This window comes from Rana temporaria, chromosome 3 (assembly GCF_905171775.1).
Source record: "Rana temporaria chromosome 3, aRanTem1.1, whole genome shotgun sequence".
Taxonomy (NCBI): Eukaryota; Metazoa; Chordata; class Amphibia; order Anura; family Ranidae; genus Rana; species Rana temporaria.
The window spans coordinates 153541983-153830340 of record NC_053491.1 but is presented as its reverse complement, the minus strand read 5'-3'; the positions used below and the strand labels follow the sequence as shown (position 1 = coordinate 153830340).

The following is a 288358-nucleotide window of genomic DNA, read 5'->3' as shown; positions in this document are numbered from 1 at the left end:
GCTTGTACTGCAGAGTGGCTTTGCCTTTACTAAACCCCAAACTAAATAATCATTTGGGGCAGGGATCCTCAAACTATGGCCCTCCAGCTGTTGTAGAACTACACATCCCATGAGGCCTTGAAATGCACTGACATTCACAGACATGACTAGGCATGATGGGAATTGTAGTTCCTGAACAACTGGAGGGCCGTAGTTTGAAGACCCATGATTTGGGGTGTACACAGCAGTGCTGGAGTGCAATTTGCTTAATGGGCACACTAGTTAGATTGACCTGTGTCCCCAAGAAATGACACTGGTAGGGTTTTAACCTCACTTCCTGTTCAGCTGTGTGACAGGAAGTGAAGCCAATTTTAAGAAAAGGGACACAAAGCTCAACACAAAAATAAAAAAACACAAAGCAGGGGTTCTAACACTCACTTGGCTTCCCTCAAACACCCACAATTTGAATAGGATTGCCTTGCGCTAGATTTAAGCACAGTGCTGTAAATCAGCACGTCAAGCCTGTCCACCAATAGCAAACCCCCCCCCCCCCCCACAGGCCATGTTTGCAGGTTTTCCTTCATCTTGCACATGTGCTTTAAAATACAGTCTGGACAGCAATTCTTGATAAGAGAAATCCACAAAACATGTCCTGTCGGGGGTACTTGAGGGCTGAGGACCACTGCAGAAAAAAGAAAATACTTACCAGTTTTGTCTTTAAAGTCATGGAGAATAAACATGGCAAACATTTCATGATTACACACCAGGAAAGAAGCTTAGACAAAAATCACACATAATTTGTTAGGCCCAAACCGATTTCAGCTGCAGCTGTCAACATATGTAGCATGAAAAAGTAACAAAAGACAAACTTAAACATTTTAAAGTAATTTTTATTGGTCAACAAAACAAGGAAAGCAAAAAAAGACAAACAAACAAACACAAACAAAAATACATTTCAAAATTCTAAATAACCATAGCTTCACACATTTTTCATAAAATAAGGCCACATAGACAAATACATCAAAGTGAACATCATTTAAAAATAAACCAAAACCATTGGCAAAATAAAACAAAACCCATGCAACAAACCACATTTGTGTTTAGCAACAGCATTTCTGCCAGCCTGCCCCTTCTGAGGGCAGCTGAGGACTGATCGATCCAAGCTTTTTATAACAGTGCTAGTAATGAAGCAATTGAAATCACATGAACAAATTGCAGTCTCTAGTTTGGGTGAGCTTGTAATTGGGCACACCTGCAATTAACCCAAACCACGCTCTATGAGCATCCAAGGAGTGTTTTTCACCTTTTAAAAAGAAAGGAGATTTTTTTTCTAAGTGTTTGAGCATGCTCAGTTCATCACACATGTAGGAACCAAGCTGCAATGGAATGAGAGCTTTTTTTTTTTTGTTTCCCCTGATCTGATGCTTTCCAGCCTGAAGGGGAGGTGTTAAAGACAGAAGTAAACACGCACATTTAATAATCTATTTGTGGGAAAAAAAAGGTTGCCAATTTTGTTTGGGAGCCACGTCGCACGACTGCGCAATTGTCAGTTAAAGCGACGCCGTGCCGAATCACAAAAACTTGCCCGGTCATTGACCAGAAATATGGTCCGGGCTCAAGTGGTTAAAAATTAACAAAACACAAAAGTGAGCCCAATTTTTGGGGATAATGTGAAAGATGATGTTACACTGAGTAAATAGATACCTTACATGTCACGCTTTACTATTGGAAACACTCCTGCAATGGGGCCAAAATGAATTCCGTGAATATCCCCATAGGCGACCTTTTTCTTTTTTTTCCAGGTTACCAGTTTATAGTTACAAAGAAGGTCTAGTGGTAAAAGTATTGCTCTCGCTCTAACGCACGCGTCAATACCTCACATGTGTGGTTTGAACGATGTTTAGATATGTGGGCGGGACTTGCGTAAGTCCCGCCCACATATGTAAAAATTATTTTTACTTTTTGCTATAATAAATATCCCCAAAAATATATATTCTAAAAAATAAAAAAACCCTCAGTTTAGGCCAATACGTATTCTACATCTTTTTGGTTCCAAAAAATCGCAAATAGCGTTTAGTGTTTGGTTTTGGCAAAAGTTATAGCGTCTACAAAATATTTTTTTTTTGTTTTAACTAGTTATTGCGGCGATCAGCGATTTTTATCGGTACTGCGACATTATGGCGGACACATCGAACACTTTTTTGGAACCATTGGCATTTTTCTAGCGATCAGTGCTGTAAAAATGCATTGCTTACTCTAAAAATGCCACTGGCAGGGAAGGGGTTAACACTAGGTGCGAGGGAGGGGTTAAATATGTTCCCTGGGTGTGTTCTAACTGTAGGGGGGGGTGGGACTGACATGTGTAAATGACAGATCGCTGTTCATGAAGGGGAACTCCAGACCCCCCAAAAAAAAATAAGGTGGGTTCCCTCCAGGTGCATACCAGGCTCTTAGGCTTGGTCTGGAACATAAGGGGTTAAACCCGCGCAAAAAAAATAGCGTGGGGTCCCCCCAAGATCCAAACCAAGCCCTTATCCCAGGCACGCAGTCTGGTCAGACAGGAATGGGGGTGGGGACGAGCGAGCGCCCCCCTCCCTCCTGAGCCATACCAGACCACATGCCCTCAACATGGGGGAGTGTGTGCTGTGGGGGAGGGGGGCACTGCCCCCCCACCCCAAAGCACTCTTGTCCCCATGTCGATAGGGACAAGAGCCTCTTCCCGACAACCAGGCCCGGACTGGGACAAAAAATAGGCCCGGGCATTTTAGACTGAGCAGCCCGGGGGGGGGGGGGGGGTGCGGCGGGGGTTAATGATGGTTAATAACTGGTCCTGTGGGCAGCAAGGGGAGGGTAGAAATCGCCCTGCTCATCTCTATCTGGCGCTGTGTTGGTGGCGGGGGGTAGGGGATCTCTGCTATGAGGTGTTTACTAGTTTGGGCGTCCCCTCTTGGCCTGCAACCTCTTGGTACAAGGCCATCTTAATAGCTTCATGGGCCCCTGGGCAAAGTAATGCGCTGGGGCCCCTACAAACCTTCCCCAATTTGGTTATCCACCTCAAAAAATATATAAGTAACCGCCCGACTGACTCCCGAAGCAGGCAGCCCCAGCGCTCCACTGCAGAGACCAGACCACACTGCTGTGCTCTGTCTTTTCAGCTCTGCTGCATCCTGCAGGGTTGTGACAGAACCGGCCCTAATCGGGCCCTAGGACCACTTGGGGCCCCTGGGCTGTGCCCACCAGTGCTGGGACAAGGTCATTTGGTGCCCAGGGCGAAGATGGCAAACTGTGCCCCCCCTACAAAACTTGTAGTTTCTACATTCAAACATATCACCCCACACAGTATTGCCCCTTCACATATCACCTCACACAGTATTTTCCCCTTTACATACAGTGGTGTCTCCAGCTTTCAAATTTAGGGGGGCTCAACTGTCTACAACTATAAGAGACATGCTCGGGTGTGTTTGAAACCCCACATGCCCGATCCCACCAGGAAGCTGGCACTTCACACGGCTAATCACATGCAGGGAGACATTTCCTGATCTGTGCAGCTGCGGACTGGGAAATGTATCCCTGCTTGTGATTAACGCTGTGCAATGTGGGCTTCCTGGTGGGATCAGCCAAGTGGGGATTTCAAACACGCCTTAGCCCATCTCTAACAAACAATTGTACTGGCCCTCCTGTGCATGAGCCCATCAGTCCCATAAAGTAATCAGCACTGGGTCATAATGTCCTGCTGCCATGGAGACAGAGACCAGCGCTGTCAATAGCTGGGACAGGAGTCACAGGACAGCAACCCTGATAGTTCTGCTGCAGGTCCACAGTGGGAGGATTCCCCCATCCACCTGGAATGTGTAGATGGGGGAATTGGAACATTTCTTTTTTTTATTCAACGTAATAGTTGAATGAAAAAAGTGATCACTGTATGGTCTGCCCAAGTGCTAAGATCAGTCATAGACAGTTTATATCTCAGCTGGTTCAGCAGGAACTGGCTGAGATTTAAACCATTAATGGCAGGCTGAATGTACCAAGTTGATTGATCAAATTGTGTACAACCAGCCTGCCGAATTCTCTTATGATTATCGCTAGCGGTTGCTATAGCTGCTAGTGATAATCATTGTTTGTTGGGAGAATACAATTGCTCAGTGGAAGGGATTCCCCTGTCACCACTGACTGTACTGACAGGGGAATCATGCAAGTTTCTTCCCTGCAATCTGTGGTTGCTGGAAAGAAATGTGTACCATCTATTAACAGCCTAACTGAAAGTGAACGTCTTGAAAGAACATGGGGGGAGGGAGACAGGTGGGTGAGAGAAGGCAGAGGGATGGAGATAAGGACAATGATCACAGTGTACTGCAGTGTGAGTGTACACTCACCCACATTTCCAGGCTAAAAGATCAGGTCATCTTTGGCACACAGAGGAATCTGCTGTTTTCATATTTCCCGCCCACAAACACATCTTCTTCTCTCCAGATACAGCTGCACACACGCAGGGGATAGTGTGGGCGGGGCTGGAAGTCACTGGAGGAGCAGAGGTGGGAGGAGCTGTATTCCTCTCTGATCTCTCTCCTCAGTGAAGGGGAGGGGGGGCTGATGTTTCGCTGGGCTGTGTAAGTGTCACAGTCACTCAGAGCTGCAGCCAGTCTGATTCTCCTGTCCTACGGACGGACGGGAGGAATCAGTCTGTTTGTTCATGGTTACTGAGAGCAAATCCCCCCGGTGTTGGAGTCCTTTCTAAAGTGCTCTCCTCCCTGCCAATGAGGATGCAGGGGGAGGGAGCAGATTGGGCAGCTGTGACTATGCGAACGGCTATGTATGGTATTATGCTCAGTAAGTAAGCAGATGGAGGGAGAGAAATCTGCCCCCTCTCACACTCAGCCCTGGGCTCCCGCCCACCCCTTGTACCAGCCCTGGTGCCCACCCAATAAGACAGCCCTGCCTTGGTACACCCCTTGGAAGATGTAACATGCGGCCCGCCGAGGGCCATTCGCGGGCCGCAACCGGCCCGCGGGCCGCCGAGGGCCGCGACCGGCCCGCGGGCCGCCGCGGCCCACCGGGCATATGCCCGGTATGCCCTATGGCCAGTCCGGGCCTGCCGACAACCCTGGCCGTTGGTTGTCGGGGTATGCGGGCGGAGGGCTTATCAGAATCTGAGAGACCCCTTTAATAAAGGGGTCCCCAGATTCCGGCCCCCCACCCTATGTGAATGAGTATGGGGTACATTGTACCCCTACCCATTCACCTGGGGAAAAAAATAATACACCACACACATTTAAAAATTAATTTATTAGTCAGCCGGGGGTCTTCTGCCGGGGCCCCCCACCACCACCCCATTAGGCCCCGGGCTTCGCCATCTTCTGCCGGAACCCCCTTCACCAGTGAGGCTCCTGCCTTTGGGGGAGGGTCCCGGGCTTCCACGACGGTTTCTGCGGGGGGGTGCACTGACACCCCACCCCCGTCTTCAGCGACGTAATTCACCGGGACCCCCTTCACCAGTGAGGCTCCTGCCTTTGGGGGAGGGTCCCGGGCTTCCACGACGGTTTCTGCGGGGGGGGGGTGCACTGGCACCCCACCCCCGTCTTCAGCGACGTAATTCACCGGGACCCCCTTCACCAGTGAGGCTCCTGCCTTTGGGGGAGGGTCCCGGGCTTCCACGACGGTTTCTGCGGGGGGGGTGCACTGGCACCCCACCCCCGTCTTCAGCGACGTAATTCACCGGGACCCCCTTCACCAGTGAGGCTCCTGCCTTTGGGGGAGGGTCCCGGGCTTCCACGACGGTTTCTGCGGGGGGGGGTGCACTGGCACCCCACCCCCGTCTTCAGCGACGTAATTCACCGGGACCCCCTTCACCAGTGAGGCTCCTGCCTTTGGGGGAGGGTCCCGGGCTTCCACGACGGTTTCTGCGGGGGGGGGGGGTGCACTGGCACCCCACCCCCGTCTTCAGCGACGTAATTCACCGGGACCCCCTTCACCAGTGAGGCTCCTGCCTTTGGGGGAGGGTCCCGGGCTTGTACGGTGTCTTCCGCCGGGGGGCGACACCCGCGGGCTTCTGCGAGGCCTTCCGCTTCTGCCTGTCTCCTCCGCGGAGCACAGGGCTTGTCTCCGCTGTCTTCTCCCTTCTCTTCCATTCGATGTTGACACGACGAGGTCCGGCGCTGGAATGCCGTCTTGAGCAGTGGGCATGGACTTATATAGGGCAATGCCACCATGTGACCTCAACCCATGTGACATCACATTCCCATCATGCCCAGGGAATGTGATGTCACATGGGTTGAGGTCACATGGTGGCATTACCCTATATAAGTCCATGCCCGCCGCTGACACGGCATGTCAGCGCGGAACCTCGTCGTGTCAACATCCAATGGAAGAGAAGGAAGAAGACAGCGGAAACAAGCCCTGTGCTCCCGGAGGAGACAGGCAGACTCTTCTCCCTCTGCGGGGGAGCCAGGCAGAAGAGGGAGCAGAGAAAAGACCGGGGAGTTGGCGCACCCCCGGCAGAAGACCAGGAAGACCGGAACCCTGGCGGAAGGCACCGGAAAGACCGGGGGATAGGCGCCATCCCCCGGCAGAAGACCCCGAAGTCCGGATGCCCCTCCCTAATGAAAAAGAGCTTAAATGGGGTGGGGGCATCCGGCGGAAGGCTCCGGAGAGGACCGAGGGATGGCGCCCTCCCCCGGCAGAAATCACCGAAGCCCAGGGTCCCGGCGGAAGATTTGGGAGAGAAGAAACCCCCCCTTGTAAGAGAGCTAAAGAAGAAAGGGGGGGGCTCCGGAGCAGATTAATAAAATATTTTATTCTGTGTGGTGTGTTTTTTTTACTTTACATTTTCCCCCAGGTGAATGGGTAGAGGTACGATGTACCCCATACTCATTCACATAGGGTGGGGGGCCGGCATCTGGGGGCCCCCTTATTAAAGGGAGCTCGCAGATTCCGATTAGCCCCGCCCGCATACCCCGACAACCAATGGCAAGCGTTGTCGGGAAGAGGCTCTTGTCCCTATCGACATGGGGGCAAGAGTGCTGTGGGGTGGGGGGGCAGTGCCCCCCTCCCCCACAGCACACACTCCCCCATGTTGAGGGCATGCGGTCTGGTACGGCTCAGGAGGGGGGGGGGCCGCTTGCTCGTCCCCGGCTTGCTCGTCCCTGCCCCCATTCCTGTCCGGGCCAGACTGCATGCTTGGGATGAGGGCTTGGTTTGGATCTGGGGGGGACCCCCACGCCGAATCGGCGCGGGTTTAACCCCTCACGTTCCGGACCAAGCCTAAGAGCCTAATGTAGCCCTGGAGGGGGACCCCCGCCGATTTCAAGTTTGAAATTTGGCGCGGAGTTCCCCTTCAGGGCTGAAAACAGCTCGGGGGTTCCCGTGCGCCACGTCACGCAGCGCATTCACGGGTACGCCGCTTGGTATTTACCAAGATTTTCACAGCGTACTGACAAGGCGCACGGGAATCCCTGACTTTTCTCTCTGCGCATGCCCAGTATGCAAATGAACCTCCCGAGGTTCAGGCGCACTGTGCAAGCGTACGGGGATCTGTTTTCAAAAAACACTTTCCCTTTCAATTCGGCCCGCCAAACACTTCAAAATACATGTCACTTCACTTCCCCTGCATCCCCCCACCTCCCCCCTAATAAACTCCCGCCCAAACCCCCGCAATTTACAGTTCAATGTGCCGTGCGCCAGGTCTGTACTGGTGCACAATGCACCCTCTCCTGGGCGCACGGAGCACATTAGTAACTAGGGAAATACACTGCACTAGCAGCGTATTTCTTTAGTAAATGGCCAAACGGCTGCTACTCCTGCTTTTACTCCATGAGTCATGGAGTAAAGGCTTGGTAAATCAGCCCCACTATGTCTTTTCTATAATAAAGTACCTGCCTGTTTGCATGCTCAGCTCAGTGTACAATGTCCATTTCTGTGTAGATCAGGGGTAGGCAAACTTAAAGAGGTCGAGACCTACCTAAACAACATGGGAGAAATCAAAGATCACCTGGCACAGTGTTGCCTCCTCACTCCCGATTTAATCCTCTAATTGCCATACTACCGTGTTGCAGTCATTGTTTTAAATCAGTTGGTGAGGAGGCAACATATCGCCTCCTGAGATGGAGTGCAGTTGATATCACTCCACATGGGACAGAAGCCAGCGCTACAGAGGAGGCACCAGCTTATGTGGCTCTTGCTACCTACCAAAGCTCCAACTTTACAAGTAGTCCCTCTGCATTGAACTCTGATGCCCTGGGATGGCGGATCAGAAAGGCCAGACCGTGATCTACCAGTCACCTGGCCGTGATCTACTGGTAGATCATGATCTACAGGTTGCTGTCCCCCAATGTAATTGAATAAACTCCCAAGCATGCACAGGAATGACCTCACCTCGGCCTGGCCAATCAAAATAGCTGAAGATCGGAACCTGGAAGAAGACCTGCAGAAAATGTCAGCAGCCAGCGAGGGAGTTTCTCTACACCACGTCCATGGAGTGGAGGTGAGTATAGTTTCTATTTAATAAAGTTGTCCATTTCAAACCTTAAAGCTTTTCTCTGTTTCAAGACAGCCATCCGAACACATCCCACACAAAAGGGTGTTTATTTCTGGAGCCAGAAAGCCCTTAACCAGTTTGGCTCTGTTTTTTTCTTTTGCACACATAGCAATAAAATTACTTAAACCTCCAGAACATTGGTTTACAAAATGAGCCTAAGGTCTGATTAGTCATTAGATGTGGTAGGCATGTACCTACAGGAGGCAGGGGCAGCTTTTCCCTGTATAATAATAGCCACACACTGTTGCAGAGAAACACCCCCATAACAGGATATTACTACCTCCATGCTTTACTGTAGGAATTATGTTATTTGGATGGTGAGCTGTATTGGATTTCCATCAGACATTGTTTGATATTGAGGCCAAAAAATTACATTTTAGTCTCATCTGACCACCTTAAATACACCTTGAAAATTCTGAGGCCACATGGAAAAATGTGTTATGGTCAGATCAGACAAAAATTTAATGATTTGGCCTCAACGCCAAACGATATGTCTGGTGGAAATCCAATACAGCTCGCCATCCAAATAACACCATGCAATGGTGCTAAAAAAAACACTCAATTCGTTAAAGAACAAAGGTAGCTGACCTTTTTCAGAAATGTAAAAAATGGTGGTTGGCTAGCTGTATCTGAATTGTTTAAATACAGACCTGGAACATGCTCGCTGTCAGGGAAATGTCAGAATTCCTCATCTCTATACATTTTTTCCAAGCCATTGACTCAGAAAACATTAATGTCAATGAGTCAAAATGAGAGATAGGAAACATTTTTTAAAGGAGAGGTCAGCAATAGAAGCCTACATAATTCTATCATGACAGGTATATTTTATTTGATTTGATCCACTGCAGCTAGAATTAAAAGAGGAACTCTCCCCAAATCCACTGATTTGTAGCTTTCTCTCTTTTTCTGTTTCCCATATAACCATCAGCTTACAAAGTAGGTTTTACAAACCCGCTATAGGCTGTTGTAGTTAAATGGCCAGTGGGATACTTCTTCTTTGACCAATATTTCTAGTTTGCTAATTATGGTCAATGCCAGTGTAATGCCTTGTACACAAGATCGGAAATTTCGACAAGAGCTTTTTGACGGAAATTCCGACCGTGTGTATGCTCCATCGGACTTTTGGTGTCAGAATTTCCACCAACAAAAGATTGAGAGCTGGTTCTCAAATTCTCAGACGTAAAAAAATTCCTATCGGAAAATCCGATCGTCTGTATGCAATTCTGATGGGCAAAAAAACATGCATGCTCAGAATTAAGCTGAAGAGCAGAACTGCCTATTGAACTTCATTGATCTAGGCTCGTCGTACGTGTTGTATGTCACTGCACTCTTGACGGTTGTAATTTCCGACAGCATTTGTGTGACCGTGTGCATGCATTGTTGCACATGTTAAAATTCACATTACATGACTGAATATCAGCTAAACATCCAAACATGATATATTTTCTTAATAGACAAAAAATTGAGCATGTGCACCACCTGAAAACGATGCTCTGCAAAATCACTAACTGCAGTGGAGACATGGACTGAAGGGGGAGATTAAGTACAGTAGGATTAACCAGATTTTTTGCAGAATACAGAAAATGAATCCCATAGTGACTGAATGAGTTTGAACAGCATGTAATACAGCATTTATTGATTGTTTTTAATAATGTGGGTTTAATGACACTTTAATATTAGTGCACACAAACATAATATATTACAATTTTTTTAGCAAAATAAAACAAATGAGATTGAATTGAGCAATTAATATTGTCAAGCCGTAAAATTGTGATGAACTTTGGTACCCACATTTATCCATAGGTGTTGCTGTAAAAGCTCTTCCAGGCCATCAGTTTAGAGTTAACTATAAATATTGGCCCTAAAATTATTGCCATTACTCCAGCATGCTGACACATGCGCTTATGTATGTAAGTGATTTAAGTGTGGGTACATGGGATTTGGGGGGTGGGGGGTGGCTTAAATGTTTTTGTATGTCTATTTAACTTTTAAAAACTTTTTTCTCACATAACTTTATTGCTATCACATAGGGGACCAATAGCCCCATATTTCATAGGATATACCTTGTGACTTGTCCTCTTTAGTGAGATTTAAGGGGTCTATTAGACCTCTGATGTCTCTCTTGCAATTCATTGAAGATAAAGGAGCACAGATCCTGCTTCATTAGCTTGTTTCCCAGCCAGTGTTGCCAGAAAATAACAGCTTGAATCAAGAAATGATGTAATACACATCACTTTCTGCTTCGCTCACTGAAGGAAAGGTTAGTGAATTGATGTTCGCTGAGCTCCCTCCACCCTACCCAGTGACATCCACCATACCAGTCTCAAGCCCACAGATGGGACAGGATGAATAGTGAAGGAAAAAACAATACAAAATTCTCCTGCGCTCTGGTGTTTTCGCTAAAGGGTGATGAAGTTCAATCCTAGGGTAAGGTCTAGAGTCTTGCAGCCCTCCTCAGAACTAGGTAATGCACTAGGTCGGTGCGCCCTCCCCTCTTTTTTCTTTTTTTCTTCGCTACATGAACGCCCATGGTGATGCACTAGGTCGGTGCACCCTCCGCTCTTTTTTCTTTTTTCTTGAATAGTGAAGGAGTCATGCTGTTTCCCCAGGTAGCTTGTCACAGATTTGTGGCAGTGTTAAATTGTAGGTCTATTAACTTGCTGCACATTTTCACTGGCAAGTTGTACACTTGCAGAAGGCTTGAAGCACAAGTTCTAGTTGACACTTTTCCAATTTGTAGCAAATTTTCTGGGCAAGTCTCTAGAAAGAGCAAAGTTTCAGTGGTGAGTCGGCATCAAGAGTTTTCCAAGTCTACAGCACGAAAATTTAGCCACAGTGACCCCTGTGGTGGGATGACTATTACACAACATAACTGAACCAAAACTTGCAGCAGACTTGAAGATTGTTTGTAAAGAAAGTTGATCTGGAGTCATGCAATGCGGACTTGCTGCAATTGTGCAACAAACTTGTGAAGCCTGGCAAGTCTAGCAATAGCTTAGCAAGTCATTTTCAAACTTGCAGCTCAACTGTTTGCTATCTGGGTCAGTGCCTATGGAAGTAATCATATAAATTTACAGACACCCAAATTACTTCCACCAGAAAGCTGACAGCTGTCTTGTAAAGAGCGCACACATTTCCAGTGATGTTTTTAAAACAATGTTGTTTGATTTTTGTTTAAACACAAGATACAATATCAGGTACATTATCATTCCAATCATTGAAAAAGGCTCACACATGTGGTATCCCCATACTTAGGAGAAGTTTGATGTTTTGATGTATAAATATATGTCTATTCTGTCTATTATGTCTGTTCTGTGGGCAAATATCCTATGAAAATTTCAACTTTGTGTAAAAAAAAAAAAAAAAAATATATATATATATATATATATATATATATACACACACACACATTTGTAATTTCTTACTCATTCCAAAAAAACTTGTTAAAAAAAATAAAATCTTCTAAAGACTCGCCATGCCTCTTAGTAAATTCCTAGGACTGTTTGCTCTGTGGATTTAAAAATGGTTACTAAATGCCACCTAAATAAACAAATCTAAAATTCTCTTGGGTAGTGTTGCATGACGCATTGTCAGTCAAGCTATCAGAGCAGTGAAAACATAAAAACAGCCTGAAACAGATGGAGATTGAACACGTTGATATTGAAGGGGGTAAATCTCATTGGTGAAAAACATCTGACATTTATTTACATGAAAGTTTCTGTATGTGAGAGAAAACAATGAGCATGCAATGGCTGTGTTTTAGAATAACACTCCATCACAAACAGTAGTTTACCTGTGTGCCCTTCAAATATTTATTTGCAGTGTTGGCTGACATTTAGGTTAGTGCTTTATACAGCTAATTTTGAACCAGATAAATTGTTTTCCTCATGCCTAAAATGTTTAAGTGTTGTGAGGCATTCACAGAATACCTCACAGCCAAAAATAGCACAAAAATGTCTAGGTAAGCCTTAGTAGCCATGTATATAATAAAAAAGATCAGACAGCACAAAAACAAATCCTAAGAGATGCAGCTGAACACTGGAGGTCAATATAAAAAGTCCTTAGATAAACACATGTAAAAAGCAGTGCAGCGCTAAAAAGTTAACATAAACAAGTCCAAAGGTATAACGTGTTAAGGCCAGAGGGCGTTGATGAGAAGAACAATAAAAGAAGAAAACTCCTTCGGCAGTGAACAGGGTGCTTGAAACAATCACTGTGCATCCATAAAAAGTGCAAAGCGCTCACCTTACCGTATGGACCACTGAACAAAGAGATGGTCATACACACAGTCCCTTAGCTAGGGTAATTGAGAGGTGTCTTCAAGACTCAAGGTCCTTCACTCAGATTCCTCAGTACTGAGGTATAACATGTTATACCTTTGGACTTGTTTATGTTATCTTTTTAGCACTGCACTGTTTTTACAAGTAGCTATGTGTAGAAACATATTTCACTTGCTTAGGATTTTAGCCATTTACTACTATCAGCAACTGTGGAAACAATAATACATTTTTAATTAAGCAGGAAGACACCTCTCAATTACCCTAGCTAAGGGACATGGGCCCAGATTCTCGTAGGAGTTACGCCGGCGTATCACCAGATACGCCGTCGTAACTCTGAGTTTGAGGAGTCGTATTTATGCGCATGATTCTTAGAATCAGTTACGCATAGATTTGTCTTAGATCCGACCGGCGTTTCTTACGCCGTCGTATCTAAGTTGCATATTTACGCTGGCCGCTAGGTGGCGCTTCCGTCGATTTACACGTCAAATATGGTAATGAGCTAGATACGCCGATTCTCAAAACGTACGTGTGGCCGGCGTTTTTTCTTACGTTGTTTACGTTAGGCTTTTTTGGGCGTAAAGTTACCCCTGCTCTATGAGGCGTAGATGAGGCGTACCAATGTTAGGTATGGACGTCGGAACAGCATCGAATTTTTTACGTTTTACGTCGTTTGTGTAAGTCGTCTGTGAATGGGGCTGGACGTAAGTTACGTTCACGTCGACTAGGCATTGAGCGGGCGCAATTTAATTTGAAAATTCTACGTGATACTGAGCATGTGCGCGCATGCGCCGTTCGAAAAAAGCGTCAATTACGTGGGGTCACGATTAATTTCCATAAAACACGCCCACCACTTCCACATTTGAATTAGGCGGGCTTACGCCGGCCCTGTTACACTACGCCGGCGTAACTTAAAGCGCAAGTTTTTTTAGAATACGGGGCATGCCGCTCTAGGTTACGGCGGCGTAGTGTATCTCAGATGCGCTACGCCCGCCTAAAGATAGGCGATTCTACGTGAATCTGGGCCTGAGTGTATGACCATCTCTTTGTTCAGTGGTCCATACGATAAGGGGAGCGGTTTGTACTTCCGGTGAAGGAGACACTTTTTATGGATGCCCAGTGATTGTTTCAAGCACCCTGTTCACTGCCTAAGGAGTTTTCTTCTTCTATTGTTCTTCTCATCAACACCCTCTGGCCTCAACCCGTTATACCTTTGGACTTGTTTATGTTATCTTTTTAGCGCTGCACTGCTTTTTACAAGTAGCTATGTATAGAAACATATTTCACTTGCTTAGGATTTTAGCCATTTACTATTATCAGCAACTGTGGAAACAATAATACATTTTTAATTAAGCAGGAAATTAACATCTGTGTGCTTGAAATTAATTTTCCTTTAACATTTGAAATTTAACTTTTTGTCCCACAATAAAAAACATTCTTCATTGCATCCTTTTTGTAAGTATGTGTGACATTATTATCAAATGTACTCCATATGCAATCAATTGTAGTTCACATTTAAGAATCTAATTATTTTCAGAAAAAAACAAATGTCTAAATCTTATAAAGACTGAAAAATGTGACATTTTTATGACGATTCCTTGCACTCTATTATATTTGTGATAAAGTAGGTTTAGGCAGAGGTTTGTTTTTCTATTCTTTCAGATATTTTACCCAGTATCTGCTAATCATTATATGACATCATGCAGCAATCAGTATAGAAATACAATATACAATTATATTTTATTGAAACTAGAACAGACTGTTGAATGGGAAAAATTTTCAGCTCCAGCAAAGCACAACATTGCGTAAAGTATATATATTTTTTTTTTTTAAGCCTAGCAAAAAATAATATATTACAGTCATTTTCTTTAATACTGTCGTGGCACACTATATAACAATGTACACTAAGATTACACAAAAATGCATTTATATTTAATGGAATTTAAGCATATGCACCATGAAGATCCACCTACAGAAAATATTTGTTGACATATCACATACATTTTTTATAAAATACAGTTTTTATCCTTTTTGCATCTCAGTGCCACTGATCTTCTCCAGCCTTATTTAGCCACCATCACTCCCAACAGGTTCTCACTCCAGCTTCAGCAGCACATCATTACTTTGGACTGGCATCTTGATAGTGATAATTGTGGACCATGCCTGTGCATTTTACATATGTTGGCAGATTTTCTTATAATCTATGCATTGGGTTAATGTAAAAGAGTGACAACACAGGAAAATATATTATATAAGAAAGTAACAGGAGCACTTTGAAAAATAATTAACCACTTAAGACCCGGACCAATATGCAGGTAAAGGACCAGGCCCCTTTTTGCGATTCGGCACTGTATCGCTTTAACTGACAATTGCGCGGTTGTGCGATGTGGCTCCCAAACAAAATTGGCGTCCTTTTCTTCCCACAAATAGAGCTTTCTTTTGGTGGTATTTGATCACCTCTGCGGTTTTTATTTTTTGCGCTATAAACAAAAATAGAGCGACAATTTCGAAAAAAATTCAATATTTTTTACTTTTTGCTATATTAAATATCCCCCAAAAATATATAAAAAAACGTTTTTTTCCCTCAGTTTAGGCCGATACGTATTCTTCTACCTATATTTGGTTAAAAAAATCACAATAAGCGTTTATCGATTGGTTTGCGCAAAATTTATAGCGTTTACAAAATAGGGGATAGTTTTATTGCATTTTTTTTATACATTTTTGTTTTTACTCCTAATGGCAGCGATTAGCGATTTTTTTCGTGACTGCGACATTATGGTGGACACATCGGACAATTTTGACACGTTTTTGGGACCATTTTCACAGCAAAAAGTGCTATAAAAATGCATGGTTTACTGTGAAAATGACAATTGCAGTTTGGGAGTTAACCACTAGGGGGCGCTGAAGGGGTTAAGTGTGACCTCATATGTGTTTCTAACTGTAGGGGGACGGGGCTGGACGTGTGACGTCATTGATCGCCTTTCTCTATATCAGGGAACAGACGATCAATGACGGCGCCACTGTGAAGAACGGGGAAGGTGTGTTTACATACACCTCTCCTCGTTCTTCAGCTCCTGTGACCGATCGTGGGACTCCGGCGGCGATCGGGTCCGCAGGTCCCGCGGTCACGGAGCTTCGGACCGGGTCGCGGGCGCACGCAACCCACGGCTGGGCACTTAAAGAGGACATACAGGTACGTGATTGTGCCCAGCCGTGCTATTCTGCCGACGTATATCGGCGTTAGGCGGTCCTTAAGTGGTTAAATAATATACCAGTGATGCCCAATTGCTAATCTCAAAAAGTGATCTCCGTAAATGCACTTACTACAGTATGTATTGTCAAATAAGGACTGTGCTACAAAACTCAGATAAAAGTTCTAAAAGTGGGGGTCATGTGGTCTGGTACGGTTCAGGTGGGGGGCTTCATTTTATTTTTTATTTTTGCACGGGGCTCGCCCTAAAATCCATTCCAGACCTGAAGGGTATGGATTTTGGGGGGACACTCACGCCATTTAAAAAAAAAATTGGCGCAGGTTTCCGCTTAACTATTTCAATATACTGTGTTATATAAACTTCACTGCCTGCATTGACTGAATATAGAGTCTACACTGAATGCAGAGTATATATATATATATATATATATATATATATATATATATATATATATATTTTTATATATATATATATATATATATAAAACACTGCCACTAACTAACCTGCCTGCCTAATCTAGCTCAAACTATCTCTGTCCACACACTCACTATACATGGCCGCTATGTAAGCAGCCTTATATAATGTAGGCCATGGACTTAGTCCCCCTGAACCCTGATTGACCAAAGGTCCCCTGCTCAGCAAAGCACGCTGTGATTGATTCATTTTAGAACAAACGAACACCCGATGTTCGAGTCCAAGTTATGTTCGACTCAAACCACGGACTCATCCCTATTCATCATAATAACAAACAGTAATATAGTAATAATAAAAGTTGGAGAAAGAGGAAAGGTAACTTAAATATATGGAAACTAAATATTAACTAATAATAAAATGAATAATAAAATATGTAAAACCCATTCATTGGATTTATTAGATACTTTTAAATACAATATCAATTTATAGCTTAAAATATAGTCATTGCATGCTAAGGGGCAGATCCACCTACATCGGCGCATATATAGGCCGGCGTAGCGCATCTCATTTCCGCTACGCCGGCTCAACTTAGAGAGGCAAGTACCGTATACTCAAAGTATTTGCGTCCGACGATGCGCCGGCACAACGTAAATTCCTAGGCGTAAGCCGGCGTAATTGAAAGTAGGAAGGAAGTGGGCATGTTCCATTGAAATGAGCCGTGACCCCATGCAAATGAAGGGCCGAACGGACAGCGCATGCACCGTGAAACTGACTATGTTCAGCGCCTCTCTGAACTCGGCCCGGCGTAATCAGTGAGATTCGAACTAGGCCCGACGTAATTAGTGAGATACGCCCAGGGCATAAATACGCCCAGACATGCGCCCGTCCAGTGCAAAAGTACATCCGCTTGTTTCCCCCCCTGAAGCAAGGTTCTTTTGTTTGTAGCTGTTTGTTTTAGAGCCATGTCTGCTCCAGCAGCTCCGAAGAAGAGAAAGCTCAATTTTACACGACAGGAGAAGGCGATCATTATCAGGGCCATGGCCCAGAATGATAGGTATCTCCATGGGGCAGAGAGTGCCAATACCACCTAGGCCAGGAGGAGGGAGATCCTGGCACAGATTGCTGATGATGTTAATGCTTTGGGGAGTGAGACCAGGAGCCCCAAAAAGATCAACGATCTGCGTCGCCTGGTCCGAGGTAAGCTGGCCAGGATGACCACTCATGCCAGGGGCACTGGAGGGGGACCAGCAACTACCGAGACGCTCACTCCTGAGGAGCAGGTGGTTGCCCAGTGCCTCCACAGGCATCAAGTGGAGGGAGTTCCTGGATTTGACTCCATTGAGGAGGCCTTGAGGACAGGTTAGTGTGTTTTATCGCCTATCTGGTGTGTAGCATGTGTGGGGGTGGAAGGGAACATGTGACAAGTGTGTGGATCCTCCAACATGTGAATGTTTTGTGTCATCCACATATGTGCAGGAGGGTGCTGGGCCATCTGGCCAGTCCACACCATCCCCCGGACATCAGGCTGAGTCAGACCACCTGGCAAGCCCGGAGTCCTCAGTGGAAGGGAGTGGCCACACCTCTCCTCAGGAGGTGGTTGAGGAGGAGGAGGTGACAAGTGGCAATGAGGTGAGGCTCCATTTGGAGGAGTCTTCCCCTGTGGCTGGCACCAGTCAGCCCTCCATCAGGGGTAGCCCCTCCCACTCCTTCCCCAACAGGGCTTCCCCCCCAAGGGTCTCCCCTTCTCCAAGGCCCCAAGCCACATCAGGACCCAGGAAGGTGACCAGGAAGACAAGGGGGGTGGCAGACGTTCTGCCTGAACACCTCAGGAGGGACCAGGCCCGCCAGACCCGCCATCTGGGTGAGGTTGTCCAGAGTATTGACCACATGGCCTCCCTAAAGGAAGCTGTGCAGGATGTTGGCTGCAATTCCTCAGCTGTGGTCACCAGCATGGTTGAAATGCAGGCCACCACAGCAGGCGTGGGTGAGGAGGTCCACGCCCTGACAGAGGCTGTCAGGGCCAACACTGCGGCCATCCAGGCGGGGGTGAGGCTGCAGGAGGACACCAATGCGGTCCTCACCCGCATCGCCCTGGCGTTGGAGGGCAGGCCGCCAGGCGTGCAGAGACCAGGGGATGCTCCTCCTCCTGATTCCCCCCCAATGAGTCTCCCATGAGGAGCCGGGGCCGTGGCCGCGGCAGGCGTGGGGCACGGCAGCACCGTTAATATTTTTTGGATTTTTTTCTGTTCGACTCAGGTTATGAGTGTTTTATGTTTATTTTTGTATTATACTCAGGTTATGATTTTTTTTTTTTTGTAGCCCAAGCACACGGTTAGTAGTGCAGGCTACAGTGTGACTGGTGTTTGAATGTGGGGGTGACATTCCTGCCGGAAAAGGGGTGTCACCCTCGGTCGTTGGGGAGAAGTGATCCCCAGGACCAGGGAGAAGTGATCCCCAGGTCCGTGTGAATGGTGTATGGTGTATGAATGTACAGCAACATAATTGGAGCCTTGCCGTGGCGTTGCTGCTCCCAAGTCCTGAATGGTGGACTTGGGCTAATCCAATTTGATGAGGATGTGGGGTGTGTGTGCTAGGGACCACAGTGGTGTGCATGCGTGCATTCTGCTTGTGCCATGAAGAATGTGTGGGTTTAATGTGCAAAGATGCCTACTGTGAGGCATCTCCTGACTGCTCTTCCCTCAGAAGACGGGGTACCCTCGGTTAGGGGGGGAATGTCTGGTTCGGGGGTCAGGTCATAACGTAGGTCAATCTTCAGGCCCTTTTTCATGGTGAAGTTGTGCAGCATGCAACATGCACCGATGATCTGGCACACAAAGTTTGGGGAATACAACAGGGTACCCCCAGACTTATCCAGGCATCGGAAACGGGACTTCAGGAGGCCAAATGTGCGTTCCACCACTCCACGGGTACGTGCCTGTGCATCACTGTATGTTTGCTCTCCTGGGGTTTGGGGATCCCGGAATGGAGTCATGAGATGGGGTCCAAGTGCATATGCAGAGTCACCTGGAAGGGAAAAGACAGGAGGATTTTAGTCGTGCATGTGCCCCTCGTGATGTGTGCATCATGGGGGCGGACAGTCATGCCTGACACCCATGTCACTCACCAACCAGCCAGCTGTCCCCATACATGTTCTGTTCAAATTCTGTTGGGATGGGGCTTTGACGGTATATGTAGCTGTCGTGGCTGGACCCGGGGGATTTGGCACGGACGTGTCATATGAGGCATCGGCTATCACCTGTACGTTGATGGAATGCCAGTGCTTCCGATTGCGGTATATGTGCTCTGTGTCATGGGGGGGCCGTAGTGCCACATGTGTGCAATCAATGGCCCCCACGGTGCGTGGGAATCCTGCAATTCTGACGAAATCCCGCATTGCCTTCACCCGCAGATGCTCCACATCTGCTAATGGAGGATAGTGCCAGCCCAGCCACGACTCCACTTGTACGCTGGAACATAGGAAATGGAGTGTTGCCAGTACCTTGACCAGTGGCTCCACTGCTTGTGAGTGGTGTGTCTGGCTGGTGATGTCATCTTTCAGGGTTGTGGTTAATTCCAGGATGGCAGAAGGGCTGAATCTGAAGATGCGATACACCTCCGATTCACACATGCCAAAGACGTTTAGGCGCGGTCGGTATATCCTCTCCCATGCCCTCCTCCGTGCCCTCCTCCTTCTACGCGCATCTAAAGCCAGTAGTATAGCTATGACCATGGATGCCCTAGGCATGTTGGCATACAGATTGTTGTCCTGCAAGTGTGGATGCTCAGCTCGTCCCTAACGGTGCTGCTGAAGCTGACCTGCACACGTCTGGTGCAATGTTAAAGCTGCTTTTATGAGGGGTAACTTTAGACCGGGCGTATGACCTATGCGCGGCGCGCGTAGCCCGCGTCGGGCGCACGTACGTTCGTGGATCGCCGTATCTCCCTCATTTGCATAGCAAAACAATGGTGCGTCCAGTGTATTTTTGCGCCCACGATGCGCCCGCGCAGAAAAATTAAGTCGGTCCGAAAAACTATTTTTCAGGTGTATCTCGTTTTGTGGATACGGCGCATAGTTACACTGGCGCATATATACACTTATGCCGCGCATCTCGAGATACGCCGGCGTAAGTGCTTTGTGGATCTGCCCCTAAATATATACAACTGTCAACAGTGTGTGTATGTAACTCCTAAAGTATGACAGCATTTCCTCCTAAAGATTGCAACTACCGGCAACACACTATGCTTTTTGTTATGTTGTTAAGTTGTTAAGTCCAAATAATTACTAAGTAGTAAAGAAAGTATAATGATTCTCAATTTAACTAAAATGAAAATTCTAAATGACTTTCCATTTAACCACTTAAGGACCGTTGCACGACGATATACGTCGTCAGAATGGCACGGCTGGGCACAGGGACGTATATATACGTCCCCTTTAAGAGCCCAGCTGTGGGTCGCAAGCGCGCCCCCGCCGGCACGCTCGCGACCCGGTCCGAAGCTTCGTGACCGCGCCCGCGGGACCCGATCGCCGCGGGTGTCCCGCGATCGGGTCACAAGAGCTGAAGAACGGGGAGAGGTGTGTGTAACCCCTACCGAGCCCCCTAGTGGTAAACCCCTTCATTACCATTGTAATTTTCACAGTAAACAGTGCATTTTTATAACACTTTTCGCTGTGAAAATGACAATGGTCCCAAAAATGTGTCAAAAGTGTCCGATGTGTCCACCATAATGTCACAGTCATGAAAAAAAAATCGCTGATCGCCGCCATTGGTAGTAAAAAAAGAGAAATATTAATAAAAATGCCATAAAACTATCCCCTATTTTGTAAACGCTATAAATTTTGCGCAAACCAATCGATAAGCGATTATTGCGATTTTTTTTACCAAAAATTGGTAGAAGAATACGTATCGGCCTAAACTGAGGAAAAAAATAAAAAAAAATTCTTTTTTGGGGATATTTTTTATAGCAAAAAGTAAAAAATATTGAATTTTTTTCAAAATTGACGCAGAGGCGATAAAATACCACCAAAAGAAAGCTCTATTTGTGGGAAAAAAAGGACGCCAATTTTGTTTGGGTGCCATGTCGCACGACCGCGCAATTGTCAGTTAAAGCGACGCAGTGCTGAATCGCAAAAAGGGGCAAGGTCCTTAACCACTTAAGCCCCGGACCAATATGCAGCCTAAAGACCCAAGGTGTTTTTACAGTTCGGGACTGCGTCGCTTTAACAGACAATTGCGCGGTCGTGCGACGTGGCTCCCAAACAAAATTGGCGTCCTTTTTTCCCCACAAATAGAGCTTTCTTTTGGTGGTATTTGATCACATCTGCGGTTTTTAGTTTTTGCGCTATAAACAAAAATAGAGCGACAATTTTGAAAAAAAAGCAATATTTTTTACTTTTTGCTGTAATAAATATCCCCCAAAAACATATATAAAAACATTTTTTTTCCTCAGTTTAGGCCGATACGTATTCTTCTACCTATTTTTAGTAAAAAAAATCGCAATAAGCGTTTATCGATTGGTTTGCGCAAAATTTATAGTGTTTACAAAATAGGGGATAGTTTTATTGCATTTTTATTTTTTATTTTTTTTTTACTACTAATGGCGGCGATCAGCAATTTTTTTCGTGACTGCGACATTATGGCGGACACTTCGGACAATTTTGACACATTTTTGGGACCATTGTCATTTTCACAGCAAAAAATGCAATTTAAATGCATTTTTTGCTGTGAAAATGACAGTTGCAGTTTGGGAGTTAACCACAGGTGGCGCTGTAGGAGTTAGGGTGCACCTAGTATGTGTTTACAACTGTTTGGGGGTGTGGCTGTAGGAATGACGTCATCGATCGTGTCTTCCCTATAAAGGGAATGACGCGATCGATGCGCCGCCATAGTGAAGGACGGGGAAGCCGTGTTTACACACGGCTCTCCTCGTTCTTCAGCTCCGGGGAGCGATCGCGACGGAGCGGCTATAAACAAATAGCCGCGCCGTGGTCCCGGATCGCTCCCCGAGCGGACCCGACCGCCGCATGTAGCGGGGGGGGTCCCGATCGGACCCCCCACCCGCTAATAGGCGAGGACGTACCTATACGCCCATGTGCCTGTACGTGCCATATTGTGGACGTATATGTACATGCGGTGGTCGGGAACTGGTTAACCTGCATATTGGTCCGGGTCTTAAGTGGTTAACTAAGCTGAACATTTTCACTAATATGAAACTATTTTTGATACCGATTATGAAAGTCTCAGCTACCTACTCCTACTACAGTCATTGTGGTTGTATACCCTTAATTAGGCTAAAGTCTTAAGTACAAAAGTTCAAAGAGATAGACCACAAGATACAGAACAGACAGATGTTAAAAAAACAATGCGCAGTGCCTAGGATGAGTCAGAAGTAATGCATGGAGGATACTTAGTCTTTAGACACTTTGATAAATACACCCATCGACCTAATTAACAAATGTTTTGAAGAAGTTCCCAGATGGAGGAATCAGTTTCCTTGCAGTATTACAAATGTCAATTATCATCATTTCTATTGTATCTTCTGTCACCAAGGATAGTACTGCATATTTGTACAAGAATCTCTGAAACGATTTCCTTTTATGTATGAGCATTTACAACATCATCTTTTATAGGTTATGAAAGGATAAATGGTGTCTATAATTATACAGATAAAAAGTAAATGCATTCATTTAAAACACTTGTTGCTGAGCCAAGAAAAGTAAATTACTGATTCAAATTAACCTGTACTAGGAGGTATGTGGAGGTTTTCACATACACAGTAGCTTCCTTTTGAAAATACTAATTGCCTGACTCTGACTGTACAAACATTTCTAAGACAGTGACCTGAGACACGATTTCAAATTGTAATAGTCAGAATGAAGTCTTAGCTCTTGTTTTGCATGCTTGATCCATGTTAGTGAATAAAGAAAATACTGAAGCTATTGGATCACCATTACAAGGATCTACGAATATAAAAAGGGGAGGGCAGCAAATTATGTCTCCCATGCTACAGCTAAGGTTCAGCACAAATCTACTGTAATACTTATTACATCTCAAAAAAGAATCTAATACGAATCGTATCTTTGGCTAATGGTGCTTACAGAACCAACTGAATTGTCTCTGAGGACTGTAGACCATTTGCATTAAAAACAGTAAAATTTTTGCAGTATTTTGGAAAACTGCACATTTTCGTTTGTTGCCATATTGTTGTAGACGTGCTAGGAAAGAATGCCCCATTATAATGATATCATCTAAATGGCAATGAGTATGTGAAAAGTCTTGCAGAACTTGATCTATAGCTCTCTGGCATATAACAGGAGGCATAGGTGTGCGCAGCCTATTGCATTAGGGTGTGCACCCCAAATCTCAAACATATTTGCATGTGTATATACAGTATACTGATGGTGTCAGTAGGGCAGAGGACAGTGTCAGTAGTTTTTTATTTATTTTTTATAGGAGTCCCATTAGGGAGCTTTGGTGAAATATTGGGGGTATATTTCTGTGCATTAGTGCACGTTTAAAGTAGTATATTTTGGTGTGTTATGTGCCATTTAATGCTGTATTTTTCTGTGCGTTAGTGCCAGTTTAATGTAGTATTTTTCTGGTACAATGTGCACCACACAGGGTGATTAGGGCACACCTGGCACACCCTGTGCGCACGCCTATGACAGGAGGTGAGCCATTTCCAAAAAGGAATCTGTTGCACTGGTACAATCCTTTTAGTGTATTGAATATAAGATAGTGTTTTGTTTTTTTCCTCTTTATGTCATCAATTACTGGTAAAGGATACTTACCAGTTTTCAGCACTGGATTTCCATTAACTTTAAAATCTTCAAAGACTAATGCCGCGTACACACGACTGTTTTTCATGATGAGAAAAATGCAATTTTTTAATTGGTCGTGAAAAACCGTTGTGTCAGTGGTGGAATTATAGGGGTCGCTGAGATCGCAATGGCGACCGGGCCCCTTGCTGCAGGGGGCCCTTGAGGGCCCCCTGTACTCTTCGATAGAAGGATCGGCAGTTGAGCGTCAGGGGCGGCTGAGATGAGCTCCTCGATCGTCAGCCGAACTGTGCAGGGAAGGAGCTCGTCACATGAAAGTAGTGTGTGCTCTTTGTCTCCCCCTAGAGTGCAGTACCCAGCAGGAAGAGCCAAGGTAAATGTCTGCCGTTTTTTTTTATGACTATCTATCTACTGTATGTGTGTGTGTGTGTGTGTGTATGTGCATGTATATGTATGTGTGTGTGTATGTGTATGTGTGTGTGCATGCATGTGTGTGTGTGTGTATATATGTGTGTGTGTGCATATGTATGTATGTTAAAGCAGTTGTATACCCACTGTCATTTTTTTTTTTTTTTAAACCTGAAAAGCAAAAGCCATAATCAGCTAGTATGCACCGCATACTAACTGATTATGAAATACTTACCTTGGAACGAACCTGGCCCATGCCGAGGGAGATGTCATCTTTCCTCGGCGTGTCTTCCGGGTATCGCCGCTCAAACGCTGTGATTGGCTGGAGCGGCGATGTCGTCACTCCCGCCAGTGGCGGTTCGTCCATAGAGGGCGCTGGAGCGCCGCCCCCTCTGGCTCTCACCGCCACTGAGTCAAATAACATAGATTCATGCATTGCACGAATCTATGTTATTTTCGCCGCTGCCGCTGTTATTCAGATGATCGGCGCTCATGTCCGGCCATCTGAATAACGCCAGCTGGTTGGCTGTACGGAAATGTCTATCAAAGCCAACAGCTCTGATAGGCTTTCCCAATACAGCCCTCGGGTTCCGGAAGCTTATTCTCGGAGCGCACAGACTGTACGCCCCTTGAATAAGATGACAGGCGTCTCAGCCAATCAGGTTGGCCGGTTCTGGCTACCGGTAACCTGATTGGCTGAGACGCCTGTCAGTCATCGAGGGCGGGAGAAGACATCGTGGGATGTGGATGCCTAAAACCAGTAAAGGTAAGTGCCGGGCGGGGGGGGAAGCAATTTACAGGGCACAGTGGGGACAATTGGCACAGCGGCGACCATTAAAGGGCACAGTGGTGACAATTGATGGCACAGTGGCTGCATTTAATGGCATGGCACAGTGGTGACAATGGATGGCACAGTGGTGACAATGGATGGCACAGTGGCTGCGTTTAATGGCATGGCACAGTGGTGACAATGTATGGCACAGTGTTGACAATGGATGGCACAGTGGCTGCGTTTAATGGCATGGCACAGTGGTGACAATGTATAGCACAGTGGCTGCGTTTAATGGTATGGCACAGTGGTGACAATGGATGGCACAGTGACTGCATTTAATGGCATGGCACAGTGGTGACAATGTATGGCACAGTGGCTGCGTTTAATGGCATGGCACAGTGTTGACAATGTATGGCACAGTGGCTGCGTTTAATGGCATGGCACAGTGGTGACAATGGATGGCACAGTGGCTGCGTTTAATGGCATGGCACAGTGGTGACAATGGATGGCACAGTGAATGCGTTTAATGGCATGGCACAGTGGTGCGAATTGATGGCACAGTGGCTGCATTTGATGGCATGGCACAGTGACTGCGTTTAATGGCATGGCACAGTGTTGACAATGTATGGCACAGTGGCTGCGTTTAATGGCATGGCACAGTGGTGACAATGTATGGCACAGTGGCTGCGTTTAATGGCATGGCACAGTGGTGACAATGGATGGCACAGTGAATGCGTTTAATGGCATGGCACAGTGGTGCGAATTGATGGCACAGTGGCTGCATTTGATGGCATGGCACAGTGACTGCGTTTAATGGCATGGCACAGTGGTGCGAATTGATGGCACAGTGGCTGCATTTGATGGCATGGCACAGTGGTGCAAATTGATGGCACAGTGGCTGCGTTTGATGGCATGGCACAGTGGTGCAAATTGATGGCACAGTGGCTGCGTTTGATGGCATGTAACAGTGGCTGCGTTTGGGCACAGTGAGACTGCAATTTTTTTTTCCTTTGCGCCCCCCCAAAAATTTTGAGCACCAGCCGCCACTGACTCCCACGCATGCACGCAGGAGACTTCTCTCCGGCAAGGTCCGGCGGCTGCCGGCCCTTTAGCCGAGGATCCCCGCTGCGCATGTGCCGCTGCAGTCAGCAGCGCAGTGCGGGGGGAATATCTCCTAAACCTTACAGGTTTAGGAGATATTCTTTATACCTACAGGTAAGTCTTATTATAGGCTTACCTGTAGGTTAAAGTGGTAGTACAGAGTTTACTACCACTTTAAGGTGACCAGATCTTTAAAAGGAAATCCGGGAACATATTTTTTTTTTACTAGTAATGATGGAAATCAGCCACTCTCTGCCCGTTGCCGCCACCGCCCGCCTAACAGCCTGTCAAGTCTCACTCTCCGGGCCCCAGCTACTACTGGGTGGGGAGCGGAGGAAGATCACTCCGCCAGGGAAGGCAAGGAGATAAGCAGGCAGGCAGCAGGCCGGGGCTTGAGCCAAGGCAGGAGAGGCAAAATCATCAGAAAGGAGCACAGATAATGGAAAAAAAGCTAGTAGGAGCGGCGGGTGTGTAATTCAGATTTTTTTTTCTATTCTGCACTGACTGTCTTTGAAATTGCCCAAGCCCCTGTTTAAATCCAATCCGGGGACAAAACCGGGGACAGACTTGGTCAGGGGAAAGTGTTCTCAATACGGGGGCTGTGCCCAGAAACCGGGGATGTCTGGTCACCCTAATGTGTGTGTGTGTGTGTGCATGTATGTATGCATGTGTGTGTGTGCATATGTATGTATGTGAGTGCATGTATGTGCATATGTTTTCAGTGGCGGTGCGTCCATAAGGGTGCATGGGTGCCGCCCCCTCTCTCCAGCCACCCCCTCTATGACTAATGGCTAGATTCATGCATAGCATCTAAAATCTAGAATCTATCCATGGTCACCGCTGCCACCCCCATATTTAGATGTCCGGCCCCTTTTCGGGCGCTGGGTGCCTGAATTACAGCGGGGGGGGGGGGGTTTGAAGCACCTGATTAGAGCCATAGGCTCTAATAGGCTTCAAAATAGGTGAACTGCGAGCGCCATGCTGGGAGCTCACAGTCCACCCAGGTGTGTTAGAAGGGCAAATTAATATTCACTTTCCTAACACTGAACCACCTCTCCACCAATCAGGTGTGCGGGTCTATTACCCGTCACCTGATTGGCTGAAACGATAGGAGCAGCTATTGGACGATTATCAGGAGGAGAGGAAGGGAGATGAGGACGGCAGGAGACGCATGAAGGACCCCGCTTGTGGCGGTCACCTGCTGCCCCACAAGACAGTGTAAGTTCTGGCCGAGCGGGCAGGGGGATTCACAGCGATGGCATTCGATGGCACAGTTGCAGCATGGCAGCATTTAATGGGCACACTGGCATTTGATGGGCACACTGGCGGCATTTAATGGACACAGTGGCAGCATTTGATGCACAGTGGCGGCATTTAAATAGGCACAGTGACAGCATTTGGGCACAGTGGCAGTGTTTGGCACAGTGGCAGAGTTTGATGGGCACAGTGGCCGCATTTGATGGGAACAGTGGTGGCGTTTGATGGCACAGTGGCAGCGTTTGATGGGCACAGTGGCAGCATTTGATGGGCACAGTGGCAGCATTTGATGGGCACAGTGGCAGCATTTGATGGGAACAGTGGTGGCGTTTGATGGTACAGTGGCAGCTTTTGATGGACACAGTGGCAGCATTTGATGGGCACAGTGGCAGCTTTTGATGGGCAGGGTGGCTGTAAATGAAGGGCACAGTGGCTGCAAATTATGTTTTTTTAAGAATTTTTCAGTTTGCTTACGCCCCCCTAAAAATTTTGAGCACCAGCCGCCACTAGTTTATATGTGCGTGCATATGTGCATTTATATATATGTGTGTGTTTTTATATGTGTTTGTGTTTACATGTATGTATGCACATTTTATGTATGCGCTTTTAATCCTGACCCCCTATATGTGTACAATCAGAACCTACTTGTTTATTTATTTTTTGATTGTTCATAGTACCAGCAAAAAAAGGCTGTTCCTCCAAAAAGCGATCCATGCTCAGATCGCTTTTCAGAGGCATTTGACAGCCGGTAAAGAGGCAATATCTTGCCTACTGACCGCCTGTTTTAACCCCTTAAATGCATCATCGCTATGCTGCAACTGCATGCAATACACACAGTTGCAGGGGGGTTTGCAGTGTAGCCCCATTCACCTAGGGGTATACTTCAAGGGTGCCCTGACTGGAAAAAGATTGAGAAACACCGACATAGAGCAACCGATGCCTCAATTTTCCTCCTGCAGCCACTGAATGCCTGCAGGAGGGAGAGGAGGAGAAGCAGGGGGAACTGGAGAAATCGGTTCCTTTATATGCAGCCACCCACTTGCAACCGGGTCCTGTTCCGCCAACGGGCTCAGAGAAAAGAGCCCTGTCCGGGGGTCAGGGGGGCCCTTCATGGTTTCTTGCATCGGGGCCCTGAAGGTTCTAGTTACGCCACTGCGTTGTGTGTATGCTCCAGAACATTTTTCTCAACGAGAAAAATGGGCGTTAAAAATTTAGAACCTGCTCTATTTTTTCTCGTCGTGAAAAATGGTCGTGTGTACGCTTTAACGAGGGGGAAAAAAACGCGCATGCTCAGAAGCAAGTTATGACATGGGAGCGCTTGTTCTGGTAAAACTAGCGTTCGTAATGGAGATAGCACATTCGTCACGCTGTAACAGACTGAAAAGCACGAAGACTAAAAAGCACGAATCTTCTCTCACCAAACTTTTACTAATACGAAATCAGCAAAAGCAGCCCAAAAAGTGGCACCATTCGAATGGAACTTCCCCTTATAGTGCCGTTGTACGTGTTGTCGTATGTGTTGTACGTCACCGCGCTTTGCTCGATCATTTTTTTCACGATTGTGTTTATGCAAGGCAGGCTTGAGAGGAATCACGTCGAGAAAAACTTTGTTTTTTTCCATGACATGAATAACGGTCGTGTGTACGCAGCATTACAGATCCATCCTGTTTTAATTCAGGCATGACTGGCATGCTTTAGTCACCCCAAACAGTCCAATTTGGCATCTACTTAAGGTACAGGGTGAGCCTTGCAAAATTTGGAATGTGTATTTTCTAGAAATGAAACAACTACTTGACATAATCAATTATAATCGATTAAAAAAATAGTTGTCAACTATTTTCATTATTGATTAGTTGGTCAGCTGATTAGGTGGCATGTATGCAGAATGCATTATTTGTTCACATATATGTGTGCAGCACACATACAGCTCAATACACTTTTCACTTGAGCACACACCCTGCTGGTCATCTACAAAATCTGGACACAGGGTTTGAGATTCTGTCCCACCCAAGACACTATGGAATCTCCAAATTACAGAGCCTCATGCCGGAATACCAAAAGCAATTTTCCCCAGTCCACATCTATGCTCTGCAGTCTTGCACAAAGCATATGTGCACACCCTGGGGTTGATTTACTTAAGGCAAATCCACTTTGCACTACAAGTGCACTGTCTGTGTTCTTTGTTCCTAGGATTTTATCCCATTTAATATCTTCTAGCAAAGACTGCAGTTTAGGGAAGTTGGCTCTTTTGTATTTCCCTTATGTTGATTAGGTCTGTATTGTTAGAAATCAGTAGGTCTAGTAACTTTTCTTGTTTTTTGTTGGTGCATTTATCATCTGACCCATGAAATTGTCCTGTAAAGCCGCGTACACGCGATCGGTCCATCTGATGAGAACGGTCCTTCGGACCGTTCTCATCGGTTAACCGATGAAGCTGACTGATGGTCTGATGTGCCTACACACCATCAGTTAAAAAAACGATCATGTCAGAACGCAGTGACGTAAAACACAATGGCATGCAGAAAAAAACGAAGTTCAATGCTTCCAAGCATGCGTCGACTTGATTCTGAGCATGCGCGGGTTTTTAACTGATGCTTTTGCATACTAACCATCGGTTTTGACCTATCGGTTATCAGTCCATCGGTTAAATTTTAAAGCAAATTTTTTGACCGAAGGTTAACTGACCGATGGGGCCCACGCACGATCGGTTTGGACCGATGAAAACGGACCTTCAGTCCGTTTTCATCGGTTTTGACCGATCGTGTGTAGGCGGCCTTAGACATTTAGGAAAAGGCGAGCCTTAGATGAATGCGTGGTTCCTTTGGCCCAGTCTATGTCTGGATAATTAAAATCGCCCATTATAATGACACTTCCCATCCTTGCCGCCATTCCAAACTGTGATAGGAGGTCCGCCTCCCCCTCCTCCCTCTGGTTAGGGGGCCTATAGCATACTCCCAGTATTACTTTCCCTTTGGTTTCCTCCCTTTGTAGCTCTACCCATAAGCATTCCACCTCCTCCCTTGCTCCATTAGTGATGTAGTCCCTCACTTGTATATTATTTTTGATATACAGGCATACCCCCCTTTTTTACCCTCCCTATCTCTGCGAGATAGGGAATACCCTTGAATGGTTGCAAGGCAATCATGAGAGCTGTTGAACCAAGTCTCTGAAATTCCCACAAAATCTAAATCCTCCTCGTATAACAGCAACTCCAGTTCTCCCATCTTATCTGCCAGGACTTGTTACTATACTTACCTTGGGTTTAGGTGCTTTAGTCAACCTACCACTAATGCCCCCAATACTACCATCTGAAATTTGTTCCAGGCTGGCTGCCTCTACATCTGGACCCTCCCCCATTGCCTAGTTTAAAAGCCCCTCTAACTTGTCAGCTATCTTTTCTCCCAGCCGAGCTGCACCCTCCCCATTTAGGTGCAGTCTGTCTCTGCCAAAGAGCTGGAAACAGACTGAGAAGCCGGCCCAGTTCTCCAGTAACCCAAACCCCCTTTCTCTCTACACCAGCTCCTCAGCCACTTGTTTACTTCCCTAATCTCCTGCTGCCTCTCTGGTGTGGTTTGAGGTGCCAGTAGTATTTCTGAAAATACTACCTTGGAGGTCATAATCCTCAATTTAGCGCCTATGTCCATCCTCTGACTTTGTCATGCACCATGACAGCCAGGCTTTCCACAGCCCCTCCCAGTAAACTGTCCACCAGATCCATGATCTGCCGAACCCGAGCGCCAGGTAGACAACATACAGTTCGCCGCTTTAGGTCTTTGTGACAGATTGCCCTCTCTGTCCTTCTGAGAATTGAGTCCTTTCCCTTGGCTTTACCCCTGCCCTAACTGGAGGAGTTACTCCCCTGTCAGCTAGGGGCGTCACTCTGCTGCAGCAATGCTGGTCCCTGACGGGTTTTCCGCAATATCATGCAATGGGGTGTACTTATTAGGATGTTCCTGCCCAGGATTGGCCTCTCTGACTCTTTCCTCTCTACCCTTCCTGACTGTCACCCATCTGCTCTGCTCTGGTGCTTGCACCTCTTTGTCACCACCCGCCTCTGTGCTGGCCCCTACCGCTACCTGCCTGGGTACGATCCCAACTCTCCTAAAGTGTGGAGAGTCTTCTCAGTGTTGTCAGTTGCTTGCCTAGATTCAGAACCTGGGCTTTCAGAGAAACAACGTGCTTACATTTTGCACAGCAGTATTTGCCCTCGATCGGATGATCAAGGAGCGCATACATGCTGCAAGATGTACAGCGAGTCGCATCCCCATACCCGCCAGTCATCGTACCCACTAATTTAATGGGGATTGGGAATTATGCTCTGATCAATTAACTAACCACTAGCTTCCTGACACTCTTACTCACAGCACTTGGGTATTCACAAAATTACATTTCTATAGGAAAACGTCATTTAAAACTGCTTGCGGCTTTAATGTAATGTCTGATCCTGGCAATATATATGAAAATCATTGAGAATAATGGTCTGGGTTCCCCCCCCCAGGCCATTACCAGCCCCTTTTGGTCTTGTATAGATATTAAGGGGAACACAAATTAAAAAAAGGAAAGGCGTGGGGCCCCTAGGCCCTATATACTCTGAACAGCAGTATACAGGCGGTGCAAACAAGACAGGAAGTGGTGTTAGTATGAGAACACCAGCAATTGTAGTCAGGTAGCTTTAGGTGCACACTGTGCAAAGGACACTAAAACAAAATACTGGAGGTCCCTGCCTGTATTTGTATGAGAACACCAGCAATTGTATTCAGGTAAGCTTTAGGTTCACACTGTGCAAAGGACACTAAAACTGAATACTGGAAGTCCATGCCTGTATTTGTATGAGAACACCAGCAATTGTATTCAGTTAAGCTTTAGGTGCACACTGTGCAAAGGACACTAAAAAAAATACTGGAGGTCCCTGCCTGTATTTGTATGAGAACACCAGCAATTGTATTCAGGTAAGATTTAGGTGCACACTGTGCAAAGGACACAGTACACTAAGTGAAAATACTGCTGCAGCTAGCACAATCACCTGTCTGCCTGTCAGTATATTATGAAGAGAATATCAGGAATGGTTCTAGCTAAACTGAATACAGTGTATAAATATATATACCTCACCTGGGATACATACATATCCTCTACACACAGTAACTGCAGCTAACTGACTCACCTGCCTGCCTGCTCTATCTAACTCAAATGAAATGACACTGTCTCTCTCTCTCTCTCTCTATCTCTCAGCACACCGTAAAACACACTACACAAGGCCGACTTCCAGGCGGCCTTATATAGTGTGGGGCGTGTACTAAATCCCCTGAGGCATAATTGGCCAAAGCCACCCTGGCTTTGGCCAATTATGGCTCTCTCCGTTTTTTCCCCGCTGTGATTGGCCAAAGCACGTGGGTCATAGTGCATGCTTGGCCAATCATCAGCCAGCAATGCACTGCAATGCCACAGTGAATTATGGGCCGTGATGCACCACTCGAATTTGGCGCGAACGATCCATAACGTTCACAATTCGGGTACTCACAGCACTCGGGCACTCACAGCACACAGGTACTCACATACACAGCACTCGGGTACTCATAGCACACAGGTACTCACATACACAACACTCGGGTACTCACAGCACATGGGAACTCACAGCGCACGGGTACTCACAGCACACAGTTACACACACAGGTACTCACATACAGAGGTACTCACATGCACAGGCACTCACAGGTACTCACATACACAAGTACTTACAAGTACTCACATACACAGGTACTCACAGGCACTCACATACACAGGTACTCACATACACTGTCAGTCAGTCTTTTTATTATTTGTCTCTCTGCACAGCTGCTCCTTGTAATCTGACGCTTGCAGCAGTCAGTCAGTAAATTTCAGTCCCAACGCTCCTTTAGTCCGTCTGTCACACTCCCCCTCACATTCTCCGTCCAATTTGCAGTTGCACTCTCCTCCCGCCATTCCCGGTCAGCCTTCAACCTCCCAGTCCGGCTGGATTTACTCCCACCTCCTCTGTCAGCGTTTGTGGAGTGATACTGTCCCCAGTTACCCCTGTTCCACCACCAAAATGTCCTGCCGCTGCTCTCGGCTCCCAGGACACCTGCTGCTGCTTTGTCACGGGGGGGGGGTTTGCGGTCCACTCCGCTGTTCTCACGCTCCCCCTCACATCACGCTGTGTCAGCGTCTGACGCTCCTACACTTCCATGCCAAGAAGCTCTGCAACTGCACCACCTGTTGTTTGTATTTTACCTAAATAGAAAGGTAAACAAATGTTAGAGTACCTTTGAAAGTGAACAGGAGATTAATTGACTAACTGACTACTACGGTCCTGATCAAAAGTTTAAGACCACTTGAAAAATGGCAAAAAATCATATTTTACATTGTTGGATCTTAACAAGGTTCCAAGTAGAGCTTCAACATGCAACAAGAAGAAATGAGAGTGAGACAAAACATTTTTTGAGCATTCAATTAATTGAAAATAACGAATAAACTGTTTAGCGCCCCCTTACTTTCAGTATGGGCACTAGACTAAAGTTAGTGGGGAATGGGAGAGTTATTTTGGGGTCTGTCCGGGGGCACTTCGCCCACGCTGGCTAGAGTGGCGACGAGCCACAATCTGATACTACTGAGAGCAGGACTTCTCAGTTAATATCCAGGCCTGACACTGCAAGGTTTCTCTCTTTTCCTTCATCAGCCTTTTCTTTCCCATTTGATGTTGATGTTGGCCGTGTTGGCCTGGAAATAAAGCATTGAAAAAACCTTTATTCACTCTTTGGACCTTCGCTCACTGCTCTGTTTCTCCAACTGCACCTCTAGACTGCATCAAGGTAACTAAAAACGCCGATCCCAACAACGGGTCGGCGGCTCCTTCGGGAGTGGCGCTACAACTGAAACAGGCTGTTTTTCAGCTGATCAAAAGTTTAGGACCACACCTCCAAAAAAAAACTAAACCCCTTCAAAACAGAAATCCAACTTCCAAACATGAATTTAGTAATGAGTAGCTCCGCCGTTATAGTTGATCACTTAAAAAAAAAAAATCGGCATGCTTGATGCAAGCGTTTCCATGAGGTGAGTGGGAACATTTCTCCAAGTGGTGAAGACAGCCGCATGAAGGCCATCTACTGTCTGGAACTGTTGTCCATTTTTGTAAACTTCCCTTGCCATCAATCCCCAAAGGTTCTCAATTGGATTTAGATCAGGGGAACACGCAGGATGGGCCAAAAGAGTGATGTTATTCTCCTGGGAGAAGTCCCTTGTCCTGCGGGCATTGTGTACTGTAGCATTGTCCTGTTGAAAAACCCAGTCGTTACCACACAGACGAGGGCCCTCAGTCATGAGGAATGCTCTCTGCAACATCTGGACATAGCCAGCGGCCGTTTGACGCCCCTGCACTTCCTGAAGCTCCATTGTTCCACTGAAGGAAAACGCAACCCAGACCATTATGGCGCCCCCTCCACTGTGGCGCGTAGAAAACATCTCTGGTGGGATCTGCTTGTCATGCCAGTAACTTTGGAAACCATCAGGACTATCAAGGTTAAATTTTTTCTCATCAGAGAAAAAAAATTTCTTCCACCTTTGAATGTCCCATGTTTGGTGCTCTCTTGCAAAGTCCAAATGAGCAGTTCTGTCGCGTTCAAGGAGACAAGGTTTTTAAAGACGTTTTTTGTTTTTGAAGCCCTTCAGTCTCAGATGCCGTCTGATGGTTATGGGGCTGCAGTCAGCACCAGTAAGGGCCTTAATTTGGGTCGAGGATCGTCCAGTGTCTTGATGAGACCCTGCTTATGCAGTTCAGCAACCCGACCACGTTCAAAAAGGGAGAGTTTTTTTGCCTTTGCCATTACAACGTGTGACTACTTGACAGAAAGTGACAATGAATCCACATCTTTGCACAGATTTGACCTTTTAAAGGCATGTGGTCCTAAACTTTTGATCAGCTGAAAAACAGCCTGTTTCAGTTTATTCATTATTTTCAATTAATTGAATGCTAAAAAAAATGTTTTGTCTCACTCTCATTTCTTCTTGTTGCATGTTGAAGCTCTACTTGGAACCTTATTAAGATCCAACAATGTAAAATATGATTTTTTGCCATTTTTCAAGTAGTCTTAAACTTTTGATCAGGACTGTATTTAACAATTATGTGCTCAAGTTTAAGTTTTGCAATCTATGCTACACGGTCTTGCAAAATAAGTAATAACATTAAGATCACATAAGTTATAACCTGAATTTCTGGGAAAGACAATTGCTGAGTTGACCTTCCTAAAGTGATGAGAAAGGAAGGAAAACAAATGTTTTTTGAAAAATACAAAAATGAAGTTGTGATTTTCTGGGAAATCCAACCCACAATATATAATGAATCATACAATATTATGCAAATCAGTTCTTGTTCCTTGTTTTTTTACTCTTGTACCTTACATTAAATTAGCATTTTTTAAAGAGATGATTGAACTGACTCATAAAAATCGAGATTAGGCCAAAATGACTCGGAGTAACTTTTAATTGTAACAATGTGTTCCAAGTAGTTTTCAAAATTTCTAGTTCCTTATTTCTTTCTTGAAAGCCTTGCCTGTCCTCTTTGCTTGTCCATCAATGTTATCTCTCTAGCTCTGTGCCCAGGGACTGGCAACACCCAGTTAAAAGCACTATTTGGTGGTGTGAACTTCTGCCAGATGGTGCCCACATGCACTAACATCTGCAGAGCTATCGGCATAGAAACTCTACAGTCTCTGTTTTCTCAGGTAGGTAACCAGAGACACCAATGATCTGCTAACTGTTCTCCCAATTGTTAGCATCTAACTTGACTCAAGACTTCTTAAAAAAAATCTGAGGATGAAGTCAGCTGGCTTGATTTATTCATTAGCATAACAGCATGACATAGTAGACATGTGGATCTTCAGGATAGAAATTGCTCACTAGCTCAATGGGTCTCAGGCCTATATTTATACCCAAGTCATACTTTTGATTTCATAATAAGAATGTGGAACACTAAACAAAATAAACAACCATAAAATTAGGTGTATCAGATAGTTTACATCGGAACTTTAGGAAATGTAATTCATCCCACCAAGAAACATTTCAATCATAATTGTTATTTGTTGATCCATATCAGTTGGTATCTAATATCTTTTTAATTCCAGAATATTTCAATATTTAATGATTACTACTAGAGTTGAACGGACACCTGGATGTTCGTGTTCGACGGGTTCGGCTGAATTTCGGAAAAAAGTCCGGGTTCGGGACCCGAACTTGACCCGAACTTGACCCCGAACCCGAACCCCATTGAAGTCAATGGGGACCCGAACTTTTGAGTACTAAAATGTCTCTAAAAAGTAATAGAAAGGGCTAGAGGGCTGAAAATGGCAGCAAATGTTGATAAGAGCATGGCAAGTACTCTGATATGGAGGAAACACTGCAAACACTGGAGGAAACACTGCAAAATATATATTTTTGCCCTAAATGGGTGTTTTTTGAATAGAACAATAGAAGAACACTAGCTAAAGTGTTTATCTCACATGTACAGATATGGAGGAAACACTGCAAACACTGGAGGAAACACTGCAAAATATATATTTTTGCCCTAAATGGGTGTTTTTGGAATAGAACAATAGAAGAACACTAGCTAAAGTGTTTATCTCACACGTACAGATATGGAGGAAACACTGCAAACACTGGAGGAAACATTGCAAAATATATTTTTTGCCCTAAATGGGTGTTTTTTGAATAGCACAATAGAAGAACAGTATCTACAGTGTTTATCTCACATGTACAGATATGGAGGAAACACTGCAAACACTGGAGGAAACACTGCAAAAAAAAATATGTTTTTCTCTAAATGGATGTTTTTTGAATAGCACAATAGAAGAAAAGTATCTAAAGGGTGTATCTCACAGTAACATATGCAGTGCTGGTATAATTTGATTTCTGAAGCAGGACTGACTCCTATATATTTCTCTCCCTACAAGCAAAACCAGGAACCTTTCCCTAAAGTATCTAATGCGGAGTATCTCACAGTAACATATGCAGTGCTGGTGTAATTTGATTTCTGAAGCAGGACTGACTCCTATATATTTCTCTCCCTACAAGCAAAACTAGGAACCTTTCCCTAAAGTATCTAATGCAGAGTATCTCACAGTAACATATGCAGTGCTGGTGTAATTTGATTTCTGAAGCAGGACTGACTCCTATATATTTCTCTCTCTACAAGCAAAACCAGGAACCTTTCCCTAAAGTATCTAATGCAGAGTATCTCACAGTAACATATGCAGTGCTGGTGTAATTTGATTTCTGAAGCAGGACTGACTCTTATATATTTCTCTCCCTACAAGCAAAACCAGGAACCTTTGCCTAAAGTATCTAATGCAGAGTATCTCACAGTAACATATGCAGTGCTGGTGTATTTTGATTTCTGAAGCAGGATTGACTCCTATATATTTCTCTCCCTACAAGCAAAACCAGGAACCTTTCCCTAAAGTATCTAAAGCAGAATGACTTGCTGTGCTATGTGCCTCTAGCTTATATAGAGGCTGGGTCACATTCTGGGTCACATGCTGCACTGGCCAATCACAGCCATGCCATTAGTAGGCATGGCTGTGATGGCTTCTAGGTCACACAAGTAAAACAAATGTTGATTGGCTGCCCTGCAGCGTGCCATTACATTGCCGAACCCGAACTCGAACCCAAACTTACAGTAAATTGTTCGGGTTCGGGTACCAAAAACCCAAAAGTCCGGTACGAACCTGAACTTTACAGTTCGGGTTCGCTCAACCCTAATTACTACGCAATAAGCCTTTGTACACTATCCCTGAAGAATCACACATATTTTATCCAGTTATACCTTAATACAGAAAATATACTTTTACATTATTCATTATACTAATGACTTTTATATTCTGTCTATGACAAAAGTAACTTTCCTAAGTTTGTATTTTCTCGTTTCAAATATTTTATTGAATTTTATAATTATCAACAAAATTCCATTAACAGAGCATGTACAATAATATAAAAGAAATAGATATTTAATTACCAGAACATGTACAAATGTATAGTAGAAAAAGGTGTAATCATTCAGGAAAGTAACTCTTATATATGTAAATGAAAATAGATGACCTAGCGCAGGGATAAGCAATTAGCGGACCTCCAGCTGTTGCAAAACTACAAGTTCCATCATGCCTCTGCCTCTGGGTGTCATGCTTGTGGCTGTCAGTGTCTTGCTATGCCTCATGGAACTTGTAGTTCTGCAACAGCTGAAGGTCCGCTAATTGCATATCCCTGACCTAGCGGATTGTAGGATAAGATTATGTAACATGAAGTGTCATAATCATAGCTTCATGGCAGCTATTTGACGACAAGTAATTGAGAAATTAAGTTGATTGAAATCATATAATATATTCATCTATGAAGAGAATAGAATTGAATGAACCTATAAAGAAATATAAAGTTAATGTGTTGTAGAATAGCTGGGGGAATAAAATAAGTTCATTCTCCTGGCTTGGCTTTATCTGGTGCGAAATCATAGTGGATATTATAATCTCTCAAGGAGAAATTAGTGAACAGTTCAAACCAGAGGGTAAATAGTGTTTGATCCAAGGTCTCCACAAGGATTCACAATTAGAAACGTTATCTAGTAGTATAGATTCAGTTAGCATGTATCATAGATTGTGTGACTCTTTGTTTGACTGACTCTATGCAGAGAGAGTTCGATTTCCACGCTTTTGCTACAATTTTTTTAGCTGCCATGGTTAAAAAAAGAAGTAGAGAAAAAAATACAGCTGCTCACAGCTGATACAATCAGTAACATTCCAATGTTGCTTCTGTGAGGTGGGGTGCACGCTCTGCCACTGCAGCAGAAAACATGGAACCGAAAATCTTTGGATCGGCAGCACACCCACACAGAGAGTAAAGTAGAAAGTCTTTATTGAAGCATAAATATTAAAACTGGATTAGTACAGGCAGGGGAAATGCAGGTAGGTTGATGCGTTTCACACTATGGAAGTGCTTTATCGAAACCAGAAATCTCTGTGTGGATGTGCTGCCGATTCGAAGATTCTCTGTTCCATATAAAAATAAGTAATTTGAATTGGCGGTGTGTTATGATTTGTGGTTTTCTGCTCAGAAGTGCTACTGAGGGATCGGGTTTAAGGGTTTTATTGAACATAGTAGAAAGAATTTTGAAGATTTCTGACCAAAAGGAGCTTACTATGGGACATTTCCACCATATATGTACATGTGAACCCAGAGTAGTACAACCTCGAAAACAGTGAAGCCCTGTACACACGATCGGTCCATTCGATGAGAACGGTCTGATGGATTTTTCCATCGGTTAACCGATGAAGCTGACTGATGGTCAGTCACGCCTACACACCATCAAAAACGCGTACGACGGCACTATAAAGGGGAAGGTCAAATCCAATGGCGCCACCCTTGGGGCTGCTTTTGCTGATTCCGTGTTACCGCATGTTAGTAAAAGTTTGGTTAGAGCCGATTCGCGCTTTTCAGTCTCCGTGCTTTGCAGATAATTTTCTCGGGTTCAGTTTGTGCTTGTGGGTTCGTATCTGTCTTTCAGTGCTTGCTGTCAGGTCGTATCTGTTTTTCAGTTCGTTCTTTACAGGCCTTGCTGTACTTGGTTGCTTTCTGTTTTAAGTGTTCTGCCATCATACAAGTGATGCAGAAGGTCTATAGCAAGGTAAGTTGTCTCCTTTCACATCACAATCTATGTCTTTAATGTATGCTAATGTCTTGTATATTTTGCATCATTCCCTAATTACCATGATTGTAATATGCTGTGAATGTCCCCTTTGTCCCCATGCATGTTATAAGCTTTGAATGATCCATTTTTGGCCTACGTGCATCTTTCCCTTCACTAACATGCTATCCTAAGCCCAAACACACCTAGCCTAGTCTGTTTCCAACTTGTTTATTGTCTGCTCCATTGTAGTTCTGCCCCCCCCTAAAATGTTTATTGGCCCATCAGAGGGGTGAGGAGTCTGATAAGTGGGCCTATTTTAGTTTTGGCATGAAATTATCACTCCACTAATAAATGTTATACTGATGTTGGACAAGGATGTCTTTTGTATTGTGATTGCAATGTTTATGTGCCAAAGCACACATTTTTTTTGTTTGACTCCACAGTTTCCTTCCACGCCACAGGAATGGCAGACTGTGGCTTCCCAATTGGCCCAGCGGTGGGACTTCTCTAACTGCAAAGGGGCAATAGATGAAAAACACGTCTGCATAGTGCCGCCACCCCATTTGGGGTCATACTATTTCAACTACAAAGGTTTTCATAGTATTGTGTTGATGGCGGTGGTGTCGGCACAGTATGAATTTATGTGTGTGGACGTGGGGAAGAACGGCCGGATGTCCGACGGTGGAGTATTTGCGCAGACAGAGTTTGCCCAACGTCTCCAGACTGGTGGCCTGGCACTGCCACGGGATGAAGACAATGTGGAGGGACTCCCTTTTGTGTTTGTCGCGGATGAAGCTTTCGGGCTTGGACCACACCTCATGAGGCCGTTTCCCCAGAGGACCCTCACCCCAGAGAGGATGGTTTTTAATTTCCGGCTGCCCAGAGCCCGGAGGGTTGTCGAGAATGTCTTCGGGATAATGGCCAGCCGATTCCGCCTGTTCCAGACAGCCATACACATGGCGGAATATAAACTGAACACTGTCATTTTTACCTGCTGCATTTTTCATAATTATTTGCGCAGGCATTCAGAGACCTACCTTTCAAACATTGGGCATAAGGCCAGACAATCATCAGAGAACCTTACTGGCCTGGACACTGGCCGTACTGCTCGAGAGTCCCGTGATATATACGTGGAGTACTTCACGGGTAGGGGGGGCCATTGCTATGCCAGACCATATTACTTAAAAAAAAAAAGACAGAGGCTCATGTCCCAGCTGGAGGAGGAATATCTGCAGGTCATTAGGGAGGCAGCTTCCATCATGAGGGCCCCCTTAACCCTGTTGAGGGCTACAGCACCTACCTTGATGACCAGCTGCAAAAAATGGATGAGCGACAACGGGCCCTAGCAGAGGATATTTTAGCATCTGTGATTCAGAGGGGAAAAAGGGGACTGCTGACTCAGAACACACGACTCAGTGACCCAGCCCAGTCTCCTCCTCCTCCTCCTGCTGCCACATTCTCACCACCTGCAGGGGGCCGTGGAGGGAGCCATGGAAGTAAGGCTGCAAGGAAGACCAGAAAGTGATTCCCTGGCTTCAAGCTAATCTGCCAGAAAACTGAGGTTGTTGTAGTACCACAGCTTGGGGTCATGTATGACATCTGCTGCTGCTTCTGATTTCTGGGATTTGGGGAGCACATTATGACCCAAATTAGGGAGACTCCTCATGTTATTGATTTTGTTGTTTATCATGGTGGAATGTGCCTGCATATATTTGGCTGATTGGTCAATTGTTGCCCTTCATGTTTAATTTTTTGTTCCATAATAAATGTAGATTTAATTTAAGTTAAATACTTGTTTATTGTGTTTTTCTGGTGAATAGCCATAAAACATTTCAGAAATACAATGTGTAATTAACAAAGGACACAACCTCCTTGGGGGGGGGGGGGGGGAGGGGGGTTTGTTGTGCTAACTTGATTAAAAAAAACTGACATTTAAAAAAAAATGTTGTGATAACTTGATAAAAAATTTTTTTTTTAAATAAAAATAAAATAAATAAAATAAAAAAAGATGTGGAGTACAAAAAATTATTTTGGAGATCTGGCTTTTTTACAAAAAAAAAGGATTATTCATGAGATCACAGGCCAAAAATAAAAGAAGTCAGTATGGGAGAACTTTGTCTAAATACCATCAGCAAAACATCGTCTTTATTCTAGCAATAGAACGAACAAAAAAACGCGCTGCAATAAACGAGGCACTAATTTTAAAAATGTAGAATGTGCCATCTCCATAACGAACGCTAGTTTTACCAGAACTAACGCTCCCGTCCCCTAATTAAGTCTGAGCATGCGTGGATTTTTAACCGATGGTCGTGAATACTAACGACCTTTTTTTTCTATCGGTTAGGAATCCATTGGTTAAATTTAAAACAAGTTGGCTTTTTTTTAACCGATGGTTAAATAACCAATGGCGCCCACACACGATCGGTTTGGACCGATAAAAACGGTCCATCAGACCGTTCTCATCGGTTTAACCGATCGTGTGTAGCGGCCTGAGAGGGTTATTGGGGGAAAAATTTGAATATTCTGGATGGGACCAGATACCATCTAGTTAGCACCTTATAATTTGTTTTGAGAGACACTATATTTGGTGTGGCTGATTTAGTTGTTTGCCAAATTTGAGACCAGTCTAGTTCATTTGGTTGAAGATGAAGATCAGTTTCCCATTTGGTTGTGTATGTTGGAGAAGAAGCGGTTACATGAGAGAGTAATTGTTCATATATGACAGAAATAAGTCCACGTCTATAGGGGTCAGATTTGCAAGCATTTTCAAAGACCATGAAGTCAGGAGTTTGTGTGTCAGTGGGTTTGCTGTGTTCCAAAAAAAAATATTTGGAGATATCGAAAGGATTCTGTGGATGGGAGGGAATATGTTTTGAATAAGTCTGGAAATTGCATATTTTGAGAATTAAAGTAATGATGAACTCTAATAAAACCTACATTTGACCACACTAAAAAAGGATTTGGGAAGGACCAGGCTGATATTTGGGTAATTGTGCTAGTTTTGCTGCGTAATAATATTTGGTGAAATCTGGCACACTAAGACCGCCTCTAATACTGGGGGAATATAAAGTTAATTTGGGTAAACAAGGTTTGAGTGAGCCCCAAATGAATTGGTTGGTTTTTCGTTGTAAAATACATAGAAAATGTGAAGGGATTGTTATGGGTAGTACTCTAAAGAGGTATAAAAGTTTAGGGAGGATAGATATTTTGATCACTGTTATTCTACCCATCCATGCTAATGGTAGAGAAGACCAATTAGCTAGGATTTTATTAAGTTGTGTAAGCATAGGTGGGTAGCTGACTGTGTAGAGGTCAGATGGATTTGTTGTACAATGTATGCCTAGATAAGAAATATGTGAGGTCAACCAGACAAACAGGAGAGAATCATAAAGTTAAGTTTGGAGAGTAGGTGATAAAGAAATGTTTAGGGCTGTGGATTTGTGGAAGTTTATTGTTAGGCCTGATAATTGTCCGAATTTGGAAAGAATGTCCATGAGAGGCAGTGCTGATAACAGGGGAGAAATCCTTTGATGTTTGGGTTAGATCGAATGAGTTGTGCTAGGAGTTCAATGGCTAGGGCAAAGAGGAGAGGGGATAATGAGCATCCCTGCCTGGTACTGAAATGGACGTCCCCTGGCACAACTCCAGGGCAACCTAAAACTGCCTCTGACCCAAATTGTGAAAGCATGCAGAAAAAGAAGAACAGTCTGCTTTCTTCAGTGTCCAGCCGCAAAGAGAAGGAACTTTTATTGTTACCACAGCTTTATAGACAAAATTACATCATTCATATGAGCACAACTGATTCGCTTAGTCCATATATGGCTTTCTTCTTTTGACGTCTATTCTTGACCTCGTGGCTTTTATTTCACAGTCAATCGCCATTTTGCTTCTTCGGTGGAGTGGGCCTAAAGGAGTGAAAAGTAACAGCTGTTTTCACTTATCACCCCTGAAGGTTTTTTAACTCTATAATGACTTTTAAGGAAAATAATACTTGTTTCAACACACACACATCTATATATATATATATATATATATATATATATATATATATATATATATATATATATATATATATATATATCAAGAAATAAAAGAAATAAAACAATATAAGAAAGAAAAACAATATTTGAGTGGTTTAGGAGAAAAATAATATAAACACAAAATAGTAATTTTATTAACTCAATCACAGTCCCCCCTTAAAATGACTATTTTATCAGTACTGTCCCTATGCTTTCTTTGTCCCTGTGTTTGGCCTCCCTATCAGGATCTTTTTTGTGTTTCGCTTAGCGATCAGACAGGGCTTATCCGTAGTCCTTACCAACGAAATGTCAGGAGGCGGTCAAACACTATTCTTTCCCTCACTTGTGAATGTTGTATGTGTTTTTAACAGGTAAGGACTGTAATGGAGGATACGGTCAATACAACAAACCATTATCGTAACTAATATAAGTAGAAACAAAATTGCTATACCCATGGTAACATTTTACATACACCCCCCTTGTCAGCTAAAATCATGTCTAGGGCCATACGATTTTACAAATTTTAAATTTTTACTATTTTTTAAACATATTTGGTTTGTACATCTGCCAAAAATCATGTACATTACATTATAATATGACGTTTCTTGACTACAGTAGTGACAAAAAATTGTTTAGAAGACAATCTTGTGAAATTCACAGATTAGTTCCAGCCTAATGAACTGTGAATTGGCCATTTTCCCAAGAAACTCCTCCTCCAACTAGAGTCTCCACTCCCATCAGAAACATCAAATTACAAAAACTGTTAACACTTGTTTGTTTTTGTTTTTTTACAATTTTTATAATTTTTAGATTGAACATAACTTTCATATTTTAATATGTTTCCTGGGTGACCTTAAAGGGTCACTAAAGGAAATTTTTTTTTGCTGAAATGACTGTTTACAGGGTATAGAGACATAATAGTTAACTGATTCCTTTTAAAAATGATTACAAATAGATACAAATCAATCATATAATGTGCCTGCAGGTTAGTTTCACTTTTAAACTGGTTTCATGTTCCTGTGAACTAGAGAGACACACAGAACAAAAACAAACAAATCCAGGGCAGTGTTTTGTTTTTAAAATTAATCTGATTGGTTCTGTTAAGTTTTAGACACACAGTAATGACAGCTTAGACCACCGTGAAAAGCTCCCAGTACTGTGGTTATAAGGAAACAGACAACCAGGAAGTGTGGAGATCAGAGCAGAATTACAGCAACTTCAAAGCAAAAACAAACAATAAGGACATAAAACCAGTACTGCAGTAAGGTAAAGGAAGCTATTTAGCTAAAAAAAAATTCCTTTAGTGATCCTTCAATCTACTACCTTAATTTAACAACCAAATCCTAGTTTAGAATCGTTTGTAAAAATTGCTCAATCCTTAACTTATTAATTCCTGCAACCAAATCTGTAGGATTTTCTGTTAAATACTAAATACTATGTTGTTTACCATTATCTGAATTTTAAACAGTTCTTTACACAATCTTAATCAATAATTTTCTCTTAAAACTTTGTTCTGATCCCATGTTTGTGCTTTTGAATGACCACATGTAATGACACACTTTCCCGTTTAGGGCTAAAATATTCATAAACATTTACATGCAGCATTAAACTTAGTTTCCTCATTAAAGAACTTCTTTACACTCTGACATTAATTAACTTATGACCCTATGGAATATATCACAGTGATTATGGGACTCAGGGACTCAAAACCTGCAGCTACTTGGTCTCTTGCTTTAAACTTATCCGGGACCCCCCTTGGGACCCCCATGGCATCTATATATACATGGGGGTCAAAACTACCAGCTGGGGCACTTTTACACTTCCAGTTGGATTCAGATGCTAAGTAATGACTCTCCATATTTATCTTCCTTGTTCAGAGCACTTCTATGGCCTATATCCCCAGGTCATCACCTGTATTCCAACCCACAGATTCCCAGTGGTCACAATCATCACCTATATCACACATATATATGGTTCCTGAACATGTTACCCTGCCAGTCTAATGGAGGGATGGAGATTATAGTACAGTAATCAAATATAAGAAAAAAGATATATAGTTTCATTCTGATGCGGGTGGCACGGTCCATCATATCTCATTTCCAGAGAATGTTTTCGAAGGAACTTCTTAACCATCACCCAATCACCAGGAGTATGCGGTGAACACCTGTATCTAAACCAGGATCTGGAATGCAAGAAAATACTCGTACATGGATATTAGTTAATTATTTTTCAAGAGCGGTCACATAATTTCTCAAAGTATCAGACTGTAATTGCAACTGTTGTGGGTAAATAACAAACGAATCTAGAGGCTGTTTCAAACAAGATTTCAAAAGGGGATAAAGAGTGCTCCCCCTTGGGGCCACTTTCCCACTACTCTGAGGGTGGTAAGGTGTGTGAAACGTTAATGTGGTACCTAAGACCTTGATCACTCTCTATCACCTCAGTTACCCCATATCTGAATCTGGAGCCATCAAAATACAAGGTGAGTTAAGGCATTGGGGTCGGGGCACACAAGACAGAGGGTAGATGAGCGGATTCCACCTTCATGAGTTCAAAGCAATCATGTTCATCCAGGGTAGGAGCAGGTAGGTCTGCGCCATTCTCTTCTTTCTGTTTTGTCCAGAGACATGGCATGATTCGTTGGACAAAACAAAGGAGAGTAGCAGGGTTGGTGGGTTACAGAACACAGAATCTGGTATGGGCAACGGCCGGTGGGCAGTATAGGATGGCATCTGCGTTCCCAGGGGGTAGTTCAATACTGGGCAGGGGTTGGGGCAGGATGGGTCAGGCTGGAGCAAGGCCTGTTTGTAAGGGGAGGGACCTCCAGCATAGAACAGCATTCGGGCAGAGCCCATGTTTCCACAATAGCAGTGGTGTTGCTCAGCATACACACAGCAGTTTAAACCTTGGTCAGATCACCACCTGGTACAACAGTCGGTGTTCGATAGGTAATACCAACAGTGAAAGCAGTAGGGGCACCAGTCCAGAAACTGAACATCAGGCATGGTCTTGAAGGGGGCAATAGCCGCATTAACAGCCCTCGGGCACCACATTATCACAGTATAACAGGCAACAAGCCATATATTTATCATGTCTTGGGTCACGTTTCACCATCAGTGTAGGTAGCTCATGTGAGGCTTACTCAGCTGAGATGGCTGGGTATAAGGGGCAGTGGCATGCAAAGGAAGGGAGGTCTGGAACTCTACAGGCAGGGTTCCATAGATCACACAATCTGACTGATTAAACGACAAAAATCAGTGTAGGCTGGTCATCATTCAATATTTACATTAAGCTCAGCTTAAAAAAATAAGCTTCAAAGATAAGCATTGTGAGTTACTAAAACTCCTTCTTATGCATCAACACTATCAGTTGGTGTGGTGTGAAACAGTTAAACACACATATATATATATATATATATATATATATATATATATATATATATATATATATATATATATATATATATATATATATATATATATCTCTAACAAAGAAACAGTTGCAATTTGTCTGTCTTTTAAAAAACATTTCCCTTTTTTCCCTTGGCCTCAAACAGCCAGCAATCACAGGGTCAATCTGCCATCCACAGACAGCAGGAGAAAAGGGGGGGGGGAAGGGGGAATTTTGAGTCTTTCAAAGGCAGAAGGGAGGGATGGGTGTTAAAGACCAGGCTGCAACGTGTGTATATCTCTCCCATACTTGCCTGCTTGTGTCTCCCTTAAAACGAACTTCAATACGCACGATACACTTAGGACAAGGACAAACAGTAAACAACACACACAGTTAGAATATGACACGCTATTTCAGCCCCTCTGTCTGTAGGGCGTTAATTTTTAACCCCTAAACCGCATATATATATATATATATATATATATATATATATATATATATAACTAAAAAAATCTATTATGTGTGTACTTTGTCCTCTGCAAATGCACACATAACAGACATGTAGACTGACAAGGCAATTACTGTGTTACTTCATTACCAAACACCTGTCCTTTGAATCAGCCTATTGCGACACCTCGCTTAGCCCAAGACTTTACTAAAAGAAACAGACTATCGAAATTCTGTGTCTATCCATAATCTCATTTCCCGAGACCTCTCTCTTCAGACCAGACATATCTATATGTTTATACATATATATACATATCTACCCTGAAACACGCAGGAACCCTGAAGAGGAAGTATTGTCTACCCGTCTCCTACAGACATCCACCTGAAATAGCCACATTCAAGGCAACATAGAACATAAAATATCAGCCGGCAGAATAGGGCGGCAGGTTCTCTTTAAAGCGACTTTGTTCAAGAAATGACCCCTCTTTGCATGACCTAGAAGCAGCAGAAAAAAAACGTGAGCGACGGGAGAGCCTGTATGTGGAAAAAATACGGGCAAAGAGTAGAAATAAACTTCTCTTACCGCATTCTGAAGAGGAGATCAAGCTCTGTTTTCCGCATAGAAGCACTCCATCCACATCTCAGTCTGAAGCGACTGGTCAAGAAAACAAAGTCCACGTTGAGCGTCAAATTGAAATGGACGTCCCCTGGCACAACTCCAGCGCAACCTAAAACTGCCTCTGACCCAAATTGTGAAAGCATGCAGAAAAAGAGGAACAGTCTGCTTCCTTCAGTGTCCAGCCGCAAAGAGAAAGAACTTTTATTGTTACCACAGCTATATAGACAAAATTACATCATTCATATGAGCACAACTGATTTGCTTAGTCCATATATGGCTTTCTTCCTTTGACGTCTATTCTTGACCTCGTGGCTTTCATTTCACAGTCAATCACCATTTTGCTTCTTTGGTGGAGGGTGCCGGAAGGAGTGAGAAGTAACAGCTGTTTTCACTTATCACCCCTGAAGGTTTTTTAACTCTATAATGACTTTTAAGGTAAATAATATATGTTGCAACACACCCACACAGATCTCTCTCTCTCTCTCTCTCTCTCTCTCTCTCTCTCTCTCTATATATATATATATATATATATATATATATAATATCACACCTACAGCCACACCCCCTACAGTTAGAAACACATATTAGGTCATACATAACCCCTTCAGCGCCCCCTTGTGGTTAACTCCCAAACTGCAATTGTCATTTTCACAGTAAACAATGCATTTTAAATGCATTTTTTGCTGTGAAAATGACAATGGTCCCAAAAATGTGTCAAAATTGTCCGAAGTCTCTGCCATAATGTCACAGTCACGAAAAAAATTGCTGATCGCTGCCATTAGTAGTAAAAAAAAAAAATATTAATAAAAATGCAATAAAACTATCCCCTATTTTGTAAACGCTATAAATGTTGCTCAAACCAACCGATAAACGCTTATTGAATTTATTTTACCAAAAATAGGTAGAAGAATACGTATCGGCCTAAACTGAGGAAAAAAAATGTTTTTTATATATATTTTTGGGGGATATTTATTATAGCAAAAAGTTAAAAATATTGACATTTTTTTCAAAATTGTCGCTCTTTTTTTGTTTATAGCACAAAAAATAAAAACCACAGAGGTAATTGAATACCACCAAAAGAAAGCTCTATTTGTGGGAAAAAAAGGACACCAACTTTGTTTGGGAGCCACGTCGCACGGCCGCGCAATTGTCTGTTAAAGTGACGCAGTGCCGAATCCCAAAACCTGGCCGGGTCCTTTAGCTGCCTAAAGGTCCGGGTCTTAAGTGGTTAAAGGGGTCAGAACAGTATCCTGAATAAGTAATATAAGCTTTTGGGTTTTGATATAAGGTATCAATCGAAAGCAAGAAATTTGCTCCAAATCCCCAACTCTGGAGAATTGTATGAATATAAGGCCAAGATAGCGAGTCAAAAGCTTTTCATATATCTAACAAGAGGAAACAGGTAGGGATACGATGAGAGCGTGCTGTATGTGCCAGAAGTGTAGCTCAGCAAATATTGTCACCAGTTTGTCTGAAAGGGATAAAGCCAGTTTGGTCCTTATGGATCAAAGTACCTATTATGGGATTAAGTCGGTTTGCAAGAACTTTGGCCAATATCTTTATATCTAGGTTAAGAATGGAAATCGGTCTGTAATTTGACCATGAGGTATCATCAGTATTTGGTTTAGGTATCATGGAGATGGAAGTTTTGAGAGATTCAGTACGAGAATTGGAGGCCTCAACCATAAGTGGTGATAAAATTGTGGAAAACTGTTTATAATAGGCAGATGAAAAGCCATCTACACCAGGGCGTTTATGGGGTTTCAATGTTTTTATTGCGGCCTGAATTTCTGTTAGTGTGATAGGTTTGTCTATATTTTCCCGATGTGACAGGGAGAGAGAAGGAAGATTAATAGAGGATAACAGTGTGGTCAAATGAGATTGATCAAATGTATTTGTACTTTTGTATAGTGTAATAAGTTTTCTACGAAATTCGTTTAAAATTTTTACTGGGTTGCTGGTATCTTTTGTTAGTTTTAATTGAATAGGTTTCAGGCCTTGTACTCACGGCAGGACATGTCCGATGAAAACGGTCTGCAGACCGTTTCCATCGGACATGTCTGGCCGGGGACTGCCCGGGGACTTCTGTTCGATGGCTATACACACCATCGAACAGAAGCCCGCGCGTAAACATTACGCGGGGCGTGTCCGCGGTGTCGCCGCGACAATGACGCGGCGACGTGGGCGGGCCGCCTTAAATATGCTTCCACGCATGCGTCGAAGTCATTCGACGCATGCGAGGGATGCGGGCGGCAGGACATGTACGGTAGGTCTGTACAGACGACCGTACATGTCCGGGCGGACAGGTTTCCAGCGGACTGTTTTAAAACAAGTCCGGGAAACAGTTGTCCGCTGGAAACCTGTCCGATCCGTCCCAAAATGGTCCGCTCGGGCCAACACACGGCCAAACATGTCTGCTGAAACTGGTCTGCGGACCAGTTTCAGCAGACATGTTTGGTCGTGAGTACGGGGCCTCAGAGTATGATCAAGTACGAAAAATGTGTCTGGCTTGTTTGCCTTCATATAAAAGAAATGTGTGGATTTGCGAAGAATATTTTCAGCTGATTCTGTCAATAAAAGATCTAGTTCTAAACTTGCTTTGTCATAGTTTAATTTGTTTGGTGGAGAGGGAGTTTGGAAATTCTCAGAAGCTTTATAGAAAGCCTCTTCTAATTGTTTATGGAGTTGACATTTTATCTTACAGTGGTGAGAGGCTTGGCTAATGCAGACCCCTCTAATATATGGTTTGAGAGCTTCACAGAGGGTTAGAGGGTCTGTATCAGTAGTACTGTTATTCTCAAGATAATATTGTATGTCTGCTTCTATTTGTAATCGATATATGGGTTTTGTTAATAAACTATCGTTTATGTACCTAGTGTGGAGGTTGGATCTGGGAAACAAAGAAGAAAGAGTTGCTGCATTATGATCTGACCAGGTACAAGGCATAATAATTGAGTTAAAGCGGGGGTTCACCCTAAAAAAAATTCTAACATTACAATGAGCTGACCTGTGACACGGACATTATGCTGGTCTTTTTTTTTTTTTTGTACATACCGTTTTATCTATATTTTCTCCCCGGATTCCCCGCGTGAGTGGGCGTTCCTATTCACAGGGTAAGTGATTGACGTTCTTCCGACCTGCGCATACAGCGCGTCACGAGTTGCCTAAAGAAGCCTAACGTCGGTGCGCAGGCGCCGCATAGCGCCGTATAGAGCCGACCCGACGTTCGGTTTCTTTCGGCAACTCGTGACGCGCTGTATGAGCCGGTCGGAAGAACGTCAATCACTTACCCTGTGAATAGGAACGCCCACTCCCGCGGGAAATCCGGGGAGAAAATACAGATAAAATGGTATGTACGAAAAAAAAAAAGACCAGCATAATGTCCGTGTCACAGGTCAGCTCATTGTAATGTTAGAATTTTTTTTTAGGGTGAACCCCCGCTTTAAGAATAAGTGCTGAGGTACTAATATTCACCAAAAGGTGGTCTATTCTGGAAACCTGTTTGTGGGGATGGGAATAATACATATATTGTCTTTTGACTGGATTGTGTTCTCTCCATGTGTCTAAGAGAGAGTATTGGTTAAGGAGTCTTTGATAAGAGAGGGGCCTTAGTTGGGGTTGGGGATTTGTCCAGAAATGGGTATAATATTAGATTTGAATCACCACCAAGAATGAGTGTGCCACTTTTATGTGTTTCTACTACTGATAATAAATGTGAAAGGAAAGATAAGGGTTTATTATTTGGAGCATAATAAGAAACTATAGTGACTTCATCATCTAACAAGAGACCCGAGAGTATAAGGTATCGACCTTCAGGATCTTTGAGTTCTTTTCGTACGGTAAACAGAGTAGTATGATGGAAAACAATCAATACTCCCCTTTGCTTAGTGTTCTCTGATGCAGAAGTTTGTATTTTTTCAACACCCTGGCTCATACTGTATATTATTTTTATCAAATGTGTATCCATAAATTTTTATGTAACATTCCCAAGTATATACTTTTAAAAATGTGAATACATTTTAACCTTTCAAATGTATTATTTTTTACAATCTTCTACTTTCTATAACATCCAATTCATCTGACTTTCCCATCGAGGAAGTTCATAAGTGCTGGGCAGCTATCACCTACTCTATAACTTACTATAACTATCTACTTTTACTTGTAAATTAATATAAACTAGTACATTCAGTAATGTTTACCTTTCTGCTAAGTTATATCAACTAATCTATATATATATATATAACATTGTATAAATTCAATATGACTTTTAAAGCTGTAATTATTTACTATGATATTTCTTTGTGTGGCACTTTGTATAAGAGCAATATTTAACAAATCTACTCCGAAGGCAGAATCAAAAGTATAATAATGAATACAAAGTCTGTATATCAGGTGCATTCAAAATTCTCGCCATGGTTCCTTTCCAATTAACAAAGTGTCATACAAAGTATCATACCAGGCTCTCTTTAATTGCCTAAATAAAATATAATATAGGAACTAATGAGTTTTATGCCATGGTGCAGAAGAAAGTGTCAGACCTCAAGGTCACTCTGCAGTCGATCACACATGTTAGTTTCATACAACAGGTTTTTCTCACGTATAGGTTCTTTAACTGTATTATTTATAGGATTCAAAATACCTTAATAGGAATTACAAGATTTTATCCTTTAAACTTAAACAAGTAAATAATTCTTATACTCATTGCATTCCATATTCTTCTACATCAAGCAATATGTGTAGAGAATATAGCAGCATATACAGATGATACATAGAAATGAAAAAATAAACAATTAAAGTCCATTAAGTTGATATATGCAGAACTCCCCCTCACATTCTGTTATAGCATCAGATAACAATAGATGTAGACTCTGTGAGGAACAGAAGATCTGCACAAACCAGTATTGAACAGTTGTAGTGGGAACATAGGAAGCAACATTAGAAAGTATAATCATGTCTCACAATCACAGCTAAAGTCAAATACCCAAAAATAATAACAACATTTGTAAGATAATTAGCATGTTCTGAAAGGAGAAAAAGAACAAGTATCAGATTCTTATTTAAACCTTTCCTTTCAATATTTGGTACTAATCTAGGAAACATACCTACCTGTATGTCGTGGCAGTTTGAGTGGTTATACCGGGGCCATGGCTGCAGATGGAGTCATGACCCCAGTATCTTTTTTTAGAGCTGGTGATGCTCTTTTTTGTAAAAAATATCCTAACAACTAACTAGACCCCCCACCACCATCACTTCCACCGGATTTCCATAAAGCTGATTGGGGACCAGAATGTCCCTGATCATCTCTATGGTCTAATGCCGCGTACACACAACCGTTTTTCGTGTTGTAAAAAATTAAGTTTTTAATGGTCTAGAAAAAACAAAGTTTTTTTCAACGATCGTTAAAACGGCCTTGCCTACACACGATCGTGAAAAAAAAATGCTCTAGCAAAGTGCGGTGACGTACAACACGTACAATGGAACAATAAAGGGGAAGTTCAATTCGGATGGCGCCACCCTTGGGGCTGCTTTTGCTGATTTTGTGTTAGTAAAAGACGATTCGCGCTTTTCAGTCTGTTACAGCGTGATGAATGTGCTTACTCCATTAAAAACGCTAGTTTTACCAGAACGAGCGCTCCCGTCTCATAACTTGCTTCTGAGCATGTGCGTTTTTTTCACATCGTTAAAGCCCACACACGACCTTTTTGTACGACGTTAAAAACGTGAGCATGTTTTTGGTTCTTGGTTTGAACGGATGCTTTTAAGAGCAGATGAGAAATCTGAGATGTTTCAGTAAAGAGGACCTGTCATGCTTTATTGCTATCAAAGGGATGTTTACATTCCTTATTATAGCAATAAAAGTGAGCAAAAAGAATTTAAAGAGACACTGTAAAAATAAAAAAATAAAATGTGCCTCAACAACAGCTCCATGTTTTCATATGTTTCTTTCATGCATACAGCATATCCAACAGATATAGCATATTGTAATTTGCTAAAAAAAACAAACATGATTTCTATAAATTGGTATGGGATAGGCTACATTTTACAGTAGTAAGGTATGCCCTTTAAGTGATAATATACAGTATTGGGGTTGGGCCGAGCAACCCCCTGTTTGGTTAGCACCAAAACTTTCGAATGACGAGCTAAAAAAAAGTGCCCATTTTGAAGGCTTATATGCAAGTAATTGGGCATAGGAACAGGTGCAGAGAAATTGGTCTTTGGATGTTGGTGTCGCCTTCACACCGTAACCCTATAAGACAGGGATATGCAATTAGCGGACCTCCAGCTATTGCAAAACTACAAGTCCCATCATGCCTCTGGGAGTCATTCTTGTGGCTGTCAGAGTCTTGCTGTGCCTCATGGGAATTGTAGTTCTGCAACAGCTGGAGGTCCGCTAATTGCATATCCCTGCTATAAGATGTACTCCTAATGAAAGCAATAATTGGCCTTAATATGGACCTGTCAAACAGGTGTTGAAAAATTGGTCTTTGGGTGTTAATTGTGCCAATGAAACCTACACCAAAAAACATTCCTCCAGATGAAAACAACACCCATAACGCTAGGCAGCCTAGAAGTCCTGCAGAGATTCCACATCCCAAAAACACGTAATCAGCGACATCAGCATCAGGGACTTCTGGTAATCCATGACTGATTAATTTTGATTAATTTTGACAAATGTCAGACGGTCCACTGAGTCTAGGACATTTTAGTCGCCTAAAATCTACTGGAGATTTAGTTGACTAAATATGACTAAAACAGTTGCAGAAGACTAAAATGGGACTAAAACTAAAATGCCCCTTTAGTCCTAAGACTAAGACTAAAACTAAATTGAAATTTGCTGCCAAAATTATGATTTTTGAGACTTTCCACTTGTAACGGTGGTCAAAGAGGGTTGCCAACCAATAGAGATCCTTCTCCCATTTAAACTGTGATCAACTGTGACTGGACATGTCATAAGCCAGTGGTTCTCAACCTTTCTAGTGCCGTGACCCCTTGATAAAATTTCCCAAGCTGTGGGGACCCCTAACAGTAAAATAATTTTCGTAACGTGGGTTGTCAGCCCCTAAGGCAAGACAAGTAATGTGCGCCCCTAACCCCCAGACATTTAGCGCTCCCTGAGTCCCTTCCACTCGTACAGTATTAAACCCCTTATGGTACATTTTAGGATGTACCATTGTCTCTCTAATCACAGGTAGTGTTACTCCAGCTCTGTGGTGTCTCGCAGCAGTGACACCTATGCTGAAATCAGGAGATAGGGTCTCCTTCAGCCCCTCCCACTTAATATTTCTCACCAGTCAGCTGACCTCTAGTCTCTGCCCCCCACCCATGCCGTGAACTGAATTGGTGGCTGCAAAGAGGCTGAGTGGGCAGCCACAGGCTCCAGGAACAGCCCAGCTGGGCGGCAACAGGCTCCAGGGAGAGCCCTGCTGGGTGGCCACAAAAAGGCTGGGAGAAGAATGCGGGCAACAGCCCTGGGTTCGGTGACCCCTGGCAAATGGTCATTTGACCAACGAGGGGGTCCCGACCCCAGGTTGAGAACCACTATCATAGGCTATGCCATAGGCTCTTTACCATGATCAGAGATGCGGTGTGTCCCCTGGGTGCAAGCATGAGCGTCTTGTTCTGAAGGGCATCATATGAAGCCCAATCATAACAATGGAAGGTGTTAAAATAGCAGAAACTGACAGGAATTCTGTTCCTATTATGAAAGTGTTACGGTGCCATAGCAACAATAAAAGCAATGCTTGTTTTTACTTTTTTTTTTAAATGGTTATTTTTTCCCTTCAATATAGCAAAGAAATCTGCTTGGGTCATACAAAAATCACACTCCTAGTTTTTGTGAAAACCATGAATGCAGTAAAATTTATATTTTTTGTCATATAGCATTTCATTTATGCTATGTGTACCAGTGCTTGGATAAACCATACACTGAAAATGTGTGTGTAATATACATTATATATACAGTGTGACAGTACAGTTCCCTGTCATGGTGATTTTCACCCAGGATGGTCAACCAGACAGGTTGAGGAGCTACAGGATTATCATTTAATGTGGAGGAATCTGTTTGGTCAGTTTCCTCCAAGGTTTGTAAAATCCAGTTGGGGACCTGGAGCCTGGGGATTTGTAACGATCTGGGTGGGAGGAAATCTCAAATCCCATGACCGTGTTTTGGGAACAACCAGGCGTTTGATTGCACAAGTGGGTCATGGGCTGATAGTAGAGTCAGGACCAGGATTCTGGGCTCCGCCCTCCCGGGGAGTAAAAGACAAAAAACAGTCCCCTCTAAATGCAGCGTGTTAGCTATTTTTAATATTAAGAAGTAAGATGAGGAGCAACATTATCCAGCATGGGTTTGTATCATATAACTTTCACCCGCGCTGTCCCAGGATAGTGCTGGGCATCACTGGGGATGAAATTTATATAATACACACCCATGCTGGATAATGTCGCTCATTTGTGAGTGTTCCAAATCTTACTTCTTAATATTAAAAATAGTTAACTCGTTGCATTTGAAATGCCCTGTTTTTTGTCTTTTACTAAGTTCCAGAGTCTCTTCTAACTTGTTTGAACTGGCAGCCTCCTAAAGACAGCATATTATTATCTCCTCACATGGACATATTTATTTATGTGGACTTGTTTTGTTGCCCAGTCTGATTGCCCAGCCCACCCCCTTGTTGCTAGTTGTATACAGCCGTATCCTGAGTGCGCCATATTATCCTGTTTGTATGTTTTACCCTCCCGAGGAGTCCTGGTTTGCAAGGGAGAAGTTTGCATATCTACACGGGACTGTCTGACAGCAGATGGAGGGTCCAAGCCTGTGGGCTAGAGCAGCAAGTCAGATCTAAAATAAAGTTACAGCAGAGGTACAGGGTGTGTACAGAAAAAGGACTCTGAAAGTAAAAGAAAATTCCCATATTTTGAGTTGTCCCTAGAAAAGTGATAAAGGAAAAATATTCCAATGGGGATACTAATTCTGGTGACCTGGGGTCCCCAAGGAATTCCCTTAAATTGCAGGAATTTCCCCTAATTTTCAGGAAGCCCTCCAGTCACTACTGAGAGGGCTGACATCTTTCCCCTGTCTTCCTTCTGGGTTTGCATTGTCATGAGTGGTTAGGGGCACGATGAAGTCACTCCTGCAAATGTGCGCGGGAGCCTCCATTTATGGCACAGGCTCTATAGATCACTGGCTGCGTGCATTCGGAATATCTCCTAAACGGTGCAAGTTTAGGATATATTCACATTAGCTACAGGTAAGCCGTACTATAGGATTACCTGTAGGTACAAGTGGTAGAACAGAGTTTACTACCATTTTAAGTATTGCATATCGCTGATCACCTGAAAACCTAATTTTGAACACCACAGTTCATGCTAGTCCAGGGACATCAATTATTATGACAATTTCTTATACTTTCATGTTTATCACGTACCTGGTGAAAACTAGAATGTTGTGGAGGTCTCCCTTGCAACTCCCGCCCAACACCCCTGGACAAGGAGACAGAGAGTTTGAGGGCAAAGAGTCTCAAGTGTGCCAAAATAGCTGGGCGGTGATGTTCACTCTTCAAGTGGCTAGAGCTTTTAGTCACAGTCCTCAGAACAGGAGACAGAAACAGGACCAGGAGACGAGCAGCAGTCAGAAAAACTGGGCAAAGCAGTACAGAATTAGCAGACATAGACAAATCCAGCAAGGAGGCCAAGATCAGAGTAATCAGGTGAACAGAGTTGAGGCAGAAGCAAAGTTCAAAGGCAAGCCAGGTCATACACAGGTAGGCTGTTTTTTTTACCTGCTTTGTGCAATGGTTTTGCACATAGCAGCCCTGAATCTCCGCTTCTGGGGTCTCCACCGATACTTTAGGCTCCTCCTCTTCTGAGTGGGCCCTCTGTAGCAAGCAGTGCTGCAGATGGGCACATCACTGGATCAAGATCAGGCTCAGGTAAGTATTTAAAGTGAAGCTAAATGATATTTTTTTAAGTAACAAACATGCTATACTTACCTGCTCTGTGCAATTGTTTTGTATATAGCAGCCCCAACCCTCCTCTTCTTGTGTCCCCCACCAGCACTCACTGCTCCTCCACAGAATGGGGCTCAGCCCCACCCCCTGCATTTTCACTAGTTGTGATTGAGCCAATGGCTCAACTGCTGTGTCTGAGCCAATGAGGAGGGAGAAATCCGGGAGAGCAGCTGCTCTTGTGCACATTGTCGGATTGAGATTGAGCTTCGGTAATAATCGGGGCGGCTGCAATGAGATCATTAATGTAAAAAACTGTTTGCATTTAGGAGCTACTTTAAATAGTAACCTGTGTATTAAATGACTGACCATAATCAAATATATTAGTTGTCACCCTCCTTCAGTTTTAATTAAATTCCTAAAAGTCAGCTTCAAAGGATTCTCCACATAGTGGATGATGAATCGGTTCAGGACATAGGATTCCAGGAAACGATGAATACATTTGCACAGCTGGGTTATCAAAATGTGTACAGTTTGTGAAGTTATTATCTATTAACAAAGGAATTCAGTGGGAAGTTAATTGATTTCCTTTTGTGTCTCACTTACACTTATTTAGTAGAATACGTATTTGCTTGCATATATTTCAGAAAAAATAAACATAGATTACAGATTTTATAGATTATCCTTTGCAATTATTTAGACAAGGTTTGGGCTTTATATATTCATATTCATGCTGATTGTGTAAAACCCAGATTAAATCTATTCCCACTTTTCTAGATACTAAAAGGATTGGATGTTCTTTATGTCGCTATTGAAAAAAGGGAAATAATTTTTCCATCCTTTAAAAGATAATTACGTCAAGAACTCTCTTACATGTTTAAGTCCTTATGTAGTTTACATGTTTTTTTTTACTTTGTTATATTAATGTAAAAAAAAATCCACTAGCTCTTAATCCCCCCCTTGCCTTTAACCACTTACCTGTCTCCTCTCATAATCCACCACTATTGCTATCCGCAGCATCACTTCTCCACTTCCTGATCCCATAGGAGACACAGGCAGCAGCAAGAGCCATAGGCTTCTGCTGCTGTCAGACAGATCCTGTGAAGGAGTGGGGGGAGTGGCCAAAACATTTGTGCCACACTTTTTCTTTCAGACTAATATAAATACCTGTGTACTGCATATATGTAACCTCCTATGTAAAATACACCAAATTTAACCAGTCATAACTTGCTTCCACAATAATAATAAGTCATTATTTATCAAACATAAAAGTGATGTCCCAAGTATATAGTCTTCAGACTTCCAATGCAATAGAAGTGAAAACGATATATAAAACAATTCTTCAATTGGTGCAGTGTCTTCATGCACACACTCTATCTTGTGCTTATTCTGTTGTAGTTACTTTCTTAATAGTGTCCCCTTGTAGTGCTACTATTAAAGGAAAAAAATGCTTTCCCTAAATAGCTTCCTTTACCTTAGTGTAGTCCTCCTTCACTTACCTCATCCTTCGATTTTGCTTTTAAATGTCCTTATTTCTTCTGAGAAATCCTCACTTCCTGTTTTCTGTCTGTAATTCAACACCGTAATGCAAGGCTTTCTCCCTGGTGTGGAGAAAGCCTCTTGAGGGGGGAGGGGGCGAGCAGGAGTGTCAGGACGCCCACTAACACACAGCTCTTTTCTCTATCTGCAAAGTAGAGTGTCCTGACTTGCCTGCTCGCCCCCTTCCCCCTCAAGAGGCTTTCTCCACACAAGGGAGAAAGCCTCGCATTACGGTGTGTAGTTACAGACAGAAGAACAGTAAGTGAGCATTTCTCAGAAGAAATAAGGACATTTAAAAGCAAAATCGAAGGATGAGGTAAGTGAAGGAGGACTGCACTAAGGTAAAGGAAGCTATTTAGTGAAAAATGTTTTTCCTTTACAACCCCTTTAAATATCGGTTGTGCTCTGCCGGGAGATATGCTCTCACCTAATGATATGCAACCTTACCCTTCAGTCAGGTCAAAAAGCGCTTTTAGTCCTTCCAAGCTGCCTGGGTGAACGGATGATGGCGAGTCTGCTATACACTATGTAAACAAGTTTCCCATTGTTTGCTGGACTGTGCGGCAGTCTTAATGTGGAATATAGGGGTGGAGGTTATTTTATATATATTTGGGATCTATGGTTTGCCCCATATGATACAATGCTACCTATTATGAATCAGGTGTCAATTGTGATATTAAGCAGCGCTCACATCAATGAAACAATAAATGAAGAAATTGTAATCAACATATAATTAAATGAATAACACAGTGAAATAAATGAATAATCCACCCTATATGTGAAACAATATATAAGTGCAATAAATAAGTGCAATAAAGATTACACCCAAATCAGCAAAAAAATCCAAGTCCGTGAACTGACTATGTGGACATAAATAAAGTTCTTAAGTAGAAAAAATATTCTTTCAGGATCCTTAAGAAGTGCTTCCACCACACCACAGTGTCTGCGTGATTCCACCACCCATCAGAAATGCGCACTCACCGCAACAAATAGCCTGACACTCTCGTGTTTAGGCAAACAGGCTTTTAAACTGGACCACTCAGTTTAGTAGATGGAACTCCGTATTTAGAGAGTGGAACACTCAGTTTTGTAGATGGAAATCTGTATTATAGAGAAAAACTCCAAGATGATAGCCACATAAATGATGAAGAGAGAGAGCACAATAGTGTGATATTGCAACACAGCTTTAATAAAACACTATAAATCTTCCAAATAATGCACTCACAAAAAACTCTCTTGTAACAAGCAGTGAATAAAATCCAAAGAATCATGGTGTTTAAAAAAAAAAAAATCCTCCAGGTGAACTAGTGGTCACGGCGGACCAATGAATAGCCCAAGTGTACTCACAGCCCTATGATGGTATACTGGAGCCACTGCTCGGATGAAAGTTGGTGGCAAACAGACCGTTCCACGTCCAACTAGTTCAGGTTTAGATTGCGGTAATGACCTAGTGACCACGCCCCGACACAATTGACACCTGATTCATAATAGGTAGCATTGTATTTGCATATTTTATTTTCACTTTGTATTTTTAATAGCGGCAGCTACAGTACACTTTATTAATATATTCACTTATATTATTTATTATTTATTTTCTCCAGTCAAGCGCAGTGGGGGTGGTTCAGTTAGAGGGCCTTTATTTCCACCTTTTTTGCCCCATATGATGTCTATATATTAATTCCTCCTAAACCCCCCCTGCTGGGTATCCTATTTTCTTTACACTACCCTTCTGCTTACTGTTGTGGACCTCTGTACTATTTGAGTCTTTGCTGGTACACTCTCTAGCCCACATTTTGCAATACCAGGATAACCCTTGGCATGTGATTATCTACTACAATATTTACCTCAAGCTCCTGAAGAAGCGCATAAGCGTGAAACATGTAGAGCTCCAAACCTTTCTACCCTTTACATCAACCTACACCAGGCCCACCTAGATATTGATGATTGTATCTGTACAAGTCTTACGCAAAGTTACAGTTTGGCCTATGAGTGGTTATGGTGATGTCTATGTGGTAGTTTTACTAGAATATGGTGCTGGGAATTTTAACCTCACATTTTTAGGCTTTTTATACTATTAAACTACTTATTTTTAGATGACTATGTGTTTTGTGGTGTCTAAAAAGTCTATCTAGAGTCCACTTCCAGGACTCAAATGGACTTCCTCCTTAATGTAGCTGTACGTGTTTCCTCATATCGTAGCAGTAATAGCCAGAGACAAAATAAAGGGAAAAAAAATAACAAATAGTGCTTATATCTTAAATAAAATTACTTAGGATGTAGCAGGTTAGTACCATCTTATTCAAAACTTTTTTTCCAATATTTCCTAAGCAAAAATTGTTAAATTAAGCTGCTGTGCTGTCAGTGTGTGTGTGCCAGTGATGGACAATAAATAAAAGCTGTAAGAATATAGTCCAGCACTCAGTGCATGGTAGCCAATCAACTTCTAACTTCAGCTTGTTCAATTAAGCTTTGAGAAAAAAATAAATAAATAGAAGCTGATTGGTTTCTATGCAGAGCCGCACCAGATTTTGCACTCTCTTTTTTTTTATAAAATCCACCCCCTAGTGTTGTTAAACTAAATAAATACCGGTAAATCCTGAAAAAAAACGACAGTTTTTAAAACTTTTTTTCCATTGATACATGTTTCCTGGGGCAAGACCCGGGTTCTCAAAGATGTTTTCACAGGCTTACTATAGACACCCAACAAGTACAATATTTAACCACTTCCCGCCCGGTCAATGGGAAATTTACGCCCGGGAAGTGGTTACACAATCCTGACTGGACGTCTATGGACGTCCTGCAGGACAATGCCGAGCGCGTGCCCGCGGGGGCGCGCAGCGTGGTGATCGGGGACGGCGTGTGTCCCTTGGACACAATGCTTCCCCGATCACGGTAAACAGCCAATTTCATTGGCTGTTTACCACGTGATGGGCTGTGTCAAAGACACAGCCGATCACATGTCAAAACAAACTCGGCGGGGCGCTCCGTGCACGCCGCCAGAGGCTTGCAGAGCGGGGATCGTGGAAGGCACGTGTCCCTTGGACACAACGCTTCCCCGATCAGGGTAAACAGCCAATGAAATTGGCTGTTTACCACGTGACCGGCTGTGTCCAATCACAGCCGGTCACAAATGTAAACAAACACAAGGCAGTTACTATCTGATCCCTGCTCTCTCCTCACACACCGATTTGTGAGGAGAGAGCAGGGATCAGTAAGTGAGATCAGTGTAGTTTGTCTTGTACTGTGCACAACACAGCCCCCCCCCCCCACCAATAAAGAGAACCTGACACAGCCCCGCCCATCTGTCAATCAGCCCATCTGTCAATCAGCCCATCTGTCAACCATCGGTACCACCGACATCAGTACCACCACCAACCGTACCGCCATCGGTACCGCCACCACCCGTACCGCCATCGGTACCACCACCACCCGTACCGCCACCACCCATACCGCCATCGGTACCACCACCACCCGTACCACCATCGGTACCACCACCACCCCTACCACCGCCATCGGTACCACCACCCCTACCACCGCCATCGGTACTACCACCACCTGTACCGCCATCGGTACCACCACACATTCCTGCCACTAATACCTCCATCGGTACCACCACACAGGCTACCAGTACCACCACCCTTACCACCGCCATCGGTACCCCCACCCATACCGCCATCGGTATCACCACTACCCGTGCCACCACCCATACCACCAACGGTACCACCACCACCCATAGGCTACCATTTATATGTCGATAATTATTATACCAGCCTGCCCCTTTTTCGTCGCCTTTACAGCAAGCAAACCCCGGCCTGAGGTACCTTAAAAAAAAACGGAAGGTATTCCCTCAAATTTTGTTGACCAAAAATTTGAAAACTGGAGAATCGTCATTCATGAGGAACGAGGAGGTGTTGGCCATGAAGTGGAGGGACAAGAAAAATGTCCACATCCTCTCTACCATCCACAATGACACCATGGTGGAGATCCAAAGACGACGCGGCCCTATTGCAAAGCCCGAATGTGTTCACGATTACAATTTGTACATGGGGGGATGGATTTAAACGACCAGATGCTACAGCCCTACTTATCAACAAGAAAGTCCTATTATTGGCACAAAAAAGTTGCGTTTCACTTGTTTCACATGGCCCTTTATAATTTGCTTGTCTGCTACCAAAAAGCCAATCAGCCAACTCAAAACCCACAAATCTCCTACCTCAGATATATCGAAGATATCATTGAAGCCCTCATTTACCAACAAGATCCCGTCCCAGGAAGCATTCGCTCTGATTGTCTGATTGTCATATGACGTCCAGTCAGGATTCTACAACCACTTTGCCGACGTCAATTTGTCATTGGCGGGCGGCAAGTGGTTAAAAATAAAAAAAGAAACAAAAATAGAAGATGAAAGATGTAAATATAAGAACATGAATTAACCTGAACTTAGAGTAACACGTATTCATCGAACACATATGAAAATGATTCATGTATCCACATTAATAATTATTTTGTGTAGATTGATAGCTATAATCTGTGCATGTTTAGAAAAACTGTTTTATAAGATATACATTTATACAGGGATATAGAATCATGTTATGTAGGAATCAAAAATATACAAATTGTATTTTATATAATATAAAGTTACCAGAATGTTCAATATGTATATATATATAGTTGCCCCAGCATAATATAAATATTAACGTAATCAGATAATCTCACAATAAAGGTGAGACACCTTGTGGTTAAAAGTGGTATTACTTTAGGATCTCAAAGTCCAGAGAACAGTTAATCATTAAGTTGTCAACTAATAGAAACTTCTTGACAGTAACTCCCATATGTGCAACCAACCAATGAGATAAGGACACATACCAGTTGGGCAGAACTTAGTATAAACTTTATAGTCTTATTGTCCGGAGGGGTACTTAAGTGAAGGAAAATTAGATGACAGGATGCAGAGGCGTTGCTAGGGGGGTGCGGGGGGGTGCTGTCCATCCCGTTTTTTTTTTTTGCTGACATGCCCAGCAGGTGACACTCGCCAGAGGGGTGACACCGGGGCCGCCGTGCCGCTAAACACCGTACTGTATTGATTGGAGCGGTGCGAGCAGGGAATCTAGCAGTGCGGGGAGGCTGCCTGTAACATTCCTCAGTCAGGCTATCCTCATGTGAGCTGGAGTTGGTGGGCGGAGCTGTGGGTGTGGCTGCCTCCTCTTCTCCTCCCACAGACTCCTTCACCATCGATGATGCTGCAGCTCAAGCAGCTAGAGGTGAGGACACAGCAGCCCCGCCCACAAGCCCGGGTCTTCATCTGCATTCATGCTATGTAAGTAAGTTACTCTGCAGTGTCACTACATAGAGTTCCAAGATGCACTGTGCCACCACAGCCTACCTTGTACCACCCAGCCTGCCCTGTACCACCCCAGCCTACCCTGTACCACCCAGCCTGCCCTGTGCAATGCCAGCCTACCCTGTACCACCCAGCCTGCCCTATACAATCCCAACCTGCCCTGTACCACCCCAGCCTGCCCTGTGCCACCCCAGCCTACCCTGTACCACCCAGCCTGCCTTGTGCAATGCCAGCCTACTCTGTACCACCCAGCCTGCCTTGTGCAATGCCAGCCTACCCTGTACCACCCAGCCTGCCTTGTGCAATGCCAGCCTACTCTGTACCACCCAGCCTGCCCTGTGCAATCCCAGCCTGCCCTGTACCACTCCAGCCTACCCTGTACCACCCCAGCCTGCCCTGTGCAATCCCAGCCTGCCCTGTGCCACCCCAGCCTACCCTGTACCACCCAGCCTGCCTTGTGCAATGCCAGCCTACTCTGTACCACCCAGCCTGCCCTGTGCAATCCCAGCCTGCCCTGTACCACTCCAGCCTACCCTGTACCACCCCAGCCTGCCCTGTGCCACCCCAGCCTGCCCTGTACCACCCCAGCCTGCCCTGTATCACCCAGCCTGCCCTGTACCACCCCAGCCTGCCCTGTACCACCCCAAACAGCCCTATACCACCCCAGCCTGCCCTGTACCACCCCAAAATTTCCCATGCCACCCCAACTTGCCACCCTAACTTTCCCTGTACAACCCCAATATGCTCTATGCCACCATAACTTGCCCTATACCACCCCAACCTGCCCAATGCCACCCTAACTTGCCCTGTACCACCCCAAACTTTCCCATGCCATCCCAACTTGCCCTATGCCACCCTAACTTTCCCTATACCACCCAACCTGCCCTATTCAACACTAACCTGCCCTATACCACCCCAAACTACCCTATATCACCCCAACATGCCCTATACCACCTTAACCTGTCCTATACCACCCCACTACACCAACCTGCCACTATACCACTCTATACTACCCTAACCTGCCACTATACTGCCCTATACTATCATTTACAGGGGCTGGTTTGGGGTGCGCCCCGTGCCCGTGCGCTGCCTGCTTGGTGCTGGGCAGCCTAGACAGAGGGGGGTGACACCATGTTTTACCGCACCGGGTGACACCAACCCTAGTGACGCCACTGCAGGACGAAAGAAAAAGGACCCATGGAGGGATGACTCAGGACTGACTCAGACGGGGAGGGGCATCCTAGCACCATGCATGAAGACATATTCTTATCCCATGAAGATTCATAGAAAGCCACTGCAGCCAATTTTTAACTCTGGTCACTTGAAAGTAGGAAATAGCCATTTTGGAATGGGTAACTATGTCATTTTTGATTTTATCTTGAATCTATTGTTGTTCTCTAAAATATTGCAGCATCTATTGTTGTTCTCTAAAATATTGAAATATTGAATATTTTGCAATTATGATTTATTCTCATTAATCAATAACTGGTAGATTTTTCTCTAAAGAGTACCGTACATTTTTCATTATATTTTTCTTTTTGCATAGTTCCAATTTTAGTGACAAAACAAACGTCCAATTTATTTCACATTGTTAACCACTTACTTACCTGCAGTATAGTAACGGTGTGAAATAGACGTTCTGTTTCAGAGGGCCATATTCTCTCTAAATATCCGCCTGCTTCGCTTAGGGCACTTACACTCCGCTGTCCCAACTTACTGGAGCAGGTGTTGTATTCCCCAACCACTTGCTCCATAAGTTGGGACAGCGGAGTGTAAGTGTCCCGGCGTAGCCTGGCGGATCTCCAAGGGGGCGGCTTCTATTCAAATGAAGCGCGCCCCCGATGCAAAAGAACTGGGCATGCGCCGGGCTGCAAAAAGCCCAGTGCGCATGCTCCAGTTCTCGGCGGAAAACGTCAATGACGCCGACGTGTGCGTCATTGACGTAAAGTCGTATTCAAGAACGACTTACGTAAACGACGTATCCGACGAAAAAACACGACGGGGACCCGACGCCATCCGTAACATGGCCTACGCAAGACTTGCGGAAACTTACCCCTCATATAGCAGGGGTAAGTTTCCGCTTACGCAAACGACGTTAGCGACGGTTACGCGACGCGAACTCGTTCGTGAATCGGCGTAGAAGGATCATTTGCATATGCAAATGACTCCTTCATGTAAATGCCATCTAGCGGCGGCCGGCGTCATTGCATTTAAGATCCGCCAGTGTAAGTGACTTACAGATGGCGGATCTTAAGTGTATCTATGCAAAAATGATTCTGAGAATCAGGAGCATAGATACACGGGTCAAAAAAGGGAGTTACGATGGAGTATCCTGAGTTACTCCATCGTAACTTTACTCAGAATATGGCCCATTGTCATTTACACAAGGTTATTGAACGACATTGAGGATATATCATGGCACAAATGTCAAGTGTACTGCATGCCCATTTTGGGGGTATTTTTATTGATTTTCAAGTCGTTCATGTAATGCAATTGGTATTTTAATTTCATGTAAATATTCATATTTTTGTCAACCAATAAATGTAGCTATTTTGTATGATCATACGTCTCAGTGAATAAGTTTCTTACTATAGACTATGTCATATAGATTGACTTGTATTCAAAAATATCTTCATTAAAAAGAATTCAAAATAAATACTGTGCAGGTAAAAATGACCTTAAAAAAGCACAACAGAACTCAGAGAGCAAACCCTGCACCTCCTACATTGTTAAAAACCTGTTAACTGGTCAAAGAATCCCAAACCGATGGTGGGAGGAGTCATAACATTAGGGGCCACTCGGTTTATTTTATATGTTTCTCAGAAGGCCTTATGGCTGACTTCAGGTATGCTATGTGAATGGGAACATGTAAAGTAGGGGTTATTGCAAGTTACCTGCAAACTTGAAAATACAGGAGTACTTTGAGTCATTGGCCTAAAATGAACCAGGAAACAATTCATGTGGAGAAGGAAGTGCTATTACTTTAAGTGAGAATGTATCATCAACCGTACATTATCGGGTTTAGTTAAACTCCTTCAGGCTCTACTCCACAGCCTGAACTCAATTCTTATACAGTTTACTACATGCAAAAAAATGGCTTGTAAACTATACTGACCTTATAAGTGTATATATATAAATCCTGATATTGCTTATACCGGTAAGTTGATATTATTAATATTAAAATATATTGTATATTATGACAATCTATTTCTGTGATGGGATTTAAAATGTGATCACTTTACATGTAGCAGCTGCATTATACTATAAGTTGGTGTTTCTTAACCACTTAAGCTCTGGAAGGTTTTAATGACCAGGGCATTATTTGCTATTCAGCACAGTGCTACTTTAACTGGCAATTGTGCGGTCATGCAACACTATGCAATTTTTTAAATGTATGCAAATAGAGTTTTCTTTTGATGGTATTTGATCACCTATGGGTTTATTTTTTTGCAATATAAATAAGAAATAAGACTAATAAATTTGAAAAATATGTTATAAAACATATCCAATAAAATCAAATTTCATCATGAATTCAGGTCAAAATGATTCTGCTACAAATTAATTGGTTTGTGTGAAAGTTATAGCTTCTACAAACCATAGTATATACAGTATATTTCTGATGTACTGATGGTCTATTTCATTTCATGAGACCCTAAAATGCTAGGACAGTACAAATTCCTCCCAAATGTCCCCTTTTTGGAAAGTAGACAGTCTAAGGCAGGGGTGGGCAATTATTTTTTCGATGGGGCCACATGAGAAACTATTTTGGAGGGCCGGGCCAAAAGGCTAAACTCAATACTGCATAAAATCAATTGTATTTCTTTATAAAAAGCAGTAAATATCATTGTTGGACAACTGGTACGAGTACTTGTTATAGACATGGCACAGGAGGGGGACAGAGGCTGGGGACATGTCACAGGAGGGGGACAGAGGCTGGGGACATGGCACAGGAGGGGGACAGAGGCTGGGGACATGGCACAGGAGGGGGACAGAGGCTGGGGACATGGCACAGGAGGGGGACAGAGGCTGGGGACATGACACAGGAGGGGGACAGAGGCTGGGGACATGACACAGGAGGGGGACAGAGGCTGGGGACATGACACAGGAGGGGGACAGAGGCTGGGGACATGACACAGGAGGGGGACAGAGGCTGGGGACATGACACAGGAGGGGGACAGAGGCAGGGGACATGACACAGGAGGGGGACAGAGGCTGGGGACATGGCACAGGAGGGGGACAGAGGCTGGGGACATGGCACAGGAGGGGGACAGAGGCTGGGGACATGACACAGGAGGGGGACAGAGGCTGGGGACATGACACAGGAGGGGGACAGAGGCTGGGGACATGACACAGGAGGGGGACAGAGGCTGGGGACATGACACAGGAGGGGGACAGAGGCTGGGGACATGACACAGGAGGGGGACAGAGGCTGGGGACATGACACAAGAGGGGGACAGAGGCTGGGGACATGACACAGGAGGGGGACAGACGCTGGGGACATGACACAGGAGGGGGACAGACGCTGGGGACATGACACAGGAGGGGGACAGACGCTGGGGACATGACACAGGAGAGGGACAGATGCTGGGGACATGACATAAGAGGGGGACAGACGCTGGGGACATGACACAGGAGAGGGACAGATGCTGGGGACATGACACAGGAGGGGGACAGACGCTGGGGACATGACACAGGAGGGGGACAGACGCTGGGGACATGACACAGGAGGGGGACAGACGCTGGGGACATGACACAGGAGGGGGACAGACGCTGGGGACATAACACAGGAGGGGGACAGACGCTGGGGACATGACACAGGAGGGGGACAGACGCTGGGGACATGACACAGGAGGGGGACAGACGCTGGGGACATGACACAGGAGGGGGACAGACGCTGGGGACATGGCACAGGAGGGGGACAGACGCTGGGGACATGACACAGGAGGGGGACAGACGCTGGGGACATGACACAGGAGGGGGACAGAGGCTGGGGACATGACACAGGAGGGGGACAGAGGCTGGGGACAGGCAGCCACTGTTTAATCAATAACAATTGATTAAACAGTGGCTGCATGTGATGGCACAGTGGCTGCGTGTGATGGCACAGTGGTTGCGTTTGATGGGCACAGTGGCGACAATTGATGGCACAGTGGCTGCGTGTGATGGGCACAGTGGCAACAATTGATGGCACAGTGACTGCGTGTGTTGGCACAGTGGCTGCATGTGATGGCACAGTGGCTGCGTTTGATGGGCACAGTGGCTGCGTGTGATTGGCACAGTGGCTGCGTTTGATGGGCAGAGTGGCTGCATGTTATTGGCACAGTGGCTGCGTGTGATTGGCACAGTGGCTGCGTGTGATTGGCACAGTGGCTGCGTGTGATTGGCACAGTGGCTGCGTTTGGGAACAGTGGCGACAATTGATTGCACAGTGGCTGCGTGTGATTGGCACAGTGGCTGCGTGTGATTGGCACAGTGGCTGCGTGTGATTGGCACAGTGGCTGCATGTGATTGGCACAGTGGCTGCGTTTGGGAACAGTGGCAACAATTGATTGCACAGTGGCTGCGTGTGATTGGCACAGTGGCTGCGTTTGATGGGAACAGTGGCTGCGTGTGATTGGCACAGTGGCTGCGTGTGATTGGCACAGTGGCTGCGTGTGATTGGCACAGTGGCTGCGTTTGATGGGCACAGTGGCGACAATTTATGGTGGCACAGTGGCTGCGTGTGTTGGCACAAGTGGCTGCATGTGTTAGCACAGTGGCTGCGTGTGATGGGCACAGTGGCGACAATTGATGGCACAGTGGCTGTGATTAATGGTTTTTTTTTAGTCAGAGACGGCGAACGTGGCTAAAAATAACACAATTTTTTTTTTTAAACTGACATTTATTTATTAAAAAAATGATGGTCACCTCACCTCAGTCCGCCTCCCCCCCCCTCCCCAATACAGTAATTTCATTATTTAAGGAGTGTTTTCTTACTTTTTTTACATTGACTACTTCAGTCTTCTGTTGCTTGCAGACAGCACTAGGCACTGTAGGACTAGGCACTGGCAGGCTGAGGAGGCTCCTCGTGACTTGTCCTTCTTGCAAGCGCCGACAGACACACGGCTCCCCAGAGACGCAGAGACGAGTCCTCCCTCTCTCACCTCGTGACCTCGCCTCCGGTGTGACGTCACGCGGCGCACGCCGTTAAAATGAACCGGCACGACCAACTGAATAGGGGGGGGGGAGCGACGAGCACACAAAGTGACAGGAGGAAAGGGAGCCAGGAGCGCACTCGGCACACAATGTGTAAAGTGCCGCTGCCCGTGGCCCCGCGCTGTGACAGTGAGTGACACACTGGCTGATTGCGCCCCCCTCCTGCACTAAATGGTAGCGCCCGGAGCACTCGCCCCTCCCGCCCCTGCCTTGTACCGGCCCTGCCTACTGTTATCACCGCGGCGGGGGAACATTACAGACAGCGTTCGTTTGAACAGCTGTTTTCCCCGCTGCGCATAGACACTCCCCCTTGGACGGATCTGTCCAATCGCGAGCAAGGGGGAGTGTCTATGTGACTCCCCCTTGCTCGCGATTGGACAGATCCGTCCAAGGGGGAGTGTCTATGCGCGGCGGGGAAAACAGCTGTTCAAACGAACGCTGTCTGTAATGTTCCCCGCCGCGGTGATTAACGTGGCAGCGGCGGCGATTTCGGCGGCGGCGGCGGGGGGGCCGGATTAAAAGGTCCGCCGGGCCGTAGTTTGCCCAGGTCTGGTCTAAGGCATGTATTAACATATTTACCTTCGTTTTTTTTTTTTTTTTGACTGATATGGCTGTAATCAGGGAGAATGACTAGTGACAGTATAATAATAATAATAATAAATTAAAACCAAACTAGTATAATAATAAAACTAAAATATATATATATATTTCATAGGAGCTTAGTAATACTGTACTACTCTGGGGGGGGGGGGTAGAGATTTTTTGATCACTGTACCAGCAAAGTTGTTAACTGTCATGAATGAGTTAACCATTCATGACAGCTGTAATAACTAGTGATCTTTGATTGGCTACAGCCCATCACATGGTACAGGGTGCAATGATTGGCCCAGTTACCATGTGATAGCTGTGTGCCAATCACATCATAGGAACCAGAGCTAAAACCCAGAGCAGGAACCTGATGTACATGTGCGTTACGGTGCCTGCATGTACCGCACCGCCGCAATATATGTACTGTGCCGGGTTGGCACCCGGCAAGTCGTTAAGGTATTGTTATTGCAGTAGAAAGACCCAGAAGCAGCCATATTACGGCCACGTGTCAGGTACATAAAGAAGCAACAAGGGTGGAATAAAGGAGAGGCAGGAGGTGGCACCTAAGAAAGTCCCCGTAACATCTTAAAGCTACACACCTGCCCAAAGCATCGCCACCAACCTCCACAGCTGCAAGCTAACACCTGAATTCCAAAATATAAATAAAATAAAGGCATCATATATTAATACAAAATTTAATCAACCATGGCCTGTTAGTACAGCACAAGAAGATCAAAAGTGAGACATTGGGCCAGATTCACGTAGCTGTGTGGCGGCGTAACGTATCTCATTTACGTTACACCGCCGCAAGTTTTACAGGCAAGTGCTTGATTCACAAAGCACTTGCCTGTAAACTTGCGGCGGCGTAGCGTAAATCCGTCCGGCGCAAGCCCGCCTAATTCAAATGGGGTGTGGATCATTTAACGTACTGCGCATTCTCCATTTTGAAATTTCCCGCCGTGCTTTGCGCGAAATGACGTCGCACCGACGTAATTTTTTGAACGCCGACGTGCGTTATGTCCTTTCCTATTCCCGGACGTCTTACGCAAAAAAAAAAAATTTAATTTGACGCGGGAACGACGGCCATACTTTAACATGGCCTGTCTATTTTTACACCACCTAAATAGCAGCCGTAGCTATATGCCGGGAAAAGCCGACTAGCGACGACGTAAGAGAATGCGACGAACACGCGTACCTTCGTGGAACGCTGTAAACAGCTAATTTGCATACCCGACGCGGAAAACGACGCAAACTCCACCCAGCAGGCGCCGAAGAATTACACCTACGATCCGAAGGCGTACGAAGCCGTACGCCTGTCAATCGATGCCAAAAGCCGTCGTATCTTGGTTTGAGAATTCAAACTAAAGATACGAAGCAGGAAATTTGAAAGTACTTTATCTGTGAATCTGACCCATTGTTTTTAAACAGCAAAAATGTCATAGACTAAATTTTTTTACTGATGCCAAATCAAAAGGAACACCTGAAACACATAGATAAACAATGTCTAGCTTTTATTGAATACAACAGGAAGGCATAAATGATTTATTAGAGCTGCTTAATACATAGAAACCCCATTTGCTAACATAACCTCTCATTTTGTTTCATAATAGACATCAAGATAACAATAGAAATAAGCTACCGATATTTCAAAACATAGATGATTAGGTATCCATTTGTCTACATGAACTTTCATTGTTTATCTTTATGGGCACCAATTGCTAATGGCATATGAGATAGAAGTTGAGAAAATCTTCCGATACATCAATTACACAGGTCTGTCAAAAAATTGTTCATATGACAGAACTTCATTTGAGCCTGGTGGCAGTGTGGTGTTTAATCGGTCTGTTCACTTAGTCTCTCTCTGTAAAATACGTTTGTTCCAATTTCTGCCCTGTTGGTTCTTTTCTCATCACTTCAAGGATAAGAAACTGCACAAAGTAGGTATTTAATTTATGTTAAAGACCAAGATGGCGATTGGCAGGGGTGACCATCTTGCCATTACTTGGATTTTATATAAAATAGTTTATTCTTTGTCTAAACTGGGGTATGGCCTTGCCCACATAAAAGGCTCCACATTGACATAACATAACATGGAAATTTCCATTGAATTTCAAATTGTATGTGTTATTGTTGAGATTCAATATAAATTCCTGTAGGACTTCCACCAATCCTGTCCAAATGATAAATAGATCATCTATATATCGAAACTAGGGATGAGCCGAACACCCCCCCATTCGGTTTGCACCAGAACCTGCGAACAGACTAAAAGTTTGTGTGAACTTTAGAACCCCGTTAAAGTCTATGGGACTCGAACTTGCTAATTTTAAAGGCTTATATGCAAGTTATTGTCCTAAAAAGTGTTTGGGGACCCGGGTCCTGCCCCAGGGGACATGTATCAATGCAAAAAAAGCTTTAAAAACGCCTGTTTTTTTCGGGAGCCGTGATTTTAAAAATACTTAAAGTGAAACAATAAAAGTGAAATATTCCTTTAAATTTCGTACCGGGGGGGGGGGGGTGTAGTATGCCTGTGAAGTAGCGCTTGTTTCCCATGCTTAGAACTGTCCCTGCACAAAGTGTCATTTCTGAAGGAAAAAAAGTAATTTAAAACCACTTGCGGCTATAATGAATTGTCGGCTCCCTGCAATACAGAGAAAAGGCATTGAAAGTCATTGAGAAAAAAAATGCGTGGGGTGCCCCCAAATTCAATTAACAGGCCCTTCAAGTCTGGTATGGATATTAAGGGGAACCCTGCGTCAAATAAAAAAAAGAAATGACGTGGGGTTCCCCCCATATGTCCATACCAGGCCCTTCAGGTCTGGTATGGATTTTAAGGGGAACTCCACCCCAAATGAAAAAAAAATGGCGGGGAGTTCCCCCCAAAAATCCATACCAGACCCTATATCCGAGCATGCAACCTGACAGGCCACAGGAAAAGAGGGGGATGAGAGAGCGCCCCCCCCTGAACCATACCAGGCCACATGCCCTCATCATTGGGAGGATGCTTTGGTGGTCTGTGACCCCAAAAAGCACCATGTCCCCATGTTGATGGGGACAAGGGCCTCATCCCCACAACCCTTGCCCAGTGGTTGTCTGTGGGAGGGGGACCTGGATGAAGAGGAGATCTTCTCATTGCTGGACCCCGGCGGAGAGGAGATCACCCGTCGCAGGATATCGATAGCGTCGGAGTGGAGACCGAGAGTGGATTACCACCGCTGGAATATTTTTTTTATTTTTAATAAAGGACTTTCCCAACGGTGTCTGTTTTTTTACAATGTTTACACTTTCTTTGTGAAATGGTAGGGGTACAATGTACCCCATTACCAATTCACATAGGGGGGGCGGGATCTGGGGGTCCCCTTTGTTAACGGGTCTTCCGGATTCTGATAAGCCCCCCGCCCGCAGACCCCCACAGAGTTGTGGGGATGAGGCCCCTGTCCCCATCAACATGGGGACATGGTGCTTTGAGGGGTCACAGACCCCCAAAGCATCCTCCCAATGTTGAGGGTATGTGGCCTGGTATGGTTCAGGATGGGGGGCGCTCTCTCGTCCCCCCTCTTTTCCTGCGGCCTGCCAGGTTGCATGCTCGGATAAAGGGTCTGGTATGGATTTTTAGGGGGAACTCCACGCCATTTTTTTTTTAATTTGGGGTGGACTTCCCCTTAAAATCCATAACAGACCTGAAGGGCCTGGTATGGGTATTTGGGGGGAACCCCACATATTTTTTTTTATTTGACGTGGGGTTCCCCCTAATATCCATACCAGACCTGAAGGGCCTGGTAATTGAATTTGGGGGGACCCTCACACATTTTTTTTCTCAATGAGTTTCAATGCCTTTTCTCTGTATTGCCAGGAGCCGGCAATTTAGTATAGGGATTCAAACAATACGGCAAGTAGTACAATTCGATGAAACAATTCAAATAGAATTGGACCCAGGAGACACTCACCAGATGATATGGTGAGTGAAAAAAAAAGGAAAAAAAAAAAAATAACTGAAACAATGTAATAGTGTGGAAAGCCACTAGGAGGTGGTGTTCCTGTAGGAAATGTGTGCAACACACTAACGTGGGTGATGTGACACCTGTAGGTGATAACAAATGGGGTGAACCAATCACAAAGTCCAAGCAAAAAATGTATATATATGGCAATCCGATATCGGACTGATATGTACAGTCTTTGAGGCCCCGTACTCACGACCAAACATGTCTGCTGAAACTGGTCCGCAGACCAGTTTCAGCAGACATGTTTGGCCGTGTGTTGGCCCGAGCGGACCATTTTGGGACGGATCGGACAGGTTTCCAGCGGACAACTGTTTCCCGGACTTGTTTTAAAACAGTCCGCTGGAAACCTGTCCGCCCGGACATGTACGGTCGTCTGTACAGACCTACCGTACATGTCCTGCCGCCCGCATCCCTCGCATGCGTCGAATGACTTCGACGCATGCGTGGAAGCATATTTAAGGCGGCCCGCCCACGTCGCCGCGTCATTGTCGCGGCGACACCGCGTCATCGACGCGGCGACACCGCGGACACGCCCCGCGTAATGTTTACGCGCGGGCTTCTGTTCGATGGTGTGTATAGCCATCGAACAGAAGTCCCCGGGCAGTCCCCGGCCAGACATGTCCGATGGAAACGGTCTGCAGACCGTTTTCATCGGACATGTCCTGCCGTGAGTACAAGGCCTAAGAGATGGAATTGGTCGGAAATTCTTATGAAGAAAAAACAAAACGGCCACTCAAAAAGAACTGATGTAAGATTGTCCTCTCTGGTATGCCGATCAGACGATCAGTGTAGATGGTAAAAACCTCAGCAACAATTCACAGTGATATCCAAAAAGATAAATAAATGGATACTCTTACCAGAATATGTGGACATACACGTCAGCGACGGTATGTCGATCAGGCATGCACGAACTCCTAGGCAAAGATGGTGTTGATGGGAAACGTTCCAATATGTCAAACTTTAATCCCCGGGAGTCGGTAGAATCCAAGCGGCAGAAAACAAATCTTGCAGGAGAGATTCACAAACAAATCTTGCAGTAGAAGTTCACAAGCATAAATATGCAGTGAGCGAAGCCGTCACGGAATCATGTAAAGAAAAAAGTGACTCACATGGTGCGGTAAATCCTTAAAAAAGCCTTTTATTTAGGCATGGAAGGCAAGCAAATAAAACAGAAAACTGGATACAAAACATATAAAAATTGGTAGATAAAAAATAGTACAAGCCAGGTCAAGGACAGGTACAAGTGATCACGTATTTAAAAAATGGCGTCTTGAGCAGATATATCCAGCTCGAGATGTTCTGGATATATCAGTTACGTTGTTTTTTCCCCCATGGACTCAATATAGAGTGGGATATCAATGCCTTTATTAATAAATCATAGTTTTGCACTGTATTCTTATCCCCTTTTTTGACTAGGGTACGGTTTCACATTTCCCCTAGTGTATACGTTTAGTCATCCATCCCCCTGCATTTGCATAGTAAGTTGATGTATGGTTTTATTATTTACCTTTTTATTTACAGTGTTTGTTTATTCATAAAGGTTTTAATTATTGTATTATATATAGATTGTTAATAATAGCAATGATGCCGCACAGCCTTTATGTACCCAGCTTTAATTGGCCTGGGCACGCGTAGGTCATTTCCCTTCAAACTGTAGGTCGGATGTCCACGATTGCTTTGATCTGCTTATGCGGGCCAATGGCATACATGGAACGCACTGTGAGGGCGCAGCGTGATGACATCACGACGCCGACCTGCATACACATTATGCTGACCTCTCCTGTGATTGGCCGGGTTGTCTTCCCTGCCATTGGCCGGTTCGCTGGTCTGCGTTCAAGCGCGGCGCGCACATGTGTCACGTGTATTACACGTCGCGTCTCCGCGGTTTCCGTGGCGACGCGCGTGTGTGTCTTGGACTACACGGACACTGCGCCCTCAATGCGTGCAATAGTTTGTATGACTTCCTGATTGCCGCATTCCCAGCTCCATCAAGGGCGGACATGACGCGGTTATGACGCGCCAGGTGCTGTGTTATGGGCGGAAGTGACAGACGCTATGTGCTGTGCTGGGGGCGGAAATGACATGCAACGTGCCCCGCCTGGACGCTTGGGCAACCAATGGTGGTTCACTATAGTCATACAGGAAACAGCTCTGCACACTGCATAACGTCCTTTGCTGACAGCAGTGGGCGGTATTAGATGAAGAGGTCTGTGATTGGTTACACCCCCCCAGCTGTCTCAGCTGTTCCAGGCATGGTGTCATCATTGCTTCATTTTGTAAGGCATAAATAGATGGCGTTGGGCACTTGTATGGGATATGCCCCAGTTGAAGAGCTCTTTTGCTCGAAACATGTCGGGTACATAGCCCATACGCTACCTGCTCAAGACGCCATTTTTTAAATACGTGATCACTTGTACCTGTCCTTGACCCGGCTTGTACTATTTTTTATCTACCAATTTGTATATGTTTTGTATCCAGTTTTATGTTTTATTTGCTTGCCTTCCATGCCTAAATAAAAGGCTTTTTTAAGGATTTACCGCACCATGTGAGTCACTTTTTTCTTTACATGATTCCGTGACGGCTTCGCTCACTGCATATTTATGCTTGTGAACTTCTCCTGCAAGATTTGTTTGTGAATCTCTCCTGCAAGATTTGTTTTCTGCCGCTTGGATTCAACCGACTCCCGGGGATTAAAGTTTGACATATTGGAACGTTTCCCATCAACACCATCTTTGCCTAGGAGTTTGTGCATGCCTGATCGACATACCGTCGCTGACGTGTATGTCCACATATTCTGGTAAGAGTATCCATTTATTTATCTTTTTGGATATCACTGTGAATCGTTGCTGAGGTTTTTACCATCTACACTGATCGTCTGATCGGCATACCAGAGAGGACAATCTTACATCAATTCTTTTTGAGTGGCCGTTTTGTTTTTCCTTCATAAGAATTTCTGACCAATTCCATCTCTCAAAGACTGTACATATCAGTCCGATATCGGATTGCCATATATATACATTTTTTGCTTGGACTTTGTGATTGGTTCACCCCATTTGTTATCACCTACAGGTGTCACATCACCCACTTTAGTGTGTTGCACACATTTCCTACAGGAACACCACCTCCTAGTGGCTTTCCACACTATTACATTGTTTCAGTTATTTTTTTTTTTTCCTTTTTTTTTCACTCACCATATCATCTGGTGAGTGTCTCCTGGGTCCAATTCTATTTGAATTGTTTCATCGAATTGTACTACTTACCGTATTGTTTGAATCCCTTCACTCAATATTTAGCGCTGCACTTTTTCTTTCTCACCTTTCGTACACAACATTGTTTTTTGTTGGTGCTGGCCGCTACAGGTTTCACATTATTTATGTTTAGCGCAATTTTTCCACCAATCGACAATTCAGTATAGCTGCGAGTGGTTTTAAATTCGTTTTTTTCCTTCAGAAATTACACTTTGTGCAGGGACAGTTCTACACACGGGAAACATGCCTTGTTTTTAGGCATACTTTACACACCCCCTAGGTACGAAATTTAAATGAATATTTCACTTTTATTGTTTCACTTTAAGCATTATTAAAATCACTGCTCCCGAAAAAAATGCAGTTTTTAAAACTTTTTTTGCATTGATACATGTCCCCTGGGGCAGGACCCAGGTCCCCAAACACTTTTTATGACAATAACTTGCATATAATCCTTTAAAATCAGCACTTTAGATTTCTCCCATAGCCTTTTACAGCCTACAGGGTGTTCCGCGGCTTTTCAAATTTGCTGCGAACACCCCAAATTGTTCGCTGTTCGCGGGAACGGGTGAACATGCAATGTTCAAGTCGAATATGAGTTTGACTCGAACTCGAAGTTCATCCCTAATCGAAACCAACACAATGCATGATCTATGTATAGAATTAGAGTTTCTTTTCGAAATATATCACATTCCTACCACCCCAGATACAGGTTTATGTAGGCCGGGGCACACGCCATGTGCCCATGACCATGCCTTGCCCCTGAAGGTAGTGGACACGCAAGAAAACCAAATATTTCTGCGTAAGAATAAAAAATAACAACTTCAGGATGAACTCATTGAACTGCCATTGTGTGGTTCTGTTCCATAAGAAAGATTCTAACCACCCCGATGCCTCGCTCATGGGGGATAGTAGTATACAAAGCCTCCACATCAATCATCATGAGCAAGGTGTCTGAACCGGAATTCCCTTGAGCCATATGTTTATTGATCGATCAAAGCATCAGTAAATGTTGTTGCTAGAAGTTGTTTAAATCCAGTGATAAATTGAGCAACCGAACTAGCTGAAATGGGTTATACCAGTTAGTATTATTCAAGACGTCATAGCACATCTTCTCCTATTGAGCTTGTGTGAGGATGAGGATGACAATGTTTCCTCCCTTATCAGAAGGTTTAATCACAATATCAGATTTATTTTGCAAGCTCAATATTCGTTGTCTCTGGGAATGAGTAAGATTATGTCCACTCGGTTTAAAGTGGGAGTAAACTCCCATGCATAATCTTTACCTGTAGGTAAGCCAATAATAAGGCTTACCTATAGGTACTGTAAATATCTCCTAAACATGCCCCGTTTAGAAAATATGGTCAAACATATCTGAAAAACATCTCTAGAACATCCTGCTGGAAATGTCACAGATGTGTAGATGTAAGGTTGACGCGTTTCACTGGAATACCGCTTCAACAGGGCCTTTTTGGCCTTTCTTGTATTCACATATAACACAATGTCAAGTGAAAATTACAAGTAAACAAAATATTCAAATTAATATTATTATCATAAACAACGTTAAGTTCATACAATAATAATCAATGGGGTGTAGGAATGATGAATTGACTATAAGATGAAATATGAATAGTATTACCTCAAAACCACACGTGTCAAATAGCACCCTCTGAAAAGCGAGAGGCAGTACTGTTTTCCCAAATGTGGGGTCTGGGCGGCCCATGGGGAAAAGGGGGGAACTGTCCTGAAAATGTCCCAGTAAAGTTGGAAGAAAACAGAATGTGTCTCCCAAAATAACGAGGAATGCTGTATATATCCACCACGTGCACAAAACAGAGCTTCAAAGCTGCTTATCAAAACGCAATGATCCTCTGGTTAAGAGTGGTCATAATGAGCATGAGACTAATCATAAGGCTCTTTTGGGCAGCTGTCAAATTCTCAAAGGCATGGACTCCAAAAAAATATCACCGGATCTCTCCTCCCGTAATTGGTATTATGTACAAAAAAAAGGACCCGCACATAGTGTAAAATCTTCACAAACTTGTTTATTAAATAAAGTATTGCACTTACTTAGATCGCCACTTCAAAAGCATAGAGTAACAAGCATGGGCCGGCATTGGAAACCAGGAAAACAGATTGTGCGTGCTGACGTAGTTCAGCCACAATGGGAGGTGGCAGCTACCAAGTGAAATATATAACTATTCCTATCAGTGGTCTTAAAGTGGGTACGGGTATTGATTGTACCACCATCCATATATGTTTCCAGTTCTAAAAAGTAAATACTCTTACTGCTGTATACACTGATAGGTTACCTACTGTAAATTATCCTGTTTTGTATTTATAAAATTGTTTGTGTAATATGCAATGTTTGGATAGTTTTGTGCTGTGGAAGTACTTTGTCTGCTTTTCCTGATTTTTTTTTTCTTGTTTTTCATAGATTTTGTGGGATTCATCTTACAGGGCCCTTTTGGAGATTTTTATTACCAGCAGCTGCAATGCCATCGAGACCCACAGATGACAAACCACCCCCCTCTTTTTTATTTATTATGTATTTTCAATAATTATTTTTATCTTTACATTTATATTTATATTTATTACATTTTTATTTTATATTCATATTCATTTTTATTATATATTTTTTATTCATTATTTTTATTCTGCATTATTTTTGCCCCTTGATGTCGCCTGATGGGTTGGGTCCCATGACTGATAATTGGCCATCCACGGATGCCATCAGCATCATGTTTATCTATACTCTCTCTCTTAGTGAGTGAGGGGGGACTCCCAGCGCACACGCCCCTTTTTGTGGCCATCTATCCCTCCTCCCCCATACCCAGAGACATCTCCCAATATGTGGAGGTCCAGCTCGTGTGCAAGGCAGTCTTGCCATCGCACATGCGTGTGATGTTCTGGGGCGTGTCACCTTTGTGACATCTCGCACATGCGCCGTTGCGCCTCTGTGACATCGCAAGCATTTGTCATGGGTGTCTACATGCCGGATCTTGGTGGCGTCCTGCCACTATTTGCAGCTTGTTTTGGGTTCATAGGTTACCTTTGCGAGACTTTGCTTGTATATACTGTATAGTATTCCTTTAGTTTTTTGAATAATTCAATTGTACATATAGTTGGTACACACCTGTATGGCTTTAAAATCCCTTTTAGTGAGATAGACCCCTGAAGGAGTAATGCAAGTGAAGGCATGACCTAGACTCTACAGCCATCATTCTTATTAATTCATTTTTAAATTAAACCTTTCCGTTTTCATTAAATATTTGATTTTAGACCTATCACTGAGGCTCTATGCTTTTCTATGCAATGCAAGCAATCCATTGCCGGTGGGAGGAGTATCTAAAGTACTGTACATAGTTTACCCAAAACATCACAACACACTGCCTTAGGCCAGCCATAGATGCTTCGAATCTCGGCCGGCTCAGCAGGGACCAGCCAAGATTCGAACGATGTAGTGTTAATCAGGCACGATGAGTCAATAGATCAACTTGGGTACAACCAACCTGTTGGATTTTACATGCGATTATTGCGATCATAGCTGATAGCAGCAGTGGCGCTGGTGCACAACATTTTTTTGCCCAAACAAACTAAACATTTTTTAAAAGTAAACATCAAATACAGCCACTGTGCCATCAATTGCAGCCACTGTGACATCAAATGCTGCCACTGTGCCATCAAACCCAGCCACTGTGCCATCAAAAACAGCCACTCTGTGATCAAACGCAGCCACTGTGCCATCAAATGCAGCCACTGTGCCATCAAACACAGCCACTGTGCCATCAAACGCAGCCGCTGGGCCCATCAAATGCTGCCACTGCGCCCATCAAATGCTGCCACTGTGCCCGTAAAATGCTGCCACTGTGCACATAAAATGCTTCCATTGTGCCCATTAAATGCTGCCACTGTGCCATCGAATGCTGCCAGTGTGACCCCGCCATCTGGCTGGCCTGTCTTGGTGTGACAGCGGGTGACAGCGACGAGCGGGGTCTATCAAGCCACTGTCTCCTTCCGTCCTCATCTCCCGACATATGTCCTCTCCTCCCGATAGGCATCCAATAGCGGTGCCTGTCATTTCAGCCATTCAGGTGACAGGTAACAGACCCGAGCACCTGATTGGCAGAGAGGCAGTCCAGTGTTAGGAAAGCGAATATTCATTCGCTTTCCTAACACAACTGACTGAACTGCAAGTGCAAAGCATGGTGCTCGCAGGTCACTTTTTTTGCGCCTATTAGAGCCTATGGCTCTAATCAGGTGCTTCAAAAACACTCCCCGCCGCTGTAATTCAGGTGCCCAAAAAGGGTCCGGATGTCTGAATAGGGGGTGGCAGCTGCAGCAATGGATAGATTCATGCAATGCATGAATCTATCCATAGTGCACATAGGGGGGTGGCTGGAAAGAGGGCGCAACATCGAAATGCCTTTAGGATGGAGGAGTAGGCATTCCCATTCAGGCTGCAGTTTTCCTGCATTCCATCCTAGAAAAACTTCACATGTGATGATATGCCTCCATGATACAAAGTATTGAAATCACATGAGCAAAAGAGAACAACTAGGGACGCTAAGGCTGGGGAGACAGGAGCTAGATTTAGAAGATGCCAGTTTCTATTGCATATTGTGAAACGCTGACAGTGTGCAGTAAAATCAGATTAAACTATTTCAGTACAGGAGAGTAGACTTAACAACAGTACAAGACTGTATGTAAGGATGGAGTTCAGCTTTTGGTATTAATGGAAGCTTGACTACTATATGTATGAAGCTGAATACAACTGAAATTAAGGGGATAATTTCAACATCTTAATACTTACTGCTGGATTTACTTTGTAGGTTAGCTTAAAAGACTGTTATTGTCTATGCAATTGTTTTTCCACATAGAACTCTTATATTCAGTGAATTCTTTCACCTGAGACCGATTTACAGAGGTACCCATCTATATTCCTGGGCTGACAAAAGCAATTTGTAAAGTTCCCAGCAGAGGCGGCTCTAGGCTTTGTGAGGACTTGGGCAAAACTTAGACATGAGGCCCCACTCACAGCAAAAAAATAATAACCTTTCATCCAGTTTCTAAATTGCTGCATTTGTAAATCTCAAATTCCAATATAACGGAATAATAGTGCTAGAAAGTGCTGTGAGTTTAACCAATCGTTTTTTATATAATTCTCTACTAGGGGGCGTGGCAGGTTGTGTGTCTTATGCCTACATGTTTTTGCTCATAGGCGTCCCTCATTCTCATCTTAGAAAGTTGGGGGGGTATGGTTAAGGTATCCTATCACCTCCTAAAAAAAGTCACGCTGCAGAGACATAACTAAAACTTTCAGCACTCCCCCTTCCTCCCCTACATCAGAGTACCCAGTATTCCTAGACCCCCATTTACATCAGAGTTCCACTTTATAGTACATCGGAATTTGCAGGGTTTGCTTTACAGTTCAAGTAAGAACTCTGTGGGTCCTGATGTAAAGGGCAACTCTGCAGACCCTGATGTAAAGGGCAACTCTGCTGACCCTGATGTAAAGGGGAATGTTGTGGACTCTGGTGTAAAGTGAAACTCTGGTGTAAGAGGTTATCTGGTCACCAGAGCCCACCCTTACATCAGAGGTCCTATTTAACTCTGATGTAAGGGGAAACTCTGTGAACTCTGATATAAGGGGGGGGGGCTCTGGTGACCAAAGAACCTCTTACAAAAGAGTTCCCCCTTATACCAGAGTCCACAAACAATCCCCTTTTACATCAGGGTCTGCAGAGTTTCTCTTTACCCCAGAGTATGCAGAGTGAATACACTAAGGTAAGGGGGTTTCACTGATGTAAAAAGGGAGTGAGGACACTGATAAGGGGGATCTTTATATCAATGTACCCCCGTTACTTTAGGGTCTCCACTCGTCCCTTACATCTATGTTTCCCAATAGAGTGACTGACTATGTCACACACTAATCTGTAATTGCCTGCAGGCTTTGGTCCTCCTCTCCCCATGCCCCCTCCTTGCAGATGCTTTCATGTTTGCTGGAAAGGCGGCAAGCATGATGTCACTGCACACTTGACCACCAACCACACCCCCATGCTTAAGGCAATCTCCGCCCAAGCCAAATCCCCACCAAGCCCGAGCTGAACGCAGCTGATTACTAATCGGCTGGTTTTGGAGCAGTGCACAAGCACAGTTCCGAAACCAGCCAATTGGTAATCGACTGATCTCCACTCGGACTCAACAGGGTTTGGCTTGAGGTAAATTAGATGGCCGCAAGGCCCCTGCAAGGTGACCTAATTAAAGAGCCATGGTTCCCAGACAGATTTATTACTGAAGATGAGACAGAATTTCACTCTAAACAGACATGGACACATAATTAAAGTAATATTAAAGTGTCACTAAATGTTCCATGTTAAAATGACCTCCAAATCCAGCAGACTGTACTACCCCATATCAGTTAAATAAAGCAGAGTTCCACCCAAAAGTCTCCTTCTCCTTATTTGGCACCTTTCAGGGGGGAGCATGTACCTGTTATTTGACAGGCACCTGTCACCCACTGCTGGGAGACTGCGCCGTGGCAACCTCGGCCCCCCTCCTCATTCCTCCGCCACCGTGCCAGTTAGAAAGCGAAGTGCGTTTCGCTACTGCACAGTAGGGAACTGGCTGTTAAGCCAAAAAGCTTCACTTTCAGTTTCCCCATACTACGAATGGCGGCAGCAGCACCCAAAAGCCATTCGGAAAATCTGTGAGGGTGCCGACATTGCGGGATCGATGGACAGGTAAGTGTCCTAATATTAAAAGTCAGCAGCTACAGTATTTGTAGCTGCTGACATAAACATTTTTGGAACTCCTCTTTAAAATCTCATAATTACCTTCATTGTCTGTTTTCTGGTGTCCTGAAGGTTCATTCTGTGCATCCCTGACATCTACTGATGAAGGCCAATTAGAGGCCAATACGCGTTTAGAGGGGAGGAGTCAAATCAGTGATGTCAGGCGAAGCACCGTGAGTCTACATCTGGAGTGAATGAGCTGGTGATTTGATACATGATGTTTTTATTGTTATTTCTTGTAAGTGTAACTTTTTAGGGGGGCTTTTTTAATAAATTTAAAAGCAGAGAACACTATGGTACTTATGTTTTTTGTTTCATGTCCTTAACCCCTGGAAATATAAGTAGAATTGATTATTAAAAAGCGAGTGGAGGAAGGCGTTGTTTGGAGACAATTCAAACGTTGATTACCCACACAGAGGTGCAGTCTGGGGACCGTAGGAATTACTACCATTGGTAAAGTGGATTGATCGTGGTGGACACAAGGAGTGATCTGTCTATGAGTTGTATACTCATCCTTGAGGTGAGCAGGCATTTTAGCAGGTGGTGGTGTGCACTGTATCTTGGATCCATTTAAATAGGATTTAACACAGCGGTGACAGCTTTGGAAACCTACATATGAACTGTTTTTTATAATATATATTTTTTTTCCATAAATTGTTTTATGGCATGTATAATTATTTGTTTATATAAGATTTATAGATATGCAGAGCTGCACAATTTTCACAAAATTAATATTGCAATAGGTGTGGTGTATCACTAAAAGTGTTCAGCAGCTGTGTAGTACCTCATGCAAGCATCTGCAGTCTATCTTGGGAGGGTAACTAGTTTCCACATAGAGTGGGACCATGTAGAGTGAGCACCCCTCTTAACCACTTGCCGCCCGCCCATTGCAGATTGACGTCGGCAAAGTGGTTTGAATATCCTGACTGGACGTCAGATGACGTCCTCAGAATATTGAGCCGCTGCGTGCCCCCGGGGGCGCGCATCGCTGTGATCGTTGTTGCAGAGTGTCAGTCTGACGGAGACTCTTTACCACGTGATCAGCTGTGGCCAATTACGGCTGATCACGATGTAAACAGGAAAATCTGGTAATCGGCTTTTCCTCGATCGGCTGCTCCTCTGACGGAGGGGTTTGCGCTGATCGATTATCAGTGCAGCCCCCCCGAGGATGCCCACACTGGACCACCAGGGATGCCACTAGACCACCAGGGATGCCCACCACAGGTATGCCACCCTAGACCACCATGGATGCCAATCACAAAAAAAGGATGCCAATCAGTGCCCACAATGGATGCCAATCAGTGCCCACAATGGGCATCACTGATTGGCAGGCATTATTGTTTGGCACTGATTGGCATCCATTAGTACAACACATACATTAGTACGTTAGTGCCACCTATCAGTGCCCATCTAGGCTCATCCGTGCCGCCTATCAGTACCCATCCATGCCGCCTATCTGTGCCCATCCGTGTCGCCTATCCATGCCCAACTGTTTTGCCTATCCATGCCCATCCGTGTCGCCTATCCGTGCCCATCTGTGCCGCCTATCCATGCCCATCCGTGCCGCCTATCAGTGCCGCATATTAGTGCCCATCATCAGTGCCCATCAGTGCCACCACATCACTGCCACCTCATCGGTGCCCAACAGTGCCGCCTTATCAGTGCCCGTCAGTGCAGTACCAACAGTGCCCATCAGTAAAGGAGAAAACATACTTGTTTACAATGTTTTATAACAGAAACAAAAAATAAAAGTTTTTTTTTTCAAAATTTTCGGTCATTTTTAAAAAAAAATTGCAGAGAATAAAAATCCCAGAGGTGATCAAATAGACAAATACCACCAAAAGAAAGCTTTTGTGGGAACAAAATGATAAAAATTTAGTTTGGGTACAGTGTAGCATGACCGCGCAATTGTCATTCAAAGTGCAACAGCGCTGAAAGCTAAAAATTGGTCTGGGCGGGAGGGTGTATAAGTGCCTGGTATGGAAGTGGTTAAAGTCGGAGAAGGGGAATAAATTCCATTTCACCAGATGTGTTGTCGGAAGATGCCATTAGAAGGGACACAGTTGAATCCAAATAATGGTATGGAGTATGTTTTTTTTTTTATATATATATTGGGTTTAGTGACACGTTAACCACTTGCCAACCCTGCTATAGCCAAATATTGCGGTCTTCCAGTTCTGGGAGGGCATCAAGACGTCCTCCCAGATCCCCATCCCCTGCAGCACGCATTGGGCGTGGTCTGTGACCGCTGTGTCCTGATCAGTGCCGTGATTATCAGTGTGAACAGTTTCCTGACAGCCTTGCCGGTTAACAACCACATACACAGCGTGGGATTAAAGGACTGCTGATAACAGACAAGTCTGTTTACAGGTGATCAGCTGTGTCCAATCACAGCTGATCACCTGTAAACAGACTTGTCTGTTATCAGCAGTCCTTAAATCCCACCCTGTGTATGTGGGAGGAAAGGAGAGCTGTTAACCGACAAGGCTGTCAGGAAACTGTTCACACTGATAATCACGGCACTGATCATCAGTGCCCTGATGATCAGTGCAGCCCCATCAGTGCCGCCTATCAGTGCCTCCTCATCAGTGCCCATCAGTGCAGCCTCATCAGTTCACATTAGTGAAGAAGAAAAATTACTTATTTTTAGAATTTTATAACAGAAACTAAGAAACATGTTTGCCTATCCGTGCCTCCTCATCAGTTACCATTAGTGCCACTTCAACAGTGCCCATCAGTGCAGCCTCATCAGTGCACATCAGTAAAGAAGAAAAATTTGCTAAAAGAAACGAAGAAAAACATAAAAAAAATAAAATAAATTGCCATTGTCTATTAAAGTGCGACAGCGCTGATAGCTGAAAATTGGCCTTGTCAGAAAGGAGGTAAAAGTGCTCAGTAGGCAAGTGATTAAAACATCACCTTAAAGCGGGGGTTCACCCTAAAAAAATAAAAAAATTCTAACATGCCATCTAGCATACTAGCGTGAGCTACAGTATGCCTTTATTTTATTTTTTTGCGCCGTACTCACTGTTTAATCCCGGAGATAAGTTTCAGTCTAGTAGGCGTTCCTATGCAGAGGGAAACATGATTGACGGCCGGCTATGGCGCGTCACGCCTCACGGAATAGCCGAAATAGGACGTGGCTCTTCACGGCGCCTGCGCAGTCAGCTCCGATGTCTGTGCGCAGGCGCCGTAAAGCGCCGTGAAGAGCCGAGTCCTACTCGGGAGGCGTGACGCACAATAGCTGGCCGTCAATCATTGTCCCCTCTGACTAGGAACGCCCATTCCCCGCGGGGAGTCTGAAACTTATCTCCAGGATTAAACAGTGAGTATGGCGCATTTAAAATAAATAAAGGCATACTGTAGCTCACGTTACTATGCTGTATTTCTTGCTAGAAACTTGCATTTTAGGGTGAACCACCGCTTTTTTAACATATTGTATATCAATATCCCCCGGTAATGGGCGCACCCCCCCTCCCCTTACACACACATACACACATGTTTCCCGGGCTCCGCATGCCCATCTGAACTCCAGAGACTGGACTGGCAGGATCCGCTGGGTAATTGTATAAGCCTGTTCCAATATATACTTAAAAAAGAAAGTTAGCCTACTGTTTTATTTCAGACTCCTTGTCCAAATGTAATGTAAACCTTATTCTGTTTACCAATAAAATTTATTATGGAAAAAAAGAAAAAAAAGAAAAAAAAAAAAAGAAAGTTAGTTACTTTGAAATGAAATTTGAAATTCTATTTTCAATTCAAATAAAAAATGTAATGATGCATTTACATGGGGTCCTGCTTCATTACAATACAACACGCCCACTGCCTTGCTACTTTGAATTACGTGGGCTTACGCCGGCCCATTCACGCTACGCCAACGTAACTTTGGGAGCAAGTGCTTTCTGAATACAGTACTTGCCTCTCAATGTTACATCAGCGTAACGCATATGAGATGCGCTACGCCCGCTCAAAGATACGACAATGTATCTGAATCGCGCCCCCTGTGTTTACATGTAAATAATTAGCATTGATATGTAAATATCGGCAACATTCATATGTAAATAGCCGTGGACCGGCGGCATAAATATGTAAATAAAGGCTGAATTCATTTATATATCATGTTCCCCTGAGGTTATATCCACCATCATCTATACTGAATGCTGCCCACTGGGGTGGTAAAGGGGCATGCTTGAAAGTCCTGCCTGCAACTGTGATCATTTAGCCTAAAATCAGCCTGTTCTGCAAAGGTAAGCAAAATGGTGGTGGTGGTGGGGGGGGGGGGGGGGGTTGGGCGGTAGTGTGGGGTGTGCAGAGGTAGGCAAGAGAAGGAATTACAGTTTTTGTGTACACAGGTGAAAAAGGGGGGAATGTGTAGCGGTAAGGAAGGTGGGTGCAAAGATGAGCAGAGAAGGCAGGTAGAGTTAAAGGGGGGAGGGTTGAAGTGGAGAGAATGCGGGAGGATTGGGGTGCAGAGATTAGCAGGGGCTTTAGGATGCAAAGGGTGGATAAAGCTGTAGGTCACGTGTAGGGCAGCCCTATAATTTCAATGGGTTGCTCTATACGCTAGAAATGTGGAAGAAACTCCCTAAGGCCCCGTACACACGAGAGGATCTATCCGCTGGAATTGATCCGCGGACCGGCTCCAGCGGATAGATACCCTGGTGTGTACAATCCAGCGGATCTGTTTCCGCTGATTTTTTTCCCCTGGGATGGATTTCAAGCGGATAAAAATTTGAAGACATGCTTTCAAATCTATCCGCTTGAATCCATCCCAACGGATTGATCCGCTGGTCTGTACAGACTCACCGGATCAATCCGTCCGAATGGATCCCCCGCATGCATCGTAATGATTCGACGCATGCGTGGAATTTATTATATGACCGCGTCGCGCACGTCGCCGCGTCATCATCGCGGCGACGGCGCGACACGTCATCGCGATGGGATTTCGTCACGGATTTCGATCCTATGGTGAGTACACTCCATCGGATCCAAATCCGCGGAAATCCTCGAGAGGATTTATCCGCGGAAACGGTCCGTTGGACCGTATCCGCGGATAAATCCTCTCGTGTGTACTAGGCCTCACGCTTTTTCAAAATCTCACGGTTCTACATCACATGTCAGCAGATGCGTGAGAGTGTCAATAACAGTTGATGGCACTGCTGTGTATCTGCTAAAGGGCATCATGTTTCTGTGGTGTCAGGAAAGCAATTTTCCCGACACACACAAATGTGAACGCAGGCTAAATGTCTCAGTCACATTGGTGGTCAGTGTAAATCTTCTCATTACATTAAGGCTTGGTGTAGAATCCTTTCATTAACGCTAGTGGCCAGTGTGACGGTCCCCTTTACATTGGTGGTCAGTGTAAACCCTTATTTCATTGGTGGTCAGTGTTGAAACTTCACTTTATATTGGTAATCAGTAATAAAAATCAGCATTGCCATTGATCACACCCTCCCCTGCCCCCAGCACGGCCACTGATTCCAAGAGTTCTAGGATCCCTAGGAGTTTTCTGTCTATTGATGGGTCCCCTCATCATCCCAGTCCATGGTGTACAGGTAGTGAGGAGATGATGTACTGTAACCTCTAGCAACCAATCAATGAGCAGTAATGATGTGCAGTAACCTCTAGCAACCAATCAGTGAGCAGTATTGATGTACAGTAATCGCTAGCAAGCAATCAACAAGCAGAAATCATGTGCTGTAACCTGTAGCAACTAATCAGTGTGCCGTAATGTGTGGCTTAACCTCTAGCAACCAGTCAGTAAGTGGTAATGATGCACTGTAACCTCTGGCAACCAATCGCAATCGCTGCCTGATCTATTTCAGTAAACTGATTTTAAGGCTTGATTCACACCAATGCATTTTTTGTGCTTTTTTGCATTTTACAGATCTGCACTACAGAACGTATTTCATAGGAAACCATGGTATATGGACTGTAGTGCAAATGTGCAAAATGCAAAAAGCACTAAAAATGCATAGGTGTGAATCCAGCCTAAGTCTAGCTGCTATTTATTGTAAGTCTCAGAGCAGGTAGAGAGCAAAATTGCATGGAGGCGGGGAACCCAAGAAAACGTTTGCCCAGGGTTCAATCAATATTAACCACTTTACTACCGGCGGCCGTCAATTGACGGCGGCACGATAGTGCTGTTGTTCTGGGAGGACATCATATGACGTCCTCGCCTTGCTAAGCCACTAGGGAGCGCGCGTGCGGACCAACCGCATTACTGGGAACCCGATGCACGCGCCCGGCAGCCACGATGGCCACCGGGCACCCGCGATTGCCCAGTAACTGAGCAGGACCGTGGATCTCTGTGTGTAAACACAGAGATCCACATCCTGTCAGGGAGAGGATACCGATGCTGTGTCCCTTGTACATAGGGACACCGATCGGTCACCTCCCCCAGTCAGTCCCCTCCCCCTGCAGTTAGAATCACTCACTAGGGTACACATTTAACCCCTTGATCCCCACCTAGTGTTAACCCCTTCCCTGCCAGTCACATTTACACAGTAATTGCATATTTATAGCACTGTTCGCTGTATAAATGTGAATGGTCCCAAAATAGTGTCAAAAGTGTCCGCCACAATATCACAGTCACGATAAAAATCACTGATCGTCGCCATTACTAGTAAAAAAAAATAATTTTGTAGCCACTATAACTTTTGCGCAAACCAATCTATATACGCTTATTGCAATTTTTTTACCAAAAATATGTAGCAGAATACATATCGGCCAAAACTAAGGAAACATTATTTTTATAGATTTTTGGGGATATTTATTATAGCAAAAAGTAAAAAATATTGCATTTTTTTTTAAATTGTCGCTCTTCTTTTTTTTATAGCGGAAAAAATAAAAACCGCTGATGTAATCAAATACCACCAATAGAAAGCTCTATTTCTGGGGGAAAAAAATTAAAATTTCATTTGGGTAAAGTGTTGCACGACCGCGCAATTGTCATTCAAATTGTGACAGCGCTGAAAGCTGAAAAATGACTTGGGCAGGAAGGGGGTGAAAGTGCCCAGTATTGAGGTGGTTAACCACTTAAGGACCCCTTCACGCCGATTTACGTCGGCAGAATGGCACGGCTGGGCACATCAACGTACCTGTGCGTTGCCCTTTAAGCCCAGCCGTGGGGTCGCACACGCGCGCCGCTGGCGTGTGCACGCGACCCGGTCCGAAGCTCCGTGACCGCGGCCGCGAATCGCCACTGGAGTCCTGCGATCGGTCCCCGGAGCTAAAGAACGGGGAGAGCTGTGTGTAAACACAGCTTCCCCGTTCTTCACCGTGGCGCCGTCATCGATCGTGTGTTCCCTTATATAGGGAATCACAATCGATGATGTCACACCTACAGCCACACTCCCCTACAGTTAGAAACACAGATGAGGTCATACATAACCCCATCAGCGCCCCCTTGTGGTTAACTCCCAAACTGCAATTGTCATTTTCACAGTAAACAATGCATTTTAAATGCATTTTTTTCTGTGAAAATGACAATGGTCCCAAAAATGTGTCAAAATGATCCCAAAAGTGTTAACCCCTTCCCTGACAGTACACAGTAATCAGTGCTGTTCGCTGTATAAATGTGAATGGTCCCAAGATAGTGTCAAAAGTGTCTGCCACAATATCGCAGTCACGATAAAAATCACTGATCGCCGCCATTATTAGTAAAATAAAAAAATAAAAAAATGCTATAAATCTATCTATTTTGTAGCCACTATAACTTTTGCGTAAACCAATCTATATACGCTTATTGCAATTTCTTTACCAAAAATATGTAGAAGAATACGTATCGGCCTAAACTGAGGAAAATATTTTTTTTATATATTTTTGGGGGATATTTATTATAGCAAAAAGTAAAAAATATTGGGCTAGATTCAGAAAGAATTAACGTTGGCGTATCTATTGATACGCCGCGTAAATTCAAAGCTGCTTCTGTATTCAGAAAGCAAGATACGCCAAAATTAGGCTAAGATCCGACTGGCGTAAGTCTCTTACGCCGTCGTATCTTAGTTGCATATTTACGCTGGCCGCTAGGTGGCGCTTCCATCGATTTACGCAAGGAATATGCTAATTAGGTAGATACGGTAGATATTCAGAAACGTACGTCCGCCTGGCGCATTTTTTTACGTCGTTTACGTTAGGCTTTTTCCGGCTTAAAATTACCCCTGCTATATGAGGCGTATCCTATGTTAAGTATGGACGTTGGGCCAGCGTCAAATTTTCCGTCGATTATTTAGTTTGCGTAAGTCGTTCGCGAATAGGGCTGTATGTAAGTTACGTTCGCGTCTAAAGCATTGACGATTTGCGGAGTAATTTCGAGCATGCTCATTGGGATTCTTTCACGGACGTCGCATGCGTAAAAAACTTCAAATACGTGGGGTCATAAGTAATTAAAAAAAAAACGCCCACATCATCCACATTTAAATTAGCCGGGCTTACGCCGGACCACATACAATACGCCGCCGTAACTTAGGGCGCAAGTTCTTTATGAATACGGAACTTGCGCCCTAAGTTACGGCGGCGTAGCGTATCTGAGATACGTTACGCCCACAGAAAATTACGCCGGGCTATCTGAATCTAGCCCATTGCATTTTTTTCAAAATTGTCGCTCTATTATTGTTTGTAGCGCAAAAAAAAAAAAAACGCAGAGGTGATCAAATACCACCAAAAGAAAGCTATATTTGTGGGAAAAAAAGGACGCCAATTTTGTTTGGGAGCCACGTCGCACGACCGCACAATTGTCAGTTAAAGCGACGCAGTGCCGAATCGCAAAACCTGGCCGGGTCCTTTAGCTGCCTAAAGGTCCGGGTATTAAGTGGTTAAAGATGGCCCTGTTACCATCAGAAACATGAATTAATCAGATTCACATTCACTTAAAGTGGTTGTAAACCCACTATTTGGACTTTTACCTACAGGTAAGCCTATAACAAGGCTTACCTGTAGGTAAGGAGAATATCTCCTAAACCTGCACGGTTTAGGAGATATTCCCCCCGCAATGCGGGCGGCGCATGCGCAGGGGGGAATCCACGGCTGAAGGACCGGCATCCGCCGGACCCTGCCGATTTTAAATCTCCCGCGCGCACGCGCGGGAGTGACGTCATCGCCGCTCCAGCCAATCACAGCGCTGGAGCGGCGATACCCGGAAGACACGCCGGAGCAAGATGACATCCTGCTCGGCGTGGACCAGGTAAGTGGTACACACCTCGTTCCGAGGTAAGTATTTCATAATAGGCTAGTATGCGGTGCATACTAGCCTATTATGCCTTTTGCATTGCAGGTTTGGGGGAAAAAAAAAAAAGTTTATGCGGTTTACAACCGCTTTAAATATTCCAAAGCAGATTTCTATGATATGTGGAAAAGCATGTGATTTAGGAATCCAAACAAATAATGAGAGTGCAGAAAAAAATGAATGTTGTAATGACCTTTACAGAATGTAAATGTCAAGACTTTTATATGCTGAGAAATAACCATAGTTGTAACCGGAGTGACATGACGTAATCCTGTGTTGTCATTCCTTTGCAACCACGTTTTATGATACCTGCAGCTACTGCACTATTTAGTTGTAATCCCAGGGAAAGTCCTATGATTCATAGATTTCCAGCCACCAATGAGTTAGAAGAGGGCGGGTATGAATCCACTACTTAAAGGCACACATTGGCTTTCTGATGTACATGAGCTGTCACTACATTAAGAGTAGCAATGAAATTCCACAATAGAGAGTGCTGCTTTCTGTGCTGGGGAACCTCAGGCTGTCCTTTGCTCATCATTTTATTCTGTGGCTTTGCTAACTGTCACTCCATACAGAGAATTAAAGAATGTGACATTACATGTTCACAGGTAAGCTGATATTTTAGTATCTATTTTATATTCCTTACCTAAATGTCACAATTTTTATTTCAGTTTGACACTAGTAGATTTTGATTCTCCAGATACTGTTTTTTTTTTTGCTGGCTTATTTAGACTTTTCTGTAGGCATTGTTTTTTTTAACAATACTTGTAAATGCTGTATGTTTAAAATGTAAGAGCATGACAGAGGTAGATGTACCATATGATATAAAAGCCATTAATATGAATAAACAGGTATGTCTTAATATTGTTATTTTTAATATAATTGTTTTTATTATTATTATTATTATTGCTATTATTATTGTTGTTATTTTTTGTTATTATTATTACTTTTATCATTAGTAATATCTTTTTATGAAATCTAAGTAAAAAAGTGGTGTTTTGCCTTTAGTGACCTTTCTTATAAGTGTTTGTTTTCTAATAAAAGGAGTGGTGAAATAAATATTCTGATTGGTTGCCATGTGCTACACAGACAATGGGGCAGACCCACAGAGCGAGTACGCCGGCGTATACTTTCAAATTTCCCACGTCGTATCTTTGGTTTGAATCCTCAAACCAAGATACAACGGCATCTGGGTTAGATCCGACAGGTGTATGGCTTCGTACGCCTTCGGATCTTAGATGCAATACTTTGGCGTCCGCTGGGTGGAGTTTGCATCGTTTTACGCGTCGAGTATGCAAATTAGCTATTTCCGATGACCCACAAACGTACGAGCGGCCGTCGCATTCTCTTACGTGGTCTCTAGTCGGCTTTTTCCGGCGTATAGTTAAAGCTGGTGTTTTGCGGCGTATAGTTAGACTTGCCATGTTAAGTATGGCCGTCGTTCCCGTGTTTATTTCTAAATTTTTTTTTTGCGTAAGTCGGTCGTGAATCGGGATGGACGTAATTCACGTCTATGTTAAAAAAAATGACGTCCTTGCGACGTCATTTAGCGCAATGCGTGGCGGGAAATTTAGGGACGGCGCATGCGCAGTTCATTCGGCGCGGGGACGCGGTTCATTTAAATGAAACACGCCCCCTAATCACCGATTTAAATTCCGCGCCGTTACGCCGTTCGAGATACACTACGCCGCCGTAACTTACAGCGCAAATTCTTTATGGATTCGATTTAAAGCCAGGTAAGGTACGGTGTCGTAGCGTATCTCGGATACGATGCGCCGGGGCAGATCTTTGTGGTTCTGCCCCAATATATTTTATAAATCATCTCTAGATATGACCCAGGTTATGATTGACAAAAAACATCCCTGCTGCGACATCTTAACAATGACCAATAATATTTTTTTTTGTTTTGTAGCTGCAATAGCTCTGGTGAGCACATAGTAGAACTATTTTTTAGTATTGACAGATTATTAGACATTTATATTGTGCAAGGTTTAGTCCACCCAAAAGTGATACTTTAGTTGAAGGTGAAGCCTTAAAAGTGGAGTCAGATAGGACTTGCACACTCCAATATCTATAATTACCAAATCTGTTCCTGTCTACTTTGACATTTTAGGGTTTTCTGCTGCTTTTGCATGTTTTAAAATATCTTGTTGCACTTTCCATATTTTTTTTTTAAATGCAGCAGGTAGATTTTTGAATACTTCATAAAAACAACTACAAGAATGCAGAATAATAATCCAAGTGCAGATATCTCACCAAAAGACTTCCTTAGAGGTATAAGAAATTGTCAGGTGGTTTAGTCTCCCATCTCCCAAGAACGCAAACATCAGTTTTTAGGTTACTACCCCTTTAAGAAAAACATGCAGCAAAGTGCTCTAGCTTCTGCTTAGAATATGTTCTTCTTTTATGTTGTAAGCCTTGATGAATAATACTTATCTTATGTTTGATCCTTTAGGAAGGGGAATTTTGCTACTGCCTTCTACTGTTTTTGTATGCAAATTAGTAAAGAAATGCCCGCAGCAAAGGAGGAACGGAATCAGTGTAGGGCATACATGACAGGGTGAGAAGGGGAACCGGGCTGTAAGGGGTTAATATTTCAAATTAATATGGTCAGTTAGGGTCGTACCTAATTGGTTTAGAAGAGGGTGTGACGGGGAGGGTCCAGGAGTTGTAGGGTCCAGAAGGGATGGTCCAGGCACACTTGCTAGATGGAATTGATGGTAAAGCATCCCTCCCACCCACCCGGTAGTAAGAGGTTTACTATGGTGACGTTTCTGAGTGTTTGGCGGTTGGGGTCCTTGACGGAGGTCTCTTTATGGTTATTGGGGAAACGGTGGGGATCCATCTGAGGTATGGAGTCCTTGAGTGTGTACGGTAAAATGCAGTTAGTTTAAGACCGGTGGGTGTCTGAGGTCAGCTGGTTTAGGCTCCGATGGTTTGTGGCTTTGGTCGCAGATCAGCTATCTGGTGCCTCAGACACAATATAGAAAATTGGGCAAGATGGCACCGTCAGGAACCTCAAATCTTGAGCTGATAAGTTAGGTATGGTTACGTTATGTTTATATGAAAAATATATGTTTAATAAAGGCCGTGTTCGGCCATTTTAACCCCACGTACGTTTCTGGTGTTTTCTTTTTAAGTAGAGAGGGGTGGGTAAAATGGGGGTTGACATATGTAGGGGTGGTTGCAGGGGAGCTCTTACCTACCCTAGTCATATGTTATCTAGCTGAAAAGAAGGCTTTATTCATATTTTCTAGCTTCCCAAGGTATGTTGCTAGTAGTTTCTCTTGCAGAACCCCAAAGTGATAGGACCTCAATAACTGACCTTACCTAGGAAGCAAAATCTCAGACAAGTTCAAAGTGTCAAACCCCTTTGGTAGTTCAAATGCCAAAGGCATACATCAGTAGTTTACAGGAGTTAAAGCGGAGTTCCGGCCACAATTTCACTTTTTAAATATAAATACCCCTGTAATACACAAGCTTAATGTATTCTAGTAAAGTTAGTCTGTAAACTAAGGTCCGTTTTGTTAGGTTGTTACAGCATTTAGACACTTTATAAAATAGAAATTGACTGGGGCCATCTTAAGTGTGGGCATCATGAAGCCAGACTGTATGACTTCCTGGATTTCAGCCTTGCAGATCTCGCACATGCTCAGTGCTGCACAAACAGTGTCAGATCAGGTTTCAGCACCTGTGCTGTCCAAGTCACATGATTCTTTGAGACTGGGGAGTGCACAGACTCCTGGAAAGTTACACCCACTACATTCCCAGGAGTCTGTGCGGTGTAGGTTAGGAAACATTAAGCACCTAGGTTCAGGAAGAGGGAAGATTAACTATTCTGCCTAGCAACAACACTTTGAAGGCATCTAAAAAAAAAAAATGTTCGTAAAGGACTAATGACATTTTTTTAAAACTACTGATATAATGTTATATTTATGGGTGGAACTCCACTTTAAATACAGATCATGGGGCCCCATAGCAATATTTTGATGGGGCTCCCTGATAACGTCCCTACTGTCGCTGATTTTAACATGAAGTTTCTAAATCAAGGGCAGATAGCAGGAGAGCTGTCAGCATAGTGCATGCATTACTCAAGACCAGAGAGTGGCGTTACATACATTTTTCAGTTAACTCATCTGTCCTTATTAGCCCACCAGCCCAACCTCTTCCAGAATTACAGAAACAGAACTGCTGAAAAAAGTGGTGCCACAAAAAACAACAAAAAAAATTGGAGTAGCAATAATAACCAGCACACATTTCAATATTATTACGCTATAACCCTAAGCCCTGGTTCACACCAGTGCGACTTATTATGTGACTTGACAGTTCAAAGTTGATTAAAGGCGCACCCCATTTGCAGCCATGGATCCGTCCAAAGCATTGCCGCAGCAACTTTTTAAAGAGTTTCCTTCATTATTTCTATTCAATTTAAGTTGCATTGATATCTGTTAAATGAAGTTGCACAGATTTCAGCAAGCCAAACATGAAATTGTACTGATAGTCAGCTTTGAAAATACTCTGAAGTAGCGTGACTTCAAAGCCGTATTGGTCTGAACCAGGGCTAATGCAAACTTCTGTAGAGTGTATTACAGACATCTGCCCATTTTTGCTATGGCAGCAAATTCTGCAATCCTTAAAAAATACAGTAATGGATTTGTGCTATCTTCACATGCACACAGATTTTTTATGTTTAAATTGCCTCCACAGGCCAATGGGGCCCCCTGCCATCCCCAGGACCCATAGCAGCCACATGGGCTGCTACAGCTATTGTTATGCTGCTGGCCCACCAGCCCAAACCCTTTCACTATTACATAAATTGCTGAAAAAGGTGGTGCCACAAAAAAAAAAAAACATTTGCAGCAATGGAACACTTCCGATCACTGCGACTCAAGTCGCAGCAACTTTGAAAATAGTTCCTGCACTATTTCTATGCAATTTCAGTGCCGCTTGCATTGACATCTGTTAAATGAAGTAGTACAGATGTCAGCAAGCCACACAAGAAATCGTATTGATAGTCGGCTTTAAAGTTGCCCTGAAGTAGCGTGACTTCAAAGCCGCATTGGTCTGATCCAGGGCTAATGCAAACTTTTGTGGTGTACACCTGGCCATTTTAGCTGAGGCAGCAACTCCTGCAATCCTCTAAAAATACAGTAATAGATTTAAGCTACCTTCACATTCACACAGGTTCTCTTTGCTTAAACTGCCTCAACAGGCCAATGGGGCCCCCTGCCACCTCCAGGACCCTTAGCAGTCACCTTCTACAGATATTGTTATGCAGCTGGTAGTAAAAATGACATTTATAAAGTGAAATCCTCTACATTGGTCATTAAGTCTTTCACAGCCTTTTGGGTTTTTATAGATAATCTGGTAAATTTCCCATCAATGCTGATTCTGAGTCCCTCAGTCTGTGCCCATCAATCCTGAGTCCCTCAGTCTGTGCCCATCAATGCTGACTCTGAGCCCCTCAGTCTGTGCCCCATGCAGACTCACCAGTGACTGGTTCACACAGCGGGTATCTCCCACTGTGTCACGGAGCTTGCGTCTGAATTCTTTGGCGGCGCTGTAACCGGTTCCCGCCGAAGAATTCAAACGCATATGACATGTCTGTGTCATACACAAGAGGAGGAGGAGGTGGACTCTGCAGTCTGCACTTGGATCGGTCGCGGGCACTGCAAGGACCGCTCAGGGACATGAGTGTCCCTGTACGGACACCTTGCCCATCCCTGTCGGTGCTCAAATTGACAGGCTGTCACTAAAACCAGCCCACTGAGCCACTGGCCCGCCGGGAAACTCCCGGTAGTCTGATGGCCAGTACATGCCTGCGTGTAAGCTACAATTTTGGTAACTGTAGAGTACATGTGGCTTACCAGATGTACTGAGTGATAGAGCAGAAATAAAGGTAAGTAAAAGTGTGGGCAAAAAATTTATTTTATTAAAATGATCCCATTTACAAAGTGTGGGGCAGCTCATGCTTGTGCAGAGGGCAGCCGGCTGTAAAGCTGTAAGTGGCACAGCTGGCTTCCCACAGTTATGATGCCAATGCTGGGAACCCGAAGGCTAGTGAAAAACTGAACTAGCCCAGGTGAGGATGGCGGTGGATCCCTGGACAGGTAAGTGTCTTTGTATTAAAAGTCAGCAGCTACAAATAATTTGGCTGCTGACTTTTAATAATAGGACCCTTATCTAGGGATCCAGCGCTGTCCTCATCTGGGCTAGTTCTTCACTAGCCTTTGGGTTCCCGGTGCTGGCATCTTAACTGTGGGCAGCAAGCTGTGTCACTTGCAGCTTTACAGCCAGCTTCCCACTGCACATGCATGAGTCGCCTCACACTTTTATTTTTTTTCCAGAGTAAAAAACCTCTATAAGGCCTGATTCACACCTATGCATTTTAAGTGCTTTTTGCATTTTGCAGATTTGCACCCCAGAACGTGTTCCTTAGGAAACCATGTTAAATGGACTGTAGTGCAAATCTGCAAAATGCAGAAAGCACCAAAACTGCATAGGTGTGAATCCAGCTTAAGTCCTTTGCTCCTTATCTAACCTTTTTGCTTTTCTGATGCAGTAGAGGACTTTTCCTTGATTATAAAACCTTTCCTGGATTTGTGGCTTGGGTCTGCTTGAGCCTTCTGTTTTATTGTCGTGTTGTGGCCCAATTCCTGGTCTGCTGGTATATTTTAGTGAGAAGAATGTATTAGGAGGATGACTGATATTTTTTATGAGATTTTGAGGAACATTGAGAAATATGTGTAAAAAATTGCAATGAGTGAAAATATTTGCAAGAAGCATAATGACTGGTGATTGACATACTGGCAGTTGGTCCAGTTTGGTTGTGTAGTGTGAATGCTCGGAAGCGTGCCAGGAAATGGTTTAGTATACAGTGCCTGGGGCTACTTGAAAGAGGTGGTCCCAGCCAATTGAACTTAGGCAGGGTTTAGTTCAACTGTACCCAATGTGAGTGCATCCTAAGAGAAATGGTGAGAAAAATATGAAGAGGCAAAATACATACAGAAAGTTTGAGAGATAATACATGTGTCCACCATACATGAATATATCTTATGTCTGTTAGTAGGCTAAAGATGGCAAATTAAAAAGACATGGAGAGGGGGGTTACAGAGGTTTGTTTAGAATCAATATACAGTATTTGGGTGTATTATCTAATGCCCAAACTTTTTGTTTTCACTTTGAATAAAGTAGGGCAAACATTTTTTTTCTAACATACCACTCTATCCAAATCTAAAAACAGAGGCCGGGATTCAGAGAGATTGGCGTATCTGTAGTTAGGCGTAGCGCATCTCATATGCGCTATGCCGTTGTAACATTGAGAGGCAAGTACTGTATTCAGAAAGCACTTGCTCCCATATGTACGCCAGCGTAACGTAAATGGGCCAGCGTAAGCCGGCGTAATTCAAAGTAGGCAAGTAGTGGGCGTGTTGTATTATAATGAAGCGTGTAAATGCATGGCCGAACAAACGGCGCAAGCGCGCGCATGCTCAGAATCACGTCAAATTTACTCCCTAAGATAAGCCGGGTCCCTTCATGCGACGTGAACGTAACCTACGCCCAGCCCCATTCACGTACGACTTACGTAAACAACGTAAAATACGACGGCCGTTCCGACGTTTCTGACGTCCATACCTTAACATGACTTACCCCTGCTTTATGAGGGGTAAACTTACGGCGGACGTACGCCTTATGTAAACGGCGTAGCTTAATGCGACGGGCGCAAGTACGTTTGTGAATCGGCGTATCTAGGTCATTTGCACATTCGACGCGTAAATCTACGGAAGCGCCCCTTGCGGCCAGCGTAAATATGCACCCAAGATACGACGGCGTAGGAGACTTACGTCGGTCGCATCTTGGCCAAATTCAGGCGTATCTGAGTTCCAGAATACGCGGAAAGATACGACGGCGCACATTTGGACTTACGACGGCGTATCTGGAGATACGCCGTCGTATGTCCTTTCTGAATCCGGGCCAATGACTTTATAGTTATGTAGTAGTTTGTGGAGCTCATACCAGAAAGTAGTTTTGCATATTTTGCTAGCCTACCATTGCTTATTAAGCAGAGAACAATAGAAAATGTGTTCAGAAATGTATTTCTTTTCCTGATCCATTGATTCATTTGCAAGTTCTGTTGTATAGTTTTCCTAAAATCATTTGTATTGTGTGACACTCCCTGGATGGCCAGTGTTATGCAGTATGTACCGTACAATTTAACTATTCTTTTTTTTCCCCACGATTTCAAACCCTTATGTTAGGTAAACTTTCAACTTTTTCTTTTGGAAGCCTTTCATTTTTGTTTTCATTTTGACACTTACTTTAAGTCAAGATTGCTTTGCAAAATAGTTAGATGTTAGTTAGATGAGCCACAAACATTTTGCTTGTAAACTCATCAATTTATAAGTTACAAAAAAATTGCTCTCAGAAAATAGTTGTGAAATCTGCTGATGATTAGGCTTTAAAGTTCAGAATTTTCTCAATAGACTTTGTAGTACCCCATATACCTGTGGTTAGTGTGGGAAAACTCCCAAACAACTCAGGAGACTAGCATTTTAACATCTCGGGTGGGTTCTTGGCTTTTTATGGCTCTAAAATTTTAGTAGAATCCTCCCAGTAGTACTAATTTTGTCAGTAGCAGTCTCCCAATGATAATAGGTCCTTTTAAGAGTAACTCTTGAGTGCCCCAGCATATTAGTAGCAGCCTCCCAATAGAAATTGATACTCTGAATCTATGCAAGTATTCACTAGTACATTAGAGAGTTGAGTAATGAGGTCTTCATGAAATGTCCATCTAGTACCAGATTCCCTTACACTCTGATTGACATTCTTAGCATATTAGAGACATATTCCAGACAGTTATCTATCTTTCTGATTCTCTAGGCCCTTAGATTTCTTTGGCCTTGGCTCAAACCCCTACACAGGACCAGGCTCCAAGAGAAGATCTCGTATCCACTCCAGATAAAAACCCAGGCAAAAGCCCCCTCTAGAAGATTGCTCCAAAAAATCATCTAGATAGAGAGTGAGAGACAGAATTCCCCATTGGGCACACAAACAGCAATAACAATTTGACAAAGGTTCTAACACTTCTCCACACTACTAAAGGGAGTTTATTGCTGCCCTCCATATTGGGAACATTTCTCTTCATGTCATGCTTTCTTTGATACTCATTAAATATATAGAAACTGAAAAGAAATGTTCCTAATTGGGACACAACAGTTAAAACTAAAGCTCAGGTAAATGTGCACAGCACAGACACAAGGCACATGTAGGTGGATGACACCACATACAATTATGGAATACAGTGGTGTCCTATTTCCACTCCACTTCCAGTGTAGCAGTAGGATAATGAAGTCACTCTCCTCTTATCTGCATGCTCCTTGTCAACACATTTGCATGCAGCACACCTAGGGGCAGACTGACAACTCATGGGGCCCCCGGGCAATAGAAGATTATGGGGCCCCCCGGGTTTACAGATGACCACCACGCCAGGAGGCAGTGCAGAGGCAGGGCAGCTAAAATCTCAGGATTTTCACATCAAAAGCATGTCGGCTTCAGAGATATCAGGGACAGATGTAAAAAAAACACAGATTTGAACATAATAGGGCCATAGGGTGACTGAGAAATATTAATTAGAAATTACAGGACAGGGGACATTACTGATAGTTCATATTGCAGGATTTTGAGATATTGCAAGTTGTTGGTTAATTTTGACCCAACCAGTCAATAGTGACTCATTTCTCTGTGTAGACTGTTGACATGCTAATTGAGTCTGGTCCAGGATCTCTCATTATGTATGCTAAATACTGTTTTGTGTGTGGAATGGAACTTGTCAAGCTGTATGCGGACACAGAACGTCTGTCTAAAGATGTGGATTGAGGGGAAATCATTGTGTGATGTTTTTTTGTTTGAATTCTGTTAATGAAGGAATGTGACTTCTCAGGTGGAGTGATTAGGTCATGTTAATTATAGACCGGCGCCGAAATGTCTGGAATGTTTAGCAATTAGCCCATCTGAAGGTGTATTGAAGCCCCCCCAGGGTGTGATGTGTGTGTGGAGAGTTTGATTGTTCCTGTGATCACTAAAACATGCCTTGAAAACTGTATATAAACTTGAGAGCTAACCATTAAAAGTGTTCATACATTTGAAACCAGTAACAAAGGAAGTCTCGTTATTCTGGGAAATGGGATGTCTGATGTCTGTTGGATGGTTGGAGTGTAAGATAAGCTGTCGTGGGTTGATGGAAGGTCGTAAACGGTGGTGACCGTTACAGTACTGTCCCTGGTTTTATTGAGCCTGGCAACCCTGATGGGGCCCCCTAGTGGCATGGGGCTCTCGGGCAGTGCCCGAGAGCCCCAATGGTCAGTCCGCTCCTGAGCACACCTCACTGACTCCCATTCCTGCCAATCACTCCCCATTCTGAGTTTTGCTGCAGAAGAGATTGGAAAAGACTATTACCATGTAAACTTCACGTACTAAAAAAAAAAAATGTATTGATAAATGCAAAATGGTATTGTGTCTTTTATAACTGCATAGAGTTCAGTTAAGTGCAACAGACACTCCCGTTCCTAACCACTGTATCTAAAACTAGAAAAATAATTTCATCTGGATTTGGGATTTAAACCAAACCTGCTGTTCAATGTAACTCATGGAATTAAACTTAAAGATCAAGGCTAGGTACTACTGGGTGTCAATTGGAAAAAAATCTCCTCAATTCATTGCTGCAAAGTACCCCAGGAACTCACAAAATATGTGATCCAGCAGATTGTTTTAAACATGGCAGTGCTATGTAGCTCCTGAATAGATTGTTAAAGCCCCACGTTGCATTGTAATAAGCGCTTTTCAAAAGTGCGTAGACGTTTACTAAAGGCACCTAGGTTTTGGTCATTATCTGTTTGTGATAAATCAAATATAAATCTCTAACCAAATTGTTAAAACTTTTATTTAATCCACCAAATGATCAGACTGCATGACCAGGCTGCTAGCAAGGAGACATAGGGCCAAATCTTCAAAGGAGATACGCAGGCGGAACTGCTGTTCAGCCTGCGTATCCCTGTGGCTATCTTTGGAAACGATCCTCAGAAGGATTTTTCCAAAGATAGTCAGAAGATCCGACATCTGTAATAGACTTACACTGTCGGATCTTAGGATGCAGTACCGCATCCACCGCTGGGGGCATTTTGAGTCGAAATGCCGCTTTGCGTATGCAAATGAGTACTTAAGCAGATCCACAAAGCTTTTTAGCTTTGTGTTTTCTGCGTAAGTTACGTTTTGCATACGTAAAATTAGGGATGCTTTTACAAGGCCTAAACTGTTTAGACCTTGTAAAAACAAACCTTTTTTTAGATCGCCGTGTTTTTTTAAAAATTTAGAATTTTTTTTCCCGGCGCGTATTTTTTTTTTTACCCGACGCAACTTTATTGTCCCGTCGCGATCCACAAAGCCCGGCGTAAAGTACGTTCGCGCGATGCACGTCGGGAAAAATTACGTCACACGCATGCGCCGAACGTCCGGCGCGGGAGCGCGCCTCATTTGAATAGGAATCGCCCCCTCGAGCAGACGACCGCCTTGCGACGGAGGCACTTAGGTTACATGGCGTGTAATTTCTAGGTAAGTGCTTTGTGGATCGGGCACTTAGGTAGAAATTTAACGCCTGTGTAACTTAACTGCTAAAAGTTAAGTTAGGCAGCTTTTTTGAGAATTTGGCCCATAATTTCTAAGTCTGTAGGAATTTCTGACGGAAAAAGTCAGATGGGGCATACACACGGTCAGAATATGCAATGAAAAATTTCTGTCAGACTTTTTCCATTGGAAATTCCGACCGTGTGTATGCGGCATAAGAGTTCTTCTTACAGGGTGGGTGTCATTATCTGCAAATGTTCTTTCTATGGGATCCAAACACCTTAAAGGTTCAATCCAAATCCAAATCCCATGAAACATGTATTTTCATGGCTTCAGTTTGTAAATTGCTGAAAAACTAAAAAAGGAGCCATCAGGGGCTTGCATTATTACAATTTAAATCTTATTAGCATGAGCCTTCAATACGATTCAAAAACATGGGGCTGCAGCAGGAAAATTAAAGGTTTGTAGGAAAAATAGAATCCATATACACCACATAGGGTAGTTTACAGTATATTGAAAACATAAATATAGTAGGAATATAATACTTCATTAGTAAACTTCTTGAAGCTGCTGCAAGATTTAGCATTGCCTAGCTTTGTTTACAGTTATGAGGCAGTATTGATAGTCTCTATGCATTGACATTTTAATATTGAACTTCAGGCAGATATAAATGCACACAGTTAGCTAGATTCAGAGAGATGGCCGCAACTTTGCGGCGGCGTAGCTTAGCGTGTTTAGGCTACGCCGCCGTAAGTTAGCGAGGCAAGTACTTGATTCTCAAAGTACTTGCCTGCTAAGTTACGGTGGCGTAGCCTAAAGCGGGCGGGCGTAAGGGCGCCTAATTCAAATTTGTCTGAGGGGGCGTGTTTTATGATAATGAGGCTTGACCCGACGTGATTGACGTTTTTTTTGAACTGCGCATGCGCCGGGCGCCTACATTTCCCAGTGTGCATTGCGGCTACGTCCGCCGCACGGGCCTATTGATTTCGACGTGGACGTAAACTACTTAAATCCCTATTCATGGACGACTTACGCAAACGACGTAAAATTTTCGAATTTCGAAGCGGGAAAGGCGGCCATACTTTAACATTACTATTCCATCTATTAGATGGAATAACTTTAGGCCTGATAATGCGTTACGGAAACGGCGTATCTGTACTGCGTCGGCCGGGCGTACGTTCGTGAATAGGCGTAACTAGTGATTTACTTATTCTACGCCGACCGCAATGGAAGCGCCACCTAGCGGCCAGCCAAAATATTGCACCCTAAGATAGGACAGCGCAAGCCGTCGTATCTTAGATAGGTTTAAGTGTATCTCTGTTTGAGAATACACTTAAACCTAGGTCGGTGCAGATTCAGAGTTAGGTCGGCGTATCTACTGATACGCCGACCTAACTCTACCTGAATCTAGCTAATTGACACACAACTCTGTGGTCTTCAATATTAATAACAATAGTCCCATAAAAGGTAAAATATGAGAAACTGATTTTTTTTGATCTGCAAAATTCACCCTCAATCCAGAAATCTTCTCTATAGTACTTTTTCTGTCACCTCAATCTGATTGCGAGCATCGTACCTTCTTCCTATGAGCCCAGGTTATCCTGGATCCACCCAAGTCCATGAATGTGCAGTGAAAAAAGCAACACAGCCATGAGCTCATCTCTCTGGTATCTCTTCCTAATAGAATGCTTCTGTCAGCATGCTGGATGGAGAAGAGACGCTTAAGAGGAGATATGATAGCGGTATACAAATACCTTAATGATGATCTCAGCCTAGGAAGAAAACTCTCAGGGAGTGTAAGAGGACACGGAGCCACACAATGAGATTGGAGGAGAAGTGGTTTAACCTTACGCTGCGCAGGTTTTCTTTCCGCCATCAGGGCGATAAGAATGTGGGAGTATTGATATTTTTAAAAGACTCTTGGATGTGCATCTTAGTGAACACAACATGCAAGGATATGGGAAATGATTACCGACATTGACACACGTACACCTTTGCAGGTTAAACTGGATGGACTATTGTCGTTATTTAACCTTACCTACTATGATATTATGGGGGTTATTTACTAAAGGCAAATCCACTTTGCACTACAAGTGGAAATTTCACTGAAAGTGCACTTCGAAGTGCAGTCACTGTAGATCCAAGGGGGACGTGCAAGAAAAATAAAAAACAGCATTTTAGCTTGCACATGAATAGATGATAAAATCAGCAGAGCTTCACCTTATTTCAGATCTTCCCCTCAGATTTACAGTGACTGCGTTTCCAAGTGCACTTTCAGTGCAATTTCAAGTGCACTTTGCACTTGTAGTTTGCCCTTGTAGTGCAAAGTGGATTCGCCTTTTGTAATTAACCCCTTATGGGGGTTATTATTTACGAAAGGCAAATCCACTTTGCACTTGAAGTGCACTGCAAGTGCACTTAAAAGTGCACTTTCAAATGCAGTCGCTGTAGATCTGAGTGGGACATGCAAGAAAAATAGAAACAGCATGTTTGCATGCACATGATTGGATAATAAAATCAGCAGAGCTTCCCCTCAGATTTACAGCGATCTACAGTGACTGCACTTACAAGTGTACTTTCAAGTGCACTTGTAGTGCAAAGTGGATTTGCCTTTCGTAAATAACCCCCAATGATACATTAACTGATTGTTTTTCTTGTACTGCTCCTTCTCACGCTCCAGAGGCTGATACCATGTCAAAGCCAGATGCTTACAATGGGGGTTATTTATGAAAGGCAAATCCACTTTGCACTACAAGTGCAAACTATAAGTGCAAAGTGCACTTGAAATTGCACTGAAAGTGCAGTCGCTGTAAATCTGAAATGATTTGAAGCTCTACTGATTTTATCATCCAATCATGTGCAAGCTAAAATGCTGTTTTTTTTCCCTTGCATGTCCCTCTTGGCTCTACAGCAACTGCACTTCCAAGTGCACTTTCAGTGCAATTTCAAGTGCACTTTGGGATGGGATTGGCCTGAGCTCGGGTATAAGGATTCCCTGAGGGAATTCTGGGTCTTTCAGGAAACGTGTCTGGAAGAGCTGCCCACCCTCCCGCTCCCCCGTTTTTTCTATGGTATGTCACAGCTTGCTGCGGTTGACCTTGCCAGCATAAAATGGCTGTAATGGGCCATGCCCTTGATGGAAATCAGAAGTAGGCAGCCTGTCCATCACTTATAGTAAGGACAGGCCCCTTCCCCCTTTTGGAATTGTGTGTTCACAGTACAAATGTGACTGGCACTGGTTGAAAGTGTTCACATGTTATGTTTGGATTTAATAAAGCTGTGGCCTTGCCCTTTCCAACCCAATGGTTGTAAGTGTGTTTACTTATTAGTGTGAGGGGGCAAGGGGGAAGGTTTTATATACATCTATGTTAGGCCTCGTACACACGACCGTTTTCCTCGACAAAATTCATCAAGAAAATTGGTGGCAGAGCTTTTTTGCAGAGGAAAACGGACGTGTGTATGTTTTTCGTCGAGAAAACTGTTGTGGATCTCGACGAGAAAAAAAGAGAACATGTTCTCTTTTTTCTCGTCGGGAGTCTCAATTTCCTCGTCGTGTTTCTCGTCGGGCTGGTTTACGACGAGAAACACGTTCGTTTGTAGGTATAGAAACGCACGCATGCTCAGAATAAAGTATGAGACGGGAGCGCACCTTCGGTAAAAGTAGGGTTTGTAATGGAGATAGCACATTCGTCACGCTGTGACAGACTGAAAAGCACGAATCGTCTCTTACCAAACTTTTTCTTAACACACAGTAACATGAGATTAGCAAAAGCAGCCCCAAGGGTTGTGCCAGTGGAATCAAACTTCCCCTTTATAGTGCCGTCGTACGTTTTGTACATCACCGCGTTTGAGAACGACGAGATTCTTGGTCGTGTGTACGAGGCCTAACAGTTAAAGGATCAGTAAAGAAAAAACTTTTTTTTTTAAAATAACAAACATGTTATACTTACCTCCATTGTGCAGCTCATTTTGCACAGAGTGTCCCCGAACTGCTATTTCTGGGGTCCCTTGGCGGCTGTCTCGACTTCTCCAGGCAAGCACTCCACACTCCCGTGATACAGCCAGTGGCTATTGCCGCTCACTGTATCACTCGGCCCCGCCTCCCGTCACGCCGCGTCATTGGATGTGACTGACAGCAGCGTGAGCCTATGGCTGCGCTGCTTTCAATCCATCCACTCTACCCAATGAACTCCCAGAGTGAGCGACGAGGAAAATGACATGGACGAGCGCAGGATTTTCGAGGGCTCAGGTAAGTAAAACGCCTCAGCAGTCAAGTGTAATTTGTAGTCACTTTAGAATCCATTAAATGGAAATCATCCATGAAGGAAAGAATTAAATAACAACCATGGGCAGTATGACAGTAATTTACTGATAAGAATGTTTGCTCAAGAATGGTATTATACCCATTATAATAGAACTGCGTAGGAATCGATATTTTTAACGTTGTCTTCCTCTACATTACAAACAATACTTGTGTAACATTATTCAAATAAAGGAACTAGATTGAAATACTACGGTAATTGAGCCATTCAGTTGTCTATAGAACTGTCTGCCTGATGTTCTTTATTGTATTTTGCAATAGGCACGTTCATGTCTATAAAAGCTATGATTAAGGAAGGAGCACAAGCTATTTTTGGATTTCCTTATACACTATTTCCTTGTAATGGAATTGTTCCCCTTCAGAATGTTTGCTTCAGAATGTCATTTGCATGTCACCTTTTTTCTTCCCCCTGTTTGACTGATCTGCTTTTAACCGCACACACCATTGTAGTGTAACCAAACAAACACAAAAACTTGATGCACTGAGTTACCCAAGGTGCAGGATTTCTAAATTTCTGATACTTGTTAAAGAGCTCACAAATTGTAGGGGAAGATTTGGAAGTTGGGGGTGTGTGACACATGCGCTCTTTTATCGCCACAGACACACCTGCCCCCCTGTAAAATGGTCCCCCCCAATGACACCAAATTAAATTACACTTCAGGTTTGTTGTATCACAATCTGTTTTTAATTTGATTTTATGTCTCATTCATCATTTGCCTATTTGGAAAATGTTGTGACCTGTTGCCTGCCTGCATTTCCTACCAAGACCACTGTACACAAACCTATATTGTCAAAAGTATTGGGACACCTGCCTTTATACACATGAACTTTAATGGCATCCCAGTCTTAGTCCGTAGGGTTCAGTTTTGTTTTGGCCCATCCTTTGCACCTATAACAGCTTCAGCTCTTCTGGGAAGGCTGTCCACAAGGTTTAGGACTGTGTCTATGGGAATGTTTGACAATTCTTATAGAAGCGCATTTGTGAGGTCAGGCACTGATGTTCGTTGAGAAGGCTTGGCTTGTAGTCTCCACTCTAATTCATCCTAAAGATGTTCTATCGGGTTGAGGTCAGGCCAGTCAAGTTCCTCCACCCCAAACTCGCTCATCCATGTCTTTATGGACTTGCTTTGCGGGTGTGTGTGTCAGGTAGGTTACCCTGCACCACTCCACTGACCGCACGCCCCCCCCCGGTGCCAGCTTGGCTTGCGGGCTGAAGCCCCTGGTCTTTTTGGCACCTAGCAACGCCCCTGACTTTGGGATTAATTGGGAGCGGAGACTGCGAGCCAGGCCTTCTCCTCCACATCTGTGCCTGACCTCACAAATGTGCTGCTGGAAGAATGGTCAAACATTCTCATAGACACACTCCTAAACCTTGTGGACAGCGTTCCCTGGACTAAGACTGGGATGCCATTGAAGTTCATGTGCGTGTAAAGGCAGGCGTTCCAATACTTTTAACAATATAATGCATGTAAAAAAACAGTAAAATACATCAGTTACAAAACATTTCAAAGATCTTTATCATTCCAAGCGGGTATTCGTTGATGAAATATGGTTAGTCTTTGGATGTAACTGGGTCTTCTATATGTTTCACGGTGAAAAACACTACTTCAGGAAGAGGTAAATATAATTAATCTACAATGACACAACTTTCAGTCATCATAATGGAAAAAATATATACCGTATTTTCCGGCGTATAAGACGACCTTTTGTTCTTAAAATTTTTCCTCAAAAGTCGGGGGTCGTCTTTTACGCCGGTACCTGTATGCACGGCGGGCATCCATTGTTCAAAAGCCACGCTTCCTCCTGGTGCTGTTCCGTGATAGGCGGAACACTGTTTCCCAGCAGTGCCTCTGTTCAGTGTTCCGCCTATCACGACTGTCTTCTCATCTTCGGCCTCGGACATCCGTGATAGGAGGAACACTGAACACAGGCACTGCTGGGAAACTGAGTGTTCCGCCAATCACGGGAACAGCACGAGGAGGAGGCGCAGATTTTGAACAATGGACACCCGCAATCTGACTGAGACTGCATGTCAGGGATAAGGAAAGGGATCATCGAGGTGAGGGATGTAATGGCACAGTACAGTGAGGCATGTAATGGCACGGTACAGTGAGGCATGTAATGGCACAGTACAGTGAGGCATGTAATGGCACAGTATAGTGAGGCATGTAATGGCACAGTACAGTGAGGCAGTGAAGCAAGGGGGTCATCTTATACGCCCAGTCCTCTTACACGCCCAGTCGTCTTACACACCGGCAAATACGGTACCAAAACATGATATAGGAGGGGAAAGGGTATTATAGTTGCTTACCCAGAATGAACAAGTGAATAAGGTCAGCGAGGATAAGGGGTGCCCAAAGGCTCTCCCCCACGGTAAGCACAGGGGGCAATAAGCAGACACACATGATCAGGTACTGAAAATAAATATAATAAAATAAAAGTTATATGTGTATTATTTATTAGGGTATTGTCTCCCATTACACCAGGAAAAAGGAAGACGGAAAAGTTGGAGCAAAAGAGGTAGAGAAGGGAAAGGGGGAGGAGGGGAAGAGGGAACCAATAGATGGTTGGGGAGGACCTGTGTTCCATTAAGGTAGAAGGGTGGTCTGACTGGTGCTCAGTCATCTCTGCCCCCTCCCTGCCTGGATCGCATCCGAATCTTCAGCTGCTTTCATGTAGGTATAGGTTGATGGTAGCCCTTCTTACTTGTACTACCTATCTCTATATCCCAGGCCTTCGTCATATTCAGGATAGGAATATTGCAACTTTCACTTATTTTGACTTATTCTGACTTATTTTCTAAGGTAAAAGCTTCAGAGCTGTAAGTAAATTAGTGAATCAATCACCCAGAACACGCATGATCAAATCAGTTGTTTTAACACTTGATATGCAAATGCTTGTTCCATATCAGTGACTCACCAAGCAATATAGGAATTACAATGATGAAGAGCTGTCTAGGCTTAATTTATTAAGACATTGTTTATCTTTCTAGATAAGGAGGTTTCCAGTGTATAGTGATCAGGAAAGTGTCAGCCGTATATGTACAGGAGGAAGCAATGTGATAACCAAAGGGAAATGATTGCCATTACGATAATGATGGTAGAGGAAGGGTTTACTGGCTGGCAAATACCACATTGGTAAGCTACTTGCTATGGCTTAGACTGTTATCTGTAAATACTTCACTGAACCTGAAGAACCCCTTTTAGGGGAATGTGTTTTCTGATCGTGGAGTACCCCAAGTAATTGTTACCAATGAGACACTGGTCTATTTTAAATGATCATCTCATGTATGAGTCTTACCCGCTTTCCTGCTTTGCTGTTGTCCACACAGATAGCAGAATGAAGACTTAATTTTAAATGATAACGCCATCTCACTGTGTACACAATTTTCATACCAGATTTGATTTATATTGGGAGGGGCCATGTGACAATATTACAAAGCTTCGGCCCTATGTGCAAATAGCAAAATTATTTGCAAAAAAAAACTGCCAGAACCATACCTCCCAACTTTTTGAGATGGGAATGAGGAACACCTATCACCAAAAGTATGCAGGCATAGGACACACCACTTGCCACGCCCCCCTAAAGGAGAATTGTACAAAAAAAAAAACAAGATTGGCTAAACCCACAAGTGCTTTTTTACCACTACTATTCCTTTATATTGGCTTTTGGAAATAACAAATGCAGCAATTTGGAAATCAGATTTAGCCCTGGTTCACACTGGGTACGATTTGGAACGATTTGAGATGCGATTTGACATGTCAAATCGCATCTCAAATCGGCGGCAATTGTCGGCAATGGCACTGTCCTAATCAGTGCGACGCCGCATCTGCGATTTCAAAAAGTAGTTTCTGTACTACTTTTTGCGATTTCGGGCCGCGATTTGCATTAAATTGCGGCCGAAATCGCTGTAAAATCGCGCATTTTACCGTGATTTTGAATTCGCAGCAGTGTGAACCTAGGCGAAAGGTTTAGTGCTGGAAAATACTTTTTGATAAATGAAAAGTGCCTTTTAAATACATCGATATGGATCAGACCAAAATGAGGGACAAAGGAGGAGGAATGAGGGACATTGCTCCAAATTTAGGGACTGTCCCTCCAAATCAGGGACTGTCCCTCCAAATCAGGGACTGTTGAGAGCTATGTCTGAACTGGTAGTAGCCTTCCAATTGTATCAGTCTTTACTGCTGTAAAAAAAAAAAAAAAAAGATTTGTTTTGCAGGAATTATAATGTAGTTGCAAAGAAAATGCGAAAAAATGAAATATTGCTAAGAAATATAAAATATTAACGATATACAAAGTCATCCACAACTCTGCCCCGAGCTACATTACCAACCTTGTTTTAAAATATGACTCAAACCATTCTTTTTGCTCTTCCCAAGACCACCTGCTCTCTAGCTCCCACATTACCTCCTCCCGTGCTCACCTCTAGGACTTCTCAAGAGCATTTGCCACCCTCCGGAGCTCGTAACACCAATCTCTCTGACTGTCTCTTACTCTGTCTACTTTGAAGTGATCCCTGAAAAACGTATCTCCCTGGGGTAGATTACCCCTCCTCCATCTAAAAACAATACTTTCAACTTCTTCATTAACTCGTCTTCGATAGTTACTATCTTTTGTATCAGCTGCCTTTCTCGTTTAGATTGTAAGCTCTTCTGAGAAGAACTGTCTTAGCTCTGTTGTCTTGTATTGTAAAGCGTTGTGCCAACTGTTGGCACTATATAAATCATGAACAATAATAATAATAATGATAATATTGATATGGTTCCTTTGAATGTTTCCCAACATATGCAATCCATCAAAGCAGTCCATGACAACTAATCTGACCTAGTTGTTATTCTAGCATAATAAAGACAATAGAAGCTAGATTGTGATTGGGGTCGACCACACACATGAAATGTACTTTACTCATTAAAAATTACTCCAGCTATGTACTTTAACGCTAACCATAACTCTACAGGGATTTTGAATAATATTTCATGACACACAAGACATTGAAAGATTTTGGAGCTTACTTATATGTTAGTCTACATATAAGTAAGACTATGTTAGTCTTATTTTTACAGTCACAACATCTCAGTGTCACAATTCATCAATATCAAGGTCAAATGGCATCGCACAAAACTATAAAAAAGCTGCTACCTCAAATTAGCCTTATTCATGTCATTCACTACCCTTAAGCATTGATTTTATGACTGAGGGAAGTGTATATAAATACAATAAGTAAACCTCTCATATGAAGTAATGGATTATCTGAAGATTGATTAATTACATTTTCCATCTTGTGGCCAGTTTTGAAAAAGATTTAGATGTAGTTAAAATTTGTATTAAACAAAAGACTTCTCTAATACTTTAAATATCCTGTGGCATTGACAAAAACATACTATTCCTATACAGTATATTTACTGTTCAAGGTTGATTGCTTTCTAGGATATATCAGAATACTGCCCACTAATGTCGCGTACACGCGGTCTGAATTTCCATTAACAAATGTGATGTGAGCTTGTTGTCGGAAAATCCGACCGTGTGTATGCTCCATCGGACATTTGCTGTCGGAATTTCCGACAACAAATGTTTGATAACTGGTTCTCAATTTTTCCGACAACAAAAGTTCTGTAGCCCATTCCGACGCACAAAAATCCTCAAAACTTCATTTTTTCGGCTCGTCGTAGTGTTGTACGTGACTGCGTTCTTGACGTTCGGAATTTCCGACCACATTTGTGTGACCGTGTGTATGCAAGACAAGTTTGAGCGAACAATCCATCGGAAAAAAATTCACGGTTTTGATGTCGGAATGTCCGATCGTGTGTACGCTGCATAAGAATTATGTTCAGGCCTCCAGACTTGTTAGATGCATACACTCTGCATTGCTGTTTGTGAATTGGTTCTGTGGAGCATTGATGCCCAAACTGGCAAGACATTTGTTGGAAATGATTATTTGCTTACAAATCATGATTCCTATGAATAAATTCTAACCATGCAATTAGTCATACTAAGTCACTTTGCTCCAAAAATAAATGTTATTGTGGTGCTGGGCCATAAAAGCAATAAGGAATCAGCAGTAAGTTTCCATTTATAGATTAGCTTTTAGTGACATTGAATTAGTATTTTAGTTTTTGATGCAGAGAGTGTTTCCAAACAAAGGGTGCAACTATAGCCATAGAAGACCATGCAACTGCTAGGGGGCCCAGAAGCACAGGGGAGCCAGAGCTGTCTGGCTACACCATGATTTACGAAGCTAGCAATATCGGTTGGCATTTGAGATGGAGATTAGAAGGGCAGGAAGCCTCCTAGTGGTCTTGCTTCTAACTTCAGCTTGCTCAATTAAGCTTAGAAAAAAAATGGAAGCTGATTAGTTTCTATGCAGAGCTGCACCAGATTTTGCACAGTTTTAGCAAATCAACCCCACAGTCACAACCTTGTTCACAACCCTAAGGCCTGTTACTTACTAACCCTTCTCTTGACCCTATCACTAACCTTCAGACTAAATTTCCCATATGTAACTTTTCCATCTCTTCTGTTTAATATTCAAATTTGATATCAATTATTTTGATCTAACATTTCCTGTATATACCAGTATATGTATCCAGCATCCAGGAAATGTGGGCAGGTATCTTACAACATGTCAAACTTGTCAGAAGTTGCTTCTATAATGTAAACTGGTAGTGTGTTTGTTGTGGAACCATTTTATTCTATAGGTTTGGTACTGCTTGTTAATGCATATGAAAAGTAACTTTTTATATTTTTGGTTAAAAGTTACAAGGGTTTAAACTTTGGGTGGATGACCTTTTTTTTTTTTTTTTGCTGTTGGTGTCCCATTGCCAAGAGTTACCCTATTTGTCCCGGTGACCGTTGATATTAGATGACAATGTTTCATCACATTAGGGGACCCGTCAGAATGTGTAACAAAAGTGATGTTTTGTCGCCGCCATCTTGCTACACCCTGCACTCCTCCACAGTAAGGATACACTGAGAAGTGGGTAAGCGGACATCCTGTTATACCGACTGGAGTTTTGCATTTAACACTTATTTTAACAAGTAAACTGAGTTTTTAAAGGGAAATAAAGTACTTTTTATTTAGGAATCCATCTGACTGTTTAGATGTTCAATTTTAAAAGCAGTGGCAAAACTGCTGATCTCACAGGTTTGCTAATCGGATAGAAGTTCGATGCTTTTAAAATTCAACATCTAAATAGTTCTCTGTATTTCCCTATATAAACTCAGTTTCCTGTTAATAAAAACTTTAGAATGCAAAACTCCAGTGGGTGTAACAAGATGTCCGCTTGCCCCTATCTCAGTGTATTCTTACTGTTTAGAAGTGCGGGGAGTAGCAAGATGGCGTCGACGAAACGTCACTTCCGTTACAGATTCTGACGGGTCGCTTAATCTGGCAAAACACCAGCACTCACCTTTTTTCTTCTACAAAAGGAAGACAAGAATCCTTTTACTAAAGAAAAAACGTTTCACTCCTAATAGTGTTTTTACAGAGTAGCCGTGGTATCAGTAGATGACACTGAGTGATAATAGACTGTGCACTCATTTTCCACAGAGCCTAATAAATGTGGTAAAGCTCTGTTGATTTCCATCATCCAAACAAGCAAAAAATTAGGGCTGTTACTGATTTAAATTCTCGTGTTCGATTAATCGATTATTTTTTAAATTAATTAATCGACTAATTTTGATTCATTATAACACACATACATTTTTTGGATCACCACCATATATAGTCCCCACTGTAATATCCACAGACATCTACCCCACTGTAATATCCACAGACATCTCCCCCACTGTAATATCCACAGACATCTCCCCCACGGTAATATCCACAGACATCTCGCCCCACCGTAATATCCACAGACATCTCAGATCAAAAAAATTAACGATTAATCGAGGTATTCATCTTTAATTTCCACAGCCCTACAAAAAAATTTTTTTTTTATTATTATTTTTGTTGCATCTTATTGGGTATTCTTTATAAAGTAAAGGTTCACCACTTTCACTAAGCTCTCTGAAAGTGAGTACAACTGCACTAGCAAAACTCAGTCTATTTGCCTTTAGTAAAGCAACCCCAAATCAATAAGGTGCTTAAATGTATTGGCTTCTAAACATCATTGGGCCCCATTGTCTGGATTCCTATTTTTTTTAGGTTTGTGTTACTCTGGAATGGCAAAAAGTATAAATTCCAGTCATATACAAATCAACATCAGAAGTGAATTTCCCGCTACACAGCTCATACCGAAGTAGATTACCGTAATTAAATTACCGTACATAATGTACTAAAATCCTTATACAGAGATAAATAAATTATTATTTTAAACTAACTTTCTGAATTATTCTTTACTTGACTCAGATAAAAACGATGCTTTATTTATTCTTTTTGTAATGCATGACAAACTGTACTATACTGCTAGAGGAAATGCAGCATAAAAAAAGTATTAATTTCAGCATATACATTTTTTACATTGTGTTACTAACAACATGATTAACAGTGGCTATGAGCCAGAACAAGGAAATTAGGGAGCCAAGATTAACTGGAACAAATAGCACTCTGTTTCCTAAAGGCACATTTCCTTGTAGCTGCGTAGTAAGGGGACTGCTTACGTAACTCTAGACATCAGTATGGTACATGGAAAAAATAAGTATAGTACATGGAGAAAGCCTCTTGAGGGGGGAGGGGGCGAGCAGGAGTGTCAGGATGCCCACTAACACACAGCTCCTTTCTCTATCTGCAAAGTAGAGAGGGTCCTGACACTCCAGCTCGCCCCCTCCCCCCTCAAGAGGCTTTCTCCACACCAGGGGGAAAGCCTTGCATTACTGTGTGGAGTTACAGACAGAAGAACAGTAAGTGAGCATTTCTCAGAAGAAATAAGGACATTTAAAAGCAAAATCGAATGATGAGGTAGGTGAAGGAGGACTGCACTAAGGTAAAGGAAGCTATTTAGGGAAAATATTTTTTTCCTTTACAACCCCTTTAAAGAGAAGAATCACTTAACCCTTCTATCGTTTACTGCCAAGAAAACTGCCATCTTAGCCTCTGTTTGATCTGTTGCCATGTTGCTGCACATGTGATTAATTGCGACACCAGTAAGTTGATGGCTTGACAAGTTGGTTAAGAGCAAAGGCAGCCGTGACAGTTATCATCCAGTTAGCATGCTGTGAATATAACTGGTTTGGCAAGCAATTCAATTGTTCGGTTCATTTACTAAAGGCAAATAAGGTACTCACTTTGCAAGGGAATTTTCACCAGAGTGAATATGCTGAAGCTTTGCAAAGAATACTCAGTATTGTGCAAAGAAAAAAACACAGCATTGACCGTTGACAGATGAAAAATGGACATCAATACATCTCTATGGAAAAAGGGATGTGAATGGATAATCATTCTTTTACATAATTTTACATCTGCATCCGTCAACATCCATTTTTTAAAACGGATCAAAGCTCTATTTTTCTTCCGTTAAAGAAATGGATCAGCCGAAAAATATATGTAAACTGGTCAGTTTTCCATCTGTTTTTGCATTGGTAGTGAATGTATAAAAAACTTGATGAAAAACTGATGAGCAGCTGATGAATAACGGATGAAAAACTGATGAGAAGCTGATGAAAAATTGATGAATACTTCATCTGTTTTGACATGACTGAACGGATGAAATGAACAGTCCACATGTGTGAAAGAGGCCTAAAATGGATAGCATAGCTTTATGTTAAAGTGTATGTATGTCAAGCCAAAAACAAAACACAGAGGGGGAGATTTACTAAAACTGGAGAATTTAGAATCTGGTGCAGCGGTGCATGTTAGCCAATCGTCTTCTAACTTCAGCTTGTTCAATTGAGCTTTGGCAAAAAAACTAGAAGCTGATTGTGTTCACAAATGCGATCTGATTCCTGTCTGAATTGACAGTTTGCACTGCGATATGCGAACAGATCTGGGGGTGTGATTAACTTTGTGTTGACACTCCCAGTAGTTTGCATAGGGCAGTGTGAACTGCCGGCGGGAGACATGCAATGCAGGAACCGTACTGGATTTGCAGGGTTCCCGTATCGCTGCAGTGTGAACTGAGCCATAGTGTGTCACAGTAGTGTTTTCTGCCCCGCTTCAAATCACTTACCCCCACCACAGTAGTGTCTTCTGCCATCCCCTTCTCCACAGCAGTGTCCTCTGCCTCCTTTCACATCACCCCCCTAGTAATATACTTTGCCCCCCACTGTAGTGTCCTCTGCCAGACCCTCCCCACACACACACATGGTAGTGTTTTCTGACCCCCCCCAACAGTAGTGTCCTGTGCCCCTCACATTAGTGTCCTCTGCAGCCCTCTGCCGCCCCTGTAGTGCCTCTCTGCCACCCATAGCAATGTCCTCTGCCCCAAACCCCCCAATTAGTGTCCTCTGCCTCCCCCCATAGTAGTTTCCTCTGCAACCCCTCCACAGTAGTTTCCTTTACTCTGCCCCCCTCTCTCTGTCTATCCCCCCAGTAGTGTCTCTGCCCCTCTATAGCTGTTTCCCCAGTCGCTCCCAACACACAGCTGTAGGTAGCTCTCTCCTACCTTACAACGTCTGTACATCACAGAGGAGGGAGAGGCTACACGGTGCTGAATTAGTTAACTTTTTAGTTTTACTTTTTAGGACTGTCTAGCAACCAATCATCTGCTAGTTAACTTGAAAAGGTAACTAAAGCAGCTCCCGGTCCTGCCCTCCATCCAGCATGGCTTTGCCTCTCGCTCCTCTCTGTTAGTGAATGGAGAGCAATGCCAGAGGAGACAGGGGGAAGCATCGGCACACTGCCCTGATCAAGAGCTACCTGTCAACAGGTATCTCGTGATCTACCGGGTTGCCGCCGGGTAAAGATATTAGGTAAAACAAAAATTGCCCTCTCAAGACCAGATCCCCAGATAAAAAAAGAGGCTGGCACCCTCTCCACTATCCTGATAGACAAACTTGGAACAGTTGTGCCTCGTACACACGACCAGTTTTCCCGTCTGGAAAACTGCCATGACAGCTTTTGGCTGGGAAAACTGGCTGTGTGTATGCTCCATGGTAGTTTCCCCAAAGCTCTTATGGCAGTTTTCCTGCCAAGAAAACCAGGCATGTGTAGGGGAAAAAGCTGCCGAGCCGGTTCTCCGCTTTCCCCTCGGGTTTCCCGGCGATAAAAAGTCCGCGGGGAAACCTGTACGTGTGTACGGGGAATTACAGAGTATGTAATGTTGCTGTGGAGGTATCCTCAAGCCTTCTCACGCAAACTTCATCCTGTCTGGTTTAACGTGCAACTAAACCCATCGATTTAACGGTTTAAAAAAACAGTTACATTCTTGGCATGCCTGGGAGTGCTAACAGTCACATTTGTGCTCTTAACCAATCTGTCAAACCATCAAATGGCTGGTATCGTCATAACTGATCACATGTGCAGAAACATGGCAGTTGCAGGTCAAACAGAAGCTAAGATGGCAGCTTCCATGGCTGAAAAGGATAGGAGGGTTTAGTTGCACTTTAACAGAACCCCAAACAGCAGTAAAAACCAGACAGTGCTCCTAATACTTACCAGCCTCCCCTAATTTAAAATGGGGAAAAACTTTTTTTGACTTCACATTCACTATCTTTATTCTTCAGACTGTAAAAGAAAAGCAACGCACATGAAGAAAGAGAAGAAACAAAAATCAGCTTTCACGATCCCTTATATTGTTTTATTTAACATTATATTTCCTTAGATTAGGAATTAATAACAGTTTGACATTGCTATTTCATTCTTTCGATTTATTTATTTTTATAATCAAGGTATATTATGTGTGCCTAATTAGATATTTCTTTGAACTCTCTATGACATTTTCTGCATGCAGAAGCACATGTGTTGAAATCCAAAAGTAACGTACATTAAAATATTTTCATTTTAGGGTGTTCAGTGCGAAAGAAAAGAAACCGGTAAGTATTATCTTTGGAATTAAACAGTTTTTTTATCTTTGATTTATGTAACAACATACTACTATCAGGCCATGTGAAAAAAAAAAAAAAAAAGCAATTGAATATAATTACCCTCATCTAGATAAACGTGCCACATGCGCACTGTGCATCTATATATAGCAGTCTTTTGCTGGTTTATAAATAGGTGTTGGCTTTGACGGATTTATTCAAAAGGTTACAACTATGCAGTAAATGGAAGGGAACTCCCTGTGTTATTTATATTTTCTCATGTGATAGTATAATCAGTTGTTTCCAGTCTCTCTACGTCAAAGTTTGTTCCTTTTTCTTTATTATGACTATTCTGTAATACGATAGGTAGAGTGATTTGTAATTTTTTTATTGTAATAAAACACACGCACCTTATGATGTAATCCTGAAGATTATGTAAAACTTTATTGGAACAGGCTAGTATTGGTCTCTAGGTCTGCCTAGCTGTGGTTAGATTAATGTAATTTGTATGCTGAAATGTAAAGTGGTATTAAACCAAAAGCAAATGTATTATTTATTATTTATTATGTTGTAGCAATACTTAGATAAGAAGGGTGCATTAGTTACGTTTTTAGAATTTCTTTATTTTATTTTCACCTGTTGATCCTGCCAGTAAGTCTTTTGTTTTTAAAAAGAACAAGTCGTCCTGCAGAAATAGGAGTCAGAGGGTTGAGATAAACCCTTTACCATTGGCAGGGGAGCTTACAATGTTCAGCTTGATGTATACTACTTTATGTAAAACCTTTATCCCAAAAGGAAAATCATTGTTTGTTGTAACTGCAAAAACATATTATCTGGAGTTTGGCTTAAATTTTTTAGTATATCTTAATTTGCTAGTTCATCCAACACTCCCCTACCCGCAGATTAACAATGCTGCTGTCCAAAGGTGTCCCTGTGCTCCTTCATTCAGAGCGTAGGCACCCTAAGGCTGGGTTCACATACTGTATATGCAAGTTTCTCCACATCCAATTCACAAGACAGGAGAGTGTGGCTTCTAGGTGGCTGCGGTCTGCATTTACAAAGGGTCCTGTGTTCCTTTGGTTCCGATTCAAGTGCGAATTCAGGCAAAAATTTGGACCTGATTCGCACCTGAATCAGAGAACAGGGACACATCGGACCCCCTCCTGCGAGCCATGGCGGCATCATGTAAGAAACCCAGCCTAATACAGGAGGCGTGTTACGGGCCAGATCACCGGGTGAAAACTGGAGAAAAAGCCACTGTCACTGCTTTCTGCTCTGAGCATACTGAGAACCGAGGGATTCGTGGTCATCTGATCGCTCAGTTCACGGTCTTAGAGCCAATGTGGGACAGCTGCAGCATCAGACCAATGCTGCAGTATAGAGATGAGTATGTATGTTTTTTTTTTCCAAGCCCACAATTCTCCTTTAAAGGTAGGGAAGAGGTTCATATTAATACATTCAGCCTAGGTTCACACTGAACGCGGGTATGAAATTGTGCGAGCTCAGCTGAATTTGCACAATTTCAACCCAGAATTTCAGTCCAACTTTGGGGGTAATTTGAGAGACATCTGTGTGAGTTCAGGCACAGATGTCTGTTGAAATTGCCCCCAAAGTCGCCAAAAGTAGTGCAGGAACTATTTTTGGCAATCGATGCGGCACCGCAAAGTTGGCATTGCACCGATTCGGATGGGGCTGTTGCCAGCAATAGGCTCCGATTTGGCAAGCGATTTGACATGTCAATCGGCCCGATGTGAACGGGGGCTGAAGAACACTATGCAACATTTTTTAACATAGCGACAAGAATTTCATAGTTCTGATAAGACTGAGGTAAACTTTAACTTGCTGCTACGGGTTGCTGCATTGATTTCAGCCTGTAGACAAAGGCTCTTTCATTTACTACCTTACAAAAAATGAATGCTGTATGAATGTGTCAGGATGGTGTCTGTTACCAGGAAGCTTCAAATGTTTTCAGGAATGATCATACTGATTCACAGTTTGCATCTAATGGGATGGATTGAAGCAGTTCTAATTATTTTAAGGTGAATCATAGTTACAGTAATTGATTTTGCTGAATATGTACTTGCCACTTTGCTTATTCTACTTTGATTCATACAATTCCTATTAGATGACAGAAAATTGTTCGAGACTATATTCACTTCACCGGTGTAACACAACAGAAAAAAATCTGTATGCAAAACTGTCCAAATACACTGGGGTTGATTTACTAATGGCAGCTATGCTGTTCGTTTTGCAAGGAATTTTCACTTAGTGATAAAGATTCACTTTGTAAAGAATACCCAATCACATGCTAGGAAAACAACTTTCACCTGATTGAATGATGAAAGTCAGCAGAGCTTCACCTTACCTAAACTAATTCCCTTGCAAAGTAAGCAGCCTATATAAATATCATTTTTTTTTTACCTTTTGGGCCTGTGTTTAAAGTGGATGTAAACCCCCCATACACCCAATGAAGTGAACAGCCTGAGATGATACACAGGGATGAACCAAATTCCCTACATAGGTTTTGCATGTATATCTTCTGTCTTCACATTTATATACTGTTTGGAAAGTTCAGATTATGTTAGGAGATTTTCTCTTCATGTTTGTGTGATGTCTGGGCATACAGCCAAGATAGCTAAAATTGCTGATTGGAGGAAAGGCACACACCCCCTCTCATCATAGGCAGAGACTCTCAGAGGTGTTTTGTAACAGGGCCAGCTCCCTGCTAATCTATTTATAGCAACCTCCCCTGACATAAATGTCAGGCTGCTTTTATCTGATGTGTCCAAAAATATGTTATCTAGCTGATAACAGAGGAACAGTTCAGGAGAGAGCTATGAGACTTAGCTATTTAAAGAGAGATAACAAAACACTGCAGATATATGTGCCCAGCTCAAATTTAATGAATCGGGTTTACATCCACTTTAAGAGGTCTAAATGCATGTTTTGTATTTTCTAATGTGGCAAGGGAGCCAGAGGAAAATACATTGTCATTTTAGACCTCTCACCATATCATGTCCCATTGCACCCCAAGTCTTACACTGTATCCTGCATTTTAGGCTGGGGTTGTGCTGTACCAGATATTCTGGGTGCACTGATAACCAATGATCTCTAGGTCCACTATCCTTTACCTAGGGAAAAAGGTACTTTTGGGTTATATGTGAAAGCAATGATAACATTTAAAGTAATTTAGGAACGCAACCAACGTGTATTTGTGTTTCTATTTTGACCTTACTAAGATGATCCTGGAAATGTCTTCACTTATATCCACATCCACCACTATGCTATCTATTAAAGAATCCAGAAACATATATTTTACAACAAAAACTATGATACCCTTTATGTACCTGGTATACATGATTATATTTAGTGCAGTGTTGGGAATCCAGAGATTTTATGACATCTTTACTAGATTATGCATTTTCTAACTTCTCCCAGCAAATATGTTTACTTTTGCACCCCAAAAGTGTCACATTTACACTTTTTAAACACAAAACTCTTCTGTATAATTTGTATTTGTTAATGTATATCTATTTATTTAAAAATCGGTGGTCTGTTCAACATGTATGATTTTTTTTTTAACAACTACTGTTTCCACATTCTTTCTTTCAGATGATCTGTTTAGTAGGTTTTGTAGAGATGCCCCTGAAGCTTTACACCCTAATGTTCTGGAGAACATGAAAATTACAACAGTTATGAAATGTTCACCAGCCAGTCAATGCTCACTTCATTTAAATGTCATTGGAACAGTAATTTATGATGGTATGTATATATACTTTACAAACTAAAAAATATTGTTGTTGTTTCAATTTAAGTAAATTTATCAATTTTAGTAAATAAATTAATAAAATTTTAATACCCCAGCATATATAGACTAAGTATGTACCACCCTAAGATTCTTATGACTCAGTTTCATGGGCAATATTCAACTGTAAAATGGTGCAAACAAACATTTGCCATGACTGATTGAAGAACTGACCATGGCCAGACTTAAAGGTTAAAGTACTATTTCAATTAAATGGTCGAACCTAATAGGCCCAGTCACCCACTGACCTGTCATATACTGTATATATAGGTGTATATCTTGAGATCCTTATCAGAGAGAGTTTCCTGACAGTTTATGGCTGTTTTCCCTGTTTATACAAATTCCTGTGGCTAGTGCTGAGTGCTAGGGACCAAGTCATTGATCTAAAAGGGTATGATATTTACTTGTGTAGCGCCCCCTTACTTTCAGTACGGGCACTACGCTAAAGTTAGTGGGGAATGGGAGAGTTATTTTGCACCCATTCACAATTTGCTAAATTGGGACTTCTGTCATTCCAGAAAAATCCACTGGATCAGTCTGTGCTCCAAGGATGCGGTACCATCCCTGGCCAGCAGTTGGCACCAGAGGGGTTCTGGCAGAGTAAGTTTTCCCCAGCAGCCAATTAGAGGAGTTTTTCCCTCGCGGGGCATGCTGGGGGAGGGTATATCTGTGACAGGTGTCATGTGCTAGGCGAGTTTTCGCGGGGTCCCGGTTCCAGGTGCGGCATCCACCTTCAGGGTGCGCGCATCCATGGACCCCGCCAGCGCGGCCCACCAGGCCAGAATTGCAGGCTACACAAAAGGGGACTCCAGTGACTTACTGGGTCTCCAGTTCTATTGAAAGGATCCCAAGCTGGGTGCCGTTCGATTGGGGGGTCGGCTTGAGGGGAACCCGGAGGCAGGTTGTCCAACAGGGCTTGAACGAACCAATCGGGGATCTGTCGACTGGAATGTTGACAGGTACGCTTTGCTGTCATCTGGTGACCTATGCTAAAACCTACTGGGAGGATTCGCTCCATTCGTCCATTTAGCTCACCTAAAGTAATTGGCCTGTGGCAGAGGCCCTAGAGCCAGGTCTGTGAGAGAGATCTGTTCCTCCCAGCAAATCCAAAGTGACACCTCGGCTGCCAGGCTTGTGAGAGGGGTCTGTCCCGAGGGCACTTCACCCACTCAGAAGAGTGGCGACGAATCACAATTTGATACTACTGAGAGCAGGACCTGCTCGGTTTCATATCCAGGCCTGATATCGCAAGGTTCTTCCTTTCTCCTCATCAACCTTTTCTTCCCATTTGAAGTTTATGTTGGCCGAGTTGGCCAGGAAATAAAGCATTGGAAAACCCTTTATTCACTGTCTGGACCTTCGCTCACTGCTTTGTTCTCCAACTACACCCATACGCCACATTAAGGTAACTCAATATGCCAATCTCAATAACAAATCAGCGGCTCCTTCTAGGGTAGCGCTGCACTTGAATAAATCATGAAGAAAAAAACACCAAAATAGAAGAATTTCCTATGCGTGGGATTGGATAACTAAAGTGGTATTATTGAGATATTTTAAGAATTTACTCTTAAATATACCCTAATGTTGGCTCATGGTGACTCCTAATTAACCTATTAGTAAAAAACACGGCAGACCATCCAATTTCATATGGATAAATTTATTGGAAGTAATTGAATTTAGGATGCTAGCGCTGCAGGGCTAAATTTCTAACCACTCAATCATCGTGCTATGCCTGCATAGAGTAATAAAACAAAACAAAAGATATATGAGGGGTGCCGGAATCCAATCCTTGATAACAAGAAAGGTGTGCAACCTAGGAACTCAAATGCAGAAATTTTACTGCTGCAGTGTCAGAGACATACAATGTCAAAGTGTCCTAGAAGGTTGTGGGCAGGAAGAAGGGGGCCAAACATCTGCTCTACTTGGCTAGATCAGACAAGCAGAAGTGGGAGCACTTAGCTGTCAGAACTACCGTGTTTCCCCCGAAAATAAGTCTGGGTCTTATATTAATTTTGGCTTAAAAAAACACACTAGGGCTTATTTTCAGGGTAGGGCTTATTTATTTACTGTATTAATACTGTATACATATAAAGTGTGCAATAAGTCTCAAGTCTGTCTAGCTGACAGTCTTAAAGTGGTTGTAACTCTTAAAAAAAAATTTTTTTCCTTTAAAGCATGAAGTAAATCAATAAAATATTTTATAAAAATGTCCTATGTCCTCTGTCTTCTCCTCACCTGCTCCCCCCCCCCATTGTCAGGTCAGAAGAAAGTTTTTTTACTCATTATGACATTATGTAATCTGTTTTACTGGTATATGGTGCAGTGTGCCCACCGTTTTATATAAAGTACTTTTTAAACAGCTCCCTTGTCTTCTCTGAGGAGAGGAGGAAAGAGACGAGCCGAGAGTGTCGCTGACGTCAGGCCGCTCCGTGAACTGAAGAGGGAGGGGCGGGCGACATCAGTGGGGAGGAGGGCAGGAAAGAGAAGAGCCGAGATTTTCTCTGATGTCAGCCCGCTCCGTGAACTGAAGAGGGAGGGGCAGCAGACATCAGCCGGGAGAAGAGAAGAGGACCTCCGGCGGGTCAGCGGTGGGTGTAAACAAGGGATTTTTAATACAGCAACAAACAGACACTGCCCCAGTTTTACAAAACGGATTACTGGATTTTTAATTAAATTTACCAGGGCTTATTTTAAGGGTAGGGCTTATATTGCAGCCCACCCTGATAATCATGCTAGGTCTTACTTTCAGGGTAGGGCTTATTTTCGGGGGGAAACACGGTAGGTACCTACTTCCTAAAAAACAAAACAAAAATGTTTGCAATAATGAGAGAGGAAGGGGGGAGTAGGAGAATGAATGGAACTTCACTTTTTAGGTGAAGTTCTGTTTTAACTTTCCAGCATCTATTTAATCCTGAAATATGCATTTTAGGGAGACCCAACATTTATGTCATGCACATCCAATTTGTAATTAATCATTGCAGATAATAATTTTCCTTAAACTCAGTCATAGTTTTGTGATGCATGAAGAAAATGTACATAAAATAAAATATTTAGGTTGATTACTAAGTATTTGTGAGTAACAAAGGTTTGTTTCTTTTCAGTGCATATCCGTGGCGTTGAAATCTGCTCTATGACATTAAGCTCACAGCGGACTCAGTGCGTGACTATCAGGTTTACCAAAATTAAACGAAAGAAATTCCTTATGCATAAAGTAAAGAAATATTATATTGACAACTATTTACTGCATTCACCCATACATTGTATATTGGGTATTGGCTATGTATCTAATATTGTATTGCTTTCATAAATGGAGGTAACTTATTAAAATATTTAATAGACCAGAAATACCATAATTGTTTCCAAAAGCCAGTTAACTTAGGACAACATTTCTCCACATTAAAGGATGTAGCTTTAAAAAAGCCAAGGTTTACTAAGTATCCATTGGTGTGGCAAGTTTTGTTATGAACAATCATTGATATGTACAGTATATATTTCAAGAAACATGTACAAACATATAGGTCTCCTAGTTATTCATAAATATTTTCCAGACCCTCCTTTTTACTCCTAAACAAATCTATACCACTACCTGTCAAACAGTATTTATGGAACCTTAAAAGGGTGAGAGTGTTGGGCCATTCATTAGTTACGAGGCTTTTTGTTTGTGTTTGGGTGATGGGTCTAGATCAGTGATGGCAAACCTTGGCACCCCAGATGTTTTGGAACTGCGTTTCCCATGACGCTCATACACTCTGCAGTGTAGTTGGGCATCATGGAAATGTGGTTTCAAAACATCTGGGGTGCCAAGGTTTTCCATCACTGGTCTAGATTCTAGCTTCTACCTTCAATTTACCCTGGGGTTTAGCTCTTCACCAACTCATATCTACTAAAAAAGTATTTATAAACGTATAGGTACCAGTGTTTGAGAACATGTGATTAAAGCAGTGTTTCTCAATTCCAGTCCTCAGGCCCCCCCAACAGGTCAGGTTTTCAGGATTTCCATTATTTTGCACAGGTGATTTGATCAGTTTCACTGCCTTAGTAATCACCACAGCCTTTTCATCTGAGGGAAATCCTGAAAACCTGACCTGTTGGGGGGGGGGCCTGAGGACTGGAATTGAGAAACACTGGATTAAAGTAACATTTCTATAGTTTAACTATGGTCATCTATTTTTAAATGCCTAGAGTTGCCAAGCTGTTTGGCTTCAAATTGGTTATACAGGCACTGGTCTGAGGGAGGGATACAGGAAAACATGGTTTAATATTAAAATGTTAATGAACCTTTAGTAAGTTACCTCCTTGAACATTAAGAATAGGCATTATCAAAAGCTGTAAATGTTTTTTTTTTTTAATTTGTTGAAAATGAATACTGAAACCTATTATATAGTTTATATCTGATTTCTGAATAGCCATACATTGTTGTCTAAATGCAGATATTGATTTTATTAAGTTCTTGCTCCCATTTATATCAGAAATTAACATTTTTAGTTTTTATAACGCTATAAAGGAAAGCTGCATACAGTTGGGGATTTTTTATCTCGCTCTGTGTCCTCATTACAGATTTTCGCTCACTTCCTGTTTAGTAAAACTGTTGTCACAGGGATTGAAAAGGAAAGCATGATTCTCCATGCCTTGTACACACGGTCGGACTTTTGACCGTGCAAAAGTCCGCCGTGAGTCCGTTGGAAGTCCGATGGAAAGAAAGAGAACAGGTTCTCTATCTAAGGTCCGTCGAACTTCCAAAGAAAAAAAGTCTGATGGAGGCTACACTTGGCCGGACTTTCCGAGAAAAAGAGCCTGTCTGACTTTTTTTTTCCGGAAAGTCCTGCCGTGTGTACGAGGCATCACAGAGCCCCAGATAGCAGTTTAACTCAGATATTCTGCAATCTAGCTAAAACTGAAATACTCTTTGGCTTGATATACACTTTAATGTAATACTATAACAAAGTATTTTCCTTTGAGACAGATTCAATTTAAATGAATTCTATTCTTTCAAGTATAGTAGATGATTGTGCATTAGGGTGTGTAAATGCATCATATATTTAAAAATGTATGGTGTATTTCAAAGTACAAATTTTCTTCTACCTCTTGTTTTCTAATTTAAGGAAGTGTCTTTTTGACCTAGGCTGTGGTTTGGGAAATCCCAGTAGTAGCTGATATTGGGAAGTAAGCCTAAATGTTATCAAGTTCTTACTGGTGTACCGCTGGCACTTCTGTTATTATTATCACATCATCGTTGGCACATAGATTCGTAAAATCCACAGGGGCTTAGAAGGAAGTTATCTCTGGATTTTCCAGTTCATTTGAGTGGTTATCTCTCAATGTGGTATTTTGTTGTGATACATTTGAGTAACAATACAGCTTAATGGCTCAAACAGCTGACAAGGAATATAGGGAAAACGAGATCTGATAATATGTTGTAAATATAATGTGAGCTTACAGCTGTTAAATAAAACCTCATGGTCTCAGAACCTGGTCCCCCTCTGCCGTCCTAACTTTGGTCCTCTTGAACTTACACCCTAGTTGGCATTTTTGCAGAAAACTGTAATTCTCAAACTTAATAGTTGTGTTTTTTTTTACTACAGATACAGGTTCAAGCCAACACTTTTGAAGTTGGTGTATCTGAACATGTATACGTAACAATGAAGACATTCCCAGATTTTTGTGGCATTCAGTTAAAGGAACATTATCACGTAGAAGGTAAGAATGTAGCTACGAATCCCCAGTTTAGTACTGTATGCTATGTAATTATCTAACTCAAAATGATGTAAATAACCATAGTGTGCTGTAGCTTAACCCCTTCCCACTGACAGTACTCATCTATGCAGCTTCAGACTGGGATTTTTTTCCCTGTGGGGCCGTATATACTGTATGCGTATCTTTCTTTGTGCTAGGAGAGTGCAAAACTAATGATCGGGACCCAGAACTCCTGGTTTCGGGTCACCTGATTGTTGTAATAGCCTTTGATTGGCTATCACAGTAATTAATCACCCTCTCTCTCTAAATGGAGACAAGAGATAAATGTTATCTTTCTTTCTCTTTGCAGAGAGAGAAAAAAACAGAACTATGTGAAAAAAATCTACTGTGCCATGGTTAATGTTTGGGTCAAGTAAGGGTAAAAGGTCAAGGTCAGGGTCAAAGGTCATGGTCAGTAAAGTTTGGCCTGGATTTTTTTTATTAGTATCAGTGTCAAAATGTGCACTACTGTTTCTGGGCTGTACTATGGGCACATACAACTAATATACACATATGTGTTATCGCTGCAATCGTGTGGGAGCAGGAGAATATATTTGGGGTTTTTACTTTGGTGGTAGGTTATAGCAAGAAATATACAGCTACATTTAACAAAAAAAACATATTTTTTTACTATTTTGGGCCAGTTTTTTTTTTAGATAAAAAAAAAATCAGGAAGTATCCGTTACCACTTACCACCAAATGAAAGCCCAATTTGTCCTGAAAAAGGTATAATCCACCAAAAACCTAAATGTCAAAGTTGCAAAGTTATGCTTAGTCATTAACATTTGTTTTACCCTTAGGCGGGAAGGGATTAAGCAGATACTTTAGGAAACTATGGTGAAAGCTGCAATGTAATTGGTTTCTATGATTTTATGCACATTTTAGGGCATTAGGGAGCAGAAGGAGAGTCACCTTATAATTAACCACAATATAGTTGTATTTATATTCAATATGACATTTACTGGAAGAGTAAATTGGCAAAACTTTGTCACATCAACTGCAACAACACTGCAAAAACTCAAATCATGCACCCTAATATGAAAATATATTTATAATTTTTTTTTTTTTTTTTTTTTGGGGTTGTGCAGATGTCTTTAGTCATTAAGCTTTTTGCTGGCAAACACATTTTTCAGAGATGGTAGTAATTTATTTTATTTTCAAGAATAATCAAAAACTTCCTGTTTGGATACTACAATGAGTGACTAGCCTTAGGCTTGGAAACACTTAGGGATTCTTACATGTAAACAAGACAAAAAATAGGCAGTACTCGATTATACTGTATATTTACATTCAGGTGGTTTTTACTATCCGAACCAAATATGTAGTACCATATAGCATAGAAGTAGACCATTTTTTGATGTTTTTAATAAATTTATATTAATTTAATTACATACATTATTTGTATCACATGCTTTTACTTGAGTAGATTTCCTACAGTAATTTCAAAATTATTGTACTGCTGTTTTTAGTTTGCAGAAACCACAACAATATATTGGCACACACAGGAAGCCTAATGTCTGTTTAATACACACACACTTCTGTATATAATAGCTGTGGGAAGATTCATATGTTAATATTTCAGTTTACGGATGTTCATTTAGATGCAATACTCTTTGATGGCAATGCCAGTTCGTAGAGAAAGCTTATTGAGACCAGATCTAATAACAACCTTAGCTTGTACTAAATATCTAATATGTCCATTAAATTAAAAATAAACCTACATGTGGCAAACTTGAAATTAGGGATGAGCCGAACACCCCCCGGTTCGGTTCACACCAGAACCTGCGAACGGACCGAATGTTTGCACAAACTTTAGAACCCAATTAAAGTCTATGGGACTCGAACGTTCGAAATCAAAAGTGCTAATTTTAAAAGGCTAACATGCAAGTTATTGTCCTAAAAAGGACCTGGGTCCTGCCCCAGGGGACATTTATCAATGCAAAACAAGTTTTAAAAACTACAGTTTTTTCGGGAGCAGTGATTTTAATGATGCTTAAAGTGAAAAAAGTGAAATATTCCTTTATATGTCGTACCTGCTCGGTGTCTATAGTATGTCTGTGAAGTGGCATGTGTTTCCCGTGTTTAGAACTGTCCCTGCACAAAATGACATTTCTATAGGAAAAAAAAAGTCGATTAAAACTGCTTGCGGCTTTAATGTAATGTCTGGTCCCGGAAATATGGATGAAAATCATTAAGAAAAATGGTATGGGTCCCCCCCCAGGCCTTTTATGGACATTAAGGGGAACCCCGCACCCAAATAAAAAAAAGGAAAGGCGTGGGGCCCCCAGGCCCTATATACTCTGAACAGCAGTATATAGGCGGTGCAAACAAGACAGGGACTGTAAATCAAAATACTGCAGGTCCCTGTCTGTATTTGTATGAGAACACCAGAAATTGTATTCAGGTAAGCTTTAGCTGCACACTGTGCAAAGGACACAGTACACTAAGTGAAAATACTGCAGCTAGCACAATCACCTGCCTTCCTGTCAGTATATTATGAAGAGAATAACAGGAACGGATCTAGCTAAACTGAATACAGTGTATAAATATATATACAACACCTGGGATGCATATATATCCTCTACACACTGTAACTGAAGCTAAATGACTCGCCTGCCTGCTCTATCTAACTCAAAATAAATGACACTGTCTCTCTCCCTCTGTCTGTCTTTAACCACTGCCGCAACACACTACACAAGGCCACCACGCAGGCGGCCTTATATAGTGTGGGGCGTGTACTAAACCCCCTGAGACATAATTGGATTGGCAATACATATAAATGGTTGACTTACTGAAAGATTGTAAAATGTCTCCTTAGCAAAGTGAAGTTGCATTCATTTCAATTATCCAATCATGGCAACATTTTGGGTTTTCCTGTTTAGGGTATTTTAAGTCTTAATTAAATGCTAGATTTTTTATTTATTTTTTGCCCTTAATAAATTCTTGCATTAAGTTAAAAAATGTCCCAGTGTCTTTTTTTGCCCCCCCTGTTCCCAAACACTTATTTGTGGTTCATGTTCACCACCTCTGGCTCCAGGACCCTCAATGCCACTTATGTGGGTTGTAGAGGAGGGTACTGAGGGTAGAGAACCAATAGGCTCCTGTTAATGTCAGTCGAATTACTGAGAGGAGAAATGAGCAGGGGCATGGCTTGCTGGACACTGTGTGTGTCTATGGATGCACACAGCTCAGCAAAGGGCACAAGCAGCAGTGCACACACATGGGTGTTCCCTTAGCACCCAACCAGCTAAAGGAGACTTTGGCAATCGAATGGGGGGAGGGTAGCAGCTATAAGAACTGGCTGAAGAAGACGGAAAGGGACACATTTTAAAAACAAGAACTATCATCTAAGGTATGAATGTACTTTATTTTTTTTATAAATAATAACTTATCACTTAAGTAAACATGGCTTAATTTTGCTAAGTACATATTCTCTACTTCTTCAATGAATAAAATCCACATTTAAAGTTAATCAGTTTATATGCTTCTATAAGATAATCAGGCAATATTTATGCCAACATGGAGACGGCAGATTATTGTCTAGAATTTCTGTTGACTTTTACTTTACTGTTTTATTTACAGATTGTAGCAATAGAGATGTGGGAAGACATGTATGGTCCTGTCTAAGTAAGTCACAATATTATATAATTACTAAAGAATAAAAAAAAAAAAAAAATATATATATATATATATATATATATATATATTATATATATATATATATATATATATATATATATATATATATATATATATATATATATATATATATATGTATATATACAGTGCCTTGAAAACATATTCATACCCCTTGAAATTTTCCACCTTTTGTCATGTTACAACCAAAAACTTACATGTATTTTAGTGGGATTTTGTGTGACAGACCAACACAAATTGGCACATAATTGTGGAAGGAAAATGATAAATGGTTTTCCAAATTTTTTACAAATAAATATGTGAAAAGTGTGGCATGCATTTATATTCAGCCCCTCTGAGTCAATACTTTGTAGAACCACCTTTCGCTGCAATTACAGCTGCAAGTCTTTTTGGGGGTGTCTCTACCAGCTTTGCACATCTAGAGAGTGACATTTTTGCCCATTCTTCTTTGCAAAATAGCCTAAGCTCTGTCAGATTGGATGGAGAGCGTCTGACAACAGCAATGGTCAAATCTTGCCACAGACTCTCAGTTGAATTTAGGTCTGGATTTTGACTGGGTCATTCTAACCCATGAATATGCTTTGATCTAAACCATTCCATTGTAGCTCTGGCTGAATGTTTAGGGTCGTTGTCTGGCTGGAAGGTGAACCTCTATTCCAGTCTCATGTCTTTTGCAGACCCTAATGCTTCGTATACATGGAATTTCCGATGAAAAAAGTCAGAGTTTTTTCATCGGATATTCTGACCGTGTGTGTGCCCCATCGGACTTTTTTCCATCGGAGTTTAGAAAACCAACATATTAAGTTTTTTTCCCGATGGAAAAAAATCCTATCGGAAATTCCAATTGTGTCTATGGGGCATAACAGGTTTTCTTCTAAGATTGCCCCATAATTGGCTCCATCCATCTTCCCATTAACTCCGACCAGCTTCCCTGTCCGTGCTGAAGAAAAGCATTCCCACAACATGATACTGCCACTATTCTGTTTCACGGTGGGGATGGTGTGTTCAGGGTGATGTGCAGTGTTATTTTTCCACCACACATAGCGTTTGGCTTTTCTGACCAGAGCACCTTCCTCCACATGTTTGCTGTGTCCCCCACATGGCTTCTCGCAAACTGCAAATGGGACTTCTATGGCTCTCTTTCAACAATGGCTTTGTTCTGGCCTCTTCCATAAAAGGTGGAGAGGTGGATCTCTGCAGCTCCTCCAGAGTTACCATGGGTACATTCTTGGCTGCTTCCCTGATTAATGCTCTGCTTGCCCGGCCTGCCAGTTTAGGTGCACGGCCATGTCTTGGTAGGTTTGCAGTTGTGCCATACTCTTTCCATTTTGGGATGGTGGATTGAACAGTGTTCTGTGAGATGTTCAAAGCTTGGGATATTTTTTTATAACCTAACCCTGCTTCAAACTTCTCCACAACGTTATTTATCCCTGACCTGTCTGGTGTGTTCCTTGGTCTTGATGATGCTGTTGGTTCACTAAGGTTCTCTAATAAACCTCTGTGTGCTTCACAGAACAGCTGTATTTATATTGAGATTAAATTACACACAGGTGGACTCTATTTAATAACTAGGTGACTTCTGAAGGAAATTGGTTCCACTAGATTTTATTTAGAGGTATCAGAGTAAAGGGGGCTGAATGCAAATACATGCCACACTTTTCAGATATTAATTTGTAAAAATTCTGGAAAACCATTCATAATTTTCCATCCACTTTATAATTATGTGCCACTTTGTGTTGGTCTGTCACAGGGGTCTCCAAACTATGGCCCTCCAGTTGTTCAGGAACTAAGATCCCTGGTCTATCACATAAAATCCCAATAAAATACATTTATATGTTTGGTTGTGACATGACAAAATGTGGAAAATGTCAAGGGGCATGAATACTTTTTCAAGGCACTGAATTTTACATTCAGTGCCTTGAAAAAGTATTCCACATTTTGTGGTGTACACATACAACATAAGAATATCAATGAATAATTACATTTGAATTATTAGTGCATCTGCATATTAAATACAGGACACATAAATACAGAAAAAAAACTTGTTTGATGTAGAATGTAAAATTCAAAAGGTAATTATCCAGAATCTCATGTTTATTCTGCATTCACATCGAAAATGGAAACTAACACTGCAGGGAAACTGCAACAATTCCAGTTTTTCTTTATTTAAACTGGAAATCCCTTTGAAGTCTCAACAACGTTTTGTTTTCAGTTTCTACCTGCCATAATAAAGTGTGTTCACTACACTTGTTGCAACAGGTTCCACTATGCTTTTCTGTGTTGTTTGTTTGAAAATAGCTGCACAACCACGTCATTTTTACAAATCCGTCAACTTTATTTTATTGAGTGTGGCCATTCTATTATAATTACCTTTTTAGATGTAGGAAGTTCTACAACAAAATACTGGCTTTGAACTACAAATATTAATTGTTCTGGAATTTATGTTAAAATTTGTTATGTCATAGTTGTACCTATATTTCTATATTTTCTGTAGTATATTCAGCTTAATATAAAAAGCTTTCATACACATTGCTGGCTTTCTGCTGTACGAACTGCAAGCCTATACCAGTTCTGAAAATTCAAGGAATTTTTATGCTGTTGTGCATATTTAATTTATGTGGCTTGAATTTGTTATAATGAAAATATCACGCGGTACACCAGGACTTTGGGGGCAAGGACAACATAACATTTTAAATTAACAGGGATACGAAGGGTCATCTTCGGTGTAGTGCTATTGTTCAGGCATGGCTCTAGAGGGCATTCTCCTTATTTCTATGGAAAGCAGACTAAGGGGCAAGTGACACCTTAACATTAGTGTCACCAGCCCAGAGGGTTAGGAGAAAAATGTTATACCATGGGCAGACTTAACACTGACAAATATAAAAGAAGACAGCGGCCTCTCCAGGAGTATTATTATAGTCAAGTTTTTAGCATCCAGAGAGAATAGTGCTCCATTGAAGTCTATGGGACTCGAACGTTCGAATTCAAAAGTGCTCATTTTAAAGCCCAATATGCAAGTTATTGTTGGAAAACGTCTTTGAGAACCCGGGTCTTGCCCCAGGGAACATGTATCAATGGAAAAAAAAGTTGTAAAAACTGTAGTTTTTTCTTGAGCATTTTAATGATGCTTAAAGTGAAAAAAAAAATTCCTTTAAATATGGTACCTGCTGGGTGTCTATAGTAGTGGCACGTGTTTAGAAATGTCCCTGCACAACATGAGATTACTCTCAGAAAAAGTAATTTAATACTGCTTGCGGCTTTAATTTAATGTTTGGTCCCTGCAATATGGATAAAAATCATTGAAAAAATAGCATGAGTTTCCTCGCCACCACTCCCCCCAAGTCATTACAAGACCCAGTGCCGATCCTGACCTCCCTGGGGCCCTAAGCAAAATGACATGGCACATTAAAAATGAGAATCGGGGGGGGCGCTGACGACAGTGACATGTCACATTAAAGAAAGTTGAGAAGCGGGGTGAGGGGGTGTTCTGCTGTCGGAAATGACTCAGCCAGCGAGTTTAGAAGCGGGGTGAGGGGGCGAAAATGGCTTTGCGGGGCCCTAAGCGGCTTGCATAGTGAGCCTGTAGTGAGGATCGGCCCTGACAAGACCGTTTGGCCCTATATACTTTGAACAGCAGTATACAGGCGGTACAAACAAGATAAGGACTGTAGATTTCTTAAGTAGAATCAGAACCATGTCATACTTTGCTCCTGCATATTGCACAATTTCCTAAAGAGACCCTCAACAAACTACATGACACTTGTGCCTGATGAGGCCACTGATGTTCCAGTGGTGGTGGCCCGTGAGACTGTCCATACAGGCTTGGTCCCCCAAAGTGCACGTGCTGTGTGGCAACAATATGTCGATTATTTTGGGGGTAGGGGGGGGGCAATTACAATGCCAGATCTTGTCTCAATAATTTTTTTTTTTGGGAAAGAAAAATTCTAGAAAAAAGGGGGGTTGCCATCCGGGACCCCTTTGAACAAATTCTGTGAAGAACTCCTGTTCTCTGAAGGCCTCCATTATTTCTGCAAGTCAAAATGTATAAAAAAAAACTAATGTCAGTCAAGCCTTAGCTTTCTCCCCATATCAAACCCACAAACTCATCCACTGATCATAAAGTCCAAAAATCAAGTTTCGTATCGTCGTACTGCATGATCGTTTTCACGACGTTTTCTACTGACTGCGAACGACGTTCTCACTCACGCAATATCCCTTTATACACTATTAAATAGCCCACATGCAGTAACAGCTAATGCGTTTATGGGCAATTAAATAGCACACGTCCACTAACACTGAGTACTATGTTTAGGTGTAAACTAAACACTATGCAGGCAATACAACACGTTAGAGCACTGCATCTAGCACAATCGACTGCCTAACAATAGGAATAGCTGATCTAGCTAAGCTATACAGTGTATAAATATATGTACAACGCTAGGATGTATATATATCCTCTACACACTGTAAATTTAACTAAACTGACTAGCCTTCCTGCTCTATCTATCTATCTATCTATCTATCTATCTATCTATCTATCTATCTATCTATCTCTCTATCTCTCTATCTATCTATCTAGTAGAAAAGACACAGTGGGCCAGATCCACAGCCAGCCGCCGTAACTTAAATATTCCCATTTAAGTTACACTGGCTGAAAATTTCTACCTAAGTGCCCGATCCACAAAGCACTTACCTAGAAATTTTCGGCTGTGTAACTTAAATCCGGCCGGCGTAAGGCGTTCCCAATTCAAATGGGGCGAGTCCCATTTAAATTAGGCGCGCTCCCGCACCCGACGTAATGCGCGTGCTCGTGACATCATTTTCCAGACGTGCATATCGCGAAATTACGTTACGCCGAGCTTCATGAATCGCGCCGGTTCAAAAAAGTTGCGTCGGGAAAAAAAACGAGTTGCGGCGAAAAAAAAAAAAAAACAGCGTCGCTGGAAAGAAGGGTCTGCTTTTACAAGGTGTACTAACTTTACACTTTGTAAAAGCAGCCCTAATTTTACGATTGCAAACTAATACTTACGGAGAAAAAACTAAGCTGAAAAGCTTCGTGGATCTTCGTAAGTGCTAATTTGCATACCCGAGGCGGCATTTCGACTCGAAATGCCCCCAGCGGCGGATGCGGTACTGCATCCTAAGATCCGGCAGTGTAAGTCCCTTACACATGTCGGATCTTCTGTCTATCTCTTGGAAACTGATTCTGTGGATCAGTTCCAAAGATAGAAACAGGGATACACAGGCGGAACAGCAGATCCGCCTGCGTATCTCTTTTGAGGATCTGGCCCTGTGTCTCTATCTATCTCTCTCTCTCTAACTGTCTGACTGTTCTTTTCTTTAACAAAGCTGGAACACACTACACGCGGCCGCCTTACAGGCGGCCTTATATAGTGTGGGGCGTGTACTAAACCCCCTGAGCCATAATTGGCCAAAGCCACCCTGGCTTTGGCCAATTGTGGTTCTTCGTTTTTTGCACCTTGTGATTGGCCAAGCATGCAGGGTCATGGTGCATGCTTGGCCAATCATCAGCGCGCAACGCCGCAGTGAATTATGGGCCGACGCGCGTCACTCGAATTTGGCGCGAACGACCCGTTTTGTTCGAAATTCGTCGAACGTACGAACAGACGATGTTCGAGTCGAACATACGTTCGAGTCGAACACAAAGCTCATCCCTAGTTACAATTCTAAGTAACCATTGAAAAAACAATTTAACACTACAACTGTAGAGGATCCATTGGATAGACAAGTCCTTTAGCTGATTCCCAGTGGTGACCCACCCTAAACTGACTCAGAACTCATCGACAGAAATGTTGCTTAAAAAAATATAAATACTGCACAATTATATTCACACAGATCTTCCCACATCTAATTAGAAACAGTCTTGCACCTGATCTACCCTTAACATTGCCAACATCATACATATGATCAAGGCTGATTTACAGGCAGGATAAAAAAAGGGTCAGGCATGTTAAATATAGTCCCCTTTTTTTCCCATTTATCTATTTACTACCAATTTTAAATGAGTACCAAAAAGGATACATATATTGGGCAATTTTTTTTTTTTTTTTACAAATCACTAAGAGGATAGTAAAGTACAAATAAGCTATTCCGAACATCCTTTTTGTTCTCTATTTCTTTCTCAAATAAAATATCCAATATAAAATACCTTCATTATTTTTTGAGAAATTAAGCTACCAAAACTAGTAATTACACACATGTCACAAAGCTGTTGTGTCCAATTAGGATTTTTAAGTTTTGTAACAAATGGAGGCATATGCAAAGTAACACAAATGAAACAACAAGCAAGTAAAAAAAAAAACAGTATTGCACAACAAATATCTTTTTTTCATCTTTCAGCTGGAAAACTAGATCACGTGGTCAACAAGGAGAATAAAATTATAACTGTCCGTGTTTCAAATATTCTTGAGGACTATGATTACAATGTACGCCTTTGTAAGAAACATTTTGTCTGTCATGACATTGGAGCTCATGCGGTAGTAAGTATGATATATTATAGTACTTGCGGTACTTTTATAAATTGGTTTTACTGTCTTTAAAATCACTAATAAAACATAATTCAGAGCAGATGTAACATTATACACCACGGTGAGGCCCTTTGGAACTCTAGTTATGCAAAGTGCAGTTGTAGCTGGAGTTGATGAGATTAGCCATACGTATGTCTGTGTAATGGGCATCTGTGATGGTAAAGCACAACAACACAGATTACTACGGTATTTACATTAATAGAAGATGTCAAGAAAATGCATTGAAAGACAACTTAAAAAAAAACTTATTTGAACTTCAGACTAAAAAAAAACTGTTCTACCTTACTTCAATCCTCTATGCACATATATACAGTGCTAGATTGAAAACCACTAAATAGAGAACAGAGACCACATTTAATAAGAGAGGCTGTTGTAACGTAGGAATGGATACCATGTTCCTTATATCCCAAATCACAACCCTTGATCTTCATATTTAATCTGTGGGATAGAAATTGTTTATACAGTAGTGTAAAATGTATCCTTTTTCATCATGGGCAATAACCCTAGTTAAAGCTGGACTATTTGGTACGAAAACTGCTTCCAGTTTTTTTTGTCAAAGTTTAAGTGAACAAGCTGAAGTTAGAGGATGAATGGCAACCATGCACAGCTGCACCAGATTTTGGAGGCTACAGCTTTAGTAAATCAACCCCACAGGGTCTTAGGAAGTTGCCCCCTGCAGTTTACGTATTTTGCAAAAAGATACCTGGAAAATGATACAAATTTATACAACTAAATTACTCAACTCATTCTACATGAACCAAAAACAGGCATGTAAGCATTGTAAGAAAGCAACACTAGATAAACTGTCAGTACCTTTAATGTATGTCCATCTATAGCTCTAACCTGTAAATCTGTAAAGGGAACTGAAACATACGCACTATTAGTTGGACACTGCTAAGTTACATACATGATCATTTTAGGTAACCGAACACGCTTAGGCTGGTAGTCTAGCAGTGCTATAATTTGTTAGAGGAACTGGTAGACTAATGTTGAGCTGCTCTAGGTCTCAGAAGACAATACAATAAGTGACTAGAATAAGGCTGGCCATATTTTATACAATAGTCTTGTACAACCATCCTTTAGATTTACCAAAACCATATAATATCAGGTCATACCCAAACACTTCCGATTGGTATGCATGCAATCAGGCAGGCCCTTGCATTACATAGTTGAAGGTAAATCTAAAGGAAATTGAATAAGAAAATTGTATAGAGTATGGCCAGCTTAAGTCTGGAAATTGCCTGTAAATAACTTTATTACAATGCCAAACACGGCCACCTCTATGTGTTTAATGGCAGGCTTAGGTCTCCTGGGTATTGTGCCTGCAGCCTGCTGCATTGTGGGATCAGAAATGGGAGACAGCCATAGGTTAGCCATCCTAATGGCCATCACCAGCTGCTAAAAAAATCACATGGAACATAGGTATATCTGTGTCTTTATATAATCATTTATTTTTAGCATTGGTGCCACTAGATCAAAACTATATGTCCCTGCTAGGCAAATATAAATTGGAGAAACACATAGTATTATGGATCAGCTCATTTAAACTAAAGTGGTGAAATCAATTTTGTTTGACGAACGTTCAGAAAAAAATAATAAAATAAATTAGAGCATGTTCTAAATTTTTAATGGCCATTTTTCACGTCGAGAAAAATGCTCTGGAGCCTACACACAATCGTTTTTAATGACCAATTTAAAAAATTGCATTTTTCTCGTCATGAAAAACGGTCGTGTGTACGCGACATAAGGGTTACAAAAATGCTTTATGAATTGTCACATTTCTAGCCCTGAACTGGTATTCTCTGGCTTTTCTCATTAAGAGTGACATGTACAAAGAAGTATTTTGTTGTCTGATGAACTACAAGAGCTGTCATTAGTTTCTAATGTACTGTATGTCTATATAGATATTTAGCCTGTTTCTGACCCCAATATAATTAACTATTTGCATAACTTATAGCTCTTCTGCCTTTTAAAAGGCCATACACATTATTTATTTAAATGGAAAAATTGTATTGCTATTAGGATTACCACGTGTAGGTCAATCTATTTATATGTTTAATATGTATTACAGATCAGAAAGGAAAATGCAACCAAATCTGTTACACTGCCATATTCAGACATTTTACCTTGTTTATGCATTGAGGTAAGTTATATGAGGATTATTTCACTACTTTTATACAAATTTTCCTTATTATCTTGTGTTTATCAGAGCCATCCAGACATATTTGTTTTAGGACGTATATTCTATTACAAAACCCAATTTTTTTTTGTATGTAGTTCAATTTTTTGCACAAGCTCTTAAAATATCCCAGTGAAATAATATATTGTGTCTTACAATGGAAAATTGAACCTCTGTTTATATCTTTTTCTGTCTTCCTGGTTTATAGACATTGCCACCACACACAGCGTCATCCTACTTCTACATTTTGTATTTAGAGGTGTATATTTTAACTCTTCGAACAAAATGAGAGGAATGTATCAAAACTCAAGCAGATCGAATCTGGAGCAGATGTGCATAGCAACCAATAAGCTTCTATCTGTCATTTTCAAAGCGTAACTGAACAAGCTAAAGATATAAACTGATTCGTTGCCATGCACAGCTGCTCCAGATTCTGCCTGCTCAAGTTTTGATAAATTGGCCACACTGTATCAAAATTACACAAACTATAACTCAAGACTCCAAAACCACAACTGGTGTCAAAGGGTTTATCTGCTAACTTTTTACATCTATCCTCTCATTCCATGACCACCACAGATGGAAAAACAAAACTTACATTAAACAAAACTATTCAGCTACAAAAATAAACTTTTTTTCACATAACACCATCTTTATTGACAACACATGCTGTTTGAATTATACAGCGCATTCCAATGGGTAATAATAAAAAAGCTAAGATTAAACCTGGGTGGCTAAACTATAACGTAAAAACGCATATAAAATAGAAAAAAAGGTCCTTAAAAAAATATAAGGCAGAGGAGTTATTGTCGGCATTCCAACACTACAAAAAATGCAATAAAAAGTGTAAGGATGCAATCAGGGTGGCTAAAATAGATCACAAAAGGCACATAGCTGAGGGGAGTAAAAGAAATCCCAAGACATTTTTTAAATTTGTTAACAGTAAGAAAGCGAGTTTTAGAACATATTGGCCCCATAAAGGATGATCAGGGGAATTTGGTTACAAAAGTCAATAAGAAGGCAACGGTTTTAAATGCATTCTTCTCCTCACTTTTTACAAAGGAAAAGGGGGAGATAGTAACCAAGACTGTAATGTTAATAACGCATCACAGAATGTACCCTTGTGGATAACAGAAGTCAGTGTCAGAAATTGATTGAAAAACATAACGTAAACAAACCACCAAGACCGGACAGCTTACACCCAAGAGTGCTTAACCACTTCAGGGCCGGAAGATTTGGCTGCTCAATGACCAGGCCATTTTTTGCGATATGGCACTGCCTCGCTTTAACTAACAATTGCACAGGTGTGCGATGCTGGACCAAAACAAAATTGACGTTTTTATTTTCCAGCAAACAGAGCTTTCTTTCGGTGGTATTTGATCACCTCTGCGGTTTTTATTTTTTGCGCAAAAAACAAAAGAAGAGCGTACATTTTGAAAGAAAAAAACACAATATCTTTTACTTCGGACTGTTCTCATTGGATGGATGGGTAAAACAATGTTACCTTGCATCGCTTCGCCTTTTAGCCACTAGGGGCGTACGCACATCATCAGACCATCAGTCAGCTTCATCGGTTTCGGACTGTTCTCATCGGATGGACTGATCGTGTGTACAGGGCTTTAACGCGATTTAAAGGATGCTTACAATGAAACAAGAAACATTCCTTTACTCATAGTGCTTGTGGGGTCCTCTTAGTTTGCCTGTAAAGTGGTGCATCTGTACCATGTATGTAACTTGCTGCAAAACTGACATTTATAAAGAAAAAAATTACATAGATGAGTGAGTTTGGGGTGGAGGAACTTGACTGACCTGCACAGAGTCCTGGCCTCAACCCGATAAAACACTTTTTGGATGAGACTGCGAGCCAGGCCTTCTCGTCCAACATCAGTGCCTCACCTCACAAATGTGCTTCTGTAAGAGTGGTCAAACATTCCTAAACCTTGTGGATAGCCTTCCCAGAAAAGTTGAAGCTGTTATGGCTGCAAAGGGTGGGCCAACTCAATATTGAATAATACATATATTTATTATTATTTTCTTTTTGCTTTATTTACCTATTTGTCTTTCTATCTAGTATTTACCATTTCAATTGTGTGCTAATTTTTCTCTTAAAGGGATGGTCAGCAATTCCCGATGCACGGAGGACCCGGCTCTGCCCCTTCAAAAATGGCAAGTAGACATTATAAAATTATTTGTCCATGACATTTTAACCCTGTTCAATCATTGCTTAATTGCACCTCGGGTGAGGGGAAATCTTTCAGTTGAGACACCTACATTGTTGACATTTGTCGAGAGGAGCTCTCTTCACTTTTTAGATATTTGCTTTATTGTTGTATCTCTGGCAAACGGAAGCGAAGTTAAATCTCAACAGGGCACAGACAGCAAAAAATAAACTGTCAGCGTTTTTTTTCCCTTCCATACTCCATCCAAAACTGAAAAGTTTGGGCTACATGGGAAGGAGTGTGAGCAGTACACATACTTGAAATAAAAAATTGAAACACTGGTTAATTATTTATAAGAAGCACAGTAGCAAAAACATTAACTATTGCTTATGCAAGCATGTGCTTAAATTGGAATCTTGTTTGTTGATGGGGAGAACATGTTCACTATGCTTTCCTTCTGCACATCATCCTAGTATCAGTATTTGAATAATTATTTTGTTTCATACGTGATTCTGTTAATAAAAGAAAGGGCACTATAGCCAAGAAACTGACAGGGATGTTAATTGAGCAATTTCTCCCTCGTATTAACACCTACACAGGTCCACTGGTCACCACCAAAATGTAGACTCAGGCCCCGTACACACGTCCAAAGGAACTCGACGGGCAAAACACATCGTTTTGCTCGTCGAGTTCCTTGTGAAGCCGCCAAGGATCTCGGCGAGCCAAGTTTCCTCATTGACTAACGAGGAAATAGAGAACATGTTCTCTATTTGGCCCGACGAGATCCTCGTCGGCTTCCTCGGCCAAAAGTGTACACATGACCGGGTTTCTCAGCAGAATATGGCTCTGATCGAGTTTCTGGCTGAATTCTGCAGAGAAACTTGGTCGTGTGTATGGGGCCTCAGGGTTGAAAGCTTCATCATGCTTTATACTCTGCAAATCTTCCATACTTCAGGACCCTGACCAGGCTTTATCAAACCTGGAGAAATCTGACAATTAAGATTTCTCTGCTCAGAACAAACACCCTGGGTGACACCAAATCTTCTTTCCACCTGCAAATCGGCAAATTGACTGCCATTTTACCTGATGACCTGGTGTAGCTTTGTCATCATATTCCTCCTGTTCTAAAGTGGGGGCAGGAGCACCTACACGTGTAACCCTTGCTATGGCGCCTCTGTGCCTACTGTCACCTACATGGGTACCCTCCAGCCTGGGGCAACACCAGACACTTTTACACAAGAAACTGGGCTTGCAGGTCTGTTGCCAGCAACGTTATCTCCAGAGGTATTCCATCTAACAGGGCAATCCTCCATGCCCCCATTTTCCACATGTCAAGCGAGGAACTGGGTGACTTTTCATAAAGAGACTTCCCTCCCAAAGTATATAAGAATCTTTGCGCCTCACATCTCTGCTTTGCCACAATTCTCTGTAGGAAATATCTTTGTCACATGGCCCGCAGGCCTGACCTCACTGGCATTGCTATTGGCAAAGGGATCCCTCTTGACCTGCTGGTCAGCCATTTGCTCTTTCACAGTACTGCAGTTGCAGTAGCTAGGATCACTGCTGCCAACAGGCCTTTGCATTTTTCCCTAACAGACTCCCAAAGTGACAATTTTTTTGAGCACCCATGGGGCTTTTACAGGTGGTGACCACCCCTCCAATCACCAAACTTTCTCAAACAGCTTAATAATCCTCTTCTTTGTTCGTCCTACACTTGCAGTCACTCCATTTCACAGACCATGACACTTTTTAGCAGTAAAAATTAAGCACTGTTTCTTTAAGGGCTTCTAGTTTCTATCCAGGCTCTGCTCACCCGCACACACACACACCCACACACACACACAAAGTGTGCTATCTAATAGACAGCTACATAGTTTACACCAGGGGCATAGATAAGGGGGGTCAGGGGTGTTCAACCCCCCCCCCCACTCCAAAGCATCCTGGCAAAATGCCCAGACAGTGTCCCTGCAGTTGAGCTTCAGCATCAGCACAGTAGAAGCAATCAGAGGTTTGCAGTGCATCAGCCAGCCCCCCTTCTATTGTGCCCAATCCCCTCAGCTCAATAAGGGGTCCCCCTGAAAAGCATGAAATTACTGCAAGGTCTCTTTGAAAAGCCTCATGGCCCCACTCTGCTGTGACATGTTTTTACCGTACACCCCCCAACATAAAAGTGTAAATGATGCCTTTGAGTTTGAAAGACCTGAACCCCCCCAGGAAAAAAAGTTATCTACGGCCCTGGTTCACAAAGTTGAACTTCTTTAGCAGGGAGTCTCCATTTATGCTCATTACATCCACCATCATACGTGGGAACTAGCACAAGTATAGCACTTGAAGGATACAGCCCATTTGCCAAAATGTTTGTTTTAGGGCTCTCTTGCGGGTTTAAAGAAAAAAAAAAGTTACCCTTGCATGGGTTATTGGGCAACTTTCTGATGCAAGTACACCTTGAGGCTCCTAGCTTCTCGTGCCACTGCTCCGGCCCACAGACTGAGCATCTCTATTTGTTCCTGCTCAAACCCTAGTGCATGCATCCACCTCTGGCTGCTCCCTTGTAGCCACATATTCTCCTGGGGAGGGTGGAGCCCAGAACATTAGTTGGCACCCGTACCAGGGCTGTGCACAGTTGCACAATCAGCAAGTGTTGGTCACCAATAAATGTAGACCATGGGTTAGAAACTACATCCTGCCCAGTACTCTGCAAAGCTTATGAATTCCAGGACTCTGGCCAGGCTTTACCCAACCTGAAGAAAACCACCTACAACTACAACATTTGACTTGTCTTACTTGCCAAACGATTTGCAATTTAGTTCCACCTATCCTGTAATGCAGCCACCCTGCCAGACAGTACAGCTAAGTCCCAAAGCTCTTTGCAGACAACACTGTGCAAAGCAATATGACTTAATTTGAGGGAAAAATGGGAGAAATTTGAGTGACGAATAGAGAGTATTGCTTTCCATGGAGGCAACACTTCCAGTAACAACTAGAGTAAGGCCTCGTACACACGACCGAGGAACTCGTCGGAAAAGACACATAGTTTTCCTCGATGAGTTCCTTGTTAGGCTTGTCAAGGAACTCGACAAGCTTGCTTTGCGTACACACTGTCAAGACAAAATCTCCTCGTTCTCAAGCGCGGTGACGTACAACACATACAATGGCAGGGGAAGTTCGATTCCACTGGCACAACCCTTGGGGCTGCTTTTGCTAATCTCATGTTACTGCGTGTTAAGTAAAAGTTTGGTCGGAGACGATTTGCACTTTTCAGTCTGTTACAGCGTGAAAAATGTGTTATCTCCATTACAAATGCTACTTTTACTCCCGTCTCATACTTTATTCTGAGCATGCAAGGGTTTCTTAGCATACACACCATCGTGTTTCTCGTCGAAAACCAGCCCGACGAGGAACACGACGAGGAAATTGAGACTCCCGTCGAGGAAAAAGAGAACTTTTTCCTCGTCGAGTTCCTTGACGGTTTCCTCGATGAAAAACGTACACACGACCGGTTTCCTCTGCAAAAAAGCTCTCCCACCAAGTTTCTTGATGGATTCTGTCGAGTTTCTCGGTCGTGTGTACGAGGCCTAATTTTCCCTCACCAGACCCTACGCAATCCAAAACAAAAAAGTATACAATTTTGACATTTTTTCTTGTAAATCAATCATAATATTATTAACTATTCTTCAAACAATTGTGCTTGTGATTGAAACCATTTATATTTTTTGTGGCTTAAAACATCAAAAGTTATTGAATTTTAGCTTGACTTCATTATCCTTTTGCCTTTTCTGAAAATTCAGAACCTTTTTCAAATGAAATATCTATTTTTGTATGTTACTTTCAGAGCTATACTGTAGTAGAGTCCATGTAATGCTTGTCATCTGTTACATGAGGGAAAGTTAGGTTATAGCTTCCTAGTAAAGAGTGTAGATTTAAATATCTACTGTATTTTGGGAGCTTTTTATATACATCATGTGCTTGTCTGCACCTGTGAAAACAGCAGACCTGTCATTAAAATCACATTAAGGCCTAGGTCACACTTGTGTGGGCTGAATTCTGTGGGTAGGGCAGCCCATTCATTTCAGTGGGCTGCCCTACCTGCAGAAACATGGGGGGAAAGTTCCAGAGCCTTTTCAAATATCACGCTGGAAGGAATTGCATGGTGCTGCAGCAACTGCGGGCAATTTGTTGATGCGTTAAGAATGAGTGGCACTCCAACTGTCTGCTAAATAGCTGTGTGTTTCTCTCCTTGTCAGGAACTTGTGCGATTGTGCACACTTTTCCCGGCACGCAATAGTGTGAACTAGCCTGTCTCACATGTGTGTATGTGTAAATGATAAGAACAATGGTGCAGGAAAGTTTACTATCTGCAGTGCGGAACTAGAGTGTACCTGTTTGTTTCAGCTCTGTCTATTTTAACCTCTAAGTGACTGCAGGATCCCATAGGTCTTGATGGCTTCCTCCTAACCCATCTTCTTAAAAAAGTATTGTACATGTGGCATAAACCCTGAGCTGAACATTTGATTACTTTTCTCTACCACAGATCGTAAAAACAGAAAAAAAACTATATAACATACTCCTAGTTTTATGAAGTATTATGTATAAATTCTATTTAAAGTATAGCTAAAATAATATAAAGTAAACACAAAATATTTTAAACTTGCTTGCAGCCTTTTGTTCTGGTGATTTGATCAATAGCTGCACTCAAAGGCTGACCGAATGACAGACATCCACTCTGTCAATTGTATTTTGCTAAATTTGCCTCAGTGTCCAGGGGAGAGAGGGTTAGGGATACAGGATACCCTAAAACAACAACACCAAAAATGTACAACTAGATAGGCCATATGGACAGCAACATTGAAAAATCTTCAACCCCTCTTACAGACTTAGTAGTGAATGATAAAAATGATAAACTGTAATAGTGGACCTTTAAGCCTAGCAATGTACTGAGCAGAACTCTTCTGAAGGTACTCTTTCTTAAAGTGGTTCTAAAGGCAAAAAGTTTTTTGCAAGAATATAAAAAAAACTTCTGTGTGCAGCAACCCCCCTCAACCCCCCTAATACTTACATGAACCCCATTTTGATCCAGTGATGTTGCATGAGAGCCTCAGCTGTTCGGGTCTCTTGCTCATGATTGGTGCCAGCTGCTGTCAATCACAGTCAGTGGGGCAATGAAGAGAGAGTATGGTGGAGCAGAGCCGCGGATCCATGTCTCAATGGACACACAGAGCAGTGGCTCGGCTTGGGTGCCCCCATAACAAGACGCTTGCTGTGGGGGCACTTGGCAGGAGGGATGAGCCAGAAGTGCCAGTGAGGGACCTGAGAAGAGGGGGCTCTGCTCTGTGAAAAACCACTGCAATGTTTTTAAGCAAAAAAAACAAGACTTTAATATGATTTTAATAGCCAGATGCTGATGCATTTTTTTCTGTCTCTAAATGCCTGTCCATGTTGCCCTATATGTCCATGCACACATAGAAGTTTACAAGAGTTTAAAAGCAAGGGTGTTTTGAAGCAGAAAACAAGAGAGGAGTGTTTAAGAGAGTGTTCAAGAGAGGAGTGTTTGAGAGAGTGTTCAAGAAAGGAGTGTTTGGGCTGAAAAATGCCAAAACACATGTAAACGCGTCTAAAAATGCCTAAGCACTAGGCACATTTAACACTTGGGCATTTATTAATTTCAGTGTTCAAAATAAGGTAATATTCTGGCCAATTAACTGAATCAACACCCCAATGTGCATGAGACTCTATACTAGTGGACAGTGATGACGGCTGGAAGAAAAATGTTTCCTTATATTATTGGTCTATGCTAACATGTCTGACCACATCTTACTTACATTGGTGGTCAGTAGAAAGAAAAATGACTTTATAAACTGGTGGTCAATGGAAAGAAAAATGACTTTATAAACTGATGGTCAATGGAAAGAAAAATGACTTTATAAACTGGTGGTGAATGGAAAGAAAAACAACCTCTTACATTGGTGATCATTGATAATAAGAATGCCATCTCTTAAATTTTTGGTCAGTGGGCAGAAGAATGCCTCTTTACAAACTCTTGTATCATAAACATAAACTGACTTTTGAAATGACCAGTGTCTGTTTTAGCAGCTAAAGCTAAATACCACAAAGTAGAAAATATTGCCCTGATCACCAAACGGTTAACAAGCACCACACTGTTATGGAGAAACAAAGAACACATCATTTACACGTGTTGTCTAGGTTTATACAAGCCAAATAAAGCAGGATTAGGAAGTGACAGTTTAGGTAGCTGTAAAATATGCAAATTTCACATGGCAGCTGGCAAAACTATTCACAGAGAATTTTTTTTCTTTTAAGTTAACTTCCTTTAGCTGGGTTGAAACAAACAAAAACATTTTTTTTTATAAAAATTAAACTTAAGTTTGGATTAGAAAAATCCTTACAGCTTTAGTCACATCAGTCTGGCTTATTTGACACCTTAAGCCGCATACACACGGTCGGAATTTACGATGGAAAAATTCAGATGGAAGCTTTTCATCGGATATTCTGACCGTGTGTATGCCCCATCAGACTTTTTCCGTCAGAATTTCTGATGGACTTAGAGAGCACGTTCTCTATTTTTACGTCGGAAATTCCAACTGACTTTTCCCGGGTCAAAAGTCCAACTGTGTGTACGCAATTAGGAGAATCTGATTAGGACAATCTGTCACCAAGCAAAAGCGTCTTTAAATTTGTCCAGGATCACCATAAATTAGATGACTGCCATAGAACTTGCAGTTTGTGACCCAGACAGTGTCCATCAAATAGACATTTAGGTGGATGACAAATTAATTTTATAGAGACACGGTCATCCTAAAAAGTATGATTAAAAACATATTTTCAAAATACTATAATACTTGCAATCTACGCCTCCTGTGAGATAAGATTTGTTGCTAAAATCTTCTCTCTACTAAGGCCCCCCCTCTAATTACTACATCACTAGTGTTTCCCTTTAGAACTGCAGGGACAAACTAGTGGTCAATTGTAGCCAATGAGGGTCCACAGGAGGCAACAGAGAGTGAAGCCTCGTACACACGACTGAGAAACTCGACGGGCGAAACACATTGTTTTCCTCGTCGAGTTCCTTGTTAGGCTGTCGAGGAACTCGACAAGCCAATTTTCTCTATTCCCGTCAAGGAAATAGAGAACATGCTCTCTTTTTGGCTCGTCGAGTTTCTCGACAGTTTCCTCGACGAAAATGTACACACGACCGGTTTCCTCGGCAAAAAAATATCTCCCAGCAAGTTTCTTGCTGTTTTTTGCCAAGTGTGTACGAGGCCTATACAGAATTTGATGCACCTAAAAATGTTGCATACTAAAGATTCTAGAAGTGGTTTTATCTCTTCAAGATTTGAATAAATGGAGGCACTGATGCCAAGTATTATAACTACTGTATTTTGAAATGTTGTTAATAAAGCATATCTAAACTCAAAACTAAAAGCTTACTAGTCCTTATATGTAGTGGCTGCATTCCTTTTTTCGGACATTTTTTTTTTCCGTTCATGTTCACCTAATTATGTTATAAATACCACAATTTCTATCCCTTCAAAGCTAAAGTCACTTCTCCATGTTATCCATGAAAAAAGAGCCACACAGTCTGGACTTCAAACACGTCTGCCCATATTCATTTTTATTATATGGTATATTTCTGGGACAAGTAGTTTAAAGACAATGGTGGTTGCACTTTCTTTCCTGCTCACAGAAAGTGACAAGGACTCTGCATTTCTGGCAAGATCTGCAGGTATTTTCTGTACTCGCTGAAAATATTCTTAGCCTGAACTAAGAAAACAAATTCAGCCACCTCCATGTAGGGATTTGTAAGATGCAATATGTTACATCATTATTCTTGAGTTTAGATTTGCTTTAAACTTTAATAAATAATAAATTCCACTGCGCTACTGTGAGTAAACAGAATAATGAAAAAGTGGTGTGCAAATAATACCTGAGGCAGCTATATCTAATAGTGTTCACATAACACAATGAGAAAAAACAAACTAAATAAATGATGATAAGCGCTCCAGGTATGTGATAAATCACAATACAGTGTATAAACAAATGAATAAAACACAATCAAATAAAAGGGAGTGAGTGACCAAACTCAAAATGTGCTGTGCGTGTCAAGAAGTCTGTGTAAAGACACCGTGAAACTCTTTGGGGGTGTCGCGTCCCCTGTGAGTCAAGAGTCACTACAATGTGCACATATGCATATAAATAATGTGAAAAAAATTATATAATAGTAATAGGTGATCTCTAAATAGATCTAAAGTAGGCAGCAATAGTGATGGTGATATGACAGTCTATTGGTGAGGATGATGGGATGTTCACATATGACAATTCCTGTATGTAAGGCAGTGATAGGGGGATCCTTATTAGTGTTGCAGTTCCCTTACCATGAAGATGCTATATGTGCGCATATAGGGATATCCCTCAGGGTCTCCAATCGCCTATTTCCTGGGATCACTCAGTGCAGATATTTTCAACTGGTGTGTGCCTTGAAGGTGTTAATAATGTTGGTCCTCCGGGTCTCCAATTCCTTTATCTTGGGATCACTCGGTTGGCTGTAGCTGCTGCATAACTCCAAAAGGGTCCAAATAGTGGTGTTCCAATAGGTAAAGCAATGGGATAGGGAGAAAAAAGATTGCCTCCGATTGTGTAGTGGGTTTAGGGATCCAAAAATTATTTATTAGGAACATAAAAAGCAGGTGATACAGAGGATAGCTCAGAAGACGGTTTTGTATTGCCAAACAGCGCTGGTGAATACAGTGCAGACGTGGCGTTTGAAATTACCGCCTACGTCCTGTGGCCTCCGGCTTGTGTGAGTGATTTCCTCGGTCTCGGCTTGCAAGCCGAGACCGAGGAAATCACTCACACAAGCCGGAGGCCACAGGACGTAGGCGGTAATTTCAAACGCCACGTCTGCACTGTATTCACCAGCGCTGTTTGGCAATACAAAACCGTCTTCTGAGCTATCCTCTGTATCACCTGCTTTTTATGTTCCTAATAAATAATTTTTGGATCCCTAAACCCACTACACAATCGGAGGCAATCTTTTTTCTCCCTATCCCATTGCTTTACCTATTGGAACACCACTATTTGGACCCTTTTGGAGTTATGCAGCAGCTACAGCCAACCGAGTGATCCCAAGATAAAGGAATTGGAGACCCGGAGGACCAACATTATTAACACCTTCAAGGCACACACCAGTTGAAAATATCTGCACTGAGTGATCCCAGGAAATAGGCGATTGGAGACCCTGAGGGATATCCCTATATGCGCACATATAGCATCTTCATGGTAAGGGAACTGCAACACTAATAAGGATCCCCCTATCACTGCCTTACATACAGGAATTGTCATATGTGAACATCCCATCATCCTCACCAATAGACTGTCATATCACCATCACTATTGCTGCCTACTTTAGATCTATTTAGAGATCACCTATTACTATTATATAATTTTTTTCACATTATTTATATGCATATGTGCACATTGTAGTGACTCTTGACTCACAGGGGACGCGACACCCCCAAAGAGTTTCACGGTGTCTTTACACAGACTTCTTGACACGCACAGCACATTTTGAGTTTGGTCACTCACTCCCTTTTATTTGATTGTGTTTTATTCATTTGTTTATACACTGTATTGTGATTTATCACATACCTGGAGCGCTTATCATCATTTATTTAGTTTGCTTTAAACTTTAAATAGAAAATGAATTGGAAATAGATATTTTCATGGAATTAACATACAGTGTAGGGAGCAGTCATGTCCCTTTGCGTGTTCTGAATGTCTACCGTTTTCAAATCTTTTACCGAGCACTTATTATGCTTCACCATCAGCCTTTATGGTTCTGACACCTAATAAAGGATGGCTACTGAATTACTTCCACGTTACTTCTAGAGAAGTAACTGTGGCTTCCTCTTTGTAGACAAACTGTTTCTGGTACAATAAATTTGAAGAATAATGTCTCCTCTTATTTTAGGTGCAGGTAATTTCAATGATCCTGTGAATTCCATCCAGCCAGAGTCCCATCTGTGTGCCTGATTGGAGCTGTTTGCACTGGCACTTGTGTATATTTTTGTTCATATTTATTTGTATATGTTTGCTCTTTCACTGTAAAAATGTAAATAGTAATTTTGGCTTTTTTTTTGTTGCTGTAAAATTGTAAATAATAGGATTTTGACATTCAAAATTTTAAATTAATAAATTCTTTCTATCTTTTTGTTATTGTTATTTATTAGAATTTTTGAATAATACTTTTTTTTTACTTAATACTTAATACATAGATATATTTAATTTACGTAAACAAACAGGGCTGGTGTTGCATCTAACAGTTATCTCTCATTAACCAATCATAACTCTGTTATTATCACTTATACTCCTATTGCATGCCATCAGAGTTCAATGACAGCAACATTACACAATCAAGCAATCTAAAAAAACACATTTAGGATGCAAGAAAGCAACACATAAATAAACAAGTTTTGGATCACCTTGACCTTTTTTTACTAGCTTACAACAGGTACAAAAATGCATTACCATAACAGCATTTTAAGCCACGAACAAAACATAAAATGTTGTCCTTTTTACACTTGCACATGAAAAGGTTCTAGATAGACCTAAAAGCATATTTACATAACCCATTCACAGATACACAGGACTGCAGCATAAATTTGTAATATTATTGGAGTCCAGTTCTGCCTAATGGGCAGAATAGCTGACAATGTTCAGAGAATTGAGGCCAATGTTACTAGTTATAGAAGCCCCCCAAAAATGGTTAATTCATCATACAGGCAATGTTTCTGCATTGCAATAACATTACAAAATGACATTGTTATTCAACTTCTCATTACATCCCCCCCCCCCCCCCCCATGTAAAGTACATATAAAACCAGATGCCATTTAGCAGGCTAAAGCTCTGCCTATTAAACAATTGTAATTTTTCTTTATCCATAAAACACTTTTTTTTCATTTTCTGCTTTTTCTTTTTTTTTGCATCTCCTCCGGCTTTTTTTCAATTAACTTCTTGTCCATCTGCTACCACTTGCCTCAGCTTGGGCTGCACACTATTGCCTTGGACCTGATTTCAGATAGTGAAAAGAGTGGTAACATGTAAGTGTGGTAGCTTGCGGTCTCCAGGAGGCGCGCATATGACTGGGTGACAAAACACAGGAGGTCTGTTGGGATCAGGTCACATGCTGCAGACTGTGCTTTCCCCTGTTAATTCTTGGGTGTTCGCGTTTTTTCCATTGAGAACTTGAATTCCTATTCAAGTTGAGTTACTTTAGGTATGTTATGGCCACTTTTGAATCCCTTCATATGGATAATATTACCATTACTTTAGCGCCAACGTAATCATATCTACCTTTCTGATGATGTCAGTAAGTCACGGGTTGTTGTTTAATTATACCCTGAATCATTACCTACTGCTAAATGCAAACTTCTACTAACTGGAATATTTCAGCAAATTACAAACCAGTGGCAGTAATATTAAATAACTTTAGTGTTACAGCTCCAGTTTTCTATTTCTTCCTATATTTTTTCCCAGCAGATTAATCCATTTGTTCCTAAATATGGTAAATTCATTAAACAGTTCAGCATTTCTAGCACATTCTTGCGTCAAGTAATAGGCACCTCGGTTAAAGCAGAGTTCCAGTGTTTTTTGTGTTTATTAAAAATCAGCAGATACAAAAAGTGTAGTTTCTGACTTTTAATAAACACACACTTATCTGTCCCATGATCCAGCGATGCAGCCACCCAAACCCTTGTCTCTCTCCCTCGCCTCTCCCCAGTGCCGGCATTACAAGTGTGGGCACTCGACTGTGACAGCTTGCGGCTTCACATCCGGGTGCGAGTCGCTCTGCACCTCCTCAATGGCCATGCAATCTTCTGGGACCTTTGACTTGTCCCAGAAGATTGCAGGGAGGGAGGGGTAGAGGAAAACTTCTGCTTGAGTTGGCTAGGCGAGCAGAAGGGGTTGCAGATACCTGTAAAAGCTAGTTACCTGCTGCCCCCCAAAAAAACGACATGCCAAATGTGACATAGAAGGGGGTGAGGAGTGCTTAAAGCGGAACTTCCACTTTTGGGTGGAACTCCACTTTAAGAGGATGTCTAATAATTATTGCCCCTGATTGCTAAGCCTCTTTTCCCACATTTGTGGAATAAACCCTTTTCCTGACAGTAAAGTAGTTATACTCCTTGTGGAGATTTTGAAGATACTACCAGTTGATATTGATGAGCATGGTTTTTGTATTGTTGACTATATAGAAAAATGTATATATTAAATAGGGGCCACTCTAGTACCAAACCTTTAACAGTAATGAAAATCCCCCAAAAAATAAAAAATTACAGACTTTAATGGGTGGTTCCCCATGAGTAATCTTTGGGGGTGTGGCTTAGGGGTGGTCCAGACTGTGACTGCCATTCACTATCATACATTAGGTATTTACTTAATGTGCGGCTCCTGGGGCATCTTGTCATTCTCTGCCAAAATGCAATGCCGCGTACACACAACCGTTTTTTTATGACATGGAAAAAAACGTTGTTTTTCTCTACGTGATTCCTCTCAAACCTGCCTTGCATACACACGATCGTGATAAAAAATGCTCGAGCAAAGCGTGGTGACGTACAACACGTACGACGGCACTATAAAGAGCAAGTTCCATTCGAATGGCGCCACCCTTTGGGCTGATAATGCAAATTTCCCTTCTCATAACTTGCTTCTGAGCATGTGTGTTTTTTTTTTTCCCCGTTGTTAAAGCCTACACATGACCGTTTTTCACAACGAGAAAAACGTAGAGAAAAATGCTCTGGAGCCTACACACAATCGTTTTTAATGACCATTTAAAAAAATTGCATTTTTCTCGTCATGAAAAACATTCATGTGTATGCGGCATAAGGGTGCTCAAAATACCCACATTGAAATATAGATAAGGATGTAGTCCTCTGTATTGGTAGTTCTGTTTAATTCTTTATTCAATTGACAGTCCATGAACTAGCTGTTTATGTGAAACTGTATTATGGGGCTTAGATTTATCAGCCCAACATCTGCCTATTTCTAGGCCTTCCTCTCAACTGTTTTTGAAGGGCTGTTATGTTTAATGGAACTGCTTTGATTATGAGTTGCTTGTTTTACAACAGTTTACGTGCCTGGAATCACTTGTGAGTATTTTTTTTAGCACAACCATAATGTCAAGTTGTTAGTGAATTGTGGCAAAGTTTCAATATCCTGTTACTGGCAGCTTGGAACTCTTTCCAGTAAGCATCACCCAAAAAGCTGTGTAGTTTAAGCTCCAAAAGTGCCTGGTGGCACCCATGTGCTCCACTACTTAACTTCCTATTGAGATACTACTTATATTCCTATTATTCAGTCTGGTGTGCACATTTTGACCAGCTTTTATGGTTATGTGCACTACCCCCGTAGGAGCCACTGAGTAGATGGGTCCTTTTCTTTGCCTCGATCGTTCCAAGGGCCTCAGCCCCTCTGACATACCAGGTTAAGTGAAAAAGAAGATTAACACAGAGAAGCATGGCAAATAATCCCTACAACCCACCAATAGTGTTTTTAAAAAACAGGAACCAAGCCAGTTAATAAATGTAATCCTGATGTATTAAAGTCAATTAGCATTTATTATAACACAGTTCACCATAAAGGATGGCTAACCATGAGGGCTAGATATAAAGGGGCATGGACCGTACAGACCAGCACAAACAGTAGCAATGCCATCCACAAAATGCGATGGTGGGCAATGGTGAGGTTTTATCTAACAATAACAGAGCTATACTGCTAATGTGCACTAGTGATGGCAATGTGATGGCGATACGAGTAAGCACAGTTAAACTTGAGTAAACATAACAAAAAGATGAAGAGGAATTTAAGGGTAAACCTGTAAGGGAATGGTAGGGGCAGTCCTTTAAGTTAGTCTTCTGCCAGCTTACATGGGTGTTCTTTACCTGAACCATGTTGCACTTTTGATAATTTATTGTAAGTTTTTGTTAGTTTTTTTAATTTAAAAAGTTGGGAGAGTGGTAGCCAATGGAGAGATTGGCAGAGAGAGGCAGAAGTTGCTGAGCAGTTGTATGTTAAGGTGTATTAGTCTGGCAGCAGCATTCATGATGGACTGAAGGGGAATAACCTATTTAAAGGTAAGCCGATGAGGAGGGAGTTGCAGTAGTCGAGGAAAGAGATAACCATAGTGAGTAAATCATGAGCTTTGTGGTTTCATTGGATTAGGAAGGGACGTATTTTTGAGAGTGATTGGATGTGGGGCCGAAAGGAGCGTTCAGAGATCAGGATAACATCTAGCACCCTGGCATGCGGGGATGGGGGGATGGTTGTGCCATTTCTCTTGACAGAGAAGTCAAGGGAAGAGGAACATGGGGGAGAAGGTATTATGAGTTCGGTTTTGGACAAGTTGAGTTTGAGGAAGTGGTATGACATCCAGACAGATATGTCTGTTAGTAAATTATTGATGCGTGAGGAGACTGATGGAAGACTGATGGAGTGAGCTAAGGAGTGGAGAGAATGATTTAGGTGTCATCAGCATAGAAATTATATTAAAAGCCATGGGAGGTTATCAGCTGATCTAGGGAGGAGGTGTAGATAGGAGAACATAGAAGAATTCCAAGAACATAATCTTGGGAGACCCGGACGGAGAAAGGAAGAGGATAACAGGAAGTAGTGTTGCAAGTGACTCTGAAGGTGTGGTGGGACAGGTAGGGGTGGGATAGGTAGGATGAGAGCCAGTGAAGATCACAGTCACAGAGACCAAAGTAGTAAAGTAAAGTAAAGTTAATTAAAGTCATTAAAGGTAGAGAAGAGTGGATGGGGACTGGATGAGAAGGTCTTGAGAGTGAATGAGAGTAATACAATAGGTCTGCTTGGCAGTGTGAAGGCAAGAATTGTATTTTAGGAGGGTAGATTTATATTGGTTGAAGTCTTTGAGAGACTTATGCCGCGTACACACAATCGGTCAAACTGATGAGAACGGTCTTATGGACCGTTTTCATCAGACCAAACTGATCGTGTGTGGGCCCCATCGGTTATTTATTCATGGTTAAAAAAAAGCAATCTTGTTTTAAATTTAACCGATGGATACCTAACCGATAGAACAAAACCGATCGTTAGTAGGCACTTCAATCGGTTAAAAATCCAGGCATGCTCAGAATCAATTCGACGCATGCTTGGAAGCATTGAACTTCGTTTTTTTCAGCACGTCGTTGTGTTTTACGTCACCACGTTCTGACACGATCGTTTTTTTTACCGATGGTGTGTAGGCACGACTGACCATCAGTCAGCTTCATCGGTTAACCGATGAAAATGGTCCATCAGACCGTTCTCATTGGATGGACCGATCATGTGTACAAGTCATCAGTCTTACGCCACAGACGCTTAATAGTGCGTCTACACTTTTTGAGATGTCTGATGTCATCTGTTTGCCAGGGTTGCAGGGGTTGGGGCCTGATTTTGTGTGTAGTGAGCGGGCGAGCTAGTCCAGGGTGGAGGACAGGGATCTATTGTAGACGGAAGTGGCTAGATTGGGACAGGACAAGGGTGAGATTTTTATGTTTAGCACTACCGTATATTATATTATATTACAATTGAGAAATTTGCAGTTAAAAAAACAGAATGAGCATAAAACTGGTGTTCAAAAAGAGTAAAAATCAAAAGGTGCTGACTTTATTGTTTGGGGCACGAAGACCTGAATTTGGCAGTGAAAAGTTGAAAAAGTTTTTTTTGTTTTTTTAAGTGGAAACTTCATCAGGCATATTCAATTATGTTGTGTAACGTGAAGTGTTCATTATAGTCAAATACCAAAATTATATTAAGAACTCCACTACTGGAAAATGGTGCTTGGAAATACATTAAAGCTGAGCTCCACCCAAAAGGGGAAGTTCCGCTTTAAGGCCTCCTCCCCGTCTCCTGTTTATTATAACTGAACTTTTGGGAAGGAGGGGGGAGTGAGTACCTGAATTTGACAGGTATCCGCTCCCACTTCTGTTCTGGTCACCTTAGGCCAGGGGTGTCAAACTGGCGGCCCTCCAGCTGTTCCGAAACTACAAGTCCCATCATGCCTCTGCCTGTGAGAGTCATGCTTGTAACTGTTAGCCTTGCAATGCCTCATGGGACTTGTAGTTTTACAACAGCTGGAGGGCCGCCAGTTTGACACCCCTGCCTTAGGCAATCAGAAGCAAAAGTTCTCCTTCCCAGAGTTTTCTGGGACACATGACTGGTCACAGAAGACTTTAGGACCAGTCACAGAGCGCAGTGCCGCACGTGCATGCGCAGTGGGCACCCGGCTGTGAAGCCGCAAGCTGTCACAGCCAGGTCCCCATAGTAAACATGCTGGTGCCACCGAAGGAGGACATGGGGTGAAAATTACTGGACTGGAGTGAGTGCAATGCTGGATCGTGGGACAGATGGCTGTCTATTAAAAGTCTTTCTGTAGCTGTTAAAAAATAAGTGGAACTCCACTTTAAGATGCAGTCTTCTGAAGCCTCAGGCCAACCTTCCCCACCCACCTGAAATTTTCCAGTTTCCAGTTTTACCCCCGGCACTGATTGGTGCAGCGGTGGGGGGGAGTTACAATCACTGATCTCCCTGTATGGCTTTCCATGAAGTAGCTGACAGACGCTTTTCCTCCTGTGGCTGTCAGCTACTTCATTGAAAGCCATACAGGGAAATCGGTGATTGTAACTCCAACATCATCCCCGACTGCCCATCAAATGTCCCAAATCTCTGGGCCCCATGTCCTCCTCCAGCTCTCCGTGTCCTCCTCCAGGTTCCGTATCCTCCTACGGCTCCCCATGTCCTCCTCCGGCTCCCCGGGTCCTCCTTCGGTTCCCTGTGTCCTCCTCTGGCTCCCTAGATCCTCTTCTGGTACCCCTCTGTGCTCCTCTGGTTCCTGGCATCCTCCTCCGGCTCCCCAGGTCCTGTTCTGGCCCCCCCTCTCTGCTCCTCCAGCCCTCCCCATCCCTGATCTGTCAGGTTATAGAGCGGAGGAAGTAGTCATTCAATCTGTCATTTACCAGCTCCTTTCTTTTCTGAATGCACAGAGTCAGTGATCACTGCCTCTGTCCATTCATAACTGAGCATTGTTTATGATGCTTCAGTTTATGAATGTACAGGAGCCTCTGTCTCCTGTTCATTTAACTTCAGTGCAGCTGAGGCTGCAGAGAAAGGGACTGGGGAATCTGTGTCCTCAATCCCTTTCCCTGTCTCTTTCCCTGTCTCAAAGGGGAGATGTCAGGGGTCTCACCAAAGCACCCCCAACATGGCTGATAAAAAAATATTATTTAAAAATTAAATTGTAAAAATAATTAAAAATAAAATATCCAATGACCCCCCCCCCCCAAACAAAAGAAGAAGAAATACAAATAAAATGTTATATCTATCTATCTATCTATCTATCTATCTATCTATCTATCTATCTATCTATCTATCTGTAAAAATATGTATACATAAAAAAAAATACTGACACTGTCCACTGCTCTACTGACACTGTCCAGCCATAACCGTCCATGCCCCCACCTCATCCCTACCCCCAACTGAAGCACTGTAAACAAAATTATTAAAAACATTTTTTTTAAAATAATACAGTTATAAACCAAAAAAATCATAATACCCACTGCCATATACTCTGCACTCCCCTCCCTTAGCTGATCATTATATTAGTGTCACTGTTGATGTCAGTGTCCGTTACTGGTCCGACTTTAAAAAAGGTTCCTGCACTACTTTGGTCAGCCCATTGAATATCATTGAAGTCAGATCAAAGTTGGATCCTTGTCCTAACCATCCGACTTGTGACTTCCAACATGATGATTACAGCAGCAGTAAAAGGAATTTATGTCATACTGGGAATGTTTTGATTGGTCAAATGACAAGTCAGACTATCTCAAAGTCGGAGCAAAATCTTATCCTGTTCATTCAAGTTGGATGGAAGAAGGACCAAAGTAGGACCGATGTAGGACCGATGTCGCAGGGCAAAGTAGGATGACAGACGCACAACAGTCGTTCCATACCAATGTGAACCCAGCCTTAGTCAATTAGGCAAGCCATAGATGATTAGAATCTTGCCTGGTTTAGCAGGGACCAGCTAAGATTCAAACCATCTATGGGTGCGCCCCTGAACTCTGTACATAGCACACCTCTGTGCTTTTTTAGTAAGAATAAAATACAAAATATGCATTAAAAAGTTTTTTTCTCTATCTTATATTCTTAACATTTGGTAGTGATATCCCAAAAATTCTAAGTATCTTTTTTTATCTTATGGACGAAATGTGAGAAATAATATATATATATATATATATATATATATATATATATATATATATATAAATATATATATATAATATATATATATATATATATATATATATATATATATATATATATATATATATATATATATATATATATACATATATATATATATATATATATATATATATATATATATATATATATATATATATATCTATCATATAATCATTCCATAATATATAATATAATATAATCATTCCATAAACACATCCCACTTACACTGCATATATAATTTTAAGAATGTAAGCTTATAAAAGAGTTTACCATTTGCCAATAAAAAAAATAAAATATGTCCCCAGATTTCCTTTTAAAAATCTGGTCACCTTATTATGAAATGAATAAGGTATAACTATTTTTGTCTGGGATGTTTTCTCTCACCCTAACCTACTGTAACTTCCAGATTTACTGCCAGTAGAAACAATACACAGTCAGTTTTAACATTCAGAACATGCCCATTATCCTAATGATATCAAGCAGGAAATTTTATTGTTTCCATGTGTCAATGTGTCTAATAACAAATAAAACACACAGCTCCTCAAATGAATACATGAGTGCCTTCTCTCATTATGATGTTGCATGCCCATTAGATTTCCTTTCTCTTGTCATCATGATACTAAGGCAGGTTAATTAGCATTGCCAGAGCTGTGCAAATTTGGTCATGCATGATGCATGTTTTCTCGATAAAACTATGATACTTTTATGATGTGTGCAAATGTTAGAAAATTAATAATGCCACATTCCATCTAATTTAGCCAATTAGAAGTACCGTTGACCATTTGCCAATGTCTTCTGTGTATAGTTTGAACGAATACGCTGCTGGGTGCCTAATTTAAGTAGCCACTCATGCTGTTTTTTTTTTACGTTTAAAGTAACCGCAGGATAAATTGTATCTGTAGCTTAAAATCATTTTTTTTTTTTTTTTTTACCAATATCTTAATATTTAATATAGTGAAAAAAAAAGAAGGGCAGGCACCTAAAATACGAAAGTCATATAAAAATGTACTTTAGGGTAAACATCACAATAATTCCTCAAAATATGTGCTTACAGAAATAACACTATTTTCACCTAAGTTCAATGAGAAGATCACTTAGATAGTACTAAATTCAAACAAATAAACATTTAGGAAAAACTGGTTGTATTTATGTTTTCCTGTTACAAAAGGTAGTAAAAGGTAGTAAAAGATGCTTCATAAATCCTATCTAATAACTATTATCTAGTTTGGCCTAAAGGGCCTTCTTGACCTCCAAAAGCAGTTTAGGTAGCAATTCTCTATATCCCAATGTATATCCAATATATTTTCTTAAACAGTACTTTTCTAATGTACCTTTACATTTCTAAAACCACTTTCACCTCATTTTAAATATCTCTGTATTTGTGATATGCCAATGCAACTTGGAGGTTGTTTTTAAATAAGGCAATAGTAATTTTGGATAATTTGAATTTTTTTGTTCACTCTGAACAAGGAGAAAGAGGAGCAGTAAGGCCTCGTACACACGACCGAGAAACTCGACGGGTGAAACACATCGAGTTCCTCGTCGAGTTCCTTGTTAGGCTTGTCAAGGAACTCGACAAGCTTGCTTTGCGTACACACAGTCAAGCCAAAATCTCCTCATTCTCAAACGCGGTGACATACAACACAAACAACGGCAGGGGAAGTTCGATTCCACTGGCTAAACTCTTGGGGCTGCTTTTGCTAATTTCATGTGTTTGCGTGTTATATAAAAGTTTGGTAAGAGACGATTTGCACTTTTCAGTCTGTTACAGTTTTAAAAATGTGTTATCTCCTTTACAAATGCTACTTTTACTCCTGTCTCATACTTTAATCTGAGCAAGCGTGGGTTTCTTAGCATACAGACGTCCAAATTTCTCGTTGAAAACCAGCCCGACGAGGATCTCGACGAGCCAAATCAGACTCCCGTCGAGAAAATAGAGAACTTGCTCTATTTTTGGCTCGTCAAGGTTCTCGACAGTTTCTTCGACGAAAATGTACACACGACCGGTTTCCTCTGCAAAAAAATATCTCCCAGCAAGGTTCTTGCTGTTTTTTGCCGAGAAACTCGGTCGTGTGTACGAGGCCTGACTGTTTTTTTTTAAAGGAAGCTCCTAGAAGCTTTGCAGAGGGAAAGCTTCACACTGGATTACTGCACATATCTGGAAGAAATACACAAAGCAAATCAATATTCAAGTAAAAATACCACTTAGGCCTCATACACACGACCTAGGAACTTGTCGTAAATGAAACATCGTTTTCCTCGACGAGTTCCTTGTTAGGCTTGTCGAGAATCTTAACAAGCTTTCTTTGCGTACACACTGTCAAGACAAAATCTCGTCGTTCTCAAACGCGGTGACGTACAACACGTACGACAGCACTATAAAGGGGAAGTTTGATTCCACTGGCGCCACCCTTGGGGCTGCTTTTGCTAATCTCATGTTACTGCGTGTTAAGTAAAAGTTTGGTGAGAGACGATTCGCTCTTCAGTCTGTCAGCGTGACGAATGTGCTATCTCCATTACAAACCCTACTTTTACCGAAGGCACGCTCCCATCTCATACTTTATTCTGAGCATGCGCGGGTTTCTAAGCATACACACAAACGTGTTTCTCGTCATAAACCAGCCCGACGAGAAACACGACAAGGAAATTGAGACTCCCGACGAGGAAAAAGAGAACTTGTTCTCTTTTTTTCTCGTCGAGTTCCACGAGTTTTCTCGACTAAAAACATACACACGACCGTTTTCCTCTGCAAAAAAGCTCTGCCATCAAGCTTCTTGATGGAGTCTGTCGAGGAAAACGGTTGTGTGTACGAGGCCTTACAGTTAGACACTATTTACCTAATCCCGGAATTTAGCTTTACATTTATAAAAGCAGGGGATGGAAGGGGTGAGAAATTCTGTGCACCTTTTCCTTAGAATATGAAAGGCCATTTGGTGCATTCTGTTTTGAAAATATATTAAAACAAAGTTTGCATTAGGAGGCAGTTAAGGGGAGGCAGAAGTTTTCCCAGAACTGGGACCCAATGGCCTTTGCTTTTCTTTGTTCTGTGCCACTCCTGGGGAGGTCAGAAAGGACTCCTAGTTGGACTATTTAGCAACTTGCTATGGTACTGCCTTTATATTCCATAAAGAACTTGCTGGTGCAAGGTATAGTTCTAGGGATGATGCTTATGTTTGATCCACCAAGTTTTCAGCAAATTTTAACAAACCAAAACTCGTGATGAATCATACTGAAGTCTGTTGGAGCAAATCCTGTTAGCAAGTTCTAACTAAGCATTTTAGGGCCTATAAGGAAAACTACTGGTGAAAGCATGACATGTGAAGTTGGGCAATGCCATGGGGGACCAGTTGGATAGTCTCTGAGTAAGTTGGGATACCAACGAATACAGTCAGATTTTTTGCTACCTTCCTATTGATTGTGTAGTGGTGCTCCCTTACATTACTTCATGATGAATGACTTTACCCACAGAATAAAGTCTCTTTAATTTGTTTTCTATGGTCATCTGTTTAATGAGCTTCTAGCAATAAAGGTGAAGTGCAAGCCATATATTTATGGTGGTCCCTGTAAAAACCTATGTGCGGACATTCCCTTTCTATAACAGATAACAGGTTAAATCCTCCTTGAGATCTTTAAATACTTATGCCGTGTACACACCATAGTTTTTCCTGTCGTTCAAAAACCCGTTTTTCACAGCGTGATTCCTCTCCAGCCTGACTTGCATACACACGTTCATGCAAAAAAAGTCTGACCAAATCGCGTTGACGTACAACGCGTACGATGGGACTATAAAGGGGAAGTTCCTTTCAAGCCCAATCTTTGGGTTGCTTTTTGGCTGCATACTTGATTCTGAGCATGCACATTTTTCCCCTCGGAAAAGCATACACACAACCGTTTTTCGTGACGAGAAAAAGACTGACGTGAATTTTTTGCGGGCAGTTTCTTCGACGAGAAAACTGCTAGGGTGCATACACACGACCAATATAAAAAATGGCAGTTTTTTCGTTGTGAAAAACGGTCGTGTGTATGAGATATTAGAGTCTCAAGGGCTCCTAGAAAACAGTTACATAGTATTCATTAATTCATAGTTTGGCTATATTACCCCAATGGGCTGGACCTGGTTTACATATACAATCATCATATCTGGAAGACCATATCAGCAAAGGGTCTATCAAATGACTCTATATACCAGGGGTCTCCAAACTTTCTAAACAAAGGGCCGGATAACTGTCCTCCAGACTTTAAGGGGGCCAGACTGTGGCCATCAGGAGTACAAAATCCCCCATCATTGGACCCCATCATTGGTGTCATTGGGAGAAATTCTGCCCCATCACTGGGAGGAATTCTGCCCCATCATTGCTGTCATTGGGAGGAATTCTGACCCATCATTGGGAGGAATTCTGACCCATCATTGGGAGGAATTCTGACCCATCATTGGTGTCGTTGGGAGGAATAGTGTCCCATCATTGGGAGGAATCCTGACCCATCATTGGGAGGTATCCTGACCCATCATTGGGAGGAATCCTGACCCATCATTGGTGTCATTGGGAGGATTTCTGACCCATCAGTTGGTTGCATATAGATACATTTTCATTTTTTTTTTTTTTTTGGTTTATACTTTACCTCCCTTGATAGCCCCACAAAGTGGATATTTTTACAATAGTGATTCGTGGAGTTTTTCTACGTTTAACTCTGGTTGTAGTCAATTTTTTTCCATATATGTATGGTGTTTTTTGATTTGGGGCTTTGAGGTCTTTTCACAAGGTTTGTTGTAATGTAGGTCCACATTTATAGAAATAAAGATCACAAGATTACTAAAATAATTAATATACCTCATTGGGTACAGCAGAGTAATATTGCCAAGCAGCAGGTTAGATTTAATCAGGGGAAATAGGCCTAACTTGTGTATGTCCAACTTTAAAGTGATACTAAAGCTTTGTTTAAAAAAAAAAAAATAACAAACATGTCGTACTTACCTCCACTGTGCAGCTTGTTTTTTACAAAGTGGCCCCAAACATCCTCTTCTGGGGTCCCTCGGCGGCTCTTGCAGCTCCTCCCTGCATTAGATAACCCCTAGGAGGAGCTCTCTCCCGAGGGGTTACCTTGCGGGTGCGCTCCTGAGTCATTCATTCTGCATCCATAGATGCCGGGTGTATGACTCGGCACCGCCCCCGGCACCCGCGTCATTGGATTTGATTGACAGCAGTGGGAGCCAATGCCTGCTCTGCTATCAATCTATCCAATGAAAGCCAATCCAATCTATCCAATCAAACTCCGTGGAGAGAAGGATGGCGGGGAAGCGCCGAGTAGATAAAGGGGCTCAGATAAGTAAAACGGGGAGGCTGGGGGGCCAGTGACTGCCAGGTGTTTTTTCACCTTAATGCATAGGATGCATTAAGAAAAAACACAAGCCTTTACAACCCCTTTATTCTATCTATAAAGAAATGGGTGTGTGCCGAATGTGACTGATCTAATGTGTAGTGGCTTAGGTGCACACAATGCCTAAATATATATTTCTTTTAAAACAAGTGTAAAAAAAAACCCCTCAAGAAATAAAAACCCCAAACACCTTTCCTAAAACAGCTGACCCTAATTTCTGTGCAGTTTTTCATCTCTCCCTATACTCTCTCTGCAGCAGCTTCCAGTACATTGATACTATGGCAGCTCTTTGTTACCCCTTTTTTAGTGTAGAGGCTCAGTTATGCAAATGCCCCCCTAATGTCCCTTCTAAACCTACTGTAAATAGGTCAAAGCACATGCAGGGAATTATGTTTAAAAAAAATTATCCTTTGGCGAATCTGCACAAATGGAAAATAAAAAGAAGGCACACTGACCTAGTGCATTACCATAAAAAGTTTTAATGAGTAACGTAAAAATAATCCATTATACTCACAAGGCGAAAATATTCACAAGCATAGGATACAATCCACACCAGACGCATGTCAGTCAGGTAGACACAGCTGATGCGTTCCTAGGGAAGGGCCCTCTCTTCCTCAGAAGTAGCCTCTTCTTTATTTTCCATTTTCAGTTTGGTGTCCCTGCACCCAAGAGGGCAGCAAAGCCATTGTGAATCCATTGGTGATTACGTGGAAAGGGGCATAATTGAATAATTATTTGAAATGTATGTGAATTGATGTAGGATTTTTTTTTGTAGAATGTAGGATTTGTAGTAGAAGGTGGAGTGCGACGGCAACCTAATTTTTTTCTTTAGGGTTTTGAGGTATATTGTATATATTTTTGTTCTTCTGTTGGTTTGCATTGCGTTTCATGAGGAACTAAAATGAGACTTTATATTTTAAAATGTGAATTTTTTTATTCACTGTTAATGCAAATTTATGCAATAAAAAATAAAAGCAAAACAATAAATAAAAATACTAATATAAAGAATATGTCTTCTGGCATCACGGTCATATTACACCACCTTCAAATAAAAAATGAACAAATAATCCAAAACCTGTTTTGCTTGCAGTTGAGTTTATTACAAAGCCATATATTTTTATGTTCAATGCAGTTCCAGTGTTACAATAAATGTGTTTTTTCTTTTGTTTAATTGCAACTACTATTGAAATACCTAAACAATCTGGTGGTGCAGGAATCTTCACAGACTGCATCTGTTTCTAATCTAGACTTCAGTATTCGCATCTTGACTTGCCTATTAAGATGGCTTTAATTAATGACACAAAATAATATTTTCCTACGGGGCTGAAACATCTGGGATAACATGAAAGAAAAATGATATTGGAAATGCTCATAAAAATAATGAACAGTTGGTTTGAAAGATTTTTTGTGTCATTGTTATTCATATATGAAGGATCTCTATGTTTAAGCAGAAAATAGATTTGTTGGATTTGGTTGCATCGGGGCACCCATAAATCGAATCCCCTTATGTCAAGCTTAGTTTTCTGATAAGTATATTAAAGACACTGGATCATCATAAATCACTGACCAATGGAAAATAAAGAAATACTGTTGGATCAACTAGTGGATTTGGTAGGTCTGATATCTTCTAGGCAGTATTGATTATACAGGTTTTTTAATGTTTTAAAACAAGTATTTTTATATTACACTTATTCCCAAAATGTCAAATCTTGAACACTAAATGATGTCTTAAAGGGGTTTTCACCTTAACCTCCCTGGCGGTATGATTCTTTCTGGTTTTAGGCGCTGAAAGCGGTACAATTATTTTGCATGGAAATTTGGCGTTTTATATTGTAGGCCTGTAATTCTTAGGACTAACTCACTTAAATCTGACCAAACAGGAGTCTAGTAGACATCCCGGGTATGACAGAGTTTGAAACATAATATAACAAATAACTATAAATAATTATAACAAATAATAATGTAATTATAATAAAAAGTATTCAATAATGTAATCAAATCAAAAACACTGAAATTTGCTGAGTTGCAGAATTGTCGCTGTCATTACTTTTATTGTTTGATGACGAATTTCCCCGCAAATCGCTATCGCTCAATTCTGCAAGTGATTCTAATTTATTATTGCTGTTTTCTAGCTGGTCTAAAAGCACTTTTGACATAAAGGGACACTTTTTGGTTGCTATGGACAACCTCCAGTTTCCAGGCAGAAAGAACAGTATTTATTATATAAAACTGCATGCAGGACACTGGGCAGACCACTAGGGACAAAGGTGATGTGTAATTATTTTATACAGTACTGTAATCTATAAGATTACAATATACTGTATATGTACTGTGAATTTACTTTTTTGAATTTGGCGCTGATCTCCGCCCCCCTGCATCGTAACGTCGCAGGGAACGGAGCTCGGTGGCACTCGGGCACTGTGTGAATCGAGCAAGGAGACAGCTCGCTCACACAGCGGGGAGGCATCGCAGGATCCAGGGACAAGGTAAGTAAACTCTGCCTGTGCATACTGCAATGCGATCCTGAGTCTGGCTCGGGGATACCGCTTATGGTATAGGATTTCCACCCCGAGCCAGACTCGAAAATACCGCCAGGGAGGTTAATACATCCTATGCATTTAGGTGAAAAAACAATTGGCAATCACCGGTCCCCCAGACCCCCCGTTTTACTTACCTGAGCCAGTTTACCTGCTCGGCGCGTCCCTGCAGTCCTCCTATCCACAGAGTCCCGGCTTTGATTGGATAGATTGATAGCAGCGCAGTCATTGCTTCCCACTGCTGTCAATAAAATCCAATGACGTGGGTGCCGGGGGAGGGGCTGGGTCATACACTCGGCGTCTATGGGCGCCGAGTGTATGACTCAGGAGCACGCCTGCAAGGTAATCCCCTCAGGAGAGAGCTTCCCAGAGGGGGTTATCTAATGTGGGAAGGCACCGTGAGAGCCGCCGAGGTACCCCCGAAGAAGATGTTCGGGGCCACTCTGTGCAAAATGAGCTGCACAGTGGAGGTAAGTATGACATGTTTGTTATTTAAAAAATAAAATAAAGGAACCTTTAGTATCCCTTTAATTTACCAATGACTAGTTTTAAGTACCAAGTAAAGTGCTATATACTACATAAACAACTGTTTTCATTTTTTCACAGACATTTCCAGTCTTTGGGACAATATTGCATATAATCCTATGAAACAAGTATTGGACTGGGTGCCACTCTGCCCTGTGAATGCCAAGGTCCATCTGTGTTGGATGACAGATGATAAACAGAAATGTGTGAACATTCCAGACTCATTAAGTACTGCTCATAACCAAGTAAGCAAATATATCAGTGACCAAAAAAACGAAATCTGCCCTTTTCTTATCAATACCGACAGTGTTTTCAGACCTTTGTAACATGATATTGCCTTCCCTGTCTACTGGAGTTAGAGGAAGGAGTAACTGTATTGGGGGTTGAACGGGAAAAAAAAACTAATAGTGTGTACCAGGCTTTAGGGTATGTTTAGAGAACAGATAATTATAAGATCCTTTATGTTCATTGATAAACAATCTGCCTCTCTGTGCAAAAGATGTCTGCAATGGTCTCAGTTATAAGCATGTTGTCAGTTTGGGAAGCTGTTTGATGTGATTGTAGCTGTTTGAAAGAAATGCCAAAACCTCTACATCAGAACATCATAAAAAGTCCTGAGTGTAATGTTTGGTGAATTCTGTAAATGTTGTGGGGTATGGAGCAGTACTCTGGAGACAAGGTGACGTGACCACATAAAGCCATCATATTTGGAGGCTATGAACTTATTGTATAGGAGTGTTTATGATGTGCGCCCTTCCTTCAGATAAACACTACTCGGCGCACAGGAATTAGCAATAAAGATGTTGGTGACCAGGGAAAATAGACACAATACAAGCAGCCGCTTATAAAAGATGCAACAATATAGGAAAACAGTAAACGTGAATGAATGTAAATGACTCAAAAGTCCAAACAGTTCAATGTGTACTGTAGCAGCGCTGAATGATCAAAACGTGACTTCTGATTAAATACTATGGAACCATAGGTGTTCAATAATGGTGCAGATGAACATCAGCTGTGCAAAGTGTCTTCAATATCATGTGCTCCTTATCACCAAGGGGGTTGAATTTTCACCACGTGGGGGGATACTATCCCCTAATGGGGATGCACTCACCAGACCGAGGATAAAAAGCAGCATGGGATACACAATCAGCCTTTGTCATTGGTCTTGCACACTCCACCACTCTGCTGGTTTAGATCTTGCCCGTGTACATATAAAGGAATAAACTCTGATAGTATAGTACTGTTTTCAACAAGTTTATTAAGCATTTATAAGGGGGGGCTGATTTGCTTAATAAACTTGTTGAAAACAGTACTATACTATCAGAGTTTATTCCTTTATATGTACACGGGCAAGATCTAAACCAGCAGAGTGGTGGAGTGTGCAAGACCAATGACAAAGGCTGATTGTGTATCCCATGCTGTTTTTTATCCTCGGTCTGGTGAGTGCATCCCCGTTAGGGGATAGTATCCCCCCACGTGGTGAAAATTCAACCCCCTTGGTGATAAGGAGCACATGATATTGAAGACACTTTGCACAGCTGATGTTCATCTGCACCATTATTGAACACCTATGGTTCCATAATATTTAATCAGAAGTCACGTTTTGATCATTCAGCGCTGCTACAGTACACATTTAACTGTTTGGACTTTTGAGTCATTTACATTCATTCACGTTTACTGTTTTCCTATATTATGAACTTATTGTATCTGATACCATAAAGTTATTCTGCTAACAAAGCATTTGTACTAACCCGTTGTGGACTTAACTGTGCACCCCCACACAGCAATAGTGAGTGGCAGACAGGTCCTGACTCCTGAATAAATTCCAGGTCAAACACAGCACAGCAAACACATTTATTTTTCTATTAATTATTATTACTCAGCATCATTATAATGTAAATACTATAATTTGAATAAAAACGAATTCCTGGGCCTTTTATAGTGTGAAAACCCTGCAAGACATACCTTCGGCGGGTTCCCTACTCTACTTTTCTGAGTTCCGACAAAAATTCAGACTACCTCTGCGCTACCTCCAACTGTGGCTAGGGCCCAATTTTCTGACCCTCCGACATTAGTTATGGATCCGAATGAGGAACTTCTCACCCAGGAGTCCTTGTCAAAACCTTTATCCTCCCCCTACCTAGCCCTATTGAGTGTAGACTCTACTAGGAGAGCAGTTCTACCTGACCTTCGACAGAAAGGACTGGGAGGACTGTTTTGAAGACAGCATGAGATTGATGATTTCCTCTAGAGACAGGTTAATTCAGACCAAATTCTTACATAGAGTGTACTATACCCCCCAGAGGTTACATAGAATTTACCGTCAGAGATCTCCGGACTGCCCCCGTTGTTTGGCAGGTGCTGTAACGCACTTCCACATGTTTAGGTGCTGTCCGGGGGGGGGGGGGGGGCTCGAATTTGTTTGAGTTAATTAACTTTCATCTGTAGAAGAGCTTCCAGATTTCCCCCACTTTGGCATTGTTGGGTATTTCAGATGATCAACAAAGAACTAGATGTGCAAAACTCTTTACTCCTTACTCCATGGTCTTATGGGAAAATTCTATTGATGCTTTTCTTCCATTGTACAAGTTTACTTATATTTTTTTGGAATTGCCCTAAAAAGTTTGATAGGGTATGACAGTCATGGACAGCCTAGTGGCAGAGCTCTTTTTTACCTGACTATATTGGCTACTGGGTGCTGGGTGGCTGTGCTGCCCTATCTTGCTTGATGAGAGACTTATCCTTGGCTGAGGGCCTTGATTTAGCATTAGTGAAGGATCGGGTAACTTCTGTTCATTCCAAGCAGACATTGTACTGTTATTGCAGCAATTTTATTACAATGTGAATACGATTATATGTTTTATACTTTTTTGTTTCTGATTTTTTTTTTTATATTCATAATTCAGGTTTCCTATTCTCATGTAGATACACACCCAAGACTTTGCATGAAGGTAAGTATATTTATGTTTTCTGAAAAAAACAACGTACAAAAAATTTAAAAAAACAATTGGATCCTTATTTCTTTGTGTCAATAAATAATTCATACTGTACATTGTGCATTTCGTGACTGTATAATATACAGTATTTTATAAGTGATAGTATTCTGGACTCACATGATAATTCAGTGCTGTTTTCCCCTTTCACAGGGAACAGACTACTTAAATCAACCCCTTCGTTTTAATGGGCCAGATTCACAGCAGAGATACGACGGAGTATCTCAGATACTCCGTCGTATCTCTCAGAGTATCTATGCGACTGATTCATAGAATCAGTTACGCATAGATAGCCCTTAGATCCGACAGGTGTAATTGTTTTACACTGTCGGATCTTAGGATGCAATACCGCGGCCGCCACTGGGTGGAGTTTGCGTCGTATACCAGCGTCGGGTATGCAAATGAGGTTTTACGGCGATCCACAACGGTTTTTCGCGTTCGGTACGTCGTCGCTAGTCTAGTTTCCCGTCGCAATTTTAGTCGTCGTTTTACCTGCCCTAACCCACGTATGTGCTGTATAAAGTATGGCCGTCGTTCCCGCGTCGAAATTTAAAAAACATTTTTTCCTGGGTAAGACGTCCGGGAATACGAAAGTACGCTACGCACGTCGCCGTTCGAAAAAATTACGTCACTTCGCGCAAAGCACGGCGGGAATTTCAAAACGGAGCATGCGCAGTAGGTCCGGCGCGGGAGCGCGCCTAATTTAAATGGCACACGCCCCTTTGAATTACGCGGGCTTACGCCGGCGTAAGTTTTCATGCAAGTGTTTGGTGAATCAGGCACTTGCGATGAAAACTTGCGGCGGTGTAACGTATCTACGATACGTTACGCCGCCGCAGTTCTATGTGAATCTGGCCCAATGTGTGTAGTATTTCAAGACTACAGATGAGCTTTGGCATCCTTCAAACTCATCTCTACTCAAACTTCGAACTTTTGCTCTTTTTTTATACATTTTTTTACTCCAGTGACCTGTGGAATAACGGCTAGATTCAGGTAGAATTAGGCGGGCGTAGCGTATCTCAGATACACTACGCCACCGTAAGTTTGAGCAGCAAGTCCTGTATTCACATAGAACTTGCGCTGAAACTTACGGCGGCGCAGTGTAACTGGGCCGGCGTAAGCCCGCCTAATTCAAAATAGGCTGGTTGGGGGCGTGTTCTATGTAAAATACTAGTGACCCCACGTATTTGACGTTTTTAATGAACGGCGCATGCGCCGTCCGTGGACCTTTCCCAGTGTGCATGCTCCAAATGACGTCGGCAAATCGTCATGCTTTCGACGTGAACGTAAATTACGGCCAGCCCCATTCACGGACGAGTTATGCAAACGACGTAACATTTTTACATTTCGACGCGGGAACGACGGCCATACTTAACATTGGCTGCGCCATGTATTTGGTGGAATAACTTTACGCCTGAAAACCCCTTACGTAAACGGCGTATCTTTACTGCGACGGCCGGGCGTACGTTCGTGAATCAGCGTATCTAGCTGATTTACATATTCTAGGTGTAAATCAGCGTACACGCCCCTAGCGGCCAGCGTAAATATGCAGTTAGGATACGACGGCGTAGGAGACTTACGCCGGTCGTATCTTAGCAACATTTAAGCGTATCTCAGTTTGAGCATACGCTTAAAGTTGCGACGGCGGGGATTCGGATTTACGATGGCGTATCTACTGATACGCCCGTCGTAAGTCTATGTGAATCTACCCCTAAGTGATTATCACCAGCAGGAATGGCCAGATCCACAGCTTATTGGAGTAAAGAAATAGAAGTGTGACTTTGGAGTTCGAATAGAGATGACTTCAGAGGAGGCCAATGCTCATCTCTAGTCAGGAGTCAGGACACTTAGCAGATACATCATGTTTTTTTTGTTTTTAGTCCTTTGAAGCAGCCATTCAACTTGAGATGTAGCACAACGCACAGCACAGCACAGCAAAACAGTTACCATTTTTACTTCCAATATTTTTTTTTATTGAAAATGAACAATGTTGCCTCAGACATAGGTAACAAAGATAAAAAGCAGTTACCATTTTTGATGTATGTTTCAATTAATGTATTTCAAATAATGTTTCAGATCTCTTCACAATTACATAGCACAGGGTGGGGGCAAATTCTGCTATCATCTCCTATTGTCCTCATTAATTAATAATTGTGTCCTACATTGCACTTTGTTGCTACAACCAATATATTTAAACACAGCAGAGCACAGCAGTTGCCAGTTTCAATGTGCTTTGGCACGGCACCAATGTCAGATAATGCTTTGATTGCTCACCATTACAAAGCCTGAGGGAGAAGTTGGAAATTTTGCACTCACAAATTATTCCCAGGAACATTTTACGATTGCATCACATTTATAGCATTTGGCAACCACAAGTTTTTAGAAAGCTAACTGGGCTCAAGGATACATAATTAAAACTGGAGTAACACCCAGATACATATACTTAACCCAAATAAATAAGCAAAGCCTAAAGGGTTGGTCAACAATTCAAAAAGAGAAAATAATCATGTATATAGTCACAACAGTGAGTGTGAACTCAAAAATAAAAATATTTGCTCATTATTATAAAAAAAAAGAAAAAAAATAATTGCCTTCAATAAGTGGTGGTTATCATCAGTTAACACAAAAAAACATCCATAAGCAGAAACACACATTTAGACAATGGATATTATTTGAAAATTATATAATTCTTATCAATATTCAGAAATGATTCACAGTAGCACATGAAAAATTCCAAACCTTATGTGGTATAGAACACACTATATCACCCAATTTATAGTAGCATACAATCATGTTCTTATGCCCTGTACACACGATACATGGCATTTCCGATGGGATAAAATCCGATGGAACATGCTAACTCCTTACCAATGTTGTCTAACGTGCTAAACGTTTTACTAATAAATGAGTTTTGGCTTAAACATTTTCTAAATGTCTTTGGTCATTAATCATGGGAAATGATTTATCTTGTGCATTTTGATAAATTTGCATTGAATTACCTTTCTTCTGTGTGTATTAAAACCCAATATACTATACTATCAATTTGTTAAGCCAAAGACAATGCTTCTCATACCTTTTATTTTTTTATTTTTACAATTATGTTATACAGGAATTTGTCCTAGTTGCAAATGTTAATTCTGTATAACCCTATGCAACTTTTTTTTTCTCTAATTAACTTGATACAGTATATATTTAATAAAAGACAGATAATATATTACATAACTACTTTTTTTTTTTTTATTACTCTCAGTTTGCTACAGAAACAGACTCTTGGGTGAAATGTCCCTTTGCTTCTGGACCATTTTCTGGTAATAGAAACATGTATTCTATGGCACAAATACAGAAGTCACACATTTTGTTCATTGTATTCATTCATTTTTAAAACAGCCAGGCTGTGTGTGCGGGTAGGGGGTTGATGGGGGGGGGGGGGGGAGTCAGGGCTGCCATCAGGGGGGTACAGGCAGTACACCTGTAAGGGGCCCGGCCGAAACCCCCCTTTTTAAAAAAAAAAACAATTATTACCGTATTTGCCGGCGTATAAGGCGACCCCCTAATTTTACAGTTTTTTAAGATTTTTTGCCTGTACTCACCATATAAGACGACCCCCCTTCCGAGGCTTCCGACACTTTATATTTCTTCCTTCATTCTTGCTGGAGCTGGAGCCAAATTCTTCTTCCTTCTTGCTGGAGCTGGAGCCAATCACGGCAAGCAATGTATTCTATTAATGAATACAAAGCCTGCTTGGATTGGCAGAGGCTGTAACATCATCAGCCCACGCCTCTCTGACTCTCAAAAACAATCCAAGCAGGCTACTGTATGTAGCCTGCTGGGATTGGCAGAGGTTGTTACTCCAATCCGAGCAGGCTCTGTATTCATTTGAATACATCGCTCACCGGGATTGGCTAAGCGGTATATACTGTATTTAGCCGAAGCTACATAAAGTATTACCGCACATCCAGCAGGCATCCGAGCCGCTGACCCGGCGTATAAGACTACCCCTGCTTTTTGGCCATTTTTTTTAAGTGTAAAAGGTAGTCTTATACGCCAGCAAATACAGTATTTATTTGTATTTTTTTGTCAGCTCCCCAAGCCCCCCCTCCCACCGCAATTCGCTTTGGCAGCACCAACGTGGCTCGATTCGCGCCCCCCGGTTCTCAATTTGCAGCACTCCCCCTTATCAATTAGCGGCACCCCCCCTTCTCAATTTGCGGCGGCACCCCCCCTGCTTCTCAATTTGCGGCGGCACCCCCCCAGTTCTCTGCTCCAGGGGGCCCATGCCTGAAGCTGTGTAAAATTCCTGATGGAGCCCCTGGGGGGAGTGTAATGTTTAAAGTATTTTTAACCTTCTAGATAAAAGTAAATATGTAATTCATAAGGTATACTTTCTGTTCTAATATTTGCAGCTTGGGATATGAAAACATATCTTATGGCTAAATCAATGGAAATCAAACTGACATCACCAACTAAGGCTAAGTTCTCTGTGGTTATTTGTAACCAGACAAACTTTAATTCATGTGAGTCCCTTCAAAAGTACACTTTGGTATATGTGGTGAGTATACATACATTATTTATTTTCTTACTTATATTCAAAGCATTGCAGACCTTCCTGCTGGTAAACATAACAGGGAATGTAAAATAGCACACACCAGAGGCTAATAGAAAGAACAGCTGCTCTCAACCTCCTAGTTCTGATAAAACGGAATACTCCGGTACACAAGCAGGGATTGCAGTTCACCCCTCAAATACAAATCCAACCAAATAGGAGCTGAGAAGCTGGTAATGTCTGCAACAATAGTTCCTTTATTAGCTTACATAGTAAGATAATATCCAAATGAAGGATATTAACTTGTTTAAGCAAAAAGCCTTAATTATTGCTATGATTAAAGCTTTTTGCTGAAATGCGTTAGCCTCTTTTCGTTGGATTTTATCTCTGCGTGTTAGCCAATAAAGGAATTATTACCAAATGCGGGGCATTATTATCCGCAGATGCGGCGTCACACCGATTAGGATGGTGCCATTGCCGGCAAATGCCGCCGATTTGAGATGTCAAGCCGCATCTCAAATCGTACCAGTGTGAACCAGGCCTTAAAGTGATACTAAAGTCTCTTTTTTTTCTTCTTTAAAAATAACAAACATAGTATAGTTACCTGTTTTGTAAAGTGGTTTTCCACAGATCAGCCCAGATCCTCCTCGGGTTTATGGCTGGTGCTCCTGGCCCCTCCCTCCTGTTGAATGCCCCCACAGCAAGCAGCTTGCTATTGGGCACCGAGCCAAGCTGCAACTCTGTGTGTCCATTCAAACATGCAATTGCGGTTTGGCTCTGCCCCCTCTCTCTTCTCATTGGCTCGCTGATTTTGATTGACAGCAGCAGGAGCCAATGTCTTTGTTTTATTGTAAGTGTGATTTTTATGTTCAATAAATCCCCCCTTTTTTAACCTACTGCACTATGAAGCGCTCCTTTCTCTCCTCTATGTTATTGTGAGCTGATGTGAGGAGGCCGGCCATGTTTGGAGCTTTGGATCTGTGTATTATTGGATCTCATCAGGAACTTGTGTGTGTAAGCCTGCTGTGCATGTGAAATCAGGAGCTGGGACGGTAATGAGAAGATAGCACTAACCAGTCCTAAAGAGATATTGCAGCAAGGCTTTTATTTTAAGCCTAATAAGGTGAGGGGCTGGGGGAAACTGTTTTTAGCACCTGTACTGGAAGAAAAACCGCACCTGCACTTTTTAATCACTGTGATGCTGTGAAGATTGCCTGCTTGCACTTTTGGAGTTTATTGCACATCAGTATGAAATATGAACTTTTTTGAAGACTTTATTTTTTATCAGACTTTTCCACATTTGCACTTTTATGCACATTGGTTGATGTCAGTTGCACATTTGTCTATTTATTTATTTACTGGATTTTTATCCACCTATCTTATAAGGGTTACTGATTGCCTATTTCACTTTTTTTTCCCCACTTGTCCACCGTTTATTTTTGCACTGGAATTGCATATTTTGGATTTATTTGGACATTTTATTAATTGATCAGTTTTTATCTTATCAATTATCCTTCTGTTCACCCATTTAGTTATATAGTTATTCAGTCATTGAGCGCCCCCTACTGTCACGTACCTGGTAGGAGTCCGGTATGACGAGGTCAGCCCCTCTTGTATCTCCAGCCCAAACCCCTCTGAGGTTGAGACAGACGGCGGTTAGGGCTAGGAGGAACACGAGTGCCTGTAGTGTTGATAGGCTCGTGGCCTGAAGCAGGTGAAGACTTGCAGATGCTGAAGGCCCAGTAGGAACAGGACACTGGTGAGGTTGAGGGAACCAGTTGGTGTAGAGGAACTCCAACTCTCTCGCAGGAACAGAACAGGAAACTAGCAGGAACTTCTGGGTTGCAGCGGTCGGATGACTAGCCGGGTCAGAGCACACACGGACAGCAGAGTACCGAATCATCAACAGGAGCCTGGTCAGAGGGAAGCCGGGTTCGGTAACAGACGGGCGGCGTGGTAATCAGGGAAACAGCAAAGGCGAAGTCCAATGGGAAGCCGGGATCAGGAACCAAACGATCAGGTAAGTATCAGAATCCAAAGGAGAGTCGGGGAAGCCAAGTCAGCAATGAAGATCCAAGGTATAAACAGGTGTCAGGAAACAGGGCACTTGCTGAAGACCAGTCAGCACCGCCAGGCTGTCAGAGCCCCCTTTAAATAGCCAACGGGAGGAGTCAGGAACGGCGTTTGCGCGTGCATGCCGTCCGTTGCGCCCGCGCATGCGCAGAAGCGCGCTGAAGTGGCTGGTGTATCCTTTGTGCACGCGCATGCGCGCCGGAATTCCGAGACGCTTGTTGCATTCTAACAGTGCGCGCATGCGCACGTGCGCCAACGGTCTTCTCTTACATTGCCCCCCCCTTAAGGGCAGCCTCCGGATGCCCTTCAGGTCTCTCTTTTCTGGGTGACGTAGAAAAAAGGCTTGCACCAGTCTTGGGGCATGTATATTTGAAGCTGGTTCCCAAGAGTTTTCCTCAGGGCCGTAACCTTTCCACTTGACAAGAAATTGTGTTTGGTTGTTTCTACGTCTACAGTCCAATACAGCCTCCACTTCAAACTCCTCATTCCCCTCGATCAACACAGGAGGAGGAACTTCGGAGACCCGGTTAGGAAAGGGATTCGGTGTGATTGGTTTTAGTACAGAAACGTGAAATACTGGGTGTATCCTCAAAGTCTCGGGTAGCGCCAATTCGAAGGCAACTGCATTGATTGATCTTTCGTTTTACAGAAAAAGGCCCCAAAAATTTTGGACCCAGCTTTTTAGAAGGACAACTCAACTTAAGATTAGCTGTGGACAGCAAGACCTTATCCCCCGGTTCCAGGTTCAGGTTGCTCATTCTCTTCCTGTCAAAGAACTTCTTGTTACTGACCTGGGATTTAGAAATTGCATCTTGAAGTACCTCATTATTGGTGTTAAGGAAGTTAAGCCGGTCTTGTAAAGCAGGTACAGAAGATTCTGCAGGAAGTTCAGGTAAAAAAGAGGGATGGTAGCCAAAATTAGCGAAAAATGGAGATTGCTTCGTTGCTGAGTGCATGGTGTTATTGTAAGAGAACTCTGCAAGTGGAAGGAGGGAAAGCCAATCGTCTTGTGCGAAGGAGGAGAAACACCGTAGGTACTGCTCGAGGGTTTGATTCGTCCTCTCGGTCTGACCGTTGGTTTGAGGGTGGTAAGCAGAGGAGAGACGAAGTTCAATCTTTAGCGCTTCACATAAGGCCCTCCAGAACCTAGAGGTGAACTGCACCCCTCGGTCTGAAACAATACTGTCGGGAATACCGTGAAGTCTGACAATCTCCTTAATAAAGGCTGTGGCAGTTTCAGTAGCAGACGGAGTGCCTTGCAAGGGTACAAAATGAGCCATCTTGGTGAGGCGATCCACCACGACAAAGATGGTATTAAAGTCCTCAGATGGGGGAAGTTCCACAATAAAATCCATGGAGATCATACTCCACGGTTTATTGGGTACAGGGAGAGGCTCCAGAAGACCCCAAGTCTTGGCTCTATCTGTCTTGTTTTGAAGACAAGTGATACAGGAATTTACATACTTCTTACAGTCCTGTACCAACTCTGGCCACCAGAAAGAGCGGGCAACTAAATCAGCAGTTTTGCGAATTCCATAGTGTCCAGCTAGAGGGTGATCGTGGCAACGTCCAAAAATGTCAATTCTGAATTGTTCCGGAACAAAGATCTGTTCTCCATGGAGAAAAAGACCATTCTTTAACTGAAGGCCCAAGGCCTGCGGAGGTGGTTGGTTCAGCACACTCGCCTTTATCTGAGAAATTAAGTCTGCTTGCAGAATTAAAAAGCTCTTAGCCGGGAGCAGGGGCGTAACTAGAAATCACAGGGCCCCATAGCAAAATGTTGTATGGGGCCCCCCCCCGGATTTACTTCCTTTGCCGCCCCAAGGCCCGGTCCTTCAATGACGCCCCCCCCCCCGCCCAAAAAAAACTAAGTCCCCCAACCCTGAAAGCGCACGGAAAAATCATACGGGTGTACCTACATATAAAATGTATAAGGATTGAGGGGTGAGCTGTGTATGGGGGAATTTAAGGGTGATCTGTGTACGGTGTGCAGGATTTAGGGGTGATCTGTGCACATGCAAGTACCCTCCTTCCCAAGTACAGAGCTCTCCTCTCCCCAGATTAGTTTGGAGCCCACCCTCCATCAATACACATTCCTCTGGCATCAAGCCCCTTCTTCCCCCTTTCAGTAGTGAGCATTCCGGTCACCCAACTAACATCAGAGATGGGCTGCAGAAGAGAAGCTGTAACTCACTGCATGTCCGTGGAGCATAGGGTGACCACGTGTCCTGGATTGCCCGGGACAGTCCCACATTTTGCAGGTCTGTCCCGGGCACCTTCATTCCAGGACAATACAGTGTCCCGGAATGAAACTGACACAGCCACCCCCCGGCCAATCTTATGACCCCAAAAAAGGCCGTCACATCACCGCTTTACTCACTGACGGTATTTGCCCTGGCCGGGAATGCCTGGAGGAGCACAGTCCCCGCCCCCTTCTTGTGATTGGAGAAATCATAAATCCCACCTGATTTTTGGGAGGGGGGGTGTCCCTGAATGGTAGTTTGGAAATGTGGTCACCCTAGTGGAGCAGCTCCTGCCTGTGTACACCCCCCCCACCCCTTCCCCCCTCCCCTCTCTGCTTTCACATAGAGATAGATAGACAATGTGTTTTGTAGAGCAGAGAGGGTTCTAAACGGCTGTCAGGAGGAGAGCGCTGTCACTTGTAAATACAGCAGCGCTTCTGTATTGACAAGTGACAGTAGAGAGGATTTTTTCACCCCTGTGTTGCCGCAGCGCCCAGGGCTGCTGTTAGAAATCACGGGGCCCCGTACAGCCTACCTGACAGGGCCCCCCTAAAAAAATATCAAAACAAATATTTTTGCTAACAATACACCACAAAAATCATTTTTAACATACACAAGCACAAAAAAAACGTATAAACTTACAGGGGAACTGGGCTAAATATACAACAGGAAAGACAATTCCCCTCTTCCTTCACCATCAGAGTTTCTGTCTCTCTTCTGGTGCTTTGCAGGGGTTAAAGAAGGATCCCGAGGTGGAGCATCTTACTACTGCTACTTGTGTGGGTCAGGGATGTGTACTGCGCCAATCACATGGGATGAATAGGAGAAGAGGGTCAGCAGGGATTGGCACAGTACACAGTACACATCTCACCCACATAAGCAGCAGTAGTAAGATGCTCCACCTCTGGGTTCTTCCTTAAGCCCTAAAAAAAAATGTGGTGGGAATGAGAACCATGGGGTACGGGAGAAAAAGGGGGGGGGGTAAAAGTGGGGGTGGGTATGAGATGGGGCAGATAGATCGCTGTCAAGGAGACTGGAGAGGGATAATCAGAGATGGGCATGGGGCATACTCTAAGCTGGTAATAAATAGCCATAGTATAAAAAGTAAATGGCCTTTCTGGCAGGAAGGGGAGAGGGAGTGATCTCCATTGCCTAGTAAAGAAACAGTGTTGGGGGTGTGCAAGGTGGTGGTGGGGGGGGGGGTTCCAGACATTTGTAATGTTTGTAGATCCTGGGGGACACACACACACATGTGTGAAGGTAAAGTGTCTGCAGAAAAAAGTCAGGGAAGGGAGGGGGAGAGATAACAAGCATCTGAGAGGAGCAGTGTGACAGGCAAAGATGAATGGATCTGTGTGAGGACGACAGGGAGCAGGACGGCCAGATAGTGTCTGAGGAGGGGAGGAAGATGCCAGGGAGGGAGAGCATTGCAGACACAGCCAGATAACAGAACTGACCTGTACACTGTAGCAGAAGAGAGCCAACGTGAGGAGACCTGTTACCACTGCTGCCCGAACCTGCTGGGAGGAAACTTCAAAGGCCCCCCATGCACCTAGGACCCCTGGGCAGTTCACAGAAGTGCCTGTGCATTAAGACAGGCAAGCTTTCCCCCGCTCTCACAGTGTCCTGACGAATCTCCCAGCTTTTAGGGAGAGGAAAACAGGCAGCGCTGGGGGGAGACCAGGCACCTATAGGACATAGAGGATCACATGTGGTTAGAACAGGGAGGCAGATCGGTGCGCTGTGACAGAAATATTGCCGACAGGAGGGAGAGAAACACAGCATCGGTTCTGTAACTGTCACAGCGCACCGATCTGCCTCCCCATCGGCGGGCCCCACTCGGCTGCGGGCCCCATAGCGCCTGCGCGGGTCGCTATGGCGGTAGTTCCGCCACTGGCCGGGAGGATGGTGTCAGGTTCTGCAGAACTCACCGGATCGTTAAACATACGGGACAAGGCATCTGGCTTACCGTTCTTAGAGACCGGGCGGAAGGTGATATGAAACATGAATCGAGAGAAGAACAGTGCCCATCTAGCTTGCCGAGGTCTTAATCGTTTAGCAGTTCTCAAATATTCCAGGTTCTTGTGATCCGTGAAGATGAGGATTGGATGCGAGGCCCCTTCCAGGAGGTAGCGCCATTCTTCGAGCGCCACCTTAATAGCAAGCAGTTCCCGGTCCCCAACATCATAATTCCTTTCAGAAGGATTTAATTTTTTGGAGAAGAAAGCCACAGGGTGCAGCAAGGACTTGGGGCCCTGACGTTGGGATAATATAGCCCCGACTGCATTTTCAGAAGCGTCAACCTCTAATACAAAGGCCAAGGAAGGATCAGGGTGCTTCAGAATGGGAGCTGAAGTAAACAGAGTCTTTAGTTGCCCAAAGGCTTCTTGTGCCTCAGGTGTCCACTGGAAGGGTATGTGCTGTCTAGTTAGTTGTGTGATGGGGGAAATGATACCAGAAAAATTCTTAATAAATTTCCTATAGAAATTGGCAAATCCTACGAACCGCTGAACGGCTTTCCTGTCCGTGGGGGCAGGCCATTCCAGAACAGATGTAACTTTCTGTGGGTCCATTGAAATACCATTGGTAGAAATGACCAGACCGAGGAAGTGTATAGTTTGTCCTTCAAAGTCACATTTTTCAGCCTTTGCATAAAGGCAGTGTTTTCTTAGTCGGTCCAAAACTTTCTTTACATGGGTCTGATGAGATTCAAGGGTTTCAGAGAATATTAGAATGTCGTCTAAATAAACTATGACGAATAAGTCCAGATAGTCCCGAAAAACATCGTTCACTAGACGTTGAAAAGTGGCTGGGGCGTTGCAGAGCCCAAATGGCATGACTAAATATTCGAAATGGCCAAATCGTGTGCGAAAGGCCGTCTTCCATTCGTCTCCTTCCCTTATTCTGACCAAGTTGTATGCTCCTCTCAAATCTAATTTGGAGAATACCCGTGCCCCCTGTAGTCTCTGGAACAGTTCAGGAATCAGCGGAAGAGGATATCTGTTTTTAACAGTAATTTTGTTAAGGTCCCGGTAGTCGATGCATGGTCTTAAAGAGTGATCTTTTTTCTCAACAAAGAAAATACCGGCACCGGCTGGTGACGTGGAGGGCCAGATAAACTTTTTTTCTAAACTTTCGTTGATATAGGCACGTAGGGCTTCCAGTTCAGGTTCGGAGAGGGGATAGATACGGCCAAACGGGATCTCGGCCCCGGGTAATAGTTCGATGGGACAATCATATGTCCTGTGGGGCGGAAGAGTGTCAGCACCTTTTTTATTAAACCCGTCCAGATATTCATGGTAAGCTTGAGGAACCAGATTCATGGTCTCTGGGTCAGGCTGAAGACTCAGAAGAGGAGCGCGGCTAACAGTCCTTTCCGGAAAACAGTGTGCCAGACAATAATTAGAGGAAAAGGTAACAACTCCAGTAGGCCAGTCAATGTGTGGATTATGAGCTCTTAACCATGGAACGCCAAGGATAATGGGAAACAGAGGTGAAGTTATGACATCCAGGCGGAGGAATTCATGGTGACCGGACGGAGTTTGGCAGAAGATAGGAGCAGTCTCTTGTGTGACCGGACCCGATTTAATACTGGAGCCATCAGCCAAGTGAACCTGAAACCCCTGTCTCTTAGCACACACGGGAAGCTGATGCTGGGAAGCAAACGTGGAGTCAACAAAACAACTGCAGGCCCCAGAGTCTATGATTGCTGCCGCTGTGAGCGTCTTCCCGGCAAACTGAAGGATGACTGGGAGGGAAAGCTGTGACCGTCCCTCTCCAAAAGGGTGTTCCACATGGGGCTGTCGAAGACGAGTTCTGGTGGTCCTTACTGGACAAGTCTGTACAAAGTGACCTGCCTCCCCACAATAGAGGCACAGATTGGCACGTTTACGCCTGAGGCGCTCAGCTGAGGAAAGGGGTGCCCTTGGAAAACTTCTGTGGACCCCTTTATGCGGTGTCTTCTGGCTGGAAGGGGTAGGAGACAGATTCAGGCTTGAGGTCACAGAGAGAATTTCTTGGGTTCTCTCCGCCTGCCTTTCACGTAGTCGGCGGTCAATCAGAGTGACCAGATTAATTAGTCCTTCCAAAGACGCTGGAATTCCAGTTCTGGCTAGTTCATCCTTTAAGGTATCTGAGAGGCCGAGACGAAACCAGTGGCGAAGGGCAGGATTGTTCCATTGGGTATCAGCGCTCAGGATCCGAAAGTCAGTGATATAATCCTCAACAGGCCTGGTCCCTTGTAGCAATCTACTAAGCCTGGACTCCGCAGACTGCTGACAGAAAGGATCGGCATAGAGCTGAGCTATAGCAGAGAAGAAGGAGTCGATGGTAGTCAGGACTGGGTCACGCTGCTCTCTAAGGTGAAGAGCCCAGGAAAGTGGTTCATGGGATAGAAGCATGATTGCGAATCCCACCTTAATGTCCTCTGAAACAAATGTCCGGGGTAGCAAGGAAAAGTAGAGCTCACAGGAGTTCCGGAAAGTTCTGAATGTCTCTCGTTTTCCGGAGAAGCGTTCGGGAATAGGCACCCTGGGTTCCGGGGGAGGAGCTGGTGGCACACTCCCTTCATAAGGGGCTCGCTCACTCATGCGATTAAGGTCCTTCTGCAGGTTCAGCACAGTATGGGTAAGTGCAGAAATTGTTTCATAAATGTCCCTTGGAAGAGGGGCCTCCCCTCCAGACTCCATTCTTGGCTGACTGGTACTGTCACGTACCTGGTAGGAGTCCGGTATGACGAGGTCAGCCCCTCTTGTATCTCCAGCCCAAACCCCTCTGAGGTTGAGACAGACGGCGGTTAGGGCTAGGAGGAACACGAGTGCCTGTAGTGTTGATAGGCTCATGGCCTGAAGCAGGTGAAGACTTGCAGATGCTGAAGGCCCAGTAGGAACAGGACACTGGTGAGGTTGAGGGAACCAGTTGGTGTAGAGGAACTCCAACTCTCTCGCAGGAACAGAACAGGAAACTAGCAGGAACTTCTGGGTTGCAGCGGTCGGATGACTAGCCGGGTCAGAGCACACACGGACAGCAGAGTACCGAATCATCAACAGGAGCCGGGTCAGAGGGAAGCCGGGTTCGGTAACAGACGGGCGGCGTGGTAATTAGGGAAACAGCAAAGGCGAAGTCCAATGGGAAGCCGGGATCAGGAACCAAACGATCAGGTAAGTATCAGAATCCAAAGGAGAGTCGGGGAAGCCAAGTCAGCAACGAAGATCCAAGGTATAAACAGGTGTCAGGAAACAGGGCACTTGCTGAAGACCAGTCAGCACCGCCAGGCTGTCAGAGCCCCCTTTAAATAGCCAACGGGAGGAGTCAGGAACGGCGTTTGTGCGTGCACGCCGTCCGTTGCGCCCGCGCATGCGCAGAAGCGCGCTGAAGTGGCTGGTGTATCCTTTGTGCACGCGCATGCGCGCCGGAATTCCGAGACGCTTGTTGCGTTCTAACATTGCTCGCATGCGCACGTGCGTGCGCCAACGGTCTTCTCTTACACCTACCTTCTTCTTTTTAATATTATTATTTATGTGCGAACATTTTTAGGTGGCTGTAAGTAAGTATTAGGGTAGCTGAGGGGGGCTGCTGCTTTCAGGGAGGAGGGGGGAGCAGATAGCTGTCTAATACAGGTATTTGCTCCCACTTCAGGGGATAGATCGCCGCAGGCTCTGTGGCGATCTATAACATGTCCGGCCCCTCCTCCGTCCCCCCCTCTCTTCTGGGAGACACACAGATCAGAGAAGACAGCAGAGACCAGTAAGGATGCACAGCGTGACTCCCGCATGCACAGTAGGGAAACAGACTATCACTTCCAGATTCCCTTACCAAAGATGGCAGCCCCTTCACCCGAGAGCCGAGGGTCAGATCGACTTCAGATGAGGACATTGCAGGTGCCCTGTACAGGTAAGTGTCCATATATTAAAAGTCAGCAGCTGCAGTATTTGTAGCTACTGACTTAAATAAAAATATGGCGGAACTACGCTTAATGCATAGAATGCATTAGGATTAAAAAAAACTTTAAAGTGGTTGTAAAGGCAGATGTTTTTTTTTACCTCTATGCATAAAGATAAAAAACCTTTGGTGTGTAGCAGCCTTCCCATCCCACCCCTAATACTTACCTGAGCCCCCTCTCAACCAAGCCATGTCCATGAGAGCCTGGCCTCTCCGAGGACTTGCACTCCTGATCAGCTCCTGCTGCTGTCAATCACAGCCAGTGAGCCAATCAGAAGATAGTGGGGGCAGGGCCGAGCCGCGGCTCCTTGTGTGAATGGACACACCTGCTTGGATGCAAGAAGCTTGCTGTGGGGGCACCAGGCAGGAGGGAGGAGCCAGGAGCACAAGCGAGGGACCTGATAAGAGGAGGATCTGGGCTGCTCTATGAAAGACCTATTTTCTCAATAAAGTATATCTAAAGGCAACACATCCTTTATCATTTTGGACAAAGTAGAGGGGAATTAAACCACTATCAGGTTTTTATTGCTGTCTGTGCCCCCATTAGGGAGATTGGCCCTCTCTATTTGTCTTTCTTAACATTAACATTGAACGTGATAGTAAAAGAAAATCCTACATTTTGGGTTGACATCAGAACAGGAAGATTTGTTACTGCTTAGACACAACCTTTATACTTCTATATACAATATGGTACACACCTCATCCTCTGTAATGTGATTTGTTACTATTCTTTCACCAGGACAACATATAGTACTGAGATACACCCTGTCTTTTAGCATTATTTTGTTACATTATTTATTTTATTTTATTTAATATATTTAGTCTTCAATTTTTTTGTCCGGGCACAGAATACACCCGAAAACTACTATGTATCCATGTTGGGTCAATGTTTTGATGGTGAATTTTTTCACTGAGTTATCTGTTCATAATATGGATATTACTGAAGTCAGAATTGCCATAAAAAATATTATTGTTATTATTATATCATCAGTAATAGCACTACTATTTTTACCTGTCTTTTTATTTATTATTATTTTTTACTATCATCATCATTTCTACCACTGTTAGTATCAGACCTCTTTTAATCTATTACTACTACTACTAGTACTAATAACAAGCAATGGGGTTGATTTACTAAAACTGGTGCACACACAATCTGGTGCAGCCATGCATAGTAACCAATCAGCTTTTAACTTAAAGCGGGGGTTCCGCGGGAAAACTTTTTTTTTTTAATAGATTATTCTAACGCTGATATGACAAAGAAACGTGTACTGACCAGTCCCATAGTCGCAGCTGCTAGGATGATGATTTCAACGAAAAGTATGTTTTATAAAAAAGTATGATGGACATTGCCATCTTAATTGTGGGCACTGTGAAGCCCCCCTGTAGATACTTAAGGGATGCGGTGAATGCTGATGTCCCAGCATTCACCGCTGTATCCCGCGCATGCGCAGTGTGATGGCGAGCCGCGCCGTCAACACTGCATAGTTGCTATAACAACGGCTGGCAACGTCCTGTTTCCAGTAGTTAAAATGGCCGAATTGTATCCGCCCCCGTCACATGACCGGCTGCAGCGCCATGTGACGTTTCAAATCTCGCGAGAATTCGTCTATTGGTACTGAAAGGATTCTTGTTCTCGTCATCAGGACTAGACCACTAGACCCTCGTGATCAATCCCACAATTCGTTGCGGCGATCGCGACACACCCAGTCCTGCACACCATTAATCAGGAAGTGCCTGCTTCAGGAGAGGAATATAAGGTATGTAATTTTTTTTTAATTTTTTAAACTGTGGACTTGTAGTAGACATCCAGGGGACTATTATTTAAGCAAAAGTTGTTAAATCGGGTGAACCGCCACTTTAAGCTTATAATTTAGCTTTGACAATAAAACCTGGAAGCTGATCGGTTACTATGCACAGCTGCACCAGATTCTGTGGGCACCAGTTTTAGTAAATCTCCTTCACTGTATTAGAGTTGTGCTGGTAATCTCAAGATTGTGTGTTTTTTGTCATCTTCTGACTTTTTATGATACATTTGCATGATGCATTAATGTATTAAATATTCAATATATCATATATATATTTTATATACATTATATATATATATATATAAATATATATATATATATATATATATATATATATATATATATACATTATATATAATATATATACATTTTTAAAATTGTTATAGATTTTCATACACAGATTTTGTATATTTCTATTATCTATTTACACTTAAAGCGGGGGTTCACCCTTAGAGGGCACTTTTCCCCCTTAGATTCCTGCTCGTTATTACTAGGGGAATCGGCTATTTATTTTAAAATATGTGCAGTACTTACCCGTTTACGAGACGCATCCTCTCCGTCGCTTCCGGGTATGGGCTTCGGGAATGGGCGTTCCTTCTTGATTGACAGGTTTCCGAGAGGCTTCCGACGGTCGCATCCATCGCGTCACGATTTTCCGAAAGAAGCCGAACGTCGGTGCGCAGGCGCAGTATAGAGCCGCGCCGACGTTCGGCTTCTTTCGGCTACGAGTGACGCGATGGATGCGACCGTCGGAAGCCTCTCGGAAGGCTGTCACTCAAGAAGGAACGCCGGCTCCCGAAGACCCATACCCGGAAGCGACGGAAGAAGATGCAGCTCGAAAACGGGTAAGTACTGCACATATTTTAATATAAATAGCCGATTCCCCTAGACCGAACGAGCAGGAAGCTAAGGGGAGATTTTTTTTTTTTTTTTAAATGGGTGAACTCCCGCTTTAAGGCTACTTTCACACTGAGGCGTTTTACAGATGCTATAGCGCTAAAAATAGCACCTGTTAAGTGCCTCTCCTGTCGATCCAGTGCAAAAGCTAGAGGGCTTTCGGACTGGAGCGGTGCGCTGGCAGGACGCTTTATATACACCGCTCCTAATGCGCCTCTGTTCATTGAAATGAACCCTTTTTTGCCCACTAGCGGGGGTTAAAAGTGCCCCACTAGCGGCTGAAAAGCACCACTAAAACAACGGTAAAGTGCTACTATTTTTACCGCCAACACCTCACTGCTGTTAGTTTAAATCAGACCACGGGTAGGTTTTTCGTTAGGCTAAGGAGAGGAGAATCCCCCCAGAGATGTGCTCTGTTATGTATACATACCATCAGAAGATGACATCCCAGAGGGTGGGCTTCAACGGTCAGTGTCAGAACTGGCTTCTGTCCACGGCTTCCAGCAGGAGAGCAGTGCGGCTCAATCCACAGCCTGGCCGGACAGCTCACCATCAGATCAACTGGATGGGAGGTACAGAGGCTCACTGTCTCATTATACCCACAGCTTCTGCAACCTCTGTCCTTTTGTGAGTGCATCTGCTTTTTATTCAATTTCCAATAAACACCTGTTGTTTTTACTACACTTACATCCCTTATGCTGTTTTTTTTTTGTTTCACTAGTTCTGATGACCCTGGTGACAACCTAGGATTCCCTCAGTTAGGAGGGTTTTCCTTTCACTTTCTGTTTTAGCTATTGGACAGGAAATAAAAATAAATCTCCCCAATGGGACACAAAAAAAAAAAAGTCAATGGTTTTAAAACTCTATCCAAAATGTTCTACTTTAATTGTTTGTCTCAGAAAGGGTTATTTTGTCAATTCTCAGGACACACAGCCATTACCTCTCCCAGTTATCACCACCCTGAAGCTAATATTATTTTATGTGGTGATAACCCGTGTTGTAATCTTTGTGAAGTGACTTTTACATTTCATTTATTATAAGGACCAATTTTATTTAGTAATTTCTGAAAAATAACACTTACAGCGATAGAACAGCAGTGACATTTGTGAAATACCACTATAGTACTTGGAAAACTGACTAAATAAAGTGTGTTACATGTCTTTGAAAAATAACCTCTCCCTGCCCAGCGCACGCAAATATGCGGACTCTCGGCAGCCAGGGCCTTAGCACTGAGTGACCACATATTTGTGTGAAATAGCGCCAATAGAGCTGTGCCAAACGCACACTCCCTGCGTGCTCCCGGCGCAATTACCGGCGGCTATCAGAAAGCTCCCATTCGCTGCTTGCAATCAGGAACTTTCCAATTATATGACCGCCATGAAAACCAATCATAGCAGTCACATTCTCATAAGCCCTGCCCCACCTCCCGGCATTCTAAACCCCTTAAAGGGCCGGCAGACGCGGGCTCTAAGGCCCTGTACACACGGTCGGATAAAACCGATGAGAATGGTCCGACGGACCGTTTTCATCGGTTCACCTCTGAAGTGGCCGTACGGCCTGATGTGTGTACACACCATCAGTTCAAAATCCGATCGGGTCAGAACGCGGTGACATCAAACACACGACGTGCTGAATAAAACGAAGTTCAATGCTTCCAAGCATGCGTCGACTTGATTCTGAGCATGCGCGGGTTTTGAACCAATGCTTTTCTGTACTAACCAGCGGTTTGGTCCGATGGGGCAGCAGTCCATCGGTTCGGTTTTGAAGCATGTTTAGAAATTTTGGACCGAAGGAAACCAGACCGATACACACGGTCGGTTTGGTCCGATGAAAATGAACTTCGGTTCATTCTCATCGGACCAAACCGACCGTGTGTACGGGGCCTTAGGGGTTGAAATTTGAGAGGTATGAGGTAAAGAAGGTCTGGTATTAAGGAAATAACAGAACAAGAGAAAACTAGCTTTGTGAATTGAGCCTAATGTTTAACATGAAATGTAAAAGAAAGAGGAATGTTGTTTTCTCCAACTACTGTGCTTTGTTTTATCTCATGTCACAAGGAAGCACTGGAGACCGTGACGCTGAATATGTCCAGAGAGATTTGCGGCTCAAATATTTGCATCCAGGTAAGTTTGGAGCTCTTAAAAAAAAAAAACACTAGTGCACACAAATGACCTTATGACACAGAATGTTTTTCATGGTCTAATACGTACTGTGCATCAGTGCATTTGGGTACTTCATTACCTATAGGGGGCTGGACCTGAGATAAATTAAATGCAACCCAAGGGCGTTGGTGGGTGGATCAGATCCTTGACTGACACCTCCACTCCGCTTTGCATAGTCTGAGAGCGAGGGCCTCAAAATATTGAGACAATGTCACAGGACACATAGCCCGCTCCGGCTTAGCTCCTCCCCCAGCACATTCCCTGTTGCTGAAAAAAAAAAAAAAAAAAAAGACATGTGACCTCCACTAGGGATGTTTTTTTAAAAAAAAGGTACCGGTAATTAGTACCAACATTTTAAAGCAGTTTGCATGTTAATCAATGGTTGCTAGTGTGCCCTATCATCTCAAGGTGGCACTACCAAAGTTTAGAATCACTTTAAATCATGCGTCAACCCCCCATAGACTTCAATGGGGTTCACTGCAAGGTTAATATTTGCTGAATTTTGAGCAAGATTCCCAAAACTGTTCCTGGATTAAACATTACACTGTTTGATTATCACTAATCACAGCTCTATTTGTGTGAAAAATATGACAAACATTTCATATGGGTACAGTATTGCATGACTGAGTAAATGTCATTCAAAATGTAAGAGCACTGAAAGCTGGCCTGGTTAGAAAGAGGGTTTAACCACTTAAGACCCGGACCATTATGCAGGTAAAGGGCCTGGCCCCTTTTTGCGATTCGGCACTGCGACGCTTTAACTGATAATTGCGTGGTCGTGCGATGTGGCTCCCAAACAAAATTTGCGTAATTTTTTCCCCACAAATAGAGCTTTCTTTTGGTGGTATTTGATCACCTCTGCGGTTTTTATTTTTTTGCGCTATAAACAAAAATAAAGCAGCAATTTTGAAAAAAATTCTATATTTTTTACTTTTTGCTATAATAAATATTCCCCAAATATATATATATATATATATAAAAAAAATGTTTTCCTCAGTTTAGGCCGATTCGTATTCTAATATATATTTTCGGTAAAGAAAATCACAGTAAGCGTTTATTGATTGGTTTGCGCAAAAATTATAGCGTTTACAAAATAGGGGATAGTTTTATGGCATTTTTATTAATATTTTTTTTACTAGTAATGGCGGCAATCAGCATTTTTTTGTGTGACATTATCGCAGACACATCGGACACTTTTGACACATTTTTGGGACCATTATCATTTTCACAGCGAAAAGTGCTATAAAAATGCACTGATTACTGTGAAAATGCCAATGGCAATGAAGGGGTTAACCACTAGGGGGCTCTAAGGGAGTGATTCTTACTGTAGGGGGCGTGGCTGGACGTGTGACGTCACTGATCGTCGTTCCCTATAACAGGGAACAGACGATCAGTGACAAGCCACAGAGAAGAACAGGGAAGGTTTGTTTACACTCACCCCTCCCCGTTCTTCAGCTCCTGTGACCCGATCGCGGCACATCGGCGGTGATTGGGTCCGCGGGTCCCGCGGGCGCGGTAATGGGGCTTCGGACCGGGTCGCGAACGCGCTGCCGGCAGCAACGTACCTGTACGTGCATGTGCCCAGCCATGCCATTCTGCCGACGTATATCGGCGTTAGGCGGTCCCTAAGTGGTAAAGTGCCCAGTGGGCAAGTGGTTAAATATGTCATTTTTGCTGCAGCTACAGATGTGCCACTTTACATGCAAACTATTCTCCCCCGTTGGTGGAGACAGTGCGGGATCCAAGACTCCCAGTGTGAGGCATTCATTCCTGCACATCGGCACTCAGCAGCCACTGAAAACTAGAACCCTTGTGTCAGTAACAGGAGCGGCCCCTCCCCCGAGCACTGTCAGGCTGGACGGGCTGCCCTATGCTCAGACATCATTTCTGGACGGCACACACCTATGCTCAGAACACTAGTTCTGAACGGACACAAACAAGGAGAGAAGGAGAGAGGGGAGACCTCTGGCACTTCGGTGCCCCCACTTCTGCAGGCGCCTGGGTGCAAAGCACCCTGTGCACCTTGCCTAGGATCAGACCTGATGTATGCACCTATACAACTGATCTTCATAGATTTCTATGGACCATCCCCCAGCTAGGAACTGCTGGCTGGCCATAGATGTGGCATGTAGGTAAATATACAACTTCTATGTTTCTTCTTTGAAATTGCAGTTATTCTTGTTTTTATGTCCTGTGATAATCCCTAAATTGCTCAATATACTGTGCTGGTGACCAACATGACAAAACATGCCGTGACAAAGCCTCTGATGATGAAACCTGTTAGGGAGGAAACAGGGATATCCCTAGATGTCAGACAAGAAGGTGCTGTAGTACTGAGCATATTCTGAAGGTGAAGTCAGATTATTAAGTGGTGTAGTGCGGTTTGAGCATCCCATTAAGTGGGTGTATCTCAGCTACTGATCCTAAATATTTTTTAAATGGTATGACCCTGTATTGTGCTTTTACTTGGTGCTAATAAGACCCCATACACACTATTAGATTTTCTGCAAATTTTTGTCTTGAATTGAAACTCTTAAGGTTTAACCTCATATTATATGTTTTTAGTAAATCTGAAGACAAAAATCTGAAAAAAATCTAATAGAGTGTACGGGGTCTAAGAATGGAAAATGGTGTGAATATAAACTAGACTTTAAAGCATAATTGTCAGAATCGTTCTGCTGGTTTGTGTACGTAGAGGGAATAGGACAGCTTGTTTCTCAGCATTGTGAAGGTATTTTGTGGTTTGAGCCCAGGTTCACACTGGGCTGCGGGAATGAAGCCGTGCGACTTCAGCTGAACTCGCACAATTTCACACCCGCTTGTAAGTCCCGTTTTTGGCCACGATTACAGAGACATCTGTGCAGTTTCAGAAAACGAAAAAAGTAGTACAAAAATTACTTTTTGAAATCGGTGCAGCGCCGCAAATGTGGCGTCGCACTGATTAGGACGGTGCCATTGCCGGCAAATGCCGCCGATTTGACATGCAATTTGACATGTCAAATCGCATGTCAAAATGCACCAGTGTGAACCAGGGCTATAGACGAGACATGTAGGGGTTGATTTACTAAAACTGCAGAGTGCAAAATCTGGTGTAGCTGTGCATGGTAGCCAATTAGCTTCTTACGTCAGCTTGTTCAATTAAGCTTTGACAAAAAAAACTGTAAGCGGATTGGTTTCTAGTGCTTTCCAGTTTTAGTAAATCAACCCAATAGAATACTGGGCACCAGTGGTGGCTGGCTGGTGCTAAACATTTTGGGGGGGAAACTAACGCCATCCACCCCCATATGGAGGGGAAGATGGTGATCGCCGCAAGCAGCCCCCCCCTGCAGGAGACGTACAGCGGACTGCAAGGGAGGGATCGCACAAGCACAACAATGACCCCCCTGGGCATTAGACAGGTGAGAAGGTGGCGGTGAAGACTAACCCTAACACAGGAGACAGGGGGAATGAAGACCTGGACCATTCTCCTTTTCGTTCTCCTCCAGGATAAACAGGAAGTGTGTCCTGAGACACAATTTGGAGTCCTAAGACTCCTTGCCCAATCGGGTCTCAGGAGCTGCTTCCTGATTGGCCGGGAGGAGAATAGGGAAAATAATAGTGAATATTAATTTGCTATTGTCACACAAGTGGGTGGGCTTGGGGTGCAGTGTTCTCCACCCCCAAACCCATCCTTTTTTTAAGCCAATCAAAAAACATTGGAATCCATGTGTCCAGTGCCCTGCATGTAGATTTGGGGCCGAGCACATGGACTGAGGCACGTACGGAAAGGCCGCCACTGCTGGGTACACTCAGATAATGCAGTACTGACTCCCCCTACTACCCAGGCTTCCCCCCATGCCCCCCCACTGCCCCTGGCTTCCCTCCTTTTTTCTCCTCTTTCCTTGACTGTTGCGGTGGATGTTTCAGCACGGAGAGCAGAGGAAGGGGCTAGTCAATATGTAATTAACCGGCCCCTTCCTTTTCTAAACTAACACAGTGAACACACTCACTGTGTTCATTCATAACTGAAACATAGTAAGCTGTGTTTACTATGTTTCAGTTTGTGAATGAACTAAAAGCACTTCCTATTCATTCACTGTCCATTGCAGCTGAGACTGCAGATAAAGGCACGTGTGTTTGAACTTTTACTTTGCACACCTATGTTATTCTTATTGTTAAGGGTAATACTAGGCACTTATTTTAGCATCACCAGAACAAGATTCATATTTTGGCAGATTACCATATCCCTGCTACTTCCAATATTTTTTGGAGCTTCACTAAGTAGACCCTAAAATGGATAACATCAGCTATGTGTGACAATGACATGTCATTCACAACCCATAAAATGAGATAAGCAAAATGAATACTGATATGTCTGGAATTTTAATTGTAAGAAAAAACAGTAACATATGCTAAACACAGAAATTCATTGCCAATGCTCTGAAGATAATAAAAAGTAAACAGCACCGTATTTGATTAGTGGTAGTAAAACGCTGACCAGCACTGCTTCAGTAGATTGCAGATATATTGTGACTATAAATGATGAAGATGGGGATCGAGATAACTAAGATTAAAAAGTACTGTGGATCTTTGGAAACACATTCACTCATTTTTCCCCCCTCTTTTCCTTTCATCCCTCTCCTACTCCTTTTTCTTTTTCCATTTTTCCATACTTTATTATTTCCGTTCAAAATAATTTAACACAAATATAAGTAAATAGATAGGTCCCTTTTATTCATGCCATTTCTATTATTATTTATAATTAAAGGATCACTAAAGGAATTATTTTTTTTAGCTAAATAGCTTCCTTTACCTTACTGCAGTACTGGTTTCATGTCCTTATTGTTCGTTTTTGCTTTGAAGTTGCTGTAATTCTGCTGTGATCTCCACACTTCCTGGTTGTCTGTTTCCTTATAACCACAGTACTGGGAGCTTTTCACTGTGGTCTAAGCTGTCATTACTGTGTGTCTAAAACTTAACAGAACCAATCATATTCATTTAAAAAACAAAACACTGCCCTGGATTTGTTTGTTTTTGTTCTGTGTGTCTCTCTAGTTCACAGGAACATGAAACCAGTTTAAAAGTGAAACTAACCTGCAGGCACATTATATGATTGATTTGTATCTATTTGTAATCCTTTTTTCAAAGGAATCAGTTAACTTGTATGTCTCTATACCCTGTAAACTGTCATTTCAGCAAATTTTTTTTTCCTTTAGTGACCCTTTAAGCATTTTTTATACAAATATCTGAATTATTCTGCTTGTTTACCTGAGCAATCAGTGTAGCACTGTGATTCCCCCTATTAAATTGTGATCTTTTTGTGAAAAAATAAGAATACTATGTAGCGGGGTCATGCCATCATGGACTATTGATAGCAATGTGGACCTGAATCCCCACCGGAGCTCCAACTACATTGTACATATGTGTTTATATTTCTTAAAAGCAATGCATTGTGGGACTAGAGGTACCATGAGAAACAGACTCCATTGACATCTTGTAGGAATAGACTACACTTCCCACAATGCCTTGCCTTCCTGGAGCACATGACACCCCCTGCACAGCCTTATGCGCGAGGTTACTTAAAGGTGAAGAGGAGATGAATTCGCTCTCTTAGGACCTGCATCTCTTCCTCTGCGGAGCTGTGGAGAGCACTACAGCCGAGCTGTTAGGCCTGAAGCCTGGGCCTGGATCCACCGGAAGACCAACCATCCAGAGGGAAGAAAGCTCAAGCGTGTCCAGCTCGTGTTCCAGGAGATCGGACAGGCTGACCGGAGCCATGGAAAGCAGACATCGGAGACCCAGTGTTGTGGCGTGGCTGTGGAGCAGCTCATCTTTTGTGAGGAGCTCAGGCGGACTAGGCCTGTTCGGGTGAGAGGGCACTTGCCCAAGTTTCCATACCCTCTTTAGCCTTGTGACTTACGGTACCTCACATCTCAGAAAGGCATACTGTTATTGATCGGCTTAAGGAGCATCTGAAAGTCACGCTGTGCCTGTTGACTGATGCTGACTGGAGGATCGATTCACCGCACTTGTGTTGATTGTACCTTAGACTGAGTTTAATTCCCTTTCTTTGGATTACAAATAAAGTGCACCAACGTTTGCAACATAGACTTCATCTTTAAAGAACATTATGAAGCTAGTTGAGCCAGGCCTGGAAAGGTTTTTTTCTGCACACGTGTTTTACGGAGCTGCCCACTAGGGGGAGCTCACAAGCATAGATTACTTACAGTTACTTATAGACTCATGTGTATTAGTTTCTAGGTTTGCTTTACTGACTACTGCAGGGACGCTTGCAGAGTCATTCTTACACCAATATTCATGTATGTTTAACCTGTTGTTCAACTCCCCTTTACCTTCTTTATTATATGCAAGTAAAGATACCCTTTTGGTTTTACTATATTATTGCATTTATCTGGTGTGCCAAGGGAGGGTTTGAGCCATTTAAAGGGGGTGAATCAATTAACGAGAGTAGATCCCAAATCTATCCAGCGGCTCCTGCGGGGGTAGCGCTACAACTATATTAAAACAACGCAACTAGTAGTTATGACGTCTACGTGCAGCTTGACTGATATTCACGTTGAGATCAAAAGATGATTGCGTCACTAAGCCGCGAGACTAATGTTTTAAATTGAGGATGATGAAGTCTCTAAAGTGGAAGATTGATGTTTTGCGGTCTGAAGATGTTGATGTATAAAAACAAGCCCCGCATTGCTTTATGTTGGGTCTGATGACTCAACTCCGCCTGATTGGCTGTGATACAGGGTGGTAAGACACAGATAAGGTTCCTTTTGAATGGCACAACACAATACACAGCAAAGTGTAGCACAACGCACAGATGGTTCACATTTGTACATCTGTGCATTGCGGTCTACTGCAATAAAAAAAAAAGCTGCATGTCTGGTTTTAGCAGCCATTTACTCACATTTCATGCATTGGTCTTAATATGCATTAACACGTGTGCAGAGGTATGCCATGTTTTTTTGGTGCTAGTACATATACCAGGGTTCTTCAATAATTTTTTCACACTTTTTTTAACTCATTATAATACAGAGAAACTGCAGTCTGCTCCCATAATTTATAATAAAAACATCAACTTTGCCATTCTGCAGCTTCCTTCCAACCACTTTGCATATTATTTTATATATACTGTGATTCTGTACTTGCCAAATATGCTGCAGAAATCTCCCTCCACTTAGTCTGGCTGCTTCCATTTTAACTGTGGGCAGCTGAAGCTGCTGTCTGTTCACTTCCTGGATTTACATAGACATGCAGAGGCACACCTCCAGCTCTGCAGCTCTCATTGGCCATCTTATGACTTATCCCCCCCTCCCTTCCTGGCAAACTCCCACGAGTGAGAGAGAGATAGCTGTGCATGAGGTCATAAGCCTAGGCTTTTTACCAGGCAAGAAACAGGAACTGGGCTGTATAAGGTAATAATTTACTGGCAGAGAATAAGTTAAAACAACAGGGGCAGATGATTTAATAGATGGAAAGTTGAAAAAATTACTGATGGTCCACTTTAAAGTGGAGGTTCACCCGGAAATGTAAATTGTTAACATTAGATTCATGCTCATTTTGTCTAGGGGAATCAGCTATTTTTTTTAAAAACGAAGCAGTACTTACCGTTTTAGAGAGCGATCTTCTCCGCCGCTTCCGGGTATGGGCTGAGGGACTGGGTGTTCCTTCTTGATTGACAGTCTTCCGACAGGCTTCTGACGGTCGCATCTATCGCGTCACAATTTTCCGAAAGTAGCCGAACGTCGGTGCGCAGGCGCCGTATAGAGCCGCACCGATGTTCGGCTTCTTTCAGCTACTCGTGACGCGATAGATGCGACCGTCGGAAGCCTTTCGGAAGACTGTCAATCAAATAGGAACGCCCAGTCCCGAAGACCATACCCGGAAGCGGCGGAGAAGATCGCTCTCTAAAACGGTAAGTACTGCTTCATTTTTAAAAAAACTAGCCGATTCCCCTAGACAAAATGAGCATAAATCTAATATTAAAAAAATAAATTCGGGTGAACTCCCGCTTTAAGAATTTCAAAAACATTACACTGGCATTAAAAGCAGGCGTTTGATGGGCATTAAAAATGATGCAATGCACAGCACACCGTGCTGTTCACATTATCAAAACATTAAGCGTTAGCATCGCTTTACTTAAAATTGAAGCCTCGTGTCGAGACAGGAGGAATTTGAAGCCTTTCAACACCTCTCATTCAGGTCTATGTTAATGTTTCGCAAATGCTCTGGCAGGCATTTTCAGAGCAGTTGCAGTGTGGTTTCAGGATCTTAAAATGTATTTCCTGTAATGTCACTTTCCATTGTGGAGCAGTTTTACCACGCCTTAACTCTTGTCAAAGGCTTCAAAACTGTGCATAGGGAATTTGGGGAGCGTTTTTAACTCATCATTAACACTTATAAAAAAAAAATTCAAACGTCTATCAATAAATAAATATCTTTCTGGACTGCAGAGTGGTGCTCCTTATTCTCATATAGTTTCTCTACATTACAAAATGACTTGATTAACCTGCCTAGTGGTATTCCCGAGTCTGGCTCGGGGTGGAATTTCAGTACCATTGGCGGTATGCCCGAGCCAGACTCAGGATCCCTGTGGTGTGGCCTAGCTGAGTGGAACGTCATCACGCATTGTTTACAGAGATGCGCAACCACGGAGTTTAGCAGACAGGGGTAGTACAGAGGAGACACCGCTTTCCCAGATTACATATACCGCGCTACTTTTTCAACAGAATTGTAAGTGCTACTTTACTTTTTAATAAATGCGCTTTCAAACGGTATTTCACTATGGGGTTTCCCCTTATTTCTCATTCCATGGGAGTCTGAATCGATCACTTACCTCCTGGAGCGAGTACACTCTGGATATTGTCTCTTCATTACACATACCTGGAGATAGTCCATTCGGGAAGAATATAAGCATCCCTGTGCCTGATCTGACCGCTGTAACGACGGTCAATTACATGTGGTAAGGAGACTACATCTCACGATTTTGGTGTCCTTTCGGTGGAGGCAATCCTTGTTCTCTATTTTGATGCAGATCACTATCCATGAACTTTATTCCATTCATTTATTTTGATGTGGATTACATTCTATGGACTTGATTATTCCTCATTGGAATTCTTATGTCACAGATGCTTTCTTCACAATTTATTTGCCACCTAATATTTTTCAATTTATATTTTGGTTTATCACTGTTTATCTAGCGCTGTACCCTGGTTTTATATCGATTCACACAGTGCCCGAGTGCCGCTGAGCTCCGTTCCCTGCGGCATTGCAATGCAAGGGGGTGGAGATCAGAGCCAAATTCAAAAAAGTTAAAACACACAATACATACAGTATACTGTAATCTTACAGATTACATTACTGTATAAAATAATTACATCCCCCCCCCCTTGTCCCTAGTGGTCTGTCCAGTGTCCTACATGCACTTTCATATTATAAAGACGGTTCTTTCTGCCTGGAAACTGTAGATTGTCCATAGCAACCAAAAAGTGTCCGTTTATGGCAAAAGTGGTTTTAGAGCAGCTAGAAAACAGCGATAATAAATTATAATCACTTGCAGAATTGAGCGATAGCGATTTGTGGGGGAAATTTGTCATCAAACACGGAAAGTAATGGCAGCGACAATTCTGCAACTGAGCAAATTTCAGTGTTTTTGATTTGATTACATTATTGAATAATTTTTATTATTATTATATTATTATTTGTTATAATTATTTATAGTTATTTATTATATTATAATTTATGATTTTGTGTTTCAAACTTTATCATACCCGGGATGTCTACTAGACTTGTTTGGACTGATTTAAATGAGTTATTCCTAAGAATTACAGGTCTACAGTGTAAAATGCCAACTTTCCATGCAAAATAATTGTACCCCTTTCAGCACCTAAAATCTGACATAATCATACCGCCAGGGAGGTTAAAATGACCAATACCTAAACATAAGATTTTGGCTCCACTTTTCGACCCAGTCTAGCCAGAGGTGCTTTATAGTCTTGTTCCAGTGCCTTGAAAAACTTGGTTTAAGCCAAGGTCAACAATTGTCAAAGTGGCATGAATACATATTAAATATTTGTCATTTTACCATCATTGCTAATGAGACTGAATGAATGGTATGCAATCTCAGCTGAATCGGTCCTTTGTGAGTCATTCAGACATGTGTAAGAAGCATTTCTGCAAGCATTGTTTGCCAATTTCAAAGAGAAAAACTGCTTTTATCATAGAAAGGCATCTCAGGTGAATTTGTGAAAATAAATGGAAAATATTAGCTAAATGTTATAGACAAGTGGGTGACTAAAGCGCTAGCCAACAGTGAAAATTAAAAGTGACCAGTGAAAAACAAAATGCTGCTCAAATCTAAAATGTGCTAACAACAAATAAAGATCTGAATAAAGAATGATGAGCGCAAACTGAAAATCTAAAAGTGAATATAAAGACAGTCCATAGGGGACTGATAACAATCAATAAAGATATGCAGTGAATTCAAAATTAGTGAAATAACCCAAAACTGATAATAAATCCAAAAATAAAAGTCCAAATATATAAATCAAAGTTTGGATAAATCAATCTAGTGTGCCAGTGATAAACAAAACTTCTGCACTTCGGGCATCAATGTGGACAATCTTGATAACTCTTTGCTTAGCCTGGGCTCACAGTGCGCTTACCTCCAGACACTAGGTCATGCGTGTCAACGAAATCCTCCCAAAACTGGAACAGAATCCAAACAGTGGGTAACACGTGTTGCACGGAATCTTCCCAGTGCTGAGATAGAATCGAGGGGCGTTCTCTGTATCCAATACCAGTATAGGTCCAGGCTCAGCGAAGTCGACTCCACAGGATAGCCACAAGGTGTATCAGGAGCAAATGTAGAAATAAAAAGCTCTCATGGTGAAGTATGCAAGCACTTTAAAATGTAATAAAGGTAAAAATGTGCTTACATTGAAAAAACGAATAAAACGCCAAACAGCGTGACACCCTGACCGTCCACCGGAAGTGCCGCTGTTTGGCGTTTTATTCGTTTTTTCAATGTAAGCACATTTTTACCTTTATTAAATTTTAAAGTGCTTGCATACTTCACCATGAGAGCTTTTTATTTCTACATTTGCTCCTGATACACCTTGTGGCTATCCTGTGGAGTCGACTTCGCTGCGCCTGGACCTATACTGGTATTGGATACAGAGAACGCCCCTCGATTCTATCTCAGCACTGGGAAAATTCCGTGCAACACGTGTTACCCACTGTTTGGATTCTGTTCCAGTTTTGGGAGGTTTTCGTTGACACGCATGACCTAGTGTCTGGAGGTAAGCGCACTGTGAGCCCAGGCTAAGCAAAGAGTTATCAAGATTGTCCACATTGATGCCCGAAGTGCAGAAGTTTTGTTTATCACTGGCACACTAGATTGATTTATCCAAACTTTGATTTATATATTTGGACTTTTATTTTTGGATTTATTATCAGTTTTGGGTTATTTCACTAATTTTGAATTCACTGCATATCTTTATTGATTGTTATCAGTCCCCTATGGACTGTCTTTATATTCACTTTTAGATTTTCAGTTTGCGCTCATCATTCTTTATTCATTAGCTAAATGTTGTAATATTTGTAAAGAGGAATTTGAACAGTGGGGCCAAGCAAGATTGTGATGCTGCGTACACACAACTATTTTTCATGTCCTAGAAAAAACAATGTTTTTCTCGACCAATAAAAATGCTGGAGCAAAGCGCGGTGACGTACAACACGTACAACGACATTATAAAGGGGAAGTTCCATTCAGATGGCGCCACTCTTTGGGCTACTTTTGCTGATTTCGTGTTAGTAAAAGTTTGGTGAGAGACGATTTGCGCTTTGCAGTCTTCGTGCTTTTCAGTCTGTTACAGCGTGACGAATGTGCTATCTCCATTACAAACGCTAGTTTTACTAGAACCAGCTCCTGAATATGCGTGTTTTTTCCCCGTCGTTAAAGCCTACACACGATCATTTTTCACGACGTGAAAAATTAGACAATGTTCTACATTTTTAATGCCCATTTTTCACGTAGAGAAAAATGCTCTGGAGCCTACACACAGCCCCTTTTAATGACATTTAAAAAAAAAATTGAATTTTTCACATCATTAAAAACATTCGGGTGTACGCGGCATTATAGAAGAAAAATGTCATCTCAGTTTATAAATATACACTGCATCTGGTATCAAGTATTCACAGCGCTTCACTTTTTCCACATTTCGTTATGTTACAGCCTTATTCCAAAATGTATTACATTCATTATTTCCCTCAAAGTTCTACAAACAATACCCCATAATGACAACATGAAAGAAGTTTGTTTAAAATCTTTGCAGGCTTATTAAAAAGAATCCCATGTACATAAGTATTTACAACCTTTGCTCAATACTTTGTTGAAGCACCTTTGGCACCAATAATTGCCTCAAGTCTTTTTGAGGATGATGCTACAAGCTTGGCACACCTATTTTTGGGCAGTTTCTCCCATTCTTCTTTGCAGGACCTCTCAAGCTCCATCGGGTTGGATGGGGAGTGTCGGAGCACAGCCATTTTCAGATCTTTCCAGAGATGTTCAATCATGTTCAAGTCTGGGCTCAGGCTGGGCCACTCAAGAACATTCACAGAGTTGTCCTGTATCTACTACTTTGCTATGTTGGTTGTGTGCTTAGGGTCCTTGTCCTGTTGGAAGATGAACCTTCACCCCAGTCTGTGGTCCAGAGCGCTCTGGAGCATATTTTCATCAATGATGTCTCTGTACATTGATGCATTCATTTTTCACTCGATCTTGAGTAGTCTCCCAGTTCCTGTCGCTGAAAAACATCCCCACAGCATGATGCTGCCACCACCATGCTTCACTGTAGGAATGACATTGGCCAGGTGATGAGCGGTGCCTGGTTTCCTCCAGACATGCCATTCAGGCCAAAGAGTTCAGTCTTAGTTTTATCAGACCAGAGAATTTTGTTTCTCGTGGTCTGAGAGTCCTTCAGGTGCCTTTTGGCAAACTCCAGGCGGGCTGTCATGTGCCTTTCACTGGCTTCTCTCTGGCCAATCTGGCCAATTTACCATACAGGCCTGATTGGTGGAGTGCTGCAGAGATGGTTGTTCTTCTGGAAGGTTCTCCTCTTTCCACAGAGAAACGCTGGAACTCTGTCAGAGTGACCATCAGGTTCTTGGTTACCTCCCTGACAAAGGCCCTTCTCCCCCCGATCACTCAGTTTGGCCAGCGGCCCGCTCTAGGAAAAGTCCTGGTGGTTCCAAACATCTTACATTTACGGATGATGGAGGCCACTGTGCTAATTGGGACCTTCAATGCTGCAGAAATGTTTCTGTGCCCTTCCCCTTATACAATCCTGTCTCGGAGGTCTACAGACAAGTCCTTGGACTTCATGGCTTTGTTTGTTCTCTGACTTTCACTGTTAACTGTGGGACCTTCTATAGACAGATATGTGCCTTTCAAAATCATGTCCAATATACTGAATTTACCACAGGTAGACTCCAAATCAAGTTGTAGAAACATCTCAAGGATGATCAGTGGAAAAAGGATGCACCTGAGCTCAGTTTTGAGAGTCATGGCAAAGGCTGTGAATACTTATGTTCATGTGATTTTTTTATTTTGAATAAATTCGCAAAAAGTTCAGCCAAACTTTTTTCATGTTGTCATTATGGGGTATTGTTTGTAGTATTTTGAGAAAAAAATTAATTTAATTCATTTTGGAATAAGGCTGTAACATAACAAAATGTGGAAAAAGTTTAAATGCTGTGAATACTTTACAGATGCACTGTAGGGGAATACAATGTTCTGAAAATAAGCAATGTGCCTGTTTAGGCTTTGTCATTATGCATACATTAATACAATACATTTTTACATTTCCTTGACTTTTTTACTTCACAGGGCATAAGAGAAGATGTGAATTTCTCATTTCCTACCCAGATCTGTGACATTCCTTGCAGTAAGTTTTTGTAACATGAATTTATTAGAAAAATAAGCTCCGAATAATGTTATAATAAGAACTAAGGCTACTTTCACACTGGAGCGTCGTGGGCGTTGGCGGTAAAGAGCTGCTATTTTACCATCGTTTTTGTGGCGCTTTTCGGGCGCTAGCGAAAAAGGGTAAAACTGTAGCAGCGCTTTGCTGGTGGTTTGAAGGCGCTTCCTATTGATTTCAATGGGCAGGGGCACTTTAGGAGCGGTGTATTCACCGCTCCTACAGCGCCTCAAAGATGCGGCTAGCAGGACTTTTTTGAGCGACCGGCCAGCGCCCCGCTCCAGTGTGAAAGCCCTCGGGCTTTCACACTGGAGTGAAAGGAGCGGCTCCTTCAGGGCACTTTGCAGGCGCTATTTTTAGCGTTATATCGCTCGCAAAGCGCCTCAGTGTGAAAGTAACCTTATAGGCATTTTTTTTGTTCTGAAAAAGGCATAACATTCACGGTTCTCTTTAGATATGATGTACTAATTTTTAACCCTTTTTAACAGTAAATTACATATACTGTAGAGACAATAAACATATGTACACATCCCAAAGATAATAACTTGGTAGGTGGAATTAAACATATTTCACATAGCAACTTCCTGATCAGGGATGGACTGGCCATAGGGACTACAGGGAGTTTCCCGGTGGGCCGATGGCTCAGTGGGTCGTTTTTTAAAACAGAGATGCTGCTTGGAGGACTTTTTCTAACGCCCTGGCAGCACCCCAGTGTGAAAGCACTCAGGCTTTCACACTGGGACTGCAGCGGAGGCGTTTTTCAGTCGCTTTACAGGCGCTATTTTTAGCCCAAAAGCACCTAAAAAACGCCTCAGTGTAAAAAGGGGTCCTACACTCACCCCCTCTCTTTTACGCTCACTCTCTTTTTCTTACACTCACCCCCCTCTCTCACCCACCCCCTCTCACCCCCTTTCCCTCAACCCTCCCTCTCTCTCTCATTTTCCTCTCTTTCACCCTCTCATGATATACAATAATGTTGGGGCCTTATGGTGGGCGTGCATTTTATTGAATTAAAGTGGGCCGGTCTGGATGAAGTCCAGGGCCAAATTTTTGTCCCAGTCCAGCCCTGTTCCTGATTAGCCTACAGTGAAATGAGGGAGGATGGTACATGTGCCATGCCCCATACAGCTCAATGTTCAACAAAGGCTGCTACCATGAGACCTTTGTAGGGCTGAGGTAAATGAACCTGAGATGAACCTTTATAAGGTCCCCTAAATTTGGGATCACTCCTAGCATGCATCAAGTCACTTAATGATGTGAAGGTACAATATATGAAAAACGCTACTGAAAAAACACTGCAAAACTCATTCTACAACTACAGCTTTCTGCAGATAACGCTACTGGTGTTTTTTAACGTCCAGCATTCCTAAAACCCAATGGTTCTGGATTTTTTTTTCCAGCCAGATAACCCCTCTTCCAAAAAATGCTGATAACAGCCTATGTGTACATGGACACATAGAAGAACATGCTGGGGCATTTACTGGCTGCAGAAAAAAATGCCTGAAGCCAAAAACCGCAGCTGTAAAAATGTCCAGTGTGCATGAGGCTTAAACCTTACATTAGAAAACGGTAGCACTGCGGCTTAAAGTCCACCTAATGTAAAACATTTTTACTCTGCAATATCATTCCCCTGCAGCAGGGCTCTTAATGCAGCTTGGGCCAGGAGGAGGGGTCCAAGAAGATGCTACAATATCGTCCTCCTACAGCAGGGCTCTCCACGCATTGGGCCAGGATGAGGGTCCAAGAAGATGCTACAATATCGTCCTCCTACAGCAGGGCTCTCCACGCATTGGACCAGGATGAGCGGTCCAAGAAGATGCTACAATATCGTCCTCCTACAGCAGGGCTCTCCACGCATTGGGCCAGGATGAGCGGTCCTAGAAGATGCTACAATATCATCCTCCTACAGCAGGGCTCTCCACGCATTGGGCCAGGATGAGCGGTCCTAGAAGATGCTACAATATCGTCCTCCTACAGCAGGGCTCTCCACGCATTGGGCCAGGATGAGCGGTTCTAGAAGATGCTACAGTAAAATATCGTCCTCCTACTGAATGGGCTCTCCATGCATTGGACCAGGAGGAGGGATCCAAGGGGGTGACCTATTTCACTTTCTGCAGACACAGGGTTCCTCCGCTGGACTACAGTTCCCATGAGCCCTGATTTACAAACTCATTCTGTGGGCAGGAAGTGTAAGCAAAATTGGCAACATTGATAAACCTCCTCCTCATGCAGCCCTTTAGTCCTTGTGGCTACAGTGTCTGCATAGAATAAAAACACTGCATTGATTTCACTACAGGGTATTTCGCCTTATCACATCGTAAAAGAAAGGCCATTTCACTGACATGATCACCAGTAGGTAGATTCAGTAAGAGTTAGGCCGACTTATCAGTAGATAAGTCGACCTAACTCAGAATCTACGCCGACTTATGTTTAAGTGTATGCTCAAACAGAGATACGCTCAAACATATCTAAGATACGACGGCTTGCGCCGTCCTATCTTAGATTGCAATATTTTGGATGGCCGCTAGGTGGCGTAGAATATGTAAATGAGGAGATACGCCGATTCACGAACGTACGCCCGGCTGACGCAGTACTTTTACGCCGTTTGCGTAAGACATAGGCCGCGTAAAGTTAGGGCTAGGCCCTATTGGAATAGTAATGTCAAGTATGGCTGCCGTTCCCGCGTCGAAATTCGAATTTTTTACGTTGTTTGCATAAGTCGTCCATGAATCGGGATTTACGTCGTTTACATCCACGTGAAAATCAATAGGCCCGTGCGGCGTACTTAGCCGCAATGCACACTGTGAAATGTAGGCGCCCGGCGCATGCGCAGTAAGAAAAAACGTAAAAAACGTGAGGTCAAGCCTCATTACCATAAAACACGCCCCCCTCAAACACATTTGAATTAGGCGCCCTTACGCCCGCCCGCTTTAGGCTACGCCGCCGTAAGATAGCAGGCAAGTACATTGTGAATCATGTACTTGCCTAGCTGACTTACAGCGGCGTAGCCTAAACACGCTAAGCTACGCCGCCGCAAGTTTGCTCCATTGTACCTGAATCTAGCTACAGGTATTTAGTACAAGGTTTAATCACTGAACTACAAAAAAAAGAATGCATTAAAACGATGTATTAAATTATATATTAAATCAGGGATGCCAAACTCAATTTCATGGTCCACACCAATATTATGGTTTCCCTCAAAGAACTGTATCTTTTAGACTAAATGTCCAGAACACCCCACGTCACCTTGCATCAGATGTCAAGAGCCCCCCATCTTCAGAAGTCAAGTGTTCCCCACTCTCTCCTGCACAACAGTGCCCAACCCTTACCCTGTGCTGCTGCCAGGATGAAGCTGCTGAATGCTGAGACCATGGGAGGTGGAGACAAGGGGGTGCTGTGGCTGTACAGAGAGGCACAGGATCTGTAGGAGGTGTTCTGTCCTCCTCTTTGCTGCCATCTGCTGAGATAGGGGCAGAGATGATCCTTGCTGTGGCTGCATAGAAAAGCGCAGCATCTGGTGGAGGAGTTCTGTCCTCCTTGCTGCTGCTGACTGCTGAGACAAGGTGTAGGCAGAGACAAGGGAGTGCTGCAGCTGCAGGAGAGGTGCAAGTGCCACATGAAAAGGCCTGGTGGGCCAGATTCCGGCCACTTGTGTTTGACACATGTGCATTAAATGCTGAAAATGAAAGTCACCACAAGGATCACTAATATTTTCATTTATTGCATGTGTGAACCACAAGCATGGCTTTGACAGTTTTCTGCCTTAGGACTGCCGCTCTAACATGTTTCACCTAATAGGGCTTAGTTGTAGAGAATCTACAGTACTTAGTGAAACACATTAGATGGGAGGTCCTAGGGCAGGGACTGTCAAAGCCCTGCTTGTGGATATTCCCTGCAATAAATTAGGACATTAGTGATTAATCCAGTGTGTGATGACTTCCTTTTTCAGCATCTAGCCTGTGAGCTGGGACAGTTTTTATTGTCCCCTACATTTGGGCTTCACGTTGCCGCAGAGAAAAAGCAGCTTGAAGCCTAGAATGTCTGTGTTTAAAGCAGGAGTTCACCCATTTGTTAATTTTTTTTTTTCTCCCCTTAGCTTCCTGCTCGTTCGGTCTAGGGGAATCGTCTATTTGTATTAAAATATGAGCAGTACTTACCCGTTTTCGAGCTGCATCTTCTTCCGTCGCTTCCGGGTATGGGTCTTCGGGAGCGGGCGTTCCTTCTTGATTGACAGTCTTCCGAGAGGCTTCCGACGGTCACATCCATCGCGTCACTCGTAGCCGAAAGAAGCCGAACGTCGGTGCGGCTCTATACTGCGCCTGCGCACCGACGTTCGGCTTCTTTCGGAAAATCGTGACGCGATGGATGCGACCGTCGGAAGCCTCTCGGAAGCCTGTCAATCAAGAAGGAACGCCCATTCCCGCAGCCCATACCCGGAAGCGACGGAGAGGATGCATCTCGTAAACGGGTAAGTACTGCACATATTTTAAAACAAATAGCCGATTCCCCTAGAGAAAACGAGCAGAAATCTAAGGGGAAAAAGTGCCCTCTAAGGGTGAACCCCCGCTTTAAAGTGGTTCTAAAGGCAGAAGGTTTTCTATCTTAATGCTGTTCGGGACTCTCCCTCCTGATTGGCTGAAGCACAGCAGCGGGCACCATTGACTCCTGCTGCTGTCGATCAAAGTCAGTGAGCCAATGATTAGAGATAGGGGACAGGGCCAACCGCGGCTCTGTTCCTGAATGGACACACAGAGCTTTGGCTCAGCTTGGGTCCCCCCATAGCAAGCTGCTTGCTGTGGGGACATTCTGAAGGAGGGAGGGGCCAAGAGTGCCTGCGAAGGACCCAATAAGAGGAGGATCTGGGCTGCTCTGTGCAAAATCATTGCACAGAGGAGGTAAGTATGACATGTTTGTTATTTTAAAAAATATATATATATAATTTTAAGCTTTTTAATTGTACATTATTAAACTTTTTTATTAGACTATAGCTCCACTTTAACTGCTTAGACTTAAAGGGGTTGTAAAGGTTTTTTTTTTTTTTTTTTCTAAATAGGTTCCTTTGAGCTACAGTAGTGCATTGTTGGTTCACTTACCTTTTCCTTTGATTTCCCTTCTATATGTTTTTTTTTCTTTGTCTAAATTTCTCACTTCCTGTTCCTCCTCAGTAAGTGCTGGTTCACACTACCACGGCCTGGGATCTGGCGTGTGTCGCCCCAAGTTGAGCGACATTCAATTCAATTCAATTCAATGAGAGCCGTCTTAATGTACACTACTGAAGTCGCTCCGACTTCAGAAAAGGTTCCTGTACTACTTCAAGGCGACTTCTATCCGACTTGTACCCATAGATTTCAATGGAAGTTGCCTCCAAAGTCGGATCACTCTCTTAAAGTGGAAGTAAACCCTCCTATTGTTTTCAGCCAAGGAAGCTGCCATCTTGGCCTCTGTTTAATCTGCAACTGCCATAATGCTGCACATGTGATCAGTTATGAAACCAGCCATTGGATGGTTTGACAGTTTGGTTGAGAGCACAAGCAAATGTGACATCTAGCATTTCCGACATGCCGGGAATGTTAACTGTTTTTTTAAACTATCAAATAGATGGGTTTACTTCCGCTTTAACTGAAGCAACTTTGCAGGAAAATAAAATAGTTTACTCAGGCAAACCCCTCCCTCCCACAGAGCTGATTATTCTGTGATTGGCCACAGCCAAAGTCGCCTGTCCTGGAGGCAACTTCAAGTCGCGTTGTAAGTTGCTCCAAGTCACGCTGAAGTCCCCTTGCAAAGTCGCGCTGTAAGTCGGGTTGCCCCTGTGTGAACCAGCACTAAGCTGTTCTGGCTGACTAACCCCCAGCCAGAACAGCTCGGATGATGGGGCAAGCTTACTGAGGAGAAACAGGAAGTGAGAAATTCAGACAAAGAAAAAAAACATTTAGAAGGGAAATCGAAGGAAAGGGTAAGTGAACCAACAATGCACTAGCTTAAAGGAACCTATTTATAAAATAAAAAACAAACCTTTACAACACCTTTAAGCGATAACAGATTTTTGCTCCAATCCACACATTTAAAAAAAGTATCTTTTCTTGACACGCTATAGTGGTAAAGGCTATTGTAAAAGATAAGAGATCAAAATTTAGAGGTGTTCCTGAGGTAAATGTCTCAGAAGAAAGAATTCCAGTCACAATAGTTATTTTTTCATTGGCTTGTAACTTTGTGTATAAACATGTGGGTTTCAGAACTATTTCTTAGAAATGCATAAGGCATAAAAAAGCTAAACTTTGTACTTTAAAAAGACCTTTGACCTGTCTATAGCAGCCATATTTCCTATACCTCTAAAGGCTTGTTCACACAGTGTGCTTTATTGTGTGTGCTGGTGTGAGGTGTGAATGTGTGCTGTCTGGTACTGCAGTGCATTGCTAAAATGAACGACATTATTTTGTTCTGTTTTTTTGTAAACGTCTATGTAAGGCTGTTGTCACGCTGCTCCATTGAAAAAACACTGTATTGCAAACACACTTCATTGCAAACACAAATACATATGCATTTTTGCCATGTTTTACCATGTTTTTGTCGCGTTTCCGATGCGTTTTGCACATGTGGCTCTGAAACTGCACCAAAAACACAACTGTGATTTTTTTTTCTATTTATTTCAATGGGAGGAGCGTTTTTTAGTGCATTTGTTAAACATGCACCAACAATGCAGCATGCAGGACTTTTAACCACTTCAGAATTGGCTGCTCAATGACTGGACCATTTTTTGCAATTCGGCACTGCGTCACTTTAACTGACAATTGCGCGAACTTGTGACGCTGTACCCAAACAAAATTGACGTCCTTTTTTTAACCACAAATAGAGCTTTCTTTCAGTGGTATTTGATCATCTCTGTGATTGCGCTATAAACAAAAAAAGAGCGACAATTTTGAAAAAAACACAAAATGTTGTACTTTTGCTAAAATAAATGTCCCCAATTTTTTTTTGTTTTCTCAGTTTAGGCCGATATGTATTCTTCAATATATTTTTTGGTAATACAAATTGCAATAAGTGCATATTGGTTGGTTTGCGCAAAAGTTATAGTGTAATAGGGGATAGATTTATAGCATTTTTATTATTATTATTTTTTTTACTAGTATTCACTGACAGGGAAGGGGTTAACACTAGGGGGCGATCAAGGGGTTAATTGTGTTCCCTAGTGTGTTTCTAACTGTAGGGGGAGGGGACTGACCTAGAGGAAATGACAGATCATGATTCCTAGCTATTAGGAACTCACGATCTGTCTCTCCTCACAGAACAGAACAGGGGTTTGTGTGTTTACACACACACGTCCCTGTTCTAGCTCTCGTGCCCGCTATCGCTCGCTGCCGGCTGTCAGTAGCATCAGCACTCCCTAGATGCGATGCGCCTGCTATGCCGCTTAAAGGGACTGACGTACGGCTATGACGGTTCCCAGGATCTTTAAGACCTGCCGCAGTATAATGGCGGCTGGTAGGCAATTGGTTAAAAGCACAACTGACTGGCAAATGACTGGTCTGAAGAGCTCCATAGAATTTAATGGTGATGCATTTTTCTTACGCTTTTGGAAAGGCAAAAACTTACGAAAAACTGATCAGTGTGAAAGGGGCCTAATTTTATGCACTTTAGTGCATTGTGGGTTAGAATGAGCTGTGCAAAATGAGCAGGTTAGAATGAGCTTCAAGTCTCATCCACACATATAGGCCCGGATTCACAGACAGCGGCGCACATTTATGCCACCGTAGCGTATCTCCTGTACGCTACGCCGACGCAGTGCAGAGAGGCAAGCATGAAATTCACAGAGCACTTGCTCTCAAAACTGTGCTAGGTTTCCTAGGCGTAAGCCGGTGTAGGTGGAAGTGGGCGTGAGCCATGCAAATGAGACGTCACCCCATGCAAATGATGGGCCGAGCGCCAGACAGATACGTACAACGAACGGCGCATGCGCCGTCCCGTGGACGCATCCCAGTGCGCATGCTCACAAACACGTCGGAACAACTGCCTAAGATACCCCGGATCACTGCCTACGCCATGAACGTAATCTGCGCCCATCCAGACACACGTCCAACGAAAACCACGTAAAAACCGCCGGCTTCTGTTCCCTGATGCAGACCTTTACATGTCTGCTGCTGAGTTACACCTCCTTTATGGGGCTTAACTTTACGCGGGACGTACAACTTACGCGCACCTCTCATAGCCTGCGTCGGGTGGGCGCAGGTTCGTGAATCGCCGTATTTTCCTCATTTGCATATTTGAATAGCTGATCAATGTGAGCGCCACCATGCGTCCAGCATAAATATGCGCCCACTCTACGCCGGCGTAGACAAGTTACGTCGGTGGGATGAAGCCTATTTTTAGGCGTATCTTAGTTTGTGGGTCCGGCGCACAGATACGACGGCGCATATTTGCACTTACGCAGCGTATCTTGAGACACGTCGGCGCATGTGCTTTGTGAATCCGGGCCATAGGATTTCAAATGTTTCTCTTTTTTTGGTATGTGGTTATTCCTATTCAGCATGCTGTAGATGAGCAGGTTGAACAGATTTAAAAATAAAAATAAAATATTGGTTGCATGTAGCGGCTTTACTGTTCCACTACATGAAACCTTTACTCAGCATGATATAATTGAGAAGATTTCCCAAAAGATGTTTTATCATTTTGCATATGGATATGAAAAAAAAAAAAGATTGTATGTGTATTTGATGTATTTTATGCATGTTTTATGCATGTTTTATGTATGTTGTTTAAAGCAGAAGAGTTCCACCCAAAAATGGAACTTTTTGGAATCCCCCCCCCCCCTGGTGTCACATTTGGCACCTTTCAGGGAGCAGGGGGAGCAGATACCTGTCCAATACAGGTATTTTGCTCCCACTTCCGGGCATAGATAGCCGAGCCACCCGCGGCTAATTACACCGCGTCAGGCGCCACCCCCCGCTGTCTTCTGGGAGACACAAAGGTCCCAGAAGTCAGCAGGGACCAGTGAGATCGCGCATTGCGAGTCGTGCATGCGCAGTAGGGAACCAGGCTGTGAAGCTGCAAGGCTTAACTTCCTGATTCCCTTACCGAAGATGATGGTGCCTCCACCCGAGAGCTGAGGGACAGATCGGCTTTGGGTGCCGACATCACGGGCGCCCTGGACAAGTAAAGCCCTGTACACACGATCGGTTTGTCCGATGAAAACAGACCGATGGACTGTTTTCATCGGACAAACCGATCGTGTGTGGGCCCAATCGGTTTGTTTTCCATCGGTGAAAAAAAATAGAACATGTTTTACATTTTTCCTATGGATAAAAAAACGATAGTAAAAAACGATCATCTGTGTGGAAGTCCATCGGTCCAAAATCCACACATGCTCAGAATCAAGTCGACGCATGCTCGGAAGCATTGAACTTCATTTTTTTCAGAATTTCGTAGTGTTTTACGTCACCGCGTTTTGGCATGGTAGGATTTTGACTGATAGTGTGTAGGCAAGACTGATGAAAGTCAGCTTCATCGGATATCAGACGAAAAAATCCATCGGATAAGATTCCATCAGATATCCGATCGTGTCTACGAGGCTTTAGCGTCCTTACTTTAAAAGTCAGCAGCTGCAATTTGACGGAACTCTGCTTTAACCCTTTATACCCTTGTGTATACATCAAAAAGCCATGACCAGAAATTAGACACTCCCACAAAAGGAGAGGGCTTTGACATGCAAGGTGAGGGTGGATTATGCCACAATTTTCCTGTGCTTTTTCTTACAATTGTTAAAGAGGAACCCCAGTCTCTCCCCCAAAAATGAATGTAGCTGCAGACTTTTAATATAAGGGCACTTACCTGTCCAGGCATCCAGTGGTGACCTCACCCGGGCTGATTCTTCAATCGCCTATCGGGTCCTGGCGCTGCCATCTTGACCAAGGGAAACCGGCAGTGAGGCCTTGTAGCTCCACAGCCAGTTTCTTACTGCACATGCACAAAACCACCTGGGGTAGATTCAGAAAGCAATTACGCCTGCATATCCATAGATACGCAGCGTAATTGCTAAGTAGCGCCGGCGTATCTACTTTCTGTTTTCAGAAAGCTAGATACGCCGACTGTAGCCTAAGATACTACTGGCATAAGTCTCTTATGCCGTCGTATCTTAGGGTGCATTCTGACGCTGGCCGCTAGGTGGCGCACCCGTAGTTGTCAGCGTAGAGTATGCAAATTGCATACTGACGCCGATTCACAAACGTACGCACGGCCAGCGCTCGTTTTTTACGTCGTTTGCGTACGTCGTTTTCGCCGTAAGGCTGCTCCTGCTATTAGGAGGCGCAGCCAATGGTAAGTATGGACGTCGTTCCCGCGTCGCGATTTTCAAATTTTGCGTCGTTTGCGTAACTCGTTCGTGAATGGCGCTGGATGCCATTTACGTTCACGTCGAAGCCAATGACATCCTTGCGATGTCATTTACCGCAATGCACGTCGGGAAATTTTCCCAACGGAACATGCGCAGCACGTTCGGCGCGGGAACGCGCCTAATTTAAATGATCCACGCCCCCTACGGGATCATTTAAATTACGCACGCTTACACTGGCCCCTTTTACGAAACGCCGCCGCAAATAACGGAGCAAATGCTTCGTGAATGCAGCGTAGCTCCAGTAATTTACAGAGGCGTAGCGTAAAAACTATACGCTGCACCGCCGTATCAGTGCGTGCCCCTACCTGAATCTGGGCCCCTGTGCTTTGTGAATGGGCCACAGTCTTCTGGAACCTGTGAAGTGTCCCAGAAGGCTGTGGGGGAAGGAAGGGGGCTGAACTTCCGGCTCAGTACAATACACCATGGCAAAGTGAATCGGAAGTGGGTACCTGTCAAAACCAAGTACCCACTCCCCCGAAAAAGAGCCAAATGCGGCAGGGGAGAAAGCAGACAAGTGGAGCTTCCCCTTTTGGGTGGAGCTCCGCTTTAAGTTGTTACGTTTCTTTAATGACTTCAATAACCTAATTCTATATTGTCATTAAAATATGCATTTCACGTTAGTCAACTAGGCACATGTCAACATGACTAAATTTTATAATGTGTAAAAAAATGTGCCATTTATAAAACAAACACTACACCTGAACTCCCTGAAGTTATATTCCTTGACTTTCTACAAGAATTCTGTAAGGTATGTAAAGAGAACAAATAATGAATGTCTCTATTTCCCTTCAAACAGTTTCACAAGACCCCGTGTCCAAAGAAGACAGCCTTTTGCAGATGATCATAGTTACAGCTGTCCAGGTTCTATCTGCGGCTATCTTTACCTGTATTGGATATAAATTATTTAAAGGTATGTTTTTGAACATATTACAAAAATAGACCACAGCTCGGTCAATACCTGTTTTGTTACTGCAAAGGTTTATTGCAAAGATTGCTGTAGGTATCCGCTGTAACCTTAAAGAGAAAATCCAGACACCAAACATAACTAATCAGTGAGCTTCTACTGCAGGGATCCTCAAACTACGGCCCTCCAGCTGTTGTATAACTACACATCCCATGAGGCATTGTAACACACTGAGGCCTTGTACACACGACCGAACATGTCCGCTAAAACTGGTCCGTCGGACCAGTTTCCGCGGACATGTCCGACCGTGTGTAGGGCCTACCGGACAGTTTCCCGGCCTAGCGGACAGGTTTCCAGCGGACAAAAGTTTCTTAGCATGCTAAGAAACTTGTCCGCTGGAAGCCTGTCAGTCAGACCTGTCCGATGGTTAGTACGACTCATCGGACATGTCCGCTGGCCCGAAATGCGTGGAAGCATTGACCTTCCGTGTCAGAGAACGTCGTCTACGTCACCGCGTTCTCTGTCCGCGGGGATTTTGGTCTGATGGTGTGTACACACACATCAGACCAAAACCTCCCAGCAGACATGTCCGATGAAAACGGTCCGCGGACATGTCTGCTCGTCTGTATAGATCTGCCATAGATCAGGATGGCTAAGGCCCCGTACACACGAGAGGATCTATCCGCTGGAATTGATCTGCGGATCAGTTCCAGCGGATAGATCCGCTGGTGTGTACATCCCAGCGGATCTTTTTCCGCGGATTTTTTTCGGCCCGACCGATTTCCAGCAGATAAAAATTTCTTAGCATGCTAAGAAATCTATCCGCTGGAATCGGCTTCAGCGGATCGATCCGGTGGTCTGTACAGACTCACCAGATCGATCCGTCCGATTCCCTCCCTCACCGCGTTCTCTGTCCGCGGGGATTTTGGTCTGATGGTGTGTACACACACATCAGACCAAAACCTCCCAGCAGACATGTCCGATGAAAACGGTCCGCGGACATGTCTGCTCGTCTGTACAAGGCCTTACATTCACAGACATGACTAGGCATGATGGGAATTGTAGTTCCTGAACAATTGGAGGGCCATAATTTGAAGACCCATGTTCTACTGGATCTGGCATAGGCATGCTACAGCTTCTTTTGGTGAATCTGTACTTTGCCACTATCCAACAAAATAACACATTCACTTTAATGGATGGCCCACCATAAGGGCTTGTCCACATGTGTAAATTCTTTCTTTAAGAACAGGGCATTTCACAGGGTATGAGGATGTAATATGTCATCTCCTAACTTCCTGTTTTAACCATCAAAATATCACACAGCCACACCAGGACTAAGTGCATTCTAGGCAGCTGCAGGGGAGTTGCGGAATGACCCCGATCACTTGAATGGATCACATTAAATGGCAAAACCACTGGTCAAAGTTTCATTCTTGTCTTGGCCGTGAAGCTTGGCATTGTGGCTCTGGCATGTGTATAGCCCTAAACAGCTGCAATCCCTTGCTCAGGTGGGTGGTTCAGGGGGCATTTGGGTTTTTTGTGCTATAAAACCACAGCTCAACCTCCTAGTTTTACCGCCCTTTGGCTGCCTATGTGACTGAGCCACAAGGGCTCTTTCACAGGGGTGGTAGTAAAAACAGGCAGCTGAGCCACACTTTTACTGCCACCCACCTAACTTCTAGCATTACAGCCAAACAGGCTCTACTTTGCAGGGACGGAAATTTGAACTGCAGTTTGTCAGGTGCCACTGTCTAACTCACCCACTGAGTTCAATGTGAATTCATTGCAACTGCTAGCCAAACACTTGGCTTGCGGTTGCAGTGTGGTATTTTTATTGCATAATGGCCAGGCCTGAGCGCTTTGTGTCAGGTGAGCTGGGGAAGTGTGTTTAGCCTTGTGTGCCCAGCAGTTCAAAACTCAGGGACCAAAGATGGCTTTGGCCATAGATCAGGTTGGCTAATGTACAGGAAAGGTAGATGGCATTGGCCATAGATCAGAATGGCTAAGGTGCAGGTCAGGAAAGGGAGATGGCTTTGGCCATAGATCAGGTTGGCTAATGTACAGGAAAGGTAGATGGCATTGGCCATAGATCAGGATGGCTAAGGTGCAGGAAAGGGAGATGGCTTTGGCCATAGATCAGGTTGGCCAAGGTGCAGGAAAGGGAGATGGCTTTGGCCATAGATCAGGTTGGCCAAGGTGCAGGAAAGGGAGATGGCATTGGCCATAGATCAGGATGGCTAAGGTGCAGGAAAGGGAGATGGCTTTGGCCATAGATCAGGTTGGCTAAGGTGCAGGAAAGGGAGATGGCTTTGGCCATAGATCAGGTTGGCCAAGGTGCAGGAAAGGGAGATGGCTTTGGCCATAGATCAGGTTGGCCAAGGTGCAGGAAAGGGAGATGGCATTGGCCATAGATCAGGATGGCTAAGGCCCCGTACACACGAGAGGATCTATCCGCTGGAATTGATCTGCGGATCAGTTCCAGCGGATAGATCCGCTGGTGTGTACATCCCAGCGGATCTTTTTCCGCGGATTTTTTTCGGCCCGACCGATTTCCAGCAGATAAAAATTTCTTAGCATGCTAAGAAATCTATCCGCTGGAATCGGCTTCAGCGGATCGATCCGGTGGTCTGTACAGACTCACCAGATCGATCCGTCCGATTCCCTCCCTCACCGCGTTCTCTGTCCGCTGGGATTTTGGTCTGATGGTGTGTACACACACATCAGACCAAAACCTCCCAGCAGACATGTCCGATGAAAACGGTCCGCGGACCGTTTTCATCGGACATGTCTGCTCGTCTGTACAAGGCCTTACATTCACAGACATGACTAGGCATGATGGGAATTGTAGTTCCTGAACAATTGGAGGGCCATAATTTGAAGACCCATGTTCTACTGGATCTGGCATAGGCATGCTACAGCTTCTTCTGGTGAATCTGTACTTTGCCACTATCCAACAAAATAACACATTCACTTTAATGGATGGCCCACCATAAGGGCTTGTCCACATGTGTAAATTCTTTCTTTAAGAACAGGGCATTTCACAGGGTATGAGGATGTAATATGTCATCTCCTAACTTCCTGTTTTAACCATCAAAATATCACACAGCCACACCAGGACTAAGTGCATTCTAGGCAGCTGCAGGGGAGTTGCGGAATGACCCCGATCACTTGAATGGATCACATTAAATGGCAAAACCACTGGTCAAAGTTTCATTCTTGTCTTGGCCGTGAAGCTTGGCATTGTGGCTCTGGCATGTGTATAGCCCTAAACAGCTGCAATCCCTTGCTCAGGTGGGTGGTTCAGGGGGCGGGGGGCATTTGGGTTTTTTGTGCTATAAAACCACAGCTCAACCTCCTAGTTTTACCGCCCTTTGGCTGCCTATGTGACTGAGCCACAAGGGCTCTTTCACAGGGGTGGTAGTAAAAACAGGCAGCTGAGCCACACTTTTACTGCCACCCACCTAACTTCTAGCATTACAGCCAAACAGGCTCTACTTTGCAGGGACGGAAATTTGAACTGCAGTTTGTCAGGTGCCACTGTCTAACTCACCCACTGAGTTCAATGTGAATTCATTGCAACTGCTAGCCAAACACTTGGCTTGCGGTTGCAGTGTGGTATTTTTATTGCATAATGGCCAGGCCTGAGCGCTGTGTCAGGTGAGCTGGGGAAGTGTGTTTAGCCTTGTGTGCCCAGCAGTTCAAAACTCAGGGACCAAAGATGGCTTTGGCCATAGATCAGGTTGGCTAATGTACAGGAAAGGTAGATGGCATTGGCCATAGATCAGAATGGCTAAGGTGCAGGTCAGGAAAGGGAGATGGCTTTGGCCATAGATCAGGTTGGCTAATGTACAGGAAAGGTAGATGGCATTGGCCATAGATCAGGATGGCTAAGGTGCAGGAAAGGGAGATGGCTTTGGCCATAGATCAGGTTGGCCAAGGTGCAGGAAAGGGAGATGGCTTTGGCCATAGATCAGGTTGGCCAAGGTGCAGGAAAGGGAGATGGCATTGGCCATAGATCAGGATGGCTAAGGTGCAGGAAAGGGAGATGGCTTTGGCCATAGATCAGGTTGGCTAAGGTGCAGGAAAGGGAGATGGCTTTGGCCATAGATCAGGTTGGCCAAGGTGCAGGAAAGGGAGATGGCATTGGCCATAGATCAGGATGGCTAAGGCCCCGTACACACGAGAGGATCTATCCGCTGGAATTGATCTGCGGATCAGTTCCAGCGGATAGATCCGCTGGTGTGTACATCCCAGCGGATCTTTTTCCGCGGATTTTTTTCGGCCCGACCGATTTCCAGCAGATAAAAATTTCTTAGCATGCTAAGAAATCTATCCGCTGGAATCGGCTTCAGCGGATCGATCCGGTGGTCTGTACAGACTCACCGGATCGATCCGTCCGATTCCCTCCCTCGCATGCGTCGTAATGATTCGACGCATGCGTGGGTATCCTTATATGACAGCGTCGCGCACGTCGCCGCGTCATCATCGCGGCGACGGCGCGACACGTCATCGCGAGGGGATTTCGGCGCGGATTTCAATCCGATGGTGAGTACACTCCATCGGATCCAAATCCGTGGAAATCCTCGAGAGCATTTATCCACGGATACGGTCCGGCGGACCGTATCCGCGGATCAATCCTCTCGTCTGTACCCGGCATAAGGTGCAGGAAGAAAGGGAGATGGCTTTGGCCGTAGATCAGGTTGGCTAAGGTGCAGGAAGAAAGGGAGATGGCTTTGGCCATAGATCAGGTTGGCTAATTTGCTAGAAAGGCAATGACAACCTGCTAAAATGTCCCCCAGTAAAACGAACCTGTTATGCCCTGTACACACGATCGGTTCATCCGATGAAAATGGTCTGATGGATTTTTTCATCAGATATCCGATGAAGCTGAATTTCATCAGTCTTGCCTACACACCATCAGTTAAAAAAACTATTGTTTCAGAATGCGGTGACGTAAAACACAACGACGTGCTGAGAAAAATGAAGTTCAACGCTTCTGAGCATGCGTCGACTTGATTCTGAGCATGCGTTGATTTTTAACTGATGGATTTCCCCACAGACAATCATTTTTTTCTATCGTTTTTTTACCCATTTGCTAATTTTAAAACAGGTTCTAAGTTTTTTCACCGATGGGAAAAAAACTGATGGGGCCCACACACGATCGGTTCGTCTGATGAACCGTTTTCATCAGACGAACCAATCGTGTGTATGCGGCATTACTTTTTCAGTACAGGCAAATAATAGGTTCAGGTCACCTTCTAATTTGTGGAGAGATGCCCTGGATTCAGCTGTAAAATTTCCAGATACAGTATGGGTTCTAATTGTAGCACTACCCCTGGAGGAGCTGCTGGATATTTTGGGTGGCATGTTACCTCTATCTTCTCGCCGTCCAGGGTGAAGTGAGAGTCTGAAGAATTTCAATGTCCACACAATGCACCTCTCTTTCGGGGATTTATTTGTAGAACTTCAACATAAAGCAGTGGGAAGGGGTGGACAGGTAGATAGGTTCAGGTGTATAGTCACAAATAGGAAACACTCCTGCTTCCAGCAAACATTTCTCATCACCACTCCAGCCAGAGTGGGTGTTACTCACCCGGATAGGTCCCTCTCACTGGCCTAGCAGCCAGGATTGGCGCACGGAATAAAGTACAGTCTCTGCCACAGACCTTCCTTTATGAGGAGACACTTTTGGTCAAGAATCCCGGAACTCTCCAGCTTAGCTTTAGTAAAACTTTAGACCCGACAGGCGACACTATCAAGCCAATGAAGTTTCCAGGCCTTCTCCCAAGATTCCAGCCTTTTGCATGGTTCCTCTCCAGGATAGGTCCTCTACTGGCTTCCTATATCAAGTGGCTTCCTTCCGCAGGACGGACAGCACAGGATCACCTCTGAAAAAGAGGCAGGCCCCAGTCTGACTACTGGGCCTACCAGGCGAAGCCGCAACCCCGGACCAACGTGGTCCCCCTCGGCAGCGAATCAGTGGGAGTGGGCGCCCCGCTGTGCATGCTGGGGAGGGGTACTTAATGAAAAAGACGCCATTGGTGGGGGTCTGTCGTCCGTCCGCGCCTCGTGGCGCGACTGGCCAGGGGTGCGCGCTGTGAATCCTGGCTCCGGGACCACGTTGGCCCGGGGCTGCGGCTTCGCTTGGTGGGCCCAGTTGTCTGGCTGGGGCCTGTACTGCAGAGGTGATCCTGTGCTGTCTGTCCTGCGGGAGGAAGCCACTTGATGAAGGAAGCCAGGGGAAGACCTATCCTGGTAAGGACCATGCAGGAGGCTGGTACCTTGGGAGAAGGCCTGGAAACTTCATCTAAGGATGCACCATACACGAGAGGCCTGACAGTGTCACCTGTCGGATCTAAAAGTTCTAGTGAAGCAAAGCTAAAGAGATCAGGGTGCTGAATCCTGTGGCAGAGGATTCCGGACCAAAACATCTCACCTACAAAGGAAGGTCTGTGGCAGGGTCTGTACTTCATTCCGTGCGCCATCCCAGGTGCTAGGCCAGTGAGAGGGACCTATCCGGGTGAGCAATACCCACTCTGGCTAGAGTGGCGACGAGAAATGTTTGCTGGAAACAGGATTGTTTCCTTACTTGTGACTGTGCACCTGAACCTACCTACCCTTCCACTCTTCATCCTTCTTTTCTACTAAAGTTCTCCCAAATAAACCCAAGAGAAAAGAGGTACATTGTGTGTGGACATTGAAATTCTTCGGACTCTCATTTCACCCTGGGCAGCGAGAATATAGAGGTAACGTGCCACCCAAAATCTAACCAGCAGCTCCTGCCGGGGTAGTGCTACAGTTATAAATTAGATTTTTACACATACTTCTTCCCAATCAGTTTGTATTTTAATCTACATTTTTTAATGGGTGTGTTAGATTTTCTGCGGTGTGTTAAAAAAAATGTACCTAGGATTACCTGTTTTGTGATACAGCAATTTTGCCTGAACAGCACAGGGAAATTCCCATGTCACAAAACACCCAATTTATTGCTTGTTTCCCTTCAGCAATAGAAGCTCCTGCTTGATTACAGATACCGATCTCTACAACACCAGCAATGGTAATAGCCTGAACTTTGTCCCAGTTCCTAAGCACTTACACACCATAAATATGTAAGCTGCAAATATCATTGGAGCTGTATTGTAATTTTGTGAAGGTACTAGATGGTATAGGTAATTATAGATTACAATTCCAATTTTACAGTTTTGCATCACACAACACCATCGTCTGTTGTAAAGGGGCTTTCCACTTTTACCTAGAGTCTGGGAACCCCCATTCTTCCCTAAACACAAGCACTGATAGGGGACTCCCATGCTCTGCCTTCCTCTTTAATGAATGCTATTAAAGTTCTTTTCTTTCTCACGAGAAAACAATCAAAAGTATTGGGACATCTGCCTTTACACACACACATGAACTTTAATGGCATCCCAGTCTTAGTCTGTAGGGTTTAATATTGAGTTGGTCCATCGTTTGCAGCTATAACAGATTTAACTCTTCTGGGAAGGGTATCCAGAAGGTTTAGGAGTGTGCATATGGGAATGTTTGACCATTCTTCCAGAAGTGCATTAGTGAGGTCAGGCACTGATGTTGAACGAGAAGGCCTGGCTTGCAGTCTCTGCTCTAATTCATCCCAAAGGCAGTCTATCAGTTTGAGGTCAGAACTCTTTGCAGGCCAGTCAAATTCTTCCACCCCAAACTTGCTCATCCATGTCTTTATGGACCTTGCTTTGTGCACTGGTGCGCAGTCATGTTGGAACAGGAAGGGGCCATCCCCAAACTGTTCCCACAAAAGGGAACAGCTCATTAGTATGAAAGCAGCCCTATACTATTATGCCCAGTGTATTGCTTCACACTGGCCTGAAGATCTCTTCTTTCCTGCTGCTGGCACCACTTTGGAGACCGCTTGCATCAAATTATGCGGCTCTTGCTCCCTACTACAGCTCCAACTTTACAAGTTCTGTAATCCCTCTGAATTGCACTCTGTTCAATGCTCTGGAATGGTGGGTCAGCAAGTCTAGACAACAAACTACCAGTCATCTGTCCACGATCTACAGGTTGCTGACCCCCACTCTATAACTTATTAGTACCTTTCAGGAATCCTATAGCTTAGCAAGTCGCTTATGACAGTGGCGGCTGGAGCTTTTAAAAAATGTTGGGGGGCGCAAAAAAAACAAAACAATTGCAGCCTCACTGTGCCCATCAAACGCAGCTACTGTGCCCATCAATTGCAACCATTGTGCCCATCAAATGCAGCCACTGTGCCATGCCATCAAATGCAGCCACTGTGCCATCATTTATCACCACTGTGCCCATCAATTGTCACCACTGTGCCATGCCATCAAACGCAGCCACTGTGCCCATCAATTGTCACCACTGTGCCCATCAATTGTCACCACTGTGCCATCAATTGTTACCACTGTGCCATCAATTGTTACTATTATGCCATCAATTGTCACCACTGTGCCCAGCAATTGTCAACACTATGCCATGCCATCAAACGCAGCCACTGTGCCATCACTGTGCCATCAATTGTCACCACTGTGCCATGCCAAACGCAGCCACTGTGCCATCAATTGTTACCACTGTGCCCATCAATTGTATTTTTTACCACTGTGCCATCAATTGTTACCACTGTGCCATCAATTGTTACCACTGTGCCATCAATTTTTACCACTGTGCCATCAGTTGTTACCACTGTGCCCAGCAATTGTTACCACTGTGCCCAGCAATTGTAGCCACTGTGCCCCGCAATTAGTCGCCACTGTGCCCAGTAAAATGCTAGCTGCCACCGTGACCTGTAAATGCCTGAGGGCTGTAATCAGAAAGCCTAGCAGAGCCTCTGGCTCTGATAGGCACTTCCACACCCACCGTTATTCAGATGGCCGGCGCTCACCAGGGGGCCGGCCATCTGAATATTTGGCAGGAATACATAGATTCATGCAATGCAATGCATGAATCTATGTATATTGTGATCAGTGGCGTGTGCGGGAGCCAGAGGGGGCGGCGCTCCAGCGCCCTCTATACACGCACCGCCACTGTGATGTGATTCCTATGACATAGCCAGGAGAAGCGAAGATGTGAAGCCATTGGTGAAGAAATGTGGTGAGACATGTGAGAGAGGTAGCATGCACAGCTCAGTAAATATGATACTCACTGCACCACCAATGATGTGGGCACTTGAGCTCTCATTGAAACAAAGTTAAACCCTCTAAATGGCAGGTACTCTTTCTGAAAATACAGTATAACACAAATAAGGCAGTCTCTGGGGGACAGTGTAATAAATTAAAAGGACTGCAACCTATTGCCTCTACAATGTCGCCTGTTGGAGGCACTGGTAAAAATTTTTCCTGCAAACATGCAATGCTTATAAAGCCTTTAGAGATATTGAGGAAGGATACCCTTGTGTATGAGCCTCTTATACTTGTGGGTTGCTGTGTTTAAAGTGGTTTTGTAAACTTTTTCCAACTGACAGACAGGGTATACACAAATGTACAGATGTGTAGCAAACAAACATCAGTTCATTCCTCTGTCTTATCTATCTGATCTAACAGTGAAGAATGTCCTTAGTGGTTGCACAGAGTAGATAATCATTCTTTGTCCTGTGTTGTTCTGGTTTAGTCATGCAAACATGTGCTTTGTATTACATGAATTACATTACAGGAAGATAATGTTACAAAATAGATTTTGTAAACCAGTAGGACTCGGATTTAAGAAAACTTTAATGTTGTTTTTTATGATCTACAGAACATACAAGTACATGTTGTATAATATTTGTAAATTTTGTATTTATTCACTTTTTTATTTCTTTTTTTCCTTGCTCTTACTGTTTACCTTTTCTTTCTAGTTTGCCATCAAAAGAGAGAACAAAAACGTTTACTGAAGTCTGAAGTCAAATGTATGTCAGAAATAGGTGAGCACATCTTAATATTTAAATATATACTTCAGTGTATCATTAAAGAGGATTTTCAGTCTTAAAAAAATATGAATAAAAGTCAGAGACTACAAATACTGTAGCTGCTGGACAAGGATCCAGTGCCATCCTCACCCGGCTGGTTCATCACCCATCTTCGGGTTCCCAGTGTCGAAATGTTTACTAAGGGAATCCAACTGTGGTTCCTTGTGGCTTCAGAGCCAGCTTCCCATTGTGCATGCAAGAAAAAGAACGGCGGTTCTTTTGAATGTACACCTGTACACAGGGCTTGGCAAGAAAATCTTGCCAGGAATCCCGCTGAGAAAACCAACGGTTTTTATTCGACGGGATTCTCGCCCGTGTGTACAGGGCTTTACATTGCCAGCATCATGAGGAATTGAAGACTAAGGCCCCATACTCACGACCAAACATGTCTGCTGAAACTGGCCCGCAGGCCAGTTTCAGCAGACATGTTTGGTCGTGTGTGGGCGCGAGCGGGCCGAATTCCAGCAAACATTTGCCCGCCGGGCCTTTTCCCAGCAGACAAATATTCCTGGACTTGTTTTAAAACAGTCCGCTGGAATTCTGCCCGCTCGGACATGTACGGTCGTCAGTACAGACCTACCGTACATGTCCAGGCGCCCGCCGTCCCTCGCATGCGTCGAATGACTTCGACGCATGCGTGGAAGCATTTTAAAGGCGGGCCGCCCACGTCGCCGCGTCATTGTCGCGGCGACACCGCGTCATCGACGCGGCGACACCGCGGACACGCCCCGCGTATTGTTTACGCGCGGACTTCTGTACGATGGTGTGTACAACCATCGTACAGAAGCCCTCTGGCAGACATGTATGGTGAAAACGGTCCGACGGACCGCTTTCACCATACATGTTTGTCCGTGTGTACCCGGCCTAAAACGTTTCAGAAAATATTTTAAGAGGGGTTTTGTGCTATTATTGTTTCTTTTGATTTGCTTAGCATATCTTTGGACTTATGAAATATAACTTTGGGCTTTCGTGTGTTGCTGCAAAGAAGTTCAGTAAATGTTTTCGAAAAATGGAAACAGGTCTCTTTTTCCTGTACTACGTATGGTCGTTATCTGGGTAACTAAAGATATTTATATGTGTAAACCTTTGTGCTAAATACAAAATACAAACATAAAAAAAGAAGGTTGGGAAAGCTGCACTTACACCTATCTGTATGCAGGACACCATCAAAAAAGTAGTACTGTGCTATCTTTAACCACTTACAGGGCACCAATACAGGGCACGTATTCACCTTCTTGCCCAGACCAATTTTCAACTTTCGGCGCTTTCACATTTTGAATGGCAATTGTACGGTCGTACCCAAACAAAATTTCTATTATTTTTTTTTCACACAAATAGAGCTTTCTTTTGGTGGTATTTGATCACCTCTCGGGTTTTTATTTTTTGCAGTACACAAAAAAAAAAGAACTATAATTAAAAAAAAAAACGTATTTTTTTAGTTTCTGTTACAAAACGTTATAAATGAGTACGTTTTTTCCTTCACTGATGGGCACTGATGAGTCTTCACTGATGGGCACTGATGAGGCAGTACTAAATGGTACTGATGAGGTGGCACTGATGGGCAGCACTGATAGGTGGCACTGATAAGCAGCACTGATGGGCACTGCTAGGTTGCACTGATGGGCACTCATAGGCAGCACTGATGAGCACTCATATGCAGCACTGATAGGTGACACTGATGGGTACTCATAGGTGGCACTGATGGGCACTCATAGGTGGCACTGATAGGTGCCACTGAAGGACATGTATAGGCAGCACTGATGGGTGGCACTGATAGATGGTACTGTTAGGCAGCACTTATCAGAGCCACTGGCAGACATTACTGATGGGCACGGAGTGCCAACCCTAATGGGCAATGATTGCCATCTCTAGTGTGCTCTAGTGGGCTTGCCTGGTGGTCAGGGATGGGCATCCCTGGTGGTCCTGGGTGGGCATCCTCCATCAGCTCTCAAGTGCTGCCACCACCATTGCCTTGTGGCTTCACAGCCGGTTCCCTACTGTGCATGCGCGAAGCGCACTGCGCTCTGGGAATGGGCCGTTTATGGGGGAAGGAGGAGGTGGGCCAAATTTCCAGGGGACCTTTTCTGCATCTCGCCGCAGCAAGGTCTCCCAGAAGTGGGGACAGTTACTTGTCAAAAAGGAGGGAGGAAGCAGATAAGCTAAATGAAAAAGTGCATCAATGGTATAAGATAATTAGCAATAAGCTCTTACATGATTGCATTGTGAACATGAATATAACTAGTGTTGAGCAGAATATGCCATATTCGATTTCGCGATATATCTCGAATATATATTCGAATATTCGAGATATATTCGCTAAATTCGAATATTCGTGATATTTTATCGAAATTAATTGAATGCGATTTTTCGCTATTGCGAATGCGAAAATAATTGCGATTTTTTTAATAACTGCGGTAGGAGCGCTCTGATTGGCTTAGAATATTCGTGATATTTTATCGAAATATCGCAACATGCGAATGCGATATTTATTGCGCAATTTCGAGATATGCTGGAGGAGCGCTCTGATTGGCTCAGAATATTCGTGATATTTTATCGAAATATCGCAACATGCGAATGCGATATTTATTGCGCAATTTCGAGATATGCTGGAGGAGCGCTCTGATTGGCTCAGAATATTCGTGATATTTTATCGAAATATCGCAACATGCGATTGCGATATTTATTGCGCAATTTCGAGATATGCTGGAGGAGCGCTCTGATTGGCTCAGAATATTCCTGATATTTTATCGAAATATCGCAACATGCGAATGCGATATTTATTGCGCAATTTCGAGATATGCTGGAGGAGCGCTCTGATTGGCTCAGAATATTCCTGATATTTTATCGAAATATCGCAACATGCGAATGCGAAATTTATTGCAGATATTTCGAAAACTGCTGTAGCAGCACTCTGAAATCGAATATGTATGATATTTTAACCAAAATACATATTGCGATTGCGATTTTTCGATCGCGCATGCGCAATTGCGCGAACAACACGCGACCATTTCCTGGAGCCTTGCCAGTTTCCCAATATTACAGCAACATGGTGGGAAGCAATTTCTCAAAGTCTGAGGAAAAGTTGCTGATTTGTGTAAGTATTTTGACCACTGTTATTTCATCATCTTCAACTGCATTTAAGTCTAGTTTAAAAGTTAGTATATATGATCAGATATTAGTATTTAACCAAAAATGTGTCTCCTGCTTTTACAAAACTACAAGTCCCAGCATGCCTGGACAGCTGCAGACACCCTGGTTGGCAAATGTGTATTTAGGCACTTTTCCTTGTTATTTAGCATAATGAATTTAAAATTTTTTTGGACATAGGACGTATGCGAACGTCCTGACTTCAGTGTCCTCAAGGCCCAAGGACGTTCGAATACATATTGCCCTTTAGATGTTGCAGAACTACAACTTCCAGCATGCCTGGGAATGCTGGCACTTCTAGTATTGTAAGTTCTGCAGGCCCACATTTTTCAGGCCTTTATGCACGGGTCTCTAAACTGTGGCACCCTAGATGCAGCAAAAGTAAAATTCTTAGCATGCACTGACAGACCGTGGCTGATGGGAGTAGTAGTTTTGCAACAGCTGGAGGTGGACTGGTCTTGAAACCCAGAGTTAGGTAACAAACCCGTAGTGTTTTGCAACCATTCTGCCTCCAGCTGGTTATTTTCTGTTGAAAAGCCTGTGGCGTGCAAAACACAACCCAAAAACTCCACCCGGTGCAAGGAAAAATTTGCACACACCTAAAGAGTGACATCACAAAAAACTGCGACGGTTGCATACGTCAGTGGTCCTCCGAAAAGGTCCCGTCTCTGACCCCCCGGGGCGTTAGGCTCCTGACAGGGAAAAGAGTTACTGTGGTCCATACAGCCGAAGCCATATGGACCCATCTCGGTCCAAGCAGCGCAATCAACACGCGAACAACACGCGACCATTTCCTGGACCCTTGCCAGTTTCCAACTTTATGATCGCAACGCAATCGCAGAGCAAGATGGTTGGAAGTAATTTCACTGTATCTGAGGAAAAGTTGCTGATTTGTGTAAGTATTTTGACCACTGTTATTTCATTATCTTCAACTGCATTTTAGTCTAGTTTAAAAGTTAGTATATATTCATAATTATGCAAATGATAATGGCTGCTATATTTATGTAAAAAAGGTGGCGACGGAAATGGCAGTATATAAAATCTGTCATGTTACCCCTGTCATTGATTAATAAGGCGAGAATGCTTCCAATTGTTGAATAGCATACATTTATGTCATATATCCATAAGGCTGTCAACAAAAGTATTACAATATACTTTGTTCTTCATCTTGCAGAAGTTCCTGGAAACAGGATACGATGAGCTGCGGAGGCAGCAAGAAAAACAGGGAGTTATAAGCTCCCTGATTGAGGAACTAGGCGAAGAACACACTCGCATGGCGATCCTCAAAAAGTGGTCCGACCTGAAGAGGCGCCAGATGAACCGGGTCAGGCGTATCCGGAATAAATATCATCCTGGTAAGTTATTGGTCACAGTTATGTTTTTTTTTCCCTAAAGTGTATTTTGTGCGTGTACTCGAGAGAGGAGCCGGACTGCAGGAGTTGGGAGTAGGCAGGCCTCCCCCAGAGGTAATCTGCCACCTTTCTCCATGCCCCGGGTGGCAATGGCGGGTGTGAGGGGGTCCTCCCACACAGACCGTCCTACCTGCTCCGCTTCGAAGCCCCACGGGGCAGAGGGACTCCCTATAAGGGAGTGAGAGGATTTGCCCGCTCAACCAGCCCCGTTAGTCCTTCGCATCTCTTTTTAGAGACCGCATGGTCAGAGTGCGTGCATGTTAACCCAATTGCGAGTGCGTGTGTAAGTGTGGTGGTTTTTGTGGGAGGGAGGTGGGCATACTAAGCGCAGGCTTACCTCGCATAGCACACCCACCGGGGGCCGAGCTGAGACCACCAAACTCAATTCACATGTAGCCGAGAGCGGGATCCGAACCCCTAGCTGCAGAGGTGAATGGCTTGTCAGCGCAGTGGCAATCGCGTTGAGCCAGCCCGGGTCCCTTGGGGACAGTTATGGAAGGTCATATGTAATTAATGTAAGGTCAGATGTTGTTAACCAAGACGCCATGTTGTTGTAACATATATCACCACCAGCCAAGGTATTCATAGTACTGTTGGAAAAAAACATGGGACAGCAGACAGGAACACAGAAGTTATGTGGGAACATACTTTTCCCATTGCTTTGCATGGGACTTTAAACAAAAAGCCCGACCCTCACCAATGGGGTTAGTTAAGGGATAAATTAACGATCCTATACTTTAAGTGGACGTATAGATAACATGTGACCAAGTGTTATCGAAATATCTACAGCTGTTATGAAATAACATGTATTTCCCATAGAGTTGAATGGGACTTTAAAGAAAAACCCTGACCAAGGCAAATGGGGGTGGGTATGGGTTAAACCACCAATCCTATATTTGTGGCTGACATATAAGTAACCTGTGTGCCAAGTTTCATGTAAATATCTTTAGCCGTTTGGACGTGATGGTGGAACATACATACATACATGCACACACACGTTGAGTTTTATATATATAGATTCCCACTAAATTCCTGTGTTAGGCGTGGGGTTGTTATAGTAATCCTGTGTACTCCATCAAGTACTTTTTTTTAACATGAGATCGTCTGAACAAAACAAAGGAGACAAAAACAGCTCATTTTACCATGGTGGCAGCCCAGCTCACGCTCAGTCCCCTGTAGTGCCCACAAGACCCTTTAATATAACATTGTCCCATTGGTTAACTGTCTATATAAATTAATTTGTATTCATATACAATACAGTAGAGTACACAGAATTTGCATACGTCATTAGAAAACATTTTTATAATATATGAACATTGTGTTATTATAGGAGCTCCGCTACCAACTGTGCGCCCCAAGCGCACAAGGCGACAGGCCGCAGAGGAGGAGCAGGAGGAGGATGTGGAAGAGGAGGAGAGGGATGAGGAGGAGCAGCCAGGGCCATCCACATCACCACCCCCAGTTCCTGTGGAGGAGCAAGAGGAGGAGCTGCACCCCCCCCCCGAAACTTCTGGTGGAGTAGTGGGTGACGAGGAAGAGGAGCAGGATGAGACGGTTAATTATACCGTCAATCAGGAGGGTAAATATGTGCACATATATTAATAAAATTTCAACAATAAAATGTAGCTCTAAAAATGGACAGCATTTAAAGCAGGGCTGTGGAGTCGGTAGATAAATTTTTCGACTCCGACTCCTCAGTTTTATGTACTTCAGACTCCGACTCCCCGACTCCCCGACTCCGACTCCTCTGTATTAATATGCGAATGTATTTTATAGATTCCTTGAGGGAAAGAAACGCAAACTACCACAGGACTACTGGCTGGGAAGCCAACAGTCTACTGTATTGCACAGTTTAAGCAAAAGACAAACACAATGAAAACAATCAAGTGACTGGATAGTAGCAGCAGGCTTAAACATCAGGAACATGATCTTTAACAGTTCAAAAATACAGACCACATTATTTGGCTGTTTTAGAACCAAAACAAAGCTTATCTATAATGAACCCAAAAAAAAAAATATGAAAAACCTAGAAATGGTTTATATTAATCTTGAAATGTAGTTCTAGGCTTAGCAAATGCAAATAAATGCAATGTAGAGTTCTAAGGAAGAGAATTGCCTCTGCCAGATCCTCTTTCATAGAGTCTCTTAAGTCAGACTTTATTATTTTTATGGCTGAAAATAATCTTTCGTAACGGTCTTTGAAATCCAAATGTTTTTTTCTTATATCCTAACAGTTCTAAAAAAGCTAGAGGTGAAGCAAGCTGCCATGAAAAACCTCACGAAGAGAGTAATGGCAAATGAGCAGCAGATACTGTTTTTGATGCGCCAAAATCAACAACTGGTGCAACAACTGGCGAAAAACATGGATGAGGTGACAGAGCTTCAGAAGTTAATGTCCTAATTTTTTTTTTTTTTTTTTAATAAAAAATGTTATATTTTGCAAAGGTTTCATTTCTTATTGAAATTGTTAGTTTTTTAAACACATCTAACTTCACATCTAACTTCACATCTAACACATCAACATCAACATCAACACATCTAGCTTAATAATAACCGAAAACATTTTATACTATTACTAGCTGAATACCCGGCGTTGCCCGGTCTTCCTATCTTAACCTTTTGGGGAGGAAAATCATAGTAATATAAATATACCCATCTTTTATATAAGGGTGTTGGTAAGGGTTAATTTAACTGTTATATATTTTTATTTGGCATATAAGTAATATGTATAGCGGGTATTATTGAAATATCTCCAGGCGTACAGAAGTTATGTGGGAACATACATTTTCCATTGATTTGCATGGGACTTTAAAGGAAAACCCCGACCCTCACAAATGGGGGTAGTTAAGGGATAAATTAACTATCAGTGGTATCAGTGAACAGCAGTGGTAATAGGAGTATATATAGAGTGGGAATTAACTTTTTACATAGGTGTCTTGACAGAGCAGCAGCAGCAGCAGTAGTAGTAGTAGTAGTAGATACAGAGTCATATCACTTGGGCAGGAGGTGCCATGATGAACAGCAGTGGTAATAGGAGTATATAGAGTGGGAAATTACTTTTGACATAGTTGTCTTGACTGAGCAGCAGCAGCAGCAGCAGCAGCAGTAGTAGTATTAGCAGTAGTAGTTGATACAGAGTCATATCACTTGGGCAGGAGTTGCCATGATGAACAGCAGTAGGAATAAGAGTATATAGAGTGTGAAACAACTGCTGACATAGGTGTATTGACTGGGCGGCAGCAGCAACAGCAGAAGCAGCAGTAGTAGTATTAACAGTAGTAGTTGATACAGAGTCATATCACATGGGCAGGAGTTGCCATGATGTACAGCAGTCTTAATAAGAGTATATAGAGTGTGAAATAACTGCTGACATAGGTGTATTGACTGGGCGGCAGCAGCAGCAGAAGCAGCAGTAGTAGTATTAACAGTAGTAGTTGATACAGAGTCATATCACATGGGCAGGAGTTGCCATGATGTACAGCAGTCTTAATAAGAGTATATAGAGTGTGAAATAACTGCTGACATAGGTGTATTGACTGGGCGGCAGCAGCAGCAGCAGAAGCAGCAGTAGTAGTATTAACAGTAGTAGTTGATACAGAGTCATATCACATGGGCAGGAGTTGCCATGATGTACAGCAGTCTTAATAAGAGTATATAGAGTGTGAAATAACTGCTGACATAGGTGTATTGACTGGGCGGCAGCAGCAGCAGAAGCATCAGTAGTAGTATTAACAGTAGTAGTTGATACAGAGTCATATCACATGGGCAGGAGTTGCCATGATGTACAGCAGTCTTAATAAGAGTATATAGAGTGTGAAATAACTGCTGACATAGGTGTATTGACTGGGCGGCAGCAGCAGCAGAAGCAGCAGTAGTAGTATTAACAGTAGTAGTTGATACAGAGTCATATCACATGGGCAGGAGTTGCCATGATGTACAGCAGTCTTAATAAGAGTATATAGAGTGTGAAATAACTGCTGACATAGGTGTATTGACTGGGCGGCAGCAGCAGCAGCAGAAGCAGCAGTAGTAGTATTAACAGTAGTAGTTGATACAGAGTCATATCACATGGGCAGGAGTTGCCATGATGTACAGCAGTCTTAATAAGAGTATATAGAGTGTGAAATAACTGCTGACATAGGTGTATTGACTGGGCGGCAGCAGCAGCAGCAGAAGCAGCAGTAGTAGTATTAACAGTAGTAGTTGATACAGAGTCATATCACATGGGCAGGAGTTGCCATGATGTACAGCAGTCTTAATAAGAGTATATAGAGTGTGAAATAACTGCTGACATAGGTGTATTGACTGGGCGGCAGCAGCAGCAGAAGCAGCAGTAGTAGTATTAACAGTAGTAGTTGATACAGAGTCATATCACATGGGCAGGAGTTGCCATGATGTACAGCAGTCTTAATAAGAGTATATAGAGTGTGAAATAACTGCTGACATAGGTGTATTGACTGGGCGGCAGCAGCAGCAGCAGAAGCAGCAGTAGTAGTATTAACAGTAGTAGTTGATACAGAGTCATATCACATGGGCAGGAGTTGCCATGATGTACAGCAGTCTTAATAAGAGTATATAGAGTGTGAAATAACTGCTGACATAGGTGTATTGACTGGGCGGCAGCAGCAGCAGAAGCAGCAGTAGTAGTATTAACAGTAGTAGTTGATACAGAGTCATATCACATGGGCAGGAGTTGCCATGATGTACAGCAGTCTTAATAAGAGTATATAGAGTGTGAAATAACTGCTGACATAGGTGTATTGACTGGGCGGCAGCAGCAGCAGCAGAAGCAGCAGTAGTAGTATTAACAGTAGTAGTTGATACAGAGTCATATCACATGGGCAGGAGTTGCCATGATGTACAGCAGTCTTAATAAGAGTATATAGAGTGTGAAATAACTGCTGACATAGGTGTATTGACTGGGCGGCAGCAGCAGCAGAAGCAGCAGTAGTAGTATTAACAGTAGTAGTTGATACAGAGTCATATCACATGGGCAGGAGTTGCCATGATGTACAGCAGTCTTAATAAGAGTATATAGAGTGTGAAATAACTGCTGACATAGGTGTATTGACTGGGCGGCAGCAGCAGCAGAAGCATCAGTAGTAGTATTAACAGTAGTAGTTGATACAGAGTCATATCACATGGGCAGGAGTTGCCATGATGTACAGCAGTCTTAATAAGAGTATATAGGGTGTGAAATAACTGCTGACATAATTGTCTTGACTGATCCAAAGGAGTCATGGGAGAAAATCATGTGGTCAGATGAGACTATAATATAATTTTTTGATCATAATTTCACTAACCGTGTTCGGAGGAAGAATAATGATGAGTACCATGCCAAGAACGCCATCCCTAATGTGAAGCATGGGGGTGGTAGCATCATGCTTTGGTGGTGTTTTTCTGCACATGGGACAGGGTGACTGCACTGTATTAAGGAGAGGATGACCGGGGCCATGTATTGCAAGATTTTGGGCAACAACCTCCTTCCCTGAGTTAGAGCTTTGAAGATGGGTCGAGGCTGGGTCTTCCAACATGAGAATGACCCAAAGCACACAGCCAGGATAACCAAGGATTGGCTCTGTAAGGAGCATATCAAGGTTCTGGCGTGGCCTAGCCAGTCTCCAGACCTAAACCCAATAGAGAATCTTTGGAGGGAGCTCAAACTCCGTGTTTCTCAGCGATAGCCCAGAAACATGACTGATGTAGAGAAGATCTGTGTGGAGGAGTGGGCCAAAATCCCTCCTCCAGTGTGTGCAAAGCTGGTGTAAAAATAAAAGAAATTTTTGACCGCTGTAATTGCAAAGAAAGCCTACTGTACCAAATATTAACATTGATTTTCTCTGATGTTGAAATAGTTATATTCAGCACTGTAAATACATCAGGTCCGGGGCTTCATCAGGGAATGCATGGCAAGGGACCCTTCAGCGCCCTGAACCGACGACGGGTGCCAGAAAGTCACCGCCGATCCAGGACTCATTCATCTTTATGAATGTGAGTCTGTCCACGGACTCTGTGGACAGACGGGTCCTCTTGTCCGTGACCACCCCACCTGCCGCGCTGAATGTCCGCTCAGATAGTACGCTGGAGGGGGGGCAAGACAATAACTCCAGCGCATACTGAGCGAGCTCGCGGCAGGTGTCCAATCTGGCAACCCAGTACTCCATGGGGTCGTCGGTGCTCATACTGTCAGAAGCACCGACGGACGCCATGTAGTCTGCCACCATGTGGGCCAGCCGCTGGTGGTGACTGCTGCTGCTGCTGCTGGTGGTGGTACTGGGTCGCTCGGTTTGGAAGAACATCCTCATCTCTTCCATTAGGTCCCCTGCTCGGCTGCAGCTGGGTGCAGCCACCTGCTGGGTGAGATGAGGGGGGACAACTGGAGGCCGGGGAGTTGCCTGCTCCAACCGTCTGACAATGGCTGCCTGCAGTTCCTCCATCCGGTGCTGCCTCCGGCTGGCTGGGATGAACTGCTCCAGTTTCCCCTTGCACCTGGGATCCAAAAGGGTGGCCATCCAGAAATCATCCCTCGTCTTGATGGTCTTAACCCGGGGGTCCCTCCTGAGGCATCTGAGCATGTGGGCAGCCATGGGGAAGAGCACAGCCCGCTGTGACTCCTCAATGCTGGCCAGGTGAATGAGGTGCGACTCTTCTTCCCTGAGGCGCTGCTGGTCAAACTCAGACATGCCCAACCCCCGGACTATCGGTGCCCCCAACACCGGCTCTCCCTCCTGACCAGGCCCTGACTCCGGGACGACACCAGCAACCACCTCCTCCTCCTCTTCATCATCATCCTCCTCCTCCTCCTCCTCCTCCTGGTCCTGGCCCTGGTCTCGGTGGAGCATTGCTGACTCCTCCTGCTCCACCAAGGCACTCTCCCCAGCCTCGAGCAGGCGATCTAGTGTCCTCTCCAGCATGAACAGTATTGGCAGCACGCTATTGAGGCCAATTTGCTCACTGCTGACCATCTTGGTCGCCTGCTCGAAGGAGGACAACACTTGGCAGACCTGGTTTATCTGCCCCCACTGCGCACAGGCGATGAAAGGGAGTTGTGGTGAAGCCCTCTGAGTGCCTAGTTCCATCAGGTACTCCCTCACCGCCCTTTGCTGCTCCCACAACCTCTTCAGCATGTGGAGGGTGGAGTTCCACCGCGTCACACTGTCCACAATCAGCCTGTGAAGGGGCAGATTGTACTTCCGCTGCAATTTGGACAGGGACGCGGTAGCGGTTGGGGAGCGCCTGAAGTGGCTGGCAATCCTACGCGCCTTTGCCACAATGTCACTCAACCCTGGATAAGTGCGCAGGAACTTCTGCACCACCAGGTTGAGGACATGTGCCAGACAGGGCACGTGCGTCAGACTGCCAGCATGGAGGGCGGCGAGTAGGTTGCTGCCGTTATCGCAGACAACCATACCTGGCTGGAGCCTTCGGGGTGTCAGCCACTTCTGGACCTGAGCTTGAAGTGCTTTCAGCACTTCTTCTGCAGTGTGTCTCCGGTCCCCTAAACTAACAAGCTGGAGCACGGCCTGACAGCGCACGTGCCCCACACTTGAGTAGCTACGGGGGCGCTTGCTGGGAGGCTCAGCAGCTGCGGAGACAGTGGCTTGAGGGAGACCAGCAGTTCTCCCCTGGACACCCCGGGGCGGCACCACAAGATCGGTTGCCGACGATCCCTCACCGACGCCTCGGAGGGAAACCCAATGGGCCGTGAAGCTGATGTAGCGTCCCTGCCCATGCCTGCTGGTCCAGCCATCCATTGTCAGATGAACCCTGTCGCTGACAGCGTGATCCAGCGACAGGGTTACATTCTGAACAATGTGCTGGTGTAGGGCAGGGACACCAGTCCTGGCAAAGAAATGGCGGCTGGGGACACGCCATTGGGGTTGGGCCTGCTCCAACATCTGCCTGAAGGGGTTGCTGTCAACTATGTTGAAGGGCAGCAGATGTTGGGCAATAACCCTTGCCAGGAGCCCATTGAGGGAACGCACACGTCGGTCTCCAGGGGGGAAGGGAGTGGTGCGGTCAAAGGCGTCTGAAATCGACGCCTGGCGCCGGACGGCAGTGCGGGACACAGACGTGGAGGGTGCTGTGGAAGTAGAGGTCTGGCTGCCGGTACCAGTACCTCTACTAGAGGGAGCGGGGGGGCATGACCTGCTGGAAACAGATGAAGATGTGGCAGGGGCTGCTGTACCCTGCTCACTTGTGGTGGTGGCGCTGCTACCACCACCACGCTTCATCTCCTCATACAACGCCCAGTGGTTTATCCTGAGGTGCTGGTTCAGGGCTGTGGTACCCACCCGAGCCAAACACTTCCCTCTCTTCACCCTCACTTTACAAATCCGGCAGATGGCCACGGTAGGGTTGTCTGCCACCAGGGTAAAGAAATTCCAGACAGGTGACTTCAGCACCGCCCTCCTGTCAGATGGGGTGACGCTTACTTGCACCTGCTGGGATTCGGTGCGCACAGGTGGAGCTGCCTGCTGCTGCTGCTGCTGCTGCTGCTCCTCCTCCTGACACCTCCTGCTGCCATCACCAGTGGAGACCCTGACGATGGTCTCCCTGGTGGTGACCTGGCGCACCGTTTCACCAGGGTGCCTACCTTCCCCGTCGTCACTGACGTAGTGAGCCGACGCGTCAGATGGCAACCATGATGGGTCACCCTCTTCGCCCCCAGAGATGTCAGACCAAGGGCTGAGATGTGTTGGTCTGAGGGAACCACGTGACATGGAGCCTCTAGCCTGGCTCCGCTGTCCCCTCACCCACGCCTGGGTCTGACTAGGTGCTGCTGTTTCCTGCACCAAAACAGCAGCACCAGTTTGAAGGGATGTCTCTGGGATACTGCCAGCAGGTATCCCATCCTCCTCATCCATCCCTTCAAAAAGGTCCTGACCATCAGGACAGAGCTGGAGGTCTGCCTGATGCATGGCCTCCCCCAAGAGATCCCTATCACTGTCGCTGTCGAACAGTAAGATGCTGGACTCTTGGGGGCTGGGGGGGGGTAGTACAGGCAACGGTGTAATGGTGGTACTACTGTGAGTCGGGACCGACGACTCAGTGGCACTGCTGTGCCCCATGTAGTCCACCACTACTTGAGCCTGAGATGGCAATATCGGGCGGCTGCCCGATGGGAAGAACTCCCGGATCAGGCGTACTCCCCTTGCACCCGATCCTCTACCACTAGTAGGGGCACGAGAGGTACCCCGTGCTGGCAGCGATCCAGCACTGGGAGTAACTCCCCTACCCCTACTGCCACGGCCACGGATGCCGCTCATAATTGCTGATATGTGTGTGGGGGGGTTAAACTTTATTGGGGGGGAAAATGTGAACAAAATGTGTTTTTGTGTTTTTTTTACAAGACAGGCACGCAGACAAAGACGTACACAGACAGCTACTAAACTATAAGAAAAGTAGTACACCAGACAAGGACTACAAAATTAAAGAAAAAAAAAAAAAGCACTAAACAAACACTAACTTTTTTTTTTTTTTTTTTTTTAAACACAGACACTAAACACACACTAAGCTAAGCTAGATGAAATAAATGTACACTAACAGTGTGTACACTTACTACACAAAATTTAACTAAACTGAACACAAAACTTAGCTTTTATAAAAGCTCTTTAGGGAAAACTAAACAAAATTTGAACTGAGATGCCTATCAAATATCACTGAACAGTGAACCTGCAAGATCTGACAGTAACACAAGATGAACAAAACTTAGCTTTTAGAAAAGCTCTTTTATAAAGCTCAGATCAATATGTGTTCTGAAATCTCTTGCAAATATAACTGAACAGGGAGGATTGCAGGATCAAACAGTAACACAAATGAAAAAAACAGCACAAAACAGCACAAAACGTAGCTTTGAAAAAAGCTCTTGGGTCTATTGCTTTGAAAAAAGCAGTTGATATACTGGAAAAGATCCACTGGAATCACTAAATAGCAATGCTGGTGATGATCTAAATCAATCAAGAACAAAGACACAGGAAACCAGGAAACCAGGAACACAGAAACAGCCTCCACACTCTATAGCAAGCTTCTGAATCTGCAATGAAATGGTGCTGGGAGTGAGCTTATATAATGTCCATGCAGGCAGGTTCCTATTGGTTGCTAACCTGTGACGAGTGTGGAAGGAGAACTCTGATTGGCTCTGATGCAAAAGGGCGGAGCAAATAATCGCGCAATATTCCTATTGCCGAATATTCGCATTGCGAATATTCGGCAATATAAAATGATCGCTTCAGCTACTCGGCCCAATGGCTCTAATCATACCAGCAATGCTTTCAGACGTCTATGGAGATCACTAGGATGTGATCTGTTTTAAAAATGAAACTGTAAAAATCGCTCTGATGCGGAAGATCGGGGCGAGGAAAATAATCGCGCGATATTGCGTTTGCCGAATAATCGCATTGCGATCTTTCTGGAAAATTCAATGAACGCTTCAGCTACTCGGCCCAGGGTCTCTAATTATACCAGCAATGCTTTTAGACGTCGATGGAGATATCTAGGATGTGATCTGATTCAAAAAAAAAATTGTAAAAAATCGAATATTCGGAATTGCGAATATTCACCGCGAATTTCGAAATATAGCGCGATTTCTCGAATATGCTATATTCGAGTCGAATATTCGCAATGCGAATATTCGTGAGCAACACTAAATATAACCTGATCTATAGTACAGCATCAGCTAGTGAAAAGTCTGCAGTATAATAAAAAATATGCTTATATCAGACAAAATATGTGCAGTTGTCAGGGCTCCATTCCCGGCTCCATTGAGCTCCCGCGCATGCGCGGGGCAACTGGGCACTGGCGCACGTCCGGGCGCAATATGCATGCGCGGTACAGCGGCGCGCCGTGTGCGTGGACGCGCGCACGGGCGTGCACGTGACAGCTCTGTGGTCAATCAGAGGACTGACTCTCCTATTTAAACTGGCCTCATCCCCTGAACAAGTTGCTGGCTTGTCGCCTCTCGGAAACTAAGTCCTCCTGAGCGCAATTACGACGTAAGCGATAGAGAACTACTGGCCATAAAATTTGCATTGGAGGAGTGGAGGTACCTGCTGCAGGGGGCAGCTCATCCCATTATCATTTTCACTGACCACAGGAACCTGGAATACTTACGGTCTGCAAAACGCCTTAGGCCCAGACAAGCCCGTTGGGCTCTTTTTTTTGCTCGCTTCAATTTCCATATTACCTATCGTCCTGGCGCAAGAAATGGAAAAGCTGATGCCCTCTCCAGGATGTTTCCGGAGACGCCCGATACTTCTGAGCCCAGCACTATCCTGTCACCTCAAAATGTTTTGCTTCTCCCTCAAACAGATTTGTTGACTACTCTAAAGACTGCATGCCAACGGTGCCCTGATCATGAGGTTTCCTCCTTGGAGAAAAAGGATGACCTGCTGTGGTCTCGTGGGAAGATTTTTGTTCCAACAGAGGCAAGACAGTTAATCCTCAGCACCTTCCATGATCGTAAACTGGCTGGCCATTTTGGTGCTCGTAAAACTTCCGAACTGATCTCGCGCTCCTTCTGGTGGCCTAAATGGAGGTCCGACTGCAAGGATTATGTCTCTTCCTGCATTCGCTGCCAGCGGAATAAGGGGCCAAACACGAAGACCTGGGGGCTGCTGAAACCCCTTCCTATCCCAGAACGGCCCTGGATTGACATCTCCATGGACTTTATCGTCGATCTGCCTCCTTCAGTCGGGTTTACCACGATCCTAGTCGTGGTGGACCGTCTGTCCAAGATGGTGCATTTTTTGCCTATGGTGGGTACGCCTTCCGCGGCAGACACAGCAAAAATCTTTTTTAAAGAAATTATCAAGCTCCATGGAGTGCCCAAAAGCATAGTATCTGACAGAGGTACTCAATTCACATCCAAATTTTGGAAGGAACTCTGCAGAGCTTTGGAAGTGGAGATCTGTCTGTCCTCGGCCTATCACCCTCAAAGTAATGGCCAGACAGAGCGCACTAATCAAACGCTAGAACAGTACCTACGATGCTTTTGCTCAGTCTCCCAAGACGATTGGTCCTCCTTGTTATCTACAGCCGAGTTCGCTTACAATAATTCCATACATTCTTCCACAAACCAAACCCCGTTCTGGGCTAACTTTGGTTTCCACCCTTCCTTTCTGCCGGACTCCATCCCGGAAACATCTGTGCCAGCGGTCCAGGAACGTGTGACCTGCATCCAGCAAAACTTTCAGAAGTTACAGGAAAGCATGCAGCAAGCTCAGCAGGACTATAAGAGGTTCCATGACAAGGGGAGGAAGGATTGCCCTGTCTTCAAAGTGGGTGAGAAGGTCTGGCTATCCGCCATCAACCTCAAGTTACCTATTCCCTCTCGGAAGCTGGGTCCGAGGTTCATCGGGCCATTTGAGATCAGGCGAGAAATCAACCCAGTAGCTTTTGAGTTGGCTTTACCCAGGTCCTACAAGATCCATCCTGTGTTTCACGCCTCCCTGCTTAAGCCCGTTGTGCCTGACCCCTTCAACGGTAGAGGAGAACTGCCGCCACCACCAGTGGAGATTGAGGGGGAGAAGGAATTTGAGGTGGAAGCCATCTTGAATTGTAGAAAGAGAGGAAGACAATTACAATACCTCATTAAATGGAATGGGTATCCCCCTGAAGACAACTCCTGGGAGCCTTCCCGAAATCTCCATGCCCCTCGTCTGATTCGGCCTTTCATGCGGAGCACCCTGAGGTGATGGACAGTTTGGGCGTCCGGAGTCCGCCCCTTGGGAGGGGGCACTGTCAGGGCTCCATTCCCGGCTCCATTGAGCTCCCGCGCATGCGCGGGGCAACTGGGCACTGGCGCACGTCCGGGCGCAATATGCGCGCACGCATGCGCGCGCGCATGCGCGGTGCGCCGTGTGCGTGGACGCGCGCACGGGCGTGCACGTGACAGCTCTGTGGCCAATCAGAGGACTGACTCTCCTATTTAAACTGGCCTCATCCCCTGAACAAGTTGCTGGCTTGTCTTCAGCTCCTATGTGTTTACCTGTTGCCGTACCTGCCTGTTTTGACCTGGAATTCTTGACGACTCTCCTCTCACCTGGAACCTTTGACCCTTTGGCTAACGTTACCTGGATTGCTGTTGTCTCCTGCCCCTTGACCTTGGCTTGCACTCACGGACTCCCTCTGAACTCTCCTGCTCTTGACCCACGGCTTGTGACTCGGATTTGCCTTTGTTTCCTGTGGATCCTACCGGACTTACCTACCAGTTCCTGCCTGACCAACGCTTGTCTCCAGTCTTCTGCACCTGCCCTGCTTCTGTCAGCTGCACCAAGTCTGCCTACCAGTTCTCGGCACCGGTGCCTCCTTGTGCCGTCCCTCCTCTGTTCCAACTCCAGGGAGTGGTCTGCACAGGGTCGCAAAGGTGAGCCGCCCTCAGCATCTCGGTCTCTGTGAGTACAGGTTCTGACAGCAGTAGTATCATTCATAAAACTGTGACCACTTGAATGCTTCACCACCTGTGCACACATCAACTTCTTACCAAATATGTTTTACCTCCTTTCAATGAGGTCTTCGGCACTTCAGTAAAGGAAATATCTTAAGATCAGATCTGTGATGTTACTCAGCTTTAAAACCACGCCAGCCTCAGTCAGCCATTATAAATAGCACCCAGCAATAGGAGGAAAACAAAGGGGGCTACATAATGAAGTATTGCATAAACCCCCACATTTATTGTGTAAAAAGAGAGGTACCCCCACAAAACAATCACAGAGACAAGCTTAAACCACATTGGTCTGTCCAGTGGGCGTGGTGACATTAGAGCTAAGCTCCGCCCCGATGCGTTTCATCACAGGGGACGTCATTAATGAGCTGATGTCTCTTCACACTGTATCTAGTGCTCATTTCTCCCTCCACTTCAACCAGAACACATTTTATTTTCTAGTCCACAGATTCTTTTGGTATGGACACTGATATGGAAGCACAAACATCTAAATGCTTAAGGGAAAGGTAATGAAAATGATACAGTATTTTAATCAGAAGATCAAGCATACAACTTTAACAAAAATAAATTCATTGCACTCCTTTGCTGCTTAATGGCCTTCAGCACAGGCGTTTATTAAGCTCCTGGGGGTTTGGGGTGCCTGGCTCTATGATGTCCCTGGAATGGGGAGCTTTACTACTAACTCACATGAATGACCTTCTTTACTTATAGATAAAGCAGAAATATTTAGACAAACTACTGTTTTTTGACCAGGAAAGTATGATGGAATTGTTTTTTGATTTTGCCTTAAAGTACAAAACTTTTTTATTTTTTTTATTTTTGGTTACAGCCAAGATGGATTAGAACTATTTGTCCTGTTTACCATTATACTTGAAAGGGAAAGTAAAAGAAAATCACAAATTTTGTGTTGTCCCCAAAAAAGTAATAGAGGGGGAAATCTTCCAATGGGGACACTAGTTCTGGTGACCTGGGGGGTCCCCAAGGGATTTCCTCTCACTTCCTGTTTTGGCTATGGGACAGGAAGTGAATGGAAATCTGCCCGAAGGGACACAGATGGCAAAAAAAAAATCTGACAGGTGTTATAACCCTCCATTACCCTATCCAAAAAGAAAAATAATGTTCTGCCTTTAGTTCTACTTTCAGCAGAGTTTGTTAGCTCTTTATCTTGCGATTACTGAAGTGGATTAAGTAGTATGTAAAGGATACAATCTTTGTTTACTTTCTCAAGTGCTTTCAGTGTGGAGCTTGTGGGGTGCATTTCTGGAGGATAGATAATAAAAAAAAGAAGCTGAGAAGCCTTGGATACATTTCTGTCAAGGTTTAATCTAATTTGTACCTCAAAATAGGAACAGCTCTGTACCAATCACATATTATTAGTCAGTATATATTTTTTTTATTTAAATGTGTTTAACAAAATATATCCTGAAAACATGTATTCATGTAATATACATTTACTGCTATTTTTCCTTTATTATCTTTCTTCACTAGCTTCTTCACTGGAACAAATGACTCTTTTGTCAACTAAAGCAGAAGGTGACAGATAAGTGGCATACAAAGAGATATCATTCTGCAAGCAAGTTTACAGACATTAGAGAATTGTCTTCTTAAAGCAGTAGCACAATTCTATTAGTATAATAGTATAAAGCATTTGTATACATAATGTAAAATACAATGTGTTATGGTACATTTAGCAAAAAGAAAGTCAAAATTCACTTAAACGGGTTTACCACGCATAAAGAAACAAATATGAAGGGGTAGACTAATGCCCCATACAGACGAGCGGAATTTCCGCCAGCAAAAGTCTGATGTGAGCTTTTCATTGGAAATTCCGACCGTGTGTATGCTCCATCAGACTTTTGCTGTCGGAATTTCCACTAGCAAAAATTTGAGAGCAGGTTCTCAATTTTTCAGACAGAAAATCTGATCGTCTGTATGGAATTCAGACGGGAAAGAAAACACGCATACTCGGAAACAATTTGACGCATGCTCGGAAGCATTGAACTTCTTTCTCTCGCCTCATCATACTGTTGTACGTCACTGCGTTCTTAACTCTCGAAAGTTCAGAAAACTTGTGTGACCGTAGGTATGCAAGCCAAGCTCGAGCGGAATTCCGTCCGGAAAAACCATCCAACTTTTTTCAGACGGAAATTCCGCTTGTGTGTACAGGGCATAAGTGTGTTAGTAATGACCTATGAGTATAGTTTGCATTAAAGTGGTTGTACACTCTGTACAACCACTTTTACCTACAGGTAAGCCTATACTAAGGTCATGTAAATGGAGAAATATGGTTTTTGACTTTTGTTGTAACTTAATGTGGTGTTCCACCCGCAATTTTTTTTTACAAACACTGTAGCTGCTGACTTTTAATAAGGGCATTTACCTGTCCAGGGAGCCCGCAATGTCGCCCCCCGAGGCCGATCCGTCTATTGGATTGGGTGCAGGAGCCGCCATTCTAACTAAGGGAAACCGGCAGTGGAGCCTTGTGGCGTCAGTGCCTGTTTCCTACTGCGCATGCTCGTGTCACGCAGCGCTTTGTTTTTGGCCAGCTGTTTTCTAGGACACACACATGTCCCAGAAGACAGCGTGTTGCTCGCTGCACAAAAAGGATATGACGTGCTGGGCCAGGGACCGGATAGATCCAAAGTACACTATGTACTTCATAAAAAGGTACGATAGAAGAAAAAAAAATGATATCCGAAAACAAGGGGTGGAGAGGTGGTCTTTCGTTTAAGACCACCGCTCAAAAGTGGGTGTAACTCCACTTTAAACACATTGCTAATAGCAATAGCTACATGTTTATAGCTTAATAGGTAGATTCAGGTACACTGGCATAAAGTTAGAGCGGCGTAGCGTAGCCTGTTTAGGCTATGCCGCCGTAAATTAGCTAGGCTAGTAATGATTCTCAATATACTTGCCTGCTAATATACGGCGGCGTAGCCTAAAACGAGCGGGCGGAAGGCGCCTAATTCAAATGGGTTGGGGGGGGGGGGGCGTGTTTCATGGTAATGAGGCTTGACCTCACGTTTTTGACGGTTTTTATGTCACTAAAATTTCGAACCTCGCGGCGGGAACGGCAGCCATACTTTAACATTGTTATTCCACCTAATAGGTGGAATAACTTTAGGCCTGTAAAGGCCTTACGGAAACAACCTAATTCAACTGCGGCGGCCGGGCGTACGTTTGTGAATCGGCGTACAAACTAATTTACATAATCTACGCCGGCCGCAATGGAAGCCCCACCTAGCGGCCATCCGAAAAATTGCAATCTAAGATAGGACGGCCCAAGCCGTCCTATCTTAGATATGTTTTAGCGTATCTCTGTTTGAGCATACGCTTAAACATACAGCGGCGTAGATTCTGAGTTAGGTCGGCTTATCTACTGATAAGCCGGCCTAACTCTTTGTGAATCTACCTATTTATATTGATATTTGCACTGAAAGAGCCATTTCATGTGCTTTTTTGCAGTATCAGTAAAAAATGCAGCTCTGTCAGTAAATTGTATTATTTTTGCTAGTAGAAAATTGGTGCTGTCTGTAAATTTTGGCATTCTGCCACCAGATTTCACTTTGGGGTGTTGGCAACACTGGACTGCACTGTAAAGGTGCTCTGTGACGTACAGGGAACTGCATGGTAAAGGGACACTAAAATAAAGAGGACTGCACTGTAAAGGGGCTCTGTGATGTACAGGGAACTGCATGGTAAAGGGACACTAATATAAAGAGGACTGCACTGTAAAGGGGCACTGTTAAGTAAAGGGGCTGTGATGGGAAAGGGAACTAGGGACACTGATATATGGAGGGGGGCTGCGTTGCGATGTGATCGACTCTGTGAATGCACTGGAAAAATTGGCTGACATGTAACTAGTCCCTGGTGGCAAAAAAATGTGGGACTTCGGTTATAGATTGCAGTATGTTATAGTAATCTGACGTTTGTGCAGATTTAAACAATACCGTAAGCTATTACACCAGAGATGAGTGCAGTAATGCTACAAGATTATATTGAAAGTAATACCTGGTAGATTTTTCCACAAATTAACGAAATGACGTTGCGCTGAAATATGTACAGAGTGATAACACCCGTGACTTTTGTATCTTGCAACATTTTCAAGTCTCCTTGTACTAGGGAGGCAGTGGTTTCATCATACCTTGCATGCCTAAGATTGCTGCCAGGTGTATATGACTCAGCTTGTGGGAATCCCTGCTCTTAAAAGGAGTGTTAGTTCCATTCAGTAGGTTAACGTGTTCTAATGCATTTCCTGCTTCATCATAAGGTCACCAGTCTGACGCATAACATGAAATGCAAATGAACTCTGTACAGTCCAAACATAACTGCTGAGACAAAGTATTTTTAGGTTAATTGATGGTCCATATATTTCAAGAAAAGAGAGTGATAATATCAAACGGATTGCATGTGAATGTATTTTACAGGATTTTATGTATTTTACAGGAACCTCCTATAAAAATTTGAAGAGTGACAATTTTTAAAAAAAAGCAATATTTTTTACTTTTTGCTATAATAAATATCCCCAAATATATATATAAAAAATAGATTTTTCCTCAGTTTTGGCCGATATGTATTCTTCTACATATTTTTGGGAAAAAAATCGCAATAAGCGTATATTGATTGGTTTGCGCAAAACTTATAGCTGCTACAAAATAGGGGATAGATTTATAGCATTTTTATTTTTTTTACTAGTAATGGCGGCGATCAGTGATTTTTATCGTGACTGCGATATTGCGTCGGACACACCAGACACTTTTGACACTATTTTGGGACCATTCACATTTATACAGCGAACAGTGCTATAAATATGCACTGATTACTGTGTAAATGTGACTGGCAGGAAAGGGGTTCACCACTAGGGGGCGATCAAGGGGTTAAATGTGTACCCTAGTGAGTGATTCTAACTGTAGGGGGAGGGGACTGACTGGGGCAGGTCTCACACCATCGGTCTCCTCTCCCTGACAGGACGTGGATTGCTGTGTTTACACACAGCGATCCACGGTCCTGCTCAGTTACTGGGCAATCGCGGGTGCCCAGCGGACATCGCGGCCGTCGGGCACGCGCATCGGGTTCCCAGTAACGCGGTGGGTGCCCCCTAGTGGCTCGGAGAGGCGAGGACGTCATATGACGTCCTCCCAGAACTAGAGCATTATCGTATCGCCGTCAATTGATAGTTGCTTTGTATATATATATATATATATATATATATATATATATATATATATATATATATATATATAGATAGATATAAAAAAAATATATATATATATATATATATATATATATGTATATAGATATAATGACGCTAACCTCTTTTTTTATGGTTTTATACAAATTTTGTAAAAGTTTGAAATGTAGAAGACATAATATATTTAATCATTATCGTTTCGTCACATTTTAAAGAATCTTTGTTAAAAAAACATGAAAATACTTATGGTTGAACAATCATATTTGTAAAGTCTTTTTATATGAAATAAAATGGTTGTCCAAAAATCTGTTGCATTTGCAAATTATTTTGGAAAGCAATGACCCTAAAAAAGAAGCCTCACTAGGGTTGCCATTGATGACTATTTCTACAGAAAATGCTATTTGCCTCGCTTTTATGTTATGCATTGGCTTTATTACACTTTTCTGACACACATGTACAGCATTCATGTTTTTTTTCAAATATAAGTTTTATTGTTTTTCCAAAAGGAAAGGAAACAGAAGAGGAGAAAAAAACCCCATACAAAGTAGGTACATTATATTACATTACAAAGTACGGTAACAGACTCTCACAGGCATCCAAGTGGCACATCACTAACAGCGGTATCAGTGTTAAAGGTATTTAGTAAACAGTCTGTAATTGCAGAAGATGCCCACCAACAGGGGTCTCTCCTAGCAGGTCCGGAGCATCCCCCCATCATCTCGGATCTGCGACCTAAAAGCTATTAACGCCGTGCATAACAAAGGTCATTTTTTAGAAGAAAGAAAAGTAAAGTTACACTCATAGGCCCGGATTCACAAAGCACTTACGCCGGCGTATAACAAGTTACGCCGACGTAAGTGCAAATGTGCGCCATCGTATCTGTGCGCAAGACCCACAAACAGAGATACGCCTAAAACCAGGCTACACCCCGCCGACGTATCTTGCTTACGCCGGCATAGAGTGGACGCACATTTAGGCTGGGAGCATGGTGCCGCTCCCATTGATTTGTCATTCAAACATGCAAATGAGGGAAATACGGCGATTCACGAACCTGCGTGCGCCCGACGCAGGCTACGAGAGGTGTGCGTAAGTTGTACGTTTGGTGTAAAGTTAAGCCCCATAAAGGAGGTGTAACCCAGCAGCAGACATGCAAAGGTCTACACCAGGGAATACAAGCTGGCGTATTTTACGTTGGACGTGTGTCTGGCTTTATGTTCATGGCGTACGCAGTGATCCGGCGTATCTTAGGCAGTTGTTTCTGACGTGGTTGTGAGCATGCGCAGAGGGATGCGTCCATGTCCCGGCGCATGCGCAATTAGTGATACGTATCTGTCTGGCGCTCGGACCATCATTTGTATGGGGTCACGTCTCATTTGCATGGCTCACGCCCACTTCCACCTACGCCGGCGTAAGCCTTTGAAACCCAGCGCAGTTTTGGGAGAACTGGGTTTTTGAATTCCATGCTTTCCTCTCTGCGCTGCGTCGGCGTAGCGTATAATATTTGCGCTAGGGTGGCGTAATGTGCGCCGCTCTCTGTGAATCTGGGCCATATTCTTTTCATAGGATATGATGCCAGCACAGCAACAAGTTTGTTTCAAAGTGCAATGCTCTTTATTCATGTATGGTTACATAGAAAAGCGCAGAGACCTTTTCTCAAGCAAGTGTTCATTGTGCGGTCCCAGAATATGCTTTTCTACGTGATCTTACAAGATCGTAAAGACCTTTGCACTTTGAAACACGCTTGCTAGTTTGCTGACAACATATTAGAAAATTACACAAAAAATGGATAATTAAAGTGGAACATAATAATCTAATAAATAATAAAATAAATAAAATAAAGTTCTTTACAAAAGAACATACATTCCACATTATTATGTTACCAAAATTAGTTTGTGCTGTAAATTGCCTCCAGCCTTGTTCCTGTTTCCTCTTGCTGGAGGCTTCCATACTGTATCTTACACTTTATATTTATAAAGAATAGAAGACTGAGAAATGATTGATAAAAAGAATAGCACTGACGTTCATTTGCCTTTTGCGTTAAATAAATAAATAAATAAAATTATAAAAATACACCTTTCATTTTTAAAACCTTAAACCTACAAGTGACCCAGAAAAAAAAACCCTTATAAAAATTGATTAACTCCCTAGATCAACGTGTAATGATGTTATTTTTTGTAAATATTAGCAGCTGTTTCTATGGTGTGCTTTTAGAAATAGTTTCATCATTTCATGTAGTCTGATTTCCTTTCAAATCTAAATCTAAACTAAATAAAGATACTCTAATTTAACAGATGACACGTGCAACATATCATTAATAAATGAATGGTTTAAACAACCAAGGACCCTCACCAAAACATGTGTGAACATGATAGAATTAATGACCCCTTGAAAAGAGAATAATTGGACAGTGATATTTGTGTTGTGCTTTAAAATTGTCCTTATGTATAAATTAAACTAAATAGTTTGGTAACTAACATAGTCTGTTTTTTTTTTTATGTGAACAATACCTAACCCCAGGATGAAATTCCCAGGCCGAGTACCAGCGCTGCAGTATCACATCCCCCAAGAGTAAGGGCCATTACATTCCTCTCAGATGCTCTTGCCAACCCCACATGGCTGGCTTCCAAATCGGAATCAGCAAGCATTCCCCCTTTCGCCGCAGAGAGATCTGACTTTGGAGAAATTAAAATTGTTTACGGGCCGGCCTAACCCTTAAAGGGGTTGTAAAGGTATTTTTTTCCCTAAATAGCTTCCTTTACCTTAGTGCAGTCCTCCTTCACTTACCTCATCCTTCGATTTTGCTTTTAAATGTCCTTATTTCTTCTGAGAAATCCTCACTTCCTGTTCTTCTGTCTGTAACTAAACACAGTAATGCGACACTTTCTCTCTGGTGTGGAGAAAGCCTCTTGAGGGTGGAGGGGGCGAGCAGGAGGGTCAGGACGTTATCTACTTTGCATATAGAGAAAGGAGCTGTGTGTTAGTGGGCGTCCTGACTCCTGTATTCCAAGGGAGGCGGCGAGCATGACACTCCACACCAGGGAGTAAGCCTTGCATTACTGTGTGGAGTTACAGACAGAAGAACAGGAAGTGAGGATTTCTCAGAAGAAATAAGGACATTTAAAGCAAAATGGAAGGATGAGGTAAGTGAAGGAGGACTGCACTAAGGTAAAGGAAGCTATTAAAGGAAAAAATGTTTTACCTTTACAACCCCTTTAAGGCCCCGTACACACGACCGGATCTATCCGCTGGGATTTATCTGCGGATCAGTTCCAGCGGATAGATCCGGTCGTGTGTAGGCCCGAGCGGACAATTTTCGGCAGACATTTGTCCAGCCGACGGATTCCCAGCGGATAAAAATTTCTTAGCATGCTAAGAAATCTATCCGCTGGAATCCTGTCCCTTGGACTTATCCGGTCATCTGTACAGACTCACCGGATAAGTCTGTCCGATACCCATCCCTCGCATGCGTTGGAATGATTCGACGCATGCATGGAAGAATTTACCTTCCAGCGTCGCGCACGCCGCTGCGTCATCGTCACGGCGACGGCGCGGACACGTCGCGACACGTGACCGCGGATGTTTTCCACGCGGATTTTGATCTGATGGTGTGTACAAGCCATCAGATCAAAATCCGGAGGAGGAATGTCCGCTGGAAACGGTCCGGCGGACCGTTTCCAGCGGAAATCCTCTCGTCTGTACGAGGCCTAACACAAAACAAAATGAAGGACATGCCTACTGGTTCACCAACCCCATCCACCACATGCCCATTCTGTCATGTCCAGGTCCCGCTATGAGATGATTATGCGCTTCCTTCACTTTTAGCGACAATACCAAGTGCCCTCCCCAAGATTATCCAAACTATGACAAATTATATAAAATTCGCCAACTTATAAAAAAAAAATCCCAAAGATTTGCTGAACTTTATGTCCCTTATCAAAATACTTGTGTGGATGAGCCCCCTGAGTGCTTGGCCTGCATGGGCACAACTGGAAAAATCATGTGGGACCTGGCATACCCACTGCTGCAAAAAGGTTATCACATATACCCCATTTTCAAACACCTACACCGTGCAAAAAACCCTGGCCTGTGGAACCTCCAGAAAGAACGGGAAGGGCTTCCCACAATCTTTAGTGAACAAAAAAATGCAAAGGGGGAAAAAGCAACTCTGAGAAGCAACAAAGTGCTGGCCTTGAGGTGGAAGGATAGCAGGAATGTTTTCATGCTGTCCACCATCCATAACTACTACTACAGATCAATTAGGGCCAGATTCAGGTACAGCGGGCGTATCTGTGCGGCGGCGTAACGTATCCGATTTACGTTACGCCGCCGCAAGTTTTTCAGGCAAGTGCGGCGGCGTAGCGTAAATCACCTGGCGGAATTTAAATTCGGCGGGTAGGGGCGTGTACCATTTAAATGAAGTGCGTCCCCGCGCCGAACGAACTGCGCATGCGCCATCCCTAAAATATCCCAGTGTGCATTGCTCCAAATGACGTCGCAAGGACGTCATTGGTTTCGACGTGAACGTAAATGACGTCCAGCCCCATTCACGGACGACTTACGCAAACGACTTAACTTTTTAAAATTTCGACGCGGGAACGACGGCCATACTTAACATTGGCTGCGCCTCATATTGCAGGGGCAACTATACGCCGGGAAAAGCCTAACGTAAACGTCGTAACTTTACTGCGTCGGGCACGCGTACGGTCGGGAATTCACGTATCTAGCTAATTTGCATACTCAACGCGGAAATCGACAGGAGCACCACCTAGCGGGGAAAAAAATTGCAGTTTAGATCCGACGGCGTAAGAGACTCTTACGCCTGTCGGATCTAAGGCCCCGTACACACGACCGAACATGTCTACTGAAACTGGTCCGCAGACCAGTTTCAGCGGACATGTTCAGTCATCTGTACGTCCGACCGGACAATTTTCCGGCGGATCGGACAGGTTTCCAGCGGACAAATGTTTCTTAGCATGCTAAGAAACATGTCCGCTGGAAGCCTGTCCGTCGGAAATGTTCGGTCGTCTGTACAGACTCACCGGACATGTCCGCTAGCCCGAAAGCCCTCGCATGCGTCAAAGTGATTCGACGCATGCGTGGAAGCATTGACCTTCCAGGGCCGTGCAAGTCGCCGTGACGGCGTGGCCACATCACCGCGTATCGTGTCCGCACGGATTTCTGTTTGATGGTGTGTACAACCATCAGACAGAAATCTCCAAACGGACATGTCCGATGAAAACGGTCCGGCGGAGCGTTTTTATCGGACAATTCGTCTGTGTGTACGAGGCCTAAGGCCTCGTACACACGACCAGATCTGTCCGTTGGGATTTATCCGCGGATCAGTTCCAGCAGACAAATCCGGTCGTGTGTACGGCCTAGTGGACATTTTTCGGCGGAGATTTCTCCAGCCGACGGTTTTCAAGCGGATAAAAAATTCTTAGCATGCTAAGAAATCTATCCGCTGGAAACCTGTCCGTTGGACTGATCCGGTCGTCTGTACAGACTCACCGGATAAGTCCAAGCGATCCCCATCCCTCGCATGCGTCGAAGTGATTCGACGCATGCGTGGAAGTATTTACCTTCCAGGGTCGCGCACGTCGTCGCGTCATCGTCGCGGCGACGGCGCGGCACGTCACCGCGTATGTTTTCCGTGGGGATTTTGATCTGATGGTGTGTACAGCCCATCAGATCAAAATAAGGAGCAGAAATGTCCGCTGTAAACGGTCCGGCGGACCGTTTCCAACGGATATCCTCTTGTCTGTACGAGGTCTAAAGGATATCTATGCTTAACTGATTCTAAGAATCAGTCACATTGATACGACGTGCCAGATTTGGACTTATGACAGCGTACATGGCGCTGCGCCGTCGTAAGTCCTTTCTGAATCTGGCCCATTGTCTTTATGTTGTGGACAACAGACTAGGGATATAGTTTGAGTAGTTTATCACAAGACAGCTGAAAACACTTACTCTGCGAAACATGCTGTGTGTTGTCAGCCCACACGAGGATTAGTAGCTGAGAGCATTTGCTTTTTAATAATGTTTATTGTTTTAAAAACATACGTAGGTTTATATACAAATTTTTCATATACTGTATACTTTTAAAAGGGAAATATACTAAATAATCGTGTTACAAAGCTTTCCAGAATAAGAGCTTACACCCATTCTTGGGTTCGTTCCAATATATTGGGACCACTCCTTAGTCCATGCAGAAATGAGGCCATTGTTACAGGGAAATCTGTGTGAATTTTCCACAAAATGTAATAAAACTAAAGTGCATATACATGAATACTCATGAAATTAGGAGAAGAAACATAAGAGAAAAGCAGAAAGAAATGAAGGAAGAACAGATAACAATAACGATGTAAAGAGGTGTACTCCAGCTCTTCGTTCGTCTCGTGGGTCCAGCGTATAGCATTATTCATTATTCCCCTGAAATGTAATGCATCCATGGGTCCCATATCTTTTCAAATAAAGGCAATTTGTCATTCAGAGTGGCAGATAGCTTTGTGTTTATCACTGCAAACCTCCATGATCTGCCAGCTGAGTGCATTTCTGTCAAATTATCAGGTGTTTTTCTGTAAGTGCAAGGTCTTCAAAGAGATAAAGCATGGGGAAATGAGCATGTATTCCAGAGATGTATGTCATAGTTTTTTGTTTTCTACAAGCAACATTGTTGTTTTGGGAAAGAAATCATTCAAAGGGGTGCATGATGGTTTCTGGAACTGGGTCAGTAAAGCAAAGTGGGGTATGAAGCAAGGCCACTACAAAAGGTTTACTCAGCAAGACGACCAGGAGGAACCTAGTTGCTATGGGTTGAGCAGTAACTAGTGTAAGGTATATTGCAGCCAGTGGTGAAGCGTGATACCTGGTGTAGGTGATAGGTTCACCACTAGTGAGGGAGTTGGTGCTCTGGCTCCCTCCCTAGTGGTCATTGGGACCAAACCCGTGCTACGGAGACCTCATGTACCTGGCCTCATGGTACGGGAGAGAGGAAAGAGTAAATTAAATGCACGCATGAGGTCCACATTAGGTGTACAGCGGGACCCCATTCTGTCAGGTCTGGGAGTGTGATGGCAAAGGTACATTAGACTTTAGGGGGGGGCATGTGCTCAGCAATGAGCAACTGCCATAATGTTTGACTTCACATGACCGCGGCCCCTCCTTGTCCTGAGCATTGACGAGAACGCACACACGAGAAAGGCACACCCTTACTTGCAAGTGAGGTGGCCCGCCCACAACTTGGAGTAGTCAGCGAGGATACGCCATTCCACTCACACAAATTGACATATATCTTCTTAGACCCACTCGGTCCAGACAGTATGGTCACCTGCTGACTTGGAACCATCCACAGGCAGCTTAACTTTACAATAAATTGAAGCCAATGCAATTTTACTTTAGCCAATTACAGTGCAAGGAATATTTTTTCAGTCTTTTGAAGTGTATAAAAACAGTCATTTTCCCCAAGCCCTGTCTTTGCAAAATGCTAACACTGACTGAGGGAACATGGAAGAAATGGAAAGGGTCTACTTAGAAATGAACTAACTAGCACTAAAGAGAAGGGGAGGATGGAGAAGTAAACAAACTGTAGTGGCTCACAACCTCCACTAGATGTCAACATACTACTGAACAATAATATCTTGATGCAATTCAATTCAACCCATAAAAAATACTTGTAAGTGGAACAGAACAAAAGCGTTGTGTTGTCAGCCCAAAACAGGGAATTAGAAAAAGTGCAATACATTTTTTTGTGTGCTTCCTGGAATTCAGCTTTAATAACGACAGTTATGACTGACTGGTTTAAGCATAGTATAGTCAGTGGTGTATTTTGGTTTTGTGCTGCCCTGGGCCAGACTAAAATCGGGTGCACCCCTCTTGTGGGAGGGGACAGTGGTAGAGCCGGCCATCAGCTGCATGGAGACAATCAGTGAGGTGGTGGACACTGAAGGGGTGGGTCGGAGGAGCGGAGGGGGGATCAATTTGGCTAAACAGATGCCCTGCAGCTCCCAAAGTCAGGCATCCAGTTTACGAGGGGGGGTAAGTGCAGCAGGGTGAAGTGGCAGGGGGAGGGAGCCTGGGGGTGGTGCCAAATCCCTGAAAAATGCCACCCAAGTATGTAAGGTTTCATCCTCTTCTTCAAACAATTTCACAAAAATTCTAGATTTCTTACTATTCTCTTTTCATACCATCATGAGAATTTACTTACATGCACAATCTGGTAATACCCTTGAAAAATATATGCTTACAAATCTGTTTCCTCAAATGCAAACCTTGTCATCATCTTGAACGTTTTCAGAAGAACCATCATCTATATAATTAATATTCTGCAAAGTGGAAAAAAAAATGGAAAATAGAAAAATAATATTATAGCATACATTATACAATTGCTACACAAGCCATATTGTTTTAAAATGTATTAGAAAATTACCTATTCTTTTCAATCTGCAGCTCTGTAATTTTCTGTAAAATCAATGCAATATGGCAACCTGGAGGCCTTTTGTACACACCTCATGTATTATATTGCCCACGAGGCTGGGGATTGTAAGTCCCTAATTTCTGTGCCATGGTAAAGCAGTTATAAATGTCTGAAATTAAAAATAAACAAAGCATATCTTTCTAAAGTGTGTACTTGCCTCTATCCAAAACATTGAGTGTGATTTCTGTCTCCACTCTCGTTCCTCTGTTATCTGCATGAGTCACTTCTGACAGTCTATGCCAACACCAGACAAGACAAGGAGATGGCCTTGCCCCCCTCTAATACACACCAGGTGTACTGTGTTTTGAACAGCTGTAGAGGAGAGAGGGCTGTAGATAAACACACACAACCTACTGTAGTATGTAGGCATATTAGTTTCATCTCTGTGTATCACCTGAGGCTCAGTGGCGGCTGGTGCTCAACATTTTTGGGGGGGGTGCAAACAAATAAAAAAAAAAAAACATCAATTGCAGCTACTGTGCCCATCAAACGCAGCCACTGTGCCCATCAAACGCAGCCACTGTGCCCATCAGGCGCAGTCACTGTGCCCATCAAGCGCAGCCACTTTGCCATCAAATGCAGCCACTGTGCCATCAAACGCAGCCACTGTACCCATAAATTGGCGCCACTGTGCCATCAAACGCAGCTACTGTAGCCATCAACTGCTGCCAGTGTGCCCATCAATTGCTGCCACTGTGTCCATCAATTGCCGCTACTGTGTCCCATCAATTGCTGCCAGTGTGCCCCTTCAATTGCTGCCACAGTGCCCATTAATTGGCGCTACTGTGCCCCATCAATTGCTGCCACTGTGCCCCATCAATTGCTGACAGTGTGCACATCAATTGCCGCTACTGTGCCCTATCAATTGCTGCTACTGTGCCTCATCAATTGCCGCTACTGTGCCCCATCAATTGCTGCCACTGTGGCCCCATCAATTGCTGCCACTGTGCCCCATCAATTGCTGCCAGCCTGCCCAAGAATTGTCGCTACTCTGCCCCATCAATTGCCGCTACTGTGCCCCATCAATTTCCACTACTGTGCCCCATCAATTGCCTCTACTGTGCCCCATCAAATGCTGCCAGTGTGCATCCCCTGCCCGGCACTTACCTGTCTCAGAGCATGGCACTGTCCTCCACGCTCCAAGTCCTCGATGTCTTCTCTCGTCTTCTTCCCGTCCTCTGCTATGATTGGATGCCTGATAGGCATCCAATCACATAGCCTGTCACTTCAGCCAGTCAGGCGACAGGTAACCAGACTCGAGCACCTGATTGGCTGAGATTCGGGTCAGTGTTAGTAAAGCGATTTACTGGCTTCCCTAACACAACACTGAGAAAACAGCATTGCGCCCGCTGTTTACCATTTTGGAAGCTTATTAGAGCATATGGCTCTAATCAGGACGCCTATTAGAGCCCACGGCTCTAATTGGGCACTTCCAAAAACACCCCCATTGCTGTAATTCAGGGGCCAGACACCTAAATAGGAGGTAGCAGCGGCGACCATAGATAGATTCATGCAACGCATGAATCTATCTATGGTGATAGATGGCGATAGAGGGTGACAGGAGAGAGGGGGCGGCGCTCCTGCGCCCTTTATCGACGCACCGCCACTGCTGAGGCTAGTCACTTCAGTGGGTATATGCAAGGGTTTACAACCACGTTAAAGAGACCCTGTCACCATGTTGTACTTTCCCAGTTTTTTTGTAACATTGAATACATTAAAACACACACTTATTGGCAAAGAGTTTTATTTAAACAAAGCATTTTTAAGATACATGCTTTTAAATTTTCTAAGGAATTTGATACTTCCCTAACAACTTTAACAGCGTGCATCTTAAATCCTAGCACTTCCTATCCCTCACTGCAACTACTAGTTACTTAGTTACATACTGTAGTAGTTGAGGTTGAAAAAATAAACAAGTCCATCAAGTCCAACCTATGTGTGTGATTATATGTCAGTATTACATTGTACAGTTGTGTTCAAAATTATTCAACCCCCCACTGAAATTGATTGTTTTGGCCAGTTTGACATTGATTTTGATCATTCAGTCATCCTGCTTACAATTAAATCAAAGAGGCACGTGTAGGTCAGATAAATATAACATAACATTTATAATAAAATAACCACAAATGTCTTTTCTGTGCTTACATCATTATCAGTTTTATTCAACCCCCAAGTGACATTCAATCTTAGTACTTAGTACAACATCCTTTTACAGTTAGAACAGCTTTTAAACTTGAAGCATAGCTTGAGACAAGTGTCTTGCAGCGATCTACGGGTATCTTCGCCCGTTCGTCATGGGCAAAAGCCTCCAGTTCAGTCACATTCTTAGGCTTGCGCACTGCAACTGCTTTCTTTAAGTCCCACCAGAGGTTCTCAATCGGATTTAAGTCTGGTGACTGCGATGGCCACTCCAAAATGTTCCAGCCTTTAATCTGCAACCATGCTCTAGTGGACTTGGAGGTATGCTTGGGATCATTGTCCTGTTGAAAGGTCCAACGTCTCCCAAGCCTCAGGTTTGTGACGGACTGCATCACATTGTTATCCACTATCTCCTGGTACTGAAGAGAATTCATGGTACCTTGCACACGCTGAAGCTTCCCTGTACCTGCAGAAGCAAAACAGCCACAAAGCATGATTGAACCCCCGCCATGCTTCACAGTAGGCAAGGTGTTCTTTTCATCATAGGCCTTGTTCTTCCTCCTCCAAACATAGCGTTGATCCATGGGCCCAAACAGTTTCATCAGTCCACAGAACACAATCCCAAAACTTCTGTGGTTTGTCCACATGACTTTTGGCATACTGCAGTCGACTCTTCTTATTCTTTAGAGACAGCAAGGGGGTGCGCCTGGGAGTTCTGGCATGGAGGCCTTCATTACGCAGTGTGCGCCGTATTGTCTGAGCAAAAACTTCAGTACCCACATCTGACAAATATTTTCTCAGTTCCTCAGCAGTCACACGGGGACTTTTCTCCACTCTACGCTTCAGGTAGCGCACAGCAGTCAAAGTCAGCATCTTCTTTCTGCCACGACCAGGTAGCGTTTCAACAGTGCCCTTTGCCTTGAATTTGTGAATGATGCTTCCTATGGTGTCTTTTGGTATGTTTAACATCTTTGCAATCTTCTTATAGCCATTGCCCTTCCTGTGAAGAGTAATCACCTCTTCTCTTGTCTTCCTGGACCATTCCCTTGACCTCGCCATGTTTGTACCCACACCAGTAAATGTCTAGAAGGAGCTGAGTATCACAGTCATTTTAAAGCTGCCTAATTAATGCTTATTAGGCTTTATTGCTGCTCCCTGACATCCACAGGTGTTTTCAATACCTGATTGAAATTGAACTTCAATGAACCTCTGTTCCTCAGAGTGGTAGTCTTTAAGGGGTTGAATAATTGTGTAAATGAAGAATTCACAAAATAAATATTTACTACTGTATTACAAAACCGATTGATGTCATTTTAGTTGCATATGCTTCTTTAAGAAGTCCTTGTAGGATTTCATTCTGAATACAATTACAAATGTACACTAAATTCCCTAAAACCCTTTACAGCATTGGGGGGTTGAATAATTTTGAACACAACTGTATATCCCTGTATGTTGTGGTCATTCAGGTGCTTATCTAATAGTTTTTTAAACAATCGATGTCCCCCCCGCTGAAACCACCGCCTGTGGAAGGGAATTCCACATCCTTGCCGCTCTTACAGTAAAAAACCCTCTACGCAGTTTAAGGTTAAACCTCATTTCTTCTCATTTTAATGAGTGGCCTTGTTAAACTCCCTTCCGCAAAAAAAAGTTGTATCCCTATTGTGGGGTCACCAGTATGGTATTTGTAAATTGAAATCATATCCCCTCTCAAGCATCTCTTCTCCAGAGAGAATAAGTTCAGTGCTCGCAACCTTTCTTCGTAACTAATATCCTCCAGACCCTTTATAAGCTTTGTTGCCCTTCTTTGTACTCGCTCCATTTCCAGCACATCGTTCCTGAGGACTGGTGCCCAGAACTGGACAGCATATTCCAGGTGCGGCTGGACCAGAGTCTTATAGAGTGGGAGAATTATCGCTCTACTCCTGGAGTTAATCCCCTTTTAATGCATGCCAATATTCTGTTTGCTTTGTTAGCAGCAGCTTGCCATTGCATGCCATTGCTGAGCCTATCATTTATTAGGACCCCCAGGTCCTTTTTCATCCTAGATTCCCCCAAAGGTTCTCCCCCCAGTGAGTAGATTGCATTCATATTTTTGCCAACCAAATGCATTATTTTAAATATTCCTACATAAAACCTAATTTGCCATGTAGTTGCCCACCCCATTAATTTGTTCAGATCTTCTTGCAAGGTTTCCACATCCTGCAGAAAATGTATTGCCCTGCTTAGCTTAGTATCGTCTGCAAATACAGAGATTGAGACGTTTATACCATCCTCCAGGTCATTTATGAATAAATTAAATAGGATTGGTCCCAGCACAGAAACATGGGGGACCCCACTACCCACCCCTGACCATTCCGAGTATTCCACATTTATCACCACCCTCTGAACCTGCCCTTATAGCCAGTATTCAATCCATGTACTCACCCTATGGTCCATGCCAAGGACCTTATTTTGTACAGTAAATGTTTATGGGCAACTTTGTCAAATGTTTTGCAAAATCCAGATACACCACGTCTACAGGGCTTCCTTTATCTGGTTGGCAGCTCACCTCCTCAGTTCCTATTGACGAAAAAACACAGCCCCAGAACTACTTCATCCAAAAGCATGCCCACACACTGGCTGTAGAGAAAGGACTTTTGGGAGTTGTATTTTTGGGACCCTGCCTATGCCAATATGAGCTAAGCTTCCAGCAACTGCCCTGTGAGACTTTTACAAACCTGGTGATGATGTCGGGAGTAATAAAAGCTGTTTCTCCCTACAGAAACAAGGTACAAAAACAAAATAATGGTGGGATATACGGTAAGAGAGGGAGGTGGATTTGGATAATGCCTCAAGCTAGTTGATTTGTCAGGAGGCTTAACCTTCATTATAGCAACTGTTCAACAAAAATGCTGAAGGAAGAAACTACAGATAATATATGATCAGGAAACAACACGCATGTGAAAATGCAAAAATAATGTCAAAATTATAACTATATTTTGATTTATAATGTGCATCCGAAAAGTATTCACAGCACTTCACTTTTTTCCACATTTTCTTATGTTACAGCCTTATTCCAAAATTGATCAAATTCATTATTTTCCTCAAAATTCTACAAACAATACACCATAATGACAACGTGAAAGAAGTTTGTTTGAAATCTTTGCAAATTTATTAAGAACAAAAAAGGAAAAAATCCCATGTACATAAGTATTCACAGACTCTGCTCAATACTTTGGCGAAGCCCCTTTAGTACTGATTACAGCGAAAAGTATATTTGAATAGGATGCTACCAGCTTGGCACACATATTTTTGGGCAGTTTCTCCTATTCTTCTTTGCAGGACCTCTCAAGCTCCATCAGGTTGGATGGGAGCGTTGGTGCACAGCTATTTTCAGATCTCTGTTCAATCAAGTTCAAGTCTGGGTTCTGGCTGGGCCACTCAAGGTTATTCATAAAGTTGTTCCGTAGCCACTCCTTTGGTATCTTGGCTGTGTGCTTAGGTTTTTTTTTAACCTTTGCCCCAGTCTGAGGTCCAGAGTGCTCTGGAGCAGGTTTTCATCGAGGATGTCTGCACATTACTGCATTTGTCTTTCCCTCAATCCTAACTAGTCTCCCAGTTCCTGCGCCTGAAATAAATTCTCACAAGAGATCACTCTGAACAATCCCAGATGCTGGCTGTATTTGCTGCGTGATTACTAGGCCAGAGGCCTGCAGTACCTCTCCCCGGAGGCTTAGTGATTTAACAGCTTGTACTGGTTGGTGGACTACTGACCCCCGCTAGCCTGACTTGCATCGATTTGACACATTTTACCACAGTCTCTCCTCTGTTCTAGGACTCCTCATCAATGACCGTGTAAAGATGAGGACTTCATCCATGACTGTGTGAGGATGAAGTTCCCTCCCAGACTCCCTGGCATGCCTCAACATCCAGAACTCCACTTTAACTGGACATACGTTCCAACAGCCTCCAGCCCCTCATCCAGGACTCCTTATCTATGATTGTGTAAAGATGAGGACTTCACCCATGACCGTGTAAGGATGAAGTTCTCTCACAGCTCTCCCGGGCTTTTCCGCGCTCGGTGCACCCCCCCCCCCAGATGGGGGCTGCCTCTTTTGCCACTGTCTAGTACTCCATCCTCCACTTCTCCCAGCCGACAACTCCTCCCCAGTGGCATGTGACCTCAGCTTATATGGGAGGCCTGCCCCCTGCCAATACCAAGTGGGGATTGGTCAGGGCTCCTCACATGAGCTGCCTGCCACTCCAGTCCCAGGCCCTGCCCCTCTTCCAGAACAATCTTACTGGAAGCAGGGGAGGCACAGGTGACCACACCTACTGCTACACTAACCACTCCCTGCCCCAGATCAAAACAAGCAGGCCTAGCCTGAAGCATATGCCTGCCTAAATGTATCTGCACTGACAGTTTCCCTAGCAAAAACCATATGCTAGCACCTACCTACAACAGAGGGTGCTACATGTACATGTCATTTTATTTTATTTTTTATTTTTAACAAATTTGCAAAATTTCAAAAAAAAATATTTCACTTTGTCAATATGAAAAAGTGAAGTGTTGTGAATACTTTCCAGATGCACAGTATATATGTGTATACTTGTAACAAAGTCCCGGGGCCCCTGAAGCCCAATGGTTACCTCCAGTTTTATAGACAGCTGACATCCTTCAGTGTAGAGTTTAATCTGTGGTTTTACCACTCAGATTGGAAAGATCCCAGAGTCTCAAATATGACAATACTTTGGGGAAATCCTGCCTAAAGGCACATAAACTCTTTCAGTGTTCACCTAATGACCCATTTGTATAGAGTTTAAATGCTATTTATATACATGTTAGAATCTGCCCTTAAAAACAAAGATTTGCGTTTTCCTTTTGTGGATTCTGGGTTTCTGCCTCTGCTTGCTGCTAGTCAACATGTATCTCTGAAAGCTTGTCATCTATTTCAAAGATATAATGCTCAGCTAACTTCCATTCACACATGTATGCTGAGGATACTTTGATCACCTGTGTGCACAACAGAACAAGGAAATGGTACAGTAGGTGAACCCGATTTTGTGTCAATCTCGCTCTCTTTCTCAGCGAGATTGAGCACCTACGAGCCCCATCGCGGGAGCCAGCGCCGAGCTGGCTTGCCGCGATGGAGACAGAGCCGTCATAGAAGCGACGGGAGATCCGACTTGGATTCCCGCCAATTCTACACGTGTGCGGCGTTTGTTATGAATCCTGAGGGGGAAGTCCCCGCCGGATTTTAAATAAAAATCCGGCATGGGTCCCCCCTCAGGAGCATACCGGGCCCTTAGGTCTGTTATGGGTTGTAAGGAGAGCCCCCCTACGCCGAAAAAACGGCGTAGGGGGTCCCCTACAATCCATACCAGACCCGTATCCAAAGCACGCTACCCGGCCAGCCAGGAAGGGAGTGGGGACGAGCGAGCGCCCCCCCCCCCCTCCTGAGCCGTACCAGGCTGCATGCCCTCAACATGGGGGGGTTGGGTGCTCTGGGGCAGGGGGGCGCACTGCGGCACCCCCACCTCAGAGCACCCTGTCCCCATGTTGATGAGGACAGGGCCCCTTCCCGACAACCCTGGCCGTTGGTTGTCGGGGTATGCGGGCGGGAGGCTTATCGGAATCTGGGAGCCCCCTTTAATAAGGGGGCCCCCAGATACCGGCCCCCCACCCTAAGTGAATGAGTATGGGGTACATCGTACCCCTACCCATTCACCTGCAAGAAAAGTGGTAAAAACACAAATAAACCACACAGTGTATTAAAATATTTTATTTTTCTGCTCCGGAGGCCCCCCCTGTCTTCTTTATTAGCTCTTTTACCAGGGGGAGCTTCTTCTTTGACGTCTTCGGGTGGGTGGGGGCCGCCGTCTGGTTCTCTTCCACCGCCGGGGGGGGTGGCTTTTAAAAAAGCCCCCACCCCCCGGCGGGTTTCCTCCGGCGTCTTCGGCGGGGCTCTTCTTCTTCCGCTATCCCGACGGGTCTTCTCCGCTATCCGGGGGGTCTCGCCGCTCTCCGCTGTTGACTCGTCGCACCCCGGTTCTTCGTCTCGCAGTCCGGTCCCTTCTTCCGTGCTGTACGTCTTCTTCCGCGCTGTGACGTCATGTTCTTCACTTCTCTTCTTCTCCCGATGTTGACTCGCCGGTCCTCCTCGCTGAAATGACGGATGCGCGCCTTGCATCGGACCTATATAGGCCTCACAGTCCCATCATGCTCTGTACCTACCCATGTGATACCTACCACGTGGTGGGTAGGTATCACATGGGTAGGTACAGAGCATGATGGGACTGTGAGGCCTATATAGGTCCGATGCAAGGCGCGCATCCGTCATTTCAGCGAGGAGGACCGGCGAGTCAACATCGGGAGAAGAAGAGAAGTGAAGAACATGACGTCACAGCGCGGAAGAAGACGTACAGCACGGAAGAAGGGACCGGACTGCGAGACGAAGAACCGGGGTGCGACGAGTCAACAGCGGAGAGCGGCGAGACCCCCCGGATAGCGGAGAAGACCCGTCGGGATAGCGGAAGAAGAAGAGCCCCGCCGAAGACGCCGGAGGAAACCCGCCGGGGGGGTGGGGGCTTTTTTAAAAGCCACCCCCCCCGGCGGTGGAAGAGAACCAGACGGCGGCCCCCACCCACCCGAAGACGTCAAAGAAGAAGCTCCCCCTGGTAAAAGAGCTAATAAAGAAGACAGGGGGGGCCTCCGGAGCAGAAAAATAAAATATTTTAATACACTGTGTGGTTTATTTGTGTTTTTACCACTTTTCTTGCAGGTGAATGGGTAGGGGTACGATGTACCCCATACTCATTCACTTAGGGTGGGGGGCCGGTATCTGGGGGCCCCCTTATTAAAGGGGGCTCCCAGATTCCGATAAGCCTCCCGCCCGCATACCCCGACAACCAACGGCCAGGGTTGTCGGGAAGGGGCCCTGTCCTCATCAACATGGGGACAGGGTGCTCTGAGGTGGGGGTGCCCGCAGTGCGCCCCCCTGCCCCAGAGCACCCAACCCCCCCATGTTGAGGGCATGCAGCCTGGTACGGCTCAGGAGGGGGGGGGCGCTCGCTCGTCCCCACTCCCTTCCTGGCTGGCCGGGTAGCGTGCTTTGGATACGGGTCTGGTATGGATTGTAGGGGGACCCCCTACGCCGTTTTTTCGGCGTAGGGGGGGCTCTCCTTACAACCCATAACAGACCCAAGGGCCCGGTATGCTCCTGAGGGGGGACCCATGCCGGATTTTTATTTAAAATCCGGCGGGGACTTCCCCTTCAGGATTCATAACAAACGCCGCACACGTGTAGAATTGGCGGGAATCCAAGTCGGATCTCCCGTCGCTTCTATGACGCGCTTGCTGGGATGTGCTGTCACTATTCCAGTGAGTGCAAGATGTCGGCGAGATCTCGGCACCCTGTTGCCGAGTATCAGCGCGACGCTGTCGTGCTAAAAGCACAATATCACAAACACCTACTGTAATACTCTGAAGAAATAATTATACAAGTTGAAACCCGCAATTAGCATCTTAATGTACTTTTAATTTGAACTTTGTTTTACACTGCAGTAAAACATAATATGTGTTATTGAATATATACAGTATCTCACAAAAGTGAGTACACTCCTCCCATTTTTGTAAATATTTTATTATATCTTTTCATGTGACAACACTGAAGAAATTACACTTTGCTACAATGTAAAGTAGTGAGTTTACAGTTTTGAGTTGTCCCCTCAAAATAACTCAACACACAGCCATTAATGCCTAAACTGTTTGCAACAAAAGTGAGTACATCCCTAAGTAAAAATGGCCAAATTGGGCCCAAAGTGTCATTATTTTCCAGCATTGCCTTAACCCTCTTGGGCATGGAGTTCACTAGAGCTTCACATATTGAATGAATGAATGAAAACTTATATAGCGTAGCACATGCGAACTTAATCGCCTCTGGAGTCCTTTTTTACTCCTTCATGATGACATCACAGAGCTGGTGGATGTTAGATACCTTGTGCTTCTCCACCTTCTGTTTGAGGATGCCCCACAGATGCTCAATAGGGTTTAGGTCTGGAGACAGGTTTGGACAGTCCATCACCTTTACCCTCAGTTTCTTTAGCAAGGCAGTGGTCGTCTTGGAGGTGTGTTTGGGGTCGTTATCATGATGGAATACTGCCCTGCGGACCAGTCTCCAAAGGAAGGGGATCATGTTCTGCTTCAGTATTTCACAGTACATGTTGGCATTCATGGTTCCCTCAATGAACTGTAGCTCCCTAGTGCCAGGAGCACTCATGCAGCCCCAGACCATGACCATCCCACCACCATGCTTGACCGTAGGCAAGACACACTTGTCTTTGTACTCCTCACCTGGTTGACACCATCTGAACCAAATATGTTTATCTTGGTCTAATCAGACCACAAAACATGGTTCCAGTAATCCATGCCCTTAGTCTGCTTGTCTTTAGCAAACTGTTTGCTGGCTTTCTTGTGCATCATCTTTAGAAGAGGCTTCCTTCTGGGACGACAGCCATGCAGACCAATTTCATGCAGGGTGCGTCGTATGGTCTGAGCACTGACAGGCTGACCCCCCCTCCTTCAACCTCTGCAGCAATAATGGCAGCACTCATACGTCTATGTGCCAAAGACAACCTCTGGATATGAGGCTGAGCACGTCCACTTAACTTCTTTGGTCGCTGTATGGTCTTGGCCACCGTGCTGCAGCTCAGTTTCAGGGTATTGGCAATCTTCTTATAGCCTAGGCCATCTTTATGTAGAGCAACAATTCTTTTTTTCAGATCTTCAGGGAGTCTTTGCCACGAGGACACCGCTCCCCATATTGCTTTTATGAATTTTTGAACTGTGATCACCTTTTTAACTTGTATGTTGTTTTTTATTATTAACACCTTCTTTTGTTGACTTGCACCATCGGAGCCCCTATTTTTTCTTTTCTTTGCATGCTCTGTGGAGGAAAAGTTTTTTGAGTGTCTCCAGTTGGTCCCCACCACCCCACCAAGGGTTGTTGCTTGCCTGAACCAAGTTGTTTTCAGATGGTTGGTGGATCTCCACGGTTTTGTAACTGATCCATGGTTTTGACACTTCCATTGGAGTCACCTCCGGCTGAGGAACATCGGGCCTATTGACCTTACCTCGAGTTGACGTCTTCTGGACACCTGGGAGGTGCACCCCACTTCTTCTTTGATCCTCGTTGACAGTCCCGTTGAACAGCTGGTTGGATACCTTAGGCTCGATTGACCTGTTGTCGTACGACAGTCGGGTCCAACGGTTCCGGTAAGCAGTCTCATTTATATCTCTGAAGATTATCGTTGGGATGGTTTATTCAATCTCATGACATCTTTAATATGTTATCCACATACGATGGACAATTTATCACATTGAATTTCTACATGGACTGATTGTTTTCATGTGGACTGAACATTATTATGTTATAGTTATACTCTGTTGAGTATACATCATTTAGTGTTTTTTTCATATTTCACTTACACGTAGCGCTACACATTCACCCACAATCCTTTTTGAATTTTGTCACATTCTAGTGCAGCTGCTACACCCTCCTCCCCCTTCTAGGGTTTTTGGTTTTTGTTCTGGGATAGCACAATATTTTTCACATCCATGAGGTGCCATGTTGAACTTCCAGTGACCAGTATGAGAGAGTGAGAGCGATAACACCAAATTTAATACACCTGCTCCCCATTCACATCTGAGACCTTGTAACACAAAAAATGGCTAACTGGGCCCAATTTGGACATTTTCACGTAGGGGTGCACTCACTTTTGTTGCCAGCGGTTTAGACATTAATGGCTGTGTGTTGAGTTATTTTGAGGGGAAAGCACATTTACACTGTTGTACAAGCTGTACACTCACTACTTTACATTGTAGCAAAGTGTAATTTCTTCAGTGTTGTCACATGAAAAGATATAATAACATATTTAGAAAAAAAATGCAAGAGGTAGATTCAGCTGCAGTGAATGGTGAATGTCACAAAAAAGTGTCTAATGCCGCGTACACACGATCATTTTTCGGCATGAAAAAAACGTAATTTAAAATCAACGTGTGTGTGGGCTTCACATAATTTTTTGGGTTCTGAAAAACGACAACATTTGTTTTAGAACATAAAAAATGATCGCGTGTGGGCTAAAACGACGTTAAAAACCCGCGCATGCTCAGAAGCAAGTTATGAGACGGGAGCGCTCGTTCTGGTAAAATTACCGTTCATAATGGAATAAGCACATTCATCACGCTGTAACAGACAGAAATGCGCGAAGTGTCTTTTACTAACACGGAATCAGCTAAAGCAGCCCCAGGGGTGGCGTCATCCGCATGGAACTTTCCCTTTACAGTGCCGTCGTACGTGTTGTACGTCACCGCGCTTTGCTAGAGCATTTTTTTTTAAACGATGGTGTGCGGGCAACATCGTTTTAATGATGAAGTTGGAAAAACTTCTTTTTTTTTTCATGCCGAAAAATGATTAAGTGTACGCGGCATTAGACTTTTACTGATGTAAGAGATTCCATTTGCGTGTTTCAGAAACAATCTGTCCATATTTACAGTTTATTAGTATGCATGTAATAAAGTTAAAAGTGACCTTGTCTCCACGGGACTGGACTTAATGAAGTAATTTTGTTTTACATACACAAAAGTATGTCAACCAGTAAACAAATGGGTAACGATGATGATGTGTGTGTACACTTATTTTAGAGAACATAGGGACATTTATCTTAATGTTTAAGTATTGCTAGCTATTTGTTTTAAAACAGCGCCACCTAATGTTGTATTGAAGTGAGTGGTTACAAAAGAAAACGCTTATACAAAATACTAATAAGAAAGAGATATGGGAATTGGCAATGTTTGTCGTCCTGATATCGGTTCTGCTACCAAGCAAGACCCAGGCTTAGAACAAACATGCAGCCATTGCCAGGACATATTATATGTGCATGAGAATGATAGTAATACCTTACAAAAACACAGTTATATCAATTTCAATATTTATATTTTGAACAGGTCCTATTGATCAGAATTCCAGGTGATAGCTGAATGATAAATCCCAAAAGGTAGAGGCAGAGGGGGAAATAAAACACTGGCAGTTTTACATTAAAGAAACAGGATTCATTTTTGTTTTTTAGGGTAACAAACACTTTTAGGCCTGGATTCAGATAGAAGTTACGACAGCGTATCTCCGGATACACCTTCGTAACTCTGAGTGTGCGGGGTCGTATCTATGCAACTGATTTGTAGAATCAGTTACGCATAGATTTCCCTAAGATCCGACCAGCGTAAGTCTCTTACACCGTCGTATCTTAGGCTGCATATTTACGCTGGCCGCTAGGTGGCGCTTCTGTAGATTTCCGCAAGGAATATGCAAATTAGGTAGATACGCCGATTCAGAAACGTACGTCTGCCCGGCGCATTTTTTTATGTTGTTTGCGTAAGGCTTTTTCCGGCGTAAAGTTACCCCTCATAAAGCAGGGGTAAGTCATGTTAAGTATGGACGTCGGAAACACACGAACAGCGTCGTATTTTACGTCGTTCACGTAGGTCGTTCGCGAATACAGCTGTACGTAAGTTACATTCACGTCGAAAGCATTGACAGTTTGCGGCGTAATTTGGAGCATGCGCACTTGGAAACGTTCACGTACGGCGCATGCGCCGTTCTTAAAAAACGTCAAATACGTGGGGTCACAATTAATTTGAATAAAACACGCCCACATCAGCCACATTTGAATTAGGCGGGCTTACGCCGTCACATTTACACTACGCCGCCGTAACTTAGGGCGCAAGTTCTTTCTGAATACGGAACTTGCGCCCTAAGTTACGGCGGCGTAGTTACTGACTCTGGCGCTGTGAGTGGCCAGACCCATGATGACATCCATCCTGAGTCCTGATAAAGCAACACAAATTGCATTTGTAGGATGGGATGGACCCAATAGCGACGTTTCCACCTCTTTTTCAGTATATGTTCCCAAAACAATAGCACAAACCGTAACGGTAGCTCAGTAAACTCCATCTTCTCTTTGTTCAGTCACCCATGAAATACCAAGAAGTGTACAGAATGTGATGTAATGGGGTGGGGTTGTAAGCTAATGCTAACGCTCCCAAAGCGCATCACAAATGCCTTATTAACGCTTGTGCGATGCGCTAATTTTAGCGCTAACATGGTAAAAGCGTGTCTAAAATGGCAAAAAACAGCAATAGTGCTAGAGGTTTTTTGAGCATTTTTTAAGCACCTCAGTGGGAAAGTGACCTAAAGACATTGATGAGCGAGTTTGGGGTGGAGGAACTTGACTGGCCTGCACAGAGTCCTGGCCTCAACCTGATAGAACACCTGAATTAGGGCACAGACTGTGAGCCAGGCCTTCTCGTCCAACATCAGTGCCTGACCTCACTAATGCCCTTCTGGAAGAATAGTCAAACATTCCCATATGCACACTCCTAAACCTTGACGACGTACCTGTATGTCTTTTCATGGAACAGATAATGTGGGTGCACGCGCCTGCTGCAAGGATGTGCATTCATGGTGGACCCAATGTCCGCTGGCCATCCACGATCAAGGTACAGAGAGGCAGAACAGGGTATTTGCCTATATAAATAAGGCAGATGCCCATTCTGACAGGGGATAACATGGAGATCTGTTGTTCCTAGTGATCAGGAACAGCGATTTCTGTGTTGTTCCTGTCAGCACTTCCCACACATAGTTAGAAGCACACTTAACACTTTAATCGCCCTTGTAATTAACCCCTTCCCTGCCAGTGTCATTTATACAGTAATCAATGCATTTCTTTTAACACTGATCACTGTATTGGTGTCACCGGTCCCCCAAAAGTGTCACTTAGGGTCAGATTTGTCCGCTGCAATGTCGCAGTTCTGCTAAAAATCACAGATCGCCGCTGATATTTCCCCTATTTTATAGACGCGATAACTTTTGCACAAAAAAACAATTAATATACGCTTATTGCGATTTTTTTTACCAAAAAATATGTAGAAGAATACATATTGGCCTAAACTGATGAATACATTTGTTTTTTTTAGATCTTTTTTGGGATATATTATTATATGTATGATATGTATTATAGCAGAAAGTAAAAAATATAATATTTTTTTTAAATTGACGATATTATTTTGTTTATAGCACAAAAAATAAATACTGTAGAGATGATCAAATACCACCAAAAGAAAGCTCTATTTGTGGGGAAAAAAAGGACATCAATTTTATTTGGGTACAGCGTCGCATAACCACGCAATTGTCAGTTAACCACTTGCCAACTGCTGCATACGTTGGCACAATGGCAGCGGTGGGCAAATGGGCGTACAGGTACGTCCCCTTTAATTTGCCGCGCAGCATTCTCTGTAACCGTGCCCGCGGGCCCCGCAAACACGATGTTTGCAGAAGGCCCGAGATCGTGACACGGAGAGACAGAACGGGGAGATGTCTATGTAAACAAGGCATTTCCCTGTTCTGCCTAGTGACATGACAGGGATCTACTGCTCCGTTTTTCGGGAGCAATGATCACTGTCATGTCAGTGGTAGCCCACCCCCCCCACAGTTAGAATCACTCCCTAGGACACACTTACCCCTTGATCGCCCCCTAGTGTTTAACCCCTTCCCTGCCAGTGTCATTTACACAGTAATCAATGCATTTTTATAGCACTGATTGCTGTGTAAATGATAATGGTCGCAAAATATATATTATAGCAAAAAGTACAAAATTTCGATCTTTTTGTTTATAGAGCAAAAAATAAAAACCGCAGAGGTGATCAAATACCACCAAAATAAAGCTCTATTTGTGGGGGAAAAAAGGGACAATTTTGTTTGGGTGCAACGTCGCGCGACCAAGCAAATGTCAGTTAAAGCGACGCAGTGCCGTATCGCAAAAAGTGCTCTGGTCAGGAAGATGGTAAATTCTTCCGGGGCTGAAGTGGTTAAAGTAACACAGTGCCATATTGCAAAAAATGGCCTGGTTATTAAATGAGTAAATTCTTCCGGAGCTGAAGTAGTTGAACATCATGTGCATGTAAAGGCAGGTGTCCTAATACTTTTGACTATATAGTGTATATCATAGAGAGTTTTTTTTATAAATACTAAGGGCCAGATTCACGTAGAATTCCGGCGGCGTAACGTATTGCATTTACGTTACACCACCGCAAGTTTTATGGGCAAGTGCTTAATTCACAAAGCACTTGCCTGTAAACTTGCGGCGGCGTAGCGTAAATCCGTCCGGCGCAAGCCCGCCTAATTCAAATGGGGCGTGTATCATTTAAATTAGGCGCGTTCCCGCGCCGAACGTACTGCGCATGCTCCGTTTTGAAATTTCCCACCGTGCTTTGCGCAAAATGACGTCGCACCGACGTCATTTTTTGAACGTCGACGTGAGTTACTTCCTTTCCTATTCACGGACGACTTACTCAAAAAAAAAAAAAAATTGAAATTCGACGCGGGACCGATGGCCATACTTTAACATGGCAAGTCTAAAAATAGGCCACAAAATACCAGCTTTAACTATACGCCAGGAAAAGCTGACTAGCGATGACGTAAGAGAATGCGATGGCCGCGGTACCTTCGTGAATCACCGTAAACAGCTAATTAGCATACCCGATGCGGAAAACAACGCAAACCCCACCCAGCAGGAACCAAAGTATTACACCTACGATCCGAAGGCGTACGAAGCCGTACCAAAAATAGAGAAGAAATTCCGCGCTGGAAAATACACAAAAAAAACTTAAAAAATGCAAGCCAGCACTGGAGGATAAATTCAAATAGAAATCCCAATAGTGATCAATAACAATAAAGTGCAGCGCAAAGACATATAAATTAAACAATAACACAATTGGTGATCAGATAAAGTGTACAAAAATATATATAAATATATATATAAATATAACTCTGATAATAACACAAAAAGAAATCCATAAAGTGCATCAGTGAAAAAAAGTCCAAAAGGTGCTCCAAATAATGAAGTGACTAATTGTGATAAATCTCAAAATCTGTGATCAACAGGAAGGTTCCTCCACCAATAGCTAAAGATGGCCCCTCACCTCAGCCATTCGACCATGGCTAGGTCACAAAACTTTTGAAAAACCTCCAAGGTCACGAAGCTCCTCCCCCTCGTACGCGTTACGTTCCTTTGGGCGGAACTTCCTCAGCGTGGGGTAGAGAGGCTAACGTGAACGTCCCGCATCATCATAAATAGTGTGTGGTTGCCATCGCAACACACCACACCAGTTCCCTGCTATCCTGCGCCATCTAGTGTCTAATTAACAAAAGACAACTAGTAAGCTGTAGCCTAATGTACAGGATAAACGGTCCACCTAATTAAAGAAGGACCAGCAGGTATTTAAAAATGGATAAATAATTTTTTAAAAAAATCATTATAAACGTGACGTCAGCCACGATCGCCTCACCATTACAAAAAAAGGATACCACTAAAATTAGCGGATAAATCCAGTATAATTGACAACATATTAAAAAACACACATTTTAAAAACATTAGAAATATAGGAATACATTAACAATATATTCAAGGCCAGATAGCACTGCCTTAAAATTTCAATTCCTTTATATACAGAAAAAATCTGCAATGGGTATATAGAATTAAAATTGTGTGTACAGAATCCAGTCATATCAAAATGTAAAAGATAGAAATATATGTTTATACATAATAATTATTAAAATTAATAAAAATGAATAAAAAATACTAAAAATTCCCCAAATACTGAAAAATAAAAATTAACGATTAGAGATAAAACAATTGAGATCAAACTCAACATTGAGGCCTAATGGAGCCGAAACCTTGGTTTCATAAATCCAAAAAGATTCACGACGGCTCAACTGTCGTATGTAATGTCCTCCTCTCCAATGTTTGGTGACCTTTTCTATGCCCCAAAATTTCAGGCCTTTGGGATCTCTACCATGGCATTCCCTAAAATGCTTAGAAACACTATGAGTCCTAATGCCACGTCGGATGTTGCTAATATGTTCTCTAACCCACACATTCAACTCACGTGTGGTACGCCCGACATATTGCAATCCACACTGGCATTCAAGCATATACACCACGCCAGTGGTCGAGCAGGTAATTAGTTGTTTGATTGGATATTCCATTCCGGTTATATTAGAAACAAAGGACTTCCGTTTCTTGGTATTACGTTTGGCATGTTTACAGGTTGCGCATCTGCCACAGGCATAAAAACCTGATAAAAAATTTAAAAGTTTGGGTCTCGGGATGACAGGTGGATCTATCACCCCTGGAGCCAACCGATCCCTAAGCGAGGGGGCCTTCCTATACACAAATTGTGGACGTTCTGGAAGAACCGGACCTAGGACCACATCTCCCTTTAAGACCGGCCAATGCTTGGCCACAATCTTTTCAAACTTTTTGTGTTGGATGTTATAATCCAACAACATTTTGTAATTGGATCTATCCACTTCAACCATAGGGGGTTTATCCATAATAATCAGATTCCTGTCCAGGTTTTTAACCTTTTCCATCTCTTGCTTCACTGAAGACATAGAATAACCTTTAGATACAAATCTAGTGGCCAATTCCTCAGACTGTACCGCATAATCGGAATCCAAAGCACAATTCCTACGGAGTCTGACGAACTGGCCACGAGGAATATTACATAGCCACAATCTATGATGGCAGCTTGTTAAAGGGATATACCCATTTCGATCTACAGCCTTAAAGTGATTCCTGGTAGCTAACATGGATCCAGATTTAAAGATCTCGAGATCCAGAAAAATCACCTGGTCAGGGGAAACAGTCCAAGTTAGGACAATACCCTTATTATTGGAATTTAGTTTTGCCATAAAAGTCTCCAATGAGGGCATATCACCCTCCCAGACCATCACCAGATCGTCTATATATCTGCGGTAGCAGAGAAGCTGAGGGGGTGTGTCGTGGAAGACTACATCCTGCTCCCAGTGGGCCATAAAAAGATTGGCCACACTGGGAGCAAAACAGGCTCCCATCGCAACTCCTCGCTGCTGTAGGAAAAATTCCTTATTAAACCAAAAATAATTCTTCAATAGACAGAATCTCAAACTGTCCAAAAGAAAATCAATATGTTCAGGATTCAAATCAGTGGACTCTAATGCCCATGCCACTGATGCCAAGGCTGCATCATGCCCAATTATGGTATACAAAGAGCCTACATCGGCAGTTACCAATATAGTACTGTCTGTACAGGGAATAGAGTTCAAAATTTGAATAATTTGCTTTGTGTCCCGAAGATAAGCAGGTACTCTATGAACCAAAGGCTGCAAATAAACGTCTAAGTATTGTCCCAAACGGGACGTAACGGAATCAATTCCATTTACAATTGGACGGTCAGGAGGTCGTTCTGCGTCTTTATGCAATTTAGGAAGGAAATAAATTATCGGAGTCCGACAATGGAAAGGGTCTAAATAGGCCGCTTCCTTTTTATTCAATATGCCCGAGTCCTTACCTCCTTTTATCAAAAGGTGAAGCTCATTTTTGTATTTAACCATTGGATCACTTCGTAACAAGAGATAAGTGTCATGGTCACCCAGCAACCTACCCATCTCCTCGTAATAGTAGGCCTTGCTGAGGACCACCAAACCGCCCCCCTTATCCGCGGGACGAATTACAATGTTATTACGTTGTTCCAGCGAAACAATACCTCGCTGGATACACTGAGAATCTCTCACTTTTTTGATCCGAAGATTATCAAGATCTTTACACACCAAATTCCGAAAAACTTCCAGATGTTTGGTATCAGTATTATGGGGATTAAAAACAGACTTATTTCTCAGACTCGAATGCTTAGAAGCCATAGAAAGAGTCCTTTCCATAGGATTAGAGAGAAAATATTTTTTCAAATTTAAATTCCTCACATACTTCTGGACATTCACATATGTCTCGAATTTATTTAAATTGCGTATTGGTGCGAATTTTATACCTTTGTCTAAAACCCTCATCTCATCTCCAGTAAGGGTCACCCCACTATGATTGAAAATCCCGGTACCAATCATGACCTTGGTCTTTTGGATTCGTCTCCCCCTCTGACTCCTCTTGGTTTTTTCGTTTTGGTCGAGATTGTCCCGTTATAGGGGGTGCATAAACCAGAGGAGGAGGGTAAGGGAGGGGCGGAGGTTCCATCCACTCGCCAGTCCATGCCGGTGGACCGGGCGGAGGTCCCCTCCAAGGGGTCCTCCCCTGTCCTAAAAAATGATGTTGATTAGTGGGAGGGGGGGTCCCTCCCAATAATTTTGTAGGGGTGCATAGTAATTGTATGTAGGTAATGAAGGTTTAATTAATTTTTTATCAGGTTTTTATGCCTGTGGCAGATGCGCAACCTGTAAACATGCCAAACGTAATACCAAGAAACGGAAGTCCTTTGTTTCTAATATTACCGGAATGGAATATCCAATCAAACAACTAATTACCTGCTCGACCACTGGCGTGGTGTATATGCTTGAATGCCAGTGTGGATTGCAATATGTCGGGCGTACCTCACGTGAGTTGCATGTGAGGGTTGGAGAACATATTAGCAACATCCGACGTGGCATTAGGACTCATAGTGTTTCTAAGCATTTTAGGGAATGCCATGGTAGAGATCCCAAAGGCCTGAAATTTTGGGGCATAGAAAAGGTCACCAAACATTGGAGAGGAGGACATTACATACGACAGTTGAGCCGTCGTGAATCTTTTTGGATTTATGAAACCAAGGTTTCGGCTCCATTAGGCCTCAATGTTGAGTTCGATCTCAATTGTTTTATCTCTAATCGTTAATTTTTATTTTTCAGTATTTGGGGAATTTTTAGTATTTTTTATTCATTTTTATTAATTTTAATAATTATTATGTATAAACATATATTTCTATCTTTTACATTTTGATATGACTGGATTCTGTACACACAATTTTAATTCTATATACCCATTGCAGATTTGTTCTGTATATAAAGGTATTGAAATTTTAAGGCAGTGCTATCTGGCCTTGAATATATTGTTAATGTATTCCTATATTTCTAATGTTTTTAAAATGTGTGTTTTTTAATATGTTGTCAATTATACTGGATTTATCCGCTAATTTTAGTGGTATCCTTTTTTTGTAATGGTGAGGCGATCGTGGCTGACGTCACGTTTATAATGATTTTTTTAAAAAATTATTTATCCATTTTTAAATACCTGCTGGTCCTTCTTTAATTAGGTGGACCGTTTATCCTGTACATTAGGCTACAGCTTACTAGTTGTCTTTTGTTAATTAGACACTAGATGGCGCAGGATAGCAGGGAACTGGTGTGGTGTGTTGCGATGGCAACCACACACTATTTATGATGATGCGGGACGTTCACGTTAGCCTCTCTACCCCACGCTGAGGAAGTTCCGCCCAAAGGAACGTAACGCGTACGAGGGGGAGGAGCTTCGTGACGTCACCCGCGCTCGTCGACCCAACGCTGACGTGTGAGCGGTGTAAAGATTCGGAAGCCCTGGAGCTCCGTGTTATGCTGTTACGCTTCACACTCGGCTCTGAGTGTTGTAATATGTGAGTTTATTTTGTTTTTTTTACTTATTAAAATCCAGTTTAAGACAGAGAGCACTAGTCTGTCCCCTTTTTGTCTTATATATTTCTCCGTGGTCTTTGGGAGTGCTGAGCCGTCTGCTGCCCGCTGGTAACCTTTAAAGCTTGGACGTGTCCTTACACTTACCTTGGAGGTTTTTCAAACGTTTTGTGACCTAGCCATGGTCGAATGGCTGAGGTGAGGGGCCATCTTTAGCTATTGGTGGAGGAACCTTCCTGTTGATCACAGATTTTGAGATTTATCACAATTAGTCACTTCATTATTTGGAGCACCTTTTGGACTTTTTTTCACTGATGCACTTTATGGATTTCTTTTTGTGTTATTATCAGAGTTATATTTATATATATATTTATATATATTTTTGTACACTTTATCTGATCACCAATTGTGTTATTGTTTAATTTATATGTCTTTGCGCTGCACTTTATTGGTACGAAGCCGTACGCCTGTCGGCTCGAAGCCAGAAGCCGTCGTATCTTGGTTTGAGGATTCAAACTAAAGATATGACGCAGGAAATTTGAAAATACGCTGGTGTATCAGCAGATACTCCGGCGTACTTCTTCTCTGAATCTGGCCCTAAGTAAGCATGTGTGTTTGTTAGCCAATGCCGCCGGAAGGCCCAGCAGGGCCCAATGTCTAACCACTTACAGACCGCCCGCCACAGGAATACGTTGCTAATTTAAAGAGGAATACCGTTGTTATGGTAGCAGCTAGCTACCATAATCCCAGTATCCTCTTTTTTAGCGGGCGGTCCTCTTTCAGATAAAAGTGGTCTCTGCGGCGGATATGCTGCAAGATCTCTCCCTCTTACTGGAGCCCATCGCGTTGGTTCCCTGCCTGGGTATGGAGACAAGTGAGGGGAAGATGGCCCCCACCCGTCCCCATATCACTGCTGGGCGGAAGCTACGTCAAAACGTCACTTCCACCCAATGCTCTTAAAGAGATATTTTTTTATTTCGATTTTTTTAAATGACATAAAGAATTAATTTTATGAGGCTTTTTTGGACCCCAGATCTCATATTTAAGAGGACCTGTCATACTTTTTTCTATTACAAGGGATGTTTATATTCCTTCTAAATGGAATAAAAAATGACCCATTAAAAAAAAAAAACTATGTCAAAATAAAATAAATAAACGAAAGCGCTCCGTCTCGACAAGCTCGCACGCAGAAGCGAATGCATACGTGAGCAGCGCCCGCATATGAAAACGGTGTTTAAATCACGCATGTGAGGCATCACCATGATCAGGGCTGCCATCAGGAATTATAGGGCCCCTTACACAGCTTCAGGCATGGGCCCCCTTAAGCAGAGAACCAGAGGGGGGGGGGGGCTGCCACGAATTGAGGAGCGGGGGGGTGCCGCCGCTAATTGACAAAATTGAGATACGGGGGGGTGCCACGAATTGGGGGGGTTGCCCTGTGGACCTCTGGGCCCGTTTAAAAAAAAAATACAAAATATATATAAACATTTTTTTATAGGGCCCTGGGGACCTCTGGGCCCTATAATAAAAAGAAATAAAAAAATATATATATAAAAAAAAAAATTCCGGACCTCTAGGTTCTTTAATAACGAAAAAAATAAAATAAACAAAAATATATAAAACAAAGTTATAAAAAAAGGGGGGTTGCCTACGGGCCCCTGGGGACCTCTGGGCTCTTTAAAAAACAAAAAAACAAACAAACATATATATAAAAAATAAAAAAAATAAAGGGGGGTTGCCATCCAGGGCCATGGGGACCTCCTAGTTCTAGCCCTAGACCTCCTTAGTAACTCAAAACATGCAACCTGTAGAATTTTTTATGCTTACATTTTAAGGGTAAAAGTTTGTCGCCATTCCACGAGGGTGCGTAACTTTGAAGCGTGACATATTGGGTATCAATTTACTCAGTGTAACATTATCTTTCATATAAAAAACATTGGGCAACATTTACTGTTGTCTTATTTTTTAATAAAAAAAAAAGTTTTTTTCCCCGATTGTAAGAACCGCTGCACAAATATGGCATAACAAAAAGTATTGCAACGACCGCCATTTTATTCTCTAGGGCATGGGTGCTCAACCTGTGGCTCTCCAGCTGTTGCAGAACTACAATTCCCATGAGGCATTGGAAGCCGCTGACAGTTACAAGCATGACTCTCGAAGGCAGAGGCATGATGGGACTTGTAGTTCCGCAACAGCTGGAGAGCCACAGGTTGAGCACCCATGCTCTAGGGTGTTAGAAAAAAAAATATATATATATATATATATATAATATTTGAGGGTTCTAAGTAATTTTCTAGCAAAAAAATATGTTTTTAACTTGTAAATACCAAATCTCAGAAAGAGGCTCGGTCCTTAAGTGACTAAAGAAGCAATCCCAGTTGCACCAAGATTACACACAGGAGGGAATCAAGTCCCCCAATATTAGGTCATATTTACCCCATGGTAGGCCGACAGCCAAAACTGAGCCAAAGGGGAACAAACGGTAACATTGGGTTCTGCTTAAAATCACAGTGAAAGAACTAGAAATAGTGGATGGTTCTTGGGAAGAGCCGGTACAAAGTGCCCCAGAGGATAATAAATGTCCCACCCAAAACAGAATTCAACAAACCAGGGTCAATAAAACACAGGCTGCTGTATTCCCAGATGAAAGTCAGAGAAAGAGGAAGAGTGAGATGAAGTTGAGAAAAGGAGATGAGGGAAAAGGTGACAGAAAAGATGAAGGTGAAGAGAAAATAATAAAAGGAATTG

General features: G+C 43.4%; 2 protein-coding genes across 3 annotated transcripts; both read left to right on the top strand.

Moving 5' to 3' along the window:
- The first annotated feature begins 96175 nt into the window (after positions 1-96175).
- On the top strand, positions 96176-157825 carry LOC120931817 (putative interleukin-17 receptor E-like). 2 transcript variants are annotated; one of them, XM_040343662.1, is made up of 11 exons: positions 96176-96362; positions 123577-123604; positions 127205-127354; positions 129758-129985; positions 130499-130608; positions 132980-133094; positions 136713-136757; positions 143148-143287; positions 145407-145478; positions 147623-147677; positions 157656-157825. In XM_040343662.1, exons 1-11 carry the CDS (start codon positions 96225-96227, stop codon positions 157715-157717), a joined length of 1143 nt encoding a protein of 380 aa, XP_040199596.1. In that variant the 5' UTR covers positions 96176-96224; the 3' UTR covers positions 157718-157825. The 2 variants fall into 2 exon arrangements, with proteins under 2 accessions (XP_040199596.1, XP_040199597.1); XM_040343663.1 differs by lacking the exon at positions 129758-129985.
- A 16688-nt stretch (positions 157826-174513) lies between these two features.
- Positions 174514-251934, top strand: LOC120931816 (interleukin-17 receptor E-like). The gene is made up of 9 exons (XM_040343661.1): positions 174514-174672; positions 177334-177378; positions 180671-180728; positions 181824-181969; positions 196982-197047; positions 210969-211026; positions 222243-222356; positions 232192-232257; positions 251794-251934. The coding sequence occupies exons 1-9, from the start codon at positions 174547-174549 to the stop codon at positions 251847-251849; spliced, it is 735 nt and encodes a 244-aa protein (XP_040199595.1). The 5' UTR covers positions 174514-174546; the 3' UTR covers positions 251850-251934.
- Positions 251935-288358: the final 36424 nt, after the last annotated feature.

Bases quoted from the DNA above. Each gene is read 5' to 3' on its own strand.
- LOC120931817 (XM_040343662.1), top strand. From the start codon at position 96,225: ATGAAATTCCACAATAGAGAGTGCTGCTTTCTGTGCTGGGGAACCTCA. The intron at 129,986-130,498 runs GTGGGTGTAAAC...GTTTCTTTTCAG, and splicing joins GGACCTCCGGCGGGTCAGCG to TGCATATCCGTGGCGTTGAA. The intron at 143,288-145,406 runs GTAAGTATGATA...TATGTATTACAG, and splicing joins ACATTGGAGCTCATGCGGTA to ATCAGAAAGGAAAATGCAAC.
- LOC120931816 (XM_040343661.1), top strand. From the start codon at position 174,547: ATGAAACAAGTATTGGACTGGGTGCCACTCTGCCCTGTGAATGCCAAG. The intron at 177,379-180,670 runs GTAAGTATATTT...TATTACTCTCAG, and splicing joins ACCCAAGACTTTGCATGAAG to TTTGCTACAGAAACAGACTC. The intron at 181,970-196,981 runs GTGAGTATACAT...TCATGTCACAAG, and splicing joins AGTACACTTTGGTATATGTG to GAAGCACTGGAGACCGTGAC.